The sequence below is a fragment of the Balaenoptera musculus genome, chromosome 15 (assembly GCF_009873245.2).
Source record: "Balaenoptera musculus isolate JJ_BM4_2016_0621 chromosome 15, mBalMus1.pri.v3, whole genome shotgun sequence".
Lineage (NCBI taxonomy): Eukaryota > Metazoa > Chordata > Mammalia > Artiodactyla > Balaenopteridae > Balaenoptera > Balaenoptera musculus.
The window spans coordinates 16,136,575-16,423,231 of NC_045799.1; the positions used below are offsets into that span (position 1 = coordinate 16,136,575).

The window sequence follows — 286,657 nt, forward strand, 5'->3', positions numbered from 1 at the left end:
AAACAAATTCTCGTATGTATTTCCAGAAATTATACACCTATACACTGCTATGGACTGAACTGTGTCCTCCCAAAATTCATATTTTGAAGATCTAACTCCCAATGTGATTGTATTTGAAGACAGGGCCTTTATGGAACTAAATAAGATTAAATTAGGTCATAAGGGTGGCGTCCTGATCCAATAGGATTAGTGCCCTTATAAGAAGAGACATGAGAGCGCCCTCTCTCTCTCTCTCCTGCCCCCACCATAAGCAGACATAGTGAGAAGTAGTTGTCTGCAAGCCAGGAAGGGAGATTGCACCAGAACCCAACTATACTGGTACCTTGAGCTCAGACTTTCAGCCTGCAGGATGGGAAAAAATTTTCTCTTGGTTAAGCCACCCATCTATGGTATTTTGTTGTGGCAGCCCAAGCTGACTCAGACATACACACATGTAAATGCATATAAATACACGGGAACATATTAAACACACTCTTGTGTCACTTACTTTTCCCTCCTTAGTGTCTAAGGGCTATCTCCATGCCAACATACCTGCCTCATTCTTTGAGTGGCTACGTATTGTGTGAATGTCCTATAGGTGATTTTTCTAGTCTCCTATTGCTGGACACTAAGGTTGTCTCCAGGCTTTTGCCACTACATAAAGTGAATGTCTTCATAAACTTCAAAAATGTCCTGACCCAGATGTAGGGAGTATATCTGTAGGACAAATTTCTAGAGACAGAATCCTATCAATATTTAAATATGCTACAATATCTCTTTTATTAAAAAAGCAACTTCTGGGACTTTCTTCGCAGTCCAGTGGTTAAGACTCCATGCTTCCACTGCAGGGGACACGGGTTCGATCCCTGGTGGGCGAAATAAGATCCTGCATGCTGCGCGGCCAAAAAAAAGCAACTTCCCTCCACAGCTTCCTCTTCCATTTCAGTGACTCCGTCACCTCTCTCCTCCCTCTTGATGTTGAACTTTTATTTTTTATTTTTTGGCTGTGTTGGATCTTTGTTGCTGCGTGCGGGCTTTCTCCAGTTGTGGCGAGTGGGGGCTACTCTTCGTTGTGATGTACGGGCTTCTCATTGCGGTGGCCTCTCTTGTTGTGGAGCACGGGCTCTAGGTGCACGGGCTTCAGTAGTTGTGGCACACAGTCTCAGTAGTTGTGGCTCATGGGCTTAGTTGCTCCGCAGCATGTGGGATCTTCTTGGACCAGGGATCAAACCCGTGTCCCCTGCATTGGCAGGTGGATTCTTAACCACTATGCCACCAGGGAATCCTGATGTTGAACTTTTAAAATAGCCATCTACGCTAGCGCCAGGTACTGTTCCAAGTGCTTTCCATGTATTCATTCATTTAATGTTTTGAAGGACCTAATGAGGCAGATATGATTAGTGTCCCTATTTATAGGTGAGACTGAGGCACTAAGATCTCGACTTACGCAAGCACACTTGGCCACTGAGTTAAATTTGTGCCGAGGCAGTCTGGCTCCAGAGTCCATGCTCTTAACCCTCTTGGTTGGTGAATGTATGAGCAAATGAGAAATCAGATGGGATTGGGAGATGAAGATCTTCAAAAAACATAAAATATTACAGAGGTTTGAAAGCTGTTTCAGATTTCTTGCAGCAAAAGTTCCCTGGTGGACTTCCCTGGACTTGGCCTCAGTTTTTATGTCTGTAAAATGGGGATGGGATCAGTACGTATCACCTAAGATAGCAGTGATAATTCAATGAGATTAAGAGTGTACTCAGCAGCTCATAAATGCCAATGGTCATTATTCTCGTTATCCTGATAGGACACAGGAAGGTAACGTGGGACCCTCAAAACAGCACAGGCATTGAGGTTGGATGGAGCTGAAATCAGATCCCATGTCTGTTCCTTACTAGCTATGTGACCCTATACATGCCATTGAATCCAGAGGGTCACATGCCACTTAAATTTCCAGAACATTTTGGGAATTTTACATAGGGTTGGCAAGCCGTTTCCCCCCCACCCAATAAAAGTACATTAATAATTTTTTAGGAAATCTAACATTTATTATCACCATTGTGTAATAAATGAAAGGACATTTTAATACCCCCCCCCCCAAAAAAAGCAGGCGGGATATAATCTAAGAATAATGAACTCAGAACAGCGTCCTTGTTTTTATTTCACTACTGGGCACTTCTGCTAAGCCTCATTTTTCTTAGTTGTAAAATGGAGTGATAATACAGACACATGCACGTGTGATCTAGCTGATGTACCTGGTGCAAAGGAAGGGCTGAGGGGCTGTAAGCCCCTCCCCTGGCCTTCCTCTTGAGCTGGTTTCCCCTCGCTCCATCTCCCCTACTCCATTTCCCTCTCTCCTCTTTTGACCCTCCTGAGAGCTGAGACAGGGACCAGAAAGAGCCATTGCACGGGATCTCAAAGGACTTTATTGAGGGCGGAGGGAGGTGGTGTTGATACGCAAAAGACATAGCCCAGGTGGGAATGACCAAGAGGGAAGAAAACTCACTCCGTTGACAATGTAGGGACTCTGGGGAAAGGGGGCCTGTTTTCCATCCAGGTCTTTGAAAGGAGCTCTCTCCAGCCAGGCAGGGAGTGGGCCCCAGCTGGAGGGCAAGGTCTGAGAGAGATTTTACTATCTCTAAAGACAAAAGGACTTTTGTGTGTTATGATAACTGGGTGGGGTGGGGTGGGGAGAGGGGAAATGGTTTCTGGGAATGAGAATGAGATTCCAAGGGAGAAATAAGGAGGGTGAGAGAAAGAGAGACCAGTAGGTGAAAGAGAGACACCAAGGCAGAGAGAGTGGCAGGAAGAAAAAAAACGCTGAAAGAGGGAGTTCCCCCAGGCCAGCTTTGGCTTTAACCTCTCAGTTCTGACATTCAGAGAGGTGTCTGGAACAGCCTGAAGGGATTGTCAGAGCCTGAGCTTAAACCTGGGTGCTTTAGTGGACAGGGACAAGCCGTGCGGCTCTCAGTAAGTCACACCCCTTCACTAAGCCTCAGTATGCCCATCTGTAAAAGGGGTGCCTGGACCCTGCGGTGGCTCCAGTAACAAACACTGTGGGTGGGGTGTCCATATGCTAATCTCAGTTTTTTTTTGTTTTTTTTTTTCTTAGTTATTTTTTGAAAGCTTGGAGCTGAAATGGTCCCATCTTAGAGAGGGAGACCACAGGTCCTCAAAGGCTGCCCAGAAGCTGGTTGGCTATTATTGGATGAATGAAGGTAGGTCTCAGGATAAAGATTATTTAATAAATACCTTTTATTGGATGGACAAAGACTTGTGGGGTTGAGGCCTGAGAGTCACAAAACTGCTGCCACTTCTCCTTCCAGCCCTGGCTCTGGGAGAACTGAGTCAATTAAAGATGCAGGCCTCTTTCCCAGAGGCCGGAGGAAAAAAAGATGTAACAGGTAAGAAGGAAGGCAAGGAGGTTGTTTTCTTCTGGCACATGCTGGACATTTAGGAAATGGAATCAGGAGGGAAAATTCAGACTGGTGAAGTAAGCCAAACTCATGTCCTTAAAAAAAAATCGCTTGACCCGGTCTTTGGGAAGAGACTCTTGGAGGGTCAGGCCCAGCTGGAGCCCTGCCGGAGCCCAGGGAAGATTCAGAACCACAGGAGCCTGTTGGATTTGAGCCCCTAGAAGCACATGTTGCTGTTGCAGCTGCCTTGGTAGCTGGGAGGGCAGGCTGAACACGGCCTCCCCATCTTGTATGGCGCCTCGCCGATCCAGTTGCCCCTGGAAGAGAAAAGGTCCCAGGGAGGCGGGGTCGGGGGACAGTTACATGGAGCCACCTTCACAGAGGTTTCCAAATCTCAGCAGTGCCACTGTCTGGCCCTGTGACCAAGTCACACCTGCAAGCCTCAGTCTCTTCATCTGTAAAACCAATAGAAGACTTCCCTCCCACACAGGGATGCAGCAGCAGATCAAATAATGGAGCAATGTACGCATGCCTCTAGCACCTCACCTGGCAGACAAGTGGCTCCCCAGGACATGCTGATTTTCTTATGCCTTCCACCCCACTCTCACCTCCCAGCACAAACACCCCCCTCCCCTGCCCAGCGGGCGGGTCTGAGTTTTGGTCCTGGATTCTGCCACCTGCCAGTTGGTGACAGAATAAACCACCTCATTTCTTGAGCCTTGATTTTATCCTCTGAATAAAATAAATAAGTGAAATGGTGTCCATAAAAATTATGTGAAAACACTTTGTAACTTACAAGGTGGTATGCAAATGAGAACTAGAATAATTAGATACTGAGTGTAATTCACTCATGGGGGACATGCCCATGAAGGCTCTTTGTGGCCCCTGCTGTACGTTTATTTCTTCAACGGCCTTATCCCAAATCCATCCTACCTGCTCCGGAGTGAACCCTCTCAATGAACCACAGCCTTTAGGGAGGAGGAGGGTAGGGGGCCATTGCTTTAAGGTTACAGATTTTCTCTTTGGGGTGATGAAAACATTTTGGAAATAGTGATTAATGCCCCTGAGTTGTATACTTAAAAATGGCAAATTTTATGTTACATATATTTTACCACGATTGAAAAAATGAATAACGTAATATACCCAAAACCCATTGAGTTGTACACTGCAAATGGGTAAGTTATATGGTATGTAAATTATATCTCAATAAAGCTGTTTAAAACAAAAGAACAAACCTTCATCATATCATTCTCCTGCTCAAGAACTTTTAGTGGCTCCCCATTGCCTGTGCAGGGGTTGGCAATGTAAAGGGCCAGATAGTAAATATTTTAGGCTTTGGAGACCAAATGTCTTTATTGCATGAAAGCAGCCCTAGGCGATATGTAAACAAATATCGTAGCTGTGTTTCAATAAAACTTTATTTATGAAAATAGGCAGGAGGCCAGATTTTGGCTGTGGGCTGTAGTTTGCTGGCCCCTAGCTTATGAATCACGTCTACAGCTTTCAGTCAGGCCTTCCAGACTGCTCTAGCAGCAAGTGGATCCAGCTTACACACCTCATCTTTCCACAACTCGCTTCTCCATCCCAGCCCACAGATTTCTCTTTTCCCCCCTCTTTGTCTTCTCAAAGCCTAAAATCACTTCCCCAGTTCTTGCTAAGAGCTACCTAATAATCTCACCACTGGCCTGTAGTGTTAGTTACCTTTCAAGTCCCAGTGCCTTATTTTCTCGCACATTAAACAAACACTCTTTGTGGACGGAAATGGAATCTTTTTCCTCCAAAAGTGATTGTTGAATGACTGTAAGTAAAGTCAGCCAAAGTGCTTAGAAAAGTATGCATTTCTGGTTTCATATGGGTTCATTCATTCATTCATTCATTCAACAAACACTTCCAGAGCATCTAGTGGGCATCAGGCCTTGTGCCAGATGCTGTGAGTCCTCCGTTTTCAAAAGGTGCTCCCGGAGTGAAAACATATGCATGCTTGTAAGTACATAAAAGATCTCCAGAAGATTATGCAAGAAACTTACAGAGGGGAAGTGTGGGCAGGGGAGGGAGACAACATTCTGTGTTTACCTTTTTTCATACCCACTGAATTTTATAGCATGTACATCAGTATAAAATGTAATAAAATTTTAAACCATAATAAATAAATATATCAAACGCTACCAGTTTATCCAGCAGGAAAAAAAAAAAAGGTGTTCCTGGAAGTTTGGGGGCAGGGAATGTGGGTGGTGGAGACACCAGGGGTGATGGAATAAAAGTCATTCTTTTTTTGTTTAATTTAACCACTTAGAAAAGAGTTCTGCTTGAAAGAACAAAGGTTTGAAATCACTGTAGTAAAAGGATACCAAAATGAATCAGGTCTATTTCCTGCCCTCAAAGAGTTTATAACCTAGTTATAATCCTGGCCACTATTTATTTAACATGTACTATGGGCAACTATGTACCAAGAGCCTCTGTGAGCCAGGTAGCATTAGCCCTATTTTAAAAGAGGAGACTGGGACCCAAGGAGATGAAATGACTTATCCAAAGTCCTCAGTGTGTACATGGTAGAGCTGAGAACCAAACCCAGGTCTAGTAATAAGAATAAGAACCAACATGTATTCCAAAATTATTATGAGCCTGGGGACATTACCTGGGTCAGCTCACTTAATTCTCTCAACAATTCTATAAGTAGATACCATTTTACTCCCATTTTGTAGATGAAAAACAGGCATGGAGAAGTTGAATCACAAATTTGAACTCTGACAGTCTTGACTCCAGAGCCTAAAAATCTTAACAACTATACGGTTAATAGTCAATGCTTCAAAAATTCAATGTCAGCAAACAAATTGGAACAGTTCCTTAAGCTGTGTGTGACGGAATTTGCTTTGTTGCATTTTTCCATATCTGATAAAGCTGGGCTGCATTATGACACTTTGTCAATAGATGTCTCCATCTAACAAATATCTTGACTTGAGAATCTGAGTTCAGGCTACCAATGACTTCCAGAACATCAGGATAGTACAGTAGATAGAACATGAAATCAAAAGACTTGTGTTTCAAACAGCTCTGCTACTTATTGGCTTTGTGGCTTTTGGTAAATTACTTAACCTCTCTGATCCTCAATGTCTTCATCTGTAAAAAGAGTAAATATTTTCCCAGTGTCCTTCCCTTTTTCCTTCTTTCTCTCCTTCATCTCTTCAATGAGATAATAAGGGGAAAGTGTTTTGTAAATGATCAAGAGCTACGTGAGAGTAAAAGGCAGTTATGACTATGTAATCTTGAAACTCTGAATATCATGTTTACTTAGAATTTGTTCCCGTTTGTGTATGAGTCTGTAATCTGTTTTGTATGAGAATCTGTTGCAAGTTTGTATACTGTACGTTGGATGGGAACTCCCATCCCCCTTTCTCTGTGTTTCCAGGAGACTAGCATATGAAGACCACTCTTGACTTCTCTCCCACCAAGCTGACTGGAGAGTCTGGGAGAAGCAGCTGAGCATGCTCATTGCATCCTTCCTTTCTTTCCTATGGGACCTGCCTGCCTGTAGGGAGCATGTATTCTTGGTCGCTCTATTTCTTGTGGGAAGCTTAGAGGGGCTGGCACTGCACTTAGAAGAGGCATATGGTTGGCCAATGTTGCCTGTCAGTGGATATGAAGGTCTAATTCAAGAGTGAGATATTTGCAAGCCCACTTGGCTGGCAGACCTAAGCCACATTCTCCACTGTTGGCTTCATCAGGGACACTGCCTATCCACCTGCCTTGGTCCTCTGTCTATCTCCCAATCGATTCTGAAACTTGGGTAAAGAAAAAGGATTCTTGATTGACTCTCAAAGTACTGAATTGTATGATGTTCAGGTTATTTAGAACGGAGGAAGGCAGGGTGTCCTGTATGTCTTCCTTTTCTGAGAATCCTGCCCATCCACCTCAGGGTCCACCCTCCTGCCCTAGAGCCCCCTCTGCCTCAGAGCTGCACTCACTTAATGGCGTAGTTGCAGACCAGGTACACAGCCTGGCGCCAGGTGCTGCCCAAGACACGGATGCTGCCACAGGTGTGGATGGCACAGCCCAGCCGATTGGAAGATGCCCACACCATCTGAGGAGGGACAAAGACAAAGGAGGCTGTGAGAAGGACTTGGGGCTGAAAGGTTCTTGGGCTTGCTCTGTCAGGGTGGATGCATTAGATGAGGTTTTCCTGGGGGAGGCACCTGTCTCAGGGTGAGGGGACTAGAGACATATTGTACTATAATGTTTCTCAAAATTTTTTCCACTATAACCAACAGTAAGGAATACATTTTATATTGTTACCCAGTGTACCAACATACACACACACATACACACACACACACACCCTTACCCCTCCTCAAACAATTTGAACAAAAGTTTTATGAACCAATATTTAATCTTATCATATAGAATGATATATGCTAATATGTTCTATACCATTCAATTAGATTTCCTTCTTTCTTTTTTTTCCCCCTAGTGACCAATGTTTGAAAATCATTGTCATGTTGGAAGTTAAAACACAAACTTTGGAGTTAAACAGCCTTGGATCAGAATCTCAATATCACTAGCTGTGTGACTTTGACCAAGTCACTTAACCCCTCTGTGCCTGGTTTCTCCTTTGGTAAAATGGAGGTAATAATATTTCATGGATGTCAGGAAGGACATTTGGTTTAGGCCTCACATTTCCTAGGGGGTCTCAAATTTCAGTTTTTAACATTTACTGCAAATGAGTCACAGAGAGATTGGCAGACCTGAAAGTAGACATTTTTCCTACCATTGAAAACTTCTGGTCCTATTTCTTGCAACATTATACTGCATTGTATTTTTATGTATAATAAGTGGTAACAACTTCAATATTAGCACTCAAAATATACTACAATCTTTTGTAATCTTATCTGGCGTTTCTTTTTTTAAGACAGCAGGAGCCTTAGAAAATAAAAAATACTAGAAAATGTTTGGACCTATTGAAATCAAAGGCAGTCTTGAACTTGTCAGACCACACATCTCCATTTTGGGGTCAAACAATATGGTCCGCCGACCTAAGACCCTCAAAACAAGATCCAGTTCAGCTCAATTCAATGTACACACAACTTTCCAGGAACAGGCTCGTTATGTAAAAGGAAGTCTGTTAAGGGCCTCTGTTTTATTTCTAATTGCTGTCCCACCACATTGTTTTTCTTCTAAGGTAGAGGATTTATTTTCTCATCAGCCCTACATCCCAACAAAGGTGTACCTGGGTATAGTGAGAGCACACAGGGCCACTGCAGCGCAAGGGGCAGCGCGGGGTGCAGTCCTTCGGGACCGGGAACAAGTAATGACGCTTCTCCTCAGACCAAGACTTCACGAGATCCACCACCGAGCGGTACCTGCAGAGGCGGAGAAGATAGAAGAAAAGTCACTCTGCCATCAGCGTGCTCAGTGACCTTGTTGAGTGATGGAGTGAAGGAAGGGCAGAGGTTCACTCACCGGCCAGAATGGATGGAGAGGTTCTGGCCCACGTATCTCATCAGCTGTGAGGGCCCGTGGGCCCAAATGCACTGCGTGGCCCAGGCCTCAGCAGACCTGGCCAGCCGCTTGTCCCAGACCTGGGAAAAAGAAAGGTCATGAAATTCCCCGGGGGAACAAACACCATCATTTCAACAGTGTCTAGAGATGCACGTATACATGGTAAGTTGACTCCCCATCTCCTTTGGAACCCTGCAACCAATCCACTTGATAAATTAGAACACTGAGGCTCAGAGAAGGCCTACGACTTCAAGGTCAAAGGCAAGTCCACACCAGAGCCGAGATCCACACCTAGGTCTCTGACTCCTAGTCTAATGCCCTTTTTCCTTCACTGGACTTCAAGCTTGGGGCTCTCTGCTCCGAGCGGGGTCCCAGGGTATGGGCCTAGGAGTTCCCAGCAGTCCCTAGAAGTGACTCAGCCCAGAGTGATGGGAAGAGAATGGGGTTTTTTTTTCATTTATTGTATTTTTTTCATTGTGTTTATTTATTTATTTTTTTAAAGATTTAATTTTATTTATTTTTGGCTGCGTTGGGTCTTTGTTGCTGCGCGTGAGCTTTCTATAGTTGCATCGAGCGGGGGCTACTCTTCCTTGCGGTGCGCGGGCTTCTCACTGTGGTGGCTTCTCTTGTTGCGGAGCACAAGCCCGGGCTCTAGGCATGTGGGCTTCAGTAGTTGTGGCTCGCGGGCTCTAGAGCACAGGCTCAGTAGTTGTGGCCCATGGTCTTAGTTGCTCCGCGGCATGTGGGATCTTAGTTCCCAGACCAGGGATCGAACCCGTGTCCCCTGCATTGGCAGGCGGATTCTTATCCACTGCGCCACCAGGGAAGTCCCCAATGTGTTTATTTAAACATTAAAATTTTTTAATTCAAAAGGTTCTTTTTTTAACAGTGAAAACATGAACAAATTTAATATGTAAGATGTTTGAAGGAGGAAAAGTGGAGAGTCTTTCATCCCCATCCTACACTCGTCCCTCCAGCCACCCTGACCCTGGAGGCAACTGTCACTGTGAGTTTCTTGTGTCCTGTTCCAGAAATATTCTACACCTGTAAGTATATTATATATGCACATATATATTTATATATGTAATTATATATCTTATATGGTATATACATAAAATAATTATATATTACATACATACAATAGTTATATATATATATGAATTTTTTTGACAAATGGCAGGACTCCAGACATTCTATTTGGCCCCTAGCTCTTTTCCCTTAACCAGATGGGTTACCTTAATGATGACTCCACATCAGTACATAGAGAATACCTTCCTCATCCTTCATAACAGCTTCTTAATTTTCCAATCTCTGAATGCTCCAACTTTTATAACTTGAAAAAGCATCACTTAAAAAAAAAAATACTAGTTCCCTTCCACTCTGACTTCCTGGGATTCTGAGATATTATTCTTTTATTTGTTTCATCTGTTCATTCAGCAAATATTGAACAAGGACTCACAGTCTAACAAGGAAATGAGATGTTAAACAGTCATTACAATTGGCGGGTGTGAGAATGTGAAAGGGGACCCGGTCTTTCTTGGAGCCAGAGGAGGGAAAGGGCTCCTTAAGCAAGGGATGTTTAGCCAGATACCGGTCCTGTGGGCTGAAGCTAGCTAGTGAAGCAATGGGGATCCCCAAAGAGGGGTCCAGACATCTCCCCAGAGATGTTGGACTCATCCATTTTTAGGGAAAGCAGAGGAATGTTTCCTTCGTGCCACAAAGGGGTGAACCGAGGTAGGGGCATGCAAACATCAAACCCACACTCACTGACACTCCTCGGGCCCCTGTTGAGCTGTCTAGCTCTCTCTGTCCTACAAAGCATGCAATAATTAAACACCTGCTGTGGGGAGGGCCTCGCACACAGGCTGGTGCTCAATAAATGTGTCATTGTTTGAAAACTAGAAGGCCTTCTACATGCCAGTCACTGTGTTAATCAATGGATGAGTCAGTTAATGAACAAATAAATGGCTCCGCTGCCTCCAGCTGCCTGCCATTTGGGCTCCTATCCCCACCCCTCCCAACACCTTATTGCGACCTGATGTCGTGTTACATGTAACTTTTGTGGTTGATCTTTGTTTTCTATCATCCCCACTAAAATGGAAGCTCTGTGAGGGACGAGACCTTGTCCATCCTGTTCTCGGCAGCGTCCACGAGGCTTAGCGTGGTGCCTGGCTCCAAGCAGGAGCTGGTACGTAAGTGAACGGACACGCTGTAGAAATATAAGCCTTTGCAGGCTGTTGAGGGAGCAGGTGTTTATCTTCGAGGGGGCAGGTCAGCAATCCCTTTGCCTAAAGAAATCTGTAGGTGGAATGGAAGCCTATCTCTCCAGGCTGCTTTGGGACAATGGTCCTGGGGGAGGGGCTGCGATAAAGAGAAAGGTTCCCTCCTCCCCTCCGGAGTCTGGCTTGTGGGGGGACGGGGGTGAGAGCCCCCCAGCCTGCCTCTTTGAAGGAAGACATCCCAGCTGCCTCTGCTGGTCAGCTGCTGTTTCTCCTCAGCCTGAGACCCCCGCACTCCCACCCCAGGTACCAGACCCCATCTCTCCAAATTCTACCTCCACAGGCTTGCTGAGGACAGTTTGGGTGTGTCCATCAAACCCCTGGGGCAAAGAGACAATGGCAGGGAAAGCTCCAGCCACCCGCCGCCCCCTGCGGCTCCCTGGCTGGAAGCCAGAATTCTTGGAAAAGGTATTGTGTTAGTTAAGACAGCTTTAGCAGCCGGTAGACCTGGGATGCAATCCCAACTGGGTGACCTTCAGCAAATTAATTCTCCGCATCTTGATTTCTTTATTTGGAAAATGGAGATAATTCCCACCTTGAAGGAAGAGGGTTACACGTAAGTGCCTGGCGCACAGGAGATGCTCCATAAGTCACAGTCCTCTGCTCCTGCCTGCAGAAAGGACCTATACAACCGCCTTAGTTTTCTCATCTGTAAAATGGGCAGACGAATTCCTGACCATTCCACAGGACCCAGATGCCCAGATACTGGCTAGTGAAGCCAGGCTGGTGAATGGTCCAGTCTTTCCAGGACACACTGAGTGGACTGGCGTTTGCTGGAGGAGGCACTGGGAGGGCATGGGGACTCACCATATACTCCATGTTGGCGGCAGGTGGGTGCACGCTGGCCCGGATGTGGTTGTGATAATCCAATAAGGCACTCATGTCCCGGGCAGAGATGTGGCGCTTCCGCCGGTACCGGGGCACCCCCAGGCCAGTCAGGGGTCGCACAGCTGTGCCCTCGGTCTGGGCCAGTGCCAGGGTGGCATTGGGCATCAAGGTGTTCATTGTCTGGCCTGCCCAGAAGAGCAGGCCTGCCAGGCCCACGGTGCCGGGCAGCAGGGGCATGGCTGGCTGGAAGGGTCACACGTCTGGCCTTGTGCAGTCAGAGCCGGCTGCCTGGAGGGGGCGGTCATGAGGGCACCAAACCCTGAGTGCTCTCCAGCATTACCACCCCAGAGGCTGCTATCTACTGGGAACTTGGCAAAGACCTCCTGACTCGGCTCTCGTCCAGGGGCACAACACCCCATTCTTCCCACCCCAGTGGACTAAGTGGATGGGGCAATGGGAAGAAATGCCCAGACAGTGGTTAAATCTGGACCAGGCGCTGGGGTGAGATGACACTGCCACTTCAAAGCCAGGGTTTCATCCCACCAGCCCAGGAGGCAGACCCCCGTCCTCCCCAGCCTGGACACCCTCTTCACCAATCTTGCTGGAAGTGGGCTCCGTCGGTGCCCTCAGAGGGGCAGCGCCCACCTTCCCCAAGGTATAGTGCAGGACACTCTTGTCCCTGGGTTGCTGCAATTTCGGGATTGAGAGCAAGACAGAAAGAAGCAGAAAGAAAGTAAAATGAGAAACAGAAAAAAAAATGAGGGAGAAGAAAAGGTGATTGACAAAAAGAGTTACAGAGAAAAGGCATGAAAGAAAGAAAAAGGTAGATACAAGAGAGAATGAGAGACAATGACGGGGGCAAAAAGAGAAAAAACATGGGAGAGACAGAAAGAGAGGTAGAACGAGAGAAAGGGGAAAAAGAGAACAGAAAAAATGGAGAGAAAAGAGAAGAGAGCCAGAGAGAGGCATCCGGAGACGAGGCACCAGGCTCTCCAGGGGCGCGTACCCAGGATGGGCAGCCCAGGTGGGTGGCAGGAGGCGGCTGAGGAGGCAGAGGACCGCTGCAGACACCCTGGCCCGCCTGGCAGCACAGCGACTTTAAAGGTCCCCCAGGAGGTGATGGCATCTGACGTCCCAGCTCCACAGCCCCCTCCCCTTCCCGCCGGGCCAGACTTGGCCAGGAGGCTCCGCCTGCCGGTCTGTGGGCTTTTCTCTCCCGCCCTCTCACGCCTCTGCTGTTCCACCTGGAATGCGCAGGGCTGGGGCTGAGCTGCTGGTCAGGATCGGGGTGCAGTCATGGCAGGGGTTCCAGGACAAAATACCACCTCCCCTCCGGAGACCCCAGATCCGGAGGCTACTCTCTGCCTTCCAGACCCCAACATATTATGGCCATCTAGCACCCAGAGAGTATTTTCTGACTGTTTTCCCCACAAAGCCCTCCAGCCCCAGAGTTGGCAGTTTTCGTATAGCCTCATCTAATGAGCCTGGCTGAGCTTGACACACACGCTCAGCCAACCCTCAGAAGCAGATACGATCGCTCTCCATTTTACAGATGAAAAACCGATCCCCAAAGAGGTGAAAGAACAGCCCAAAGTCAAGCCAGCCTGTCTGCAGTGGAGCCAGGATTCAAATCCAGGTCTGACCCCAGGGTCCTGCTAGTATGTAAAAAGGACGTCATTTCTGTAACCAAACCACATATAGATGCATAGGGAAAAAAACTCTACAGGAATATTCCCTGCGATGCCACTCAAACATAGCACCATGCAGCCTAATTAATCAAACCCATGGATCTGGGTTCAAATCCCCATTATTTTGTTTTTGGGTTTTTTTTTGCTGTCCTTTTTTTTTTTTTTTTTTTAATAAATTTATTTATTTATTTATTTATTTATTTATTTATTTATTTATTTTTGGCTGTGTTGGGTCTTCGTTTCTGTGCGAGGGCTTTCTCTAGTTGCGGCAAGTGGGGGCCACTCTTCATCGCGGTGCGCGGGCCTCTCACTGTCGCGGCCTCTCTTGTTGCGGAGCACAGGCTCCAGACGCGCAGGCTCAGTAGTTGTGGCGCACGGGCTTAGTCGCTCCGCGGCATGTGGGATCTTCCCAGACCAGGGCTCGAACCCGTGTCCCCTGCACTGGCAGGCGGATTCCTAACCACTGCGCCACCAGGGAAGCCCTGCTGTCCTTTTTTAAAAAATGCTTTTTAAAAATTTCTTTTTATGCTCACTAACTGGGTGTCCTTGGGCAGATTACTTAACCATTTGTGCCCTATCTGTAAAATGGGAGAAATAATGGTGCCTACCTTATAGCACTGATGCCGGGATTAGATGAACTCACATTGGTGGAGCACTGCGTGTTGCTCTTTAAGTGTGTGTGCACGCGCATGTGCTTGTGTGTACATGTGTACTTATGAGAGTGTGTGTTTGTTACAGGTGTGCAAGCACACGTGGACATACACATGAACATGAGGGCTCGTGTGTCACATGTAGGTGTACAGATACATACATGACCATGCAGATGCCTGTACCTGTGTGTGTACTCACATGAGTATGCATGTGCTTGTATGTTATAAGTGTGCAAGCACACACGTGCAAGGGCATGCTTATGATGGTTTCTATGTCACATGCATGTGTGCATAGATACATGCATGAACATGCAGGTAGGGGTGTGTGTGTGTGTGTGTGTGTGTTGACAGAGCCCCTTTGGTCTCCGAATTGCTGTACTTCGGTGTTGAGAAAGAGTTTCATTTTCTCTTCTCTGATTACTTGTATTCTCCACAAATAAGAAGCGACGCTTTTGCGATGGGAATGGACAGATTTACAAGAAAGATGCTACATAAAAAAAACCCAAAGTTGAAGCGCTTGTAATCCTTCAGCCTCCTCTTCCAGAGACCTTGGAGAATTCCCAGGCAGAACCCAGTCTCCGGGTGCCAAGCAGAGCCCTTGCCCAGGTGGCGATGCAGGGCTGGGGGCTGGGACTGGGCTACTGGAGTGGGGTCCTCCCCAGACACATGGAATTCCTGCCCCAGGCAGCCGCCCGGCCTCACCCTTGGCGGCCCAGACAGTGCCTGCTGCCAAAGCACACACCTTCACGCTGGAGCAGCTTCCCCCGGCCCAGGCTGACTGCTGGATGCTGGGAAAGTGGGGCAGACAGAGGCAGTGGGGGTTGGGGAGTGCTGACCCTGACCTCTACACGGCTTTCTCATCACGCCAGAAGGACAAAGAGGGACCGGCTCCAATCTAGCCCTTCTCTGCCTCCAGTATGCTGGGTGTCCTGGGGCAAGTCCCTATCCTTCTCTGGGCCATTGGAGCAACTGGACTGAGGGCTTTTCTGCCTGTGGTGGGCTGGGATCCACAACCTACCAGGGGGAGCTCTGCAGCCCAGAGGAGGCAGAAACAAACGGCTTTGGCACTAACGACCCAGGAGCGTCCCGATGATGCCCCGCTTTCTCAGAACACTTCGTACGGACCTCTCCCATGTCCCCGGCACTTGCAATGGTCCAGAGCGTTACATCCATGACTCACTTGGTCCTCACAGCTGCCTTTGAGGCAGCAACCCCGCCCATGGACAGATGGGGACACAGAGCCTCAGTGACTTGTCCTAGGGCCTGGAGTTTGTCTGGTAACTAGGGTTCTGGCAGTGAACATTCTCGCCCATTTACAGCATGCACACGCATCCACTGTGCACACACCACACACACATGCACACACTCACACACATACCCTCCTCCCACAAGTCACAGAGACAGCTGGCTCCCCTAGCCCCTCAGATCCTTTCTGCTAGATGCCCTCAGGTGCCCTTGCACAAATATACAGAAACCCACCCTTTACACATTTAATCATACTAACACATATAAGCTGTATTTGTTCTTATCTCAGTGCTCTGAACCGTTTCAGGCACTTTACCTGGAATGAGGCCATTCAACCTTCAGAACAACCCTATCAGGTGGGTACTATCATTGTCAGCATAACCATTTTTCTATACGTGAGGAAACAGGCACACAGAGGTGAGTTGTTGGCCTGGGGTCTCACAGCCAGTGGGTGGCAGAAGTGGGATGGGCCAAGCTGGTCCCGCTGCCTCTCCACAGAGACAGACAGACAGACAGACAGACATCTGAGGAAGGCACAGCCTCACAGTCCAACCACATATACAAAATCACCATCTCCTACCCAACACGTTCACACATCCAAGGAAACCCAGAAAATCGCACTGGTGGCAAACACACAGCGACACCCCCGGCTGCTCCACAAGGTAGGACCTTCCCTGCTGTCCTTGTTGACTAAGCCTGTTCCCAGGTTCACTTCGGCAGGTTGCCTGTGTATAAAAATGCTAGGGATGGAGGCGGGAAATAATCTGGGATGGCCCAGATTAATGCCCTGGGCTGGGATCTCACTTCGGGGTAAGAACTTTTCCCACCCCTGGATTTTATCACACTGGATTCAGCTATTGCTTCATCCTTACCCCTACTGGAATTCTCTCTGGTCTTGGGCAAGCGAAGGGGAAATTCTTCTAGATGGCAGTAGTATTTGAGGCAGTATATCTCAGTGACTAACACTGCTGGCTTTGGATCCAGACAGCCTAGGTTCATGGCTTACTAGCTGTGTGACCGTGAGCAAATTACTTAACCTTTCTGTGCCTTGGTTTCTCATCTATAAAATAGGGCTGCCTCGTGGCATTGTTTTGAGGATTCAGTGAATTAATAGACTTGACACAAAGCCTGAGTAAGCAGTCAATAAATGTTAGTTATAATAATAGCTAACAATAACAACAACAACAATAGCAGTTAACATTTATTTAGCACATACTAGGTGCCAGGCACTAAATATTGTAGGGGTATGATCTTATATAAGTTTTGCTCCAGTTTTATGGATTAGGTATCAGGATCTCCATTCAACAGACGAGGAAGTGGAAACTCAGAGAGGTTAAGTACCTCACCCAAGTTCACACAGCTAGTTCCAGTGGAAATTGGATTCCAATGCCAGGTCTCTGTTTCTTACCCCCGTATTCTTTTCACCCAGTAAAGTTGCTTTTAAGAACAACCTGTGTTGTACAACACAGGGAATATAGCCAATATTTTATAATAACTATAAATGGAGTATAACCTTTATAAATTGTGAATCACTATATTGTACACCTGTAACTTATATAATATTGTACATCAACTATAATTTAAAAAGAGAGAGATTAAAAAAAAAGAAGAAACTGTGGGACAGGAGCCTGGTGCTTGAGCGAGGAGGCTGAGAAAGTTGGAAGGCCCTTAGAGATCTTCAGGGTCACCCCTTCATTTGCCAGTTGAGGAAAGAGGTTCAGAGTGGGTGAGTGACTTGTCCAAGGTCACACAGCAACTGGCAGACTCAGAACTGCAACCCAGATCTATGTCACTCCAAATCCAAACAAAGGAGTGAGGGAGCTGGAGGGAGGGGTACACATGTGAAAAATAATAGTGGTGATCCAGACTCTTCAAAACTCTTCAGGACTTCCCTGGTGGTGCAGTGGTTAAGAATACACCTGCCAATGCAGGGGACACGGGTTCGAGCCCTGGTCCGGGAAGATCCCACATGCCGCGGAGCAACTAAGCCCGTGCGCCACAACTACTGAGCTGCGCTCTAGAGCCCGCGAGCCACAACTACTGAAACTCACTGCCTAGAGCCCGTGCTCCACAACAAGAGAAGCTACTGCAATGAGAAGCCCGCGCACCGCAACAAAGAGTAGCCCCCGCTCGCCGCAACTAGAGAAGGCCCGCGAGCAGCAATGAAGACCCAATGCAGCCCAAAATAAATAAATGTACTTTAAGAAAACCAAAAACAAAAAAACAAAAAAAACTCTTCAGTCAAATGCTCCAGACCCTTCCAAAATATAAACTGTAAGACAATGAAAGAGATGGAGGGGGAAATCAGTAGAGACTCAAAAGATATACATTTTTTATATATGGGCAAATTTTTTTATGGACTCGACTGTTTAGAGATGCGCACTTGGGTGATAAAACTAAAAAGAGACACAAAGAACTACTATAAAAGTCAAGCTGTGATTGGGGTGGAACATTTAAGGGGCTTCTATTTCTTGATCTAACTGGTGGTTACAAGTGGTTTGCCTTAAGGGGTCCCACGTTTGTTTTATGTGACTTTATTTATGTTTTATTTTTCAATAAGAAGGCTTTTACAAAAATAACAGCTGTGGTAATTTATACAGTGACACCTTCCATCTGTTACCACCATAACCCTGCATGAGGATTTTAACCTTCTTTCAACAGTTAAGGATGTGAGGTTCAAAAAAGGAGGCAACTTCCTCACAGTCACCCAGCAAATAACTCTCGGAGCCAGCCCTGTGGTCGGTGTGTCTCTGCAGCACTGCAGTGGCTGAGCTGCGGGTGGTGAGTGGTTCCTGATCCAGCAATGGGGAGTTGGAGAGATCTCACAACAGATTCAGAGACACCGACTCCTCAGAAGATAAATAAAGCACACCCAGAAGCACCTTTGGGCTCCCAGGTCTGACTCCTGCTCTCTCTGCATCCAATAAGCCATGTCACCTCTTTGGCAGGTTACCCAGAGGGAGGCAGGATGGTCTAGTAGCGGGTAAGGACCAGAGCCGTGGCATTGGACTGGTGACCATGCTCTGGGTGACCCAAGGCAAGTCTTGAGCCCTCCCTGAGCCTCAGTTTCCTCATCTGTATAATGGGAACAATAAACAGGCACTACATTATGTGGCTATTATGATAAATTCAGTGAGATATGGGAAGTGTCAGCACACAAAGCAAGTTTGTTTAGTGTTAGTTATTAACCTCCCCAAGCAAACACTGTGTGACTCCATTGACAAGATACTCAGGAACAGGCAAGACTAATTTACAGTGGTGAAAGTCAGAGCAGTGGCTACTTTGAGGGGTGCTGACTGAGGGAGGGGCATGAGGAAGTTCTAACTGAGGGTGCTGTATCTTTTATATTTTGATCCAAGTGGTGATTACATGGGTGCATGTATATAAAAATTCATCTAGCTGTACACTTAAGATTTGGGCACTTCAAGTTATACCTTACTAAAAATTTAGAGTTATAGATGGTTTTAAAAGTCTTGGTTTAATTTAAAAGAGCTCTTTCAACAAGTATCAAATTAAAGTCTTATATAAGAAAAAACACACACACCAACAGAAATATCCCATTTTTTGTCTCCCTGACACACACTTTCTACCCAATACACATAAATATTCTCCCCAATACACCCACTAAAACCCCCAACACTGTACACACACAGCCAAAGACCCCAACGTCAACACAAACAGAAGTCACAGCCCAATAGAGCAGACATGCCTGCACTCCCACTCAACCCACAGCACCTCCATCTGTAAATATAGATGCTCTTCCACTCTGCCTGCGTGGAAACACACCTTACATGCAAACACACAGAGGCACACACAAACCAAACCCATAAACCGAATTGACTTGGGCAGATTCGTGAGTCTTGGCCCACCACTTCCTCACCATAGGACCTAGGGCACGTCATGTAATTTCTCTGAGCCTCAGTTTTCTGATCTGTGAAATGAGCCCAATAAGATCTTCTCAAACGAAATGAAATAAAATAAAAAAGAAGACCATGAGCAAAAAAGCTTATTGAGGGAAGGAGCTGTGTGACTGGTCTCTGTATCCTCGATGACTCACATCATGTCATTATTAGTAAACTTGCATGTGTTGTCAATTCTCACCAGATTAATCTTAGATTTGATACAATCCCAAAGAAAATTCCAGCCAAGTTTTTAGAGGAAATTGGCAAGCTGATTCTAACCTTCATGTGGGAGAGCCATGGCCCAAGAATTTTCAAGATACTCCGTTAGTCATAGTATTAGTAATACGTGATGATTAAGCAGAAAACAGAACAATGGGGGGAGGGTGAAGCCGGGACATAGGGGAGAGCCAAGAGGGACAGCAGTATAAGGAGAGGGGACAGCATGGGCAAAGGCTCTGAGGCTGGAGGGCATTTGGTTCATTTGCAGAACTGAGAAAAGACAGGTTAGGGAAGGCTAGAAGGGACAGAAGTGTAACAAGTGGTCCAGAGATGGGAGCAGAGGTGAGCAGAGACCATTTTTGCAGCCTGGAGGCCTTGAACACCACACCAGCTGCAGAGCTGGTGAGGACCTCAGATTCTCCTTTGCTTGGCCCTGTGCCCAGTCCTGTTGCCCTACTGGGGGTAGGGGATGGCAGATGGGAGGGAGCAGGGAAAGTAGACCACGGCTTAGCCCTTCAGGGAGATGAAAGCGCCTCACCCCAGGGTGACCTCCTAGGAGCTGATTTCCCATGGACCCCCAGAACCCTTAAACCAGAGGGATGTTCCTGAGGGGTCCCTCTCTGTCCTCTGCCCCCCCAGTAAGCATTCTGAGCAGGGTATTCTCAGGGGCTGACCCAGGGAGCCCCTCATCCTCTTGGGTGTCAGAGAGGACTAGCCGCCTTCCAAAGAGGCCAGGTGAAGGGGAGCACCTGGAGGGTGGGGCTGATCCGGCGCGCTTAACCCCGAGAGGGCGCCCGGTGCTCCTGTGCCCTGGTCCAGCCATCCCGGCCCAAGGCCGCCAGGGGTCAAGGCCGTGCCCTCCGGGGCTGGCGGCCGGAGGACTGGGGAATCCACCTCTCGGTCCAGCCCGGACAGCTGCAAGGCCAGGTGTGGCCACGGAATTTGCTGTGTCGCCGGTCCGCGCAGCTGGAGCGGAAAAGCCTCAGCGTCAGCGCCCCATCTTCGCCACCGTTCAGGCCCCACATTCCTGCGCCGGGCACCAAGTGAGGGCCGGGGGCCACATCCAGAAGCTCGACCCGAGGAATTCGACGGGGCGGGGGCGGCTAGGGACCCGTGGACCCTCTGGGACTCCTCACTGCTCGGAGGCATGAGAACTGAGCCAGACGTCCCATCTGTTCAATGGGGATGGTGACACTAGGCCTTGTCTATTTCATAAGCTATGAGCCGCCCAAGATGAGCATCTTTATTTTAGAGGTGATCATCTATTGTGTGCCTACTGTGTGCCTGATACCCGGCAAATAAGGTTTCCCTTACTTGTCTGGGCAACAAAGCTGGCCGAGTACCATTCTCATTTTTCAGGGGAGAGAGAAATGACTAGTTATACAGGTAATAAACTCTGAGTTTAGATTTGAACCCATATCTGTCTGACCGTATTCTTAACCAACATACTACACGACCTCTAAACCCTATCAACTGTTTGTAAACTTTGCAGAGTGTTGTGACTAGGTGGCCTTTATTTCAGCAGGCAGGTGAGGTCAGACCTGGGAGGCAGTATGGGCCAGTGGTTAAGGTTTTAGCCCCTGGGGCACACTGACCCTAGTTTGAATCCCAGCTCTGCTGGATTGCTAGCTGTGTGACCTTGGCTGAGTTTCTTAGCCTCTCTGCGCCTCAGCGTTTCCATCTGTAGACTGGAGTGATCACAGTACCTACCTGTGTGGTTGTTGTGAGAAGCAAGAGAGTCAAGTACAGTAAAGCACTTAGCACAGTGCCTGGCACCTGTTTTAAGGCTCAATATGTTATAAATCAATGCTACTTCCATAAAAAAACAAAAACAAACAAAACAACTAGCTAAATGTTTAAACTAGAAAGATAGAAAATTCATGTTTAACTCGTTTAAGAATAGGGGCATTAAATTATTATGTAGGTACATCTGGATTCTGTGCTGTGCTTTGGTGAGAAAGACTGCAAAAACAAAAAAAAACTTGTTCTTCTCAGAACCTAGGCATTTTATTCACAGTTTGGTGTTCCTTTTTTTAAAAAAATACCATTTCTTAAATTGTGAAATATAACAAATGTACAAGATTTATAAAATACAAATTATAGTTTAATGAATATTTTTAAAGCAAACATCTCTGTGACTATCCCCAGGTAAAGAACACTGCCTACACCTGCAAAACTCTCTGATCCCATGCCCTCTAAACCCTATCAACTGTTAGGGTTAGAGTTACCCTCTGTCCTACAGGTAACTGCTGTACTGACACTGGGATATTCATTTCCTTGCTTTTTTTTTTTTTCTTCTAACTTTACCAATGCTCGTTCAGGCAAAAAAAAAAAAAAAAAAGCCAGCCCCCTCCTTCCAAGCCTCAGCCCTGTGACTGCTTCAGAGAGGAGGGTCTGGGGTTTGTAGGACTCAGTGGCCAGAGGAGAAAGCAGGAAGGTACTCAGGGTCCCTGGCCCCTCCTGCCACTCTCCTTGTGGCCTGAAGATGAGCGAAGCCAAATCCCTGTCGTGCTGCGCTAGCCCTTCTGACCCTGTACCCAAATGGGCCCAGAGGACGGGCAGCCTGGGCTTGTGTGTGTTGGGGGCACAGCCAGTGGATATAACCCCCTCCCAGTTTGGCAGTCAGGCAGCCTGGCCTCTGGCAGCTGCTGGCTTTGCTCAGCTGCCTCACCCTAGGGAGTGGCTAGCCATCCCCTCCGGCCAGAAAGAGAGGTGGCCAGAGGTCCAGAATGGGGGAGGCATTGCAGAGGGGAGCTCAGAAAGAAGGAATTTGTGCTGGGGATGAATATTTCTGCTCTCTGGCTAGGAAATGTGGACAAAGAGGGCTGCCTGCTGGGAGAATTATTGGGCTGCCTACGGCCCTTCCCGCCAAAGCGGGAATGAATTATTTCATGCACACCAGCCAACAAAAAAGCACCTGCTGGTTGCTCTTCCTGGAATGACTGCTTCCCACTGTTCCTCTGGCCACCCTCTAGCCAGTCCTTCCAAACTCAGCTTAGACAAAATCATCTCTTCCAAGAACTCTTCTCTGACCCTTCCCTGATCCTACAGGGTCCTCTCCTCATGGCCCCATACATCCTCTCCTTAACCCGTTATCATTCTACCGCGGCATCTTTCAAGGCTTTATGGACCAGAAACCCCTTTCACAGTGATTTGTAATCTTGGGAACCCCTTACTAGTAAAAAAAAAATTTTTTTTAATTTCTGCTGTTTCTCTTCTGTTTATAAGGAAGCAATTTAAATTTTAAAATCATTTTCTTTCATCAGCATATTAATAATTATTCTTTAATTTATTTAACAAAATAAATATTTTTTGAGTGCCTAGTAGGCACCAGATATGGTTCTAACGCTTGGGATGCCTTAGCGAACAAAACAGGCAATGTTCCCTACCCTCTAGAGCTGATATTCAAGTAAGGGAGACAGAAAATAAACAAATAAGTAAATTATGTTTTTAAAAGAATCTTTGATGATATTCCTAATCCATAAAGACCTTCTGCTTTTTGCATTTAATCAAGTGATACAGGCCAATTGACCCTTAAAGCAGACCAAGATCACTGTCAAAATAAAGATCTCTTTTCCAGTGGAAACACTCACATTTTTTTTGGTATTCTACCCTAGCAGAATTTTTTTTTTTTTAACATCTTTATTGGAGTATAATTGCTTTACAATGGTGTGTTAAGTTCTGCTGTATAACAAAGTGAATTAGCTATACATATACATACCTCCCCATATCTCCTCCCTCTTGCGTCTCCCTCCCACCCTCCCTATCCCACCCCTCTAGGTGGACACAAAGCACCGAGCTGATCTCCCTGTGCCATGCGGCTGCTTCCCACTAGCTATCTATTTACATTTGGTAGTGTATATATGTCCATGCCACTCTCTCACTTCGTCCCAGCTTACCCTTCCCCCTCCCCATGTCCTCAAGTCCATTCTCTATGTCTGCGTCTTTATTCCTGTCCTGCCCCTAGGTTCTTCAGAACCATTTTTGTCTTTTTTTTAAGATTCCATATATATGTGTTAGCATATGGTATTTGTTTTTCTCTTTCAGACTTCACTCTGTATGACAGTCTCTATGTTCATCCACCTCACTACAAACAACTCAATTTCGTTTCTTTTTACGGCTGAGTAATTTTCCATTGTATATATGTGGCACATGTTCTTTATCCATTCATCTGTCGATGGACACTTAGGTTGCTTCCATGTCCTGACTATTGTAAATAGAGCTGCAATGAACATTGTGGTACATGACTCTTTTTGAATTATGGTTTTCTCAGGGTATATGCCCAGTAATGGGATTGTACCCCAACAGAAGTTAATCTTATGGATCAGTGGTATTATAATGTAATATGGTTATAAAGAAGAAAAATTCTTTACAAGAAGGCAGTCAAAGCTTACATTTCCTTTTATTTAATCTTTAGTTTACATATATTCATGTTCAACCTGGCCAAAGCCCAACTGTAGCCTCAGATGATTTCCAGGCAACCATTCACAAATTTAGTGATTTTACATTTTTCAAAGAACTGAAACCGCCATCAAAATAAAAAGACAAGTGATTTTCAGAAAATTCAAAAAACAGAGTGTCTATTTGTCCAAGAGAGACTCAGACTTCAAGATAAATTCTATAATCTCCAAACTCTTGCAACAAAAGTAACATACGTGTGGAATTTCCTTATGAAATTACATTTAGCGTTCAATAAGAAAATGCTACTTTTTTGTAGCAGACATATTTTTGCTTCTAGTTCTCCATTTCTGTAATAAACATGAAGCCATGTGCTTATAAAATCTGACCCTAAGAAACCTAAAATATAAAATTCTGAGCAAAGGTCACAATTATGATAATCTGATTTAAAAATTTTAAACCTTATGAGATGGATCTGTAGAGATTTAGTTGATAGTGCTTCTCAGTATTAAACTTTTCTTTTTATGAATAGCTGCAAACTGACTCTTCTTTTGGATGAATCTGACTCACCCATATTTCAAACTAACATTTTAAACTTCCATGTCTAATTCTGTTGTTCCCTCTTCATTTACTCCTTGAGATATTTTCTTTAACAAGAACTTCATCTGCTCCTTGGTTATTCAGTGGTTCAGTCCCCATAGGAGTGGCAGGAAAAATGCTTGATTCTTTCCCTTTATTTACTAGTTGTCAAAATGATGAGTTGATTTCTCCAAAGGTAACCATTAGTTTAAGTACATTATGAACCTCTGGATTTAAACATATGTGTGTATTTCCATCCATTGCAGTTAATACTCTTATTTAGGCTCAAACTGTCCCATCTTTGGCCTGTGAGTCTTTCTGATTGGCTTCTGTGTCCTCCTGAAATGACCTTAGCAGTGTTTGATAGCTTATGGTTTCCTTGCTTTCTGGTTTGATGAGATGGCCCGGACTTATCTTGCCTCAAGCCTGAAAAATGGTGTGTGTGTGTGTGTTTTTTTTTTTCTTTTCTTTTTGGCCGCAGGGCTTGTGGGATGTCAGTTCCCCAATCAGGGGCTGAAGCCAGGCCATGGGAGTGAAACTGCAAGTGGTTAGGAATCCTAACCATTATGCCACCAGGGAAATCCCCAAAATGGTGTTTTTAAACAGCAATAAATCTATGGTTATTAAGGAAACTCATCTATCCAAAACACTGGAGGTCTTAACATCTAGCCCAATGCTTGGCGCATAGCAAATTGTTAGTAAGTGTTGGTTGGCTGAATAAATTAATGATGATCACCTTCACTAGATTTTAAGTTGCTGGAAGTGAGAGGCCATATAATTCGAACAAGTATTTGTTGAATAAATAAATGAAGGAATGAAACCCAACAAATTAGGTGATACCACTGAAGTCTCAGGCAGGGCAGAGCCCTGATATTTGTAGTCTTCTATCACCCCCTGGTGGGGAAGGGCAGGTCATGGTTCTCCAATGCTTTCAAATCTAGTGAAGTGTTTTTCAGACTACAGATCCCCACCCATTAGTGAGTTGTAAAATCAATTCAATGGGTCATGACCAGCATGTTTAAAAAATTGAATTTATAATTGAATAGAAAATATTAGAGTGCCTCATGCATAGTAGAGGCAAACTCTGTCATGAACTGTCATAAAGCTATATTTATAGCTATACCTATATATTTATTAGCATATATATTCACTTATGAATGAATATATATATATTTATATATATATACAATATATATATATGTATATATTTATATACATATATATATATTTATATGTGTACTGGATCACAACCAGTGATTTGTTGATAAATGTTTAACAACTATCTCTCTAGGGGAAAATGTGTAAGTATGTATGTACATAAGTGTATTATAAATTTCTCTTTTTTTTTCTTTTCTTTCCTTTTTTTTTTTTGGCTGCGTCGTGCGGCATGCAGGATCCTAGTTCCCCCACCAGGGATCGAACCCATGCCCCCTGCACTGGGAGCGTGGAGTCTTAACCACTGGACTGCCAGAGAAGTCCCCAAATTTTATTTATTTAATACTTATTTGGCCACACCGCAGATCTTATTTCCTCGACCAGGGATCGAACCTGTGCCCCCTGCAGTGGAAGCATGGAGTCCTAACCACTGGACCATCAGGGATTCCCCAACTTTCTCTTAATATAAAGAATGTGTAGCCATAATTTTAAAATAATAAAATATACAAATTCTCTTTACTGTAAATTCCATATAGCGAATTGATTCTCCCAGAACGCTTTCACTGATGTTTGCTGGACTCTTGTATCCATAGCCAACCTATAGTTTCAGTTCAACCATGTTTGACAAATGGAGTTGCATCCCAGTCTAGACAGTCGACAAACCAAATAAAGCCCTGATTTATAGTACCTGCCATTTCCCTTAGTGTAAATACTCCTACCAGGGCTGGTTTCAAGCTACAAATATGACACCAATGAACACACAGTTGGGAAAAGTTGCACAGTAACATACTATACAATAGATGTAACCAACCTCAGGGGCATAGGTAACAGTGAAACAGAGTAAAATAATTTGGAAATGATGGGTTTTGAATATTTATTGTGCATTTAATTGTTCATTTATATAATGTGATTTTTAATACTGGCTTTAACAATCAGCAGGCAGAAGTCCGGAAAATTTAACAATCTGTTCTTGCCATCCGTATGAGTTCGCTCCAGCACACAGCTGGACCCACAACATGAATATGTATTTCTTCACATGGGTTGAAGTTTTAAAAAAAGAAAAGAAAACTTTAGAGACCTACAAATTTTCAGGTCTGGGTGTAGCTCAGTCTTCAAAAATCTCCAGGGATTAATCTGTAGTGTTTCAAATAGAACAAACCCGTTTCCTTTCTAGAGAAATACAAATCCTGAAACATACAGGAGGTATCTTTTGCTGGTTCCTCTGGGTGATGTCTAGAGTTTCTGTCACCTAGCGCCCTTTCCCCTTTTCTTGGGGGTGGGGGATTAGCATCTGGATTTTTGTCAAGGGGAACCACTTAGCTAATAATGTCCAGTGTACCTCCCTGTTCTTTTTTATTTTATTTATTTATTTATAAATTTATTTGTTTATAAACTTATAAATTTTTTTATTTATTTATTTAGGCTGCATTGTGTCTTTGTTGCTGTGTGCGGGCTTTCTCCAGTTGCGGTGAGCGGGGGCTACTCTTCATTGAGGTGTGCAGGCTTCTCATCGCGGTGGCTTCTCTTGTTGCAGAGCACGGGCTCTAGGCGCCTGGGCTTCAGTAGTTGTGGCATGCGGACTCAGTAGTTGTGGCTCACGGGCTCTAGAGTGCAGGCTCAGTAGTTGTGGTGCATGGACTTAGTTGCTCCGCAGCATGTGGCATCTTCCCGGAGCAGGGCTCGAACCCATGTCCCCTGCATTGACAGGCGGATTCTTAACCACTGTGCCACCTGGGAAGCCCTACCTCCCTGTTCTTAACCATTATGCAGCTTGCTATGGAAAGTAACAATAATTCAGCCTGTTGTCACCTGACAATCTTCAGGAGATAGAGATGGTTTCAGATACTATTTACAAGCTGCCTTCACAATTAACATCTTGCCAGCTGTGTGGTTTTTATCTCCAATCATGAAAAGGCAAATTAGTATAATCACCAGTACACTTGCTTTTTTCGACCTAGCTTTTTGAAGACCCAGAGACGTCTTGCTACGTAAAAACTATGATCAGATAAATGCAATTTACGGATTTTCTCATGTCCGTATGTCTGGACCACCATAATGAACCTCGAGTTCATAAACTAACTTGAGAAAGGTTGATCTCCTCTTGGCTCCCCATGTAACAGATGAGAAAACTAAGGCTCAGATGGAGGAAGCATCTGCAAGAGAGACTAAATGATGCTGGGACCACTGCTCCAATTCCTACAGCGCTACGTTTATTCTTCCCTACCTCCAGCAAATATTTCCACAAGCGCTTTTTCCTCCGACCAGAGCAAGGCACAGAGGATGAGATTCGAGCCCGCCTTACCCTGAGCATGTTACCCTGGCGGCGGGATTTCGAGAAGGCAGGGAGGCAAGCGAGGATTTTGGAAACAGGAGCGCTGCAGAGGCCGCCGGTGGCCAGGAGGGGGAGCGCGCGGGCTCCGGAGCGCTCACGCTCCTCGGGGGCGGGGCCTGTGAGCGGCGCGCGTGCGCTCAAAGGGAGGCGGTGGCGCCGGCCAAGACGAAAGGCAAGACGGTGGCCGAGAGGGCACGGGGAGGCTGACGGTGGCCGACAGGTCGGGCATGGAGCATCTGGAGCGCTGCGCGTGGGTCCTCAGGGGGACGCTGGTGCGGGCGGCCGTACGGCGCTACCTGCCCTGGGCCCTGGTGGCCTCCATGCTGGCGGGCTCCCTCCTCAAGGAGCTTTCCCCGCTGCCCGAGAGCTATCTCAGCAACAAGCGCAACGTCCTCAACGTGTGAGTGCGCCCCGGGTCCTCGCCTGTCCCCGCCGTAGCTGTCGCCTTGCCCAGAGAGCCGGGGGTTAGCTGCCCTGATGGACGAGTCATTGGAAGGGGAGATCCTTCTCCCCTTCGTGACAGCAGCGTCTGCACTCGTGTCGCGATGGAGGGACCCCGGAATAGCTAGTGTCACTAGCAAGTCGCGTTTGCACACCCAAACCAGACATTCTGAGCTTGACTGGGCAGGGGTGACGGGCAGGGTGGTGGGTGTGTCTGTGTGTGTGGAGGGGTGGAGGGTGGGAAGGGGGGGTGAACCGGCCTGTGTCGCTGCTCCGTCTGCCTCCCTTTGGGGTTAGGAGTTGGCCCCTGCCCTGGGCGAGATGCCACCTCCCTCCTGCCTGCCAGTCTCAGACCCTGCGCCTCCGCCCTAAATCTGATACCCCCCAGCTGGTGACAGAATCCCATCACACCTGGGTGGGGCAAGCAGACTTGCCTTCTTTCGCCAACACCCCACCTTTGAGAGCCTGTCCTAGCCCATGCCAACGCCCATTCCAAGATAGTCGCCCCGGAGTGGAACCCTCCAGTCCGTGACCTTTCCCCTAGATCTGCTTGGATTTTCTCAGCCCCTCAAAGTTCATGGCAGTGGCCTAGGAACGCCATCCCAGCCGGGCTCTTTGAGACTTCTCCTTAAGTCCACCCACCCCCTCCTTTTTTTTTTTTTTTTTTTAAACCTCTTGGATTTTAAGTTTATCGACACAAACACCGTTGCAATAGTAAAGGGAAACTCTGAAAGATAAAACTCCTCCCCTGACGTGAGCTTCGATTCTCCTTGGGAGGTACAAGTGTCTGCAGCATCTCCCAAAAGTCAGTCCAACTTTGGTTATCTACTTAAAACCCTGGTTTCTCTCTCCAGCAGTTTCATCAAATACCTGACAGGTCTTGGCTGTGGCCAGATCTTTGCATATCAGTCCCAGGGAAGATTTTAGCGACAGGCCCTGAAGAACCTTTGGAACCCAGGAAGAGTCCTTCTGTCCTTTGCGCACCTTCCTGCCTCACCCGCCCGTGGAGGCTGGGCTGAGAATAGATTATGAGAGTGGTCATGGCCCCAAGTCTCTTGCATATGTGTTTACCGCACCTGGTCCCCAGGTCAGCCACCTTTGATGAGGGCAGGGGAGGCAGACAAGACAGCTGCTGCTTGATCTAGCCTGGGTGAGCTGGGAGCCGAAGAGCCTGGCAGACAAGTCCCTGTCTTTCGCGAGTTGCCATGGATTCTGGTGTTTTGCTCCACACCTCTATGCTAGTTAATTATTGAAAGGAAACTAGTGAATCATTGGCTCTGGATTTAAAAATCGTTGGGTCCCCTCAGTTCTATTTAACAGTTGAGGAAACGGAGGCCTGGAGGTGTGGTAATAAGTCGGAGTCAGGATTTGAACCTGGGTCTTCTAGCGTGAAGTCAAGCTCTGTCTGATCATTTCTACCACGTAGGAAAAAGCCTTGGTGTAGAAAAAGCATGGGCTTTGGGGCTGGCCAAACCTTGGTTTAACCTGGGCTTGCTGGTCATGTGAGTGTGATCCTGGCAAGTTACTGAACTATTCTTTATCTATAATATGGGGCTAATGACACCTTCCCCCCGAGGTAACTGTGAGTATTCTGTGGGAAAGTGGATGTATGTGAAAGCTCTGTAATTACTTTCCCCAGCAAATAACATAGTGCTTAAGATCACAGAACCTGGGTTTAAATCCCGGCTCCACCACTGATGACCTCTACTTTGGGCATGATGCTTCTCTGTGCCTCTGTTTTCTTCTCTGTAAAATAGGGATGATAGCAGTACCTACCTCATAGAGTTGTGTTAGGATTCAGTAGTTAATACACTTAAAGTACTTAGTGAGTGAAGTTGTTGTCTGTAGCTTTTATCACCTATTTCTCCTTTTTCCCTCCCTCGAGAGTCCAGAGTCCTGAGTCATGACATTGTTCCCTCTCCACCATGTCCCCGCTCTTCACTTCCACTTTCTTCCTCTGCCAGGTATTTTGTCAAAGTGGCCTGGGCCTGGACCTTCTGTCTCCTCCTGCCTTTCATCACCCTCACCAACTACCACCTGACGGGCAAGGCCGGCCTGGTCCTGCGGCGGCTGACCACACTGCTTGTGGGCACGGCCATCTGGTACGTGGGCACAGCCGTCTTCGCCAACATCGAGCACTACACAGGCAGCTGCTACCAGTCGCCAGCCCTGGAGGGGGTGAGAAAGGAGCACCAGAGTAAGCGGCAGTGCCACGGGGAAGGAGGCTTCTGGCATGGCTTTGACATCTCAGGCCACTCCTTCCTGCTGACCTTCTGTGCCCTCATGATTGTGGAGGAGATGGCTGTGCTGCACGAGGTGAGGATGGACCGAAGCCACTGGCTTCACGCGGCCATCACCACCCTGGGGGTCACCCTGGGCTTCCTGACCTTCATCTGGGTGTGGATGTTTCTGTGCACGGCCGTTTACTTTCACAACTTGTCCCAGAAAATGTTTGGCACCCTGTTCGGTCTGCTGGGCTGGTATGGGACGTACGGGTGTTGGTATCTGAAATCCTTCTCTCCAGGACTTCCTCCCCAGAGCTCTAGTTTGAATCTGAAGCAAGACAGTTACAAGAAATAAAAGAGAAGCAAAAGGGATGGCAGCAGGACAGTGGCTAATAGATTTTCCACTTATTTTTCTTAATTATCGACCAAATTATTGATCCCGCTTCCGGGAGGAAGCTTACCGGGCAGTGTGTGGGGTGGGGGTGGGGTGGAGTCTGGGGGGCGAGCGAGGTCAGGCCCCAGACTGTCCCTGGTGGCATCGCCCTGTGTCACAAGCACCGCCACTCCCAGTCAGGCACTTTGCTGGCAAGACTTGACCTTAATCTGGAACATCCCTTTTGGCCCTAGAGGGCCAAGCTCAGGCTCAGTGAGAGGGCGGGATCGGGAAAGCCTCTGTTGTGTGGCTGAAGCGGGGCTGGGGCCTCAGGACTCTCCTCTGCTGCCCTCAGATGCTCCCTGATTCTTCCTTGTCTTCTGTGTTAATGGCTGTTAATGCTGTTATTTAACAGTAATTCCCTCTGGTCAGTTTTGCAGAAGCATTTATTTCCAGCAGGGTTCTTTATAAAACAACCAACTGCCTGAAGGACAGATTCTGGTTGTAGTATTTATTTCGTCCGCGGAACGTCAAATATTGCAAGTGGCTTATGATTAGCTACCAAAACAGTTAAACTGGAGTGCCTCTGCAACAGAGTATTGGATGATTTTTAGGTAACGAACATTGATAATTTTCTGTCCATGTTGTCTATTATATATCGGTTTTTGGAGCAGTAAGGTTACTTCCCCCCTCCCCCTTCTATTGTGAGTGAATGCTTTATAGTTTTTGATAACAATCATGGCATTTGTTCTTTGTTGACAGAACTCCCGAAAATAACTCACGACTCTGCACTTTGGCACATGTGTAGATTGCTTTGAGGGCTTTTTAGAACACTCTTGGCTTACGGTATTAAATTCAAGCTCACGGGACTCTTTTCTCTGTTAAGAATAAAACCGGAAAGCAGACGTTTTAATAACCTGTTGAATTTTAAGCTGAGTCAGGGTAATTTTGCAAAATGCATATTTGCACTGAACCTCCCCTGACCATACGTCAGTGGTGTAGACTGAATGGTGCTTCAGATTTGTGTGATAATAAGCCTTCGGCTCGTTGCTGTGGCCCAAGGCACTTTTACCCTTTTGGACAAGGTTATATGAAGTCAGAAGTGGACGAAAATATCTTCCCTTGCTTCTGATGGCAAGAAGCCAACCTGTTTGCAAAAATGTCCCTGGTAAATGGTGGCTTGACTTTGGCCCACCCTCCTCTTACTTGGACCACCACCAAAACCAGACCAAACGGGCCTGTTCATCTGCCCTTGAACTCAACCTTTTATTTCCCCTTGGCAGCACTTCTCAATTTCCAGCCTTGTCCTTGTGTGGCCCTCACCTTGGGAGTGCTGGGAATGGTGAGATGCCCTGTCCCCTCTGCCCCACAAAGGCACAGTTACCGCTCTGTGATAAGATACCCCTTCCCTCTCTCAGGGTGTCTCCTTAAGCCTTTCAAACCAAGGCCCTTGCATTTTGGATAATCATCCCGGAAGCTTCTTTGACGTCCCTCCCCCACCCAGTCAAGCCTGGTAATAGCATTAACTGATAAGCACTGCACTTGCCTGACTTAACGCAAGCTTAGGTTGGTAGGGGTTTGAGGTCTGGAAAATCTTCAGTGTAAAATGTATTGCGTATAAATATGTACTTAAAATATGTAGTTCGTATCTCATCTGGCCACAGGTTAACCTATATCGATCAAAATGTGGGGTGTGATACATTGTACCCAAAGGTGGCAGAAACACCTGACAGTGAGATTTCAAAGGTGTCACCATGGTGCTTTGGGAGCATTGGCAAGCTATGATGGGCCCCGGGAGAATTGTTTTGCCCTCTGGAGCTTACATCTGAAAATGGGGGTGGTGGAAGTGGGGCTGGGGTAGGTGGCAGGGGCTTGCTGAAGGGATTGACATCTCTCCTACGTTTCATGTTCAGCACCAAAAGGCAACAGGCACAAGGTGACGCCAGAAGTTCACTTGTCCCACTTAAATGTCCAGACATTTCTCTCCTGCAGGCCTGATTCAGGCTCAGCCTTACATTGACTCCGTGGAAAGCGTCCATTACCGAATCTTGTATATTGATGAGTCTTCTGCCACTTCCTGTTCAGTCTTAGCACCTTTGCCTGTCTCTAGGGAACGTGCTCTCAATCCCTGTGTGAGACAGCGTGGCAAGGCTGAAAGTTTAGGCAAACGTGAGATTTGGGTCCAAATCGTGTCTGACCCTGGTCAAGCCTCAATTTCCCCATCTGTAAAATGGAGGTGGTACTGTCAGGATGAAGGGAATATGTAGGTAAAATGCCCAGCACATGTGCATAACAGGTGATAATCCTCCTGCCTCCTTTTTCTTGATTAAGCCTTTAGAACTTTATGGCTCCTCTGGAGAAGGCAGGGAAACTAATATGTTCTTTGGAGTGCCATCTGGGGTCTGGGTGTCCTGTTGAAGTAGCCTTGTATTGTCTTTCGAAAAGTGTCTATTCCCCAGGTGCTGAACAAGAGGCTTTTGAGGGCATCTGTGATCACGGAATACCACCGTGCTTGGTTTGTCTCTCCGTGTTGAGGTTCATTCACTGGCGCCTCATTTTCCACATGCATCTGTCATAGTCTGAGTACCAGATTGTATTTAGAGAATGGCTGTTACCACTGTTATGTACACACACAGATCGTGTGTGTAAACAGGCAAATTAAAGTAGAGATAATGAAATCCCACATTCCTGTGTTTCGTGTGTTCTTTTCCAAAACCCTCAATTCCAGAACCAGGAGAGCTCGGCCCATTTTATGAAAGGAGGGTAATTCTTACTGGAGCTACTCGTTGTGTATAGGGGAATTTCAAGGCTGTAGTCACTCTTATTTTTTTTCTTCTCAATGCTGTAACCTAAGGATATGTTGTCATGTATTTCTCAGCTTGATTTACTCCTTCCCCCTGTGCCACATCTGTGTCTCAGAGTCCTGAGGTCTGTATCAGCCAGATTTGGGGGCAGTTTTCTCGGCAGTAGGAGGAAGGTTACACAAGAGCAGTTACAAAGTTCACTCAAATGAGGTCATCTGTGAAAATGCCCTGGAGGCCTATACGCGTGTGAGGACTTTTTGTACCTTTTAGCGCCCACTCCTCCGTCAGCCTGACCTGCTTGGCCCCTCCAGGTAGTATCTGTCAAAAGCCCAATGGCTCCAGGATTTGCAGCTCCTCGTTCGGCAGAACTTCCCTGTTCACATTCCGTCGGCGGCACCAAACCCTTCTTGAGTTTATCCTGTGAACCAGGAGCTGGGACAGGATAATGAACTCCCTCCCTCCTGGAGCTTGTGGTCCAAAATCCATCCCTTCAGAGCTTAAGGTGTGCGTGGGGTTGCAAAGTTTGATTTTGCTACCTCTGTGCGTTTGAGGAATTTTCACTCCTGGAGAAGATGCATAAGGAGTCAACAACCACCATAGAATGTTCCGAGTGCTGGCCAAGGTCAGGGCCTGGGAACACAGAGCAGGGGACAACCAGATGCCCTGGGGAATCACGGGATATTTTCACAGAACATAGTTCTCTTGGGTCTTGAAGGATGAGGAGGAGTTCAAGCAGTTAGGCAGAGACGGACTCCAAGGACGTGAGAACAGCACGCACAAAGGCACGGAGATGAGCTGCCATGATTTTCATCCAGAGATCCCTTCTCAAGAAACCTAACTTTCCCCTCATGTTCAAGAGCAACAGAGACTGAAGAAAGGCAGACTGAAAGGACTGTCAGAGGAGGTCCTGGAGGCGCCCTGCTGTATTATAAAGAGCACTCAGCTAGAAGTGCGAATGCCCGGCTTTGAGCTGGCTTCCACCACTGCTTTTTTCTGCTCTTCTGTGTGACCTTGACCGAGTCACTCAACATCTCTGGGTCTCAACTTCCTTATCTGATAAATGATGGGCACAGACTGGTTAACCTCAGCTCTTCTGCTCTATTCTATTTCTTTGCTCCGCTTGATGAAAAGTTCTTCCCAAGCTGGTTATGACTTTTATTTAAGGAAACAACGTGAAAAGAAACTCCCACTCAGCTGAGGTGGCAGCTGGCTTCCCGGTGAGTGATCGAGGAGCTGATCTCTGGGTGCAGTTTATCACACCCCTGCTTTTCTCTGCGTCAACAGCCTAATGCAGTTTAGACCTGATTGCTTGGCTTCATAGGGACTTCCTGGACATGGGGAGCTGGACCTAGCTCCCAGAGGGATGAACCGCAGAAGGCCTTTTAAAAAGGTCTCCAAAGTCAAACCAATTTCGATATCAAGGAGAAGGTAGATTCTGTTAAGGGAAACTCCGTGCATACAGTCACCTTCAGAAATTGTCCCAGAAACCCCTAATACAGTCTCTGGGGAGTTTTAAAGTTGAACACACATAGCGTAGAAAACAGCTCCTCCCATACCTTAGGGAGAGGGGAGATGGTAAATTGGGCCCACATGATTAGATGGTAACCTTGTCGTAACCAAACTTAAAATGTGCAGACCCGGGAGTTCCCTGGTGGCCTGTGGTTAGGATTACAGGCTTTCACTGCCGTGGCCCGGGTTCAATCCCTGGTCAGGGAACTGAGATCCCACAAGCCGTGTGGCACAGCCAAAAACAAAAACAAACCAAAAAAATGTGCAGACCTAACAATCTCAGTCTAGGGACTTAAGCTATGGGAATGCTCATAGAGGTGGGCAAAGATAAACACAAAGATTTTATTGCAGCTATTTGTGATAGTGCAAAGTTGTCAAGATTTAACTAACTGTTGCCAATTGGTTAAATAAATTATGGTAACCATATCAGGAATATAATGCAGTCACTACAAAGAATAAATGATGTTATATTTAGCACGGAATCTGGTGGCAGAAAGACTCTGCGTTCGTGCTGACTAGAACTTACAGCTGTGTGCCCTCGGTCAGGTCAGAATCTCTGAGCCTCTTTGTGAAGGGTAAGGTGGGGATAATGCCTCACCTCATTCAACATCCATTGCCCCGCTAGGTGAGGGGAACTAAGCTGGACACGGTGTTAATTCAGACACACGGTTCTGCCCTCAGTCTGGCCAGGCACAGGCAATGAAATGAGCACATCCAAACAGGGTGCTAAGCGTCAAAAGCAGAGTGTTCCCCTACCCTACCCCAACATTGTCCCAGCTCAGGCAGAGATGATTTACATAACACACTCAGAAAAGCAAAGGATGGAGGAGATTATTCTGCCTCTGCCATACACACTGGCTGTGTGACCGTGAACAAGTTCCTTAGTTTCCTCATCTGTAAAATGGGGTTAATAGAAGTACCTACCTTGTAGAGTTGTTGTGAGGATTAAATGAATTGATACTTGTGAAGGGCTTACTTAGGACAGGACCTAGTCTACGGGAGGCACTGTATAAAAGTCTGTCAAGTGCACAGTAAGTCCCTAATGTGCCATCAATACTATAACTACTTTAAAATCAGGAAAAAGAGGGACTTCCCTGGCGGTCCAGTGGTTAAGACTCTGCGCTTCCACTGCAGGGGGCACGGGTTCAATCCCTGGTTGGGGAACTAAGATCCTGCATGCCGCGTGGTGCGGCCAAAAAAAAAAAAAAATCAGGAAAAAGATACCTGTCAGTGTTTTAATTTTGACTGACTCAGAGATAGTTAAAACATACAGTCGAATGTGGAAGGCCATGTCCCAGGACCTCTAGAATGAATGGAGTCTCCGAGACTATAGTCCGGTTTCAGGGTTAACTAGGAGGTGGGGGAGAGTGAGAGAAGCGTTTTCCAGGAGAGCTGAGGGGAAGGGACATCCGTGTACCTGTGGGGTCCTTTGGGCCAAGGTAAAGTAGGTGTTTGAGGTGCTGTCCACTTACAGGTAAGCTAAGGGCTGCCTGACCCTGGTTTCCAGGCTGCGTATTTGAGGATCTGGGTTGGGAGACTTATCACTTCTCCTGTCTTCTCTGCCAGGACATGGCTCCCCGAAGTGTGTCTGAGTGCCTAGGAGGTGAGTAGGTGGGGGAGCCTGGGAGCCACCCCCGATTGACATCTCTTTTTTTAAATTTTATTTATTTATTTATTTATGGCTGTGTTGGGTCTTCGTTTCTGTGCGAGGGCTTTCTCTAGTTGTGGCAAGCGGGGGCCACTCTTCACACGGTGCGCGGGCCTCTCACTATCGCGGCCTCTCTTGTTGCGGGGCACAGGCTCCAGACGCGCAGGCTCTGGAGGCTCAGTTGCTGTGGCTCACGGGCTCAGTTGCTCCGCGGCATGTGGGATCTTCCCAGACCAGAGCTCAAACCCATGTCCCTTGCATTGGCAGACAGATTCTCAACCACTGCGCCACCAGGGAAGCCCCCCAATTGACATCTTAATTTCTGGAGCAAAGGTATTCAGGTCCTGCCTGAGCAAGCTGCTGTCACCCTTTCCCAGCTCCACTCCTTTCATGCCTTCTTGCCTTCCATTTGCATTTCCTGAGCATGTTTCATCTGCCATGGGCCCCCATGCTGCTGGGAAGTGATGCAGGGCTGAACAGGTGGGGGCGGAAGCTGACTTATCTGGAGTTATTAGAAGCCTCGGACTGGAGCAAGCAGACTGTATTCAAATCCTGCCTATCATTCCCTCAGCTGTGTGATCTTAGGCAAGTCACTTAACCTCTCTGGGCTTGTTACTCATCTGTGAAACGGGGATGATTCTTTCTATGTCATTGATCTTTGACTGGTTTAATGAAATGATGGGTAGGAAAATATGTTCTAAGCTTTAAAATGTTGGGTGCATATGAGGGCTGCTTTTTACTGAAGAGATTTACTTTGCCTCGTGAATGTCTCCCTCAGAAGCCTGGGCACTGTAACTTCTACATGTCCCCAATAACCCGAAATGGCTTGGTGTCTTTAATATAATTCTTTAAATGTAGCATTGACTAAAATCAATATCAACTAGCAGCATTTGTTCTGAATTTCTAAATCTGCTGCCTGACATTTTTACTGAATTATCTTAGCTGTAGTTCCCAACAGCCTAGGCCATAGAGAAAACACGAAGGGCTTTGGCTTCATCCCAGCTCTGCTACTGTATTAGTCAGCTATTGCAGTAATAACCCCCAAACCTGATGGTTTAGGACAGCAAATGCTCACAGGTAGCTGCAGCTCTGCAGATATGGGCTGGCCTCAGCTGGTGAGCTCTGCTCCAGGCAGTGGGCCAGCTGTCCTTGGTTCGAGGCCACAAGCTGGGCTCAAGTCTGTCCTGCTTTCATTCTAAGGTCCAGATGAAAAGGGCAGCAACTACCTGGGGCCTGCTTTTCTCGTGATGAACGCTGCGGCACCCACGTGGCACGTTTAAAGCCTCTACTCCCATCACATCCTTCCACTTAACAGTCCACTGGCCCAAGCTGGTCACATGGACAGTACCCTGATGGGGCAGGGAATAAACTCCACCCACAGTGGGAGGTGCTGCAAAGTCACATGGCAAGTGTTGTGGATGTATAACCCTATTAGGGAATCCAAAAATCCAATCTACCACTTGTACCTTGGGTGCTAACTCTCTGAGCCTCTGTTTCCTCATCAGTGAGACATAAAAAGCTATGCTTTGCAGACTTAGAAATAATTTATGTGAATTTCCTAGTACCTGGTTAGTACTCAAAGGATGGCAGCTATGATTACTATCAGCTCCATTTAGAGATGAGAAAACTAAGGGTTTTAGGCAATGTGGGCCCAGGTTGCTAGGGAAGGACCAAACAGGTCTTTGGAGATGACGTTGGAATGGCCCGGGCAGATGATTCTGTGACTTTGGCAGTGAGCAGCCAATGAGCTGAAGGAGATATGACCTTCTGCAGCCCTTACCGTCCTCCCCGACAGGCATCCTTCTGTGAATGTTGGAGAGACCTTCTTAGCAGTGTAAACATTGCGGGCGCCCATTACCGCAGTCCTGGCGGTGGTGGTGTCCGTCTTCCCAACTAGACTGAACTCAGCCCCACACCCTGTCCACCTCTGCAACCCTCCACGGCACCTGGTAGAAGGCTCAGCAGCTGACGGATTCTGAGTAAACGTACGCACGTTGACTCTTTTCCACACCCGAGCTGCTCTCCGTGACATTCCGAGACAGAAAGGGACCAGGGAAAGGACACTTAACTCTAGCTCACTTGTTGTGGGATCCTGACCAAACCAGACACATGCCCATCCCAGGCCTCAGTTTCTGCACATGTGGAACGGGCAGGTGGGGCCTGTGGAGTCTTTGAGTCTATGGTTCTCTCCAGCAGTCGGCCTGGGCCTCTTCCCATTCAGTGCTTCCTTATGTCAGAGGCTGCTGGCTGTCCACCAGGATCTGTTCTCTCCTTCCTTAGCAATAGGCTGCCCAATCACAGACTACATTTCCCAGCCTCCTTTGCAGCTGGGTGAAGCCTGGTAATTCTCACCCATGGACCAAGCGTGGAAGTCACATGACCCTCTTCAACAGCTGGGCCTTAAAGTACTGGACATGTGCTCTAACATCCTGTCTGTCCTTTCCTATCAGATAAAACCTGGCCGTGGGAATTCCCTGGCAGTCCAGTGGTTAGGACTCGGAGCTTCACTGCCCCGGGCCCGGGTTTGATCCCTGGTTGGGGAACTAAGATTCCTCAAGCCATGCGGTGCAGCCAAAAAACAAACAAAACACCTGGCCTCCCCAGATCCAGCCTTGGGCCCCCCAAGCAGCCATCAGTCATCTCTTGCTTCTCACCAGAAGTGAAATGGTCAAAACATTGGTGCGAGTCAGACTCACTGAGTCTCAACGTCGTACCTCCACCCCTCTGGCCCCAAACTCTGGAAACGAGAACTAGATGGACAACACAGGTTTAGAAATGAAAAGCAGCTGCTCCTCCTCGATGCTTTTTATTGGGGGCTTTCAGTGGTTTCTAAGCATGGGCGGCAGTGACACCCAGACCCTCTCCCAACATGCAAAAGGCACAGGGAAGTGAGACGCCACAAGGACCGGCAGCGTGGATGCAGAAACCCCCCTGCATGGCATGGTAGGGCGTGGGGGGAGCCCCGAGAGTGAAGGGGAAGGCAGACGTTAACAGAGATGGCTTTGGCAGAGGCTGGAGGAGGGACCTGAAGGCCATCCACCTCAAGACCCACCCCTGCACTCCGGCCAGGGCTGAACTTCCGAGAGAAGATCAATGTGGCTTTTACTGAAAGTCCACCTCACGTGGTGGGAAAACTCAACTCCTGGTGGGAAGAGGAGGATGGACACTGCCTTCAGGGACTTCCGGTAAAGCGCCAGACCAAGCACGCTGGCCAGATCAAGAGGGGAATGGGAGGGTGTGCTCATGGCCTGTGGCTGGAAGTCACTGCCTTGGCTCAGCCAGTGCTGTCTCAGTTCACTTCCAGGAGAAGAATGAAGCCCCTTCCAGTCTTCAGGGGCCTCCCGTGGGGTCTCCAGGTCTCCAGCCCCACCCGGAGGTAGCGCTTAGAAGAGTCAAGTCTTGATATTGGCTTTGTCCTGTGGAAGAGTTCCCTGGGCAAGAGGGAAGGGGAGGCGAGGGGTCAGGCCCTCCGAGCCCCCAGCACCTCCCAGGATCTGGGCCCTGGTGAATGAAATGGCCTGGGACTCACCTCAGATCCTAACCAGTCCCCACAGTTCCATCTTGAGACCTTGAATCAAAAAAAAAAGGTATTCGTGTTTTTGTTTCTCTCTCTCTCTCTCTCCCACTCACTCTTTCTCTCCTTTGGTAGAACCGTGGCCTCAACTCACGGCATTGGCAACATCTACTCCTAAACTATGGAATGTTTTCACACTGATGATAGAATTACTCCGAACAAGGGGTGGGAGGGGCTGTCCAAGTGTTCATGAGACGGTGCGTTACTGAGAGCTCATTGGGAATCACACAGGACAGAGACACCAACAGTCAGACACAAAGCCCGGGGCCTGGCTTTAGATGTATTTTTTCTTGAGGTACCAGTAGGCAAAGTAGCCCATCCCACCCAGGGAGCCCATGAGGAAGGACGCCCCAAAGAAAGATGGGGGTTTCCGCTTGACCAGCCGGAACGCGTTGGGGATGACTGCTGACAGCAGAGTGGTGTGGATGTCGCCCAGAACTTTCCGGAAGGCAAAGCGTTTCTGGACCCTCTCAAAGAAGGACTGCAGGTTGGGCCGGCTGCCATCTTCCCAGTATTTCTTGGACAGTCCCAGGAATTTGAGGCGGTGCAGGGTGGCTCCCAGGAGGACATCAGCAAGGGTGAAGGCACAGCCGCAGAGCCACAGCTCACATTTCTGCCCTAGAATGGAAGTGACAGGAGATGGGGGAGGGGAGGGGTCAGCTCTTCTTCCCCCACACACTCCCTCCTCTCTCAGTGACGCCTCTGGCTTCTGTCTGCCTGCCATAGTGTTTCCCCAAGGTCACCCACTCCTGTACTTCTTTCATGATTTTTGCCAGATGCATATACTAGCTCTATTATTTGTTTTCTTTAAATCAACTGACTTATTAAATGCAAATATATGTATTTAAACTCTGGATTCATATATCCCACTGCCCATTTTCCAGCTCTACTTGCATGTCCACTGTGCATTTTAAATGTGACATGTCCAAAACTGAATTCCTGATCATCACTTCCAAACCCACCACATTCATCCCCATGTCAGTAACAGCACCTCCATCCTTCCAGCCACTCAGGCCAAAAGCCTCAGGCCATGTTGAATTCTTCTCTTTCTTTCACACCCCACATACACTTTGTTAGCAGTTCCCATCAACTTTATTTTCAAAATACATCCAAAGTTTGATGTTACCTCCCATGTTACCATCCTGGTCCTAACGACCATTATCGTTTGCCTTTGACTCCCTAGAATCTATTCTCAGCACAGCAGAGAGAGGAATCCTGTTAAATCTTAAGTCAGATCATGTCCTTCTCTCTGATCAAAGCCCTCTAATGACCCCCTGTCGTAGTCAGAGTAAAAGCTGAAGCCCTTCTAATGGTCTAAAGGTCCTACGTGATCTGGCCCCCAGGTACCTTTCAGACCTAGGAGTCTACATTTTCCCCCTTGACTAACTCTTTTTTTTTTTTTTGGCTGTGCTTCATGTCTTGCGGGATCTTAGTTCCCAAACCAGGGATTGAACCCAGGGCCACAGCAGTGAAAGTGCCGAGTCCTAACCACTGGACCGCCAGGGAAGTCCCCTCCCTTGACTCACCCTTCTTCAACGACACTGGCCTCCTTGCAGTTCCTCATTCCAGGCACGTTCCCACCCCAGGGCCTTTGCACTTGCTGTTCCCTCTGCCTGGAACACTCTTCCCCCACAGAGCTACAGGGCTTACTCCTCCACCGCTTTCAGGTCTTGGCTCAGTGCCGTCTTCTGACCACTGACCACCCAGTTAAAATTGAAACGCTAATCCCAGCAGTCACCGTCCTCCTCCCCTGCTCTGTTTTCTTCCATAAAACTCTTCCCCAGTGTTCCACCATATACTGTACGTGCTCATTTTGTTTATTGCCTGTCAACCTCTACCAGAATGGAAGCTCCATGAGGGCAGGAATTTGGGTCTGTCTTGTTCACAGCTGTATCCCCTGCACCTAGAACAGTGCCTGGCTCGCTAAATCTTTACTTAATGAGTGATGAATGAGAAAAGAAACTGTATCACTAAGAGTATCATTTGCCGTAACCTATGTGCAATGCTAAAAGTACATTTAACAAAAAACAAAACAAACACTATTAAATTCCAGCTGGATACTACTGCCCGCCCAAAATCCCTGAGCCCAAGACTTGTTTTGTTTATTTGTTTGAAGAAAAGGGCAGGTATTAATACATAACCCCTTTATAGGAATTAAATACTAGCATCATACTAACACTCTTTAATACAATCAAAAGAATTAAAAAGAATAATTCTCATTATGTGGTTTTATATATCGCCATGGTCATGTGACATCTAAAATTAGCCTGTGTACTTAGGAAACACTAGACTTGAAATTCTGGAGCCCCTTTGGTCTCCTTCATCACTGCTTTGCTCAAAAACCTGAAATTCTCCCCACTGACTACACATTCATGTCCAGATTCCTCTGCGTGGCTTTTAAGCCCTTTCAGTAGTTGGACGAGCTCCAATGTATTGGGTTGGCCAAAAAGTTTGTTTGCTTTTTTCTAGAACATCTTACGAAAAACCCAAATGAACTTTTTGGCCAACCCAATACTTCTCTGATCTTCACTTCTCACAAATTGCCCACTTGCCCTCTGTTCCCCGCAAGCAAGCCATGCCCATTTCGGCCTCTGGGCCATTGCCCCTGCTGCACCCCATGCCTGGAATGCTCTCCCCTTCCTCTCCACTTCCGGTGAGATCTGCTTTCTTGGGAAGCTTGCTTCTGCCCTTTTGTAGAGGTGTTCCTTTCAGCTCAGAAATTCCATGAATCTAATACCCTTCACCCTCACAGCCTGAGCCTCCCCCTTTCACTCTGTGTCCTCATGTTCATTCATTCATCCAACAAATGTTTATCTGGTAGTATGTGCTGGGCATGAAGACATGACAAAACACAAATGTCTTCCCTCCAGAGGCTCACGGTCTCACGGGAGGAGGAGCTAAAGTGTAATGAAGGCTCTGATCAGAAGTTTGTTCTTGAATATGGAAGCTTCCAGATGCCTGTTAGACTTCTGGGGGAGACGATGTGTCTGCAGTTAGAGGCACAGGTGCACAGCATCATCAAGGGCGTGAGTGGAGACAGAGCTGAGAACAGAACCAAGGACTGAGCTTCGGGGCCTCAAGATTTAGATATTGGGCAACAAGAAGCAACCAGCGAAGGAGCGTGAGAAGGAGTAGCCGGTGAGGTGGGAGACGACCCAGGAGAGTGTGGTGTCCCAGAAGCCAAGATAAGAAGGTGTTCCAAGGACAGAGTGCTCAGCTGGCTTCAGGTGCTGCCGGGAAGTCACAGAAAAGGAGGCTGAGAATTGGCGATTGCATTTGGCGACTGGTGACCTTGACAAGAACAGTGGGAGTAGATGCTGACGATGAAAGCCTGGTTGGGAGGGAGTCCAAGAAAGAAAGGGAGGAGAGGAATCAGAGACGGTGAGCAAAGGTCACCCTTTCAAGGAGTTTTGCTGTCGTGGGAAGGATATGCCGATAATGTGAGACGGGTCAAGAGTGTTTTGGGGGACTTCCCTGGTGGTGCAGTGGTTAAGAATACACCTGCCAATGCAGGGGACACGCATTCAAGCCCTGGTCCGGGGAGATCCCACATGCTGCGGAGCAGCTAAGCCAGTGTGCCACAACTACTGAGCCTGCACTCTAGAGCCCAGGAGCCACAACTACTGAGGCTCACGCGCCTAGAGCCCGTGCTCCACAACAAGAGAAGCCACTGCAATGAGAAGCCCGCGCACCGCAACGAAGAGTAGCCCCCAATTGCTGCAACTAGAGAAAGCCTGCGTGCAGCAACGAAGACACAATGGAGCCAAAAATTAAAAGATAAATAAATTAATTAATTATTTTTTTTAAAAAAAGAGTGTCTTTGTAAGTTGGGAAGAAAAAAACAGCACGTTGATGGGAATGATCGAGCCGAGAGGAGGTGATGCTACAGGAGAGAGTGGAGAGAATTACTGATGTGGTGTCCTTGAAGGGATAAGCGTGGGTGGCATCAAGTACACAAGGGAAGGGACTAGGCTTAGCTAGTTCAAGAACAGTTCATCCTTGGTAACAAGAGGGAGTACAGGGCACCGTCTTTCAACAAATCTAAGTTGCTGTCAAATGTAAGACATCTACCTGAGAGAGTACTTCATCATACATATGTATGTATCTCCACTGACACGTAGGTCCCTTTCAATGGGCACATTTTTATTTGGGTCTGTGTGTGGACCTATGTGTCTGCATCCTGCATAGTGTGTATGTTTACCCACGTGAATGCCTGCTCAAATCCATGAAGCTGGTTGTGTATTAGCATGCAGACAGCTGCATACGTGGGCATCTGTGTCCATGCAGTGGGGGGATTACCACATGCATAAGTGAAGTGTATGCCCACGTGCACTTGGTGTTTGCCTGCAGACAGATGTTCATGAGTGTGTAAGTGTGCATCACTATTTAAGTATGTCCATTCCTGTGTTTCTGTTTGTAGGCAACTACTGCTAGCCATGACTACATAATGTCCGTGGGCACGGGTAGCTAGCTATCTGGCATGTCACCAGAAGGTCTTCGGTTTCCCCCGCTCCTGCAGCTGTGGGTTCCCTTTGCCAAGTCGCAGCCCTGGATGAACCCTGTCTTGTGCCTTCTCCAAGTCTGCCAGCTGAGTGTGCTGGAGACAGTTACCCTTACCAGTTACACTTTAAATCCTGACCACAAAGCCCGGGAGGGCCGGCAGCCCTGCCCGGGTCCTGTAGCAGTCCTGTAGCAGTTCTGGGGGATGCTCGCTTCACCGCCCCCTGCAGAGACGACACATATCTTTCATCTTCTCTCCTCACACCCGGTGGTTTTCTCCGCTGATGACGTCACCTCATGCTTCATTCAGAAAACAGGAACCTTCAGACATGAAAGCCCTTACCCCCCACCATGAAACCCACAACGCCAGGCCCCTGCATTTACCACCTGCTGACACAAGGGAGGGTGTGAGCCACCTACGCTCAAGGTCAGGCCCTCCGTGGTCCTCTGCACCCACCCAACGCTGCATATCCTCCCTTTCCCTTTCTAGAGCCACTCTCCTCCCCTCTCCACGCTGCTCTGCGCCCCACAGGAGGCCAACTTGACGGATACACTGATGGGACTCCGTGCCCTCTGGCTCCAGGGGTGTTTGGCCAATGGGGAGCAGAGGTGGGAGATAGGATGGTGGGCGAGGGTGAGGTCAGAGTCTTACTTCCCTCAGTTTTTTCTCTGCAGGTTGCCACGGGCTGGCCGTGTTGGTTTGTTTATTTGTTTGTTTTTGGCCACACCAGGCAGCAGGCGGGATCTTAGTTCCCCGACCAGGGATCGAACCCAGAAAGTCACAGCTCCTGTCAGGTGGCCCTCTTTGTCCTGGTTCCTGAAACTGCTCCCATCGCTCACAACCCCAGGTCCAGGTACTGCACTTTTCCTTGTGGTTTCCCTGTGTCCCGCCCACACATTTGTAAACAGTCCCTTTACGAAGGCCTCTTTGATTTATCCAATTTGAGGGTGCCCTGTGTGTCCCCTGGGGACCCTGCCTGAAGCACACCCTCTCCATCCTCATTGGTCCTGCATCACTGATTTCTCCTTTCCACTGAGGCATTTCCACCAGCCTGAAAACACACTCTCGTATCTCCTATCTTGAAAACATCCCTCCCTTCGCGGCACAGCCTTCTTCAGGCACCACCCCATTTCTCTATTCCCTCTGCAGCTAAACTTCTCAAAAGGGTTGTCTGCACTAGCCATCTTCACGCCTCACCTCCCATTCACTCTTCAGCCATTGCCATTGTCACATTCCAGTGAAACTGCTCTTGGCAAGGTCACCACCAACAGCCATGGGACAAAACCCAAGGGACGCTTTCCTATCCTTGGTTTATTCAGCCTCTCAGCTGCATTTGACACTGTTCTCCCTCCTTAAAACACAATCCTTTCTGGGTTCTATGACACAAGAGTCCTCACACCTCACTGGCCACTGTGTCTCATCAGCTTTGCCAGCTCCTCTGCCTTTACCCTTCTCTCAATGAGGGGGACCCTCAGGGCAGATGTGGTAGTTTTAAAATACGAAACAGTGCTTGTCTTTCTCTGTGGAATCTAAAAAATAATATAAACACATGTATATGCAAAACAGAAACAGAGTCACAGATATAGAAAATAAACTAGTGAATATTACTCAGCCACTAAAAAGAATGAAATAATGCTATTTGCAGCAACATGGATGGACCTGGAGATTATCATACTAAGTGAAGTAAGTCAGAGAGAGAAAGACAAATATCATATGATATCACTTATATTCGGAATCTAAAAAAAAAATGATACAAATGAACTTATTTACAAAACAGAAACAGACTCACCCACTCAGAGACAGGGGAAGGGTTGGGGGGAGGGATAGATTGGGTGTTTGGGATTGACATGTATACACTGCTATATTTAAAATAAAATGCCTTTCCATAAAAAAAAAAAAAAAAGAGAGAGAGAGGGAGAGAAAATAAACTAGTGGTTACCAAAGGAGAGAAGGAAGAGGGAGGGGCAAATTAGGGGTATGGGATTAAGAGATACAAACTACTATGTGTAACATAGATAAGCAACAATGATATACTGTATAGCACAGGGAATTATGGCCATTATCTTGTAATGACTTTTGATGGAGTACAATCTGTAAAAGTACTGAATTACTATGCTGTACATTTGAAACTAATATAACGTTGTAGGGAATTCCCTGGCAGTCCAGTGGTTAGGACTCCACACTTTCACTGCCCAGGGCCCGGTTCAACCTCTGGTCAGGGAAATAAGATCCCGCAAGCTGTGCAGCACAGCCATAAATAAATAAATTAATTAATTAATAAAATAATATAAAGTTGTAAATCAACTATACTTCAATTTTAAAAAAAGGAAAAAATACGCTCACAGATTACTTGATACTTATCTCTTTGGTGGAGCCCAATTTTTCTCCCCTTGAATATGGGCTGTATTTAATGCCTTGCTTCAAATGAATAGAATGTGGCAGAAGTGACAGAATGACTTCCAAGGGTAGGTCATAAAAATGTGGCTTCCGCTGCTTCTGCCTCTCTGGGATCACTTGCTCAGGGGAAAGCCGGCTGCCGTGTTGTGAAGAAACTCAAGCAGCCCTAATAAGATGCCCATGTAGTGAAGAGCCGAGGTCTCCGGCCAACAGCAGTGGGGAACTGAGACCTCTAGTGAAGACCCACGTGAATGAGCCATCGTGGACCCTTCAGCTCAGAGTGTTGCAGCCCCAGCCAACGGCTTGACTCAGAGACGGGGGAAGGGTTGGGGGGAGGGATAGATGCATCATGCATCTATCCCTACATCATGCAACCCTGAATTAGAAACACTCAGCCAAGCTGCTCCGGAATTTCTGATTCACAGAAAATGCGTGATATGAAAAATGCTTTTTTTTTTTTTCTTTTTTTTTAAACTATGGCCCTCAGCTCAAATCTAGCCTGCTGCCTGTTTTTATTTATTTATTATTTATTTATTTTTGGCTGCGTTGGGTCTTTGTTGCTGCACGTGGGCTTTCTCTAGTTGCGGCAAGCCGGGGCTACTCTTCATTGCGGTGCGCGGGCTTTTCATTGCGGTGGCTTCTCTTGTGTGGAGCACGGGCTCTAGCCACGCGGGCTTCAGTAGTTGTGGCACGTCGGCTCAGTAGTTGTGGCTCGCGGGCTCTAGAGTGCAGGCTCAGTAGTCGTGGCGCACAGGCTTAGTTGCTCCGCGGCATGTGGGATCTTCCTGGAGCAGGGCTCGAACCCATGTCCCCTGCATTGGCAGGTGGATTCTTAACCACTGCGCCACCAGGGAAGCCTGACAAATGCTTTTTTTTTGTTTAAGCCACTGAGTTTGGGAGCAGTTTGTTATAAGCAATAAATAACTAATAAGCAGGTCTTGATTCCTCTTTTCTGTCTCTCTCCACTGCCCTCTAGGTGACATCATCCAATTCTACGGCTTTAATCACCGTGTATATGCTGAAGACTTGCAAATCTCCATCTCCAAATTCTGACCTCTCCTTTGAAAGTCAGACTAGAATACCTAATGGCTTCTGTGACATCCCCTCTTGGGTCTTGTGAAAGCATCTCAAACTCACTGTGTCCCAAACTGAACTCTTGGGTCCCCCTTGCCCATATCAGGAAATGGTACCACTCAGTAGCTCAGACCAAAACCTCATGAGTCATCTTTGATTCCTTTATCCCCTCTTACTCCACTCCCTCCAATACCCTCAACCTTTCAGCAAGTTCCTGCCCATTTTATCTCCAAAATATCTCTCAAGCCTTTCATGCCTCCCCATCTCTACTGCCACCACCTCAGTCCAAGCCACCACCATCTCATCTGGGCTTCTGTCTCCCTTGAAATCCATTTTCACAGCAACCAGAGTACTTTTAAAAGTAAAATCAGAATACCTCACCCCTGAGTAGATTGCAAAAATGGCCACAAATTCCTCCCATTCCTGCACGCTTGCCCCTTTGCAAAGGCTTTACTGCTTCTGCCATCAAGAGGCAGAGTCCAACCCTCTACCCTTTTAATCCTGGCTCTGCCATGTCACTTGCTTCAGCCAATGGGGCTTTCGTAAATGTGACTCAAGTAGAGGCTTAAAACATATTTGCACCTTGGGGCTTTGCTCTCTTGCTGCTCTCAGTATCCCTGTGACCACCATCATATGAAGAGCCTGGCTTAGCCTGCTGGATGATGGGCAACATGTGGTCCAGCTACTTCCATTGGCTCCTGAACACTCTTCTGTAACGGCCCCTCTCCAGCACGTTCTCTGATAGAAACGAGAAAGTTCCTTCTTGAGGTATGTATTGTTTTTACTCATTTAGCCATACTCTGCTTTTTTCTAGAAAGGATTTATGGCAGCTGGCTTCAGCGTGCATGACAGTGTTCCTGTTTACGACCTTAGGTATCTGTGTGTGCCATTTGCCTGAGGCCTCAGCTGTGAAATGCTGGAAGAACATTGGACGCGTTGAGAGGGAACCTGTTCTTTCTTACCCTAGCTATGCCATTTAAGAGCTGTGTGACCTTGAGCGAGTCACTTTATCTCTCTGAGCCTTAGTTTTCTCACCTGGAGAATGCACATGCCTTTAGCTGTCATATGTAATTAACTAGTATGTTCCAGGCACTGTGCTGAGTGCTTTTCATTTTTTTAAAGAGTTCAACAAGATGGAGTTTAGGTTTTAAATTCTACTATTACCATCCTGTTTCACAGATGTTGAAACTGAGGCTCCAATAAGGAAAGGAACTTGCCCGAGTCACACAGTATAGGCAGCAAAGCTAGGCCCCTAACTCATATCTGTCTCGCTCTAAACCCATCTTTTAGAAAACTGTGCTCCACAACCTTCCCACATACAGACATCTCTGTGCGTGTGTGAAGCTATGAGTGTAGCAGTGCATGTTGAATGGGTTCCACAAATTTGCATTGTTGAGGAGACCAGACTAACAGGCCACCTAAAATAGAGCAAAATGGGAAGGTCCAGAATGAAATTTGAAGAAGGGTGGTGGCAAGGATGGTGTATAGATGAAAAAAGGAGCAGAGTGGTAAGGAGAGGGTACTCCAGGCTGCAAGAGCTGCAGGAGCTAAGGTGTGGAGGTGGAAATGTAGCTGGCATGCTCAGGGCCCAGAGAAGAGAGGCACTTGAGAACAGAAAGAGTCAAGGTCAGAGAGTCTGGGTGAGCCTAGATGTCTGGCTCCTACAGCATGAAGGAGCCATAATACATCCTTCAGTCGGGGAAAGGGGAGGTGGTGTAGTGGAGAGTGACCACCACCACCACTACCATCATCATCTTCAATAACCTTTATTAAATACCGTGTGCTAAGCGCTGACCTAAGCATTCTACATGTATTATTTCATGCAGTGTCTCAACATCTCTCTGAGGTCGGTCTTATTATTATCCCCACTTTATGGATGGGGAACTGAGGTCTAGGGAGGTGAAGCACCTGGCCCAGGGTCATTCAACTAGCAAGTGGCCAAGCTCGGACTTAAACCTAGGTCTTTCTGACGCCATGGCCCATGATCCTAACCACCTGGATGGTCCTCTAAGATCTTTGGGGGCAAAGATGCTGGGACTGTCATGGACAGGGTAGGCTGGATGGGCTCCAGCACTCACCTACCCCAGGACTGGCACCCACCCTCGTTCTCAAGCTTCCTCTTCTCCAGCTCAGCCTCGATCTGGTCCAGCACCATGGCCAGCTCCCCCAGGATCTTCTTCAGGTAGCTCACGTCATCGTGCTCCAGGATCTTGGCCTGGGGGCAGGACAGGCAGGAGCTAGAGGAGCTGAGTTGGCCTCAATAGAGCAAGGATGACCAGGGATGGAAGACTCTTGGCCCAAATCCCCTTCTGCAAACCCAGTCTCCTTATATCCCCTTAAGTGTATAGGATACCCCCACCGTTACAAAGCATCCTCATCTGGTGTTCACAATAGTCCTGTGAGCTTGACTGTCCTGGCCAGATCCCTTTCATGGGGCTGGTACTCTCATACACCAGCTGCTATGAGAGTTGGTTGACAGTGGCTCACAGCTGCCCCTTCTTCAGAGAATTGTTCTCAGCCAATGAGGAGTTTCCTGGAAATACTTGGGAAATAATTGGGTCAATGATTGGCTGATAAAAGTCCGTCCCTTTGTCTCAAGGTGGATCGACTTTGTGGCACCATTTATCCTCCAGAGCTCCCTGTGGGATCAGGTGAACTTAGCCCCTTCTTCATTCCTATCTCATCCTTACTGGATTCTCCTTAGAGCACTCCCTCAATACCTCGCTTACCCCAGAACCTCTGTCCAATGCTCTGCTCTTAGGGACACAACCTAAGACATTAGGAAAGTGAGGCTCCAGGGCGACAGTGACTTGCTCAAGGTCAAAGAGCCAGTAAGTGATAGAGGAGACAGGATTGGGAAAGCAAGCCAGTGGTTTTCCCATTTCATGTCATTAGCTGATTCTCTACTTAGAACCAGCTTCTCCCAGTTCTTCTTTTCCATGGAAAAGATGGTGGGAAAGGGGAATGAGCAGGCCTGGGGTCACTCACCATGAGCTTCTTCTGTTTAGAAAGGTAGGGATCAGAGAGCTGGGGCTCCTCTTCATGGTCCAATTTCATGAGGTCCATGGTGGCATTGGCTAAATGTCCTGGGGAGAGAATAGGAAAGGTCCCGTTCTTCTGATACCTGGTGCTCTTCCTTTCCCTTCCCCCCAACAACTTGGAATAGGTCCCATTCAAACACTAGTCCAGGAAGTAACAATATCAACAGGCATAACTAGGAGACACTATGTCATTACAGGCTGGGACATAGGGATGGATGAGATGCCATCCTGCCCTAGACCATAAAAGAGATACCTACGACATAGCATGATCAATCTCTAACGAAGAGTGAACAGAATGCTGTGGGACCCAGAGGGCCACCTGCCGGGGTCACAAGGTGTCAAGAAACCTCACTGAGGAGGAGACTCTAGGGGATGAGTAGGAGTTTGCCGGAAATGAATATCACCCTAAATGTGGACAAGCTCATGCTTCAGTGAACGTCTCCCTCACCCCTTTCTGTAGTGAAGAAACGGATTCAGAGAGGCTAGTAAATTCCACACCAGTAAACGACAAGCAGATTTTGAATCCGGATCTGTCCGATTCTCAGTCTAGTGCTCACTCACTGTAATCCACAGGGAAAAACTTGTTTTAAAAAAACTATAAGAGAGCTTGGTGTCTTGAAACTTCCACTTCTGGTGAGGCAACTTCCCTGAAGATTCAGGGACATATTGACCGCCTTTCCTGGGAAATTGGCCTTTTAAAGATGCTGAAAAGGCCTGGGTGATGGAATGTGGGTCAATGATGGAACTCAAGGCAGCACCTTGAGAATTATACTTAATGGGAGAGACAAAGTGGCCTATAATCTGACATTAAAAGTCTAGCTGTAAGCTGTGGGTTTTACAAGAGGAGGTGGAAGTATTAAGTGGGAAAAGATCCTGAGGTCTGTTCCATGATTGGGGCAGGATTTCTCTGGAACTCTTAGCCAGTAAGTCTGGGACATGGTGGTCCAGGTGTGTGGTGGTGCCCAAACCTGGCCTGCCCTCTCCCCTGGATCCCAGCTCCACTTGGACATCTCTTGGGCTCCTCAAACTCATCCTGGACCAACCAGCCTCATCATCTTCTCTGTTCCACCTACTCCCTGTCTGCATTCTCCCCAAACTGCAGCACCCTTGCCCCATACTAAGCTAAGCCAGATGCCTGGGGGTTGTCCTCAACTCTGCCTTCTCCCTCCTCCCCAAACCAAATCTGTCCCAGGTCCTGTTGATTTTCCTATTTAATCTTTCTCATGTTTAACTTCTCCCTTTCATTCTTCTGACTCTCCTTTAGTTCAGACCCCCCAGTGATCTCTTGCCTGGATGATGTGACCCACCCCCTGTCACCTGCACTCTCTCTCCTCCAAGCCCTTCTCCCAACTTCTGCCAGAAAGATCTTCCTCAAACACACACTTGACCATGCCACTCCCAGCTGAAAACCCACCTCTTGCTCCTCGCTGCCCTCAGATAATGTTCAAGCTCTTCAACTTGCCTTAAAAGACCCAGCAGGATCACCTCCTCTCCCCTTACCAACTCCATCTTCCATTAAGTTTCCCCACTGTCCCTGTCCCCAGATGGTAACATTTCAGCCACTCACTCCAGATGCTTAACACTCCCTGAATGTGCCAGATCATTCCAAACTCCTAGGCTGTTGCTCACACTGCTTCTTCCTGGAATAGCCTTCTCCAATATTCCTGAAAATCCCCTTCCAGGTCCAGCTTAAGATGACCTCTTCTATGAAGCCCTTCCTGATGCTCTAGGATGTCTGACCACTCAATGCCTTTGTCCTCCAGAGTACGCTGTAAAGATTTCCACCAGAGAATACACATACACACACACTAATCAGAGCTGCCATTGCACGAATCCATTCACATTGTAGTCTATATGAAAAGTACCCCCTGGACTTGTGCAGTGCACAACCTGTGTTACTGTACATGGAGATTTTGATGCTAATTTACTTATCTCTGGATGTATATGTCTCCCACTAGAACCTGAGTTTCTGGAGAGCAGTGGCTGTATCAGATTCATCTCTGTTCCCTTAAAATCCAATACAAGCCTGGCACAGAAGAGGAGCTTAGTGAGTGTTGAATGAATGAATGAATGGAAAGAGTGAATAAACGAGTGACTGCAATTGTTCAGCTTCTGCCCTCTGAGGTTTCACTATCCACCACCCCATCTCCTGGCCTGATACCAGTAAGCATATTCCCAGATCTTTCAGCTTTGGGGCTATATTAAGTCTCATTGATATTTTATGAGTTTGAAGGTCAAGTACAGCATCTTCTCTCTTGCCAGTCACCCAGGGCTGCCCATGTGGCTCTCTTTAGACCCCAGGAGGGCAGACTAGGCCAAGGAAAGACCTTGGACTAATTGGGTTGGGGGGGTCACTGCAAGATGACTTCTGCATCCTGTGAGGTCCCCCCCCACCAGCTGGGCTGGAGCCTTGAGATCCTCTCTGCCCCCCAACTGCCTTCTAGGCACCTTCAAATGGCTCAGGACAGGATGGGGGAGCACCTCCAGCTTCCGAAGCACTTAGGGACTCCCTCCACTTAATCCAGGCCACCATCATTGCTCACCTAGATGACAGCCAGGGCCCCCTAACAGCTCTACCCAGTCTTCTCTCGGTTGAACAATCTTTGTAAAATGCAGATCTGATCATGCCACTTTCCATCACTGTTTCTCCACTGCCCTTCGGATAAAATTCCAATTCTGCCAGCCCTACTCCCCAGACTTGTACCACGACTACACATGCCTACATTGGGCTACACTTCAACCACATTAAAGTCCTTCAGTTTCTGAAACACACCACGCCCCCCCCTCCCCCCAAACCCAAAAGGATTCTCCCTCTCCTTCCCTTTCCAACTCCTGGTCATCCTTGGATGTTGCTGCACTCCAGAAGCCTTTCACAACCCCGGAGGCTGGGATGGGCATCTTCTCTGGCCCCACTGCCTCTATGTTTCCCTTATCATAACACTGATTGGTACTAGGTTAGAAAAATTTTAATCAATGTGGGTTTTTTTTTTTTTTTTGCTACACTGCGTGGCACGCGGAATCTAAGTTCTCTGACCAGGGATCAAACCCATGCCCCCTGCAGTGGAAGCACGGTGTCTTAACCACTGGACCGCCAGGGAAGTCCCAAAATCAGTTAATTTTGAATAGATTATACATGCATGCTTGTTTAAAAATTCAAACAATATTAAGGAAGGTACAGGGAAAAGTAAATCTCTCTCCTCTCAATCTGCAGTCCCTTAGTTCTGCTCTCCCAATCTTCTCATGTGTCCTTCCAGAAATACTCCTTGTGTTTGCAAGCACTTGTGTATCCATTTGACCCCCTTTTACATATATTAATGATAGCACACTAGATGCATTTTTTTGCCCTTCACTTTCTCCCTACTTACTAATATATCTTAGAGAGCATTCCACATGCCTGTTATTTTTTTTAGCAGCTGCACAGTATTTCATTGTTTGTATGTACTAGAATTTATGTACCCAGTCCCCAAATCATGGTCAACTGGGTTATTTCCAGCCTCTTGCTATTACCCCTTATGCTGCAATGCATATCCTTGTACATACTTCTTTGGCGCACCCATCCAAGTGTCATTGCAGGACAGTCTCCAAAGTGTGGGCCTTTTAATATTCGATTTAGAGGGCCAGACTGCCCTCCTGAGAGGTTGTTCAAATTTACTTAGTCCTGCATTGTAATTATCTGGTCATTTGTCTTTCTGCTTCTATGAAACTGTGACCCTGGGAGGGTAGAAGCTGTGACAGTCCCCTTCTGTCCCCAGCCCCCTGCCCAGGGCCTGGGTCATAGGAGACTTCATAAATGTTGTTAAATGTTGTTGACTCAATGGGGACAGGACAATATAAATATGTCCTGAATCTTGTTCAAGGGCACTCTAAAGAGACAAAATCGAGTGCCACAACTTGCCCCACCTTTGGACATGAGCCTCATTCCTTTGAGAGAGATGAAGTGACCATTTACTGAGCACCTATTATCTACTTGGAATCATCATGCTTCATCTGTGCACTGGACCCCATGGTGTCTGCATAGAGCCTGGACCAAAGTCTGTAAACAGTTGTTGATGGATGATCTGATTTAATCCAACACTTATTTACTGAGTACTGAAAAAATGAAAGGATAAAGTAGGCTGTGGGCACAATCAGGTTGGCAGTTAGGACAGTATATGGGGATGCTTGAATCGGAAATCAGAGACCCGGGGCCTTGCAATATCTGGGCAGTCTTCCTTGGTGATGCCAGCCCTGATGTCACTCGGTGCCCTGGGCTGCCAACCCCAGGTGTCTGGGGCTGAGATGCCTGTGGGGAGGTGTCCCAGCTCCCATGGACAGGCAAGCCTCTAGGGGGACAGATAGCCCTATGGCCTCTGTATGGGATGGCAGGACAAGAGGAGGGGGCAGGAGAAGGGAATGAGACAGAGAGACTGCCAGAGAGGGAGAGAGACATATTCAGCTCGAAACAGGGTGAGTGAGATGGAGAGCCAGAGAGACAGAGAGCGAGACAGAGTGAGGGACAGAGAGCTGAACACAGACAGAGACAGACAGAGGGATGGAGAGAGAGGCAGAGGCAGAGGGCTATCCATGGGGAAGAGGAGAGAAGGAGGAAGAGGAGAGATAAAGGGAAGAACGTGAGTAAGAGATACAGGAATGGGAGGAAGAGGGAGGAGGTGGGTGAAGACCGGGTTACCCTGAGGGTTCTGCGCCCCGACCCCGACCGCGTGACTCACTGCGGATCTCGGCCGTGGCGTACTTGGGGATCATGGAGTCGGTGGTGAGTTCGGGGTGCAGGATGCAGCCGTGCGTGTAGGCGTCCATGGGCAGCGCGTCCAGCAGCTCGCGGTACTGCAGCACCCGCGCGTGCTGGGGGCTGCCCGCCTCGGGCATCAGCGCCACCACGTGCTCTGCGGGGCACGGCCGGGGGCTGGGCGGCGGCACGAAGGGCCCTGTGTCGGGCCTCCCGCCCCCCTGATTCAGAGAGGCCAGCCTCTGACACCCCATTCCCCGACCTCAGTATCCCGGAACCGCAACATGTCCACAAGTTTGGGGCCCATCCCCTTTCCTTGACTCTTGAGAGAAAGTCCCCACCAGGCTGACAGGGGACCCTAGTGATCCTGCCCGCCTACCTCTCCTCACTGGAGCCCTGCCGAGCTGTCCCCTGAGGGGCAACTCCTCACCTGCCTGGGCTTGTTGCCAGGTGGGTCTCTAGGCCTAGTGTTGCCAGACTTGGAGAGAAGCTGGAAACCGGGATGTTTGAAATTGAATTCTCCTTGGTTTTTAAATGTTGGCAACTAATTCATATTCTTTTAAAACAGTGCATGTCCGGGCCCTGATCTCTCATCTGCATTTGCAGCCTCTGCCATGGGCACTGAGCTTCTGGACTTGAGCGAGGCCAGAGGGACGGAAGTAGGGACGGAGAACATAGGGTTCTGTGGGGTTCTGGGGTGCCGGGCCCTGCTCATGTCTGCAAAGCTCTCGGGTATCCGGGCCCATGTGTGTGGGGTTCCGGAAGAGCCTGTGGCCCTGACTATGCTTACAGGGCTTCAGGGGGCTGGGTCCTGGCCGAGCCCTGGCATCCCTGGGAGATCTGGATCCTGTCTGTGGGGGCTTAGAAGGGGGTCTGGGTCCCGTTCATGCCTGATGGGCTCCGGAGTGTCTGTGGCCGAGCCTGTGACTCCAGAGTTCCCGGGCAAGGAGGCTATAGCCCTAGCCGCTCCAAGGGGGGTGTCCGGGCCATGCCCTTTCCCTCAGTACCGGGGAGGGGGGTCAGATCTGTGGGGTCCCCGGGGATCTGTGGCCATGCTCTGCGGTTCCTGGGGGGCATCTGAGCCCTGCCTGTAGCCCGTGGTTCCTTGTCGGGGAGACCGGGCCCGGGGGTGTTCCCCAGGCTTCCCAAGGTTCTGGGGCGCTGTCTGGGCCTGCGCGGCCGCCGTACCTCCCGTGAACGTGCGCTCCACGTAGTCGATGATCTGGTCGTAGTCGCTGATGATGTTCTCGCGATGGATGATGACAGGCACCTCCTCGCCCAGGTTGAGCCGCATGAACCAGGGCTCCTTGTGCTCGCTCTGCGGCAGGCTCACGTCCCGCTCCTCACATGCCAGGCCCTTCTCGGCGATCACCAGCCGCACCTGCAGGCGCCAGGGTCAGAGCGGGGAAGGCGGGCGGACACACGGGGACACTCTGCCCGGGGGGGCGGGGCGTGCGGGGAGGGAGGTCAGAGGTCACACACTGGAGGGGACAGTGTTGCTTCCAGCCCACTCCTGGGCCCCTGGGGTACGGGATGGGGGATACATCCCCGGGGCCTGGTGGTGGGAGGAACACAGCTCTGCCCTGGGGACAAGTGGCAGAGCTGCCTGGTGGTCACCGGGCTGGGTGTCACTGCTGGACGTACCTGGGATAGGATATCTGGCTCTTCTGTGTGCGTTTGGGCGAATTCGTTACACTTTCTGGGCTTCATGGTTTTTTTATTTGCAGAATTGAAGTATTAATAGTAGTACCAACACAGTGTCTGGTATATAGAAGATGGTGCTTAATTCATAATTCTCATTATCAGGATTGGACTATCAGCCTGGCCTCCAAACGTGAATCTGGCCAGGAAATTTGCAGAAATTCTTATCATCACCATGATCAGTAGCAAAATTTCTCAAATTATTTGAGAAACAAAGTGAAGTGAAAAATAATTTGCCAACATCAGCCTAGCTCTTTATTGTCCCCAGACACTTTCCCATCTGGCTGTTGGATGCTCACAATAGCCTTCCAGAGGAGGGCAGAGCAGAGACTATCTCCCGTTTGTGCTGATGAGAAAACGAAAGTCCAGAAAGGGCAACTAACTGACCCAAAGCCACACAGCCAATTTAGCAGTAGATCTAAAACTAGAAGCAATGATTCCTGACTCTCAGACCAGCATTCTCTGCCCTGGGGGCTCCTTCCAGGGAGTCCTGGGCCTGGCCCCTCCTGAGTCTTTCCCTAATCTCCAGGGGGTCCCAGACAAACATATGACCTGGTAGATGCTAACGGAAAGCCTCCTGACCCAGCCCAACAGTTCTGAGCTGGCAGATGGTTAATGCTCACCTAGCCCAACTATCCCCTGCCTGTGGACTGAGACTCAGAAGGTAGGCTAGGCTTGTCTAAGGTCCCCCAGCAAAAGGATGGCAAGCTCCACTCTTACATGCTCCTCCCTACTTCTAGCTCCAGCCCAGGAGAAAGAGAGGGCACCCCTGAGAGAGGCAAAGGCCTATTCCTGTTAAGCATCGATGACCCCTGTACATACCTAGGTGGTAGTTCCCATTCCCTTCCTGCCTGCCCTGGCATCCTCCTGGCAGGTTCCGCCCAGCCACCCAGCGTCTGGGTCAAGCTGGGATCTCTGAACGGATGGAAACAGAAACTAAATCAGGCCGTTGCCCTTGGCGGGTCCAGACGTTTGGCTTTCCATCCTGGCAGGGTATCTGCTCCCAGGGACCACTCCCTGGGCACTGCCCTTGAACTCCAGTGAGGGTGCCTGGTGGGGCTCCTGCCTGGGGAGGGGACTGTCTTTAGAGGAACAACAGTCCTGCTTGGAGCTGCCTCAGGGTCACACCAGCAAGCAGCCAAGGAGACTTTCTCCTTTAGCTGAGCTGCAGGCCAGAGCCATGTGCCATCCTGCAGGGGATGGTGACGGGGGGTGGGGGGGGGGAGGAAGCCAGGCCCAGGGGGAGGGCATGCAGCCACCAAGGCCATCTGCCTTCTTTGCCTCCTGGAACTGCGCCAGACTTAGGTGGTCACCACTCAGTGTGACCAGACATCGGCTAACTCTGGGCAAACCATCCCCCCTGTGGGTGCCTGAAAGTCACCCACTGGTGCTTCATTGTCATGGCTAGGTACTGTCCCCCCTCACCCGGGCCCTTGTTTATGAGAAAACTGTGATGGGCTGGGTTGGCGTCTCTGTCCAGCCACTTAGTTGCGGTGTGACTTTGTAAAAGACACTTAGAGTCTCTGAGTCTTAGTTTATTTATCTCAAATACTTTAAAAAAATTAATAAGCTTTATTTCTTACACCAGTTTTAAGCCTACAGAATCAAATGTCTTTTTTATGTAACATCTTATGGCTTACAAATGCGCCACTTTTCAACACTTATTTATTGAGCGCCTACTCTGTGCCAGGTCTTGTTCTAAGTGCTCAAGACTCAGCAGTGAACAAAATAAAGATCCCTGCCCTCAAGGAGCTGACATTCTGGTGGAGGCAGACAGATGAGAAGCAGTTAAAATGAGATGGTGTGTCAAAAGATAGTGAGTTCATCGGAAAAAAGAAAAAATAGAGCAAGGTAAGGGAAATTGGGAGTGCCAGGGCATCAGGGAGGCAAGTGGCAATTTTAAATAGGGTGACCCATCAGGGCAGGCCTCTCTGAGAAGGTGATATTTGAGCAAAGAACAAAGAGAGAGTAGTCCACACAGGGATCCAGGCAGAGGGACAGCCAGTGCAAAGGCCCTGAGGTGGGAGCATGTCTGACATGTTTGAAAAATGATGAGGTGGCCATCCTGCTGGAGCAGGATGGATGGAAGTGACAAAAGGAGAGGAGGTCAGAAAGGGTCATGCACAGGGACATTTAATTGAGACTCCTAGACCCAGGGGTCTATGAGTACATTCAGGGAGTCCTCAAACTAGGATGGGAAAATTACAGGTTTATTTTCAGTCATGTCAAGCTGACACTTAGCATCCTCTTCAATTATGAGTGTAGGCAACAAAGCATGGTGGTGTTAGCAGTGCCTGTAATATTGTCACCACTAGGAATCAGATATTTTCATCACTTCACAGTTGCTGCAATTACATCCGTCACGACTTCAGCATTACAGTAGTTATTAGTCCTGCCACTAGATCATGTGATACTATGGGTTAATACAGAAACACATATTATTATGTAACAAATTTGTTTTGAAAATATGTCAATAGCTTTACTTCAGTATGATTGGTTTTCCTTCTAATCTAATACTCCTATGTATTTGATGTTATTCAATTAAAAGTACTATCCTGAGAAAAGTCAATAGGCTTCCCCCGATTGATGAGTGGGTCCATGACCCAGGCAAGGTTAGATCCTGCAGTAGGGCCTGAGGCCATTATGAGGACTCCGGCTTTTTCCTGGAAGGACTTGTGAGCCACTGTAGGCTTCTGAGCAGAGGAGTAGTGAGATGTGCAGTTTTCGCCTGTGGACCTCCTGGGAGTGGGAGAGGGGGTGGTAAATGGTCAAGGGCAGCATGGACAGGGCTGGGGCACCAGTGCCCAAGAGCTTGAAAAGTAAGGCCAGGGTGGCAGGTAGAGGTCATTTACTTCCCTTCTGCCATGTCTGGGAGAGCCCTCTGCATGCAGACAAGGCCCTTTAGGACTGATGCGAAAGAAGGAAACGCACCTGCTAAGCCCATACTGTGTGCCAGACACTTAACACATGTCCCTGTCCTTTCAGTCCCCCAGGAATCCTACAGGGTCGGATGTAAATGTCCCCTTTTCCAGATGAGGATGTTGAGGCACAGAGGAGGTGAAGTGACTTGTCCAAGGTCACACAGCCAGTAAGCACTCAAGATGAGACTGGAACCAGGACCATCTGACTGCAGAGCCCATGTGTTTTCCATCAGGCTACACTGCCTCTAGAACCCACCACAGGCCCCTGGGCAAGGGGAAGGCCCTGGCAGGAGAGGCAGGAGAATGCTAGGCTGCCTTGGTCAGAGGCTTGGTCACAAATGGGATTGCAGTGGGTGGTCCCATCCCTGACTAAGGGGCCACCTTAGCCCTGAGCTCATGCTGAATAAGGAATATTCAGGAGGCTCCCTCAGGAAATGGTGATGGGAGGGGCCACCCTCCTACCTCCTGGTCACTGGGGCCTGGCTCCTGAGGTTCTGGGGAGGAGGAGATCCTGGCATCTGGAGGTCAGTCTGACTCATTCCCAAACCCCCCAGCAACTTGTATAGAGCCTGGCATGCAGTAGGTGTTCAGTATGCATGTACAGAAGAGTCCCAGCATGACCTTGGTTAACTCCAACCCCTACTTAACCTAGCACTTTAGTGATATCATAACACCCGTTATTAACAGAGTCTTGACACCATGCCAGGCATTGCGGTCAGCACTTTTTGTGCATCATCTCATTTCACCATCACAATAGCCTTCTGAAGAAGGTACTGCCATTAGCTCCATTTTACAGATTATAAAACTGAGACTTTAGGGAAGCAAAGTGACCGGCCAAAAACTCCATGGTGAATTATTGGAGAAGATGGCTCTCCTGCTGGGGACTTTCTGGCCTCATAGTCTGTACTTTAAACCAGAAACTACTCAGAGGGGGATCAGTGGACCAGCTTCATCAGCATCACTTGGTAGCCTGTTAGAATGCAGCATCTTTGGCCCTACTCCAGATCTGCTGAATCAAAATCTCTGGGGTGGGACCCAGCATTCTGTGCTTGAACCAGTAATGTATGCTCAAGTTTGACTAGTGCCAGTGTAGAACACTAAGCTATACCGCCTGTTCAACAACCCTCAGCAATCCTGAGAGGGGGTTACAATTAGAAGAAGTAGCTATTATTGTTATTATTATCCCATTTTCCAGATGATGGAACTGAGCCTAGACCAAGAATCAAACCAAAGAGCCTGGTTCCAAGGCCATTTCTCTTTAAGGAATCTGTTCCTCCATCTGGAAAATGAGTGAATGGAACAAAAGGATCTTCCAGGGAGAAGAGAAGTCGAAGGGTCAGGCAATGGGTGACCCTTAGGCTCCAGCAGGACCGGCTGCTGGGACCTGGCCATGGTGCTGAATCCGTACCCCACAGAGAGGACAGCCCAGGGTGAGAGACTGCGCTCCTAGAGGCCCCTGGTCTTATAGGCTCAGTGCTCGGACCTCACCCCCAGGAAGCGGGAACCCCGATAACTCAACACCAGGCTGCATTCCCAACCGCCTTCTAGCTCCCCTGAGTCTGAGATGGGACCGTGTGGCCGTCTGTGCCTTTAAGAGCAAAAAGCACAGACCTTATGGGCCAGCTGAGCTGGTTTGAGGAGATGGGTTAACTCCTTCCTTCTCAGCTCAAGATTGGGGGTGGGGGTGGGGGGAGGGCTAGGGTCAGACCCTTCAAGCCCCAATCAGAAGACCCCCAGCCGGGCAGAAGGGCAGAGGAGCTTTGACCCGCAGGCCTGTGGCATGGGGACAGCAGCGCGGGGGTGGGGGGGAGGGGGGGAGGGCCTGCGATGGGACTACTGGGGCCGGAGGCTGGGCCCCAGGAAGCGCCCCTCCCCCCTCCCCGCAGCAGCAGCCCCCTCCAACAGGCCGCCTTCCCAGCAGTGCCCATTCCCTTCCCCTTGCCTTTGTTTCTCTTCTCAGCTCTTCAACAGACCGGGTCTTTCTGGGAGGGAAAGAGGCAGAATGGATGTTCCTAGAATTAGGGACAGTGCTCCTGGGGCCCAAGACAGGGCCAGTCACCTCCCGGGAGGGCAGCCCAGCTTCCCCCGTCCTCCGGGCCCCGAAGCCCCCGATTCTACCCTACAGTCTCTCACCAGGTCTTCAGACCCCTTAAGCCCTCCCGGATCCCCTCCCCCAAGCCTCCTGGTGCATCGGTCGGGTTCCCCTTCTCCCTCGGGCTCTACCTTCTGCGAGCTGAACGACTGGGTCCAGTGGTACAGAACCAGGCTGTCCTTGGGCCAATGGGCGTGGCTGGCCGCTTCGGGTGCTTCGGGGGCCTCCACCGGCTTGGCCGCATCGCTCTCCAGCGCCGAGATGGGCCACCAGCTGCAGTTGGTGGGGGTCAGGTTATTGGGGGTCGCCATGACAGCCCGAAATCAGAGGGAAGAAAGAAGGAGGCTCCGGTGGTGGCGGCTCTCTCTCGCCCAGCATCACATGGCCTCGCCGAGCCTGCCCCTCTCCTTCGCTCCCTCCCTCCCTTCCCCGTGAATGTCATTACTCACTGGGCGAGTGGGGGAGGGGCGAGGGGGATCCCAGGAGCTCCTTTCCTCCTCCTCCCCTTGGCCCACCCCCGGCCCGTGCCAGAAAAGCCACCAGTCCAAGGTCAGGCTCGGTGGAAGGGCACCAGGAGCCATAGGGAAGTGGGCCATGCCCCCAGATAGCTCGAATCTGGCCAGCCACCTGCCGAAGATTCCACCATTATAAACGCATTCTGCCTCTCAAATCTTCTAAAAGGCAAATAGGACAACGGGTGTTATAGAAATACATTCCTTTTATAAATCAGTGTCTGGAAATAGCTCGTCTCTCTTTGAAGCTGTTATTTTCTAACTTTTCTCCAGAAGGACCTCTAAGGGCAGAAGGGAACACATTATGATTTATTGAACAAACACTTACATAGCACTCCTGTGTGTCCAGGCACCATCAATTCATTTAACCCTCACAATAATCCTGTTAGCCTCACTTTACAGAGGAGGAAACTGAGGCGCGGAGAGGCTAAGTGACCTTGCCCAAGGTCATCTAGCTAGTAAGTGGTGGAGCTGAGATTTGAACCCAGGCTGACCAGCTCCAGAGTCTCTGTTTTTAGCCATAAGGTCATAACATGACATTAATGTAAACGACAGCACAGCAAGCATTTATCAACCCAAGCACTCTACATGCATCACCTCATTTCATCTGCACAGTAATTTTTTCCATATGAGGGAGGTGAGGCTCAGCGATGTCAAGTCATTCATTGGTCCAAGGTCACATTTTCACCCCAGGAGACAGGCATGACTAGAGGAGCCCCGTAATGCCTTTGCTGTCACATAGTTTATCCTAAACATTCATGGGAACTTTACATAAAATTCCTTAATATATACTTGCTTACCTTGCTATAATGTTTTATTTATCATTGAGCAAATAGATGCACCAGGAAAATAAGCTTCTCAGTTTGCCCTCCCTTGGCAACTTTGATCTTGGGCTTTCAGCTTCCAGAACTGTGAGAAAATACATTTCTGTTGTTTAAGCCACCCAATTTGCGGTATTTTATTATGGCAGCCAGAGCAGATTAATATACCTACAATAGAAGCGCATTATTTGTATCTTTTCAAAAGAATTCAAATTGGGGCTTCCCTAGTGGCGCAGTGGTTAAGAATCCGCCTGCCAATGCAGGGGACACGGGTTCAAGCCCTGGTCTGGGAAGATCCCACATGCTGCGGAGCAACTAAGATCGTGCACCATGACTACTGAGCCTGCACTCTAGAGCCCACGAGCCACAACTACTGAGCCCGCGTGCCACAACTACTGAAGACCGCGTGCTACAACTACTGAAGCCCACGGGCCTAGAGCCCATGGTCCGCGACAAGAGAAGCCACTGCAATGAGAAGCCCATGCACTGCAACAGAGCAGCCCCCGCTCGCCGCAACTAGAGAAAGCCCGCGTGCAGCAACAAAGACTGAACGCAGCCAAAAATAAATTTAAAAAAAAACAAAAAAAGAATTCAAAGTCGATAAAAAAAAGAGATACTACTGGATTTCCCCTTGCTACTGGGGGCAAAGCCAGTCTTGGTCCCCACCACTACAGGAAAAGAGGGAGGCATTAACCTCCTGTGTGGATTCCAGAGAGTGGTCATCTCAGTGTCCTTTAGCCAGGTCCTTTACAGAAATCCCACAAGAAGAGTATTAATGTCCACACTTGACAGATGGGAAAACAGGCTCGGCAAACAGAAAAGGTCTCACCTCGTATCACCACCTAGGAACCAGCAGAGCTGGAGCTGGGATCTGCGTCTACCTGATCCCCAGATACACCTGAGGTTTTGTTGCTGTTTTTTTTTAAAGATTTTTTTTTTTTTGATTTGGACCACTTTTAAAGACTTTATTGAATTTGTGACCATATTGCTTCTGTTTTATGTTTTGGTTTTTTGGCCACGAGGCATGTGGGATCCTACCTCCCCGACCAGGGATCGAACCTGCACCCCCTGCATTGGAAGGTGAAGTCCTAACCGCTGGACAGCCAGGGAAGTCCCAACACCTGACTTCTTTTCTCCTCCTCCTCCTACCTCCATAGAACAGATGCTGAAATGGTCACAGGGTGGGGTGGGGCTGGACGACATCCTTCAGCCAGTAATGATCACTCAGGAGATTTTGCTTCCAAGTTCTGTGCAGGATGAATGGTTCTCCTGGGAATTAAAAGTCACCTGAAGGAATTCACTGTGAAAAATCCTAACAGCGAATGTATCTAACTTCTACATCTATTACATCAGGGCCCTCTGACTCAGGAAGCCACAGAGATCAGAGAAATGCCGCAAATGCTGTAAATGCCGTAAATATGAGGCCGGCCAGGTATGATCCCACAGGGTGTGGTGGGGATTGTGGCGACTCATAGACCCCAAGTTGGTCTTGTAACAAACGTACTTGTGAGCCAGAGCGAAGCCCTCGTGTAGTTTGTTTGCAGCCTCTGCTTTTGATAACTTAATTTTTGCCACAGTCCTGGAGGCAGTGTGTTAGTTAATATAGCACTAGCTACTGTAACAGCTAAACTGCCAAATCCCAGTGACTTTCTTTACCCAGTTGAAGTTTAGTTTTTCACTCACGTTAAGTCCAATTAGCAGCCGGCGGGGGGAGGGGCAGGGGGTTCTGTCGACCTGCCTCTGTGGCTCCCGAGATCACCCAGGCATTGATATCCAGTGGGCAGTGATCTTTATGGGCAGATCGTAAAGAGAGAGCAGAACACCAGGTGAGCACGCCTCACTCTGCTCACATCCCATTGGACAGAACCCTGTGGCCGCCCCACTTAAAGGCAAAGCAGAGCTGGGTATGTGAGTCCCTGGCCTGTGGCAGCCACTTTCCAACAACTATCCTACAGACGGTAAACAGATCTTATCCATCCCTGCCTCAGGCAGTTATTATCATATCTGGTTTATCAATGGAGATACAAATCTCAGAGAGGCTAAGTGACCTGTGAGAAGTCACACAGCCAGGAGCACTGTCTTTCTGACGCCAACCCAAGGATCTTTTTTCTATCTTAACGTTTCCCAAACTTGCCATCTCACGAGCATCTCTTGTTAAACATACAGGTTCCTGGCCCTCACCCCAGACCTTGAACTGAATGTTCGGGAGAGAGTGTGGTAACTTGTACTTCCACTGAGACTCCCAAGATGATTTTTTTTTTAATTTATTTTTATTTATTTATTTATTTATTTATGGCTGTGTTGGGTCTTCGTTTCTGTGCGAGGGCTTTCTCTAGTTGTGGCAAGCGGGGGCCACTCTTCATCGCGGTGCGTGGGCCTCTCATTATCGTGGCCTCTCTTGTTGTGGAGCACAGGCTCCAGACGCGCAGGCTCAGTAATTGTGGCTCACGGGCCCAATTGCTCCGCGGCATGTGGGATCTTCCCAGACCAGGGCTCGAACCCGTGTCCCCTGCATTGGCAGGCAGATTCTCAACCACTGCGCCACCAGGGAAGCCCCCAAGATGATTTTTATATCAGTCTCTACACTAAGGGCTGCACCCTGGGGAACTTTGTGAAACACTAATCACTTGGCTTCAGCCCCTAGAAATTCTCAATCAATTGGTCTGCGGGGAGGGGCCCTGATATCGACATGTTGTAAAGCTCTCGGGTGACTCTGATGTGCAGCCAGGACTCAGAAACACTGCCTCTGGTCCCCAAGCAAACTGGGCTGGTCCTCAGAGTCACCTGCGGGAGACTTTCAAACTAAAGCAGCAATAGTGAGAGGGAGGGAGGGAGGGAAGGAGGAAGGGAGGCTATCACGTGATTCTTGACCCTGGGAATCGGCTTTTTAAAACACCGTTCAAATGATTCTAACATGCAGTCCAGGTTGAGACCTATTGAATAAATGGACCAGAAGATTCTGAATCAGTAGGTTTGGGGGAAGCCAAACTTTCCATATTTTTCAAGTTCTTCCAGGAGACTGTGATTCCACTGCCCTAGGGCTTTGCTACACAAAGTCTGGTCTGAAGTATCAGCACATCACTGGGAACATGTAAGACATGCAGAATCTCAGGCCCAACCCTAGACTTGCTAAATCAAAATCCACAATTAACAAGACCCCCAGGAGATCAACACACACGAGTGGGAAAGGCACTGCTCTCAGGCACACGGGCTTTTTGCAGGGAGGACAGCAGTTTATATCCTCCAGTCAGGGCTGACTCAGCTTCTCTCCATGCCCACTCACCCCCTCTTGAGGCTGCAGAACCTTTTCTAGTGTCACCAGCATAGTCTGTCCTCAAAGATCTGGGCCTTGCTGCCCCCATGCCGTGGCCATCTGTTCACGGATACTTTGTTGGAAGGTCTGGGCATGCTCACAGGTCAATGACTCAACAGGGAGCTGGCAGGCCCTTCCTGCCAGGGCAGGACATCACAGATGCTGGGCATTGACTTGAGGACCAGACCGTGGGATCGGATGCTTCATCTGAAGATCTCTTGTTCAGGTGGGAAGCACCTGGCACAGGGTCTGGCATGTAACAGCATCTGCCTGGTAAATATTTGTTGACCTAAATGTAAATGAGCACCAATCCTTTGTCCATGAATGGTAATTTTTGGGCACTCCTTTTGTGCCCTTTAAAGCATTTTTGTCAGGTGTTCAGATTGTGTTTTTCTTCTTGTTTTCTCATTAAGTTCTAACGCTTTTTCATCTAGCTTCTCTCTGCACGGCATTCTTTGTAATGGTAAAATAACAGAAATGGCTCATGAGAGGGGGTTTGTTAAATCATTCAGAGGCTCTCTTCCTCCAAAGCCCATCCACCAATACACGTTAAGAACCTCTTTTCTGGAAGGATCCCAACAAGACACCAACAAGCATGGTCTCTGGATCAGTGGAATTCTGGGTGTTCTCTATGAATTCTCTATGAACTACCTTTCACTTGGCTGTATCTTCTATTTTTTTTTTTTTTTCCTGTTCTGAGCACCTATTACTTTTGAATAAGAAAAACTAACCAACAGGAACTGGATTGGTCCCAAACTTCATTTAAAATCTCTCATTTATTTTAGCCAGCGTTATCTAATTGACAATGTTTTTATTTACGAAAATTGCAAATTGGAAAAGAGTTAGTGCTATCAATAACCAGTTAGCCAGAAAGCTGAGGCCCAAAGAAGTAAACTGGTTTATGTGTCCCAGAGAAACAGGCAGGCAGGAGCAGAACTCAGGCCCTGACTTGCGGATGGGTGTTCTTTCCCTCACACCACCCCCTTCCCTTCCCTCTGGGAGCCTCTTACAGCGCTCTCTCTCTCTCTCTCTCTCTCTCTCTCTCTCTCTCTTTCTCTCTCTCTCTAAGTCAACAATGCAGGGGCGCCTCAGGCATCCATGGCCTCACAGGCTGGACATTCCATCCCACTGTGTGAGTGGATCTGTGTGGATTCCAGAGAGTGGACAGAGCCATTAGACCAGGCAGCCTCACATCTGCCCTTACTTCCTGTAAAACCACAGTGAGCTGCACATCAAATGCACAGAACCACTGGCAGAAGTCCTGCCTGCCTGGCCACTTTGAAAGTCTGCTACTGGGCCATCTGCAAAGGCTGCAGGCAAGCCTACGCCATTTCTGCATGTGGGACATTTTCTCAGGAGGATCCAGGTAATACCAACAAGTCCTCCATGGACACTTCCTTCAGGCTGGCTATGGCTTGCTCTGGGCCAAGTAAAAGGAGTGGGACCCTTCTCTAGGGGTCCTTGCCATGCTGGGCTGGGCTGGGCTTGGGGCAGGGCTCTAGCCCTTTTCCATTTGGACAGGACCCAGGGGAGGGAAATGTGAGCACGTCCTTGACGCACCAGAGCTGATACCAGCAGCCCCAGGCTCTGCAGAAGCCCCATGGCCCTGGCTGGCTGTAATGCCTGGGAGATGCACAGGGTGAATGGATCTCAGGTTTCACAGCTAAGAAAGGAGCCTGAGGATTTTTTTTTTTCCTGGCGTCTGGGCAGCTGAGTCCATGGCAGGTGTTTGGGTGCCCTAAGGTCAGCCTGGGATACCTTTTGTCTTGGAGCCCTGGTCTGTGGTGAGGAGTGTCTCTGGGCTAAAATGCTTCTCTGCTGGGTGTCTCCCAGCAGACACCACCCAGGAGGTGGCCCACCTGGGCCTGGGTGTCTGCTGGGAGAAGGTACTTTGGAAGACAAATGGAGAAATTCTGAAGCCAGAGGATGGGGGACTTGAACCTGAAATACTGATAGCTTCTCAAGGCCCACATTGAGGATTTCTTGCTACATCTTATCAGGGAAAAACAAGCAGGCACTTACACGATCAAATCTTAAGAACAGACTGCATACAAACCATCAAAGAGGTATAGATCTTTAAAAAACCTTTAATGGCTTTTCAAAAAAATACAAAAATATTACATGTTCATTATAACAAATTCAAGGGAATTCCCTGGCAGTCCAGTGGTTAGGACTCGGCACTTTCACTGCTGGGGCCTGGGTTCAATCCCTGGTTGGGGAACTAAAATCCTGCAAGCCGTGTGCCTCAGCCAAAAAACAAACAAATCAAATAATATATTAAGGAAGAAGTAAAAATAACTCCATTCTCCTGAAGAGGAACAAAGTAAAATAAGGTATCATTTTTAGAACTACCAGATTGGCAAGATTAAAAAGAATGGCAATATCCAGCACTGGCAAAGGTGTAGGTCAGGGTTTTTCAAGCTCAGCACAATTGACACTGCTTAAGGGATTCCTTGTGTCCTACACTTTAAAATTCCCAAGGCAGCAGGACTTCCCTGGTGGCGCAGTGGTTAAGAATCTGCCTGCCAATGCAGGGGACACGGGCTGGAGCCCTGGTCCGGGAAGATCCCACATGCCGCGGAGCAGCTAAGCCCGTGAGCCACAACTACTGAGCCCGTGAGCCACAACTACTGAAGCCCACGCACCTAGAGCCCATGCTCCGCAACAAGAGAAGCTACCACAGTGAGAAGCCCGCGCACCGCAACGAAGAGTAGCCCCCGCTCGCCGCAACCAGAGAAAGCCCACGTGCAGCAACGAAGACCCAATGCAGCCAAAAACAAACAAACAAACAAATAAATAAATTTAAAGAAAAAAAAAGACTCCGGGGCTTCCCTGGTGGCGCAGTGGTTGAGAATCTGCCTGCTAATGCAGGGGACACGGGTTCGAGCCCTGGTCTGGGAAGATCCCACATGCCACGGAGCAGCTGGGCCCGTGAGCCACAACTACTGAGCCTGCGCGTCTGGAGCCTGTGCTCCGCAACAAGAGAGGCCGCGATAGTGAAAGGCCCGCGCACTGCGATGAAGAGCGGTCCCCGCACCGCGATGAAGAGTGGCCCCCACTTGCCGTAACTGGAGAAAGCCCTCGCACGAACCGAAGACCCAACACAGCCAAAAATAAATAAATAAATAAATAAAGTAGCTATTAAAAAAAAAAAAAAAAAAAAAAAAAAAAAGACTCCGTACTTCCACTACAGGGGGCACGGGTTTGATCCCTAGTTGGGGAACTAAGATCCCGCATGGCGCACAGCATGGCCAAAAAAAAAAAAAAAAAAATGTTTTTGAGGAATATTTTGTGCCATGGAAGATGCTTACAATAGTTAATGAAAACAGAAGCAGAATATAAAACTGTATACGTAGTTTATCAGCAATAAAAATACATACATTTAGGGAATTCCCTGGCAGTCCAGTGGTTAAGACTTCACACTTCCACTGCAGGGGGTACGGGTTCGATCCCTGGTCGGGGAACTAAGATCCCACATGCTGTGCTATGCAGCCAAAAAAAATAAAATTAAATTAAAAAAAATAGATACATTTAAAATAATAATAATAATAATAATAGCAGCTAACATTTGTTGGACACTCACCAGGAACCTGGTAGCGTCCTATCAAATCACTCACTCGATCCTCTCCAAGCCCTCTGAAGTGGGTCCTATCATTAGCCCCATTTTTCAGAGCAGTAAATGGAGGCACAGGGGCTTGGGCAGCATGTCCAAGGCCACACAGAGGGGTGGGTGTGGTGAAGCCGGACTTCTAACAGAGCCAGCCTGGCTCCTACGCACATCACAGCACTACGACAAAATGCTGACACTGGTCACCCCGGGTACCGGTAGTGGGGGAGGAAGGCTGATGGCTGCTACAGGGCCACCCAGGGCTTCTCCCCTCAGAACCTGAATCCTGTGCAGAGGGGCGTGGAGGGATCACAAACGCGCGGCATCTGATGGCGGCGCCCCAGAGAGGCCGCCTGCGAATTCCTGGCACCTGGGAAAGGCTCTGTCCGCCGTCTGATGAGGCCTGGCTGTTCAGCATTCCCTTTTGCTGAGTGAGCTTTCTGATATCCTTCCAGTAAATTCCTTTTCCACGCAAGCAAGTCAGAGTGGATTTCTCTCTTCTCTGACACAGGCTCATCCAGGGAGTGAATGAGGTGAGAAGCGTGGTGCGGCGAGGACTGAGGACCGCAGACGAGCAGAAGAGCAGCCTGGGGAGGAGACGGAGCAGGACAGGCGGCGAGGATGGCCCTGGGCGCAGGGACCACAGAAGCTGGAAGGGGAGTGAGTTAAGGAGGAGGCCACGACCAGCATCAGACAGTGCTCAGAGCTCGAGCAACATAAGGGCTGAGAAAGGGGCCGTTGGATTCAGCAGCAAGGAAGTCACTCCTGCCCTTGGCCAGAAGCGTTTCAGTGAGGATGGAAGTCTGGTTGCAGCAGATTGAACAATGAGAATCAAAGGAGAGACACTGACTATGGTCTAATGGGGAGAAAAAGGACGGGAACTCAGGGGGAATCCAGGTAGAAAGGGGCTTTGTAGGTTTGGGTTTTGTGGGGTTTTTTGGTTTGTTTTGTTTTTGTTTTTTTAAATACAGGAGAAGACATAATGTATGTGCTCATGTACAGAAAAAATGGTGTGAGTTTCCAGAGAAGGTGCAAGAGACAGGAACCAAAGTGACGTTACAGTGGGGGCTGGTCTTGGAGGGAAGACACTTTAAGGAGGTGGGAAGGGAAAAGAATGGCGGTAGAGACAGGCAAAGGCGAGAGGACGAAGACCAAGATCTCAGATGGCATCTGAGGGCACAGGAGCACTCTTTTGGTGAAAGCTTTTCCTTTTCCCTCAGGCAGAATAAGATGCTCACGAATTATAGGTAGAGGTCAACACTTGAGTGGGCGGCAGACTGGCTTGGAGCACAGGCAGGGCAAGGAAAGAATTCCTGGGAGTTGAGGCTGAGCCAGGAAACCGTGACACAGCAGCTCAAATGGAGAATAAGTTGAAGACTCTCATCAAGACACAGCTTCATTCAAATTTAAAAAACCAAACCCAGCCATTGTGCTGTTGGCAGATATAATAAGTATGAGAGCCTAGAAGCTTAGCTCAACAGCTTCAGAACAGGGCTCTTTTTTTTTTTTTTTTAAATTTAATTTTATTTATTTATTTATGGCTGTGTTGGGTCTTCGTTTCTGTGCGAGGGCTTTCTCTAGTTGTGGCAAGTGGGGGCCACTCTTCATCGCGGTGCGCGGGCCTCTCACTGTCGCAGCCTCTCTTGTTGCGGAGCACAGGCTCCAGACGCGCAGGCTCAGTAATTGTGGCTCACGGGCCCAGCTGCTCCGCGGCATGTGGGATCTTCCCAGACCAGGGCTCGAACCCGTGTCCCCTGCATTGGCAGGCAGATTCTTAACCACTGCGCCACCAGGGAAGCCCAGAACAGGGCTCTTTAAATCTGCCGCGGCTGTTGTCTGGCGAAGGTAAGATACTTCAGGATTCAAAAATCAGAACCCAAGGTCCACGGTACAAAGTCTGGCTCCCCCCCCGCCCCCATTCTCTGACCTGCTTCTCTTGCTGTCCTGTATACCTTTTCAGTGTTTCTTTATTCAGACACAAGTAATACAAATATATATTCTTAGCTCACATCTTGGTTTTTTGTTTGTTGTTTACTTACTGTATCTTGGAGAGCTTTCCTCAGTCCACAAAGAGCTTCCTCTGTTTCCAGCTACCTAGTACTTCTGCATGGGGCCGCACCATGGTTTCTGTGCCCGATCCTGTACAGATGGACACCTGGGTTGTTTCCAATCTTTTTGCTCTTACAACCAATGCTGCAATGGCTAACCTTTTACATAAGTCATTGCATAGATGTACAAATGTCATCTACAGGGTGGATTCCTAGACTTGTCATTTCACAATCCCTCCAGTAATATCTGAGAGAGCCTGTTGCCTGCTGCCCACCCCCTACTTCCAACCCCACCGAATGTGCCGTCAGACTTTGGAATTGTTGCCAGCCAGATAGGTTACAATTGGTATCTCTGTGCACTTTTAACAAGCATTCATTTTTTGAAGACTGAAAGTAAGCATCTTTTCATATGTTTGAGAGTCAGTTGTATTTCTTTTTTTGGTGAACTATCTGTTCATGTGCTTAGCTCCTTTTCTCTATTTTGCTGCTGCAAAAGTTCTTAACCTTGGGTCTTTTTCAGAGGGTCTTGTGACTCCAATAAGGTTAAGATTTATGGGGTAAAAAGAACAGTCACCCTAATCCAATACATATCTTGTGTTATACATAGAGGTTTTTTTTTAGTTTTTAAAATATTTTATTGAAATTTAACACATATACAGAAAAATGTACCTATGTGTTATAGCTTGATGAATTTTCACAAACTGAACACATTCCTATAACCAACATCAGATCAAGAAACAGTATTACCAGCACCCCAGTAGCTCTTCTCAATAATCCCTTCCTGTCCTCACCATTTACAGATTCTTTTCTTCTGTAGCTTTACTGGTTGGTTCTCTTTCTTGGCCTTAATACCTTCCTGATGTCATCATACAGTTTAAATTGCAAAGTTGAATGAAAATCTGAGCTAGAAGGCAAGTGATTCATAACTCTCAGTCTTCAACAGTTTTGAAAACCCACTCTACTCTGTAAAGGGTTTTATCACACTTAAGGAAGAGAATCTGCGATCCTAGCGCTTCCCCTGCTGGTGATCAATAGTTACCAGGAAAAGCCTCCCATCCCCTCTCCAGGCCCTGAGGATTGAGTCCTGGGACTCAAGCTGCTGCAGATTTAACCAGAACCAGTGCCTAGAGGGACAGAGTGAGGTCACTTATCAAGGCATCCCGAAGTTCCCATTCCCTCCCCTTTCTGTGAGCCAATATTTGAGGAAGGCAACTATCAACTATCAGCATTCCCTTTTGTTAAGTGAGCTTTGGGGGCTATCATAATAGCTTCGGGGGCTATGAATAGAATGACAGGAAAACACAGTTAATCTCCACTTCCCCACCTCTCGCTTATTCCTCCCCAAACAAGAAACTGTTGTGACGGGTGCTGCTAAAATCAGCTGTCAAAGGAGCCAACAGCCCCCAGTTAGAGGTCTCAAAAGCCAGTGAGCAACTCTAATTATTTATTGAGCAAGATGATTGATTGACTGACGGATTCTCTCATTCAGTAGATTCTGTGGCAGACCCTGTGCCGGGTACCAGGGACACAAGATGCAGCCCTGCCTATGATGGAGGAAGTGTGAGGTGCTATGGGAGCACACAGCGTAGGGACATTTAACCTACATACCCAGGGTGAATGGGGCTCAGGGGGAGAATAGGGGAAAGTTGGGGGGGAAATGTGCTTCTTGCCCTCTAGAAGCTTAGAATCAAGCTGGAGACACAAGAAATGTATGGGTAAAAGGCTAAAAATAACTTGAGGAGGTACCTGGAGTCCCAAATGACATTATTTCTGGATTCCTGGAGATGGGGAGGGCCCCTGGGCTGACAACGCTGACAGGTGGTAGACGGAGGAGCTAGAGGCCCTTCAGTTGTGGTGAAGGGCGAAAAAAAGACCTACCACCGTCCAGGGTAGGTCCTTAGGGTTACAGGTCCAAGAACTCTGCTGTGCCAGGGTACCCAAAGCTGAACGAACTCAATAAATTTTGGCTGGTGACCTGTAAACCTGATGCCAATTTATTCATGTGCAGAAGGGAAGATACCTTCCCCACAACTGGAACGCTTACTGCTCGCTTCCCAGGGTTCCCCTTGTTTCCTTCCTCGTGGTACTTCTCACCTCTCTGTGGGGGCCCGTGCCCTCCCCTGTGGCTTCATCGGCCACCTGTGTGCTGACTCCACAATCTCTTTCCAGTCCGAATCTCTCACTTCGGACCCATATCTCTTCCCGTTCCTTGGATACCTCCTCGTGGCTGCCCTGCAGATCTCTCAAGGTCAAAGTGTCTAAACTGAGCTCATCATTTAGAGGTACTACGTCACAGGAAGGCACAGCCCGTGTGAGAGCAGACTCCAGACTGAGTGCCTTGGTTCAAATTCCAGATCCATCGCTAACCAGCTGAGTGACCTCACGCAAGTTAACTTAACTTCTCTTGGCTTCAGTCTCCTCATCTGGAAACCGAAGATGATAAGGATAATCTTATAGGACCCTTGTGAGAATTAGAATGAGTTTTCTGACACAGAGGAAAAGCTATAAAAGTATTAGCTTTTATTATGATCCTCCATTTAAATGTGGTTCTTCATCTCTTCCCTGTCAACTGGATTCAATGTTACATTAGAAATAGGCAACAATACCCATTCGGTTGCTAAACTAGAAAGCGAATTGTCCTCATCGACTTTCTCTCCCTGCCCCTTCTGTTCACATCCAACCTCTTATCAAAGCCTGTCTATACAACTTTCAACACTGTTTAACTGCTTTCCATTCCTATGGCCACGTGCTTTCAGACCACTGTGCCATCCATGCTGAAACCAGAGTTATCTTTCTAGAATAAATGCAGTCATTTCTCTTCTCTTCCATAGCTCCCACGATTCTTAAGATAAATCCTGTGACGTGATTCCCACTTTCATCTGCATTTCAAACTCCTTATGTCTAAAATAAACTCTCTACCAGTGCCCAAATTTGTATTCTCCTGGATTTCCCTCCTCAGTAAATAGTGCCACCTATTGGCCACTCATTCACTCAGGCCTGGACAGCTCTCGGACCCGCAGGCCCTGGCAAGTCCCGCTAATCTCTTTAGACTCTGTGGCCTCCTATTGCCCTCCAGCCATTGTTTCAGTTCTGGTCTTCACTCAGATCATTTCGAGTGTCTTCTAGCTGGCCTCCCTCCCCATCTACTAAGAGGCTTCCAGCGTGAAATAAACTGCCCACGGGCACATCACCATTTTGCTTAAGGACACAATCCCAGCTCCTTAACACGATTCTCTCCTTGAGTGGGCTTGGACTCTCTCTGCGGTCTCATCACATCCCTTCCCACTTCCCGGGTCAATACCTGACATTCCAAACCCAGTTACAGCACCTCCTCCAGGAAGCCTTCTCGGAGACACCCGCTGCACCTCCAGGCCAGCTAGGCAACCCTTCTGGGTGCCCACATTGGCGTCCTGTGCCTCTGTTTCCGCTGGGGGTCCCAACTAGCCCATGAGCTTCTCAAGGGCTTCTGAGCAGCACTGGGTAAGCTGCAGGTACTCAGCAAGGTTGTGCAAAGAACAAGAGGGAACTGAGGACACGAAAGGCACCGTGGTCCCACAGCAGAGCAGAGCCGACTAGGACACAGCTCTCTTTACTTGCCATCTTCCAACATGATCAACACACATGGAATTCCCACTACCACACTGCTTTGGCAGCAGGAAGTGTTTCGTAACAGGATAATTGTGGGGATCAAAAATATTTAAATAGTTTCTCACACATAGTGAACACTCAATGCTTTTATTCAACACGTAATTACCAAGTGCCAGCTTGGTGCCAGACTTTTGGCCCTGGGGATAGACTGTATTGCCAACCACTCTAAGACATTACCATTTTAAAGACTCACCATTTACTATAGGTATAATAAATGCTACCAATTAAATTAGGACAGCCGATCAGAAGATGCATCCAGATTTTCGGAGTCCTGAATTGTGGGAAAATGTGCACCTTAGATTCAATGAAAAAAGTAGTGATAAACAAAAGAGACGAGGTCTCTGTTCTCAGGTAGCTTCTATTCTAGTGAGGGAAGTGATAATAAATATACATTGTCAAATAGTGGTAAGTGCTATAATGAAAAATAAAGCCAAGTAAAGGGATGCAGCATGAAGGGGGCTACTAGGGTGGCCCGGGAAGGCCCCTCTGGGGAATTGAAATGAGCGGGCAAGGCACATCTAGCTGGATCACAGTTCCAAACCCTGGACAGCCAATTTCCTCAAGCCCAACAGTATATCCCAGGTAGAAGCGGGTATCCCTGATCTAGTCAGGGTGTGAAAGCGGTAGCGGGGTTGAGGATAAGAAAAGTGGTGTAACTCAGTGATCAGGAAGGTGGGTGTAGAGTCAAGACGTCTAGATTTGAATCCCAGTTCTGCCATTTACAAGCTGTGTAACCTTGGGCAAGTTACCTAACTGTTCTGAGCTTAGTTTCCTCAGTTGTAAAATGGACATAATAAAAGCACCTGTTTTACGAGTTGGTTCTGAAAATTCCACGAGACAAACCTTCTAAATCGACACAAAGGATCATCATCATCACCATCTTCCACTCCAAAGTCATTTTAAAAATATCAAGGTAAGCAATAAATTAATTTATTTGAGCCTTAAAACATAAGAAAAGGCTATCTTCCAGATTACCAACTTGTAGGATGGCAGCCATATCATTGGGGGGAAAAAATTTTTTTTTAAGGCTTTGAACTTACCTTCCCCAAAGTTATTTTTTAAAATCGAAAGTTACCTTCCTATATAAATTGATTGCTTTTGCAGTATACTTTGATGGAACTAGGTTTCCTCTGTTCAATCACTTATAAGCTTCATGTAACAAGAAGGAAGTATACTGTTAAAGGAATTTTACAGCTACCATAGCTTTCTGGTTAGATGGCATTACCATGTGCATTAAGTTAATACCAAGACAGTTTCCTGAATATAGTCTCCACATAAGTTCAGGGCTTTTTCTTTGGCTGGAAAGATCCTGTGTCGCTGATGTAGGAGCGCAGATCGGGTTTTTTGTTCCCTCAGGTCACGTTTTGTGGCTTCTCTCTCTCATTGTCAAGAGGTACCACACAGTGATCAGGCCTATATCTAATGACTTGAAATTTCCGGCCACATCAGGTAGCGTGAGTTAACAGACTTTATTCCCAAGAGGTTCTCGCCTTCCAAATACTCCCAGATCAATGAGCCACATCCTCAGAAAGCACCCAACTTTATGATGGAGACATACTTACCTAAAACAAAGCATTTTAAGACATTTTAGTTTTCAGGATTTTAACGCCGTATGGGTGGAAATAAGGTAAAATGAAGAATTCACCAAAACCGTAAGTAGCTAGGAACTAACTAACCAGGAACTGTGTTAGGCTTTGGGAATTCAACTGATCTAGATACAGTCCTTGCCCTCAAGGATGTGTGGTTTTACCCGAAGGAATATTTTCAAATGACAGCTTAAAAACATGTATTTGGTCTTGATGAAATTCCCTTGGCATCTTCTGATGGAAAAAATGCACCATATTTTCCTTTTTTTGGCACACCACACAGCTTGTGGGATCTCAGTTCCCTGACCTAGGATTGAACCCCGGCCACGGCACTGAAGGTACCAAATCCTAACCACTAGACCACCAGGGAAATCCCAATACTTTTCCTGTTGCTTATTCTTTTATAAGAGATGTTGAGAGATGGGCAGCAGTGGGTGACCAGGCTTTTGAGACTGTTTAAATCCTGACTCAGTCACTTCGTAGTGCTGTGTGACATAGAACGGGAACTAGAACAAGATATCTGAGTCCCAGTCATCTTCATCTGTAAAATGTGTAAAATCACAGGAATATTAAATGTGCGAACATGTGCGTGGCTGCTGCATAGTACAGGGTAGTCGTTATTAGCATCATCAGGTTTGATGTCGGAACTTCACAATTAACAGGACGTTTTCTTTTTTTTTTAATAAATTTATTTATTTTATTTACTTTTGGCTGTGTTCAGTCTTCATTGCTGCACGCAGGCTTTCTCTATCAGCAAGCAGGGGCTACTCTACGTTGCAGTGGCTCCTCTTGCTGCGGAGCACCGGCTCTAGGCACCGCGGGCTTCAGCGGTTGTGGCTCGCGGGCTCTAGAGTGCAGGCTCAGTAGTTGTGGCCCATGGGCTTAGCTGCTCCGCGGCATGTGGGATCTTCCCGGACCAGGGCTCGAACCCGTGTCCCCTGCATTAGCAGGCGAATTCTTAACCACTGTGCCACCAGGGAAGTCCCAATAGGTTTTTTTCATTCCTTGTCAGTTACTGAGCCTCTCCTATGAACAAGAAGGATTTAAAATGTTTTACCCAGGGACCACGACATGCTTTAACAACCTTATCCAATGACCTGTAGATTCCATTCCCAGGCATTCCAAGATCTGGCTGTAGTTAAGTTGAATATACTAAGCTATTTTCAGCAGCCTATCTAGTTAGGTGATTACAGCTAAGGTATTGGGGAGTGGGAGGGTCAAGTTTTGGTTCAGGTGACAACCTCACACAAAGGTTGGGCCGTAACCAACTCTAGCCCATTCTACTGAGGAAAGCCATCTTTTCCTATAAAGCTCGGAGAAATGCAGACGTGGAGCTGGGGCGTGCTGAGTGAGGAGGGGCACAGCTAGCGCAGCAGAACCAGTCTTGGTGTTGGAGGGAGTGGCAGCTTGTTGCTCAGCCCACCCCTTCTCTGCCCGCCATCTGAGCAACCGTCAGAGTCATACAAATGGAAAAGATCCCTAAAAATAACCTACTTAGGTGAACTGTCCAAAACTTTTTGCAAAATTTAGTACGCATGTGCGTTTCTCTGTCGAGGTGTTCTACAGTTCTCACCGGATTCTCAAAGGAGTCCACGCCTGAAAAAAACGAGATTCGCTGAAACAGTCCAAGGTCCTCACTTAACGGAATGGAGAAACTGAGGCCCAGAGGGGGAAACGCAGTTGCCTCAAGTCAAACAACAGGCGTATTAAAGCGAAGGCATTTCAGTTCCAATTCCGGCGTCACGTTCACGGTCCTGACCGTGTCCGATACTTCCTTGCGTCTCTGCAGCCCTGGAAGATCCCCGGGAGTCCTGGGTTGGTGTCGGAGCCCTGGAGATGTCGCAGGCCGTCCAGATTCGAGCATCGAGGAGGCTTGGGCCAAGCGCTCAGACGGGCTCCGTCGCTGTGAAAATCCCCCACCCTGGCCTCACCCCGCGGAATTCCGCAGCCTCGCTGACTCCAGGTGGAGCACCAAGCACAGGGAGACCCGGGGAAGTGGAGGCAGCTCGGCAGCGAAGGACAACGCCCACCCACTCACCTGACCGAGAGGAGGAAGGAGGCACACCCCAAAACCCGTTCCATAGCGAACCCTTTGCGGAGGGAGGGGCGAGTTAAGAGAATAACAGGAAATAACGTCAGGCGCACGTGCTTCGCGAGGGGCGGGCGTCAGGCGTTTGAGAGGCGCGGCCACCGCCCCGCGCCTGCGCAACCACGGCCTGCCGCGTTGCCTAGTCACTGGGGTGGGAGGAGCACGAACAGGGGGCGGGGCTCGTGTCTGAGTGACGCAGGCGCAGTGCGACTCCGGAGGCGCGGGTCGCCCCCTCCGCGGATTTAGATCCGGGTCAGTCAGGCGCCGCGATCGGGGAGAGACGATCTGAAGTGACCGGACTGGCTCACCGGAGCGCCCCTGCTGCGAGGAGGTGCGTGCCAGACGTGACTGGGAGGCGCCGCGGCCCCGCGTCTCGGCCTCCAGGCCCGGTCTGGCCGCCTCTGGGCGCTCCTGCCTCGCGTCGCGTCGTTCCCTCAGCGCTGGCTGCCTGGGCTGGGCAGGGCCTGCGCTTCTCCGCGCCCCCTCCGCTGCTGCGGCCTGGCCCTGCCCGAGCTCCGCTCTCTCACCCCTTCCCGCCTCTGCTGCCCCCGCCCCGTCCCTCGCCTCCGCCCTCTCCCGCTCGTCCGTAGCTTCCCCTTTTCGCCTTTCTCGGCCGCCCTTTGCCCCTTCCCGCTCTTTCCCGCTCGTTCCTGAGCCCCAGTCTCGTTGTGTGTGCCTCTTCGGCTCTGCCCCCGCCTCCTCCTGCATCCCTTGCCTATTGGCCTGACCCAAGTCTCTCATTCTGGCCCGGGGAGTATCCTCAAGGGGCAGCTTTCCAGCGGGAGACCCCGGGCGGACACAGCTAGGGCCCTGGACAGCTCCCCTTTCTCCGAACCCCCCAGGTCCCGACCTTTCCCCCCATGTTTAACCACGACCGATCCAGTTTCTGGGTAAAAAGAGTTAACATCGTGCTCTTGCACCGAGAGTGTGGGGGTTGAGTCAGTAGAGAGAAGCGTGAACGTGTTTTGTCTCGGGGGCCGATTGTTGCAACTTAGTCTTGTTTGTATCTTCCAGAGTTGATGGACGCGATTTTCTTTCCCGGATTCCACGCTTCTTGGTGGGCAGGGAAATTTTCTAAATCTTTAACATTGTGATGACAGGCTTACGCGCAGATCCTTTATTGATCGTTCTCAGGTCTTTTCAGGGTCCTGGCAATTTGGACCTAGGCTTGAGGTTCAAAGAGGTTTTGGTTAAAACTGCAAGATGTAAATAAGATTGTGAGACATACTCTTCGCTGAAAGTCAGAGAAAATCAGGAATTTGCCCTTTTGATGGAGGAACTTAAAAGAATTTTGTGTTTTTTGAAAGGTTAGGGAAAATCCGAGGCCCCTTGTGATTTGACTTAAAACAAAGTAGAAGTTTGATCTTTGGGGGGATTGTTCAATTTCAAGAAGTTAGAGCAGTAAAAACTGCAAGAACGCCTCCCACAAATTTAATATTAATGAAGAAGGGCAAATCAGGTACATATTTCCCGGAGTTAGTTGTACAGCTCTTGATTTGAGTGAATGGGAAGCTGGGAAGAGGGAGGAGCGTAATAAGCTTTTTTGTAATTACAAACATGCTCTGATTTAGCTCTTACGGTCATGCCTAAGAGTCACCTTTGCCCTGGGTTAATATAACTGAGGGAAAAGGTGAGTAATCAAAATGCTGGAAGTCTGAGAATAGTTTAGTTGGAACTTCATTCCTAAAGTTTTAGTCTGTAGCCAGTTTTATTTTGGTCTGTTTTGGTTTTTAACTGATGGATCTTTTAGTGTGTCAACAAGAATGTTAGCTAAGTTTGTATTAAGATCTAGAGGTCACCTGCAGTAATGTTAAGTTAACACTGTATAATTAAAAGTTCCGTGTTTGGGTGCAGAGCATCTTAGCACAGTGTTAGGGCAGGAATGAGATTCCAGTCCTTACAGGAATAGGGTTCACAGTCCTGGTGTCAGGTTCTCCCTTGTATCTCCCTTGTATCCCCGTATTCTTCAGCAGGAAGAATTTGTTTATAGACTACAGAAGCACCCTTTTAGATGCTGTGGAGCTTCAAAAATAATAGAATATGTGATCTTTGCTCACCCCTCTCCCCAAGTATATAGAACATTATTGTGTATCTGGGAGAGGATCCTCCTCTGAATCGCGAAGAGTTAGGAACCAGTGAAATGTGGAACTGATAATGTTTCCTCAAATTGATGTACTGGTTAAGTAAACCAGCAAAATACATATGGGGAGTGTATTTAAACTTTTTGTCTTAAGAAGTTGAGGTGAAAGCTAGCTGAATTCTTTTGAGACTGTTTTCAGTGCTCCCCAGAGAGATCTGCCTAAAATACCTTCTACACATTAATAAATGAAACAAATAGTCTTGATCACTTCTTAATTTTGCCACTGGTACTACATGGTTACATTATATCAAACATGTTGTGACACCGTGACCTGTAGAATATTAGAGGTCTCACAATAACATCAAACCCACCCCTGAGAAATGAGCAGATGTAGAATCAGAGAGGATCCAAGGATCCACAGAGAGGCACTGCTCCCTCTGAGAGTGTCTAAGGGCACTCTAGAAATAGAGACGGTACGGTGAATTCTTTGCTTCAAAATTCCCCATCTTATATTTTTTGTTTTACTTTTTTCTTTCTGATTCCCTGTGATATGTTTGTAGAGACTGATTTATGCTTTGTTCAGGATGTGGTATTAAGAAGTTTTTTACCCTGAGTAAAAAAAAAATGGGAGACTAGAGTCAAAGAATTTATTAACTTCTCTATTGTATCTCTTGTTGCTTTCGTTGGTCTCTCTCCCCTGCCTCCCCCCCATCTTTTTTTTTTTTTTTTTTGGTTTAAATATAAAAATCAGGGTAGAAGAAATGGAGAACTTTGGTTAATCAAGCTAGTTAAGTGGAGATCATTTAAAGGCACATCTGTAGAATAATAATTTCAGTTTTTTTCCTTTACTTTCTACCTCTTTTAGCTAATTTTGTTTTAAGTTTGTTTTTGAGTTGCAAGTATAGTTCATCTATTCTTGTAAGAAAGTATTTGAAGCTAAAGAAAACAAAGGTTGAGTGTGGAGTAAGCAGTATCATTGAAACGTGCTTGCAATCCTGCCTTAGTAATGGTAACATCTTGATACATGGGTATGAATATTAATATGAGTATAAATATTGATATCTGGGTCAGGATTGCTTTAGAGAAATGCTATCATGTGTCACAAAGTTATTCTTACCTGAAATATTTAGAGCTGGATGAGACAAACACTCAGTAGTGTCTTTTTTTAAAAAAATAAATTTATTTATTTATTTTTGGCTGCGTTGGGTCTTCGTTGCTGCGCGCAGGCTTTCTCTAGTTGCGGTGAGCCGGGGCTACTCTTCGTTGCGGTGCGTGGGCTTCTCATTGCAGTGGCTTCTCTTGTTGTGGAGCACAAGCTCTAGGCGTGTGGGCTTCAGTAGTTGTGTCGTGCAGGCTCAGTAGTTGTGGCACATGGGCTTAGTTGCTCCGCGGCATATGGGATCTTCCCGGACCAGGGCTCGAACCCATGTCCCCTGCATCAGCAGGCGGATTCTTAACCACTGCGCCACCAGGGAAGTCCCCTCAGTAGTGTTTTAAAGCTCAGAGTCCTATAAGTTGAGCTTTTCCCTTATATTTCTGGTGCAGAGGTCATTTTGTCTGTAGGTTTCTAGACTTCTACAACTGGAGAGATTTCCCCTCCTGTTAAAAAGTATACTTAAACACAGGTTTTAGGTGACGTAGTTTCCAAAACTGTAGGATATTGGCATCAAGTATTTGGACAGTTTAAATTCCATCATAATAAATATACTTTTTCTGTATTATTTCATGTGTCTTCTCTTAAGAAATAAAACCTACAGTTTCCTAGTCATTGAAACTTCCTTTTTTTGTTTTTTTTTAGTTTTATTTATTTATTTATTTATTTATTTATTTATTTATTTTTGGCTGTGTTGGGTCTTTGTTTCTGTGCGAGGGCTTTCTCTAGTTGCGGCAAGCGGGGGCCACTCTTCATCGCGGTGCGCGGGCCTCTCACTATCGCGGCCTCTCTTGTTGCGGAGCACAGGCTCCAGACGCGCAGGCTCAGTAGTCGTGGCTCACGGGCCTAGTTGCTCCGCGGCATGTGGGATCTTCCCAGACCAGGGCTCGAACCCGTGTCCCCTGCATTGGCAGGCAGATTCTCAACCACTGTGCCACCAGGGAAGCCCAAAACTTCTTTTTAGAAGTAGAAATTTGCTTTTTCTCCCCCTAACAAGCAATGGTAGTATCAGGAATATAGATTTTAACAAAAGTATATGTTTGAACTCACTTATTTTCACTTTGTTCATTTTATTTTTATTTTCTTTTTAGTATTAACGGGAACATTCATAGTAGTGTAAAAACTTTCACAATGAAATCTGAAGCCAAGGATGGAGAGGAGGAGAGTCTACAAACTGCTTTCAAGAAATTAAGAGTGGATGCATCAGGGTAATTAAATATGGAATATATTATTGGGGAATTGTTTACTAGATTTAAATAGACATTTCCTCAGGGGAGCTCTTTCTCTTCTAAAATTTCTTTTTATTTGTAGAAGGTGTCAATATTAATAGTGTGACATTTTACCAAATTCTGTACAGCATTGTTTTACTTATAAAAGAAACTCTTCTGTTAAATTTTGAAAAGTAGGTGCTCATTTGTACTCCAAGGCTGGGGGTTCTTCTTAACTTTGAGGAGGGTTCCCCTTCCCCCTCCCCCCTCCCCCCACATCTTTTTAATCAAACATCAGGCTGTGTCCCATCAGAGAGTTCCTCATAGATCTCTAGGGAATCACAGTATTTTTCACTAAAAGTGAATTGGCTCAACAGGAATCTCTGCAGGCATTGTCGATTTCATGGGCTCTGATTGCTGACCCTATCACTATGGAAACCTCTGTTCATTAGGGTTCTGTCACTGAGATCAATAATCTTGGACCCTTTGGCCAAACTAATTAGAGCACCTGCAGACCAGCTGCTGTCTGAATGTTAATATTTCACCCTTTGCAAAGTGTTCTATGCAGGACTCTTTTCATCCCCCATCTTTGCCCCAGGCCAGAAGAAATCTCAAAGTTTTAATGGATATAAGAATATTTCATTTCATGAATGGAAACTGAACACTCCACAGCAAGGAGTAAATAATGATTGCTAAAATTTATTACTCATTTACTATGCCTTAGACACTGGCTTAAGTACTCTGTACATATCATCTAATCCTTACTGCCAACTTAGAAGATAGATACTACAGAGTATACTATATAGTTTACAGAGGAGCTACAGATGAATTAAGTCACTTGCAAAAGGTCACATTGGTAAGAAGTGGTAGAGCCAGGATTTGAACCCAGACAGTTTATCTCCGGAACCTCTGCTCTTAACCATTCTTTTATATGGTACCTTGAAGACAACATGAAGAAATGCATTCGGTACCTGGTGCATGTAAAATTAAATAGTTGTTAGTTGTTGTTATAGCTGTCTGCTTATTGCTAGTACTATTTTTGGCCTACCAAAGGAGAGAATTTATGCTAATAGATTTGCACAGTAGCTGTTACAGGTGCTTACATTTGCTTCCATGATACTTCAAATAAGTACCTTCTCCTAGTGATTTTCCAATATGGTCATCTTGCCATTAGAATTGATCAGTACTTTATAAGCTGTTTTGGGAAACAGAAACAAAGCAGAAAAACAAATAGTTCCAGATTGCAGTCTCATAGTGTATTCCTTTGGGATTTCTGGTATAGAAATATATATTTTTTAATCAGGAAAATGCTAGGAATGTATAAATGCACACGTACATGTATCCCTTAGTGTATAAGTTTATATAACTTTTGATATACAGACTTCTTTCCTGGTGTTTTAAGAAGTTGGAACATAAGCTAGTTCCATGCCCCTAAAAATTACTTGGAACATAAAAAAACTTTTCAAAATGCCTGTACAATATATGGTCAAATATTATATATTTGTAGCATGCGCTGTACTTTGAGTAAAATTATAGAAAGAGAAGGAGCAGTGGAGAACATTTGAGAAAACCAAATAAGAATACAAGGGGTGAGTCATTACTGTGACTAAGCAGAATAAGACTTGTATAGTGTATCTAGTATGTATTCTAGTTGTTTTGTATTGTTGCTGATTTACTAATGGAACATGTGAGGTACTGACTCATAAAGTAACCAAGCCTTGCCAGGAATTTAGCATGATCCTGTTCAACAGGTTTTGGTTTCTAATGGTATTTGTCTTATCAGGACAAATCTTTATATATTTATTATAAAACAACATAGTCTTTTTCATCAGACTATAACATAATACATGCTTATTATGGGTAAATCACAAAAACAAAAAAAGGGATAAAAAAGGAAGTAAAAAATCACAATTTACCAATACCGCAGTTAATATCTAGAGCATCTGTAATACCAGCGTTCACTTTTTTTACACAGTTGAGATCGTAATATATGTACAGGTGTTTATCCATGCTGTTTTCTCTTATGTTACAAGCATAACATAATATTATGTTATAAACATTCTCCCATGTCATTAAAAGTTCTTAGCACACTTAATTTTTAATAAATTCCTAATATTCCATTGTACAGATTGGCCATAATTTATATAGTACAGTATTTTCTATTATTAGACATTTAAGGTTATTTTAAATTCTATTTTAGTGAACATCTTTTTACTTAGTAGATTGTCTCTTTCTAAAGGATATTTATCAACACTACAGCATGTATAGTAGGAGCCCTGTATATGTGTTTATGTATGTGTGTATTGAAAAGGTCCAAAAGAATTTGATGTTAAATGTTAATGTTGGTGACCTCTGGGTTGTGAGATTATAGATGATTCTTTTCTCTCTTTTAAATTTTTTCATCTTCTTTACTGGGAACCCATGTTACTTGTGTAATTTTAAACTGCAGAGATTTAACTCTGAGTAATATTTCAAGTCTATTGGTTGTAAAAATTAGAATATTTTTGTATAAGTTGTATACTGTTTGAAAAAGTATTCATTTAGATTGAGTCTCCTAAAGTCAGATTGAGTCTCCTAAAGTTTTTGCTCCTGAAGTTAGTTTCCATGGCTCTGGTTTGCCCATATAAAGTAAGTGGTCATGTCGTTAGCATTCTCCCTGGATGTAAGGCCTGATCTGCCCCAGATAAACAACCTAAAAGTCTATTTATATCCCACTGCTGGTTATACTTAAGAATCATTCTTTGGCTTATGATTTTGCAACTGCGAGCTCTTAGGGATCCTCCAAATTTGGTTTTGGAGGAAAATTTACACTACAAGCTGGGCAATTTTTGAGAAACCCAAACTAGAAGGATAATAAAGGTATTCATACGAGTTGCATTTGGGTTGGTGAGAGCAATACGTTCTCCTCCTTTCATGGTTTTCTAAGCAGTAAACTTTGTTCTTGTCTTCAGGTCCATAGCTTCTCTGTCTGTTGGAGAAGGCACAAGTGTCAGAGCGTCAGGCAGAACAGCAGTGGATGATACCAAACCTAAAACCACATGTGCATCTAAAGACAGTTGGCATGGGTAAGAGCTTCTCATTGCAGATGATTTTTATCCCAACACCTTAGCATACTATTGGATTTGCTTTCCTAAGTATCCAGAAAAGAGTGTTATGATATAGAACCCAAGATGCACTGGGTAAAGAAGACCCTTTCTTCTCATTGTGAATTTGCTGAGACTTGCTGTATAGCCTGGATTGTAGTCAATTTTTATAAATGTTCTATGTGTGTTTGAGAAGAATGGCTCTCCTTTAATCATTCTTAGGTTTTATATATGTCCATTAAATTTAAAAATGTGTTACTTATAGGATCTTTATTCAAATAATTTTTTTTTTTTGGAAATAATCTGCCTAGTTCTTTAGCTGCTGTTAAGGTATTCCTATTGTTTTTGGTATTCTCCAGTTAGTTGTCCTCCTTTAGTGTGTGCTGCTTTTATCTGTAGATTCTCTTTTTGCATCAATTCAGAAAATTTGTCAGCCATTATCTCTTAAAAAATTACCTGTGTTCCCATTCACTGTATTCTTTCTTTCAGAGACTCCAGACTTTTTATTCTGTCTTACATACCTCTTAACTTTTACATATTTCCAAATCTCTAAGTTTCTGTGCTGCCTTATAGGTCAAGAGTTGGCAAACTTTTTTGGTAAAGGGTCAGAAAATAAATATTTTAGGCTTTGGAGGCCAAGAGGTGAGATCCAGGGATATTTTGTAGGTACTTAAAAAGGAAGAAAACTCCTGCCCCGCCCTGTTTGCTTGATGTTCACCATCCTGGCTGGTGGACACACTTTGTGTTCAGTCGCTGAGACAGTCTCAGGCTGAAATGATGAGCCTGGTGGGATGGGTGGGGAGGGAGCGTTGTCAGGGTCAGTTTTACTCTCTGCCTCAGTGGCACCCAGATTCCAGCACGCCCTCTCTCCTCCAGAGAGCCTGGCACAAACTGAGATTCTACCTCTCAGTACCTAGCAGTTGTTGACAGCAGAGCCCCAACATGAAGATGGTAGCCAGTGAGGGCCCCAGGCCGTGGTGTAACGCACATGTCTGCTGGCCAGGAAGACAGGCACAGGGAGCGGAGGGAAGAACAGGGGCGAAGCGGGGGACACCTCAGGCGTGTCTGCATGGCTCACAGTTCTAGCCTGTGGGAGCAGTGTCCACGGGCTGTACAGAAACAGGTAGGGGCCGGATCTGATTCACAGACTGCAGTTTGCTGACCCCTGTAGTAAATAATTCAGATTTATCCTCCAGTATTTTCTTTTCTTAGCTGTATGTATTCTGCTGTTTAGCCCATCTATTTAGTTTAATTTCAGTTGCAAAGTTTTTAAAGTTCTACTTGGTTCTGTTTTCAAATTTGCTTGGCAATTTTGATTCTTTTTTTCTCTTTGCTCAATTTTTTTTTTTTTAATTTATTTACTATTTATTTATTTATTTATTTTTGGCTGCCTTGGGTCTTTGTTGCTGCGCACAGGCTTTCTCTAGTTGCGGCCAGCAGGGCCTACTCTTCATTGTGGTGCGTGGGCTTCTCATTGTGGCGGCTTCTCTTGTTGTGGAGCACGGGCTCTAGACGCGCAGGCTTCAGTAGTTGTGGCGCACGGGCTTAGCTGCTCCGTGGCATGTGGGATCTTCCCGGACCAGGGCTCGAACCTGTGTCCCCTGCATTGGTAGGCAGATTCTTAACCACTGCCGCACCAGGGAACTCCCTCAATTCTTATCTATTTAAAATTTTATAAAACGTTATAGTATGTCTGATAATTCCCAATATCTGAAAACTTCAGAGAGCCTAAATCTGTTTTTCAGCTGTTCCCAGTGATAGAAATGAATTCTAAATCTGCTCTTCTGTTGAGTAATCACGGCAGAGTGGCTATTTGTAGCATTAGCCCCACAGTGGTACTGAAGCTGCTGTGCTGCATTCAGGGCATGGAGCACAGCATTGAGGTTTTACAGCATCAGTCTAAGTTGTCTGTGCAGGGTGCTTCTCCAGACCCACTGGTCAAAGGTTCCCAAGCCGAGGCTTGGGCAGGGCAGACAGGTATTCTGTGCCAAATGTTTCGTCCAAGAAATGCGATTTAACACTTACCCTTTACCTCTCCTGTTTCTATACCTTGGTAATAAGGAGATGTTGACATTTTTGAGACACAGAGACTTAGGCAGCTTGAAAATAGAGGTAGGCACATCTCTTTGGGGGAAACTTATTTAGACTCATAAACCAGAGAGGTGGCAAATTTCCAACTGTCTTAAAGAATCTCTTTAGGAGACCTCTGTATTCCAACATCTTCCTGTGCATTTTTTTCCTCTTAGGTCTACAAGGAAGTCTTCACGAGGAGCAGTGAGGACCCAGCGTCGTCGGCGTTCTAAGTCTCCTGTCCTTCATCCTCCAAAGTTTATACATTGCAGTACAATAGCTGCTTCTTCCAGCGGCCAGCTCAAGCACAAAAGCCAGGCGGACTCCCCTGATGGCAGCAGTGGGCTGGGAATTTCAACCCCTAAAGAGTTCAATGCAGGAGATTGCTCAACTTCTCTCGATACTCATCACACAGGGGCAGTTATTGAGCCTTTGAGAACTTCGGTTCCAAGGCTCCCATCAGAGAGTAAGGAGGAAGACTCCTCTGATGCTCCCCAGATCTCCCAAGCAAGTCTCAAGGCCAATGATCTCTCTGACTTTGAATCCGTTTCCAGGCTAAACCAGGGCAAGCCATGTGCATGCATAGGCAAGGAGTGCCAGTGTAAGAGGTGGCATGATATGGAGGTATATTCCTTTTCAGGCCTGCAGAACATCCCTCCCTTAGCCCCAGAGCGACGGTCCACGCTTGAAGACTACTCTCAGTCGCTTCACACAAGAACTCTGTCTGGCTCCCCCCGCTCCTGTTCTGAGCAAGCTCGAGTCTTCGTGGATGACGTGACCATTGAGGACCTGTCAGGCTACATGGAGTATTACTTGTATATTCCCAAGAAAATGTCCCACATGGCAGAAATGATGTACACCTGAGAGCAAGAAGCTCATTACTGTGCTTTAACCAGTGAAGGGTTGTCAGAGAGATTTAGTTAACGACAGACCTTGCGGCCGCTTTGGGTGAGAAGACATCTCCTGCTCACTGTGCTTGCAATAAAAACTTTTCTTGGCATCTCAGTTAATCTTCATTCTTTAAATTTAACTCTCTGAGTTCTTACATACCCACCAAGGCAAGCCGATCAAAAGAACAATCCCTCTCATTTAGAACTGTTCCTGGGGGATGAAGAAACAATTGCTTGACTGGTAGCAGTGGGTCTATGGTGAAAGCCTTTGAAAAACAACTTTTCAGCATTTTTCAGATCTGTTTAAGATTTGGGTGCCAAGGAGGATGAAATGTGGTTTTGTACCTGGACTGAACATTTGTCATTGCTGTAGTTGCCAGCCCAGAGTATTAGAAGTTTTATGACTGGTTTAAACCAGCTCTGATTTAACGCAAGATTTATTGTGTCTTTAAAGGTTTCCTATGTTATTGTTAAGCCAGAGATCTAAGGTTTAGATTCAATATGAATAAACTAGCTGGCCTGCCCTATATTGTTTGAGAGAATCATTAACCATCACTAAATAAACCCCTGCTGGTGCTCTTCACCCTGAGACATGTCACATGAAGTTTCTTATGTGAGAAGCAACTTCGAGTGGGGCTGCTTCAGTTGGGGGACGGGGTGTGGTATTTGAAACTGCTGTGCGTCTTCTCCATCTCTGGCATTTTAGTACACATGGCACGTTTCAGTCACTTGCAGTGTAGATCTCATACTTCGGTTTCAAATGTTCTGGATGGATATTATCTCTTTGTACTGCCCTCCTACCCCAGCAACCCCCAAAGAGAATTTTATACATGCCATATCCAGTATTTAATGGCCAACCAGCCCACAGTTCCCTCCAAAGTTTGGTAAGAAAATCTGTCCTCAGTGTCAGCTGGAGGATGAACCCTTTTCTTTTCCAGGTGGCTCCAAAGTGAATTTTATGTATGCCATGTAACTTAATTCAGACCACCCTAAGCATACCTATCAAATGTAGTGAAAATTTGTCCAGCCATTTTAACGTGTTAACAGAAAGTTTGTTGCACTTTTATTTCAATTACAAAATAGGTTTTACTCTTTACTAAAGCATCCCACTAAACTGTGGAGTTGATTCATGACAGTGGGGTTTGGGCTTCGTAAATAGGTGATTTGTACTTGGGAGAGGTGGGAAGGGTATGTACTGGAAAAGCCCTGAACTTAAGTAGTGAGAGACCCCAGCTAGTTACTAGTTTAGTATGAATTTGGTAATATCTGGAAGCTCTGGTTGGAGCAAGAGAGCCTTGTCATCACAGTGCTAGAAACTGTTAACAGTTTTCTTAATGCTAACAGAAGGAGCACTATTTCAAATAACTGAGGCAGAAGTTCTGAAACTGTTGGGTCTCAGGACTCTTTTACACTTACAAATTTGAGGATCTCAAAGAGCTCTTGTTTATGTGGGTTATATTTATTAGTGTTTACCATATTAGAAATTAAAACAAATTTTAAGACTATTACTTCATTCAAAAATAATGAAGAATCCACAAATCCATTTAAGTTAATATAAGTAATATTTTTAATCGGAAAACAACTTTTCCAAAACAAATATTTAGTACGAAGAGTGGCACTGTTTTACATTTTTGCAAATCTCTTTAATGTTGGGCTTAATGGAAAACAGCTATATTCTTATATTTGCTTCTGCAATCTCTTGTGACATCCCATGTTGTATGACCTCTGGAAAACTCTACACTTGTGAGTGAATGAGCATGAAAAAGACAAATGCTGTGTTAATATTATGAAAATAGTTTTGACCACACAGATCCCCTGATGGAGTGGATTCCCGGACCACACTTTGAGAACCACTAATCCTAGGCTATTAGAGCTTCTGGTTGTAAAACTACCTACCTCCCCAACCCTGACCTCCACAACTAGTGTTTTGCTTCACCTTTTTTACTAGAGAGAAGTGGAGCAAATTGGGCTGAACATGTTACTTGAATTAAAATTGTTCCTAAGTCTCTTAAGTCCTTTTTAGTTTACTTATCAAACCAGTGATCTGGTTATTTACTTAATTCTGTATATTAACAGAACAGTCACCGGAGAATGATGAATCATGCACATTCCTTTTATACAAGGTTGTTAGGAGGGGTGTCGGGATTGAAAAGGACCAAGTTCCAGTGGCCAAGTAACCTGTTGAAATCCAAACTTCGATGAAAGCTTAGGCATTCCAGATGTGCAGGAAGGAGTTGTAAGCATTTACATCTCAGTCAAAATCTTCCTCAAAACATGAATCTTGAAGCCCTCAATTACTCTGCTCACACCCAGTTGGGCCAGCTTTAATATGTGTCCCTGATTAGAACATTTGACCTTTTGTGAGTGCGACTTATGGGACCAGTGTTTATCAAATGCATCCTGGAAAATGGATTCAGATTGTGGCTTGAGGAATTTTTACTCTGATGTTTTGGAAGGTGGCATCCTGACATGTCCCTTTACTTAATAACTCTTCATTGAACATTCATTCAACAAATATTTATCGAGTGCTGACAACACACCAGGCACACTATGCTAGGTGCTGGGACTAGAACAACATCATGTCCTAGTGCAGAAAATGCTACGGAGAGAGAAGGATTAGGAGATAGTAAGGGCTAGGGCGGGGGGAGGGGGGCCTGCCATTTTAATTGGGGTGATCGGAGAAGCTTCTGTGAGGAGGTGACATTTGATCAGAGACCTGAAGAAAGTGAGGGAGTGAGCCCTGTGGATGTTTGGGGGAAGAGCATTCCCGGCAGAAGGACAGCAAGGATATCTGTGGCTTGAAGCAGGCGAGGTCCAGAAGTGTGAGTTAGGGGCAGATCGTGGAGGCCCTCGGAGGCCGTTTTAAAGGCTTTGACTCCTGAAGAGATAGGGAGATTTTGAGGGGGTTTGGAGGAGAGGAGAGACATATCAGACTTGTCTTTTAGAAAGAGCACTGGCTGCTCTGTAGACTAAGAGGGGAACCAGGAGAAGGAAGAGAAGGAGGCCGTCAGGAAGCTCCTGCAGTAGGCAGTGGTTTCTAGTGGCTCGGACGCTTGGCAGTGCGGGAGAGAAGACGTATCCCGGGATTATTTTGAAGGTAGAGCTGATGGATATAGAGTGTGAGAGAAGGGTTGGTATTAAGGATGGCTCCAAAGGTTTTAATACACTGGGAGTTGGCTGGAGGGGCAGATCTAGGAGGAGACCTTGGGAGTTTGGTTTCGATCTTCGCAAGTCTGAGATGCTCATGAGATATCGTGTAGAGATGCTGAGTTGGAGGTTGGTTATGTGACTGAAGATGGAGAGAGGTACAGGGTGGCGATACAAAGTTAGGAGCCATCAGGATGTGGGTGTTAATGAAAGCTCTGCAACTGAAGGAGATCACCTAGGAAGTAAATTTAGATAGAGGACCAAACTCTGGGCCATTTCCAAGGTATAGAGATCAGGGGAATGAGGAAGAACCAGCAGAAGACTTGAGTGGGAGCAGCCAGTGAGGCAGGAGCAGAACCAAGAGACGAGCCCTAGAAGGCGAATAAAAAAGCATCTCGAGAAGAGAGTGGTCAGTTGCCAAATAATGCGCAGAAGGGACGATGAGGACACCCAGTATGTGCAGGTGCTGGGCACGCAAAGAGGAGCCAGAGTGCCAGGCAGGCACTTAGGAGGTGTTCATGCCCTTTTTTTTTTTTTTGGAATCAAGGTAATCTTTGCTTCAAACAGCTCATAGTTTGGGGGAGGAGCCAGTATGTGGGAAGGCATATAACCCATCCAGGTAACTTGTCTGGGAGATGAGGCTTCTTCAGCTAAGTCTTTGATGGCTGAGAAGAAACTCAAGTGTATTTCTGTGTGCATTTCTTCTCTCTGTTCTGGATTTTCAGTTCCCTCCTCTCCACCTTCCCTAGGAAGCAGCCGTGCTTGAGAAGTTGAGAAAGAAATAGAGGAAGCAAGTGACTGCCCCCTCCGACCAAAGAACAGAACCATGGAGTGAGAAAAACCCTGTGAAAAAGAGAGAATGGGATAGCTACCTATAAAAACAGTTTAAAATTCATCCCAAGGCCATTCTCTTTGGTTTGAAGAACTTGGTTTTCCTAAGAAAAATCTGTTGTAATGCACATGTGGCCACAAGGGGTCTCCCTTTCCTTGAAACTCACTGGTTTAAAAGGAGATGCAAAAAAAGGGATGGCTGGTCACATAAGGCCAGTACCAAATTTGGCAAAGAATTTACTTAAACTTTTAAGAAATCAAAGTGTCTCTTTACCAATAACACAGTTTATCAGTTTAAAAAAGGAAAAACCACAGGGTAACGTTGAGTAAACATGTACTGGGAAGAGTAAGGAGGGCTTCAGTGTCAATGTACTTAATATTTAGGGGGTGATTCTTCCCTCTTTGTTGACTATTTTATTAATCATGATGGTTTGAAAAGCAACTTGTCATGTGAGGATAATATTGATATTAGCTAACATTTATTAGGTGTTTAGTCTGTTCTAAGCCTTTTTACAGCGTTAACTCACATAATACTCACCCAGCCATATAAGGTAGATACTATTATCCTTAATACTAAAATCCTTTGAGATAGGTACTTTTACAGATGAAGAATTTGTGGCTTAGAGAAATTAACAACTTGTCCAAGGTCACACAGCTTGTGAGGGGCAGAACTGGGATCTGAACACAAATCTAACTCCACAGCTATCTACCTGACACAGCCGATGGTAAGTAAGTGGATGCATGAATTTGTACATCATTAAGAAACTGTTTCTTAATTTGAAAACATACAGTGGTTCTTTTTTTATTTTAATGTGTGTCTGTCCAGTTTTCCCAGCACTACCTGTTGAAGAGACTGTCTTTTCTCCATTGTGTATTCTTGCCTCTTTTGTCATAGATTAATCGATCATAGGTACGTAGGTGTATTTCTGGGCTCTCTATTCTGTTGCATGGATCTATGTGTCTGTTTTTGTGCCAGTACCACACTGTTTTGATCACTGTAGCTTTGTAGTATAGTCTGAAGTCTGGGAGGGTTATACCTCCAGCTTTGTTCTTTTTCCTCAGGATTGCTTTGGCAATTCAGGCTCTTTTGCAGTTCCACATAAATTTTAGGATTATTTGTTCTAGTTCTGTGAAAAGTCTCCTGGATATATTGATAGGGATTGGACAAGATGACTTTTAAACCCCTCCCCATTTGTGTGTGTGGGTTTTTTTTTAGTTTTATTTATTTATTTATTTTTATACAGCAGGTTCTTATTATCTATTTTATACATATTAGTGTATATATGTCAATCCCAATCTCCCAATTCATCCCACCACCCCCCACTCCCCCCAACAGTGGTTCTTAACCAGGGATGAGAGTCAGATTCGTCTGAGGAGCTTTTAAAAAGAATGCAAGTGCCCAAGCCTTCTCCCAGGATAATCTAATTCAGTAGGTTGGAGATGGGGTGGGACTCCAGAATCTGTTCATGTTTTTAAGTTCTGCAGGTGATTCTTACGTGTACCCACCCTTGGTAGAGAACCACCGTAGGGAGCTGTACGGATGAACAGTGGCTACACTTATGCAGGCGGAACAGCTCGCTAGAACACGGTAGCCACTAGCCTTAGAACAGGATTATGGTGATTTGTCTGGCATTTAACTACAAAGGGTATTGAACTCCCTCTGGCTTCCAGTTTGAGATGCTCTTTCCTCTCCCCTGGAGAGCAGAGCTGGAAAGAAACGTGTGATTTTCCAAAGACCCATCAGAAGTGGCAACAGCAGAACTCTCTGGAGGCAGCATTGAGGTGCTCTCAGCTGTGAATTGTGCAAGCAGGCTGTCGGTCAACCTGCAGGAGGAGTGAGTCAAAAACCAGATGATACAGTCTTTACTGCTTTTTGCTGCATGTCAGCTTGGCAAAGAACCAGCAGTACAGAGCTCTGAGGCTGGGTGTTTCTACCTGGGGGTGAAATGTGGGCAGAGAAGGGCTCTTTTAGACAGAGGGTTGTGAACAAGGAAGGAACCAAGTGGTAAGAACCAGGATCAGCTGGGGTGAAGGGAGAGAGGCTTTTCTATCCATTCCTTAAACAAGAACACATCTTCTGCAGCGACTTTTAAGTGGCCTAAGTCATCATGGGATTTGGAGTATGACAGATTAGTCTGAAGTCAGATAATAATAGTTGAATGTTCTCAAGTCACTTCTGTGCTTGCTTTTTTGGTGATTTCTATCCTCCTCCTCCCCCGTCTCACACACACACACACACACACACACACACACACACAACTTCCTGTGCTTGGTGGCTCCTACCTTTCCCAGAATTACTCGTGTTCCTGGTAACCCGGGGCTCAGTTGGAATTTCCAGTCTTTAGCCTTGGCCACCGCCTCTCATCGTGGAGATTTATTTGTCCCTTTCACTGGATTTTGGTGGGAACCTGAGCGCTGGTCAGTCCCTTTGCTCTTGACCCTGCCCCAAGAGCTTTCTGAAGTCTGGCCTCCCAGGCTCTTAGGACAACACAGCAGAAGAGAGCTTGGAAAGGGAATTAAAAAAAAAAAAAAATCACAATCATTGAGTATTTCTGAGACGACCTCATTCCAATACAACCAGCAACACTGTGTCTCAGAACTAGAGAGAGGAGGGCAGTCTCCCTGCCTGTCAGGAGAGAGAAAGGGAGTGATCCGTGACCCGTGCTTCTTGCACTGTGTTCTTTCCGGGGTTTTCCCAGGGTTGCGGGGAGGGGAGGGAATTTGGGGTTGTGCTAGACTCAGATTCGCTTTATCTTTCCCAACTCTGTCTCCAGAACCTCACCTCTCTTCCTGAGTTCCCTCCTCCACTCTCAAAAGCATATGTGAACCCATGCCCCGTTCCTTTCTCTTTAGGTCACCAGATTCCTTTATGGGGTTGGCAGTGGTGCTATAATAAATAGCCCCAGGTCCTGCGGGGGCATGTGAGTGGTGCTGGGGCTGAGATTTGCTAACTTCTACGCTCTGGGGGATTCTAAGTGCTCCAGGACCGGTGTTCTGCTGGTCTTCCTCTCCTCTCCCTGCCTGCAGACTCAGGGGACCAGGAAGGTGGAAGGGAGCTCTTACCCAAGAGAAGAAAAGCCACCAAATCTCCCCAGCTGCCCACGCTTAGTTCTCAGCTTCCCTTCTTCATCCCTCCAACCACTCCCTGAGTTTGAAGCTCTAGCCCAGTTTGAAATACCCCTCCCGCTTTGAAGGAGGCTGGGCCGGCCAGGGGGTTATTTTGGGAGCAGCTTCTAAGATCCAATGGCCTTGTTAGGGCAACACTGACCTTTCCATCCCAGGAGGAGGGCAGGATTGGAGAGGGGCGGGGCAAGGGTGGGGGAATCACAGCCCTGCACACCCACCGGGGGTGGAGGAGAAGGGGGCCAGCGGGCTGCAGGAATTCAGCCTCGGGCTGGGGGTTGTCACCGAGGGGGAATTTCTCCTCTTTGAAAACGGACTGGGGACCCCTCCACCCCACCCCTTTCACTGCATTTCTTAAAGGGATCACACCGTTTTTCCTTTGACTCCATGGAAGCCAGGTTTGGGACACTCCGTGGACACTTTGAACCTCTCCTTCCCACTTCCTTCCCAGCTGGCAGCCTTCCTCTGGCTGAGTGAGTGGGGGCCTCCCAGGCATGGCACTGACCAGCCGACCCAGTGCTGACTTGGCTCCTGGGTTCCTTCAGCCTCGGGTGGCATCTTGCTTACCCCCTCCAGGGGCGCAGTGAGTCCGGGGGTGGGGGGGGCAGCCCTGAGCTGCTTGGAGAGAGTCGCTGGCACCACCACCCCCATTGCCCTCTCCCCCGAAGCTGGAGGACGGTGAGGTGGTCAGGGGCTACGATGAGATGAGCGGGGGCCGCTTTGACTTTGATGATGGCGGGGCGTACTGCGGGGGCTGGGAGGGGGGAAAGGCCCACGGGCACGGACTGTGCACGGGCCCCAAGGGCCAGGGCGAATACTCGGGCTCCTGGAACTTTGGCTTTGAAGTGGCGGGTGTCTATACCTGGCCCAGCGGAAACACCTTCGAGGGATACTGGAGCCAGGGCAAGCGGCATGGGCTGGGCATAGAGACCAAGGGACGCTGGCTGTACAAGGGCGAGTGGACGCACGGCTTCAAGGGACGCTACGGAACCCGGCAGAGCAGCAGCAGCGGTGCCAAGTATGAGGGCACTTGGAACAATGGCCTGCAGGACGGCTATGGCACGGAGACCTATGCGGATGGAGGTGAGCCCAGCCTGGGGCCTGCGGACCAGGGGGAGGGGCCCGGCAGGGTGAGGAAGATGGGTGGAGGGTGGGAAGATCCAGGGGCAGGACAGCACCAGATCAGAGGTGCCAGGATGTTATCTGCTGTGTGGCTTTGGGCAAGCGGCTCCGCCTCTGTCTGCATCCATTTCCTTGTTAGTAAAGTGGGGTCAATAACGGAGCTATTGAGAGGATTGGCAGAAGTGCTTCTAATACAAGGCCTGCCGTAGAAATACACATTCAGTAAGACACTACTGCTACTGTTGCATGCTAGGTGTACCGTCAGATGTGGAATATGCTCCAGAAGAATTGGTGTCTAATGTCAACTTTGCCATGAAAATTATTTTCAATCTAAAGATCATGAAGTGTTCATTCGTTCATTCATCCATCCATCCCCCCACCCACTCACCCATCCACCCATCCATCCATCCACATATCCATTCATCCATCTATCCACCCACTCATCCATTCATCCATCCATCCACCCATTTATCTGTTCTTCCAACCATTCATCTATCTATCCATCCATCCATCCACCCATTCATCCATCCACATATCCATTCATCCATCCATCCACCCAGTCATCCATCCATCCATCCATCCATTTATCTGTTCTTCCAATCATTCATCCATCCACCCATTTGTCCATCCATCCATCCATCCATCCATCCATCCATCCACGTGTCCATCCAAGCATCCTTTCGTTCAGTGCATATTCTTGTAGTACCACCTATTCACCAGGCACGGTAAAAAGGGTTCGATATAAAGAGGAACAAGATACATCCCATGGGTTCAAAGATAGGCTTGTGGACAAACAATTATACACAAGTATTCACAGAGTGCTGTGGCAGAAAAGAGAAGTTAGATTTGAGGAGGTCAGGGGATGCTTTCGAGGAGGTGACATCTGAATTGAACCTTGATGGGAAAATTATGTTTGAAAGGCAGATAGAGAATGGCCTCAGGTGCAGGATGCGCTCCTGACTGGGCTACCGACTGGTGAATGTCTGGCGAGGGCCCGCCCTCGAATGCATCTGGATGTTAACAGGTTGTGTCCCTGGAGTTTCTATGGCACCATGGCGGCCACGCAGCCCTGGCTGGAATTGAACAAAATCTGGCTCCACGTTTCCTAATTTGGTGACCTTGAGCAGTTTGCGGAACCTCTGCAATTCAGTGCAATTAAGTTCACCATATGTTTATGCCGGACACTACACTACACACTGGGGACAAGCAGAGAGCAAGCTTCAGATTATCCAATTACCAAATGGAGATAATCCTTGCATGCTCGCTGGGCATCAGTTACCCATGCAAAGTGGTGCAAGTACACATGTGCTGAAAGTTCCTTCCTTCTTCCCCCTCCCCAAACCACGGTGTGTGTGTGTGTGTTGGGGGCCTGGATGTGAGTCGCAGGGACACACATTTCTGGGAAACTAGAGGCCGATGTCCCAATATGTCTAAAATGGGGGAAACCCATTCATTCATTCATGGATCACCAACTATGTTTCAGGCATCCTCCCACAGCGACTCCTAGGGGCCAGGGCAGTGAGCAATCAAAGTCCTCAGGGACTTCCCTCTCTAGTGAAGAAGACAGAAATAAACCGGAAAACAAACATATATGCAATTTCCAGAAGTTACTAGTGTTATGAAAAAAGATAGCAGAGAAGGAAGAGGGTGATATTTTTGGATGGGGGGTTCCTGAGAAGTAGGGTGGAGAGGACTAGCGAGGGAGGGGAGACCCCAGGCAGAGGGCATGGCGGCTGCAAAGGCTCTGAGGCAGAACTGGGCTTGGCATGCGTGAGGAGCAGCAAGAACACCGGAGCGGCGCGATCCGCATGAATGAGGGGAACAGGCCGGGCTGCTGGGGCTGCCGCTGGGGTTGCAGGCATGGACCAGGTCACACAGACTTGCAGGGCCTTGGGTTTTAGCCTACGTGTGTCCAGGAGCCTAGGAAGGTGTGTCATCGGAAGGCCTGCCTCCCTGGTTTGTCAGAAGCCCAGACTCTCCTCCCGAATGAGACAGCCCCACATCCAGGGGGCCTGGAAACCTCACAGATCCTCTCCCACGAGTGCAGCCCTCCAAAATTAGATGTGGCCACTGCTTCGGAAAATCTCTTTAATCAACCTGTCATCAGTTCTCCCAGGGGTTGTTAAGGACCTGCCCTTTGCCCCATCGTGGACATCCTGGACAGAGGGGAATGTGGACAAATAAGCTCCTGTGATTAGGTACCATTGGGAGTCAGGCAACCCTGGATTATTACCCTCCCCCTATCATATTATTTCATCTCTTGGAGCTTTAGTTTCCTCATCCCTAAAGTGGATTTATACTAATCTCTCCTAAGATTTCTCATGCGATAAATGTGTAGTTGCCATTATTACTATTATCTATCATCAATTCATTCAATAAATATCTACTGAGTGATTATTAGGAAGCCAGTGCTACACTACACTGGGTGGGTGGTGGGCGGGCGGTGAGGAGAGTGTAGAAATGAACAGGATGAGAAAGGTCCCTGCCTTCCAGAGAATCTAAGAAGAAATTGTGTTGGGTGCCAAGCAGGGATGTGCCAGGCACTAAGGGAGCAAGAAGCAGGCAGCTAACCGGACTGAGGCAATCAGGGAGGCTTCCTGGAATAAGTGGCAAGTGGAGCTCTGAAGTACCAGAGTGAACCAGGTGACAAGGGTGGAGGACGCGTGCTCCAGGTGGAGAGAACAGTGTACAAAGACTCTGAGGTCCAAAGCTTGCCATCCAGCGGATATCCAACTGAAACTTTCATCTTATCCCCAGTTGTGAGAAGTACTGAGCTAAGCGATAACACGTCCCCTTTCCTCCACTCCCTACCTTACCTTGCAGTCCAATGTTACAGGTGTCTGCCTGCTCCAAACCAGAGAAAAGAGTAGATTTCCAAACTGGAGGTGTTGACTCATTGGCAAAATCAATTTATTGGGTCATGACCTGCATTTTAAAAAATGAAAGAATGGAATAGAACAGAATAGAGTAGAAAATATCAAAGTGTTTCACAGAGAATGAGATAAAGTATTGTTTCCTGAAATGTTTGTTCAGTTGGAGATATATGGATATATATACACATATGGATATATGTATATATATTGTGTGTGTATTAAAACGTCTGCGTTTCTACATTGATGACTACTGTCTACTAATATCTCCGCACAAAGTACTTAATCAAGAATAAAAGATGGCCCTTTAAATTAAATTCAACAATATAGAAAATTCGCACATTATTATGTTTATGATTTCATGGTAGATTAATAAATTATTCATCATGGGCAAAAAAAAAATGTGTTTATGTGTGTGTCATGATTCAAACATATATATTTTTTACTGCAGGTCACGGTCAAAAAAGTATGAATATCACTGTTCTAAAGTGACTTGACCTGGCATCTTCATGGAAGCCCCTGCCACTCCTAAATCCACAGACCTTCTCTCTTCCCCATGCTTTGGCTGGAAGTTAAGCTCCAGTTCTTTGGTGGGAAGGGTAAGGTGGTCAAGGCAAAGGAGCTCCAGCCTCCCAAACTCTGCCCTAAGCCTCCTGACACCCCTCTCCCGCCTATAGCCCCACAATCCTCCCCTGGCCATATATAGCAAAGCTAAAAATAGCTGCTGACTTAAAAGCCCAAAGCCAGCAGACACCCGGTCCTTAAGTAGTAACGTGCTGCCTGGCGGTTTCCACCCCAGAGACCCACAGACTCCAGGACTAGAAGGGCCACGAGTGATCTTTGCTTTCCTCGGTTCTTGACCTGGGCCTGAGCCTTGGCCTCAGAGGCCCATAAATGGCCTGAAACTACAGGCAAGATGTGTGCATATGTGCGTGAACTATCTGTGTTTTTCTGGGAGGTATTTCCTCAAAGAGCCATCAGATTCTCCAAGTAATCTGGTGCTCAGATAAATTCCAGAACCATGGGTCTAGTTCAATAATCCCCTCCCCAAAATGTGCAATAGGAAAAACCAAGCCCAAGGTTGCCTTTTTTTCATAAAGTTAATAATAGTAATAGTTAAGATTTTTGGAGTAGGAACGATGTGCCAGGTGCTGATCTTGGTACGTGGCATGTGTTGTGTTATTTAAACTCTCACAATAACCTTACGGAGAAGTACTATTATTACCCCTCTTTTATAGAAGAGGAAACTGAGACAGATAATAAGTATTCTCTCATGGTCCTCTAGCTGATAAGGGGCAGAGATGGAATTTGATCGTTGTAAGTGATAATTAAATATTTTATACATATTATGAATCAGTATTTTAATAAATGACAGACAACTATACAAAATAATCAGACTGGCTACATAATTTGGGGGACACAGTGCAAAATGAAAATGTGGGTCCCTTCTTCAAAATCAGTAAGAATTTCAAGATGGTGACAAGAGAGCATTAAGCCAAGTTCAGGACCCTTCTGAGCAGAGTCCTGTGTGACTACACCGGTTAAATGCCCATGAAGCTGGCCGTGACAGTAGTAACAATGGTCTTGACCATTTGTTGAGTCTTTACTAGTTTTTATCAGGCTCTGTGACAATAGTAATAACTGTCTCTACCATTTACGGAGTCTTTACTAGTCTTTCTCTCTCAGGCTCTGTGCTAAGAATCGTACATTCATTATATTAGTGAGGTTTATTTTTTATTTTTCCTTAACATAATTTTTTATATATTTTTTTTATTAGTTGTCTATTTTATACATATTAGTGTATACATGTCAATCCCAATCTCCCCATTCATCCCACCACCACCTCACCCTCCCAACCCTGCTTTCCCCCCCTTGGTGTCCATAGGTTTGTTCTCTACATCTGTGTCTCTATTTCTGCCCTGCAAACCGGTTCATCTGTACCATTTTTCTAGGTTCCACATATATGCATTAATATATGATATTTGGTTTTCTCTTTCTGACTTACTTCACTCTGTATGACAGTCTCTAGGTCCATCCACGTCTCTACAAATGACCCAATTTCGTTCCTTTTTATGGCTGAGTAATATTCCATTGTATATATGTACCACATCTTCTTTATCCATTTGTCTGTCGATGGACATTTAGGTTGCTTCCATGACCTGGCTATTGTAAACAGTGCTGCAATGAACATTGGGGTGCATGTGTCTTTTTGAATTATGGTTTTCTCTGGGTATATGCCCAGTAGTGAGTCTTTATAAAAAATATTTATTGGGGTATAGTTGATTTATACTGTTGTGTTAGTTTTAGGTGTACAGCAAAGTGAATCAGTTGTACATATACATATATCCACCCTTTTTTTAAAGATTCCTTTCCCATATAGTCCATTACAGACTATACATAATCTGTAATACAGAGTATTGAGTAGAGTTCCCTGTGCTTTACAGCAGGTTCTTATTAGTTATCTATTTTATATACAGTAGTGTGTATATGTCAATCCCAGTATCCCAATTTATTATCGAGGCTTCTTAACAACTCTCTCATCTACTACACTAGCGGCTTTCAAATTTTTATGACTACAACCCACTTTAAGATATGTATTTCCCATTGTAATTCTATGCACACACACACACAAACATAAAACTGAAGCAAGTCATCATGAAACAATATTTCTCTTCCTATATGCTGTACTTGCTATTTTCTCTTTTATGAGATATTATTGATAGAATTATTGTTCTCTCTTGTTGAGAGAATTAAATGATGCACTGATGTACATAAAATACTTAGAACAGTGTTAGGCATGTGGTTAGTGCTCTTATTATTATTATTACATACTGAAAAAATGATATTTTTATGTTTAAGTGTGAGACCTGGGTCAAAAACGCAACCTTCTATGCTCTGGATACAGATTTCTTTGTCCTTCCCAAAGCTGATGACTTAAGCTCATTTTAGCCCAGTTGACTCTGAACATGGGAGCTAAATGAATTTGCCAGGCTAGAGGCCTGAGTAATACCTGATGTCACATTATCTGGGCCTGTGATATGTGTTCCTTGAAGCAACTTAACCTCCATATTTCTTTACATATTTGCTCCACAAAGGAATATCGTTTCTATCGATCTATGTGTCTATCTTTGTGCCAATATCACACTGCCTTGGTTAGTGGAGCTTTAAAACAAGTTTTTAAATCAGAGTAAATCTTCCAACTTTGCTCTCCTTGTTCAAGACCGTTTGGGTTATTCTAGATAATTTCCATTTCTATATATATGATAAAATCAGGTTGTCAATTTCTACTAAAAAAGCCTGATGGAAATTTGATTAAAAATGCATTTGATGGATTATGCTGAAGTATATTCAGCACAACTTCACAATTAAGATAAGCATAAGAACCAAAGGCAATTTGTAAAGAAGTGACTGTATTATCTCTTCACTAGAGAATTTAAGAGACCCATCCATATAGGTCTATGGAAACTGTCTTGTTGCTTTTTAAATTCTATTTTTCCATTTTCTTGGATCCTAGTTAGTTTTCTAACAACTTGCTGCATTGTTCATACTGATGCATTCATTACATTAATTTATTGTGTGATTATGAGTAAAATAATTACAGAAAAAATGCATTTGATCTACACATCAATTTGGAGAGAATGGACATCTGAACAGCAGTGAGCCTTCCAATCATGGACATGGTATATATATCCCTATTTATTTAGGTCTTCTTTAATTATGTTCGGCAAAGTTTTAGAGTTTTCAATGTCTTGCACTTTTTTTGGGGGGGGTAAAATTAACAAGTATTTTACTTTTTTATGATATTATAAATGGCATTTTAAATTTCATTGTTCCAATTGTTCACTGCTTTTCAATCCTTTCACCTTGCTAAATTAATTTCTTAGTTTTGGTGGGATTTTTTTGGGGGGGGGGGTTTGTTTTTCAGATTTAAAAAGAATGACTTTTAATTTAGAATTTCTTGATTGCTATTAAAACTCAAGTGTAGGGCTTCCCTGGTGGCGCAGTGGTTGAGAATCTGCCTGCCAATGCAGGGGACACGGGTTCGAGCCCTGGTCTGGGAAGATCCCACATGCCGCGGAGCAACTGGGCCCGTGAGCCATAATTACTGAGCCTGCGCGTCTGGAGCCTGTGCTCTGCAACAAGAGAGGCCACTATAGTGAGAGGCCCGCGCACCGCGATGAAGAGTGGCCCCCACTTGCCACAACTAGAGAAAGCCCTCGCACAGAAACGAGGACCCAACACAGCCATAAGTAAATAAATAAATTAATTTAAAAAAAAAATTTAACTTTAAAAAAAAAAAAAAAAAAAACTCAAGTGTAGAAGTCCTAAGAGAATCTGATGGAACTAAAGGAAGCACGTGTTACTTAAACACTTGGGGCTTAGAGTAGCCAGATCTGGGTCCAAATCCCAGTGGGGCCACTTCTTAATTCTACAAACATAAGCATATCATGTGAGCTCTTTCACCTTCCATTTCCTTTTTTCCATTAGGGATGTCAAAATCTCCCTCAAAATGTGATTGAAACAATGAAATGAGATAATACATAAAAAGGGCTTCGCAGGATGCCTGGCACAGAGGAAATGCTGAAACGTATATTCTCTTTTCTGTGTTTCTTTCACAGTCCAAAGGGCGAACTAATTCAGGATGGCCTGAACCACAGCTGCCTCCATTTGGGGAAGAATATTTCAATACAAAACCTAGCTTTTGATTTTGGAGCACTTAATAAGCCAAGACGTTGCATAATTCTGCCTTGGGTCCTGCCAGTGTAGATGGAACCCAAGTCAGGCATGATTCCATTTCGAATGTAGAATCAGCATAATTCAACCTCATCTTGAAAATCTCATGTCCCAGTTCACAGCCAGGGGTCAGCATGACAGTTGTCTGGGCTGCTGTCACAGCAGCTTCTTGGCACTTATCCGGGACTCCAGGGGAGCAGAATGGACCCTCAGTAAGACAGGGAAGTGGATGTCACTAGTTCTCCTCTCTGCAGCCTTGTTTTCTGGGATGCATGTGTCCAGTTGGCCAAATCTCCCCAGACGTACCCCTGTCCAAGGCCAGGCCCTTGGCATTCATCGAGCTGGCTTGCTTCCAGGGCCTGCTAATTTCATGTCCCCAGCAGCTGTTGCCTGGACCAGCCCTGGCTGCCACACCTTTGTGAGGAATGTCCAGTCTCATTTTCTAAGGGCCCTGGTTGAGGGCGGGATGTGGGGTGAGGGAGACAGGCTTGCTTCCTGCCATAGACCAGAGGGCCGCCCCTGTTCTCTCCTTTCCTTTCCCAAGCCAGAGCCACAGAGTAGGTGGGCTTTGGGTCTGGTCAAGACCAAGGCCTCTACTTACTCCTGCATAACTGGGAGTCGACTGACCCGGACCCACCTGCCAAAATCCATAGGGCGATCCAGGGGCAGTGGGAACTCCAGAAGCCTCTCCCCCTAGGCGAGTAGCGAGTACCTTGTGCCTGGAGGTATTCAAGCATGTGCTGCTGATCATTGTTTGAACCCTGTAGAATGGGGGCCACACCCTGAGGCCTGAGGGTGGGCCGCAACCTGCAGGAAATGCTCTGTGTGGCACACACAATGTTTTTCTTACTTTTATTTTTAATTAAATTTGAATCCTTTGTGAATACCATCTTCACAAAGTGATCCAATTTCACATCATTGATGACAGGACAACCAGACAGTAGGGGCCTTTGTTGGGATGTACAGAGAAGGACACAACATCCCCTACATAATATTCCTGCCGGGAAGTTGTGGATACAGGGTAGTTCACGCAGGGCCTGGTAGGCCATTGTAAGAATCTGGCTTTTACCCTGAGAAAAATGCGGGCTGTAAAAGTGACATGCTCTGACTTTGTTTAAAGGGCTTCCTTTGGCTACTGTGTTCAGAGACGGTTTGGGGGCAAGGATGTGGTGCGGAAAGGATAGATAGAAGCAGGGAGATCAATTAGTGTGTCTATTGCAATGACACAGCTGAGACGTGACGATGGTTTGGACCTCCAACCTGGATCAGCAGAGGTGGGGAGAAGTGGTTGAACTCTGGGTCTATTTAGAACCTGGAGCCGAAAGATTGGGCTGATAGATTGCATAGGGGGAGTGAGAGAAAGAGGAATCAAGGAAGGTTCCAAGGCTTTGGCCTGAGCCACAAAGGATGGCGTTGCCCTAAGATGGGATGAGGGTTTGAAGAGGGAAGGTCAGGAGCTCGGTGCTGTATACTGAGAGTCAGCAAAGCCTGTTAAACATGGCACGTGGGTGTGAGGGTTGTGGGCGGACGTGCACACAGACAGGGAGCCCTGAGCAACCAGTGGGGGGGTCTGAGCCCAGGCCGTCTCCCCTTGATCCCTTTCCTCCCCCACACTCAACTATTTCTGGCTTCCAAGGCCCTCAGCGTTGCTGAGCTGACCCAGGGCCTGGCAAAGATGCTTTCCCCCAGGCCCCAGGATTGTCAGCATCCGGTCAGTGTCACCTGATTAATCCCCCGTTGGTGATCCTGGGAAACCAGAGACAGTGGAGCTTTGATGGGAGGTAGCATTTCGGGGCCACGGGAAGGGACTTCGGGACCACCTCGCAGGCAAGCCAGAGAGCAAGGCCTTGGGATTGTTACAGGAAAAACGGAATACCGTCTATATGCTCACCCAAAGGGACTGTTCAATTAATTCATAAGACCATGCCAGGAAGTACGAAAACCACTCAAAAGACAGAGGCAGAACTATGCCTCAATCAAAAAAAAAAAAAAGTTTAAAAAGAGAGAGAGAGAAAAAAAAGACAGAGACAGGGACTTCCCTGGGGGTCCAGTGGTTAAGACTCTGAGCTTCCACTGCAGGGGGCGTGGGTTCAAGACCTGGTCGGGGAACTAAGATTCCCGTATGCTGCACGGCGCATCTGGGGGAGGGGGGGAAGGACAGAGACAGACCCACCTATACTCGTATGGAAAGGAATCTAAGGCATTTTAAGCAAACAAGAGCCGCTGGACAAATATTTATTGAGGGGGAGAGTGTTAGGGTGGGGAGCAGCTAATCTTTTTGTTCACTTGTGGTATATATAGGCTTGTAAATAAGTAGAAAAAGTCCTGGAAGGACTGAAATTGTTAACAGTGATTACCTCTGGGGAGACAATACAAGAGTTTTTTATTTTAAATACTCCTCTGTTGTTTGAATTTTATGCAATGGGGATGTGCAATTTTGTAAGTTTTTCAGAAGTGCTCTCCCCCCAACACATAAACCTTTATATGCTGACATGCTAAGAAGCCTTCAGGGTACAAAGAGAGTTTGGGGGCTCTAAGCAGAGTCCCCCAGAATCTAGGCTCAGATCCCAAATGAGTTCCCTTCATTCTGCCCCACTCTGGGGTATTCAGCTCTTCAAGGCAAAGCAGGATTGAAAGGGCAAGCAAGGCAGGTGATCTGTTCTTTAGTCCCAGCTGAGCTACTGCCTGGCTGTGTGGCTTTGGGTAGGTCCCTGTACCACTCTGTGCCTAAGCTTCCTACCCTGTATAATGAGGGGCTGAACCACACTCACTCCTGGAGGTAAGTCGATTTCCCTCACACGCAGCATCAGCTACTTGACTGTGGCTGCCCGGAGAGGTGGTGAGGGGAGACTGCTCCGCCTTATTAGGATTCAGCATCATGATCGGTTAACAATGTCTCTTGTGGACACAGGATAAGGAAGAGGTAGCCCACGTGACAGATGACTTGTTGCCTTGGACTAGATGGTCTTCAAGGTCCATTCCAGCTGTGCCTTTCTTGGGATTGAAATATTCTCACTTACCCCCGAGTTGAGGTTGTCTGTGACCCTGTTGTGCATGTGTGGATATCAGGAACGCGACAGTCTGTATTAGCTACCGGGCGCTGGCATCAGCTCCTACTGGTGCATGACAGCCCATTGTTAAGTTTTCAGGAATTTTGCAAGCTGGCTGTTCGACCGCTGGTAGCTTGACTGGCCAGGGTGGGAATATTTAGATGATGGAAATTGGCCGACGCGATGAATCAGGGTTGTTTGTTTTTCCAAAGAGCTGTCTTACCAGCATACCAGGAACGACGTGCTAATATGAAATGCCCTTCTCTCCTTCCCACCCAAATTTAAGGCAACCAACCCTCCCGGTTTGCCTGGGAACTGTCCTGGTTTTAGTACTGAAAGTATTAAAGTTTCTCGGGAAACCCCTCGATCTCAGGCAAACGGGGATGACTGGTCACCCTGCAATCCTTTCCCAAGAAGTGAAGGGAGCCAACACTTATTGAGAGTCTGAGGTCTCTGCTAGATAACTCACATGACACTCACAGCAACCCTGCAAGGAACATTGCTTTGCTTCTTTTGCTGAGCAGAGATAGACTCAAAAAGAACTTGTCCAAGGCCATGTACTCATGTACTCATTTGACAGTATCTGCTGGATGCCTTCTCTGGGCCAGTCATCACATTGAGGGCTGGAGATGCTGTGGTGAGCAAGGCAGTCTTGGTCCCTGCCCTCAGGAGCGTGCATTCTAACAGCAGAGACCAGCATTGGACAGTTATTTAATTACAACCTGGGATAAATAATTTGAAGGGCAAGTAGAAGGGTTTATGAGCTGATAATGGGTGAACCTAGTCTGGTCAGGTAATCAGAGAAGGCTTCCTTGAGGAAGTGATCTTAGCCTTGAGGCTGAGATCTAAAGGATGGGTGATGGGAGGACCACACGGTGCCAGACAAAAGGAATATTGAGTGCAAAGGCTTGGAGGTGGGAACGGAGCATGCTGTGTTCAAGAAAAGGTGGGAGCACAGAGACTGAGAGAGAGAGTGGGATACATGAGGCTGGAGGGTTGGCAGGGCCCAAGCCAAGAGGGCTTCGTGGGTCACAACGAGGAGTTTGAATTTCATCCTTACAGCAGATGCTGTGGGACACCCTCAGACACCCCGCAGGAGCCGGGTCCTCTTTTCCCCAGCTGCCGGGAGTCTGGGCTGCTGACGGCTCATAGCTGGCCATTGCCCTCTGTCAAGAGGAGGTGCCTCCCTCTGGGGGTAACCCATAGTTAAGGACTAGTTGATACAGGCGTACAAAGACCCAGCCTCCTTGCTTCGATTTTGGACGACTCTGAAGGGCCATACCAGCTCCAGAGATCCCCATGGGATCCAGTGAGGCTTTAGCTGCAACTGTTCAACTTCTTCCACTTATTGAAGCCTGCTTCCTTCCTTACGGCTGTTTGTCCCGAGAGCCCTCCCCCCAAAATCACCCACATGCAATCTCAGTCTCAGAATATGTTTCCTAGGGAACAATCCTCCCTCAAGGTACTGGGAAGCTGTCACAAAGTTTTAAGTGGGGGTAACCTGATCACATCTGCATCTTACAAAGGAGATGACTCCGGCGACAGCAAAGGGTGGATTGAAGTGGGTATCTGGGGAGGCAAAGACCAGGGCAGATGCTACTGTAGTCAACCAGGGAACATTGGCACAGCCCTGCACTAGATGTACAGGGTGGAGATAAAGGGAAGTGGGGAGAGATTAAAGAGATATTCAGAGTCAGGTCTGTTTCCAAAGCCCAAGCAATTTCCATTATTCTTTGTTGCTCCCAAAGATGCCTCAGGTTTGACTTGCTCTCTCTGGGACACAAGATCCATTGTCTTCATCAAGGTGGGATGGGTCCCCTATAGTCAAGAGCATCTGTGTGGCTGTCCATGGCATGGGCATGTGTGTTCACCACGATGTGCATTCCTGGTTTACCTCATCTGATTTAGGGTGCCCGGACAAGAGCCATGACCCTTGGACTCTTCTGGTGCTCACTCCCCTACCTGCCATGCTCTCTCTTAAACCCTGTCTGAAATCTGTTGATAACGCTTCCATGGTCCTGCCCAAAGATCTTGAACTAACTTCTAAGACTACATGAGAGGACCTGGAGAAGGATCAGAGATGGCTATTGGACAAAATAGACAATATATAGACAAGATAGCGGCCATAGGTGGTAAGAAGTGATGAGAGTTTGGAGGAAGGAAGGTGGCCTGGGTAGGTTTCTGAAGGAGGTGGCTTTGAAAGTAGGCTTTGGAGGATTTGGGGAGGAAAACTGAGAAGGTGAGCTGGGACCAGGTCATGAAGACCCTGAACTGTCAAGTAAGGACTTCCATGGGCAGTGGGGACCCCCGGAGAGAAGCTACTCCTGATTCCTTTCTCTCCATCTCTGTTCAGTCCCCTAGGGACACTGACAGTTGGACCTCAAACAGTTTCCTAGAAATAGGCAGGTGTCATCGGCCAGAGGGGATGGTGTTCTCAGTATTCATTCTGTATTTGGAGGCAGAATCCATGGTCTGACCCACAGGTCTCTTCTCTGTCTCCCCTTGGGTTTCTGAAACGGTCATGCTTTCTTCCGAGCTGAGGTTTGGGTGAGGGTTTCTGAACCTTTCACTTGTAAGGGGTATTCTGAGGTTCTTAGAGGTACAGAGGAGAAAGCACTGGTCAGGATGCTTGGCTGTGATCACCAACAACTGCTACACTGGTGTGATCATGAGCAAGTTATTTACATTTTTAGTTTCAGTTTTTCCCACTGTAAAATCAGAATGCTAATACTTGCATCTGTTTGGATATTTTTTTCTGTCTGCAAGTAACAGAAAACCCTAACACCAGATGACCTAAACTAGCCCTTTCCAACAAAAATATAACATGGGCTCCAAACGTAATTTAAAATTTTCCAGTAGCCACATTTAGAAAGGTGAAATGAATTTTAATCACGTCTTTTATTTAACCCATTACCCAAAATATTATAATTTCCACATGTAATCAATATGTAATTATTAGTGAGATATTTTACATTCCTTTTTGTACTAAATCTTTTTTTTTTCTAATTTTTATTTATTTATTTATTGGCTGCACTGGGTCTTCGTTGCTGTGCACTGGCTTTCCTAGTTGCGGCGAGCAGGGGCTGCTCTTCATTGAGGTGTGCGGACTTCTCATTGCAGTAGCTTCTCTTGTTGCGGAGCACGGGCTCTAGAGTGCAGGCTCAGTAGTTGTGGCACATGGGCTTAGTTGCTCTGCGGCTTGTGGGATCTTCCCAGACCAGGGCTCAAACCTGTGTTGCCTGCATTGGGAGGCGGATTCTTAACCACTGCGCCACCAGGGAAGCCCCTGTACTAAAACTTTTAAATTCAGTGCTCAATAACCACATGCATCTAATAGCTACCATATTGGACAGCACAGACCTTGTTTAATAAGGATATTTCTAATCACACATAAACAAGAATCCAGAGGTAGGGAAGTCTCAGGACTGGTTAATTTGGAGGCACAACAGCATCAGCAAGAACCCAGGTTCCTGCTGCCTTTTTGCTCTGCCATCCACAGAGTGTCAATTTTGTTCTCAGCTAGTTCCCCTCATGGTCCCAATATGGCTGCCACAGCTCCAGGAGTCATGTCCACATGCAACAACATACAGCAGAAAAAGAGGGTATGTTTCTCCACAAGTATCTCTTGAGAAGAACTAAGAACTCTTTCTTGTCTCCCTTGCCCCACACCTTTTGCTGACTTACCTCAGGTCTCAATGCCAGAGTTCCTCACATGTTCATATGCTCATGTCTAATCCAATCACTGGCAAGGTGGATAGACTTGAATGCCTGGCTTTTTTTTTTTTTTTTTTTTTTTGGCTGTGCCTTGCAGCTTGCAGGATCTTAGTTCCCCAACCAGGGACTGAACCCGGGCCCTGGCAGTGAAAGCGCCAAGTCTTAACCACTGGACCGCCAGGGAATTCCCGAATGCCTGGCTTAGAGCAATCAGGATTTGCCCCTGGATTGCAGACCTTTCTCTGAGTCACATGGCAGGAATACTGGACCCTGGGACAAAAATCAAGGCTCTATTAGCAAAGAGGACAATTGTTGTTGGGTAAGCAACAACCAACAGTAGCTGTACAATAATACCTGCTCCCCATTCCCCAGGATAGATTGCATGCTAGGCCATGAAACACTTGGTGGTGGGTATGTAAATTGGTGCAGCCAATGTGGAAAACAGTATGGAGGTTTCTCAAAAAGCTAAAAATAAACTACCATATGACCCAGCAATCCCACTCCTAGGTATGTATCTGAAAAAAATGGAAACCTTAATTCAAAAGGTACATGCGCCACAATATTCATAGCAGCATTATTTATAATAGTGAAGATATGGAAGCAACCTAAGCATCAGCAGATGAATGAATAAAGAAGTTGTGATATATAGATATATATATATATATATAAAGAAGTTGTGATATATATAAAGAAGTTGTGATGTATATATATATAATGGAATATTACTCGGCCATAAAAAAAGAATAAAATTTTGCCATTTATAACAAACAAACAAACAAAAATACCTGCTCCCCTGACCCCACCAGGTTAAACTGATGTGAGCCTTATGGTCATTTCCCAAACTGGGTTCCATGGGATACTAACCCTGACAGGTGTTCTGCAAGAAGGGTCTTCTGATTAACTAGCGCCACCTCACGGAGACTCACAGTCCCCAGGAGCACTTTAGGGGTCCTGACAAACGCCCACAGGCAGGAAAACTCTCATTTCATTTACCCTCTTCAAACTGTCTTGACTTCAGCATTGTTTTTCTTTTTTTCCGTGATAAAATATATTAACACCAGTTTTGCAGAACACATTTTTGGAGGTCCTGCCTTAATGGATTATTAAGTTATACAGCCAGGAAAAATTTCCACAGGCTATACACCTCCAGTCCGGCCTCTTATGATCAGAACTGGATGAGCAGTACCTACCACGCTGGGAAAATTCCTACAGACCAGGTAGTGGATAGAGGCCCCAGTGACTCAGGCCACAGGCATCCTTTTCCTGAGAAGGAATGAAAAGTGCAGTTTTGCCCTAACTAAACTCATCCAAAACTTGGATTCACACACCCTATGGGAAAGTCGCACATCAGGGTGCTGGCGTACGGTTACTTGCTTATTTTCCTTGACTTAGTTTTGATTACCCTTTTGGTGTCTTCCTTCCTTTGCTTTCTCTTTGTCAAAGCAAATGTATTCACACTGACGTTTAAAACCGAAGTAGAAGCCCTCTTATCTGATGTCATCAATACCAAATGCAAGCTGGTTAATTGAATGTTAGTGAGATCAGAGAAAGATTTTTAAAATGATTTATATATCTTATGACATTTATTTTAATTTATATCACATTTACGTATAGTGTATAGATATTCAGTTTTGTTCATTCACTAATCTTTTGATGGCAAAGCTTTTTTGGGGCGGGGGAGAGAGACTGTGCTTCGCGGCTTGTGGGATCTTAGTTCCCCAACCAGGGATCGAACCCGGGCCCTAGGCAGCGAAAGCACAGAGTCCTGACCACTGGACCGCCAGGGAATTCCCGGCAAAGACTTTTTTTTTTTTTTTTTAAGGGTATTGCTAGGTCAGAAAGGACATGCATTTGAAATTTTGTTTTTTTTAATTAATTAATTTATTTATTTATTTTTGGCTGTGTTGGGTCCTCGTTTCTGTGCGAGGGCTTTCTCCAGCTGCGGCAAGCGGGGGCCACTCTTCATCACGGTGCGCGGGCCTCTCACTGTCGTGGCCTCTCTTGTTGCGGAGCACAGGCTCCAGACGCGGAAGCTCAGCAATTGTGGCTCACGGGCCTAGTTGCTCCGCGGCATGTGGGATCGTCCCAGACCAGGGCTCGAACCCATGTCCCCTGCACTGGCAGGCAGATTCTCAACCACTGCGCCACCAGGGAAGCCCCAAGACTTTTTTTTGATGGCAGTGGAGTTTCTCATTGTCTGTCTTCCATTCCTGTAACGTATCATCTATAATTTCCAGTTTCTGTTGGTTTCTTTAAAATGAAGCAAGAAATTAAGGACACTGCAAAGTAGTCCGAGTGTAGAAAACGTCTAGATTTTTATAATTTTGTTCCAACCTTTTATAGTTATCCCATTCATACCAAATTTGAGAGGGATTTTTAAGGAACTGTCTCCCTGTGAACATCCAAAAACATTCAGCTTGTTTTTGGAGAAGTAAGACTCTTTTTCTGTACACTCATAGTCCATTGGTTTAGAGAACAAATATTAATAAATAACAAAATTTCAATAACGAGTACAATGGAGGTAAACAGGTTTAGGAACAGTCTTAAATAAACACACAGTTCCGCATGTGGGAACGAGGCGTGGATTTGCTAGAGCATAGACTGCTGGCCAGGCACATCAGGGTGCTAAGGGCATCAGTTAGCAGGTTTTACAACAGAGGAACAGAGCATGTTGGCTAACTGGAGGTCAGTGGAAAACTTTTACAGGATGCATATTAGAATCATCTGAGATGATTTCCAGTATCCACATCAACTAAGTCATAATCTCTGGCCCTGGGGAGTGGATCTTAAACTATAGATGTGGCTTCCAGAAACTCCTCCATCCTGTGTGTTTAGAGGGTGTAGAGGCAGGTCTCACTGATGAGCAGACCCCCAAATGTTCTTCTTCTCAAGGACAGAAGTTCTGCGGCCTGACTCAGGGGTGTCCCCAAACCAGCGAAAGCTGGGCATTCCAGGCCACAAGCCCGCTTTCTTACCAGCACACACACCTAGGCAGAAAACCAGAGCTGGTCTCATTTTCTCCCTCTGAGTTCTCTCTGTCCTCCCTGGCTCCTCTTCATCTTCCCAGTTAATCTCAGTTAATCCTTTGCCAGCTTTTCTGAGCAAAGACCCTGACCTGCCAAAAAACTAGCCTTTATTGAGCACTTGCTGTGTGCTAGCTGCCTCACATAGAGTTCACTTAATCTTTGGTCAACCAACCCTCCCCACTCCACTGCCAACCAAGACCTGGATCGTCATCTCTCTGGACCACACTGCTGGGGCTGCTTAACGTTTATTTCTGATGATTGATTAAATCCAGTCTATTGCTGGCACTAGACTCCAAGCCCCTTGAGGGCAGGGACCACGTCTATTTATTTGCACTGCATCCCCAGCACCTAGCCCAGTGAATGCAGTGTGCACTGCAAATACTTGCTGATTCAAAGGAATGAATGAAAAACCATATAAAATAGGTATCATTACCTCCATGTTATAGGACAACTGAGGCTTACAGGGTTTCAATAACTTATGCATGTTTTAGAACTATCCAGTGTCAGAGTTAAGGTTAAAACCCAGGTTATTCTATACTAAACCTGAAGGGGAATTGCAGGGAGAGCACGAGTGTGACTGGAGAGCCGTTCGAAAAGAGTCAGGAAAGGTGGGCAGGGGCAGCCCACTTCGGGCCTTGTAGGCTGCTGAGAATCTTGGTCCTTACCCTGCGGGCAGTGGGAAGCCCTGCAATGTCTGCAAGTCCCAGTGAGGGGATCATCCCCAAGGGTATTAGGAAGCACTTCCTTACATAGAGGCTCCTCTCAGCCAGACGGCTGTGGGTGGGTCCTCCTCTCCCTCTTTGGATGCGTTCTTCCTGTCCCCAGAGAGAACTGTCCTGCCTTAGAGAGTCAGGCAGGGGATGGGTCCAGCACTTGGCTCTTCCCCCTTCCCAGGGCCCCATCACTCCCAGCCTCCCCTGGGTGTTTGTGCCTCTTGCCACTTGCTTGTAAGTTTCCTAATATAGCCTGGCCATTTCCTCCCCAGCTGGAGGCCAAGAGCCCTTCTCCTGTTGCAATCTCAGTTTTTCCTGGGCTTAAAGTGGCCACGTCAGCCCATCTCACACCGAATTTAAGCCAAAGGTAGAATGGTTGATTTAATTTCACAAACTTGTCCAATCTAGAGATTAGATGTCTTCTTTCTTTCCTCTGGTTTACCATCTTCTCTGCTCTGTTCTTGCTCACTTCCCCCTTTGATATATATATATTTTCTTCTTTCTTCTGAGACTCCTGGCAGGAGCACAGCCAGACATGGGTATGAGTTTTGACTCTGTGCATTTATTAGCTGTGTCATCTTCGGTGAGTCTTATAGGAACTATTAAATATCTCTCTGGTCATTTTCGCAGATCTGTTTTCAGATGGATAGAGCAGAAAGAAGAGAAAATAGTTGGAAAGTGCATGCTATTCACTCACTCACTCATTCAACAAATATTTATTGAGTACCTATTTGATACTGTTCTAGGTACTAAGGATACAACAGTGAGCAAAAAAGAATGGAATCCCTGCCTTTATGGAACTTACATTCCAGTAGGGGAGATGGTTAATAAACAAAAGAAAAAGCAAAATATATGTAATATTAGATATGCTATGAAGGGAAAAAAAAGCAAAGAAGGGAGATAAAAAAAAAAAACCTTGGGTGGGGGTTATAATTTTAAATAGGGTGGTGAGGGAGTCTTCAGTGAGATGACATTTGAGTAAAGGCTTGAAGATGGTGAGGGAGTGAGCCATGCAGATATCTGGAGGAAGAACATTCTAGGCAGAGCAGACAGTAAATGCAAAGGCCCTGAGGCAGGACCATGGCTAGTGTGCGGGAAGAACAGCAAGGAGGCCTCTGTGGCTAGAGTGAAGTGAGGGAAAGGGGAGAATGGGAGGAGGTGAGGATGGAGGAGTGATGGGGATGAGATCAGGTAGGGCTTTGTGGGTCACTAAGGACTTCAGCTTTTTCTCTGAGTAAGAAGGAGCAGAGCAGCGTCGTGATCTGGCTTATTATATTTGAACAGAATCCCCTCTGATAGGTGTGTTAGGGAGATAATGGTGGCTCGGGCTACCATCTAGCAGCAATGGGGGTGGTGAGACGTGGCGAGATTCTAGATTCACTTGGAAAGTAGAGTGGACAGGATTTCCTGATGGATACTTGCAGGACACTGTACTGGGTAGGGGTTTTTTTTTTTTCCTTAAAAATTTATTTATAAATTATTCATTTATCAAATCAACTTTATTGAAGGATAATTTCCATGCAATAAAACACATTTTAAGTGCAGTCTTTTTTTTTTGAATTTTTGAATTTTATTTATTTTTTTATACAGCAGGTTCTTATTAGTCATCAATTTTATACACATCAGTGTATACATGTCAATCCCAATTGCCCAATTCATCACACCACCACCACCACCCCCCCGAGGTGCACAGTCTTGACAAACATCTACATCTGTGTAACCACCAGCATAGTCAAGATACAGAACATTTCCATCAACTCAGAAAGTTCCCTTGTGCCCCTGCACAGTGGATCCCCCTTACCCCTCTGGTAACCACAGATCTGCTTTCTATCACCATAGTTTAGTTTTTTCCAGGCTTTCATGTCATTGGAATCATATGATTTGTCTCCGGCTTCATTCCCTTGGCATGTTTTTGAGATCCATCCATGTTGGTGTGTGTTTCAGTAACATGCTACTTTTTATTGCGGACTAGTATTCCATTGTGCGGTTGAGTGCAGTTTGTTTATCCATTTTCCAGTTAATGGACATTTGGGTTGCTTCCATCTTTTGTTGTCTCCCAAAGAAGCCGGAAAACAGGTATTATTTTTCTACTTTCCAGGTAAGGAAATTGAGAATCAGAAGAAGTAGCTTGGTCAAGGTTCCCCAGCTTAGATGGTGCTTGAAACCAGTTTGTCTCTCTCTCTGTGTTTCTTTCTGTCCTCCTGCTTCCCACACAATGTGGCCCCATGTGGATGAGCTTGGAAAATGGAGCATAATAGTTTTCTATCTGTCTCCTCACATTTTCATCCTTTGTACCACACTCTCATTTCTTTATTCTCTACACTTGCCACATAATCCCACTTCCCCAGCTTGAGTCAGACCTCAGTTCAAATCCCAGTTCTGCTTCTTCCTCACTGTGTGACTTTGGGCAAGTCACATAACCTCTCTGAACATCAATCCACCTAAGAAATGGAGAGCATATTTGCATCTTCCTTTGCGAGGTCATGCCCAACGCTCTCATCTCTCTCTGTCTCTCTCCGTTTCTCTTTGGCCCTTTTATAGTTGATATTCTCTGATCATTGGTTTTTCGTGGCTGGTCATTGAAGGTAGGTGAGCCCTGCTGTCCTCTCACCCCTGGCTGTTCCTGCCTGCCGTACTGAGGGGCCAGAAGCACCAGACACCCTCCCCAACAAATTAAAGCAGAATTTCAGGTGGCAAGGCCCGGGGATCTGTATTTTATATTTAGCTTCTCACATGCAGCCAGGATTGAGAACTGTGGGCTCAGAGCATGAGCTTTGGGCATCAGATAGACTTGGGTTTTGATCCTGCTTCCTTGGTCAAGTCTAGTAACTTCTCAGATCACCAACTTCCTCTCCTGTAAATGAGCATCTGCATGAGACCCACCTCACAGGATTGCTGAGAGATGTAAGTGAACCCCCGCCCCCCGCACTGTACGTGATCCTTGATGGGGTCTCTTCACACACAAAGGGCTGGGGCGGGGTAGGCGTGGGACCCTGAGCTGGAGCAGTCTGTGCTGGGAGGGGCCGGGCCGCGTGGAGTCATGGGGACTCACTATCCTTAGCCTCCAGAGTCGCGGTGCCCCGATTCCTAGAAGCCCAGCATCTCAAAGTGAGGCCAAACCTTAGAGTCTCATCACCAACATGTCATTGACTGATGGGGCAATCGAGCCTGTAAGAAAGGAAGAGAGTCACCCAAGGTCACACAGTGAGATGGCGTTTCTGGACAGGTTCAAGCCAATCAATCAGCAAATATTTCTGGAGCACCTCTATGTGCCAGGCACTGTCCCAGGTGCTGGGGATACATCAGAACAGAAAACAGGAAAGATCCCTGCACCCACAAGGCTTCCATTCTAGCAGGGGAGGAAAAGCAATAAAGCAATAAATATAAATAAATAAGTCATATGGTATGTCAGAAGGTGATAAATGCTATAGAAAAAAAAAATAAAAGTAGATCACGGATATCTTGGTGCTTGTGGGGACACAGGCAGATTGTAGTTTTAAATAGGGTGGTCAGGTAGTCCTCAGTGAGCAAAGACTTGAAGGATATAGGGAGGAAAAGAGTTCCTGGCAGAGGGAACAGCCAATGCAAACGTCCGAATGGGAACATGCCTGTTGGGTTGACCTTAAGAGTCCCTTGCCAGCCATCCTGGGTATCTGTTGGCAAGCCATTTGGTTTTTTTGGTTAACCAGGGCAGCACATCAGCTTGTATTTAAAACAACGGCTCTGAATTTCCCCCCCACTTCAGTGAACATGTGTCACGCACTGTTCTACATACAAAAGGCACAAAGATGAAGGCAGAGAGATAGCTTTCAGTGGTGCTGCTGCAGAGAGAAAGACCAAGAAGGTAGAACAGCTGTGTGTGTGGGTGAGGGGAGGTGTTGAGTTGGAGATGCTGTGTAACATCTGGGGGAATCCATCTCCAAGGCAACATGTGGAGCTGCAGAGGGGAAGAAGTTGGGGATATATTCGGGAGAATCTGCAGGACACAGATGGCAGTTATAAAAACACCAGATGATGCAATCACCCAGGGAGGATGGGGAGGAGGTTTTGGACGGAGCCCCGGGGAGCACAGCCTGTTAGGATGGGGGTGGAATACGAAGATATTTTGTCACCTTTTTATCAGCTTGTTCATACAACTCAGGTGACCTCACACACTAGCATAACTTTGTAAAATCACAACATCACACATATCTTTTCTTTCTTAGTTTTTCAGCAATATTAACTCATTTAAACCTCCAACAACCCTATGAGGTAAGAGGCAATTGTTACCTGTTTGACGGGTGAGAAAGCTGAGCCTCAGAGAGGTTAAGTCACTTGCCCAAGGTCACACAGCTAGCAAGGGCAGAGGCAGGGTTCGGACCCAGCAGCCTGGCTCCGCAGTCTGTGCTCCTAACCATTACTCTGTGCTGCCTCTCTATTCACATCGTGGCCACATGCACAGATTCTATTTCCCAGGAGATGAGGTATTCACACTCACAGACACGCAAGGCCTTCTTGTTACCAGCTCCCTGTACACGCCATCTTGCGTACACGTCGTCTTACACGGTCTCAGTTTCATTAATGCGCACAACTTCACACACTCACTCAGCCTCGAGTGTCTCAGATTACTTTGGGCTTTAACACTCAGATGGCCTTGTGTACTCAGACCTCACACATACCAATAATGTCACCTCCACTGGGCACTCACTCCAGTGTGTACACACTGCATCATACACTCATGAGCTCACAGAGTCAAAGGACACCGATAGGCACACTCCTAACAGTCTTCTCTACCCATGGCCTTGCACAAATACACACTCGCCTGTGCCCTCCAACATTCACACCGCTATGCAAACTCACCGTCTTATCCATTCATGACCTTGGACTTTAACGTCACCTTGCACACTAGGATAACGATGCACACGCATTTAACCTCACATACCGACAGAGCCTTGCCTGCTCACAAGTTTGCACTCTTTGATACTCTAGCAGTCTTGCACCCTCACTCAACTTTGCCTTTCCTGCATACTTAAGACCTCAAATGCTCTCATAACCTTATATATGTCCCATGCTCACGTGATCTCGGTGCACCTCTGTGCACACACTGCCTTGCACACTCAAGCTTCTACACGCACACTCACAAATGCAATATTCACGCTACCGCACAAACTCTCTGTCATACCACTCGCGCTCTGGCACATTCATTTGCTCTGTGTGATTCCAAATCTGTGCACACTCACACAGCCTCATCTGTGCCCACAACCTCACACTTAAGACGGCCTCACTCAACCTCACCCGATTTCGCACAGTAAAGATCCTGGCGCATTCCCACCAACAGAAATATTCACACCGGTCATGCAAACTCCTTCCGGCCTGTCCGCTCGTGTCCTGGCACGCACTCCCGGGGCCCCGCCTTCCCGCACAACTTCACACACTGACACTCGGCGTCACACCACCTCACTCCATCTTGCACGCTCGTGGCCTTGCCACGTTCCCACCGACGGAAATATTCACACCGCCACGCAGACTTCTGGCTTGCACACCTTTGTTCTCCCACACTCACTCACGCAACCTCACACACTCAGAGCCTCACCGGCTTTGGTCACTCCGCCCTCCCTGCCTCGCAACGGCCTGGCCTGCGCCCGCCTCGGCGCCCCCGGGGGCCCCGTCGGGCCGCCCCACTGACCGCCCTCTCCTCGCCCGCAGGGACGTACCAAGGCCAGTTCACCAACGGCATGCGCCACGGCTACGGCGTGCGCCAGAGCGTGCCCTACGGGATGGCCGTGGTGGTGCGCTCGCCGCTGCGCACGTCGCTCTCGTCCCTGCGCAGCGAGCACAGCAACGGCACGGTGGCCCCGGACTCGCCCGCCTCGCCGGCCGCCGACGGCCCCGCGCTGCCCGCGCCCGCCATCCCGCGCGGTGGCTTCGCGCTCAGCCTCCTGGCCAACGCCGAGGCGGCGGCGGCGCGGGCGGCCAAGGGCGGCGGCCTGTTCCAGCGGGGCGCGCTGCTGGGGAAGCTGCGCCGCGCCGAGTCGCGCGCGTCCCTGGGCAGCCAGCGCAGCCGCGTCAGTTTCCTCAAGAGCGACCTCAGCTCGGGCGCCAGCGACGCCGCGTCCACCGCCAGCCTGGGCGAGGGCGCCGAGGGCGCCGACGAGGCCGCGCCCTTCGAGGCGGACATCGACGCCACCACCACAGAGACCTACATGGGCGAGTGGAAGAACGACAAGCGCTCGGGCTTCGGCGTGAGCGAGCGCTCCAGCGGCCTCCGCTACGAGGGCGAGTGGCTGGACAACCTGCGCCACGGCTACGGCTGCACCACGCTGCCCGACGGCCACCGCGAGGAGGGCAAGTACCGCCACAACGTGCTGGTCAAGGGCACCAAGCGCCGCGTGCTGCCGCTCAAGAGCAGCAAGGTCCGCCAGAAGGTGGAGCACAGCGTGGAGGGCGCCCAGCGCGCCGCCGCCATCGCGCGCCAGAAGGCCGAGATCGCCGCCTCCAGGTAGGACCCCGGGGGTGGGCGCAGATGGGCTGTGCCCCACTCGGGGAAGAAATCCTGGGCCAGGGCAACCTAGGAGGCCCTGTTTCGGCTTCTTTCTCCATCAGGGGCTCCTCCATGACTCTATATAGAGGAGTCTATATAGAGGGTTCATTGGAAGTGCTTCGGGATCTCATGTCACCTGTTCACCCATCCATCCATTGTCCAGACATCCATCCATCATCCATCCATCCATCCATACACTCAGTGACTCCCATCCACCCATTCACCCAACCCCTCCCTTCACTTAAACCTTACATTCATCCAACCTTTATAATATCAACGTGAACAACCATCTCTCTACCCACCTATCCACCCCACCCACCCAGCCCCTTAACTTCCTGCTTACTCATTCAACCACCCAGTCACACCCATCCATCCACCCAACCACCCATTCAACCACCCAGTCACCCATCCAACCAACCAGCCATTCATCCACTCACCCAACCCCTCCGTTCACCCAACTCTATCCATCCTGCCACCTCCAGCCGCTCAACCTCTCTAATATCCACCCAGACCACCACCCATCCACCCAATCATCCACCCATTCAACTTTCCATCTTTACACCCACCCCACCATGCAGTCATCCACCCATCCATCCACCAGCCATTCATCCAACCACCCAGGCACCCATTCAACCACCCATCCATCCCCTCATCCCCAGCACCCACTTCCACTCAACTTCTCACATCCACTGAATCACCAGCCATCCTATTCAACCATGCATCCATTCACCCAGACACCTTCGTTCACCCAGTTACCTCCATTTATCCAGTCACCCCATTACCCAGTCATGTTTCCATTCACTGAAACAACATCCACTCCCACCACCTACCCAGTCATCCAACTGTCCATCCATTATGCATCCATCCAACCGCCTTCATCACCCAACCATACTTAGATTCAACAATCCATCCACCCTTCCATTCACTAAACCACCTCCACCCACCCATCCGCCAGCCCTGCATCCATCCCCCCTCCATCCATTCAGTACCTACCCTTTCATCCATATTCAAGCCCCTCTATGTCTTTTTATTGTACTTCAGAAAAAGTTCCAGTGTTGCCTTCAAAGATTTATAACACCTACTGTGTGCATGGCACTATTTTAAGTGGTTTACAAGTATTGACTCATTCAATCTCCTTAAAGGCTTTATAATATTGGTACTATTTTATTTCCATTCTACAGATGAGCTAAATGAGGCACTGAGAGATAAGGTGACTTGTCCCAACTCACCCAGGTAGCTAGTGGCCAGGTAGTAGGTGGTTCCTCCCCTCCTATCCAGCCTCATTTTCTACCACCCTTTCCTTGGACCGGGATTTTTTTCTCTGTACCTGTCACACTGGCCTTTTATTATCCTTCTCTGGTTCTTCCTGTCAGAAGGCTTTTGTTCCTCCTGGTTCCTTTGCCTGGACTGCTCTTCCTTTCTCTTGCTGCCCCCTTAAGTTTCTATTCCTCCTTCAGAGCTCAGGTCAAGCCTGACCCCCACAGAGAGCTGATGAGGCCCAACCCCCCATCACAGGCCACCTCTCACTCAGCTGCATGGATGTCTTCTTAGAACATCTCGCAGTTGCAACTTTATGCAGCTTATGTGATTTTCTTTTAACCTAATACTTATAAAGAGCTTCCTGTGAGCCAGTCACCATTCTGAGGTCTTTACATACATTAACTCATTTAATCTTTACAAGATCGTGCGGAGGTAGGTACTATTATTATCCCCATTTTGCAAACGTGGCTGAGCTGCGGGGACAGCAGAGCGTGCGGCAGGACAGTGGTGAGAGGTACTAGCCCGTCCCAGTGCCTATAGCAGTCCTGCTGGTGGCAGAACGAACTGGGCTGGAGGCTTTCGCCCTGTGGTCTTCAGGATTAAGCAGACCGAGGGCCAAATCTTGGCCCTACCATCTTTTAGCTCAGACCTGGGCACATCAGTTTGCCCGTCTGAACTTCCGTTTCCCCAGCTGTGGTGCCACCATTGCCTAGTTGTATGTGCTTGGCTAAATCAACCTCAGTTGTCTCATTTATAAACATGGGGTTGGTCTGAGAGTTAAGAAACATAGTGCAAGTCCAGTGGTTCACAGCCCTGTCATGGCATGAGTTCCCTTGGAAGCCAACTTTGAGATGGAGATGAGTGTGCAGGAAGTTTACAGGAACCCTCTCAGGATCAACACCCGTGCCGAAGGGAAGGCAGCAGGATTGGGCAGAGGGAGATGCTGGGCTGCAGTACAGTCTCCACAATGCATCCCCCGACCACAAGGCGCAGCCTGCAGTGGAGATGACCTTCAAAGTTATCCCAAGTGGAGGTGGGGGAGCTGGATCTTTACACCCTCTGCACTGGCTGCAGGCTGACCTCCAGAAAGGGGCATGACCTGGGGCTGGATGGCCCTCCTCAGCCAAGGGCAATCCCTGGACAGGATTGACAGCAGGCAGCATTCTGAGCAGTTGGGTTGGGGGCAGGGGGAGGGGAGGAATAAATCCTTGGCCCTGAAGGGGAAACTGGGTAGCAGATCACAGTATCTACTACAGTGCTGGACAGCTAGCAAGGACTTCATAAATATTACTAGTCATTGTCGTCCTTCGATGAATTCATTTTACAGATGTGGAAACTGAGGCCCAGAGAAGGAAGACAGTATGTTTTAGCCCACCTGACAAGCAAGTGAGAGAACCAGGGCTTCAGCCCCTGGCTTTCTGATTCCAAAGCTTTAACCAGCACATTTTCCCACTCTAAACTTTGTAAACTTTAAATTGTCACGAACGTATGAGTAGTTAGTAGCATTAAGGCAGAAAGGAGGTATGGGTAATTTTCTTAAGACTTCTTGGTTAGGGGCAGAGCCAGGCTTGTGACCAGGCGATCATATAATTTATTGTCCAAACTTGGACACTTTTATGAGTAAAAGGGGGCACTTTTTAAAAATAACACTTTTATGTTGTACTGATTTTAGATTTACAGAAAAGTTGCAAAGATAGTACAGAGAGTTCCCATATACTCTCCGCCCAGATTCCTCTCATGTTAACTTCTTTCATTACAATAATACATTCATCAAAGCCAACATGCATACCTCACTGTTACCTAAACTCCAGACTTTAAGGTGGTGTCTGCCAGCTTTCTCTGCTGTAAAGTTACCATTTTCCCCTTTCCCTAATTTAATCTTTGGAACACAGACATCAAGTTCAGCCCACACTCAGGACGGAGAAGGGTCTGGAATTAAGCTCTACCTTTTGGAGGGGGAAGTATCCACATGCATTATTTGGAATCCTTCTGTACGGAAGATTTGTCTCTTCTTCCAAATGGAACATTTAAAATTATTATGCCAAGTGTATATAGTTACAACAGGTATAAGCCAGGACCGTCCGGGGCCACCCTGGGACACGGCAGAGCTTAGATGAGGTAAGAGCTGAAGCTCTTGATTTGGAAGACCATGAGTTAGAATTCTGGCTCTTCTACTGAATTGCTATGTGACCTTGCCCAAGTTGCCTCACCACTCTGAACCCTGGATCTTGTTTCTTCCTAGGGTTTTTTGGGGGAGTAGATGAGCTAATGCCTGTAAAATGCCTGGCACAGAGCAGCCAGCAGTAAAAGCAGTCATTGCCATCATTTAACATGTTCGCTTTTAAAAGTGAGGAAATGGAAGCTTGGAGAGAAGGAGGGATTTCCCCAAGCTCTCCCCTGCTGGGGGCAAACTCTTGCCCCTCTCTGCCCCTTTGCTTTCCCTGTCCTTCCTGCCAAGGCTGTGCCCTTGAACATGAAGGTGTTGAGCTGCCTCCAAGAAGGCTGCCAGGCCCACAGCCGGGCACTGAGTCTCTGGAGTGAGAAGGTGGTGCCAGCTTCCTCCACGCAGTGCTACTGGGAGGGGAGTGTAGGGGAGATTTGGATTCCTCATCCTGGATGCCCACGGGGCTGGTGGCATGTGGGGGGCAGCTGCCTGACTCGGTTTTAAACTCAGATTGAATTTCCAATTAAGGTAATCTTTGGGTTAGGAGGAAAAGCAGGGTTGTCTCTCTCCCAGGGGCTTTGGTGAGTAATCGGGCTGCAGAGAACAGAAAGCCTTCCCACCAGCCTTAAGGCCCAGGCGGACCTAGGGTTTCTGTCTATTGTGGCCTCAGACTCCCTGCCCTGGGCTTACATGGAAGCTATCAGCTCGAAGTCTAGGATCAGGACAGCTTTCCCAGGGAGAAGGGGAAAGCTGAGAAGTCTCATCCCCTAAAATGGGCTATGGATTGAAAATGATTCTAGATCTGTGCTGTCCAATATGGTAGCCACCAGCTGAATGTGTGTGTCGAGCTCTTGAAATGTGGCTGATGTGAATTGAAATGTGCTACAAATGTGAAACACACACTGGCTTTCAAAGACTTAGTAAGAGGGGCTTCCCTGGTGGTGCAGTGGTTAAGAATCTGCCTGCCAATGCAGGGGACAAGGGTTCGAGCCCTGGCCCAGGAAGATCCCACATGCCGCGGAGCAACTAAGCCCGTATGCCACAACTACTGAAGCCTGCGTGCCTAGAGCCCGTGCTCCGCAACAAGAGAAGCCTGCACACCAGAATGAAGAGCAGTCCCCGTGTGCCGCAACTAGAGAAAGCCCGTGCGCAGCAACAAAGACCCAACACAGACAAAAAAAAAAAGACTTAGTAAGAAAAGAATGTAAAGTAACCTAGTAATAATTTTTTATATTGATTACAGGTTGAAATGATTATATTTTAGATATAGTGGGTTAGAGAAAGTGTATTATTGTAATTAATTTCACTTGTTTCTTTTAAATTTTTTGAATGTGGCTACTAGAAAAGTAAAAAAAAATTATATATGTGTCTCACGTTATATTTTTCTTGGACAGTGTTGCTCTACACCCATTCAGGGCCCTAAGGAAATAGTCCAACTCCTTCACTGACCAGGTGGGGAAACTGAGGTACAGAAAAGGACAAAGAGATACCCATAGTCACTGAGTGATCAAGGGGGAGCTAGCTTCATGGTTCCTGATTTTGTGACTACGAACGCTTTTTGTGATGCCTTTTAAGGTCATGGATACTGGGCTGTGGAGGGAAGCTGGGATATTTGGGGAGGTGGCTAAACTTTTCTGGTTGTCATGACAACACCCTGATAAATGGCTCCCTTCTGGAAGGAGCACAGGGTGTGGTTCAGAGTGGGGCTTTGGCTCTGCCTCTTGCTGGCTAAATTTCATCTTCTCTCCAGACTTTAATTCTTTCTTGTCTAAAAGGAGAATAATGGTATCTACCTCAAAACGTTTTCACAAGGGTTAAATCAGAGACTGTATGTGCAGCACTCAGCACAGGGCTGGAAGCAGGACTCAATGAACGTTAGCTTCTGTTGTCATTGTCTAGGATTCTTGTTGTTATTGTTGTCATGTGCCCCTGCAGCAGAGGCAGGGGCTGGCCTGCAGGAGATCTCAGCTGCCCCAGGGTGTGAGGTTTGGAACATCTCAGGTTTTTGACCAAGGTGGCATCAGTGTGGCCCTGAAAACAGGGCCCCCTGAATTGATCTGTCCTCTGCTCCAACACCTCCCCACCCCCATTTCAAACTACCCCCCCCCACCCGCCACACACAGACACACACCCAGATTGACCCTGGAAATTCCCAAGTTGAATGCAGGGTTAGAGTTGGCTTTGTGAGTTGCTGGGAGGTGAATTTCTTGGGTAAGTAGCTAAGAGCTTGGGTTATGGCATTGAACTGACCCAGGTTTGAATCTGGGTTCAGCTACTTAACAAGCTGTGTGACCTTAAGCAAGTTACCTCACCTTCCTGTGTCTCACTTTCCCTTTCAGTCAAATGGGAATTATGTTAATTCTCTTTCAAAGTACTGTTGCAGAGAGTAAAAGAGATAGCCCATGTAAATGGATTTTGCTTTGAAGGCATGCAAGGAGATACACGCTGTTACAATGAATCCCGTTATGATGAATCATTTTGTACTGATCTGAGTCTCCCTGAGAATGATATCACCCCAAGGGAAGCCTCTGTCTTCTCTCACAGTCCCTACAAATGTTTCCCAAACTTGCATCTTCTGCATGCCAGAGTCCCAATTTTTGCTATATCCATGTATCACCTCTGCTTTCCAATTTAATCTCTATCTTTAAATCAGCTTACTACAAAATACGTACAATTATTGAAAAGGAAGACTTTCGACTCCCTGTTGAAAGTGAGAGACCCATAGCATGGGAAGTTCTGAAAGCAGAATGATGTTATTTAAGTCTGAGGTCAAACTATTAATGCCAAAGATCCTAATCCTGAAGACTGCTTTCTTTTTGCTAAAAAGAGACATTGACAAGAGATTGACAGGTCTGAGAGACCTGTAGGCACCTGACTGAGGTTTGTCCTTGACCAACAAGAAGAATGGTCTGATGCTATTTCAAGCTGTGACTTCACATCTGCCAATGCCCATTTCCAGCACCTACAGGGTGTGCAGACCATCCTGGGGAAGAGGGTCTGGCCCTAGGCTAGGTCCAGGTAGGTCTAGGTAATTACCCATGTTCGAGTCTGTTTAATTTTTATTTAACAACAATCCATGTAGTCCTTATTTCTAGGAGCCAGAAAGATTCTAAGTACCTTACATATATTAACTCACTTAATCCTCGAAACAACTCTATGAGGAAGGTACTATTATTCCCATTTTACAGATGAGGAAACTGAGGCACAGACAGGTTAAGTATCTCAAACAAGGTCATTCCTCTGAGTAATGGCAGAACTGGGAGTTGAGACCCCAGAGTCAGGAGATCTGGTTCTAGAATGGTCTTAACTGTGACCTGACCTTTGGCTGGATTTCTTTCACAAACATTGATTAGCACTTGCCCTGGGCCAGGCTTGTGCTGGGGCATTGGTCACCCAGTGGATCAGCATGGCCAGCATCCTCTGGGGACTCACAGCCTAGTGGCCAAGACAGAATGGGATTTGACACAGTCAGTGGTGGGTTAGAGGGACAAGTGAGCAAAGAGTTACTAACTGCCCCAGAGGTGGTCTGGGAGATTCCCTGCAGGTGATGGGTGACTCTGCTTAGGAGTTTGCAGATGGAGACGAGGGAGAGAAAGGTCATTCCAGGTAAAGCCACAGAGGTAGGAATGTGTGTGGTTTGTTTTGGGAGCCATGAGTCATTGGCAGGGCTGGTGTGGGTGGGGAAAGAGATTAGAGATGAGCCTGGAAGGCAGCCTAGCGCCAGGTGAGGACGGCTTTGAATGCCAGGTTAAGGAGTTTCGAACTTACTATGCAGCAGGCACTGTTCTAAATGCTTAGCTAAATTCACTCACCTAACTCTAACTGTGGCACATAGAGATTGTTAAAACATGCTCCAAGTCACATAGCTAGTAAGTGATAGAACTATAATTCTGGCCCGAGTCTGATCTTACCCAGGACAGTTTCTGCCACTTGAGATACAGTGAACTTCTCTCTTTCCTCTTTTTTTTCTTTTTCTTTTTTTACATTGTTCAGAAAAACATACTTGCTAAAATTTAAGGAAATTCAGAATAATAGAAGATAAAAAGTAATAAAACCCCTTTTCTACTTCCACCTCTGTTGCACCTCTGAAGTAACCATTGTTAACAGTTCACTTATAGCATCCTTCCGTTTACCTATTCTGGTTTGTGTTTTTTGTTTTTGTTTTCTACAACTGGGACTACCTACATAATGTTCTTCAGCTTGCTTTTAAACTTAATATGTTTTGAGATCTTTTCATCTTATGCACATACTGCCTTAATCTTTTTAACAACTGCATTATGTTCCACAGTTTGGATGTACCATGATTTATTTAGCCAGATCTCTCTTGATGGAGATTGAAACCATCTCATGTTTTTACAATTACAAACGAGGCTGCAGTGAACATCCTTGGACCATATTCTTGCTCATGGAGCTGGTTAAAGGGATGGCTCAGCCAGGTGCCTTATCCTATCAGGGATATTTGAGCATCACCGGAATGCATTGGAAATATAATGCCATTAGCCCAGGTCTTTGCAAGGGACTGACTCTTGACATTCATGGTCAAAATGTAAATTCTGTGGTCTCCCCTGACAAGGTCTATGGTACTCTTGAGTGGATTAACACAAACAAGCAAAAATCCAAATCACCCCTGTCAAAGGTCCCACTGCCCCTCCATATTTGTTTAATAGATATTTAAGAATAATTGTTGCAAGGCATGTCAAGTCATTAGCCTGATGGGGTGCCCCCATGTCTCTGCCTGTCCTTGCTTGCACAGATGTACTTTTATGGATTAAATTCCTAGAAGCGGAATTGCTGAGTCAAAAAGAATGTGCGTTTTAATTATTAGCAGAACCCCAGTTAATCTCCAAAAGGGCTGCACCAAATTTATAACCCCCTTCAACAATGTACAGTTGTGTGAGGGCAGTTTTCCCCACACCATCACCAACACCATGATCATCATTCTTTTGCATCTTTGCCAAATTGTTTGAGGACAGTCAGGTGTTCCATGAACCCAGGGATCACCATCAACTGCCCAGGCCCACAGAGGCAAAAGTTTTCCCTTGTTCTGTTTCTGGCTCACCTCCAGAGATTCTTGAATATGCGGTTCCATCAGGGGGGATTAAACTCCCAGGGGGTGGCCTCAAAATGTTGGGAAGGCCCCCAGCCCTGGATTCCTGCCCCCCATCACATCCCTCGTTCAAGAATTGCCAGATGGACAAAATCCCTTTGCTCCCAGAGACCAAAGACTGGGATGAATGGAATTTCCTGAGTTGTCAGAGCTGGATTCTCATGATATACATGAGGCAGCTGTGACTCTAAGGCTGGCCTCTGAGCTGAGTGGTCTATGGAGAGAGAAGATCTTGCCTGGGTCCCTGGAGGCAGGGAGATATTCAAACTGTGAGGCAGTGTTTTTGGGGGAGCCAACCCTTCTGAGCTTGGAGAGGGGAGAAGCAGAGAAAAGACAGCATCACTCCCATCAGTCCTCAGAAAAAGCTGGTCAAAGGACATGGCCCAATGTGCTCATTTTACAGATGGAGAAACTGAGGCCTAGAAAGGGACAGCGACCCAGAGAGAGGAGCGTGGCCCGGGGGCAGTATGTGGGAGGCTCTTCTGAAAGCTCAGTTGGTGTCGGGGTCACATTTAATAGGTCATCCCGGAAGAGGACAGGTCTCTGGGAGGTAGAAAGGAGCATTTTGTCTCCCCCACCCCTGTAAACTGTGCTTTCAGTCTGAATCCCGAACCTTTCCAGCTTGATATTTCAGCCTAAACAGCAGTCAGAGAACAGACAGGCCAACAGCCTGCACCTTTGCGAGAAAAATTCCCCTTTCCTCCAATGCCAGGGTTTCCCCATGTCCCAGTGGAAGGTCTGACCATGTGAAGCCAGTGCTTTGCCCTGACCGTGGCACCTGAGCTGAGCCCCAGCAGTGCCAGGGATTCAGGGGTCATCACCAGAAGGGCCTGGACACAGGGTGTTGGGATAACAGTAACAGTGAGAATAATAGTGGGGACCATAGGGTAAGCGCTTGAGGGCTCAGACTCAGGGTCAGGCTGCCTGCGTTCTGGTCCTGGACACTTGCTAGCCTTGTGGGCAAGTGACTTCCCCATAAACTTTCTGTTCCTCCATTTCTTCATCTCTAAAATGGGGATCATGAGAGGTCCAGTCTTGGGCATATGAGAGGATCAAGCACTTAGGGGGCTGGGCACAGGTCAGGGCCCTGTTCTCACTACTGGGTACCGGGCTCTGTGCTGATTCCCTTTATATGCATCATCTCATTTAATCCTCATGAGGGAGGTGCTATCTATTATATTAACCCATTTCACAGATGAGGAAACTAGCCCAAAGTCCCCAAATAACTGACATAACAGGGCTTCAAATTCTCTGATCTGGACTCTACCCCCTTAACCACTGTTGGAAGAGAAAGTCTTTGAGCTCTAACATTTCAGGTTACTATCCTGCCAGTCTGATATTCCGTGCCTTGACCTTGGTGCCTGGCCATCCTTTTGTATGGCAGAGTGGTTGAAAGCATGGGGAGATGGAGAAATTGAAGTTCAAATCCCGCTGTTTCTTGCCAGCCTCGTGTCCTTTGCCCTTCCTGAGCCTCACTTTCCTCGTCTGTAGAATGGGGACAGTAACAGCCTTTCTCACTGTTGTGATGAGGACTAAATGAGATGATGTGTGTAGAGGATTTTACGTGGTCTCGGTGCTAGGTAAGGAGAGGCCAGTTTTTTCATCATTCCTCTTACCCGGACAGTCAGGCGGGTGGAACTCAGAGAGGCCAGCAGGCATTTCCTCCAAGCTTCGTCCTTCCCCAAGTGCAGGCTGTTTCACTCCCCTGGGTTTCCACAGCCCAGTCCAACTTCCACTTGGCTTCCTAAGTCCACACCAGTGAGTCCCTGCCATTGGGAGAGGAGTTAAAAATAAAGCCCAGTCTTTAAATCCTTCAAGTAAACACCCAGCTCTCTAAAAATAGCGCCTTTGTAATGGGTCTCTGGAACCAGGTGGGGATTGCGGGATGGAAATTGGCGAGGCTGGTTCTTGCTGACAGGCTGGCGGGGGCCAAGCCTCTACATCACCCCGCTTTGCTGCCGAGCCTCTGGCCTTGAGGGGCAACCAAGGATCCCTTAGAATCTCCAGCCTCTTCTCTCCAGCCCAGAGCTGGCCACCAGCCCCTCTCACCTCCCCACTGTAAGGACCCCTTATCAGCTCTTTCTGCCCTAAACTCTCCACGCAACAGCTGGAGTGAGATTTTAAAATGCTAAGCCTGACCACGCCACTCTAGTAAGCAAAACCTTCATGGTGTCTTCAGTTTGGTTTCCCCTGAAAGCAGAGCCTGAGATAAGGATTTGGGTGCAGGAAGTTGATTTGGGAAGTGACGCCAGGAAGGAGGAGGTGAGAGGAAGTGGATGGGTAGAGTGAGACAGGGAAGAAGGAAAAGCCAATATAAATGTGTGTTATCGAGGCATTGTGGCAGGCACAGGGACTGGGCTGGGCTGGGACCTCGGTACAGAACACCCCTGAGATAGTGCACCTGGAGGATGGGGCAGGGGCAGGGGTGGTAGGTGGGCAAAGCATTATCCACTGGCTCCAGTCCCCTATTCATTGAAGATTTCCCCCAGGGGCATAAATCCACTGCACTTCCGGGTGTGCTTGCGCTTGGGGTCGGGGTGAAGGGGCGTCCTGCAGCACTGAGAGCAGGCTCCAGGTAGAACTCGGGAAGCTTGGGTGGGACACTGGCAGTACCGGGGCATCTTCCCGTACGTGGAACTGTCCTGCAAAGTAATGGGTGAAAGTGGGGGTAGACTGAGGGGCTGTGATGTGGGCATCAGGGGTGTCTGCCCTTAGGAGAAATTTCAGATTCCCCTGCTTTGGCCCCCAAGACCCTTCCTGTCTGGCTCAAGCTTACCACAACAGCTCCATCTCACACCAGTCTCCCCATCACTCACCTCCAGCCTCAGTTCCTCCAAAGGGCCATTCTCTTTCCTGCCCATCGTCCTTTGCACGTGCTATTCCATGTGCCTAAAATGCTTTTCCCTTACTCTTGATCTTGCTAGCACCTCGTTTATCAGGCCTCACCCGGCTCAAATGTTTCTTCCTCAGGGAAGCTCTGAGCTCTTTCCTAGTCTGGGTTCCCGGTTACGTGTTTCCTGTGTGCCCCGGGCTCACCTGCCACCCCGACAATTGTCCCTACTCATTCTGTCTTCCCGACTACTTTGTATACTCCCAGAGGACGGCGACCCTGTTGGCTGCGTTCACTGCCAGGTGGCAGCACCCAGCACGGCACCCAGCACGTATGTGGGGCTCAGGAAGCATTGCTGAATGACTGATGTTAGGTTTCCAACGTCTCGTAAGGGAAGGCACCCTCCATCTGACTCAGTTAAGCGTTCAATCACATTCAACAAATATGTATTGAGCACTTACTATGTGCCAGGGAGTGTTCTAGGTACTTAGGGAGGAAAACTTCAAGATCCTGGCCTTCATGGAGTTTACATTCTAGCTGGGGAGACAGCACAGCAGACATAATAAATAAATTTTAGAGCACATGGGAGGGGGCAAGTTGCCTTTCTAAATATGTGACATGAAGGATTTGAACCAGTTAGCCAACCGGGTACCTGGGGGAAGAGCAGCCCAGTAGAGGGCAGAGTCAGGAAAAACCTCCAAGGTTGGCATGTGCCTGGAATGTTCTAGAAGCAGCAAGGAGACCAGCGTGGCTGACGTGGACTGAGAGAAGACAATAGTATAAGAGTCTGGAGAGAGTGCAGGGGTGGGAAGGGGACAGGTCACTGCCAATGTGGGAGCCACTAGCTACATGTGGCAATTTATTTTTTTATTTTTTTATTATTTTTTAAAAAATATTTAATTATTTATTTGGTCGTGCGGGGTCTTAGTTGTGGCAGGCGGGTAACTTAGTTGCGGCTCACCAGCTCCTTAGTTGCGGCACGTGGGCTCCTTAGTTGCGGCATGTGAACTCTTAGTTGCAACATGCGTGTGGGATCTAGTTCCCTGACCATGGATCGAACCCGGGCCCCCTGCATTGGGAGCGCAGAGTCTTATCCACTGCGCCACCAGGGAAGTCCCAACACATGTGGCAATTTAAATGGAAATGAAGTGAAATTAAATAAATTAAAAGTGCTCTTCTTCAGTCACAGTAGCCACATGACAAGGGCCTCGTGGCTACCGTGTCGGACGGCACAGAGGTAGACCGTTTCCCTCCTTGTTGAAAGTGTTGTAGACCCTGCCTTGGTGGGGCCTTGCAGGTCACTGTAGGGCATCAACCTTGCCCGTACATAACTGGGCACACATCCTGGGGCCCTTTCCTCACCTCTCAAAGTGGGTATGATAAAAGTATGCAAGGCCATTTGGTTCAGCGCCGGCCAAGGTCAGAACGCCTTTCCCATCGTCCTTGCCGAACGGCCCTTCGGTCACTGCTTCTGTGTCTCCAGGTGTAAGAAACTCACCACCTCTTGAGCCAGTCCAGGCCAGCTTTGGACAGCTTTGGCTTTCAGATTTGCTCAAACGAGGAGAATGCTCTGCTTCTCTGTCGCTTGATTCGTTGGTCCCAGTTCTGCCCTCGGGCACTGTGTGGGTTAGAAACGTGTTCAGCTGCAGGTCACAGAACCTGTCTTAAGCACTGGGCTTATATCTTCTCACAGAAGAAGATCAGAGGTGAAACTTATATTTGACCTACAAAACAGCAATTTCACATGGTTCCACCTAATATAAGCAAATGCAGAGATTCCTGTTTTCCTCTTTCTGCCACAAAAGGCAGCGTATTATACATATTCACCTGAACCTTGCTTTTTTCTCTTTGCTGTGTGTATATATCAGAGAGCTTTCCAGATCTTTCCAAATAAAGAACTTTATCCGTTTTAACTCCCACATAGTATTCCATTATATAGCTGAATCATCATTCATTTAATCAGGCCCCTGTTGTTGCACATGATTGTTTAGGTAGTTTCCAGAATTTTGCCATGTGAGATAAAGCTGTATGTTCATTATTTCACCCATGGATCAGTAGATCTCTAGAATAAATTCCCCCAAGTGCAATTAGTGGTCAAAGTTTCTCTGTAGTGGTTGTCCCTTCTTATCTTCCCATCCACATGGTAGGAGGGTGAGAAGGCCCCTGCCCCGACGTGCTGAACGATCCTGGGCAAGTCCCTGCCCTCTGTTGGTCTCCGTGTCCTGGGACACTGAACCGTCCTTGCCTTGTTTTGGGGAAGAACAGCGACCCAGAATTGGCTTTTTGCTTGGCCTTTCCCACACCCCAGCCACGTGCACATTGTTACCACGGCTTCTTTGGGAGATGACTTCAGCCCGGACCAAGGCCACGGCAGCCTAGTGCGGTCAGCACGGAAGAGCAGGCAGAGGGACCAGCATGGGCAAAGGCACAGATGCGTGACCACGTGGGGTAAGGCAGCGTTTCCCAAATGCCAGTCACTGATGTACCTTCCCGAGCTGTGCCATAGCCATGTACCCTCTGGATTATTATTTCCTTACTATTTAAAAAAACCTTAACTTTCTTAAGCCTAAATTTATTTATTTATTGATTGATTGATTGATTGATTTATTGGCTGCACCTTGCGGCTTGCAGGATCTTAGTTCCCTGACCAGGGATTGAACCTGGGCCCACAGCAGTGAAAGTGCCGAGTCTTAACCACTGGACCACCAGGGAATTCCCTAAATTTATTTATTTATTTTTATTTATTATTATTTTTTTAAACTTATTTATTTATTTATTTATTTATGGCTGTGTTGGGTCTTCGTTTCTGTGTGAGGGTTTTCTCTAGTTGCGGCAAGTGGGGGCCACTCTTCATCACGGTGCGCGGGCCTCTCATTATTGCGGCCTCTCTTGTTGCGGAACACAGGCTCCAGACGCGCAGGCTCAGTAATTGTGGCTCACGGGCCTCGTTGCTCCGTGGCATGTGGGATCTTCCCAGACCAGGGCTCGAACCCATGTCCCCTGCATTGGCAGGCAGATTCTCAACCACTGCGCCACCAGGGAAGCCCCTAAATTTATTTTTATAACGCGTCTTTAGGTCATTACCATAGATAGAAATGCAGTGTTACATAAAGAGAGGTTAGTGGAAAAAACAAAAACACAACCAGACAATACCAAAAGAAAACCAGAACAACATACGCACAAGAAAAAGAGAAAAATACAGTGAAGCAAAACATCATTAAACCATCCCCAGTGCGGTTGCCTACTAAAAGCTCAGCTCAAGGCTACTTGCTGCTCTGCTCTCTCTCTGTTAAAAAAATGGAATATAAGACTCATTAAAGGTATATAAACATTAAATGAGACTTTCTCATTGAAGAAATCAGGATGGTTGACTTTGAATCTTAAACGAACAATGTTATCTGATGAATGTCCTGGTACCACCTATCATTTTTGGTCCTGTCAGTAGTAAGCTTTTGAGTCATTGGCCTGAAGGACAGATTTCTCCTCTCCCTCTTTTCAGAGCCTGAAAGGGAGGGAAAGCCAGTCTTTAGAAGGGCAACTAGACTCTCGAGTTCTGGATGGGAGGAGCCCAAGCTTAGACCTTATACACAGTAGGCACTCACTAAATGCTCGGCAGTGACTGATTCATTAATGGGCCTGAGGGGCTCTTATGAAAGAGGGATGGACATTCAGACTAACAGTGCCTTCCTCAGTCTTGTCCAAGGAAAGCAGATGTCCTGCTCTCACTCTCGCCTCCTGTGGCAGACGGTTTACCTCAGGGCTGAAGCTTGCTGGTGGAACACTGGAACAGGAGTCCCCCAGACTGGAGAGGAGGAGCACAGGAGTACCCTCGCTACTCTCCTCTTCCTCTTCCATCCCTTCATTTAAACACACAGACACAGAACAGATCAGGCACAAGTTTATTTCTCACGCATGTAAAATCCAAAATGGGTACCCTTCTCAGTGGGCAGCTCTCCTCCAAGCAATGATTCAGAGACCCAGGCTCCTTCCATCCTGTGGCTCTGCCATCTTCAACATATGGCTTCCAAGATCATAGTGCTCTCTGCATCAAGCCAATGAAAAGGAAAAACACCTGCAAAGAGGCAGTGGAAGGTTCTTAGTGGAAGGTTCTTATTGGCCAGGAAGTAGGGCGCATCATGTCTTCCTACATTCCATTGGCCAGGAAGTAGGGCGCATCATGTCTTCTTACATTCCATTGGCCAGAATCTAGTCACATGGCCATACCTTCCTGCAAAGGAGACTGGGAAACTGTCCAGGTGTGTGCCCAGGAAGCAGAGGAAAGGGGTTTGGTGAACTGCTATCTAGTCTCAGCAATGTTTAGTGAATGTGGCATTCGAGGCTCTTTATCATTTGCCTCCATCCTAATTCTTCATTCACTCATGACATTGTCAGGCTAAACTTTTCTCAGCTTCTTAAACACTTGGTGTGTGTCTGTCTGTGTGTCTGTGTGTTTTAACACCTTTTTGTGCCTTGGCTCCTGCAGTTCCCTCTGTTCAGACCACCCTTTCCTCACTTCTTTCTTCTCTTCTCCATCTGACTAGCTCACACAGACATGGAAATAAGCCCACAGCCTCAAAATTTAAAATAAGACTTTGTCATTTTCCCAGGACTACATGCAGGAAGAAGAGAGGATGCCTGTACACAGCGTGGAGGGGTCCCCTTCAGCTCCCCTAACTCCTTCACAGAGCAAAGCGCAGATTTCCACAGACGCCGCCTGAGACCCACTCCGAGAATTGTCCTGTGATAAATAGGGAGGGGAGATCCTGAGGTCGGAGATGGCAAACTTCAAGTGCTTTTTGTCAAAAAAGCTAGTAACCTGTTTTTCAAAGGGGGAGGGGACAGAAATTGCCCAGGTAGGAGGTAAAACATAAGGATCTGAATCTGCTGAGACAGTTAGCTTTTTTTCTAGCTCATGTCTATTCTGTGAAGTAATGTGCTGATTAAACAGCTCTTGGAGGGTCTGGTGGGTGGCGGGTGGAGATGGAGACCCCTGCTTCCTTGAGTTTGCCAATTTCCATGGTGTAGATGCTGCCACAGTGGCTGATCTCAAGCTACCAGTGTCCTGTCAAGAGCTTGCCTGGGCCATCTCCAGTACATGTTTAGTGTCAGGTTTGATTTCTCCATCCCTACTTTGCTTCAGGCTGTAACTCAGAGATCTTCTCTGCAGGCAAGTTTACCATGTCTGTTCTTCTTCTGGGTTTCCCATTTTAAAAAGCCTGAACTTTCCCAACTAGATTATTTTCCTATAGGTTTTCTCTACTGGTCTATAAGCGCCTTATGGCCAGAACTCTGATTTTAAGTTTCTTTATATCCCTGTTATGTTGTCAGATGCCTGCACTTAGTAGGCACCCAGGGAATGCTTATAGAAGGCAGGCAGGCAGGGAGGATGGGAGGAGGTGGAGTTGAAGAGCCCGGCCACGGAGGCAGATCCCACTCTGTGACTTGTTGGCAGTGTGACCTCAGGCAAATCCCTTCACCTGTCTCGGCCTGCTTCCACATCTGTAAAAAGCTCCTTTATTTTCCTCTGCTCCAGCTCAGCCAGGCCTATCACTGAATAATAATTATGATAATAATACTCATAATGGCTGCCATTTATTCATTCAACAAATTTTTATTAAGCACTTGCTGTGGGCCAGGCCCTGTTCTTGGTGCTGGGGATTCATCAATGAACAAAACAAACAAAAATCTGTTCCTTGTGGAGCGTACTACATTTGTAGTACGTTCTACATTTAGCGTTCTAAATGTAGCGTTCTACATCTGCAACGTGCCATGAACTGAACAGAATTTCACAGGCATCTCATTTGGTCTCCGGGCAGCCCTGAAGAGCGAAGGTATCCTTTGCTCTATTTTATTGCTGCAGAAAGTGAGGCGAAGTAGATAGTGTGAGTTGCCACGGGTAAGCCAGTGCATAAGGGGTGGAGATGGGACTTGGACCCTTGATTCCGGTCCAAGACCTGGTTCTTAGCCATCAGGACATGCCCTTCCCAAGCCCCAGGCCCCCTTCCTGCCCACCTCTCTGCCTTTGCTCTACATTTGATCAGTTCCCTTTGTCACATCCCTCAGGCCCACCCAAGACCTGACCCCTCCCTGATGGTGTCTGTTCTATCTTGAATCCTGTCTCCAAATGCTTCCTTGTTACCCGACCAACCATGGTTGGTCACCAGGCATGGAATCCTTTACTTCTTTATTTTGCTTCCTTATGACACCTCTTTCCCCTCCCCCTTCACCCCACCACCCCGGGGCCTAGGCATGGACCCACATAAAGAGCTCAATAAATATCTCTTAACTAATGCATAGAAATCCTTAATATTTTCCTTGGACTCTAGCTCAAGTCTCGTTTTTACGTGTCTTCATCGTAAGGGTTATTTTTTCTTCCTGGGAAATCTGAAAGTCAGATCTGTTGGAAACAAAACCTCAGCAGCTCTTGTGTGCACCTGCTGTGTGCCGAGTATGGTGTTCATCTCTTGCAGGGCTGGCTTACAAAGATGACAGACAGTCGCTGTCGGTGACAGTTGGCACCTTAGTTGTGGTCGAGGCTGGGATGACCACGCTGCCTCGTGTGCCTGAGATCGCCCTGGATCATGCTGGGTATAATTATAAACAGACCCCCTTTCACCCTCAGGTGCCCTGGTTTGAATGATAAGCTCTCCGGTCACCCTAAACAAATCCTGAGGACATGACCCCCCCCTTCCCCCACCGCCCTTACTGCTCTAAGCACTTTGCAAATACCCATGCATTTAGTTCTCCCAACTCTGTGAGGTTGGTGCTGTTATTCTCCCATTTCACAGATGGGGAAACGGAGGCACAGAACTGTAAAGTAACTTGCTCAAGGTCACAGAACTAGGAAGAAGCAGGGCTAGGATGGGAACCCCAGTCATCTGGTGCCAGAGCTCCCCCGTTCAGCCACTGCCTCAGGAAGAACTTCTCTAAGAGGTCTCCCCTGAGCCTGTGCTCTGGGCTAGATGTGTCTCCCCCTTCCCACCCCACCAGGAGCCATGGACTTGTCTCAGTCGTGACCTGTGACATGGTTTGGGGATAGAGGAAGACAGCAACGTGGTCGGAATCTCCTCTGGGGCCCTCACACCTGACACAGCGCCTGAGGCCAAATAAAATCTCTGGAAATGCTTTTCGAGGCAAGGGATGTGATTTTCCAGGGCTGGGGCTGGGGTTGGCCCCTCCCCGTGGTTTCTTCCTCCCCGTGTGGCAGCAGGGATGCAAGCCCCCAGGAACAGATGGAGCTGCTTGGAATTCCTTCCTAAGGCTCCTTATCAGCTTTCAGAGCAGCCTGGGGGGGTGAGGGGGGGTGTCAGGGACCTTGGGGGCTGCTCTGGGAAAAACTGGAATGCCACAGCGGAGTCCCACCTGGGGAGGGGCCGGAGGCCGGGGAGGGTGCTGGGCCGGGAGGGCTCAGCTGTCAGCATTCCTCCAGCTCACAGAAAGCTCTCCTGTGCGCCTTGTCCTTATTTAGACAGGAGATGTCTGCTGACTTGGGCCTTGTGGGATGGCTGGCTCACCGGGTGGGCGGGGTGGGCTGAGGCGGGGAGCAGAGCACACCCAGAGCCAGGTCAGCGGGCTCTCTGCGGGCGATCCCAGTAGACCCAGGTGGGAAGTCCAACCCTTGGGGCGAAGAATCACTCTTTAAGTAATAGTAACAAAAATAGCAGCTACCATTGATGGGGTACCCACTATGCACAGGGAGGCATGCTAGGCTAGTCTGTAAGTTTTAGGAGGTGAGTTTCTTCTGTTCACTGCTGTACCCCTAGATCTAGCCCAGGACCCAGCACACAGTAGGTGCTTAGTAAATACTTGTCACGATCAAATGAGTATACCCTTCACATGCCACAGTTCACTTGATCCTCACAATAATTCTAGGGGCAGCTAAGTGCTATTATTAACCCGAGTTACAGATGGTGAAACAGACTTGGAGAGGTTCCGTGACTTGGCAAAGGTCACACAACTTGGACGTGGAGGAGCTGGGGTTTGAAACCATGTCGTCTGACACCAATATTAACAAAAACTCCAACATTAATATTAAAAATTATTTAATATTAATCTTATTTTGGTGTTCACCACACTGGAATTCCTGGCTTTCCCCGTTTATTGACTGTGTGAGCTGGATGGCTTATCTAACCTTCTCATCCTTAGTTTTCTCACCTGTAAAATGGGAATTGATGTCTACCTTAGAGGATCCTGTGAGGACTAAATGGAATAATACATGCCAGTATCTGAGCGTAGTGCTGGCACATAGTAGGCACTCAACAAGAATTGTTCTTCAAATGACTATACCATAATTTAATCAACTACTTCCCCACTTCTTGCTTTGGCTTCATTTCCAATCTTTTGCTATTACAAACAGGATTGCAGTAAATACCCTTGTACGTGTGTCATTTTGCACAATTTGAGTATGTCAGTTGGCCAGATTCCCAGAAGGGGAAGCACTAGCTCAAAAATATGTAGATGTTAAATTTCTAAAGAAAAAAAGGTTGAGCAGTCTGAAATGATAAACATGAATATATGCAAACATGAAAAATTATGTGAGTGAAAAATGTATAATAGTGAAAGCTAAACTTCTCTAGTGCACACTCAGGGCAAAAGGCACTGTTCTAAGCCCTTTCTGTATATTAATTCCTTTAATTTTCATAACAGCCCTATGAGGTAGGCATTATTATTATCCAAATTTGTAATAGTTGTCTATCACTGCCTAAAAAATTATCCCAAAACATAGCAGCACGAAACAACACATTTTTCTTATCTCGCGGTTTCTGTGGGTCAGGTATCAGGACGTGGCTGAGCTGTGTCCTCTGGCTCAGGGTCTCCCATGAGGCTGCAGTCAAGGTGTTGGCCGGGGCTTTGGTCCCATCTGAAGGCTCCCCTGGGGAAGGATCTACTCCACACCCACGCACATGGTTGCTGGCAGGATCCAGTTTCTCGTGGGCCGTTGGACTGAGGCCCCGAGCTCCTTGCTGATGTTGGCGGGAAGCTGCCTTCAGTGCCTTGCCATGTGAGCCTCCCCAGCATGGGAACTTGCTTCGTCAAAGCCAGCAAGAGTCTGCTAGCGAGAGCAAAGTCACCATCTTTTGTAAACTAGTCATGGAAGTGCTATCCTGTCACCGCTGCCATAGTCTTTTTGTTAGAAGTCTGTCACTGAGTTCAGCCCATACTCAAGGGGAGGGGATCCCATAAGGGTATGAATACCAGGAGGCATCTGAAAAATCTTCCTGCCACACTCACTTTTCAGAAGAAGAAATGGATGCACAGAGAGGTTAAGTGATTTGCCCAGGTCACACGGCTAATGTCTGAGTCAGGGTTTTCAGACCTGGGTAGCATGACTTCAGATTCCATGCTCTTAAAAACTGGCCCTCAAAATTGAATCTTTATTGTGTTCACAGCTCTGTTAAAAAATAGATGTACACGTGGAAAGGCTAGAAAAGAAGGCTCAAAAGCTTACCTAGCTATTGTTTTAGCACAGTGGGTTCCCAGTGCTGTTGCTTTACTGTTACTCTTTTCATAATTCATAAAGTGTGATTTTAAAATCTGACATAGACTTTTAAATATTTATTTATTTATTTGGCTGCGTCGGGTCTTAGTTGTGGCACATGGGATCTTCGTTGCTGCATGCAGGGTCTTTTGTTGCAGCGCGCGGGCTTCTCTCTAGTTGTGGCGCACGGGCTTCTCTCTAGTGCGCACAGGCTCAGTAGTTGCGTTGCATGGGCTTAGTTGTCCCGCAGCATGTGGGATCTTAGTTCCCCGACCAGGGATCGAACTGCGTCCCCTGCATTGGAAGGCGGATTTTTAACCACTGGCCCACCAGGGAAGTCCCTGGTGTAGACTTTTTAAAAAGGAAGTTTCCCTGTGCAGCCAGCTCATCCAGAAAAGGCCTCACTGCTGAGACCTGGGTTCCAGATTGGACTGCAGGGCCCAGTCCTATGTGGGGAGGGGGAGCAAGGCCTGAGGTCCCCTCCCTGTCACTTCATTGGCTGCCGCAGTACAGCCAGACTTTAGTCACATGTAGTCAGCCAGGCAATTCCCAGGTTTGGATGGACTAACCTTTCTTTGGGGGAAGTTGAGGGTATCACTGCTGGTAACCACTAGCCCTTGGCTCTATGATAGGCACGATGAACGCTAGGGATGCCCACGCCCCTGGGGGAAGAGGCATGGTTGTGGCCAGTCCCAGCTGCTGGGGTCTTCTGGCTTAACTGAAGTGTGTAGCAGATGCGTGGGTCAGCAAAGGCTCTGATGCCAGACAGATCTGCAATCATGTTCCAGCCGGCTCTGGATCTCACTAGCTATGAGCCGTGGGCAAATAATTTCCTGAGCCTTCCTTTCTTCTCCTGTACAGTTGGTCGTCGTGAGGATGACATGAGATCACAGAGGTTGTTGTAGTTTCCTGTTGCTGCTGTAACAAATTACCACAAACTTGGGGGCTGACAACACAGATTTATTCTCTTACAGTTCTGGAGGTCAGAAGTCTGAAATCAGTCTCAGTGGGCTAAAGTCAGGGTGTTGACAGGGCTGGTTCCTTCTGGAGGCTGACAGGAGAATCCAATTCCTTGACTTTTCAATTTCTTGGTGTTTGCCCCCATTCCTCGGTTTGGGGCCCTATCCTGCATCTTCAAAGTGCATCACTCGAGTCTCTGTTCCATCATCACCTCATCTTCTCCTCTCCTGTGGTCCCATCTGCCCCTGCCTCCCTCTTATAAGGACACTTGTGGTTACATTTAGAACCTGCTTGTATAATCCAGGATAATTCCTGCATCTCAAGATCCTCAATTTAATCACATCTGCAAAGCCCCTTTTGCCGTATAAGGTAACATTCATTGGTTCCAGGGATTAGGACCTGGATATCTCTGGGGTCATTATTCAGCCGACCACAAAGATCAAGTGTCTGGCACATAGTTAGCACTTAGTAAACAGCAACTCATTACTTTGCCTCCCCCTTAGAGGCTGGGTCGGGGGGAAGGGGTGTCACTTACCCACCCACACATGGTGAGTGTGAGCCCCCTTCCCAGCTGGGCTGGCGGCTCTTTTTCAAGAAGGGGAGAAAGGTTTCTGTAAAACATGATCTGGAACAGGTCACCTCCATGGCCTGGGGATTTCAGGCTGGGCTTCCAAGGTCGGGAGGTCCTACCTAGGGCCTGAAGTGGGGCACAGCCCCCTAGACTCAAAACCTATGCCCCTCCACTTCAGCTAAAACAAATTCACTTTCTAAAATTTTCAAACACTTGCATAGAGCTTTCTATGCGTCACGTCCTGTTCTAAATGCTTTAGGTACAGTCATTCTCTCTATAATCCCAACAACTCTGTGAGGCAGGGGCTATTCATATCCCCATTTTACAGATGGAAAAAAATCAAAGTACAGAGAATTATGTAAGCCACCCACAGTCAAAAAACAGTGTTCTTAACCACCTCAAAATACCAAAATATTAACAGCAATTTTTCTTTTTTCAAACAAATCTGCTTATTTTCCAATTTTTTTGATGATGAAACCATATTATTTTTACTACATATTTTATACATTTATAATATAAAAATAACAAAATAGAAATTATGAACATGTAACCCAGCACATGGGCTTTCTCCTGCCCTGTAGCCTTCTGTTTGTTCTCAAAACTTTTCACCTTGTCTTATCTCTGACCAGACTCTACATCCTTCCAGAGCAGGGGCCATGTCTGGCTTAATGTTCATTATAATAATAATGGGCAAGTGACTTAACCTCTCTGTGCCTCAGTTTCTTCATCTGTAAAATGGTTGTGGTGCCTATCTCCTAGGGCGGTACGAACCCTTAGTTTATTTCCCATTTTTTCTTATTAGAAGTAATGTTTCTAGATCTAAATATAAGAAGTAAACTATAAAACCCTGGGGATAAAATATAGTAGTAAATCTTCGGACATTGAGCTAGGCAAAGCTTTCTTAGATGTGACACCAAAAGCACAGTCAACAAAAGAAAAATAGATAAATTGGACATCATTAAACTTAAACACTTCTGTGCTTCAAAGGACACCATCAAGAAAGTGAAAAGACAACAGAATGGGAAAAATATTTTCAAATCATATATTTGATAAGGGACTTGTATCTAGAATATATAAAGAACTTTTACAACTCAATAATAAGACAAAAAATTTGAAAACAGGCAAAGAATCTAAATAAACATTTCTCCTAAGAAGATTCATAAATGGTCATTAAGCACATAAAAACACACTCAACATCATTAGCCATCAGGGAAATGCAAATCAAAACCACGATGAAATGCACCTCACAAACCACTAGTGTGACTAAAATTTAAAAATGGATAATAGTAAGTGTTGACAAGGAGGTGGAAAAATTGGAACCCTCATATGTTATTGGAAGAAGGTAAAATGTTACACTCAATTCAGAACCAGTCTGGCAGTTCCTCAAAAGGTTAAAAAGAGTTATCACATGACCCAGCAATTCCACTCCTAGGTGTATACCCAAGAGAAATGCAAACATACATCCACCCAAAAACTTCTACAAATATCCATAGCAGCATTATTCATAGTAACCAAAAGGTGGAAACAACCCAAATGTCCATCAACTGATGAACAGATAAACTAAATATGGTTTATCCACACAGTGGACCATTATTTGGCAATAGAAAGGAATGAAGTACTATTTATGCTGCAACATGGGTGAACCTTGAGACAATGTTTACATGACATATCCTTCTACAAATGCATATTTAAATCCCAATTTTTTGGCAGTCTTTAGCATTTTGGAAGGGAATTGCTGGTAAACATCATTATAATAATAACAAAAACTGTAACAATAATGATAGCTAATATTTGTTAAGTGCTCAGTTTATGCTAAGCACTTTTGTGCAATCTTATTTCAGGCTCCCAGTAATTTTGTGAGTTAAATATTATTAACCCATTTCACAGTTGAGGAAACTGAGGCCAGAGAGCAAAGGTCAGGTACCCAGAATATGATGGATGTGAACTTGTACCCTTAATCCCTCCGGTGAAGAGTTTCCCAGCAGGGCTTAGCACACGTTTGCCAAATGAATGCAGTCCAGGCAAGACTGGACCCTTGTCTACATCCTTGTTGGAGGGTAGGGGAACTTTCTCCCAGGGAGCTGTCTGGGCAGGTGGCTGGACACTCCAGCTGTGGTTCCTCCTCGAGTTTACTCTGACCATGATTGTTCTGGGGGGAAACGGCCACTGCCAGCCAGAGCTAGGGGCGAGGGGCTATTTTGGGAGAAGACAGGGCGGTGGCATCTGAAGCATCCCCTCAGGAAGACTTGGCTGCACTGCCCTTATCAACCACCTCTGCAGCTTCAGAGAGGCTGGCAGAGGCCTGAGTTGGGGGCTCTGATTATCTGCCTCTGTCCTCCAAACCTACCATGGGCTCCTTGTTCTGATGGATTTCTGAAAACTTTATAAGTGAACAAATCAGTGACATTAAGTACATTCAGGTTTTTTGTTGCAGTCGTCTAAAAACAACTGTGCTTCTTACATATTTTATTAACAAGCACCTAGATAGCACTTCCTGTGTCCTGGCTACTGTTCTAAGGGCCATATGACTGTTTATTCATTTACTCCTTATACTGTTTCTCTGAGGCAGGTGCTGTTATTATCCCCATTTTACAGGTGAGGAGACTGGGGCTCAGGGGGCTCAGACTTGCCCGAGGGTATAAGGAGCAGAGCCAAGACCTGACCCCAGACAACCTAGCCAGAGCTGCCCCCTCTTAGCCACACCCCCATGTAGTTTAAGGCTTTGCTCTGTGCCTCTGTCCATCCACTGATTTTCAGAGATGTTGCATAGTTGACCTGGCAGGGCTGCATTAGGTTGTGAGCTCCTCAGGCGGCTGCTGGGTCTGATTTTTCCCCATCCCTGGTCCCAGCACGTGGAAGACCTGGCCCAGTTAGTTAGTGCCAGGAAGGCCGCGGCTCAGTGTACTGGGGAAGAGCTTGGGCAGATGCACTTTCTAGCTGTGTGACCTTGAGAAAGTGACTTCACCTCACTGAAGTCATATGTGTAATTGTGGCCATAGCACAGAGCTGGGCACAAAGTGCTCAACCAATAACAGATCAATGTTATTAATAAGAGTAGTAGAAGAGACCGTTGTTGAGTGGATGCATTAGAACAGAGGTGGGCAAACTTTTCCTGTAAAGCACCAGACGGTAAATATTTTTGGCCTTGCAGGACATGGACTTCGGTGGCAACTAGTTAACCCTAGGTAATAGTAAACGAATGGGTGTGGCTCTGTTCCAATAAAACTTTATATGGACACAGATCTAAATTCCATATAATTTTCACATCATAAAATTACTCTTTTGGGTTTTTTTCCACACCTTTAAAAATATAAAAAGCATTATTAGCTCACAGGTGGTAGGGAAACAAGCAGCGGGCTAACTTTGGCCTGTTGCCCTAATTTGCTGCCCCTGCAATAGAATGTGAGCTCTAGAAGGGATTTTTGGATACTTGGTTTGCTTTTTCAGTCACAGTGCCCAGAATAGTGCCTAGCACATAGTAGGCACTCCATAAAGTTGTATTAAGTGAATGAATCTGGATGTTGAAGTGGGTCTTGAGCTGGCCCTTTAAGGCTGGGAGGTAGAAGGATTGAGAAAACATTCCAGAGGGGAGAACAGCCAGAGCAAAGGAGTCAGGGGTACATCCTGTGGGTGTCTCCCTTTGGCCCAATGAAGCCATCGGTGGCCTGGTGGGAGCCTGGGCAACAAGGCCAGATCTAATGGGGCGGTTAGGGGTCTGGGGTGGGCAAAGGAGTCAGGGGTGGGGCTGGATACTCTCAGAAGTGCTTCCCCTGGGTTATTGCCCTGCCCCAGCCCTGAACCACCACCAGCCCTATTTTTAACCCTGCTGACGAAAGAAAATCTGTTGAAATCAAGAAGGGTGACTGATCCCTGCCCCACCCCCTGCCCCAGTTACTGCTCCCTCCCTTTTCCCCATTAGGGGCAGAGCCATCCTAGGAGACCCTCCCCAAGAAACATCAAAGTGGTCATAGGAAAAGAAATGGTTCCTGCGCTTCCCTAGCAGGACCTGGACTCAGGGAGGGATCCTGGTGCTTGAAGAGAGCCACTCAAGGCTCCTGGGGGGTTGAGCAGGCTGGGAACTGCCCAAGAGAAAGCTGGATTTTCTCTCTGTCTGACTAGTGCATGCTTCTCAAACTTTAATGAGCAGTGGAAGCAGCTGGAGGTTTATAAAATACAGATTCCTGGGCTCCTCCTAAGAAATTCTGATTGAACAGATCTGGGGTGGAGCCCCCAAATCTGCATTTTCAACAAGTGCCTGGATGATGAGGGGCTGGGGGGTGGTGCATGGACCACACTGTGAGTGCCACTGGACCAGAAGATAGCCTTTGGACCACAGCAGTTCAGCCTGCCCTGGTGAGCTGCCAGATACACCCCATCAAGGCTGCCTCGGGCCGAGAATCTGGAGAGCCTTGAAGGCCACGCTAAGTAGTTTGGACTTTATTTTCAGCGCAATAGGAAGCCTTGCAAAGATTTTCAGCAAGAGGTGAGGCCACGGGATGTATGGGTTAAGCAAGCTGCATGTAATTGGTTGTAGGAAGCGAGCCTGGAGGCAGGGAGGCTACAGATGGGGGCGGGGGACCTTGCAGGAGGAGTGATGGAAGGAAGGAGAATGGGCAGATTCAAGAGCTATAGGGGGAGCAGGAGAGACAGGAGTTGGTGGTTGTTGTCTGTGAATATTGAAAGGTGAGGAAGGAGGGTGTGGGAGACGCTGGGATTCCTGGCTTGAAGGCTGGGGAGCTAGGGAGCTATTCCTGAAATCAGAGGCATTTGGGGGGGGGGCGCTGATAAGGTATTCAGTCGGTCAGATTGATGGATGTGGGCAGAGGAGCGTGCTTCCTTTAAACCCAGCAGCCCTTATTGCCTTGGGCTCTGTGGCCACTGCCCTCTGACCCCTGTTCTGGCTGCCCTGGAGGGTCCACCGTTGATCCCCCAGAATCTTCCAGGGCTCAGTGTGAAGGCTGCCATTCTGGCCTGAGGAGTCCTGCAACACAGCTTCCCAGGGCACCGGGAAACAAGCCTCATCCAGCTTACATTACCAAAAAAGGACATTTTCTCAGTTGGAGGGTTTGCCCAGCCCTTTCCCTCCTCCCCCAACCTGGGGTTTCAGGTTTCCAGGGAAGTGTCTCTGAAACTTTAGATCTTTGAATCACACATACCCATGTACAGGCAAATATGAGTCTGGGGATATGCATGTACCACATTCGGTTTTTATTTTTTAATTTTTTAATTAAAGTATAGTTGATTTACAATATCATGTAAGTTTCAGGTGTACAGCACAGCGATTCAGTTATACGTATATATATATATATGTATGTGTATATATATTCGTATATCTAGGTATGTATATATATATTATATGTATATATTCTTTCTCAGATTCTTTTCCCTTATAGGTTATTACAAAATACTGAGTATAGTTCCCTGTGCTATACAGTAGGTTCCTTGTTGGTTCCACACTTGATTTTGATGTCACAAATGTCATCTTCCTCCTTCTCCTTCTTTTTCTCCTCCTCCTCCTTCTCCACCACCACCATCACCACCACCATCACCATCATCATCATCACTCAGCCCCATCCCGGGCTAAACACTTTCATGTGTTGCCTCTCAGTAGTTTTCACAGCACCTCCAAAAGGGCAGAATTATTATCCTACAGATGTAGAAACTGAGGCATAGAGAGGCAAAGCCACTCACCCAAGGTCCTAGAGTCCCAGTGGGGTCGGGACTAGGGGGAGGCGAGTGAGGAGAGTCATACAAATGCAGGGTCTGATTTGGCCTTTATTTAAATTTTGTTCATAGCTTGCTCATCAAGGATTATTTTTGCATTAGTTTGGACTTTTAAAAATATGGCGTTCGAGTATTATTTATCTGGATTACTGAGTTTTTTGGCATCCCTAAATTTTGAGCCTGAGGTGAATGCCTCATTTGCACCCTAGCCCCAGCCTTGGCAGAGCCAAAATTGGAATCCAGGACTGCTGATTCCAAAACCATGCTCTTAACTATTTCCTATGCTGCCCGCTTACGCATACATACGTGTACGTGTGCATGCATGAATTCATTTATGTATCCTTTCATTCAGTAAAATATTCTTTTCTTCAGTAAACATTATTGGGGCAGTGGAGAGGGCAAGGGTTTAGAAATCAGACAATTCTGGGTTTGAACTCCACTACTCATTATGGAGTGGAGATACAGCCGGTGGTTAAGGGCACAGACTCTAGATCCCAGAAAGCCTTGGTTTGAAAACTTGCTGTCACTTGCTGGCTGGGTAAGTTTGGTGGGATCCTTGAAGCCTTCTTATGTCCCGGATTTCTCCTCTGTAAAGAGGGATGATGGTGATAACACCTACCACATAGTGATTGGGGAAATTAAATGGGTTAATTTCTATAAAGCCCTTGATATGTAGTAAATGCTTTGTAAGTGTCAACTGTTACTTTGCATCCTTGAGCAAGGTACATGTCTGAGACTCAGTTTCCCCACCTGTGAAATAGAGACAGTAAAAACTACCTCCCAGGCAGTTTTGAGGATTGAAAGGGATAATGTAGGCAAAGGGCTTGGCGTTTGGAGGGAGCTTAGTAAAATTTATCTCCCTTATCCTGGGCCCAATTCCATGCTAAAGACACACGCAAATCAGCTCCCCGAGGAACTGACTCATCTGCCCATGGGGACACCGATTTGACCTTTCAGTTCCCCAAAGGCACGAAGCTCTTACTCCCTCTCAGGGCCTTTGCACGTGCTCTTCCCTCTACCTGGCTCACTGTCCCCACCTCACGTCTCATGGGCTAACTGGTGTGTCAGTTTCAGCTCTCAACTTAAATGTCACATCCTCCAGGAAACCTTGCCTAATCCCCCACCTCCACTGCCGATCTATATCAAGTCTTCCTGTTGTACATTTTCATTGCATTCTGTACTCTTCCTATATGGCACTTCTCACAATTGCACTTTTTATTTAATTACATTGTATTAAATAATTTTGGTTGTTTGCTTCCAGCCCATCTCCCTCACTTGAGAGGGGCTTGTCTTGTCCACAGGAATCCCAGCTCCCAGCCAAGTATGGCACATGCTTCAGAGCAGCACAGGCTCTGGAATCATCTTGCCTGGGTTCAAAATCTCAGTTCCTGCACTTAAAGACTTTGTGACCTTGGGCAAGTTACCTACCTTGCCTGTGCCTCAGTTTCCTTTTCCGTAAAGCAGGGAAAATAATAACAGCACCAGCTTCCTAAGGCATCATGATGATTACATGAGATAATCTTCATAATTCCTTTAAAACAATGCCCACTGGTAAGTTGGGCTGTTAATATTTTAGCAGGTACTTCTCCTAGTTAGGCTAGATTAAATAAACTGAAATAAACATTCCCCAAATTTCAGGTGCTTAACGTAGTAGACATTTAAGCCTTGCTGAATTTAATGTTTAAATTTAATGCTTAAATGTTCCACATTTAATATGGGACTTTGCGGGGCTGGGGGGGACTTTGCTCTATGCAATAATCATTTGTGGACCCAAATTCCTTCCACTGTGTTTCTGAACCTGGAGTCCACAGGCGGTACTGTGGAGAGAAATCAGGGAGTCCGTGAACCTGGATGCTGCCTTAGGTTAGATTCCCTAGAAGCTGAGTCTGAGATGAGGATCCTTGTGCAGACGATTTATGGAGCAAGTGCTCTCAGGAGAGAGGGGGAGTGAGAGACACAGAATCAGACAGGGAAGTAGCCAAGCAGAGATGTGGTCTTAACCTGGAGTCCAGCTTCAGCCTGATCCCATGGGGGCTCTGGAGCCTGACTTGTACCTCAGAGTTGGTTCCTCTTGGGACAAGAAGGGGCTGGCTGGTGTCATTAGTCATTGGTTATGGGCTCCCTGGGTTGGGGAGGGGTTGTTGACCTTGGGAACAAGGTGGCTTCTACTGGTTGCAATTCTCTGGGAGAGCAGTGAGCCATTAGCGGTCAATTCAGAAGTTAGGGCTGGGTGCATTTGCCCAGCGAGGGGATCTGGGCAGGGAAAACCACATCTTTATTTTTACTAACCTCTAACTGAACTTTAGTATTTTCTTCAATTATGGAAGTTGGCAATAAATCAACAGTAGTATTAGCAGTATCTCTGACTTTGTCACTAATAGAAATCACATATATTTTCATGTCACATTACTGTTGTTGCACGTATCCTTGAAATATCCTTTATGTTAATCTATACTTTTAAATTATGGTAGTTAATAGACCCGCTAGATATTTTGTTTAAAGTGTTAATAAAGAAGAATATACATTATTATATTACAAATTTGTCCCTTTAAATATTTTGGTAACAGTGTGTCAATATAATTGTATCCCTTTGTAATCCTGTGTAATTTGTGCATTTTAAAACATTCCAAGAAGGGTTCCAGCGGTGTCACCAGATGCCAGGAAGATCTGTGACACAAATGAGGTTAAGTTCCCTGTTCTGGGCCTTGGCCTCTGCATTTTACCAGCAACAGGGGGAAAAGAGAGGACAAAGAGGATTATAGGGGAGGTTTCTGTGGGCCAGGTCTGGAAATGGCATAATCCTGTCTTCCCACAATGCTTTGGACGGTCACCTGACCACACCTAACTGCAGGGGAGGCTGGGAAATGTAGTCCATCTGTGTGCCCAGAATGAAGAGGAAATGGTCTGGGGAATGCACAGCAGTCTGGACCACAGGGCTCAATAAATATTCATTGACAGCTGGAGTGAATGAAAATTCTGTCCAGGGTGTCTCTTTGTGGGTTGGGGAGGAAGGGCAGAGGGCTATTTCTCTGGAGAGATCCTGAGTCTCCACCATGTTGTCTCCTTAGGACAAGTCACGCCAAGGCCAAAGCTGAGGCAGCAGAACAGGCTGCCCTGGCTGCCAACCAAGAGTCCAACATTGCCCGCACTTTGGCCAGGGAACTGGCTCCAGACTTCTACCAGCCAGGTAGGGCCAACCAGGGAGGGGAGGGGCAGGACGGGGTAGGGGTAGGTCCTGGGGGGGGTGGACACTTTTTCTTTGCTTGCTGGAAAGCTGAGATGCTCAAGTGGGTCCACACATGCCTTTGAGTTCCAGAATCTGTGGAGCGTGGTGCAAGCATGGGATGGGTGCAAGCATGACACAAGGGGACTCATGCTGAGATTGTGGCGGGGTATCAGAGGCTGCCCCCACTCCAGCCCGTCTCTTCTCTCTGGGAAATGGGGCTGCAGAGTAAGGAGGACCCCCTGGCTCTGATACAGACTTTGCATTTGGATAGAGCGGTGGGAGCCCATCAGGGTGGGGGATCGGTGCTGCCTGCACTGAGGGTTTTAAGGTGAGTGGCACGATCAGATTTGTATTTTCTAAACATTCTGGCTGCGTCCGGAAGACCAAAGGGAGACTAGATGGAAGACCGCGGAGCGCAGATCTGTGCCTGGGAGGTTAAGTCGCTTCCCATCACAGTGCGCCCCCTGCTGGTCCAAGGAAGAGCGACCCTGGCTGGCTGCCTCCGCCTTGGATGGTCATAGCAACAGCTGTCACCACGTGCCAGGCACTGAGCTCAGCGTATTACAGGCATTTTTTTTTTCACCCGATTAATCCTTCCGTTAGTATTTATGAAATAGGTATGATTGGGCCCTTTTTTCAGGTAAGAGAATGGAGAGACCAGTGTGACCATAAAGAGTATAAACTCTGGAGCCAGACTAGCCTGAGTGCCAGTCCTGGCTCTGCCCTTGGTCAGCTGGGTGACTCTGGGCAAGTGATTTTTACCTCTCCTGAGCCTCCTTTTCTTCATCTGTACAATGGAGGCTAAATAATAGCATCCACCTCATAGGGTTATTAAAATGATTAAATGAGTTAGTATTGGGGAATTGCTTAAAACAGTGCTTGGCACTTGGTGGCTGTAAGTTAGGGCTGGCTGAGTACATAAATGAGACTCAGAGCGGCTTGCCCTGGGTCATCCAGTGCTGGGACCGGGGTTCGAATGCAGCCTCCCCGTGTGGTCCCTGGCAGGTCCGGAGTATCAGAAGCGCCGGCTGCTCCAGGAGATCCTGGAGAACTCGGAGAGCCTGCTGGATTCCCCCCACCGGGGCCCTGGCGCCGCAGGCCTCTCGGAGCGGCCCCGCGAGAGCCCGGAGCTGCACGAGCGCGAGACCCCTGCGCCCGAGGGTGGCCCCCCGTCGCCGGCCGGGACGCCGCCTCAGCCCAAGCGGCCCCGGCCGGCAGCGGCGTCCAAGGACGGCCTGCTGAGCTCGGGCGCCTGGAACGGCGAGCCCGGCGGCGAGGGCAGCCGGCCGGTCACGCCGTCCGAGGCCGCTGGCCGCCGCAGCCCCGCGCGTCCCGCCAGCGAGCGCATGGCCATCGAGGCGCTGCAGGCGCCGCCCGCGCTGTCGCAGGAGCCCGAGGTGGCGCTCTACCAGGGCTACCACAGCTACGCCGTGCGCACCGCGCCGCCCGCGCCGCCGCCCTTCGAGGACGAGCCCGAGCCCGAGGTCCCCGCGGCCGACTCGGCGCCCGCGTCCCCGGCCGCCCCCGGGGCGGCGGCCCCGCCACGAGGCTCCGCGCCCGAGAGCCCCGCCAAGCTGGAACCCAAGCCCATCCTCCCCAAGGCCGAGCCCAAGGCCAAGGCCCGCAAGACGGAGGCCCGGCTGACCAAGGCCGGGGCCAAGAAGAAGGCTCGGAAGGAGGCGGCGACGGCGGCGGAGGTGGAGGTGGAGGTGGAGGAGGTGAGGCTGTCGGTGGGAAGTCGGGTTCCCCAGGGGTGGGGGAGCTGGGGGTGGGATTCGGGGGCAGATGGCGGGGTGGGGGGTGAGGGTGATGGTGCAGGACAGGGCAGGCGGGATGTGGCCTTAGTTAAGTGCAGCCTGATTCACGGTTACACGACACAGTTCCCCCCACCTTGGGGCAGGGGGCTGGCCTTTGTGCCCGCTGTCTGGGCAGTTCTTTGGAGAAGGAGGTGGCTGGGAGTCCTAAGCGGCTGGGGTGGGGTGCACCTGTCCATCAGGCTCGCAGCCTCAGCTGCAAGGTGTAGCAGGGAGGGGCCCAGTGGGGGGCTTGGGTCCTGGACCCCTGGGCTTGTTAGAGGAGGTTGGGAGCTAGGAACTGCAGCGCCAAAGACTGAAGCTGGGCTCTGAGGGACTGACAGATGTGGCCCCAGAGGAATTAGCAGCGGGGAAGGCCGTGTTCTTGGGTTCCAGGCCCAGCCCTGCCCACTGTGTGCTCTGGGATACGTTCTTGCCCCTCTCAGGACCCTGAGCAGTTTGGTTAATTATTTCCAAGAATCTTTCCAGCGCTGATGGTCTGTCCCGGTGCTGGGCACAGCAGTGAGCCAAGAGCATGGGGCGGTGCTCTCCCGGGGACTCAGGCAGCCTCTCTCCACTGTTCCCAGGTCCCCAACACCGTCCTCATCTGCATGGTGATCCTGCTTAACATCGGCCTGGCCATCCTCTTCGTTCACCTCCTGACCTGACCTCATCCACCAGGTGCGGCTGGGAGGAGGGGATGGGAGCCCCTGGGGAAGGAGAGCGAGGGCCAGCTGCCTACCGAGCGACCTTCCTGTGGTTAATTGAGGCCCATCCCCCAGCAGAGGCAGGGACCTAGAGTGTGGATTTGAGAGATCATCTCTCCCCAGTACACAATACACACACACACACACACACTCACACAGACACACACACACGTACACCCCCTCATTAGCTCAACATTCGCAGAGCACCGGATCTCTGTCAGGTGAGCACTGGGGGCTTCATTCATTCATTCATTCATTCACTAACTCATCATTCATTTAACCACAGTTTACTGAGCACATGCTCTGCTGGAATCTAAGGATTCAGCAGGGACTCACTCCTGCCCTAAGAAAGGGGGTGAACATGAGAGTAAACCTTTAACTTACCGCTCATTATGTAAAAGTCTTGCAGTTCAAACGTCAAGCAAAACCGTTCTTGACTCCATCCCCCCAGACCCCCGCAGGTCTAGACTGAGGCCACCTGGGATGGCCGGGTCCTCTTCTCTCTGTCCTCCAATTCTCTCTTGCTCCCACCCTCTACTCGCCCACCCCCCGCCCCCGCCCTCAGTCCTCTCTTCCTGAGACCCTGCTGTCAGTCAGTTGGTTCCACCAGTTGGTTTTCTCCCTGTGATGGAGCTCAGGGGCTGGGTAAGGTCCGGGGAAAAGGAAGTGGGCTGGGCTGGGGTGAAGGAAAAAGGCCCTCGTTGGTCTCAGGGTGAAATATCTACAAGGCAAATAAAATCTTTCTCCTGCCGGGACCAGCTTTTACACTGTACATCCTGCGCTTGGTGATGCCAACAGAGTTTCTGCCTCTTGCCCTCCCCCGCTCCACCAGAGGCCCCCTCCCTTGATCCTAGCTTAGTGTGGGCTGGAGGTTCCTACTCAGTCCCAGAGGAGAAGGAGAAGGAATTCTTGTCCTGTCACCGGGTAAATAGCCAATGACAATATTAGCCTGGTAGGTGCTGCCGTGCGGGTGGATGCTGAGCTAGGCAGGGTCCATGTTTCGTAGGGAATCTGGGAATGATTGCGGCGGGGACTGCCAGCTTCCTGACCTGAAGGATGGAGCGGGGTGAGCCAGATGGCAGTGGGGGAGGAGGAGGAAAGGGAAGAGTGTACCAGGCAAAGGGAACAGGCAGAGGCAGCAAATAGGCAGAGGCGGCATCCAGCGGGGGCCTTGCAAGGGCCAGGGGAGGCCTCCGGGACTTGTATGTGGTCCCACTGAGTCAGAGCCAAGGGGCAAGGCTGCCCTGGGGGCTTGGGGAGGCGGGGCTGGTGGTGGTGATGGAGATCTTGCCCCAGAGAGCATCAGGCCTGAGGCTTGAACCCTGCCTGGAGCCTGGCTCAGCCTCAGCCCTCCCTGCCTTTCTCCCTGCTCCCTCCTTCCCTCGCCTGACCCTCTTGCTCTCTCTTTGCAGAGCCAGGAGTTCCTGCTGAGGACGCGTGGACCCATCTTTTTGCAGTGCCAGGCAGGGCAGCCGAGGAGGACTGGACTCTGGACCTGGATGCCGGGGGTCCAGCTCGCATCCACACCACAAACATTTAAGGAGGTTTCCCGTGGCGCCCATGCCCGACGCAGGTGGTGCCCAGAGGAAGAGAAAGGGCTGGGCACCCTCCGGGAGCTCTCTGTCCAGCGGCAGGGAAAGCCCTGAAGGCAGAGCCCTGGTCTTGAACACCCTGATCTGCTCCGTCCCCCATCCTCATCCACTCCCTCGCCTTGCCCCTAGGTCACCCCCTCCCTGGGCTTCTCTGTGTTTTGGGAGAAGTCACCAAACCAGGATGTTATATCCCAGTCCCCTTCTTTCTACCCTCCCTTGCTTTCTTTTATCCTCTGGCTGCTGGGCTGAAGCCTCCTGGGCAAGTGGAGAGAGTGACGAGGTCCTTGCGGTGGGCCAGTGAGGGAGACGCTCTGACAGCCCAGCGGCCCTTCCCTTCGCAGTCCGGACCCCGCCCACACTCTGTCCCTTGCTTACAGATGTTCTGGATGACAGTAGAGGAAATGGACATGTTCCATTTGAATATCCCAGGATACAGTGCTTCTGTCTCCTCCCACTGGTCCAGTTAGCTTCCCTCTGGACCAGTAGAAGAGGGAGAGACGTGAGCAATTGGGGCCTTTGGCTGGGAAGCCACTGACCAGGTGGCCAGGGGGTGGGGGTGGGGAGAAGGGCTAAGGGGTGGTGGGGATGGCCCTGTCTCTGAGTGCACCTGAGCCTGGGGCTGGCATTGCATGTGGGGCTTCCAGGATGCTGAGGGGGAGAAGGGGTCGCCCTGCAGGAGCCGTGGGGCTGGTGCAAAGCTCCGGGGATGCCCCGTGAATTGATTTGTCCGCTTCCGCTCCCAGGGGCCACCGCAGGCTCGGGGGAGCGTGAGCATGGAAGCCCAGGCAGATTTCACTGGGGCTGACTCTCAGGCAGGTGTGAAGACGGGCTGCTTGTCAGCCAGCGTTTCCCAGGGAGAGGGGAGCAAGTCTGGGGCTCCCACTGGGCACAATCTGTGATGATAAGCCCCTCGGCTTGCTTGGCAGAAGATGGTATTTGCATGTAGCCCGTTAACAGATGTTTTGTACCACGCTGGTCTTTCTGGGCCTTGGTGTTTGCTGCAGGTGGGTGGAGGCTGAGGGCTGTGGCCTTTGCCCCGGGGAGGATGGAGGGCAAGTCGTCCAGGCCCCTGCAAGCTGAGCTGGGGGAAAGGGTGTGGCCGTGGCATCTAAGCAGAGCTGGAAGCAGCAGCTGCTCTTCTTTGTTTCTCTGCTCCCGGGGGGCTGGGGCGTTGTGGTCTGGCCTCTCCAGGGCAGCTCTTTGACCTGAAGTTTGCTTCTGATGGAGTCGGCTTTCCCTCCCTCCCTCAATACTTGGGAACCTTCCCTCCAGCTTCACACTTGCTGTTTCAAGCACCGATGGGGTCTTGAGGCGCGGTTGGAACCTTGGACTGCATTTCCGCGGAGAGGAGCCCGTGGGTTCTCCCATCCTCCAAGGGCTCTGCCTCTGTGTGTGGGCTTCTCTGGACAACTGGGGAATGAGGGGGGCGGCTGGGGGCACTGCTCAGGGCTGACAGCCTCCAGGCCTCGGCTCTGAGGTCACTGTCGAGGGTTTTTGGTCTGACTCGGGGCCAGGGATAAGCCTTTGGCTGCCAGAGCTCCCTCCTGGGGCCTTGTTTGGGGGCTGGTGTTTGGGGTGAGGGTTCAGGAAGCTGCCGTCTGTGCCATAATAAACTTGCATCTGCTCACAGGCTCTGGCTGGGCTGCAGTGTCTGCTTGTGGGCTCAGGACGAGGGACTGGCTGAAGGAGAAGAGAGGCCGGGGACCCTGGGTCATGCTGGTCCAGGCCCTGTCTCTCTCTCATAGTTCCCATAATTCCTCCTGAGGGGCGGCTGAAGGGCTTCAGTTCTGGAGGGGTGCCCCAAAGGCCACAGACCTTCTAGGGCAGGCCCTGGCTCTCTAAAGCAGACTTCCAGAAGATACCCTAAGCAGCATATAGTAGAAGAAAGAGCCTGCCTTTTTTTTTTTTTTTTTTTTTTTTTTTAATCTTTGGCCACACTGTGTGGCATGAGGGATCTTTGTTCCCAAACCAGGGATCGAACCCATGCCCCCTGCATTGGGAACGTGGAGTCTTAACCACTGGACCACCAGGGAAGTCCCCAAAGAGCCTGCCTTTTGAGATTGGCCTCTCCGGGCTCTAGTCCTGCTCAGCATACTTATTTCGCTTCTCTGAGCCTCAGTTTCCTCATCTATAACATGGGGGAAATAATAATACTACCTCCTGGGGTTGTAGTGAGGATAACATTAAATGTTGAAGCTTATGTAAAGCCCAGCTGTTGAGAGCAGTGAGAAGTGCAGACTCTCCATTTCGGGATCCTTACTGCTTTTGCACTAAAGTGCTGTCATCAGTCCTCTCACAAGCCTTTTGCATTTTGATCGAGATCCCAGAAGCCCCAAAGGGGTGGAGATGATTCAGGCCCCCGTCAGAGAGCCACAGAATGTCTCGGTCAGAGGTGGGACCCAGAGACCATCTTCATACTCTACAGAGGCTCAGAGAGGAGAAGAGACTTGCCCAAGGTCACACAGCAAGTCAGGGGCAGGAAAGCAGTTATCTTGTTTGTGGATAAGTATTAAGGTTCTCTCAAAGCCAGGAGCCCCCATGAGATGGTTGGAGGGGAGGGTCCCTCGCCCATCAACTGGCTTGAGTGCAGGCAGGTCCCGGGGTGCTTTGGTGATCAGGAGTCCTGGCTGTCTGCCCAGTGTCACCACTGACTTGCTGCATGCCAGTCATCCCCTCTTTCTGGGTGTCAGTTTCCTCTTTTACCAAGGAGACCATCGTGCCTGCCCCATTGCCTTCTTCACAGGCAGTGCAGTTTTAAGAATCAAATGAGGTAGATTATGGGTGGTAAAGTGGTTGTCAAAACCCTGGAATAATCCAGGGATCCCCAGGAAGAAGGATGGGCTCGGAGGGACTACGGGAGGGATGGAGGGAGTGGGAGTGAGTGTTAATCTGCAGAGGTTTGGGTAAAATCCACCAAGAGAAGGATTGTGGGGTAGGGTGGCAGGGCAAGTGGGCAGCCGGCCCAGTTGACTAGTCTGTAGACTGAATGTGTGTGTGTGTAAAGTGGGAGTGTGGGGTGGAGGGCAGGAGGACGGCTGCATTAGAATCACCTGGAATGGTTTGGAAAGAAAGCTCATTCCCGAGGCCCCCTTTGGAACTTCCGAGTTAGGTAAGGTTGGTCGGAGTCGGGCGCCCCCTGGTGGCGAAGCACAGCTCACAGCCTGGCTGGTCCCTTTTTCAGCCTTGGCCACTGGCAGCTCTAGAAGTTTGTCCTGTCCTCTGCCAGGTCCAGGATCCTGTTAAGGTGTCTTGTGCCACAGGGGAACTTAAAACCACCTTGTGGGCATTGCCAGGGTCTATGATCACTGACCACTGCCTTGGGGTCTTGGCAGGTCTCTTCCAGGGCAGAAAAAGGGAGGGGGCCTGGGAGCTGTGGGATTCAGATTGGGGATTTGTGGCAAGATGGGAATTTTCTTTTTTTTTAAGATGGGAATTTTCATAATTTCTGATGAACCCACAAAGGATCCGGCTGCGCTGGGAGAGATGCAGGCCCAGATGACAACCAATGGAGGCCTCAGGCCCGAAAAAGTTATATGGCGCCCCCTCAAATAAGTAGCTCAAAATAAAAGCAACACCAAAACTGTAAAACACAAAACTTGCATGTATGCTGAAATTAAAATAGCTCTTCATTTTTTTCTTTGTCCAAAATTCTGTGTTTCTGGAGGCTGAATTTCTCCCTCCCTCCCCCTCTCCAGTCCACCCAGGGAGGGAAACCCCACATTCAACGGAGTCAGGCAGCTGTGGGTCAGGCCCTGTGCTATGCCCTTCACTTACTCTATCCAGTGACAGAACAGCTGTGTGATTTGGTGCAATAACTCTAAAGTTAGGCTGCTGGTTTGAATCCTGGCCCCATCCCTTGACGTCTCAAATCTTCTTGACTTCCTTTTCCAAGATGATGGTTATGCTACCACCTGCCTCTTAAGATTAAAACTATGAATGAAGCCCTGAGAACGGTGCCCAGCATGGGCTGAGCACATGATAAATGTACCCTTATTCAATTTTCACAACGACTCCACGATGTAGATATGTCTCTCCATTTTACAGATGAGGAAATTGAGGCTTGGAGAGATGGAGTTACTGGTTCAGGGTATCACAGGGAGGGAAGGGCAGAGGCTGTGCTCTTTCCACAGAGCTGCACTGCTTCTCACAGCAAAGGAGTGAGCTTCCCGTCACTGGAGATGAGCCAGCTAACAGCAGATGGCTACAGCACAGGGATATGGCCGAGGGGACTCATATATTGGAAATGGGTGGGTGAGATAATCCACAGTTTCTTGAAAGAGCTCGGGGACAGAAGGAAAGGTGCCCTTAAGAAGCTCGAGGAAACGACTTCCAAGGTGGCAGAGGTGGAAGGTCTAAGCGATCAGCTAACCTGGCCCCCTCACTTGTCACAGGGGAAAACAGGCTGGAGAGAGGCCGGTGACTTGCCAGGGCCATACAGCAGGTCAGTGACAGACCAGGACTGAGGGGACAGTGACCCCTTGCTCACAGGCTGACTGTAGGTGGGACCCTCCTGCCAGGAGAGCACATGCCAGGCTCCTCCATGTGTCAGGTCATTTACCCGCCCACTTTTTAGCGATCTTTTAGAGAGATTCATGCCCTAGGGCCGTGGGGTCAGCAAAGGGTACCATCCTGAGCTTTGTTTCCCACTTTCTCCATGAACCCAGCATTGCCATAGTAACCACTCCCTGGGGATGAGTTTGTTGATCATGTGAGGGAAGCCATGGTATTCATTATTTTCATTTTACAGGTGAGCAAATGGTGGCTCAGAGAGGTGAAGCGACTTGCCCCTGGACACACAGGGCCAGAGGTGGGACTGGACCCCGAGTAGGCTGACTCTAAACCTGGGCCCTTCACCACCTTACACTTAACTGCCTTTCCATGATCGTGAGTGTGTAACGAGGCTGGGAGACAGAACAACGGGGGCTGGACAAGGGGGGGTAGGAGGAGGGGTGACTTGGAAGCAGGGCATGTGAACTGAGAGGAAGTGGTCCTGGAAAAGGGCTGGGGGGTCTAGGAACTAGAGCTGAAAGTGGCAACTCGAGAGGATGTGGGACTTCTATGAGGCAATTAAAACCGTTGGAGACCTAGCCTTGACTGGGAGAGAGAGGAGCTTACAGGGGATGGCACATGGGGACCAAACAGATGGGCCAGTCAACCTGGCCCTTGGGGAAAGCAGAGGTCCACTCTGGCAGTAATGGAGGCCTTTGCCTATGGGCCTCTTGGAGCTTCTGGAGCCCCTTTGCAGAGGAGTTTAATTGGAATTAATTACTAAAATAATCCAAACCAAGTTATTTAGCAACTGGCATTGATTTCTTGATTCATAAAGGCTTTATGGTGCCTCACTTTTTAAAATAAGGGTTTCATGATCAGATGTAATGATATTGAAAAGTCCATGTCAAATAGAGATGCAATAGGGAGCTTCTAGCAAATCCAACAGGAGAATCATAGCACAGACCCTTGAGTTTTGGAGCAAAGTCATGCCTTCTTCCTCAGAGAAAAAGATCAGGATTTGCTGTCGGGTCCTGTTAGAGCCGAAATGCCTGGCTCTCAGGCCACCAAGCCAGACATTTGGGCATGTACCATTGCAATCCATCATCAGGGGGAGCTGGCACGTACAAGGTCAGGCTCAAGTTGGTCCTCAAGGTGTAAGTAAGTTACATGAGCAGAAGTGCAGACTCCTGCGGCTCTTGCTTCTGTGGCTTTGCTGCCTGTCCGTCACTGCACAGGACGGTCTCAAGAAGAGTTCCAGCTGATTGAAGAAGAAAAACTTGAGCCCGTTTGCCGAGAGGGATAATTCCAGGAGGCCTGGAATTAGCCTGTTGTTTTGCTGAAGCAAGAGCTGTACCTGCACAAGGCTGACCCCTGCTCGAGGCATGAAATGGACTGATTAACTGTGATGCTTTATAACCATGGGTTCAAGGTGAGCTTGGGGGCAGTTTATAACAGCTTGTCAGCATTGTTTATTGATAACAGTGAGACTGATGATTTGCACCTGGTCTCCGTGAGGCCCCTAGAAGGCTCTGCTATGGGGGCTGGTTACATAGCAAGAATGTGCCCGTGTGACCAGCAGGGTACAAGACTCTATCTTAGGCTCCCTGGTTGGGAGGTAATCTGTGTCCTCTGCTGGTTTCTGATCCAAGAGAGAAAGCACATCTAGTAGGACCCTGCAGAGGGGAGGATGGTTGGAGCTCACAAACAGCCTTCGGGACCTGGTTACGAGGCAGTCTTTGTCTGTGATGACTCTCTCTACTGTAGGGCAGATGCTATATTGAATTCTTTTCTTGCAATAAACCTTAGATTATAGGTATTGTCATCTGGGGTCCTGTGAGTTTTCTTTAGCAATCAAACCCTAACTGCCACCATTAGTGCAACCTGGTTTGCAGATTGTATTCATTTTCTATTGCTGTGTAACAAATTACCCCAGACACGGGGGCTGAAAACAACCACCTGTTTCTCATCTCACAGTTTCTGTGGCTCAGGGGTCTGGCCCATTTTAACTGGGTCCTCTGCTCAAGGGCTCACGTGGCTGAAATCATGGTGCTGGCTAGCTGCATCCCCATCTGGAGGCTCAGCTAGAGAAAGATCTGCTTCCAAGCTCCGTTGGGTTGTTGGCAGAATTCATTTTTGTGGGTGTAGGACTGAGGTCCCCGTTTCTGACTACCTCTTAGCCAGGGACCCCTCTTAGCAACGAGACCTCATTAGTGCTTCTTGGCCATGCGGCACGTCCTCTGAGAGCAGAACAGATGACTTCCTTCAAGGTCAGCTTCGTCAGTGTGAGCTGTTACCCTTTTCTTATTTCTCCACCTAGCAGCGGGGCAGGGTGCACAGGGAGCAGGTGGGGGCCCCTCTTCCCAGGTTTCCAGCAAGAAGGGGCTTCCGTTTGCTGGAAAAAGAGCCCAGGACCTTGTAAGGAGGTGTGAGCAGGATATGGGAAGATGGGCAAGGCTGACGTGTGGGGAGCTGGGGGGAGGGAGACCCTGTAGTCTATGCCCAGGCATGGCCTCGGGTCCTCCATCGTGGGGCAGGGGAGCGGGGAGCCAGAGGGCAGTTCTCTCAGCCTAGGCTTCTCCTTCCCTCCTGGCCTCCGAGAAGGAAGGAAGTCCCCTCTCTAGGCAGAACAGCAAGTGGGGCAGAGGGTGTGTGTGGAGTGAGGGGTCTGGCTGGAGATAACAACCACGCAATGTGTCTCCCAGGCCCCTCCAGCCTGGGAGGAAAGCAGCTGATACACTCATCCTCACCTGGGCATTTGACACGAATAGTCATCCTTCCAGGGGAGTTTTCACTTGAAAAGAGAAGGCTGGATAGAGCAATGCATGATCCAAAGGAATATTTTACTCTAGAAAAATTTCAGTTATCCACAGGGGAGCTATTTTTTGGTCAGGTGCTCCAAGCCAAAGTAACCCCTCCTCACCCCCACCCAAAAGAAGAAAAAGTAAATAATCATACATCTGTTTCCCTGCTCACACGAGGAAGGATGTTAGCAATGTGGGGCGCTAGGATCATAGCCATCACTTATTAAGAGCTATTAAGATCACTTGTATGCCAATGATATTATATTGTCTCATTAAATTGTCAGAGCCACTCCATGGGATCGTAATTGTTGGGAGCAGGAGATGCAGGGTAAGGGTGGAGGTGAATGACCCATGTTACCTACTTGTATCTGGCAGAACTGGATTCAAACTCACTTGTCTATTTGACACTGAAGGCCACCTTGGCTCCTACCCATGCTGTTAGGCCTGCTACACTGCCCTGCAGTTCTTAAAAATGACCACCAGGAGGCGCCACCACTCCACACGTGAATGTTCTCATGACTGTGCTCAAGAGAAGGCTGCTTTTATTTTAAAAATTCATCATCCCTGGCCTTTCCTGGTGGCGCAGTGGTTAAGAATCCACCTGCCAATGCAGGGGACACGGGTTCGAGCCCTGGTCCGGGAAGATCCCACATGCCGTGGAGCAACTAAGCCTGTGTGCTGCAACTACTGAGCCCGTGTGCTGCAACTACTGAAGCCTGCACACCTAGAGCCTGTGCTCTGCAACAAAAGAAGCCACCACAATGAGAAGCCCGTGCACTACAATGAAGAGTAGCCCCCGCTCGCCTCAACTAGAGAAAGCCCATGTGCAGCAATGAAGACCCAACACAGCCAAAAATAAAAAAACTTTAAAAACAATTAGTCACCATTGCTATTCTCTGATTCACCATAATAATAATATCTACTATAAATTAAGCACTTACTGTATGCCAGGCCCTGCACAAGTACTTTACATGCATTATTTCATATATTCCTCACAACAGCTCTGTGTTTTCAAAGGCCATTGTGTTTTGCAGATTAGAAGCTAAGATTTAAACCTAGGTCTGTCTGTCTGTCTTCAAAACCCATACTCTTAACCATACCCTCAATGGAAGGCACAAACTAGATGCTTGGAGGGTGCATTTGGCTGGCAAACTCGTTTTGTTTGGGCCAGCTTGGTGTTTTAAAACACATTGAATTTAAATGCTTTTTGGCAGGGCATCAGTCTCCACTTAGCCACAGTCCTCATCATGCCCTGTCAACCTGTCGTCTCTTTCCTTTTTCTGTCTTCTCTGCCCAACTCTGACGTCATTTGAATTTGCAACTTCATTTATGCCAATGACAGTGTGTTGACTCCCTTTATTCTAATAACATTTTGTGGACTGAAAAAAAAAAAGCTACTGGGGGAGCTTGGAGGTTTAGGAAGGCAGTCAGGAGAGATGACAAATGGTTGTGGTCCAATGTCATTCCAGAGACATGGGAGGCTGCCCTGTCTCTCAGTGCTGTCCCCTGACATGTCAGGAAGTGTTCTTTGAGTAATTGCAGTGTGCATGGCCCCACGTCAGATGTGTGGGTTTCCTGCGACAGACGATGGTGAGCTGGAGGTGGATGTGACACGTCTGGACTTCCCAGCATCCTCCTAAGTGGGGAGAGCAGAGTGACCAGCTACTTTATGGACCCACGCAGAACCTTTCCCGATTTGTGTGTCTTTTCTGATTTCCTTTGGCTTGGCCCATGGACTGGTAGTTGGACTTAACCAGCACTGTGGGGTTACTAATTAACATAACCACCTCGTCTGTTAAGGAGTGAATTGTGTCTCCTCTAAAATTTATGTGTTGAAGTCCTACCCTCCAGTACCTAAGAATGTGACTGGATTTAGAGACAGGGCCTTTAAAGAGGCGATTAAGTTAAAATGAGGCCATTAGGGTGGCCCTCAGCCAATTTGACTGGTGTCCTTATAAGAAGAGGAGATCTGGACATACAGGAGGGGGGACACGAGGAACTCTGATGCACAGAGGAAAGACCATGTTAGGACACAGAGAGAAGGTGGCCATCTGCAAGCCAAGGAGAGAAGACTCAGAAGAAACCAATCCTGCCGACACTTTGACCTTGGACATCCAGCCTCCAGAACTGTGAGAAAATGAATGTCTGTTGTTTAAGCCACTCAGCCTGCGGCATTTTGTTATGGCAGTCCAAGCTGACTAATACACTGTCTTCATCAAAGGTGGTCTGGGTGGGGGCTTAGCAGGGCTGGCTGAGCTCAGGATGTAAGTCTGCGGCCTAGAGCCAGGCTGGGAGAGAAGATGAAGGAGCTCCAACACTCCCGGCCACGCCCCTCACCCCCGGCATGAGACACCATGTGGAAGAATTAATTGGTGTGCTTTGTTCTTCACGTTCTTCTCCTATTAGTGATTATAAGAGCCCATCTTATCCTCATGGGTAAGAGCACAGAGAAGCCAATCTCTTGCCTTCTAAGTTCAAAAATATGGTCTAGGGGTAGGACAGAAGTAGTCGGTAGGGAGATGCCATCTAGCACTCTTCAGATTGGAAGGGTCTACCGAGCTCCGGACAATGAAAAAAGACCCACCTCAATGTACAGCACGGTGCCATCCCAAGACATACCAGACAAAGAGAAAACCAAAAGCTACCAGAGAAGGGAGAAAATGCAAGCAACACATGAAGAAACAGGAAGCAGAATAACGTTAGATTCTTCAACGGCAAACTGGTAGCTAGAAGGCAATGAAGCCACACCTTCAGAATTCACAGAGAAAGTTACTTTCAACCTAGACATCTTTACCCAGTTCAACTATCAATCAAGTGTGAGGGGAGAATAAAAACACTTGCAGAGCCCCAAATATATTTCCGATCTACCTTTTCTTAGAAAGCTACTGGCAGATGTGCTCCATCACAACGAAGACGCAAAACAAGAAAGAGGAATGAACAGAATCCAGAAGAACGAGGACCTTCAGTGGAGAAAAGCAAAGGGATTTGCTTCAGATGACAGCTGTGAGTCTGCCCGGAGAAGGAGAGAACACATTGGAACAGCCAGTATTGGACCATATGCCGAACAAGTTCACATTCTGTGAGATTGGGGGGAAATGAGGGACAGAGGAAAATTAAGTACCCAAAGAACAAAAACCAAAATCAACAAAAGTATTCGAGGAGAAGGTATAATTAAAGTACACACCTTGGCCCATCCGTAAACATTTGTTCACATGATAGGATGAATGTAAACGTGAAATGTTGATTTAACCACAATGATTATGGAGCTTCTCGGGGAGGACAGAGGAGGGGAGAGCAAAGATGGAGACATATGAGCACTAAATCCTTTTTTTTTTTTTCCCCACAGAAAGAGGTGAATAAATTCTTCAAACTGATGTGTTAAAAACGTATGGCCTATGACCACATTCCCACCAGCTACACGCGGCCAGGGTCTGGAGCAGGCCAGCCCTGAGATTTGCAGGTTAAGACAAGATACAAATGGAGGCCCCACCCATAGCCCACCAGCCTTGTCTTCCCACCTCTGACAAGCAGCCTGCAGCGGAGGGGCCTGGCATTTGTGTCCAGACCACCTGGTTCAAACGTCTGGCTCTGTCCACCTGCCCCCGACTCGATGACACACTGGGCCACCTCTCAGGGGTAGAAGCGCACAATCTAACAGCCAGGAGAACTGGCCACAAGCCCACTCAGGCCCTGGAAGACGGAACGTTGTTCCGAAAGGCGGAGGCTCTAGGTAGGCGTGTCTCCTTGGCTCCACGAACCTCTCACCGCATAGTGGGGGCAGTGGGCAGAGCAGGACCCTCAAAAGGCCAAGCCGCCTAAGGCAGCACCGCTCCGCAGCAACCAGAAGTCCAGCCCAAGTTTCCGGTACATTGGTGGTTCTCAGCTGGGGGTGGTTTGGCCTCCCAGGGGTCACGGGCAGTGTCTGGGGTATTTTGGGTATTAAGGCAGAGGGGTGCTACTGGCATCTAGTGGGTACAGGTCGGTGACTCTGTCAAACATCCTGTGATGCACAGAAAAGCGCTCCTGCCCTGCTCCCCACTCCGGTCCAACAAAGACTTATCAGGCCCCAAATGTCCACAGTGACACGGTGGAGAAACACTATGACACACGTGTGAGTATTCTGGAGGCCACAGACTTGGGGTCCAAACCCTGACTCTGCCACTGACTTGTTCTGGATTCAATTATTTTTTTCATCTCTCTATGCCTCTGTTTTCTCAATTGTAAAATGGGGTTAATGGCAACTGTTTTACAGGGATGCGTGAGAAATAAAACGGACTTTATGTGTAAAATGCCTGGCACAGAGTAGGTCCTCAAAAAGTGTTGTAGGTGTTCCTTAGATGGGGGAAAGAAGTGAATAAATAATATTAAAAATGGGTAAATCACGAAATAGCAGTGTATCTATCCATATTTATTTGTTGAGTCACAGAGGAAATACTAAAAGCGTTGAGGGTATGGAGGGAGGCGGTGGGAGGTGGCGCTGGAAGCCGTGGAGAGCAGCGCTGTTAGAAGCTGCTAGTACAGTTTGACTGTTAAGCTCCATACGTGTATTACTGGTTTAAAAGTCGAAGTTGAGGACCTTGAATATTAACATCCTTCCTTCCGTGTCCCTGCTAATTGCTATTATAAGGTAGCATGAAATTACTGTGGGTGTTTCCCACAGGCATGATTTCATGCCGCCGAGCCCGGCTTGGTCCTGCACGCTCCAAGTGCCGCGGGGTCCTGCCCCTGTTTTCTTGCCCCTCCACAGTCCTTACTGATTCTCAGGGCATAGCGGTCAGCTTGGGCTGCCACGACAAGTATCACAGACTGGGGGGGCTTCAACCACAGAAATTGATTTTTCTCACAGTTCTGGAGGCTGGATGTCCAAGATCAAGGTGCCACCAGTGTCTGATGAGAGCTCTTTCTTCGGGGTGCAGATGGCTGCCTTCTCACTGTGATCTCACATGGCAGAGAGAGAGGGGGAGGGGAGGAGAGAGAGAGAGGGATGGGGGGAGACAGAGAGAGAGAGAAATTACTCCTCTCTGGGGTCTCTTCTTGTAAAAGCACTAATCCCATCACGGGGACCCCACCCACATGACCTCATATAAACCCAGTCACCTCCAAACACCATCACATTGGGGGTTAGGCTTCAACATATGAATTTTGAGGGGACACAATTAAGTCCATACCCAAGAGCGACAACCAAATGACAGCTGGCCTCCATGTCCCCTTCTCCCTCGGCTGGAATGTCTTCATAGTGGTTTCTTTAACTGCTTCACGGCTGCAGTTTAGAAAGCCCTTTCCTGCCCAGTACTCTGTCTGATTCCCTTCCCACCCCTCAAAGGCAGTAAGAGTCCCACGTTACATGGTGGAACTGGCGAGTATACGGCAGGACAGAGACTGGGGCTGAGGTCCCTGCAGCCAGGGCTATGGACTCCTTTCCCTGTGCTGCTTCTCTCGGCCAGCAGCTGTCCTTGTGCCACTGCACCTTGAGTGCCCGTCACTTCCAGTGACACAGTGCATCCGAGCCATCCGCATCCCTCTCCTCCACTGTCACCACCCTGTCTGGTGCCACCATCTTCTCTCCCCTGGATGACAGCACAGCCCCCTGCCTCCTACTCCCCTCCCGACAGCCAGAGGTATCTTGTGAAAATGCGATTTGGATTGCGTCCCTCCTTCACTTGAATGACTTCCTACTGCCCTGACAGCAAAGGCCAGACTCCCTATTGTGGCCTAGGAGTCCTCATCAGGCCGCTGGCAGCATCCTCAAACCCATCTCGTGCCACGCTCCCCTTTGATCACCCCCCCAGCCACACTGCTCTCCTTGCTATTCTAAAACAAACCAGCTTCTTCCTGCCCCGGGGCCTCTCCATGAGCCTTTTCTTCTCTCAGGAACTCTGTCCTCTCAGCTGTGGTCACTGCTGCTTCCTTTACCTCCTCAGGTCTCTGCTTAGCCACTTCCATCCCCTTTCTGAAGTGGCCCCAGGCTCCCTCCACCCATCCCTCTCACGTCATCCTATTACATTGCCTTCTGAGCATTTGTCACCATCTCAAACTGTCCTTCTCATTCATTAGTTACTTGTGTAAAAATGTGTTGGCTGGAAGGAACGGTTCCAGTGGCCCAGTGCAGGTGACCAGGGCTGCCTCTGAGGTGCACGTGTTAGAGAAATTGATTCGCAGTTGGGGCCAAATATCACCACCCCCAACACACTCATACCCAGAGCTCCCGAAGAGATGCGTGAACCTGCGCCTCTTCGCCGAGCCAGCGTCCTGCTGCCACCCACACCCGCGTCGCGTGGGAGGGGATGGTTGGAGCAGGGAGATCCACCAGGATCCCTTCCTCAAAAGCCCTGCCTTCACCGCCTTCTCCCAATCTAACACAGGACCACCCGTTACTCTTGCTTGGAGCAACTATTTTGGGGCCCTTCTAAGCATCCTTATCATTTGATGTCTTGTATGTATTGGTGGGTATCCTTGTTTTATGCTTTATTTCTCCAAGAGGGTGGGGACCTGGCCTATCTTATTCATCCCTGTGTTGCAACACCACACACAGTGCCTGGCACTTAACAGGAGTTCGTTAAATATTTGTTGAACGAGTGCCAGTTAACCCGCTTTGTATTTAACAGGAAACCTCTGGAGGGCAGCCTACCTCCACTGCAAAGCCTAGCTCTGGTGGCAGAAGATCAAGCACGGTCAAGGTCAGATGGGCAGAGATGGGCAGGTGGGGGGTGGGTAGGGGTGCCTTCTGGCAGCAGGAGCATCTTCCCTCTGGAGAGGAGGGAGGATGGAGGCCCAAGTAGCCCCTGCATGTGGCGCGAAACTGAGGCCAGAGAGATGAAGGGCTACGGTATTGTGATGAGCGACAGCCTGCCTGGGAGAATCTTGGCTCTGCTTCCTACGGGTCACCTGACCTTGGGCAAGTTCCTTCCCCATTTCCTCATATGTGACTAGGGGTGAGGAATAGTCTCCTCTTCCAAGAGTTGCTGTGAGTAATAAGGAGTTAATAAATACATGTAAAGTTCTTCGAAATTATTATTATTGTTGTTATTTAATCTCTACACCGGAAGGTACAGTTTCTTGTATTATGTACTAGCCAGGATATAGTGGGGTGTGTGCATGGGCATTGTGGGTGTGTGGTACGTGACGTGTATGGCGTGTGTGCCCATGTGCTATGCATGTGTATATGTCTATATTCTTTTCCATTATAGGTTATTACAAGATATTGAATATAGTTCCCTGTGCTCTGCAGTAAATCCTTGCTGTTTATCTGTTTTATATACATAGTGTGTATCTGTTAATCCCATACTCTGAATGTATCCCTCCCCGCGCAGCTTTCCCTTTGGAGAATCACAACCACAGAGCCAGCCTCGGGTGTCTGGGGTCAGGGAAGCACGGCACTCTCCAACCACGGGCCAGTCCTCCAGCTCAGTCCTGGTCACTGGGCAGGGCACAGCCCAGATGTCACCTACCCAGGAAGCTTTGGCAGACACCAGCCGGACTGGGGACCCCTCTTCTGCATTCTCCTGGCTCCCTCTTTTTGCACTGGCCACAGAGTAGTTTTAATTTTATATTTTTATGATTTATGAGATGAAATTATAACTTTACGATTAATTAAATATTACTGTTTTCATCCTCTGCCTCCCCAGCTTGCCTTAGGCTCCTAGACTGGCTGAGTCTGTGTCCGATTCCACTTGGCCTCCCTGGTGCTCAGCGAAGGGCCTGGCAGAGAGCAACTCCTCGGTTATTTGCATTCCTGCTGAATGAATACATTGAATTTTCGCATCCTGGACTCCGAAAGTTAATTGGAAGGCCCATCCGTGCCATGTTGCCCACATTCGGTCTAATGTGGAAATCTGTACGTAGCCCTGGAGGGAGGGGTTACCACTGGGCAATCTTAGGGCCAGCCATGCCTTCCTTCCGGGGTGGGAGGCTCGGCCTTTGCCCCCGCTGTGAGCCCTGCTAGAATTCCAACGTGTTTAGGGGGGCTGGGAGATGGATGCCGCGGAAGCAGGCACTTGGCACCAGGAAGGGCGAACGGTTTTGGTTCTGGGGCCAGCTTCACGGGCAGGGGGCGGGCTGGGCGTGGAGGGTAGCTGCAGGCAGGAGCTGAGGGTCCTCACGATGTCAGGGCCACCGCACTAGGGTCCAGGCAATAGCACGTGACCTCGAGGTATGGCGGGCCCAGGCCACAGACCGGCCTTGGCATATCGGGGGCGCAGTGGCTGCAGGGGTACCTGGTCTATTCTGAGGCTGTGGAGCCCGGGGTGCAGGTCTGGGAGCACAGGGGCAGGGCGAGGGCATCTGCGGCAGAGGCCTCAGTGCTTTTACAGCAGGTGTGGCACCGGGCTCCCGGGGACTCCGTGGGCTGTACCAACATCATCTCAGGGCAGAGTAGGAAGAAGGCGGCAGACACTGCTTCCTGGGGAGAGGACTTCTTAGGGGAGAGGATTTCTTTGTGAACATGTGGGAACCTAGATCCCCCTTGCGCGAAGCTTGAGTTGGTTTCAGGGGCTGAAAGTCTTGCATTTGAAGGTAGGGCCAGAGCCAGTGAAAGAATACGGAACTTTACTGGTGTGGCCTCACTGTGCTCAGCTAGGATGGGTAGGTCCATGGCCCGAGGAATAGAGCCCGAGATGGGGTCTCTGGGTCAAGAAGCTTACCAGGTGGGTGCTCTCAGAAGGGGGTGAGGTAAGCAGGGCAGGGTAGAGAAGCAGCTAAGCAAGGATGGAGACCTGCTGCATCGTGATCCCCCGGGAGCTCTGGAGCATGCGTGGTACCAAGCAGTTGGCTGCTCCAGTATTCGGTCATTAGCTGAGGGTAGCTCTGGGGAATGGGGCATCCCCTCCTGGCCCAGGGCGACGACTGGGACAAAGGGGGCCCCTGAGAACTGTGAGCGGCCACCACTCAGGAGCTGGGAGATGGGTGCTGGCCCATAAAGCCATCTGGGGGAGGCTCCAACAGCATCCACTGTAGTTAGCGTCGTGGACTCCACAGCCCTGAAATCAGCCTTCTTGTACCTTCCACTGACCACTGGCTCTGTTTCCACTCTCTGGGGCCACAGGACGCACCCGCTTGGCCACCTCCTGATATATGTAGGCAGAGTATTCAGACTCTGCTTGGGTGCCTCTGTCCCTTGCAGCTGAGAGAGAGGCCAGCCTCGGCATGTGGATGTGTCCAAAGGCATCCTGAGCTCCTGGTGCAGCGATGGGCGGCGGGGCAGGTACGAGTGTCCACCTCGAGAGCAAGAACCCGATAGCCTTGCAGTCTTGTTATCTGGGGCTGTCTGCATGGATCCCAATGATGCTGTTTTCTCCAATGTAGAAGCAAGAGTCGACTATTAAACTAAGTCATCAGTGTGTTACTGACAAGCTCCACATAGGAAAGGAAATTGTGACCACATGAAATATTTATGCTTCACATCGCAATCATGCTACTGACATGACAGCGTGTTGTTTTTGTTTGGTTTTCCTTTTACCAAAGTGGATTAGAAAATGCCCTCCAGTGAGGAAACTGCCCACAGAGAAATTGCGCCTCATCTCGGGAGCTGTTATCTGGGCGAAACGGGGATACATGATTGGAGAACGAGGGGCCAGGCCCGTGGAGCCTCCTCTGTCCGGGTCACGGGCCTGGTTTGGGGTGCCAGCACCTGTCCCCCTCCTCAAAATAGCTGTGTCACGGGGCGCAAAAGCTGCAGTCTCCCCGAAGCTCCACTACACCAGCGATTGTGATTTTTCCAGATACAGTTAAAGTAGTCACGTAATTATTACTTTTTTTGGAAGTATCACCCCCTAAAATCTGTCAGGAGACCTGGCTGAGTCCCTCCTTGTCTGGGATGCTGGCTATGCTCGGGCTTGGAGGGGTCCCTCTGCCCGCCCTGGGCTCCTGCTGCCCTGAACCCACCTCTCACCTACACCAGACTGGAAGCTTCCAGAGGTCAGAGGCCCCATCGGTGGCGAGGGAGTGGGTCAGTAGGGACTCGCTGCGGTCACCTGCCCGTGAGGGCCCTTGCGTGGCCAGCACTCTATGCCAGAGCGCCTGGAATCATCATGAGAACCCTACGTGTTCACACCATCATTATCCCACTTCTACAGATGGGAAGACTGAGGCCAGCAGGGCTCTGTCACCCAGAGAGACCCTCGGGGGTGGGGAAAGGGCAGGTGGGACTTTGCCCTCAATCTGACTGACACCAGGGGCTCTCTCCTGGTGAAGCCACCACCAAAGTCCACTCCAGAAGGCCTGGCCCTGGCTCACCAAGTGTAGGGAGAGACAGGCTTGTGGCCAACTTTTCAGAAGTTTTATTATCAAGAAATTCGAGAGACGCACGGGGCACCGAGGCAGACATTCGCAGGGTCAGAAAACGGCTGCAAACATTAAGAACCCAAATCCAAACCAAGCCCCCAAAGCACGCACACTTTATGATAAGCTGCGTTTTTGTTCTCAGTTGTTCCTTATAAATAGACAGAAGTTGTTGTTGGCCATTTTAAATAAACGTATGATTGAAAAAAAAAAAAAAAAAAGCGCAATGTCTCTGAGTGTGGCTATAAATCGTCCGGTTCCTGCTGTACAGACGAGGAAACGGTTTGGCCGCTTCTTTCGTGCACATCTCCCTTAAGATAACACTTAAAAAAATGTGCTAAGGGTCATAGAAAATGCTTACCTTAAAGGAATCTACTTTCCCCCCACCCCGTCCCACCCCGCAACAAAATAATCTTACAGGTGTCTTCAGCACGGTTTCTAAAACACTTAGTCAACTAGTACTTACACGGAGCCAAGTTTATGAGTTTCATAATGTCTTGTTCGCACTGTAAAACCGTATTTGCACATCTGGGGCTGAGCTGGCCCCTGCCCTGTGCATCTGGGGGCGGGTTTCTGCTGCAGAGCGATCCGTCCAGGGGCGGCTCACGCGACTTTGGGCTGGGGCCAGACGTCCAGACGTAGGGTACGGTGGCAGGGCGAGCAGCAGGGTCCACAGTAACCCTGGAGCAAGCAGGTCAGGGGGCGGAAGGTTCCTGCAGGGTCTTTGGGCTGGCGGCGGGCGGTGCGCTGCCTCTGCAGAGTCTGGTGGGAGGTTGAGGAAGAGACTCAGCCCGGGGCCGTGGTCGTGTCACTGCTCTCTCTTCTCCGGCACCCTGCTTCCTGCCAAGGCCTCTTTTCTGCTGTCAGCCCTTCAGGCTCTGAGCAGTGCCCTTCCAGCAAGCCTCAGGGAGGAGAGGGAGGCGGGCTTAGGTGAGGTAGAGCGATTTATCCCTGGGGAGGAGGCTGGGGGAGAAAGGAGAGGCTGTCAGAGTGGATGTGACGCCTCCACCCCGCCCCAGGCGCCCCCCTGGCCCTCAAGGGCCTGGACACAAGGCCCGGGGCACATCAGGACACCTGCTCCCTGGCCCTTCACGCCCTCCCTGGATTCGGCTGCCCCTCTGAGGATGAATGAGGGTCTGTGCTGGTCCCTCCCTGACTATCCACTGGGCAGAACCAAACACCCCTCCTGGAATCCTGGCAGGGGACCACCTGGTCCTCAGCGGATACAAAAAGCTCAAACCTCAAAATGAGACCAAGTCTGTGCTGTGATTGGTGCCCAGAGCTCCCATGGGATCAGGCTGAAGCCAGTCTCCAGCTGAGGCCATGCCCTCTCTAAGCTCCCTCCCTGCCCTGGCCTGCTTCCCTCCCCCACCCCTTCTCCTGCAGGTTCTCCCTGAACATGTATACATCATCGAGGTCACTCAAATCCCTGCCTCAAGCTCTGCTTCTGAGGAAGCTGACTGAAGACAGATGGCTTAGCTATGAATGCCATGTCAAGCACTTGTGAAAAAAAACAGGATGGAAGGAAAAACAGCAAGAGTGAAGGCCTTAGTTTCCCCTGTGGGCCTGGCACCAGACCAGCTGAGCCCCTCTGGGGCCTTGCTTTGGTCCTCTCCTGAAGACGACGGGCACCCGGTGCCCAAGAGGCCCTCCTGCAGGGCTGACAGTGACCTGCAGTGTCCCCCTTGTCCTTTCCCACCCTGTCATCCCATCCTCACTCTCCACGTGTAGGCAGGACAAGGGCAGCACCAAGGGTGGGCGAGTGGGGTGAGGGCCGACCTGCAGGTGCTGATGCCACACTCCCCGCTGGGGTAACTGCTGTCCCAGTCTCCGCTGCTCGTGGGGTTGGACGGGCCAGGGGAGCGGGATCCGGAACCACTGGGGAACTCAGAGATGTGAGGGAAGTCCTGCCGAGGTGGGGAGGAGGAGGCGGTGAGCAAAGGAGAGCGAATGGGGTGCATCTCAGGCAGCAAGGGGGTACGGGGGCGTGTTCGCAGAGACACTTTCCCGGCTTATAAGAAATCTCCGCTCTGCCTCTCCGCCTGGAGTGCTCCTTTCTTTTCCCTAGTAGAGCATGTTCTGGAAAATTCAACCCTTGTCTTAGCTACATGGGGGGGAGGGGGTGACGGACTTTCTTTTCCTGGACCTCAGTTTCCCACTCTGTAAAATGGATTTATTGGGCTGAGTGACCTCCCAGGGCCAAGCAAGCCTTGCAATTACCAGTGTCTGTGGAGCAATTAGGGGGATCTGGCTTCAAAGGCTTTGGGGAGAGCCAGGAGCTAGGGTTGATCTGGCAGAAGCCACAGTGGCCTCAACCCCTCCGGCCAGAGAGCAGAAATGGACAGAGGCTGAGGGAGGAGGGCCTGAGATACCCTAAGAATCTGAAGAATCTGTCTGGCTACGTGCCAACTGTTCTCTGCAGCCAGTGCATCTCAGGCAAGGTGTACCCGCCCCATTTCACAGTTGCAGTAACTGAGGCTCAGAGAGGTAAGGTGCTAAGGGCTGAGGTCACACAGCCGGTGAGTGGCAGGGCCAGTATTTGGAATCCCAAGCTGCCTCCCCTTTCTGCAAGGGGTCCCCGAGGGGCACGTTCTCACTGGACCCTGCTTACCTGTGGCCCTGGAGGTGAGGGGCTCACGGCCAACTGCACCTGGAGTGCCATGGGAGCGGGCAGGATGGGAGGCTGGGGGGCTGGGGACATGCTGACAGGTGGGCTGAGGAGGGTGCCCTGGGTGTGGGGCGGCAGTGGCAGCTGCTGGTGCAGGGGGGTGCTGAGAGGGAAGGAAGGGGGTGGTGGCGGGGATGCGCTGAGGCCCGGCAGCAGCGACTTGGAGCCCAGCGTCCGGGCAAGGCTGGCGGGGGAGGCCCCGCCGCGGAAGGCCTGCAGGTCGGACGGCGTCAGGAAGGAGGCCAGGCCTGGCATGGCGTACACGGGCTGCTTGGGTGGGAGCATTTTGGCCGGTGGGTTCGCCTGAGTGCTCTTGGTCTCACCCTGGTCGGGGGAGCTCTGGAAGGAGACAGACACCAATCACTCTGGAGAAGGTGGATAAGCCAGAACTTGAGCCACGAGATCGTGTGGTTTTGTCCCCCACTGGCGTGGCTCCTGGCTGGCTCTCAGGCCCCTGGGGAAAGAGCTGGGGACTCACCAGAGATAATTCAGGGTCCAGCACACTTGGCTCTGACCATCCAACCACCCCTGCTTTAATCCCTGGGGGCTCCCCTGCCCACGGGAGAACCCACGCTTCTCAGCCTGGCCTGAGGGGCCAGCATCGTCCAGCTGGGCTATCCTCTACTTAGGCTTCTCCCCAGCCTCTGCGCCTTAGTGTGGGCTGTTCCCTTGATTTGGGACACCCTCTTTGCTTGGCCCTTTATGGCCTAACCCAGAAGCCACGTCCTCTGTAGCAGCTTCCAGACCACTCTCTGCCCCCCCCCGTGGACCACACAACCACTGCCACGCTGAGCCTCCTGCAGTGCTGGTGCTGAGGAATGAGGCAGAGAGTGCAGGACAGGAGGAAAGGCCACATCTGAAGACTGGCAAAACTGGGTCTCAATCCTGGTACAGCCATCTAACAAGCTGGCTACTCACAGGCAGGTCACTTAACTCCTCTGTGTATCAGGTTCTTCTTGGAAGAATTAAATGAGATACATGTACAGTATGCATGTAAAGCATGAGCTTGGCACAGAGGCGGTGCACTGGAGAAGGGACCACATTGGTCTTATCCATCCCTTCCAAGATCTATGCTGTTGACCGTTCCCGCCGTGGTTCTTGCTCTATCCCTCAAGTGGCCCCATTCTCATCAGGGCTGAGCCTAGGGATTCCAGGTGTTACCTTGGAGACAAGGCTGGCCCTGTAGGCTGCCAGAGCCTTCAGATACTCCTTCTTCGCTGCTTCGGTCTTCCTCTTGTAGGCCTGAAAGATCCAAGGTGTGGGCAATATCGAGGAGAGGTCAGGTGGTCAGCCTGAGCTCACAGGGCTCGTAACTGGCATTTACCTCGGAGCTATTTCTGCTCCTATTCTCCCTGCAGGCCCCTGAGAGGAGGCCATAGGCCTCTGGTCAGCGGATAAGAAAGCTCTGGCTTGGACCCCAGACTTTCAGAGTTGGAGGCCAAGATGGATGAAGATGCCTGTTCTCATTTAACAGATGAGGAAGCAGAGGTCCAGTTTTTTTCTCCACTTAACCAAGTCGCTAGTGAATGCAGCTGCAAAACAGCCAAATCAGAAGGGTCCTACCTCCCCAGCTTACAGATGGGCAAACTGAGCCTAGCAAAGACCTCTGCAAGAGTCTCTAGTTCCAGAGGCTGGGCCTGGTTCCAGACCTTCCAAGTCTGACCTCAAAGGCTTGAGGGATGGCCCAGAAAGGGATGGAGGCTCACCTGCTTCTGTTCCTCTCCCAAGCTGTCCCACATGGAAGCCACGATTTTGGACACATCCCCGAAGGTTGCACTGGGGTTCTGTCCCTTGATGGCGGCCTGAGTGTCTCTGAAGAAAAGCGCGTAGGCTGACACAGGTTTCTGTGGCTCATTGGGGTCCTTCTTCTTCTTCTTCTTTGGGTTCTTGGCCTTTCTGCCAGGGTCGGCAGAGGGTCTCTTTTCTCCCGACATCTGCCCAGGTGAGAGGAGTCAGAAAATCAGAGAAGCCCGGGACCTCCTGCCAAAGGGGACCCGACCCAGCCTCAGGCAGAGCTGGACTTTTCCTCAGCTTTTCCCTGCTTGCCCAGCCCTGCTTATACACAGGCAACACCTGGGGGCTGGCCACGCCCCACCCCGGGCTTGAACACACACACACACACACACACACACACACACACACACACATGCATGTACACATGTCCTGGGTATGAGCCCTGGGTTTTTCTGTTTTCTTTCTTTCTTTCTTTTTTTTTTTAAATTTAATACTGCATTTTTCATTTAACTCATCAGTGAGAATCAGCATGATGGTAAAGTTGATTCAAAGAAATACAAGAGAAAGAAACTGGTTAATGCCCTGGAGAGCAATAAAACTATCACCTCTGGGGCTTCTAGTCTTTTGTACTGGACAGAAGTCATTTGCGTCTCTACAGGGAAAAGTTCATTTGCCTTGTAATCAGACAAAAATCGTTTACATCTTCATTGCTTTTCCCCCAAGTTAACATCTTCCTTTACAGAGTGTAAAATCCCCTAATCAATAATGAAGGAGGAAAAAAAAAAAAAAAATGAAGGAGGAATCAAAACAAAGGCACAATCTCCCAGAGAATCAGATAATTTTTGAGAGTCTGTTAGACGATGCTGTAATATGCCATTGAAAGAATGTGCAGTTATCCGTTTTTGGACTATTTCCTAGTTTTGGATAGATATATTTTTCTTAACAGCTCTCCCCTCCTGTGATCACAAATAATCCCCAAAGATTATCCTTGATTACATAAGATCAGTCTCTTCCACCACATTTCAGCTGTGTGACTTGGGGCCAGTGGCTTCGTGCCCCTGACCCCCTTTGAAGCTGTTGGATGGAGTGAGGTTAATGTAACTGTCACCAGGTGTGGCCTCACCCTGGACACCCGGCCTCTGATGCAGTCAGATGCCAGGACCACCATACTGTGAGCACCTCACTTAGGGCTTCCAGGATGCGGAGCGGGTGGGAATACCCCCCCCACCAACAGACTAGGACTCCCAGGCCAACCAGGGACCAGGGATTTTGGTCAAAGGCCCTGGATCCTGCCGTGAAGACCATGGCTCTATGCACCAAGGAAATGAAGGTGACACCATGAACTGATAAGGAAACTGTGGGCCAGTGGATAAGACTCAGGCCTGCACATCTGAGGGACGGTGAGGGGCGGTCTGTAGCCACATTGGTTCTGTTCCTGAGTGTTTCTCTGCAGCCACTCACCTCCCCAAGCCTCAGTTCTGTCAGCACCGTGGCGAGGCTCTAACAGGATAGGAGATGCGGACGGATGCACCTTGTAATTGACGGAGAGCAGATGGGGCACAGCAGGTGGTTAAAAGCACATATGCTGGGGCCAGACTACAACCACCTTGGTTTAAATCCTGGTTCTATGACATTTGATAAGTTACTTAACCTCTCTGTGCCTCAGTTTCCCCATCTGCCAATCGAAGATAATAAAGGCACCTACCACATAGGGTTGCGATGAAGATTACGTGGATTAATTCCTGTCGTGTCCTTAGAATAGTGTCTGGCCCGTGAAAGTGTTTTAGAAGGGTTTGGTAAATAAAAAGAAAATAAAATTAAAACCGCCCCCCGCCTGGACTACAATAGAGACCAAGTTATCCTGAGGATGTAGCTGGACCAGGATCCAGAGGTGCCCACCCCAGCCCGGAGGTCAGGGTGCCTGCAGGATGGCATGGGTGCCATGGTTACTGCCCCAGGCCTCTGCAGGGCCACCACATGGAAAGGGGTGAGAGGCCCTTATGAAGAAAAAAGGGAGGGAGGCGTTGTGGAATCAGCCTTGATTCTGCCGGCGGCTCATTGGGAGATTCCGGGCAAGCACATCCACCTCTGGCTTTTCGGGGCCTCTGTTTTCATAAAACAAGATGCTCTTCGACAGGGAGGGAGATCTAGAGTCAGTGCAAAGAAAGGATGGGAGCCTGGACACATGGTGAGTTCTCGTCCCTGACGTGTTCTTGAAGAGGCAGGACCACCCCTGGTTCCAGGGATACAGGGTGGGCCATGCCCCCAAAGGGGGGGAGTCATCTTTAGTGCGCAATCCTGCAGCGCTGCCCAGAGCACTGCTGGACCGCCCATCTTTGTGGTCCTCCTAAAAGGCCAAAGTGGTCACAAGACATGGCCCTGAGGATCTTGCCAATGCCATCAATGCCACTGAAATGACCCATTGGCTATTCAGGAATAGGACGACATCACGTTTATCCAGAATTTTCCTCCTTTTTCTTCCAGCAAAGGGTATAGTTATACTCTTCTGGTCTTTTCTAGAAGTAGGTGATGACCATTTCCATGCAGGGCCTGTCCCCTTGCTGATAGGAGGGCATCTTAAGCCTTTGCATCTCCATCCCTACGTACCTTGAAATGCGCTTCCGACTCCTCCTCCTGAGTTGAACTGGAGGGAGAGGGGGTCGCCGACTTGCTCCCTGGGGGTGACGGGGAGCTGTGGGCGATGCCACTCCGGACGCCCATCTGAGAAATGAGCTGGGACTGGCTGAGGGCACTCATGTGGCTGGCCAGCATCGCCGGGCGGCCCAGCAGGGGCCCTGGTCGGCCCGAGTCATAGGCAGCAACCTCTGAGTGGACCATCTCCTGGATCTGAGAGAAGAGGAGATTGCATGTTGAGTTAGAAAGGACCAGCACATCTGCATGTGTAGGTACCAGACTCAGAGGAGGGGGTCCACTCTGAGCTGTGGCTTCCCCATGGATCGCCCACAGGTGAGTGTCCATTCTATTCTGACCCCTGCACAATTAGATGCACCTCTGGAGGGTGCCATTCTGTTGATATTCACCCTGGACAGAGAGTCAGCACCTCAGCCCTTGCTAGAGAGCTCAGTCCAGCTGTGAAGAGATCATTTTATGATACTGGGTTTTCCTTCCTGGAACACAGTGTATCTTTGCATTTATTCACTATGCAGCGTGATAGCAAAGTGCATAGACGTTGGAAGCCGAGTGCATTTTGAATCCTGGTTCTGCTGCTTAAATACTGGGTGACTTTGGCCAAGTTACTTAACCTCTCTGTGCCTCAGTTTCTTCATCTGAAAAATTTGGATAATGATTAAACTTACCTTCTAGGGTTGTTAAGGATTAAATCTGCCTGGCACATAGTAAGCCCTATCTTGTATGAGGGTTTGTTAAATACACAGAATAAATAAATCCCTTAATAAAGTTTGCACATTTTCCCCCCACAGGTCAGTCATTTTCTTATTATCTATTCCCCGTGATATTTTCTAACTGGTTATTTTTAGAATATAAAGAAAGCTACTAATTTTTAAATACAGGCATTTCTCATACTAAACACATTTAGAATAGTGTACTCTTTTTACCTAAAAATTACATACACACACACACTCACACACACACACTGTTCAGTGAGGCATGCCAATTTGCATACTCTTATTTTTATTTCCTCTGAATTTGTGGTTAAATTCTAATTTCTAATATCCAGTATCTGTGTTTTTCTTTTACTTGTTCTTCGTTAGGGAGCCTCATCGGTTTTCTATTTTATTTTGTGGGATTTTTTTTTTTTCCTCCTCAAAAGAATCAAATTTCAACTTTATCAGGTCTACTCCTTCTCCATTTTCTAATTCTTTAATATCTAATTTTATCTTTATTAATCTCTTCCTCTGATTTTTACATATTTATTAGTGTTGCTTCCCCCTCAATTTTGGGTCGCATTTTCAATTCAGTATTTTCATTCTCAATGTTTAGAAATAGGTTTCATGCTAAGAATTTTCCTCTGAACATGACCTTAACATTTCTCAGACTTCATCACGTGAGATTTTCATTATTGTTCTTTTTGATGTATTTATTTTTAAATTTCAGTTTTAATTTCCTCTCTCATCCAATCGATGTTTAAGAAGAGTTCTGAAATTTCTTTTTTTTTTTAATTTAATTTTTAAAAATTTTTGGCTGCATTGTTTCTTCGTTGCTGCGTGCGGGCTTTCTCTAGTTGCCGTGAGCGGGGGGCTACTCTTCGTTGCCGTGCGTGGGCTTCTCATTGCGGTGGCTTCTCTTGTTGCAGAGCACGGGCTCTAGGGGCGCGGGCTTCAGCAGTTGCAGCACCCGGGCTCAGTAACTGTGGCTCATGGGCTCAGCTGCTCTGCGGCATGTAGGATCCTCCCAGACCAGGGCTCGAACCTATGTCCCCCTGCATTGGCAGGCGGATTCTTAACCACTGTGCCACCAGGGAAGTCCGAGTTCTGAAATTTCTAAGAGGTAAAAATTTTTGTTGTTTCTTTTCCTTTTGCTCCTAATTTCTAGTAACATACGTGATCTAAGAATATGATCTGTACTATTTGCACTTTTGAAAATTTATTCAGGTTTCCTTTAAGACCCAAATATGTTTAAATTTTGTATATATTTCCCAGTATTTAAGGGCAAAGGGGAGCTGTGTTTGCAGAGTAATATAATAGTGTGACATTTCTCTGTCCTATCAGTGGTGATTATATTATTTAGATTCCTTTGGTTTGTCAAAGTTGCCTACAACTTTCTGCTTCCATCAAAATCTCCCTTTAATGCTCAAAGTTTTTGTTTTGGGAATTTGATGTTGGTTTTTATTGCAAAAAGAAAACTGGCAATTATATCTTCGTAACTGATTAAACGTTAGTATTATTATAAAGTGTCTAATTTTTGCCTTGAATTCAGTGGAGTCTGATACGAACATTGCTATCCTTGCCTGTATATATATTTGTTTGAATTTGTTTGGCATTTCTTCATTTCTGAGGAACTTTCTTTTTTACGTGTCAGTTTCCATTTTTTTGGGTTATCTTTGTCAAATGTTGGTTTTTTGTGTGATGGTCAGCTTTAGAAAAAGAACTGAGTTGTTTCTCTTTTTCTTTATGTCCTGGAAGAGTATAAATAACAAAGAAATGATTATTTTCCTTAGAGAACTGAAAGAGTTTAGACATAAAAACATCTGAGGCCCAGGGCTTTTTGAAAGATTGATTTTCACAATATTTTCCATGGCTAATAGGTCTATTTTAGTTTCCACATTCTCTTGAGTTAGTTTGGTTTTATAGATATATATATACACACACACATATATTTAGAAAATTGTATACTTCATCCAGATTTTAATACCAATAGCATAAAATTGGGATAACATTGCCATATTTTTAACCTACTCTATGGTTTTAAATCCCCATTCTCAATTGTAATACTGTGAATGCATGTTGCTTTTTAAAATTTTCCTTCTCAAAAGCTTATATATTTTTAACCGTCCAAACAACCAGTTCTTATATTTAAACAAATCAATTTGACAACTTTTCTGATCATTATTAAATTTTGCTTTTCTATTAATATTAACTTCGGGTATCATGTTGCTTTTTATCTAGCTTTTCAAATTAAATAATTTTCTTATTTTCACATTTTCTTTTTTAATAATAGAAGTAGCTAGGGCAGGGGTTCAAACCAGGACACTTTTGCCATGTAGGAGATGTTTTTGGTTTTTAATGGGGTGAGGGGGGTGCTGCTACTGGTGTCTAGTGGGTCGAGGGGCCAGGGATGCGGCTGAACACCCTATAAAGCACAGGATGCTCCCCAACAAGAGTTATGTACCCAAAATGTCAACAGTGCTGAGGGCGAGAAGTCCAGCTCTGTAACCATGATTTTTTCCCCCTGCGGAGGACTGTAGCTGTATCATAGAAATACTTTAAAAATATTCTACAACTGAAGATTTGATTTTCCTTTTTACCCTAAAATTATTTGGAAAAGGGTCTTTATTAATGTAGCCTTTTGTGACTGTGGCCAGGAAACATAACACCTAGGATTTTATCTTTGTGGTACTGAAGTTTTCATTATGGCTTAAGATATGATCAATTTTTGTAAAACTTTCATGTGCCTCTGAGATAATGTTTACTCGGTAACATACACATTTCTCTATGTGTCTATTCAATAAACTGTTTTGACTACTTTAGCTGTGAAATCTCGAGAAAAATGAGTTTAAGCCTCCTACTACTATTGTGTTCCTATCAGCTTCACTATAGAATTTAAACCGGTTTTCTTTATATTGATGTGAAGTTATTCATTCCCATATATGTCCCAGAATGCTATATTTTCATTATGGCTTCTCCTTGTTAATTTTTTTAAAAGTATGTTTGCCTCAATTAATGTTTCTATCTTAAATACTACTTTATCTGTGGCAATTATCACTTTCTTGATTTTTCCACTGTTTTATTTACTATATTTCAATAAAATTTTTTTTAAAACCACAATGAGGTATCACCTCACATCTGTTAGAATGGATATTATCAAAAACACAAGAGATTACAAATGTTAGCAAGGGTGTGAGAAAAGGGAACCTTTGTATACTGTTAGTGGGAATATAAATTGGTGTAGCCACTATGGAAAACAGTATGGAGGTTCCTCAAAAACTTAAAACTAGACTACCATATGATCCAGCAATCTCATCCCTGGGTATATATCCAGAAGAAATGAAATCACTACTGCGAAGAGATATCTGCACCCCATGTTTACTGTAGCAACATTCATAACAGCCAAGACATGGAAACAACGTAAATGTCCGTGAACAAATGAAGGGATAAAGAAAATATGGTACATTTTACAATGTTATTCAGCCATAGAAAAGAAGGAAACCCTGCCTTTTGTGGCAGTGTGGACGGACCTTGAGAGCATTATGCTAAGTGAGATGAGTGAGACAGAGAAAGACAAATACTTTATGTTCTCACTCATATGTGGGTTCTAAAAAAGTTGAACTCAAATAGAGAGTACAGTGGTGGTCACCAGGGCCAGGGGGCTGGGGGAAATGGGTGAAGGTGGTCAAAGGGTACAAACTTCCAGCTGTATGATGAATAAATTCTAGGGATCTAATATACAGCATGGTGACTATAATTACCAATACTATATTATATAATTAAAAGTTGTTAAAAGAGTAGATCTTAAAAGTTATCACCACACACACTTATTATGGTAATTATTTCACAGTATATACATGCATCAAATCATCACATTGTATACTTTAAACTTAAATATGTTAAATCTCAATAATATCTCAAAAAAGCTGGAAAAATTTTTGAACACTTTGAACAAAAGGTAGGTTTTAAAATCTATTCTCTAAACATCCTTTTCTATTCCAACATGTACACACTCCTTTTTCCATGAATCTTAAAGAAGGATCTGACATTATTTCTTCAAGGGCAAATTGGCCTTGGGGCTCTGTGTTTAGGGCTTGTTTTTGGTTTCTTTTTTTTCCTTCCCAGCTGCCTGTTTTAGAATTCTTCAATCAGGTATACCTGACTCAGTAATTTAATATATGGCCAACACTTGATAATGGCAGATTTTGAATTTTTGCAAATCTGCTAAGTCTGAAATGCTCCCAAAGTTGTTCTAATTTGCACTGCCCTGTTTACTAGAGAAGTCAAACCCTTTTTCATTCGTTTCCTGGCCATTTGGGTTTCTGTTTATACTGCTGGTGGTAGTGTAAACTAGTAAGGTACACATTTTAGGAAGAAATCTGATAATCCGTATCCTATAACCTAGCAATTCTATACCAAGATATTTACTATAAAGAACTTTCCCACATGCACAAGAAGACATACATACTGCAGGAAATTTTAAAGACTCTGAAATGGGCAAATGAATGTCCTTTCAATGGCATCCTGGGTGTTGGCTAGTCGACCTCAGGGTTATCTGTTTCTATAGAAATGTGTGCTTTTGTCTTTGACTAGGCTATTTTTTACAACTTTGTAAGCTGTACAAAAATGATATTAGTGCAACTTATTTTTTTATCATTACATTTTTTTAAATTGTGGTAAAATACACATAAGATAGGATTTACCATCTTATCCATTTTAAAGTATATAGTTCAGTGGCATTAAGTACATTCACACTGTTGTGCTACCATCACTACCATCCAGCTCCAGAGCTCTTTTCATCTTGTAGAACTGAGACTCTGTATCTATTAAACCATAACTTCCTGTTGCTTCCTCCCTGCAGCCCCTGGCAACCACCATTTTACTACTATGAAATTTGACTATTCTATGAATCTGACTACTTTAGGTACCTCCCGAAGTGGAATCATACGGTATTTTTTCTTTTGTGTCTGGCTTATTTCACTTAGCATAATGTCCTTAATGTCCATCCATGTTGTAGCATATGTCAGAATTTCCTTCCTTTTAAAGGCTGAATAAAATTTCATTGTATGCATATAATGCATTTTGTTTATCCATTCATCTATTGATGGACACTTGGGTTGCTTCCACATTTTGGCTATTGTGAATAATGCTGCTATGAACACAGATGTACAAATATCTCTTCAAGACCCTGCTATCAACTCTTTTGGATATATACCCAGAAATAGAATTGCTGGATCATATAGTAATTCTATTTTTAATTTTTTGAGGAGCTGCCGTATTGTTATCCATAGGGTCTACACTATTTTACATTCACACCAACAGTGCACAATTTCTCCACATCCTTGCCAACTCTTGTTTTCTCTCTCTCTCTCTTTTTTTTTTTTGGATAGTAACCAACCTAATGGTTGTGAGGTGGAATGCAAATGATTCTTATCCATAAAAATGCAAAAAATGTTGTCTGGTAGAGGTACCAGTTGATCGCATCCTGTAGAAAAGAAGAACTCTAACATTATATTCTTGCTCTATAGATATCAACCAGTTTTGCATTTATAAGAACATTTATTTCAGCATTCTTGATTGCCTATATACGTACCTATTCATCAGATTGTCCTTTGAGCTGATTATAATATCTTACTGGCTTCCTCATTAGTGAATGAATTAAATAAATTGACATGTTTTCATTTTATATTTATATGAAAGTCATATTACCTTTCAAAAATTATACACTACAACAATGGTCATTTCAGCACTTTTTTTTAACTCCAGAAAAACTGGGAATAATCTAAATGTTTGCCAGTTGGGAAACGGTGGTAATCTGTGATCTATTCACAGAATGGAATTCTGTACAGAGTTGAAGTGAATGGCCTGGAGCCACACCTACCAATGAGGATGAATTCAAAACAATAATGAGTAAAGAGTTTCAGAAGGATACATACAGTAGAATACCTTTATGTACATGTTCAAAACATAAAACATTACTATAAAGTGTTTAAGGACATATAAAAATGTAGTAAAATCATAAAAACACCTATTACAGCCCCTTCCTCTGTCGTGCAGGCGTGCCCTGGGGCTCCCCAAGTCTCTGGCTGAGGTCACATCCTTGCTCAACTCCTTCCTCTGTGGACTCTGATTCCTCCTCCTTCAATAAACAGCGTTCACAAGAATCCTCGTCTCAGGCTCTGCTTCCAGGAGCCTCACCTAAGTCTCTCTCCACCAGGTCAACTGGTCTCCCCTCTCCGTGGGCTGCATCCCATAAGCATCAAATCATGCTCACTTCTCTCCCGTTTTTACATGAAAAGCTCCCTTAGTTCCAAGTCTTCTAAAAACCGCTGTCCCAACTTTCTCCCCTGCACAGCCAATCTTCTGCAGAGAACTATCTATTCTCACTGTCACTAGGACCTCCCCTCCCATCGGCAACTCATTTGGCGTGTACCCTCCTTACTACGTATACCACTTAATCATCTCACCACCATCTTCATCAGTAGGAAGAGGAGGGGAAACTTTTTTTTTTTTTTTTTAAACTCACTGGTTTGTTTTTTTTTTTAATTTTGTTTTTTTGTTTTTGTTTTTATTACTAGGGGCATAGAAGCCTCTAGCGTATTCTTTTTTTTTTAAACGTGGTGATACATTTATTTATTTATTTATTTATTTATTTATGGCTGTGTTGGGTCTTCGTTTCTGTGCGAGGGCTTTCTCCAGTTGCAGCAAGCGGGGGCCACTCTTCATCGCGGTGCGCGGGCCTCTCACCATCGCGGCCTCTCTTGTTGCGGAGCACAGGCTCCAGACGCGCAGGCTCAGCAACTGCGGCCCACGGGCCTAGTTGCTCCATGGCATGTGGGATCTTCCCAGACCAGGGCTCGAACCCGTGTCCCCTGCATTGGCAGGCAGATTCTCAACCACTGTGCCACCAGGGAAGCCCGAGGAGGGGAAACTTTTATTAAGCATTTAATATGTCCCAGAAGCACTGCTGAGCTTTTCCATATATGGCCCATTTAATCACCACAGCTACCATACCAGGTGGGTAATATAGTCATCCTCAGCTGAGGAAGTCAAAGCTCAGAGAGGTTCAGAGACTTGTCCATGATCACACAGCTACTGCAGGTGGAGCTGGGTTTCTCCAGACCGTCATACTTTCTCACTAAGCTATGATGCCTTCCCCAAGACACCCCTTAGTCCTTGACTCCAAGAATTGCTGCCTTGCCCGACAGCCCTCTTCCCTCCAGGGCCTGACTCCTGGCCGTCCAGCTACCTCACTAGTCACTCCTTCTTGGTCTTCTCCAGCCCACTCCTTCAACACTGGCATTCCTCCAGCTCTGTCCGACTTTCCCTCCTTTCTTCCATGCCCACTGGGTGAGTCGTGGCTTCTGCATGGATGCTTATAAATAGGGGGCATCCCCCAGAGATGATTCCGAACCCCCATACCCCACCTAAGGAAGTGTTTTGTTTAAAGCCAATTTCAGGCTTTGAAAGAAAAAAGGTGAGCTCACAGGGGCAGTACACAGAAGTGGTCAGACAACGTCAATCCCTCCACACATTCTAGAATTCCCTACCAGTTCACAGGGCCCCTTGCCCAATCAAAATCCACCCTGCTCTGCCCAACACATTTGGCAACTATTGCCTTTTCTCCTAATCAGCTATAGCAGGTGCTGGGAGGGGCCTGCCCGTTTGCCCTTGGCCTACTTTGGAGGTCCCCCTGACACCACCAGCCCAAGTGTTATTGCCCCTGTTGCTGGTTTCCTGCGTCTCCCTGCCTGACAGCGTTGTCTGTCCAAGGAGGCTGGAAGTGCTGAGCCCTAGAAGTGACCCTCGATCTCTGAGGGGCTGCAGTTTGTGGATAAAACCTCGGCTTCCCCTCCCCTCAAGAGGACAATTCTGAGTCTCATTCCATACGCCTCTTGGAGGGTCTACTACAGGATTCCAGTTGGTCCAGGTGGTCACAGCTCACCACCCTGCCCTTTACTGGCTTTCTTCCCTTCCTGTTGCTCTTCCCTTCTTCCTTCCCAGAACATCCTGGGATCACCCCTAAACAAACTACTTGCACCGAAACCTTTGTGTCAGAGTCTGCTTTAAGGGGGATCCCAAATTAAGACACCAGCCCTCCTCTCGGCCCCCAGCATGGCTTCCTCAAGCCCAGGTGCTCTGCTGGCCACCAGAGTGACCCTTCAGGAGCATAATATGTCTCCTCCCTCCTCAGAAGCTTTTAATAGCTCCCCCATGACCCGCTAGCCCAGTCCTGGCCTTGTAGGAGCCCACAAAGATCTGCACCATCTCTTTCCTCCCGACCTCTCCAGATCCTTCCCAGAGCTTCCCAGGACATGTGGGCTTCGCGCTGGAATGGATACTGTTTCCCCTGTGGCTCACTGGTCCTTTGATCATCTTCAAGCTTACCTGAAATGCCACCTCCTCAAAGAAGCCTTCCCTGACCTCTCCTCCCTCTTTTGGCCACGCCCTTTGCCTGCGCCTTCCCCTGGGCTCAGCCTGGTGGGTATGGAGCATCTGCTTATGTGCAGAGATATATATAACGTGCTTCCCCAGCCCCAGGCAGGCGGCCCAGCCCGCAGCTGGCACTTATGAGATGTCTGGTAACCAAATGAACCAAGCCTCCTACTTCTCTCATGGAAACATATGGTCACCTCCAGGAGCCACATCTGCAGCCTCTCCAGGAAGGATGAAACAGAGGAAATAGTAAGGGTGTCGCTGTGAACATAATTAGGTTCGCCTGGCTTAATGGATTCTCAGGGCTGCACACAAAGGTGTTTTTCTGCAAAGCTTCATTTGCATTCTCTATGGAGAGTAAACCAGGTGCCGAGAGCAGCCCCACGCTGCAGGGAGAGAATAAGAAATCACACCCGTCTCCTTCCCACTTTCTGCTGATTCACAGAACGCACACCCACTCTGCTTCCTCTGAGGCAGGGACAAGGTGTCATTCAACACAGCCTCACGCTCTGCCCAGGGAATTGGAACTTTTTTTTCTGGAGGCAACAGCGGCTCCGCTCAATTCTCTCATTGAAGCCTCTGCCTCAGTTCCAGAGGGTCCAGAAACTTCTCCTTAATTTCCAAGCACAATCAAACCACAAAGGAAAATTAACAAGCCACTGACCAGCATTTTACAATCCCTTCCATAGTCTCAGAGCAGCTCTTTCTAACAGATACTAATATTCCTATTTTATAGAGGAATGGTAACCATAGTCATAGTGATACCATATACTTACTATCATGTTTAGTGAGTACGCACTATGTCCCAGGAGCTTCATGAACAAACCTTTGACATAAACACTCTTATCATCCCCATTTTATAATGAAGACACTGAAACTCAGAGAGGATAAGTGACTTCCCCAAGGTCACACAGCTAGGTAGTGGGAAAGTCAGAATTCTGGCTGTCTTCCAAGACTGAGATCTTTTTACTGTACCCACGGACCTTAACGGCTCTAATATAGGTGGACGGTAATGAACCTGCTCTCACAGGACAGCTGTAAGGATCAAATGAAAAAATGTTGTAGAGAACCTGGCACACAGTAGGTGTTCAACAGGAGAGGTTTCCTTTCCTTCATGCCCTCATGGACTTGCTCAGGGTATAAACTTGAACTGGGTCTCAATTGGGCTAAGAGGTCAGAAACAATGGAAGTTTCTGGATTATGAAAGAAATATGAGAGAAGCCAAGAGGGAGGCTCTGATGACAATAAAAATAATAGCACAAGGCCTGGCACAGGGGTGGTGCTTCAAAGATATTTGTTATATTTGTTAGATCAGGAGTTGGGAAACTTCTTCTGTAAGAGGCCAGATATTAAATATTTTAGGCTTTGCAGACCAGATGGTCTCTGTTGCAAGTACTCAATTCTGCCATTATAGCACAAAAAGCAGCAGTAGACGATACGTAAATGAATGGGGGTGGCCATGTTCCAATAAAACTTTATTTATAAAAACAAGCAGAGGGCCAGGTTTGGCCAATCGATAGCCATGGATTGCCAACTCCTTGAATGTTGGTAAGTAAATAGAAATGGTGCTAGAAAAACTACCCTGTACTTGTCAGTTAACATCTGCCAGGCACTGACCTTCTGACTACATTTAATTCTCACCCAGTTGTGCATGGGAGGAAGGTGTGTTTATCAGTAGCATGTTACTGATGAGGAAGCTGAAGCTCAGAAAAGTGCCCAAGGTCAGAAGTCGTAAGTGGTGGAGCTGGGATTCAAACGAAGGGCTGACTGGTTCCCAGGCCCGGGTCCTCAGGCACTACCCCACCTTCCTGCCCAGCCCTGCCCTAGGAAGCAGCTGCTCGGTGTGCTGTCCTTGGGCACAACCCTGCCCTGGCCACCAGCTGGCCTCTTGCTCTGTCTGAGTCACATCACAGCCTCTCTTTCAAATCAGAAAGACCTGGACTGGCGACAGAGGCCTGGTAGTTGGCCATTGTCCTCTGACTCTGAGCTTCCATGGCTTGTCTTGAGCCTCTTTCTCATGTCCTCGACTGGGCCTCTGCCTTCAGCTGCCCTCATGAGAACAACCTCTGTGGTCCTTTTACTTCTCAAGTCCTCCTCCTGTTATTCATTCAACAAACATTCCCTGAGGGCTTCTATGTCTGAGATCCTGGGAAGAAGCAGGACGAAAGAGCAGACTAAAAACACCCCATCTGGGGTACACCGTCTGATGGCGGAGGCAGAGATGCGGCCACCCAGTTTTTTGTTTTTATAAATTTATTTATTTATTTTCGGCTGCATTGGGTCTTCGTTGCTGCACGCAGGCTTTCTCTAGTTGCGGCGAGCGGGAGCTACTCTTCGTTGCAGTGTGCGGGCTTCTCATTGCGGTGGCTTCTCTTGTTGCAGAGCACGGGCTCTAGGTGCGCGGGCTTCAGTAGTTGCGGCACGCAGGCTCAGTAGTTGTGGTGCACGGGCTTAGTTGCTCCACGGCTTGTGAGATCTTCCCGGACCAGGGCTCGAACCCGTGTTCCCTGCATTGGCAGGCGGATTCTTAACCACTGCGCCACCAGGGAAGTCCCACCCAGTTTTAACCAGTGCAACAGCACAGGCGTGCAGTGGGATCTGGGGAGGGGGCTAGAGAAGGGCCCCTCCAATGGCTAGAGAGCTAGAAAGCCTTTCCACAGAAAAGACTCTGAGCTGGCTCTTGGAGGGGAAGTCTGCAGAAGACAAGGAGGGGGTGGTGGGCATTCCCAGAAGCAGGAACAGCATGTGCGAGGGCACAGAGGCATGGAGTAGTGTGATGATTCATTTCATGTGTCCACTTGACTGGGCTACAGGGTGCCCAGACATTTGGCCAAACATTATCCTGGATGTGTTTGTCAGGGTGTTCCTGGATGAGGTTAATATATGAACTGGTAGACTGAGTAAAGCAGCTTGCCTTCCCCAATGTGGATGGGTATCATCTAATCAACTGAAGACCCGAATAGAACAAAAAGGCTGAGTAAGAGAGAACCTCGCCTCCTGACTGCTAGGACGTCGGTCTCCTCCTGCTCTGGAGCTACACCACCAGCTCTCCTGGGTCTCCAGTTTGCTGACTACAGATCTCGGGAAGAGCAGGAGATGGGGATAAAGGGGTAGCAGAGGCTAGGATGTGGAGGGCCGGGGTGGAGGACCATGTCTGCAGGTGCTAAGGCTTGAGGCAGAGGCGCGTCAGAAGCCAGGTCTGTGCGCCAACAGCCGCCAGGGAGTCCTGTGATTTGCAGCAGAACTGCCTTCCTGGGGGAAAGTTGTCCCAGGACTCAGAAGCAGCAGACACCCTGCATAGCAGTTTCCCATTGCTGCTGTAACAAATTACCACAGACCTGATGGCTTAAAAGAACATGAACTCATTACCTTACCGTTCTGGAGGCCAGAATTCGTCTCACTGTGCTAATGTCGAAGTGTGGGCAGGGCTGGTTCCCTCTGGAGGCTCCAGGGGAGAATCTGTCTCCCCGCTTTTTTTTAGGATGGATGTGGTCCTTACTCCTTGGCTAGTGGTCCCGCATCACACGGCCTTTTCTCTCTCTACTTCCATTTTTCCAACACTCCAGGTGTTGGACCCTCCTGCCCGGTTCTTATAAGGACTCATGCTTACATCATGGGGTCCATCCAAATAATCCAGAATAATCTCCCCATTTCAAGATTTTAACTGAATCACATCTGCAAAATCCCTTTTGCTGTGTAAGGTAACATACTCAAAGGCTCCGAAGATTACGACATGGCCATCTTGAGGGGCATTCTTTAGTCTACCGCATCCCGGAATCAATGATGTGGGTGAGGCAGGAGATAGATGGGCCCAGGCTGAACAGCTGAAGTTCGTCCCCTGTGGACAGATACTCCAAAATAGCAGGAGGGAGGATAGGCTGGGCCCTTTTTTCTTTGATAGAAGATAAAAGACCACATATTTCTCATTCTTGAAGTCAAGGAGACCTTCCCGACTATAAAGCTCCTTGGAGGTCAGAAGGGGAGTGATGTCAAGCTACCCATAGGCCCCTTCGTTGGAATCCATCTTGGCTAAGAGATGCACAAGCACACATGGGAGGTTCCTGAGATATACCAAATACGGACTCAGAACCAGGCAAAGCAACATGACTGGCCAAAGGACTCCTGGAAGAAATGCCCCACAGAAGTGATTCAAACTACCACAAGGGCACGACTCTCTCTCTGAGCCCGCCCATAAGTCTATCCACACGTACTATTTTTCCTCCTAATAAACACTTTACTTGTTTCACTACTTTCCATGTCTTTGTGGGAATTCATTCCTGCAAAGCCAGAAGGCCAGGGCCTTTCCACTAGCCACTGGTGTAGTGGCTAGGATTCAGTGCTCTCACTGCCACAGCCTGACTTCAGTCTCTGGCCGGCAACCAAAACCCTGCTTCAAAAGCCACTGCAGGCTTAGGCCACCCTCGAGATCAAGGGGGAGTCACAACCAAAGCTCCCCCATGCCAACCCTCCCAGGGATACACCACTCTCTGAAGTTTCCTCAGGCTTTAAGAGTCAAATATCGGAAAACGATTTTCTCTTAGGAAAAAAACTCCAGCACAAAAGAGATAGAAAGCCATTAGGAAGCCTTCCCCAGTGCCTGCCTCTCGCCCCGAAGCCTCATCAGTAAGTATTTCTAATAAACTTTCATGCTTGGCGGGAGATCCCTTGCACACTGACAAATTTCTCCTGAAATCTGAGATGTCTTGTTCAGAGTAATAGCTATAGTGCCCAGGTGCCCAGCTGCTATTGTAAAATCAGTAAGCATTTAATTGAAACAAATGACTATAATAATAGTACATTATCCCTGCAGGCTGAGCACCATCGCAGTTTTAATTATTGAGTTAAGCGTCAGACTACTTTATCCTTGAAAGCAACAGCCCCATTTCAGGTTACACTGATCATCCTCTTATGAATATGAAGACACCAGCAGGGAAGGATGTAAATGGAAAGCAATTTGTCCTCTTTGGGGCTGGTTTTGTCTTTGAAGAAAGGTTTGCAAACACAGGTTGCTGAGACACTGGGTCTGGGGTTGCCCTGCTGGGGTTGTGAAATTTCTGCTGGGTTGGGATGAGGGCGGGGCGGTCCTTAGGTTTCCCATCCCTGGGATGCAAGCTCTCGCTTCTCTGCTTGGAGCCTGCACTAGACCCCGACTTCACTCTAAGTAAAGGCCTGAGTCTTTACCAAATCATACGCCCCTAGAACATCCCACTGCCACCGCCACTACCACCCAGACCTCTCTGGTCTTCTCCCAATTTTGCTTTCTCCCCATTCACTCCACTCCAGCACCCACACCTCCGGCCATCCCTTGCACACCCAAGCTCATGGCCCTCCTCTAGCTCGGTGTGATGCCCCCTAGTGGACAACTGGCAATATTTGGAGACATTTTCAGTTACAACTGGGAGATGCCACCGGCCTCTAGTGGGCAGTAGGCCAGCGATGCCGCTAAACATCCTACTAGGCGCGGGACAGACCCCCACCATGGTGAATTACCCAGCCCCAAATGTCAACAGTGCCAAGGGCGGGACGCCCTGCAAGTTAGCTGTTGCCTTTGAACGGGATGTTCCTCCCCACCCGCGGGGATACCTACCCGACTTATTCCCTCATCTCCAGCCAGTCTTTTTTCAAACCTCCCCTTACCTATGAGGCCTTCCCTGACCCTCCCACCTAATACTGCAACCTGCCCATGCCCCCCACCGCTCCTGCCTTCCCAAGTCCCTTCAGGCCATTGTTCTTTTTCTTCCAAAGCACTGATCACCTGTAAACACACTGTGTGACTTCTTTATTGCCTTTCTCATCTTGCTCCCCCTGCCAGGATGTAATTTCCACACGGGCAAACATCTGTGTTTTGTTCACCATCGTATTGCACCTGGAACAACGCGTGACACATAGAAGAATGCCTGTTGAATGAATTATCTGCCCAGACCCCTTCTTCCTTCTCCTCCCACACCTATTCTGCCTCCAGATCAGGCAAGGCCACCTCCTCGTGATCTCCCAAATCCACCCCTCTTGCCCAGGTTCAGAGCCTGCAATGATTAATTTCATGTGTCAGCTTGGCTGGGCTAAGGGATGTCCAGATAGCTGGTAAAATGTTATTTCTGGGCATGTCTGTGAGGGTGTTTCCGGAAGTGATTAGCATTTGAAATCTGTCCACTGAGTAAAGAAGATGGCCCTCCCCAATGCAAGTGGGCATCAGCCAATCCACTGAGGACCCGAATAGAACAAAAAGGCAGAGAAAGGGCGAATTCTCTCTCTTCTTAAGCCGGGACATCCATCTTCTCTTGCCCTCAGTCATCGGAGCTCCTGGTTCTCAGGCCTTTGGACTTGGACCGAATTCTATCACCAGCTTCCCTGGTTCTTCAGCCAGTAGATGGCCGACTGTGGGACTTCTATGTATCTATCGATATGCTATTGGTTGTGTTTCCCTAGAGAACACTGACTGACACACAGCCCATTTCTTTTTCCTGGACAGTGAAACGTCTCTTACTGGGCTGCTCAGAAGTCTCTCCAGCACACGTTTTTGGGTTACTCCCATGTGCTACATGGCACGTTCTCGGTTCCCTGAGGGCAGAAACTGAGGCCTGGGATCTGTCACAGTCCCAGGGCCCACACGGGACTGCCGATGAGCCACAGGCCCTGGGAGACAAAGAAGGCAGGCACAGGCCCTGTCGTTCAGGAAGGGCCACCAAATCCAGCAGGATGGACAAGTGAGCCAGCCATGTGAATTCACATTGTGAATACAGCGTGATGTGCTATTAATGCACTCACCCACTCAACAAATGCAATGTGTCCCCTGAGACCTGAGCTCCTGGGACACAAACTATCCCATCCCTATGAACGGGCGAATGATGCACCACATGGACGTTCCGTTCAGGCACAGGTGATTCTTCCAGTGCATTAATATTTTGTGCCACCAAGGAACAGTGTGTGAATGCAGAGGACGCAAATCCAGATGAACTCAGCGAGCAGTGGAGGAATCAGCACTATTCCCCTTGCGCATTCACCCCACCTTCTTACTCTCATCCTGTCTGGCCACATGTCTTGGCATGAAAGCGCTTTCCGCATGCTTCTCCCCAGTCTCCGTGCATTTTGCTGTTGTCTCTGTAACCCAGCGGTGTTACACCCGCTTCCATCAAGCTACCTTCCCAGTTCTTACTGAGAGGTTTTTCATTGTGCAGGAATATGCATTAGGATAGTTACAGGTCTCTGGCTACAAAGTTGCAGAGGTCTTGAGAGGTTTGCCCTAGCCCTATTTTTCCTATAAGCTCTGCTATTTTTAGGATTTTGCAGCCTTTTCAGGACTGTATCTCTCGTATCACAGCAGAAACGTCCGTATTGATTAAGCATCTGCTACGTGCTCGGCCCTGTACTGGACACTGGAGATTCACAGTGACTAATATAGGTGGGGTCCCTGCCCCACGGAGCTGACAGTCTCATGGGGTAGACAGACATTGATCAATTCCACAGCTAAATCAGTATGTAGTCACAACGGTGACGAGCGCTGAAAGGAAAGCCACAGGCCACGGGGAGGTTGTCAGAGGCAGACCGGGGATCCAGAGAAGCCTCTCTCTGGCTGGGGTGAAGGAGACTGGGGAGGGGCGAGGAGGGCAGGGAAGGATGTGCCTGAGATGCAGGCAGGGGCCAGGCTGGGGTAGGACTTGAATGCCAGGTGAAGACATTCGGATTTCATCCTGAGGGTCGCTGGGAACCCAGAAAGGCAGATCAGAGACTTGAATTTTAGAAAGGCCAGCCCGGCAGGTATGTGGCAGGTGGCAGCTTCCAGGTAAAAAGTGACACCACCACCATCCCAGATTTGGGTGGATGGAAAGTAAGAGATGGCTGAGAGAGTTGCCGAGGGAGAGAGGCAGGATTTGGGACTGGTCATGGCATGGGGTCAAGGGTGGCACCGGATGGCCAGTGGGGTTCACGGGCTGGTCACGTGGGAGAAGAGGTAGGTCCAGCCAGGTGGCGAGGACAGGTCAGCTGTGAACAGGCTGAGCTTGGGCCCAGCATCCTAGTGGGGTCTTCACATGGGGATGGTCGATTACATGGTCTGGTACTTGGAGAAGGGGACCGAGCAGTGGAATGTGGCCTTGGGTCCTAGAGGTATCCAGCCACAATGGAGAACCAGGTAGAGAGACAGAGAGAGAAAGAGAGAGAGAGAGAGAGAGGTAGGGCCTGCAAAGGAGGCCGGGCGGGGGGGGCTCTGAGCAGTGAAGGACCCCAGGAGCATCACCGTCACACCGAGGAAGCAGAGGAGGGGGAGAGTTTCAGGACAAAGTGGTGGCCAGCTGACCTAACAGAGCTAAATGTCAAGTATGACAGAGGCAGAACACGCCCGATGGCTTTGGCAATGTGGAGGCCCCCCCGGCCCCCCACGTGGACTCGTTTCGTAGTCAGGGGGGTTGGCAGAGGCCAGAGTAAATGCGAGGGGAGGGAATACAGACAACCAGGGCCGATGACTCCTTCTAGAAGCTCCGCTGGGACCACGAGGGGAGAGATGGGACAGCAGGCAGGTGTCGAAGGACGACTTTCTTTTAGATGCTGAAGTACAATTGTGGAGGATGGGCGCTCCTGTCACAGTAATGCCCCCATGGGGACCTTTACTGCAGAACTGATGGGCGACAACATGGCCCTGCCACTCACGGGCCACGTTCTCACCCTCCGTCTCAAGTGATCCTTTTAACAGCCCTGCGAGGCAGGTGCTGCTGCCCCCACTTTACAGAGGAGCAAATGGGGTCTCAGAGGTGAATCAACCGCTCCGCGTGCGCAGCTCAGATGGAGCAGGGTCGGGACCCCAGCCCAGGTCTGCCTGACCCCAAAGTCTGAGCTCCTCTGAGCACTGAGGGCGGAGGGGTGCAGCATGGGCCCGGCGGGCCCGTGGTTAGAGTGCCCCGAGGGAACGGTTCTGTTATCGCTGCACAGCGGCGTCAGCACAGCATATCTGCCTTGTTTTGACTACTCCTGGATCCTTCTGTGTCTCTGTGAAGGATTGGGAGGGGATGACAAGCCGCCAGGAAACTGCTGCGATTAAAACAAGACTGGAGATGAAGCTTGGGGTCCAGAGCCAGCACGATGGTCACCCCTGGGCGCCAGGGGCCTGCTAGGACTCGGGGTGCACCGGGGTCAAGGCAGGGATAGAGCTGGGGGGCCCCCAGAGGACAGATCACAGGCGATGAGGGCTTGGTCCTGCAGGCAGTGGGAGCCTGGGTGGCTGTGAACAGCAGACGGCCCGACAGATTTCCTGCGCTCAGGTTAAGAGGCCAGAGGCAGGATCACAAGGTACATGGGGCAGACGTCACGGACACGAGAGAGCTGAGGAAGGAACCACCACCCTGGGTCACAGGAGGCCGATAACCTGTCGAGGCTGTGAAGCCTCCATCTTCCTGAATTTGATCTTCAGCTCCTCTTGGAAGGGGGCCTGGTGCTCCAGCCCGCAGCACTGGGGCTGAGCCACATCCTGGGAAGGTGCATCTGCTTAGCTGGCAGCCAGCCTCCGCTTCCCCATCTGAGTGGCAGGAAGGGTGTATTTTACTTCCTTATCTCCTTGTCTGTCTGTCTGCCCTACTGGAATGTAAGCTCCATGAATCAGGGATTGTCATCTGCTCAGGGCTTGGGAAGAGTGCCTGGTACACAGTAGGGGCTCAATAAAAGTTTACAGAATGAATGAGAAAGTACAGGAATGAATCCTGGTGAAGTGAAGCTGAGCAATTGCCTAGGTCTTGTTTGAAGTCTTGCAGCTTTAAGCACCAGAGTCAAATTTAGGACAGGCAAAGGGGGTTCTTTCTTTCCAGCAATGAGTTCCCTTTCTCATTCCCAGTCCAGCCTTCAGCACTATTACCAGCCCAGTCCCACCCCCAGCCCAGACCACCACCAGGGACTCCGCCAGACCGCTGTCCTCAGCACCTCCCTCGGGGGATGGGGCAGCTCTGACGCCCTGCAGGCCCAGCCCCCTCCGCCTGCAACCCAATTTGCCTCCCTTCTCAGGACTCCGCTCAAATGTCAGCACCTCCAGGGAGACCTTCTCGGGCTCTCCCACCTCAACCAGGGTCCCCAGGTGATCGTCTCTCATGCACCTTGTTATTTTTTCCATTTGCCGTGCCATGCTTGTAATCATACATTCACCAGCGTGCGGACGCTCTTCTGGTAGTGTGCTCCGTCCGTGAAGGGGGGGGACCGTGGCTGCTTTGCTCGGAGCCGCTTCCCCAGTGCCCAGCCCCAGGCCTGGCACACCGCAGGCACCCGGTAAATGTTGAAGGAGGGAGCCAGGTAGCCCTGGAAGCTCTGGGCTCCAGGGCGGCAGCCTCCCGAAGCTCCAGGCCAGCCCCATGGAGACTGAACCCTCAGGGGCACCCGCCTCGCGTGTCTTCCCTCTCCAAAGCATCGAGGCACGTCACAGCTAGGTCCCCGCTTCCCTCAAGCCTCTCCCCGCCCTGCTCCCCACTGGCAGTCCCCACACCACAGGTTCCTGCCTCTTTGCCTTTGTTTATGTTCTTCCTTCTGCCACTGATGCCTCTCCCAGCCCCACACGTCTAGAGACTGGCTGAAGTCAGCTGGTCCTGGGGTGCCCCTTGGGACCCGAGTGACCTTGATCACCCATTCCCTCTCTCTCTCTGGGCTTCCTCAGTTGAGGGGCTCTAGGGACTCCCCTGGCACTCCAGTGGTTAAGACTTCCACTTGCACTACAGGGGGCACGGGTTTGATCCCTGGTCAGGGAACTAAGATCCCACATGCCGCGCAGCACCGCCAAAAAAACAAAAACAGAAAACAAAAACCACCCAAAGGAAAAAAAAAAAACAAAACCCAAAAGCAAACAAAAATAAAAACAAGGGGCTCTAAAGGTGGCCGAAGTGGAATCAGATTTGCATTTCAGAAAGCTACACTAGCTGACCCAGTGGGGACGAACCAGCTCATGAGTGAACTGTGGGGGGAAAGGCAGAGGCAGGGGGACAAGTTCAGAGGCTTCTGCACCAGCGCAGGCCATGACAGGGGATGCTGAGCTGGGGTGTGGCAGTGGGCCTGAAGCCGGGGGCAGCGGAAGTACGAGGGCTTCGGGAGGTGGGCTCAGTACGGCTCAGAGATTTCTGGCAGGTGGCTGGACCCCACAGAAGAGGGAAACACAAGGAAACAGAAGGGTTACTCACCTCCCTCCTCCTTAATGCTTAACAGTCTACATTCAGAATTAGCACATGTGCTAATTAAAACCATTTTTCTGAAGAATTTATTATAGGATATTCCAAGCTAATTATAAATTCCTCTGTAGCTGATCCTGAGTGGTGTGCTAATGTGGTGTTGAAATCTCTTTGGCCATGCTCGTTTAAATTATTCATCAGGCCCTGCAACAGTTGTGAACTGTAATTTAAACAGTCAGCTCATGAATATTCAATTAACACAACAAACACTGGCATGTTTTACTGCCTTGCCGCTCAATATTTTGTATCCTCACCCGTGTTTACATGTTTTTATGAACTCTCGAGAAAAGTGCTGCCTGTTGAAGTCCCTGGTTAAGTGGAGATTGAAATGCTGGGGAGGGGGCAGGAGGCAGCAGGCATTGTTTCTGACAACCTTTCTCAAAAGAGTTGTGGGTGATCAGGCTAGAAGGGGCCAGGGATGGGAGGCCCAGAGAGGGCAAGGACTGGCCCTGAGGTCACACAGTAGATCCAAGGCACAGACAGGACTTGGGAGTTCAGGGGTGGTTCCCACTGCCTAATCCAACACAAATTAATTGGCAAAGCGGGTCTGAGGACGTCTGGCTCTGAGTCAATGCTGGGAACGTAGAGGAGGCCAGGTCTTCCCAGCTCCCCGGCCTTCTGAGGGCCATGGGCAGATGTTGCCAAATCAGGTACAGCCGTTCAGGGTAACAGGCTTTTTTAGAATCCAGGCTGGCTCCACCCTTGAAAATCAGGCTTCCCAGCCCCCTCCATGGCCAGGTCAGAGGACTATGTGCCTCCTCTCTCCGCCGTGAGCTTTAGGGCCCCTGCAACCTGTAAATAGTTTTGAAGCTTCCACGAATGGCTTCCTCCTTTATCCTCACATCCTCCCATGAGGCAGGCACTATGGTGATTCCCATTTTTACAGATGAGAAGACTGAGACTTAGAGGGCTTGCCCAGGGTAGAGCTCTCCTCTCCTCCCTCTCCCGAGACCGCACCCTCAAAAAATCATTTTCACAACTCCTAAGGAACCCATCCCAAGAGAGTTTTATAATAGAGAAAAGTCAGAAATAGCCTAAATGTCTATCAGTAGAATACTGTTTACGTTCACAATGAGACATCCATAAAATCAAATGTTATGCAGCCACTAAAAAGAAGGGCACGACCTATCATTATGCTCATGGAAATACATCCATTACCTCCTGTTGCAGAAAATCAGCAGGTCACAGAACAGCTCCAATAGAAGAGACTGGAAAGTACAGGAAAAGGCACCGTGTTATGGTCCCTTTTATGTAAATTATGTGTATAAATCACAAAGATATGACTGAAAAGATACTTAGCAAATGGTTAGGCTAATAATGGTTATTTGTGGATGGTGCAGTTTTAATGGTCTTTTATTTCTTCTTTGTATTTGCTTCTGTTTAATATTTTTACTATGAACATGTGCCATTTTTAGAAAAATCAATAAAGCTATGTTTTTGAAAGAAAGAAGTAAAAGATCTAAGAACACTTCATTTCAAAATTTATAGGGTACAGCCAAAGCCACACTCAGGAAAAAGGTACAGCCATAAACCTTTTATTATTAAACAGTAAACAATAAAAGCAAATGAACTAAAGAATCTAAAATGAAAAATCTAAACATCCACAGGAAAAAAGGAAGAGATTAATAAACATAAAAGGGGAAATGAATAAATTAAGAAAAAAGAAAATAAAATTGAAACATAACTCTGATGGTTGGTTTTCTGAATAAAATGAATAAAATAAAGTTGAGAAACCAATAACATGGATAAAGATGAGCATAAAAAAAAAGAGAAACTACAACACACAACTTTAGGAATATGATTGCGGTACAATCACAGGTACAAAGCCTATAAAAATTACAACATTATACTAAATACAATTCAGTGGTAATAACTGTATAGATCTCAGTGTGATAAACTATTCATTTTCTGAAGATGGTATAACCTGTATAGTGAATATATAGATTATAGTATAGTCTGTATTTCAATACAGAAAAATGACGAAGCTATCTCATAAAAAGAAAACTACAGAACCATTTCACCATAAAAAAAATGTAGAAGAAACATCTTAAGTAAAATAATAGGTACATTAAATCCAGCCTCATGTTAAAAAATATATATGTGTGTATGTACATATGTTTAAATATGTATGTATACACACATACCATACCCAATTAGAATATATTAATATGTACTGGGAACCCATTAATAAAATTTATTATCTCAATATACTAGGAAAGAAAAACGTATATGATCATCTCAATACGTATCTTGGAGCCATTTGATAAAACTCAACAAAAATTATGAGTAAGCTGAAAGATTAGAAATGTCTTTTAAAATATGCTAAAAAACTGACTTTATGCCAAGGGTGAATTTAATCCCCATTAAACTGGGGGAGAAAGCAAAGATCACTGGTCACTGATATCATCCCTATTAAGTGAAAGTTTGACCCAATGCAATGAAACAAAAAGAAATGAGTTACAACCACTGGAAAGGATCTTCTCTGTAGATGTGATAGCATTTCTAGAAACCCCCAAAACCTCCAATTCTAAAGTTAGAATTTGAGACAGCCAGATAAAAGTAAATATAAGAAATACACTGCTTTCTTATTTACCCACAAAAAAACAGAAAACGTAATTGAAAAGTTCTAGCCATAATAGCAAAAATATAAAATTTTAAAGAATGAAATTTATAAGAAATATGTTGGATCCATACATATGGATGTATATGCATATGGATATATACATATATAAAACTATAAAGAGAGCAAAAATTATTGAAATAAATGGAGATTCACATTGTTTCTGAATGGGACAACTCAAGAGTATAATGATATAAAATCTCTCCATTTTAATTTGTGGATGTAATGAAATTCCAATGTAAAAACGTATATCCAGGATTAAACCCAAGCAAGACCAGGGGGCGTGAGTAAGTTGAATGGGAAACAGCAGACCACACATCATGTCACAAAACACAGTTGCACCAACGCCTCAATTCACACCCGCGGCTGTGCTGGGGAGGGGGAGTCCTGTACAACCCGCCGAAACAAGAAGGAAAGGACCAAGTACGACTTACAGATGGGCCAGTTCCCTATGTGGGTACACACCAAAAGCGGGTGATGACTCTATTTTAGCAACGTTCGCGGCAGGTCTTGAAAGAGAAGAGAGCGGTAAAATCTTCCCAGGGGATGGAGTGTAAGCAACTGCGCCCCACCATCCACTTTGTGTGGCAGGAGAGGAGGCTGAGGTGAGACTATACAGTCCATTCTCATAATTCTTGGCGGTTCTGTTCTATAAAGCCACCTCCAACACTGAATCAGTGAATACTGAACCACCACTCCTAGGAGAAATAAGTGATTAGGTTCCTGCGAGCCTCTGGTCACAGGAAATGATGATATTCTCATCAACCGATCAATACACAACCTTGTTTTATGTGTGTTTCTGTTTAAAAACACCTCATTTGGTATGTATTGTTGACTCATTAATATTGAATTCCAGGCACTGTCACTCGTGTCTGAACACACCCATTTTCTCTGTAAATAAATCACAGCCTTCCTGAGCTTAGAGGCACTAGGCAGCACTTCGGCACTACAATTGGGGGCCACTTTAAACAGTGAAATCAGCCACAAAAGGCAAGAAAATGTGAAAAATGTGGCACTAAATAGACCTTGAAAAGGAGATTTGTTTACAGCATGAAAGCTGAAACAAGAAGGCAGAACATCACCCCCTGTGACCTCAGCAGGGAATGTGAGATTTGGATTACAAATGACTGTGAAAGCACCATGAGCACTGATTTTAGGGTTCTAAATAAATTTTGGCAAGTAGATGAGTTGGCAAACACAGAAATCTGCCAATAATGAGAATCAACTGTATACAGAGTCAGAGCAGGAGCCAATGGCCTGGCTGGCTGGTCAGAGGCCTGGATGGCAAAGAGCTGTGAGCTTGGGGGCCAGTTGTCTGGGGTAGAGGCATATGGATGGAGTTATGGGAGTGGGCACAAAGTGTGACTTCTGAATCACATTTTTGCCAACCAGAAGGCATTCACCACGGGAGAGGCACTGAATGATCACGCAGACAAGATGGCTCACCCCGCTGCATTAACCAGCCTTCATCACCAGCCACCGCAGAACCGGCACTGAGCACGTGGATGGAGTAGCCCAGGTGCAGAGATGAGGTTATATATGGACCCGATGACAGGAACTCCCGTGGACCAAGGCCAGTTCAGCTGCAGCTGCCTCTGACTGCCCACCCTGTCAGCCACAGAGACCAGTGCTGAGCCCCCAGAGTGGCACTAGTCCTTGAAGAGGTCAAGCAGTCCTGGATGGTAAGTTGATTACATTGGGCCTCTTCCATCTTGGAAGAGCCAGTTCACCCTCTCAGGGACAGATATTTTGGGCACAGTCTGCCTCTCCTGTCTGCAGTGCCTCAGCCAGCCCTCTGGGGGCTGACAGAAAGCCTGGTCCACAGGCTTGGAATCACACATGGCATAGCATCCCACCAGGGGGCCCACTTCACAAAGACAGAGGCATGGGGATGGGCCTGTCACCATGGGATCTATGGGTCACATCACATATCTCCCCAGGATCTGGCCTCTAGAATGCAGGAATGGCCTTCTACAGGAGCAGATGAAGCGCTAGCTGGGAGATAACACTCTGAAAGGATGGGGTGCTGACCTTCAGGACGTGGTACTCGCATTAAATTGGAGACCTCCACGTGGTTCTGTGCAGAATACGTGGGTCCAGGAACCAAGGGGTGGAAGCAGGAGTGGTCCTACTCTTCATCACTCCCAATGACCCACTAGGGGATCTTATGCTTCCTGGTCCGGCAATTCTGGGCTCTGCCCAGTTGGAGAACCTGGTCCCCAGAGGGGGTGTGTTCTTGCCAGAGGACACAACAGATCCGGCTGCTGCCGGGGCCCTTTGGACTTCTTACGTCTAGGGACGAGGAGGAGAGAGGAGAACTCACCATCGTGGCAGGAGGAACTGGCCCTGACTGGCGGGAGAAGGGAGGTCTGCCCTGTGGGTGCAGGGAGGAATACACGTGTATCCCAGGTGACCCACTCGGTGCCTCCCACCCCTACCTTCCCCACTGTGACTGTACAAGGACAGATGCAGCAACCCGGACCTGAGGAGTGTTATGTGTGAGGAAACAGACCTCTCGGGAGCAGGTAAGACATGTAAGCCACCAGATCAGCGGGGGTGATAGCTGGGGGAGAGGGGAATTTAACCAAGGATGGCACTGATCACATTTCCAAGAGCAGAGGCAGCAAGGAAGGCTGTCACTAGTTCCACTACATTTCCTTCAGGAACAGGGGTCCAGGGAACCGTGGAGATACTGCTGCCTCGCCTGCATGGAGAAGCAGATCTGTGTGCCACGGAAAGGCACCACTCAGCTCTCCTGCTTTGAGAACCCAGCTGCTGCTCTTCTGGCTCCATGAATGTGCTCTCGCCAAGGCCACGCTTTCCACGGGCCACCCCAAGCCAGTGACTGAGCACATGGGGGTACTGAGGCAGGGCCATCCGGTGAGACATGCAGCTCCTCCAATGGGGATTTTGGTTCAAGGATCCCCCCTTGGCCTGGCCAAACCTTTCTTGAAACTATGCTGCCACCCAAGACTCTTCCTGCCCAATCCCTCTTCCTCCCTCCCTCCCTTCCTTCCTTCCATAGATATAAGACCTGCATCACAGTCTGGAATTCCCCCCACCTCCCGCCTTCTCTCTCTCCCTCTTCAACAAACCTCTTCCATGTCTAATCCCGTCTAGCGCTGCTTCTTGGTGGAGTCGAACTAATGCAACCAGAATCCCTGTTTGGGAGAAAACTGTACTTCTTTTGACTTGTATTGAGAAATATACCGATATCTTGCTCAGGGTGGAGGGGGGACCCAAGGATGCTCAGTTTAAACCAAAGGGGCCCTAAACTAACCTCTAAGGAAGGCAGGTCCTATTCACGGAGGAGCCTTCATTCAGCTAAGCTCAGAGGTACGTCTAGATCTGTAGGTCTGCGGACAGATGCTGAACTTGAGGGGATTATGGTGTGAGACCGAACCAAGAGGATCCTGACGCCGAACACGCCATGGGGGCAGGGATGAGACAGAGAGGTCATCACAGTGTCAGTGTGGCCAAGAGGGGACTCGGGAGCACAGACATGTGTCAACATGATGGGTACCCCCAGAAGACCCCCAGGGAAGCAACTCTGTCTACCAATATTTGGGCAGGTAGATTTCTTGGGGGAAACTAGAAAGGATACAGAGTGGGTTGGCAGGGAAGAAAAACAGCTCATACACGAAGTGCTTAGAGACAAATAATAGCATTGTTATGGCTACCATGCTGAGCATTTTATAAGCATTATAGCATTTAATTTTCAAAACAACCCCATAAGGTAAGGGTTATTAACATATCCATTTTATGCATAAGAAAGCTAACGATCAGAGGGGGTGGGTAACTTGCTCAACACGGCAAGCAGCTGGAGGGACTCAGATTTAAATCCAGGTCTCCGGAAGTCCAAAGCCAGTGATATTAATTTTTGCAAAGTACTAACCCCTTTTCAGCAGGGCAGTGGGCAGGAGGCACAGAGACACGGTGTGAGTGCCCAGGGTAAGGGGCCGTAGCAGAGGCTAAGCTCCTATTCCCAGAGGACAGTTTTGTTTCTAGTGTCATTGGCTGGCCTTTGGTCACTTGCGCTGTGGACACCTGCGTGGGTGGCAGGCTTCCGCTATGTGCTGGGGCACAGAACCTGGTCCCTACCACACTGGGGGTTATGAGAAGATACAGTTCCAGTTTACTTTGACCAAGGTCACAATGGTGGGGACTTGCAGAGAAGGGCACAGCCGATTTGCTGGCTGGAGTTAACCCGCTTCTAGCAGGGGCACAGCAAGTAAGAACACATCACGTACACAAGGCAGGTGAAAGCAGGCAGGGAGGAGGAATCTTATGTGCAAAGGCACAGGGGTCTGAGGTCTGGGGTTCCCAAGCGAGAAAAGGAGTCCTGTGGGATGGGGGAGTGACCGTCTCAGGCTGACCCTTTGGGCCCAGGATCTCGGGCAGGGGACCCATGCTTTGCTGTCGCCCTGTGCCTTTAGCCGAAGCCTAATTCATCAGGTCCAGCTGCTGCCAGGGCTGCAGACGTCTGCTTAAGTCTTTTGGTCCGACTCCCCATACTCCGTCCGCTCAGGATTTCCGAGAACAGGCTGCTCCGATTGCCCTTAGCTGGCACACCGCACAGTCCCCCAGACACAGCTAGCAGAACCCTGCCTCCCGGTCATACAGAGGTCCTGGTGATCCCCCCTGCCCGGGTTCCCTTTCTTTTCCCCTAGTACATGCTGCTTCTAATTCTGCATAGGCCCTTGGTGCACAATTAAAGCCTCACAATCTAAGGAGATGTGGCCTGAAGTCCTTCTGATCCCAGGCTGCGGACGGTCCTCACGCCAGGGTTTCTGCTTTAAGGCCTAGCCAAAAGGAGGCATGGGGGGCTGGGACGAGTCAGGAGCCATAGGCAGAGGTGTGGATCCTCTGCGTTCTCTGGGGAAGAAGGTTTGCAACTGTCACAGGTGTGATGACATTCTCAAGGCAGACAGAAACGCAAGTGACAGTTCCGTGTGTCCTAAAACAACGGCGAACTCAGGACTCAGCTGAGGATGATGGCGATCCAGTGGTTCTGAGCAGGATCAGAATACCCTGGCGGGCTGGTTAAACACAGGTTGAGGGGCCAGGCGGGGGCCTGAGAATCTGCATCTCTTAACAACTTCCTGGGTGATGCTGACCTTGCTGGCCCTAGGATCCCGTTTTAGGTGTAGATACTGCTGGAGCCCCAACGAGAACTATTCCTGGGAGTGTTGACTGTGAAAGGTTCATGGCTGCCTCCTTCTCTAAGAATTGCCCTTGGCCAATGGGAGCCTTCCTGCCTAGGAACTTACGCACATGCCCCGCCCATCCTGGCCTGTGACCAACGACTGACACCTCACACAGGAGTCTAATTCATGCTGAAGAGCTCCCTGTGGAACCAGGCAGACCTGCCTCTGGCACGGATCTGGACACCATCTGGAATATCTCATTTACTCCTTGCAAATATCCCATGAGGAAACTGCAGCACAGAGAGGGTGAGTAGGTGGCTGAGGTCACACAGCTGATCACACATCTGACCTTGGAGCTCCCACCCGACTCTCCCCCAACCACTAGGCTCTGAGCTGCAATGTTGAGGGCACAAGACACTTGGGTTCACGGGAACGAGGTTCCCGTCCTGCCTCCACCACTTCCTGGCTGTCTCTGGACAAGCCACTTGCCCTCTGAGTCTCAGGTACGCATCTGTTAAATGAGGATAATTCCATCTCCTTCCAAAGTCGACGGGAGGGTTAGATAAGGTGGGCCGTAAGATGGAATAGACTATAGGGTCCCCATCTGGCTTACTTACCAACAATGATGTAGGCAGCACTCTACAGTTTGTGAAGTGTTTACACAGGCAGCATTTATTTTTCATTCATTTCTTCACTCACTCAGTCATTCAACAAACCCGTATCGGACACCTGCTACATCGCACACACGAAGCTAAGCACCAGGACTATCCATCCACGCATCTGGTTCTCACAGCCACCCTGTGGGGTAAATAGCATCAGCTCCATCTCACCTGAGGCTCAGAGAGAGGGAGTTAACGCCCAAGGTCACCCACCAGGGCAGAAGAGGAACCTCAAGACTCCACGCTCCCGGTTAAGTGCTACCACTTGGACCCCGGGCTGCCACCATCACAGCTGGGGCCACAGCCCAAGCCAGCCGGTGTGCTGAAACCTCTCCCAGGATGCCCTTCCTCTCGAAATGCTCTTGGTGTCTCGACTTCAGGAGTACATCGATGCTCTCTTCTGAAGCCTTAACATTTTGATGAGTTTTATTTGTGTTGCTGCCTTTTATAAAGACCCCGAGTTCTAAATGGACAAAGCCACAAGATGAGAGAAAGAGGGCATGGGAGTGACTTTTTCTTATCCAGCAGAGCCAGGGGAAAATGACTCCAATAGATCTCAAGTTTTATGTGTGCCAGACATTCTACGGAGCCAGAGATGGTTTCTCAGCAATGCCGATGGTACATTAAAAGCTCATTTTCCCAGACGTGGTACTGAATATGCACTCGGAGGAATGAGCCATTATATACTGGGTAATATCGAAGCTGCAGCTGACGAACGTTGCTGAGATATTCCGTGAATTCTCCCTCGTGACTCGGGAGCAGGTCTCAGAGGGAGAGGTACTCTGCTGAGCTGGGCACCTGGCCCAGAATGGAAGTTAAATGTCTGGCCCTTGCACCCTTCGCGGCCAGAGGGTCACGGCTCCGATTAGGAGCCTGGCAGGGGGTGGGGAAGATGGATACCAGAGGGCACCTAAGTGATCGTAAAACATCACAACTGTTTGGTGAATCCCAGCAGAAGAGGTGGCAATTGGGTCTGAATAAGGACATCCAGGCAGGTGTGAAGTTTCCTCCCCTCAGGCTTCTGCTGCTGTTCTCTGGCCCCTAAGGCCCAGCCCCAAGGCCACCACCTCCAGGAGGTCCTCCCTGCTACTACTCTCCTCTGAGCTAGTCAGCACTCCTCTGCTCCTCACTCCAAGCTAGCACCTCACACTTCATGCTGCGGTTACTTATGAACGTGAATGGCTTGACTCAGAGTCGGTTAAAGGGGTTCTCTATCTTGGCTCATTCACCCCCTTGCTCATTCAATAATTCACATGAAGGCTGTACAGGTTGGCTAATGAGTGCACAGGCTGGGGAGTCAGCCCATCTGGGTTCAAATCTGGGTGCCACCACTTAGTGGTGGTGTAGCCAAGTGATTTATCTCTCTGTGCCTCTGTTTTCTCATCTGCAAAATGGCAACAATAATATCCTTCATCAGGATGAAGGATTAAATGAGATAACAAATATAAAGGGCTTAAGTGGGTGTCAAGCACATGATAAATGCTACGTAAATGTTAGCAGATTACAGATAATTCATCCATTCATTTAGAAAAAGTTCACCGAGAGGATATAGGGGTCAAACAAGGAGTGGTCCTTGCCTTCCAAAGGCCAAGATAAGGCATCCGTGACCACAGGGAGCGTGAGTGGTGCTCCAGGGGGCTAGCCATCATGGTTCTGTTCTTGGAGATGCTCCGCATCAGTGAGCTGCCGGCTCTTGTCTGGCACAGGGGTTGTGGGTGAATAAGACAGCCGCAGGGAGAGACAAGCGGACATCAAGCTGAAATCATGGCTGCTATTACCCTTCCCCCTCCCCCAGGCTGGGAGCACCCCAGGGCATCTTTGAATCCCCTGTGACTTAGATACCACCCTGCAGGCAACCTCGATTCACCCCATATACGGCCTGAAGGGTGCAGAGAGCACTGGGCTTGGAGCCAGAGACCTGGGTTCAAGTTCCATATCTACCCTTTTTCTCACTGTGTGACCCTGGACGATAATCTCCCTTCTCCCATTCATTCCGTCGATAAACAGAGATTGAGGGTTATCTGCAAGCCAGGCCCTTTGTTAGATGCTGGTGCCAGAGAAAAGAATAAAGTACAGACCCAGCCTTCAGGCTGTGCCGGGCTGGTGGTACAGACGGGCATCTAAATGGCCAACCACATATTTCCATGAATTCAGACTGATCTCACCTTTATTTAAATTTTTGATACACAGTTCATCATATTTTTTGGTGGTAATTTTGGTTTTTAAAAATACTGCATGAAACCTACACCCGGCCCAGAGGATCCAGAGAGCCTCCAAGAGAAGATGACTTCTGAATTGGGTCCTAACGCAGGAGCAGAAGTCCGCCAGGTTGACAAGGGGGAAGGGGCTTCCAAGCAGAGGGAACAGCATGCGGTGGTTCTCCAACAGGGTGATTTTGACTGGTGGGTGCTCCTAGAGGCCAGGAATGATGGGTAGAGGCCAGGGATGCTGTTAGACATCCTCCAACCCACAGAACTGCCCCCACAACAGAAAATGATCCTGCCCCCAATGCTGGTAGGTCCAAGAATTGTGAAACGCCACGCTAAAGCACCAAGGGGTGAAACATCATGGCGTCAAGCTACCTTGGGCTGATTCCTTGGCTTCTCTAAGCCTTAGTTTCTGCATCTGAAAAATGGGGATAAAAATGGTACCTACTTTAGAGGGTTATTGGGAAGAGGCAATGGCACCACATCTGTACACAGCAGGTGCTCAATAAATAGCCCTATCTTTTCCTGCTTTGAACACCCCTCAAACTTTATAGCAAACCCTTCTCAAAAGAGACAGCTTCCCTGGGTTCCAAAGAAAACTGGGACGTGGAAAAGAATACGTTTTGTTCTTTACCGAACTTCCTCTTAGAGAAAACCATGAGTCTTATCTCTCAACGAACGTGAGCCTGTTCGTAGAGAACTAGCCCATGTGTTCGCTTATCACTGGCCTGAGTTTTAACAGGGACTGAATTTTTATGGCTGCGTTATAAACCTTTGCAAAAGCCATTTTTAAACTAAAATACGCTGACAGGTTCTTAACTACTATAGCTACTAAATTAAGCATGAGGGATGGGGGTGGTGGTGGGGTGCAAAAGGAAACAAAAGTGCCCTGAAAGAGTCAGTGGAGGTAAAATAATGTTCATTAAAAATAGAAAAACAAACACACAAAAACATCTTTTGTGTTCAACTTCATACTCGTACATCATAATGGTTCCAGTAAAAGGCCATTTCCCCCTGAGATAATAAAAGAATTGAATTTTTCCTTATCGGTCATCTATTTTTCTAGCTGAAGCTATTACTCCCGCTCTGGGGTTGCTAGGCAACAAGAAATATTAATAGCAGCTTTTATTAGCTTAGCTTTTGCAGCCGAGTACCAGAATGAGAAAATGGGAAACATAAATGTGTTACATAAATCTTTCAACCTTTCAGAGCCGGTGTTAGTCTCTGTTTTCATAATGATTTATTGAAGTGATGGTTCATTTATGAGAAAAAGGAGTACAGGATAAGAAAACGGAGCAGTCCCCTGCAGGAGTGTTTGAAAATAAATAATTATAGCAGGGGAGCAAAAGCTGTTTAAAGCCATTTTTCCGAGTTTTATGAAATGTAAAAAGACATTTCTTTCGCTTATTGCCCCTAAAAAACAGGGGGAAGGAGTTTCTTATGGACTCTGCGGAATATAAAGAAACCTCTGGACACCGGGTCCCCCCGCCCCCGTGTAGGATCCTCAGAGGCCCATTTGGGAGATAAGTACCCCACTCCCACCCCCAGAGGGAAATTAGCCAAAAACATGGCAACCAGGAAAAGCTCAGGCTGTAGGAGCCCTTGCAGACACCCTACTTTTACTAAGATGGATCCTTCCCCTGGTCACGCAGCCAAGAGGAGCTGGGTTCGGGGCCCTCACTTTCTTGGCAAGTAGTGGAACTGTCACTTTGCTGTTGCTCTCAAGCGCTGAGCCTTGACCGAGGCCCTAGTTGAATGAATATGCCCGTCCCCTGTCCACCCCCAGCCTCTGACCTGCCCTCCCCGACACCCACCTCTTGGACCAGCCCCACGTTGGCGACTCAGCCCGACAACAGCTCCAGCAAAGCCGACCCCAGGCAGGTCAGGCTGGACAAACACAGAAACCCAAACCTCATCAGTAAAATGAATAAATTAATAAATAGAGTAGCTTACGTTTACTGAATGCCCACTGTGTGCCAGGCAACTGGGTACTTGCCTACATCTGATCATTGAATCCCCATAAGCTCCAATAAGGCAAGTAACACTACCTCCATTTTACATATGAAAAAACCTGAGGCGCCGTGGCGATTAACCCCTTGCTCTGGGTCACAGGGTGGAAGGTAACAAATGGTGCAACTGCGTTTTGAACTTAGGTTGGCCTAACCCCAGAGCCCACGCTCCTAAATACTGGGTAATACTATACATCAAGAAAACAAAACACACACACACACACACACACACACACACACAATATGATCACAAATTCCTGCCCTCTGCTGCATTCATGCCCTTCTGCAATGTGACTCTGCCATTTCTCCCTTCAAGAGGTGGGGTCTATTTCTGGACATTAGCAAATATGATGCAAGCTGAGGTTTGAAGTGGTTGCACATCGGAGCCTCTTTCTTGATGTTCTTGGGAGCCCTGTGGCCATCACCATGTGAACAAGCCCAGGCCACCATGTGAGGAGAGACCTGTGACCACGTCATCCCCATTGACACCAGCCAACTGCTGAGATGTTACCAGGGCCATCCTGGGCCATGCAGCTCCAGCCAAGCTGCAAGCTGACCGCAGAAGTCAGCCAAGCCAGTCCAGATCAAAAGAACTACCTTGCTGACCCACAGAAGCACCAGAAATAGTAAAAGTTCATTGTTTGCTTTAAGCCACTAAATGTTGGGGTAGTTTGTTACACAGCAAAAACTGATACAATTGTAAAACAACGACAACAACAACGAAAAACAAATCATGCATTAAGGGCAATAAAATGAATGAATAGGTTGGACTAGGTGGGGGGGGGGGCGGGGAGGCAGGGGGAGGTATCTCTCCTGGTCCTGTGGCTCAGAAGTCCAGACGACCAAAGGTTGGGGGTCTTTGGTCCCTTTTTCTCGGACTCCAGAGGGGATCCCCTGCATCTCAATTTGTGAGAATCAAATAGAGGGAGATCAAGTCTCCTGGGTGGAGAAGGAATAAGTCAGGGAAGGGAGGAGGAGAGAGAGAGGAGATTGGAGGGGAAGAGTGAGAACAGGAAGAGAAGGGGGAAGGAGGTGGAGGGAGATGAATATTAAGGACCTTCCCCAGTCAATACACAGGCCCTGCCTGTAAGCTCTGAGCCCTGCCCCCAGGCTCCAGACCCTAAGCCAGGGCTGCAGGCTCTCTCATGGGAACCACCTCCAAGGCAAGGGGGTGAAGTGCAACTAAGAAACTGCCCAGCCCTCTCCCCAAAAGCCCATCCTAGGATCCTAGCCAGGAAAGACCCTTCACTTGGTCTGGCCCCAAGCCCTCTCTGTGCAGGGAGAAGGTCCAGCCTTGGCGAGACACTTTGGGACAGGGACCTAGAACACAAAGGGTCTAAAACTACCAGTCTAGCACTCAGGATTTTAATCCAAGTTGATAAGTTTTGAGCCCCCCAGGCCAGTGGCATGTGTTGCGGAGGTAGCAGGGTCTCTCCAACCCCAAACCCATATGCTTATCCAGAGTGTCATAGCTGGCAAAGCAATTATCCCCATTTTCCTATTTGTGAGTTCACCAGAGATGGAATCCCAATCCCCATTCTATAGATGGGAAAACTGAAGCTGGGAGAGAAGTGACTTATCCAAATTCCCAGAGAAAGCAGTAAACAAGAGTCGCTGCTGGAGGAGAATGTTTGAATGACGGCTGTGTGCCACCCCTGTGCTAACTGAAGCCCAAGACTGGACCACAGAATTTTAGTGACCCACAGGGCTCATCTTAGGGAGACTCCACATTTCCCAAATCACCGGAACCCATGGCTGATTCTGCCAGAACTCGCTTCCCATCGAGCCCCGTCTCCACCTGCCCAAGGCTCTCCCAGGAGTTTCTCTAGTCTCGAAAAAGGTGCAGGTTCCCCAGGAACTTATCTGGGGGCATCAAGCTTTGTCCCCTCCCAGGATAATTCCTATTCTGGGTAAGCCAGGACCGTAAGTTCGAGCATTTCCCAAGGACGACTCCAAAGTAAATTATTTCAGACTTAACAGAGGCTGCGCAATAAATTCCACTCTTCTAGTTTCTTTGGGTATTTTAGAAACTGATTTATACATACAATATCTCTCTCAAAATGAGACAATCAACACAGGATAAAATTATTGAGTTATGAAAATAGGGGTCAGATGGAGGTGCGGTGCTTTAAATTAAACTGGCAAAATATATCTTTCATACTAAATTGACTCTTTTTGTCTTGGAAATGAATGTTTAATCAGTTAAGATGCTGAAGTCGAGGGAGAAGCCTTAAGCATATTTAATTTTGTAAAAGGAGCCCGCTGCCAATACTGTATAGGACTCCCGCCGGCAGCCATACCTTTAAAGCAGAAGAGCCGACTCCCATGCATGCTGGGAGACCACGCGGGCCGGGCAGGGGACCAAAAGGAATTGGTGGCCTCTGGCATCAGAGCCAAGAGGGCTTGGCGTTGATGAGATGGCTGTCAAACACCTTGGCCTCATCCACTGCTCCAGGGACCACATCCTTGACATCTCAGCCTGTGCAGAGAGCACCTGAGGCATCCTGGTCATTGGGGCATCCTCTGTGCCACCGGTGACCCTGCAGCCAAGCTGCTCCATCCCTTGGGCACCTGCTAAAACTGAGAGGTGCATGGTAGACAGCTGCGGGTAAATTCTGGTTTTGCGACTTCATAACTATGTTATACTCATTCATTCATAAAATACATAAACTACTAGTGTCAGGTCATCACTTCCTTTAGGAAGCAAGAACCCCACATCTGAGCCAGCCGCCTCTTCTAGGTGGACAGAGCAACATGCACTGATTCTATCAGAGCTTTTACTGCATTTTCGAAAATGAGCTCTTCACCTGTCTCTCCACCTGCACCAGGAGTTCCTCAAGGGCATTTTGTAGATCCAGAGTTCAGAACAATGCCTGGTACCTAGCTGGCTCTCAGTCAAGGCTGATCACTGCGGTTAAGTCCAAAAATGGCCTCTTCAAGACATCAGATTCGAATCCCTGGAACCTGTAAATGGTACTGTATTTGGAAAAAAGAGTCTTTGCAGATGTGATTAAGTTAAGGCTCTTGGGGTGGGGAGATGACCCTAGATTATTCCTAAATGCCCTAGGTACTTAACCATCCTTATAAGAAAGGCAGAGGGAGATTTCACTGACAGAAGAGAAGGCGATGTGATGACAGGCAGAGATTGGAGTAATGCAGCCACAAGCCAAGGACAGCTGGCTATCACAAGAGGCTAGGAGAAGTATGGGATGGATTCTTTCCCAGAGTCCCTGGAGGAAGGTCACTCCTCCTGACACCTTGATCTTGGTCCAATGATACAGATTTGGGACCTCCTTCTTCCAGAGCTGTGAGAGAATAAATTTCTGTTGTTTTTAAGCCACCGAGTTTGTGACGATTGTTAGAGCAGCCACAGGAAACTAATACAATCACCTACCTGCTCTGAGCCTCCATTTCCTCACTGCAGTCGTTCCTGCCTCACTCGGAACTTGGGAGCATTATGCGGGAAAATGTTTGTAAAGCCTCCTGCGCAATGCTTAACATCTAGAGGGTGCTGACACAAATTCCAGCATCACCCACATAGCATGCACATCCATACACACAGACACACACCTTCAAGCTTCAGCTCAGACTAATTTAAAACAATTGTCTTCAAGGGTGCTTTGTCCCTCTTTGCCATATAGTCCCAATGGATGGACACGTTCTTATTTGGTTTCCTACTTGGTCCGGCAGCCTTCCCCTGGGTAAAATAGTTCGGCTTATCTTTCATTTCATAACGAGGGAATATAAAACCCAGTGAACCCTTGAAAACTCTCACTAATGGAAGAATTAAAGCTATATGAATTTGTGAAGCATCTTAAACATGCATTACTTTTTAAAGAAATCTGGAAAATGGCTACAAAGTATCTATTTGGACTGAGCCCAACAAAAGCATTTTCTAGGAGGAAGGATCAGGGGGTCATCTCTGATAAACAGATAATATCCTTTGTAATTATCAGAGCTATTATAACCAGGTGGCCCTACCAAGGTACCTGAGAGTATCTGCAGTCTGTTCTTTTAGGTAAATGTGACTTAGGGGAAAACACTGCCATTTGGTTACAGTGGGAATTCATTTTTATGACTAATAATAACAATAGCAAATATTCCCTGATTGTTTACTCTCTGCCAGACATTTGTTAAGACTTTACATACATTATCTCAGATACACATCACTGCAAGAAAAGGGGACTGAAGCTCAGGATGTGGGACCAGGATTAACACGGGTCCATGGGATGCCGGAGCCCACGCACTTACCACTAGCCCGCACTGTCTCCACTGACCACCAGCATCCCAGACCAGTGACACTGTGGCCCAGAACCGCAGCCAGACGCACCCCTCATCCACGGCCCTCCCCAGGGTACACACCAGAGACGTCTGCAGGGCCCCGCCCTTGCTTCTGTTACCATAAATCCCGAACCGGGACGGTCTGGAATTGTGAGGTTTTTGTTAGGAAATCAGCTGGGCAAGCAGCTAAGGTGAAAGCGTTGTAACGAAGTGGAATTAAAACCGCATGGCTGTGGAATCTGCAGGTCTCAGAGAGAGAAGGGGAAGCGGAGAAGCTGCATTATTGATGGGCTCGTTCCTCAACAAATGGAACATCAATTTCCACTGAGCACTTTAGTCAGACCCTGAACAGTATAAAATGTGGGGCTTCAGTTGGCTTCCTCCCTCCCTCTCTCCTTCTCTCCTTTTACATCTCACTAGCTTCGAAAACACAAAAGTGACGCGGCTCTCAAAAGTATACATAGAGTATACCAGGTTTTTTTTAAGCAAGGAGATTTGGTGGTAATAAGAGTAAACAATAAATAAATAAAATACAGTTAAGATTGTTAGACGATAAACTGTATACCTGAAGGTCCCAGGCATCTGCTAGAATTGGGCCACAAATTTGGCCATGACCTCTGAGCAGCCTCTGCAGAGATAAACATGATCCATCCAACATCATGTGATTCTGATAGGAAATCAATTTAGTGGCCCCTCCTCCCTTCCATAGGTGTGTTTGTGACAAAATCAAGGACTGCTTCCTCCTGGACACAGTGGTGGGTCCAGCCATGCTGTCATGGTCCTCCCTAGAAGACCCAAACTGCCACCTGCCAGAGACATCAGGGAAGATGTTGGCTGCCGGAAGCCTTCATGCCTGCTGTGCAGATGACACTAATGATACTGCTGGAGTTCCTGGATCCAGCTATGCCTGAAACCCTTTGTCCACCCCTGGATATTTCAGTCTTTTTTTTGCATCAGCTTATTTGAGTTTGATTACTGTCACTTAGGAGTGAACTTAAGGGTTGTGACTAGCTGTGAAGGAAAAAGCAAAAATAAACACACATCACAGTCATTCAGGAGAAGTACTAGAATTCCCCTAAGGAGATTTTCCCATTGTACAAAAAATTCTCTACTGATTTTCTATAGGTCTTGATTGTTCAAAGCAACCATCCAGGGCTTCCCTGGTGGCGCAGTGGTTGAGAATCTGCCTGCCAATGCAGGGGACACGGGTTCGAGCCCTGGTCTGGGAAGATCCCACATGCCGCGGAGCAACTGGGCCCGTGAGCCACAATTACTTAGCCTGCGCGTCTGGAGCCTGTGCTCCGCAACAAGAGAGGCCACGATAGTGAGAGGCCCGTGCACCGCGATGAAGAGTGGCCCCCGCTTGCCGCAGCTAGAGAAAGCCCTCGCACAGAAACGAAGACCCAACACAGCCATAAATAAAATAAAAAAAAAAAAAAAAAAAAAGCAACCATCCATGCTGAAAAATCATACATTTCCTCAGCATGGGATTCAGGATCTTTATGATCCAGGCCCTGCTAGTTTTCACTCCTCTCTCCCTATATAGCTCCATGTCCTTTCTCTCCAGTCAAATAAAAAGAATAACCTACATGCCACTCCTAAGCACAACATGAGCCTCCTGCCTCTTGCTTTTGTACATACTGTTCCCTCAGCCTGGAAGGTCCTTTCCTTCCCTGGTCTGCCTGCCAAATTTCCACACATCCTCAAAACTCTAAGTCAGTAATCACCCTCTTCCCTGCTAGCTTAAGCAATACAATATTTTAAAAACAATATGATTCTATTTATATGAAATGTGCATAATAGGCAACTATATAGTAGGTCAGTGGTTGCCTAGGGCTAGATGATGGGGGCATTTGGGAATGATGGTTAAAGGGTATAAGGTTTCTTTTGGGGGTGATGAAAAGGTACTAAAATAGATTGTGTTGATGGTCACACAACTCTGTGAATATTCTAAAAGCTACCGAACCATATACTTCAAATAGGTGAACTGTATAGTAGGTGAATTATATTTCAATAATAAAGACTTTTTTTTTTTTTGGCCACACCAAGCGGCTTGTGGGATTCTTAGTTCCCTGACCAGGAATCAAACCCAGGGCCCCTGCAGCAGAAGCACAGAGTCCTAACAATTGGACCGACAGGGAGGTCCCCTTCAATAAAGTCTTTAAAAAATAAAAATAAAGATGAGACTATACTATTAAAAATAATAATGAAACAAATAATACCGAGATATTATAAACTCAGCTTCAGAAATAAGTAGTGTGAGGACATAAATTTCCCTCCATGCCCACCCCGAATATTCTGCAGACCCCCATGCAAGTAACCAACTGAGCCCAGACCCTGCCCATGAGCAGAGGGTCCTCATCAAGGCACTGGCATTCTGCTCCCCCTCAACTCCCTTTCCTGCTGTAACCAGCAGGAACCATGGCGGGTAAAAGGGACTCACCGTGGGCAGCTGGCCCGATAGCAGGTGGCTGTCCTGGGCCAGCATGTTGGACACCATGATGGCTGGGAGGTCCATGGCCTGGTAGGAGTAAGCAGGGAGCAGCCCGTTGGGCGTGAGGCCGTGGCACAGTGAGTGGTAGCCGGCTTCGTGGTCCCCCAGGTGCAGGAGGGATGGCTCGGGGAGGTTGGGAGGTGTTATTGGGGGGATCTCATAGTCTTCGTTGCTCTCGTTCTGGCTGTTGTAGGTCTAAAACATCAAAAGGGCATGTTGTTGAGGGTCAATGTCTTACAGCTGCAGAACAGGCTTGAAAGCACCAAAAATAGCAACAATGATAACCCCTTGGCAAAGGAGAGAGGGGATGATCCCTCTGCAAGGCACACAGTCAAGATGGCCCAGTCCGACTCCTGACCCACCCCCAAATGGGTGCTTCCTCCTCCTATACAGTCTGTATACAGACAGAAACCTGCCCTCCTGGAGAACGGGGCCAGCTCCTGTTCACCTGTTCTTCTCTGTTTTCCCACCAGCTCTGGCCCCTGCAGCCCACCATGAATCCATCTGTCCACACCCGCCCATTTTACAGATGGAAGAACTCAGGTCCAAGAGGAAAGCGGCCCATGCAGGGCTAGTAGAAGAGCTGGGAGTGGAGCTGAAGTATCCTAACTCCCTGCCCCATGGTCTTCCAGGGCAGCTGGACGATCTACTCTTATATGTTTCCAACTGGGTCTTCTCTTGGGCTTTCTCATCTTGGTAAGCGGTAAAAACATTCCCCCAGGAGCACAAGCTACGAGCCACACTGGACACCTTCTTTTCCAAACATTATTTGTTCATTTTTCCCACCTCACTGCACTGACCAGGAAGCTCCATTACAATGCTGAATAGAAATGGTAAGAGTGGACACCCTTGCTTTTTTCCTTATCTTAAGTAGCTCAATATTTTTACCACTAAGCATGATTTGCCATAGGTTCTTACAGGTATTTTATAACAGGTTAAGGGCATTCCTTTTTCTTTCAATTATGCATCAAATTTTAATTTTATTGAATTCCTTTTCCCTGCATCTACTGAAAGTCTCAAGTGACTTTTTCCTTTAATTCAGTTAATACGGTAAATTGCTACACTTGGTTTTTCTAATGTGAAAACAACCTTGCATTTCTGGAATAGACCCTACTTGGTCATTTTATGCATTATTAGATTTTGATTGCTGATATTTTGTTTAGGATTTTTGCATCTAGTTCACGAGTAAGATGGGCCTATGATTGTCCTTTTTCATACTGCCTTTGTTGGGTTTTAGTACCAAGGTTACGTTAGCCTGGGGAATCATTCCTCCTTTTCTATGCTCTGAGAGAGATTAGACCTAGGAGAAGAGTTACGTGTGAACAGCAAGATAGATCCAAGAAAACATGGAAGAGAAGTTTCAAGATATAGAGGACAAAGTGAGGGTGTCTAATGGACATCTGTTCAATCAACCTTCTGGAGGGAGAACAGTGAGAATGGGGCAGAGGAATAATTGAAGAGATAATGGTTGGGAACATTCCAGAACTGATGAAGGACACCAAAGGTACTGGTGAATATGATGGTACATCTTACAACAGTCATAATATATAATGTGTAGAGAAGGAAAAAACATGAAACCACAACAGCATACAAGAAATAAATCTTCTAACATCCTTATATTCTTTGGTAAATTAAGTATGTGTATTAAAATAGGTAGGGCAGTTGAAGCCCATTACAATATCTGGTTCTTGGTGGGTAGGCTCTCAGTAAGTATTTGTTGGATGAGGTCATTGAGGGGGTGGGGATGGGTAGGATTCGAGTGGAGTTATGGTGGGAGTAAGGCCCACCATGGTCTCTAAAACACCTGCTTGTTGTTAACGCCTTTCTCCTCGGGCACCTGTGAACCTCACCACGATTCCTGGCGAAGAGCCCTAGGCTGCCCTTTATATCCACAGAAACACGCTCCGAGAGGGCAGTGCCCAGCCACACTCATGCCCACGCCTTGGACCCAGAGCCCAAGCCACCTCTTGCTTACTGGCTCCCTCTGCAGGGATCTTGTGAGATTATTTCACGGATAGGCAAACAGCAGTCCAGGAAGCAGTGACCCTGTTGGTGGCAAAGGGCATCCGGAGCCATCAGGAATAAGATCCAGTCTTCTGACCCCAAGATCTGGCTCCTTCCTACCACATGAAGTTGCTTCCGACAGCTGGACCAAGCTCACAGGTTTGGGGACCGACCCCTGCCTAGTTGCTCTATATGCATACAACCAAAGTTCTATATCTCATACTGCACGGTCTTAGCCTGTCATTGCTCTCTCTCAGCTCAGTTTCCACACTCGCACAAAGGGGGACAGGGGATGGGCTCATCCACCTTTCAAGCTCCATGGCTAAGTATACACATTAGCTATTCTATCAATATCCATGGAATTTCAATCCAATTTGATGGGAGTCCCCCAGCTCGTGCCTGGGAGTAACAGAAGAACCGGGAGAGGGCCCAAGGAAGATCCAGTTTCTCCTGATCAAGCTTGACACATAGGTGGAAACCATCTCCTGGTAGGTCTCAGCTCTACCGAAAACAATTTCCTTGAGCATTTTTTTCAATCAGGGAATATAAATATCTAACATTTATTGAGCATATAGTATGTGCCAGGTGTGAGCACTTTACAAAAGTTTAATGTATTTAATTCTTACAACATCGTTGTGAAGGAGGTTCTGTTATTATACAGCCATTTTATGGATACAGAAACTAAGGCACAGAGAGGGGAATTTACCTGCCCAAGGTCACACAGTTAGAAAAAGGTCTCACTCCCTCCTCCCCTAATTTACACTGTCTGCAAAGGAAGGCAACGTTTTCTAGTCTGTGATGTGGATCCTGAGACTCTGGGTCCTAACAATCCTGAGAGGCGGTGCCAATCAAGGCCAAACTGAGGGCTTGGGCACCAAGAAACAGGCTTTGGTCCAGCCTTGTTATTGATGAGCTTGGGAAAGTAACTCCTCCCACTAAAAGGTGAAGATCAAAAGCACGTTTTCTTACACAGGACCCCAATCCAATGCTCTCCCTTACTGTCTCTTACCCAGAATATAGCCCCCATTGCTAGTTACTGATCACCCAATATATGGTGGGTGTTTTATGTGCACATCATCTCTAATTATTTTTTCTCCATAATTTCCTAGGTGTGTAACAAATGGTATGTGTCTCTAATATCCCAGCTGTGTCTACAGTGACCTCCTATGTCTCCTTAATTACAAGTGTGTGTCACCTATGATCTCCCTAATTCCCCAAGTGTGTCTAAACTGACCTGGGACATCCCTCAAATTCCCCAGGGAGGTCTACCTTGATGTGGGTTGTCAACTCTATTCCCCAGGTCTGTCTACCTTGATATGGATGTCTCCCTAATTCCCCAGGTAGGCCTGCCCTGAACTATTTCTTTTCCAGCTTTATTAAGATATAATTGACATATAAATCTCTAATTGTTAAACGCATCCTGTATTTATCCCCATTTACAGATCAAAAAATCAAGATCTAGAGGCTTCACCCAGGTTACAACTAGGAGGTAACCGGGTCTGATCCGTATCTTCTCGTGTTGCTGTGACAGTAGCAACCTCTTTAAGGACCCTCCAAGCAACAGCCTCCCCCTCTGAGTCTATGTCCACTCTGCTCCCAGTGCCCATTCCTCAAATAAAGACATTCTGAACACTCGCTGCCTAAAAACTAGTATGTCTCTACTGAAAAAGAAACAGAAAGAGAGAGGTCCCTCCAAACATCTTAACATGGCACCCAAGGGTGATGAAAATGCTTCAGATTGTATTCTGATGCATTTTGGTGCATATATGCGGGTGTTAATGTAACTTCACCTTTACGTGCATCTCTTCCAAGACAAGATACCCAAAGGTCAAATGGTATAATTTTGTGGTTAAGGATATGAATGGTACATAATTTGGTGAAGGGAGATTGATTGCTCTAGGGAGCAGAGAGGGGAAAGGGGAGAAATACCCCCAAGAAATCAGAAATGGCTGGAGAGAAAGCACAGCCATTTAGCACAGCCATTAGCCATCTGTACCCTTCTATGCCTGGCACCTGGCTAGTAAACGCCCCACCCCTGATGTGAATGCAACCATCCACCCCGTCTGCACCCTCACCAAGACAGCTGAGCAAGGCCTGGCCAAATTTCACCAGAAATCACGCTCACCAGCTCTGCATGGGATCTTCGTGCTGCTGGGAACCGCTCCCTTCCACCTTGTTAATCTCCACGATGATTCTCCCCTGAGTAGTCCTCTAACTCCCTTTCTGCCCCTTTGCCCTTTGCAGATGACCAGTCACCTTCTACTTCATTCACAGGGAAAACAGAAAATAGCTTCCAAAATGTCCTGACACCAGAACCACAAACCTGCCCATTTGGCACCAACTTGCCTCCTGTTTTGATGCCAGAAGAGCCATCCCTACTTCTTCCTAAGGCCAATCTCCTTACCTGTGTATGAATGGTCCTACCCCCTCCTTTCTCCCTCTGTCCCAGGGACCTTGGTCATTCCATTAACCATTCTTGTTTCTGGCTCTTCGGCCTCCCCTCCCTGCTGGGCTGAGACATGCTCAACTCTCTGGTCTTACACACTCGCCCATCCCTCTGCAGCTGCCACCATCTCTCCTCCGGTTCACACCCATCTTCCGGAAAGGGCTGTCCTCACCCATCGGCTCCCCTCCCTTGTCTCCCATTCACTCCACAGTCCACTGCAACCTGCATTCTCTTCCCTCCATGCCCTCAGCAACCAGTGAGCTCCACGGCACCAGATCCAACTGGCTTTTTTTCCCAGCCACGTCTCATCTGTCCCCTCAACAGTGACAGTCCAACTGATGCCTTTCCTTCATCTTGCGGACCTCCCTCCTTTAGCCTCCGGGACCTCGTGCTGTCAGTTACCTGCCCACCTTCTTGCTTCTCTGTCTCCAATGTCAACTCCTTCTCTGCCAGCCACGGTGGAGTTTCTTGGGTTCAGTCCTGAGCATTCGGCTCTTCCTTCCTGCCCTACACCTTCTCCCCAGGTGGAACTCACCCAGTCTCAGTTTCAACTTCCATCTTGATGCCGCATTTCCACCTCCAATTGTGGTCACTCATCTGAGCTCCAGATCTGAGCATCTAAATGCCTACTCAATGCTCCCACCTGATGTCTCACAAGCATCTCAAAGCGAACATGTGCAAAGCTGCAATCACGATGCCCCTTCCCCCATCCTGCACCTGTGTCTCCCTCATCCTCCACCCAGTCAATAAAGCCACGAACTTGGGGCTTACCTTCAGTCACCCCTCAAGTCCAATGAAACTCCTCTGAAATATCTTTTAAACCTATCCATTTCTCTCCATTCACACTGTCTTGGTCCAGGCCACCAGCATCTCTTACCTGGGGAACTGCAACAGCTTCCTTACTGGTCTCCCATAGCCCACTCTTGTCCCCACCAATCCATTCCCTTCATGCAGCCAAACGGGTCTCTAGAAAGATGATCATCTCACCACATAACTCCCATGCTTACAATGCTTTGATGGCTCCCCTCTGTCCTAGGATAAAGTCCATAGTCCCAAACATGGCTTGTAAGTCTTCACCTGGCCTGGCTCCCATCACCCTTCTAACCACAGGGACCTTTCCTGCCTCCAGGCCCTCACACAGTCTGTTCCTTCTGCTAGAATGCTTTGCCCGTCACTCGCTCTTCCTTCATCTGGCCCATTCCTACTCATCCCTCAGCCATAGGTTTGGTTTAAATGTCTTCCCTGACACTCTCTAGAGTAGGTTACCCTGCATTTCTTCTTGGAAGTACTCATCAGATTTGTATCTAACTTCTTGTATAATTATTTGTTTGTTTAATGTTTAATGTGAGTTCTGCCAGGACAGCCCTTGTATGTCCTGTTTTCCAGAATCTGGCACAAAGTCAGAGCTAAATAATTAGTTGGATGGGTGAATGAGCCAGGTCCTATGGCAGACGCCATAAGCATGCATCTCACCCAACCTTCGTGACTGCCCTGGAGGTGGCCATTACTGCTGCTATTGTACAGGAGGCAGTACGGTGTACGTGGTTCAGAGCCTTGAATTCTGGCTCTGCCACATACCAGCTGTGTGGTTTTGGGCAGGTTACGTAACCTCCCTGTGCCCCAGTTTCCTCGTACGTGAAAAGAAGGTAATAACAGTATATACTATAGGGCTCCTGCAAAGAGTAAGTGAATCAACATGTGTAAACTGGTCAGGACACTGCCTGGCACAGAGCCAGCCTGCTCAGTGATGGTTGTTATTGCTGCTGTTATTGTCCTTGCCAGGAGTTGCAGAGACATTAAGGAACTTCCCCAAGGACATAGGACAAGTAAACAGCAGCTCACCCGCTCGGTATCCTCACTGTTTTGCCCACCGTGAATGTTCCTAACTCCTCACACCACAGGTCCATGCATCACAGGCTGATGTCTGGCTTCAGCCTGACCACCGAGATGGGCCAGGGGCTGACTGCCTTTAGATGGCACTCAGCCATAGGTATCACATCATCCCGGAAAGCAGAGTCCCAGGAAGCCTTCCCCAGACCCTCCCACAGCAAGACTCCCCTCCTCTCATTCTCCCTCCACAGCCTCATGTGTGTTCCCCAAAGCATCTTTATCACCTGCAATGATTTGTGACTCTTTCCTTCCCTTTAGCTTGTGCCCCCTCCTCCCCAGACTCCACGAGGGCAGGGGTTAAGGCTGTCTTGTCACCAATGCCTGGCACACAGTAGGTGCTCAATTAGAATGTGATGAATGAGCACATGAAATGGGAGGACACACCAGGCTTTGGGTTTAGACTTTACCTGGGGGTTTCCATATCTGTCCCTCCCAACAGGCTGGAAGTCCCTCAGTCACCCACTGTTCATGTCTGTGGACCGTCACCTTCCTCTCTACTCCCTGCACCCAGAACAGGTGCTGTCACACGGCATGTGACAGTAAATGCCAAATGACTGCACGAGTCCATACCTTTCATTTAAAAAACCAAAACCCTAACACACTGGAACCAGCCCAGATGACCAGAAGCCTTTTCCACAAATAAGCATATGTTGCATCAAAATATTGGAATCACACCATTATGACAATTCACTTAAAGAGGCAATTAGCACACTTAAAAATAACTAAACATGCAAACACGTACGTGCCTCCTCTGAATGCAATTAAATCCTAAATGCGTGACACCTGAATACCACCCCAGACTGCTATGGATTCATACTGTGTGCCAGACTCTGGACCCGGTATTTCCACACTCATTCTCCATTTAATCCGTATGAGTTCTGCAAGGAAGTGACTGTTCTCTCCATTCTGCAGATGAAGAACATGAAGCTCAGAGAATGAAGGTGTCCCAAGTTATTCTTGGTTGGGATTCAAGCCCAGGTCTTGTGACTCTGAATCCATCATTTTCCCACACTGGGTCAGAGACCTATTCAAGACTCATATTCCTCACTTCCTCTAAGTAAGAAATGGGCCACTCAGTGATGCCTAATTTGCTCTCCAGCACCAGTGTCCTCATGAGAATATAGAAAGAGATGCCAAGTTTTAAGAGCTCTAGAAGCTAAAAATATTAGCAAATCTTACAGGGAAACTTCTGTAAAGAGTTGTCTTTTCCTATCCACCCATCCTCTCTCAAACACACTCCAGGGACTTCCCTGGTGGTGCAGTGGTTAAGAATCCACCTGCCAATGCAGGGGACATGGGTCCGAGCCCTGGTCTGGGCGGATCCCACATGCCGTGGAGCAACTAAGCCCATGTGCCACAACTACTGAGCCTGCGCTCTAGAGCCCGCAAGCCACAACTACTGAGCCCACATGCCACAAATAATGAAGCCTGTCTGCCTAGAGCCTGTGCTCTGCAACAAGAGAAGCCACCGCAATGAGAAGCCCACGCACCACAACAAAGAGTAGCCCCTGCTTGCCGCAACTAGAGAAAGCCCGTGCGCAGCAACCAAGACCCAACACAGCCAAAAATAAATAAGTTAATTAATTAATTTAAAAAAAAAACGCACTCCAATCACATTTTCAACCCACCATCCACCAAAACTGTCTGGCAAGGTCGCCAGTGGCCTCCATGTTACTAAGTCCAATGGTCAGAGCTCAGTCCCAACTGTACACCTTGACCTTCTCACAAGCATTTGACATACTTGGCCACCCTCCTTCTCCTGGGAATAAATTTCTTCAAGTGCTTCTAGGACACCACACATGTTGATCTTCCTAAATCACAGGGCTTTTCTTCTCCATGTCCTTTGCTGGTTCCCATTCTTTCCCTCAACCTATTAATGATGTCGCAGAGCTCAGATCCCAGACCTCTTCACTAAATACACTCAGTTCTTGAGGATTTCATCTAAACTCCTGGCTTTAAATACCATCTATATGCTGCTGACACCTCGGCTCATATCTCCAGACCAGACCTCTCTCCTGAACTACAGATTCATAGAGTCCACTGTATTTGACGCCCTTGTTTGGATTTTAATAGACATCTCAAATTTAACACGTCCAAAAGAGAACCTGTCAATCCATGGTTTTCTCCTCCTCAGCTAATGGCAAGTCCATCCTTCCAACTGCTCAGGCCAAATGCCTTGGAGCTATCCTTTGACTCCTCTCTTTCTCTCACACCCTACACTAAATCTGTCAGGAAATCCTATTCGCCCCACCTTCAGAACAGATACAAGATGGAACCTCTACGGTCCAAGCCATCATCCTCTTTACCCTGGATGACTGCAGTAGTCTCCTACCTGGTTTCCCTGCCTCCGCCCTTGCTTTGGTCTATTCTCATTCAGAGACCAGAATTATCCTGTTAAAATGTAAGGTCATGTCATTCCTTTGCTCACCACCCTCCAGTGGCCCCCTTCTTACTCAATTAATAACAGGGTCCTCAGCAATTCCATTCCTGGGTATATACCCAAAAAAACTCATTTAAAAAGATACATGCACCCCAATGTTCATAGCAGCATTATTTACAATTGCCAAGGTATGGAAGCAATCTAAGTGTCCTTCAACAGATGAATGGATAAAGAAGACGTAGCACACACACACACTATGGAATACTACTCAGCCAATAAAAAGAATGAAATTTTGCCATTTGCAGCAACATGGATGGACTTGGAGGGCATTATGTTAAGTGAAATAAGTCAGACAGAAAACGACAGACTGTATGGTATCACTTATATGTGGAATCTAAAAAATACAACAAACTACTGTATATAACAAAAAAGACACAGATGCACAGATATAGAGAAGAAACTAGTGGTTACCAGCGGGGAGAGGGAAGTGGGGAGGAGGAGTATAGGTGTAGGAGTGGAAAAGGGTTATTATGGGATTATATGAAACCATGCGTGTGAAACTTTTGAAAATGGTAAAGCACTGTAGAATTTAAAGAATCTTTCATTCAATAAAAAAAGAAGAGGGTCCTTATAATGGCTACATGGTCTACTCCCCCACTCCCACGTACATCCCTTTTACCTTCCTGACATCACCTCTTAATATTCTCCTCGTTCATGCCAGTCTGGCCACACTAGGCATGATTCTGTCTCAGAGCCTTTGCACTGGCTGTTCCCTCTCTCCGGAACATTCTCCTCTTAAATATTCACAGAGCTCATTCCTTCACCCCTCAGGTCTTCACTCAAACCCCTGCTTCTCAATGAGGTTTAACCTCACTGCTCAATTTAAAGTCACAAACCAGCAGCCATACTCTACTGTTTGTTTGTTTTTATCACTTGTTACTTCCTAACATCCTATATATTGGATTGGCCAAACCCATCCTATATATTGGGTTGGCCAAAGTTCATTCAGGTTTTTAGTAAGATGGTAAGGAAAAACCCAAATGAACTTTTTGGCCAACTCAATATTTTTATCAGTTTATTATGTATTACCTGTCTCATCCCACTAGACTATCAGCTCCACGGAGGAGGAGATTTTCACCTGTCTTGTTCACTGCTGTATCCCCAGTTTCTTCAACAGTGCCTGGCATGTAATGAGTACTCAGAAAGTATTCGATGAATGAATGAATCAATCAATGAATGAATAAATAAACAAATGAACTACTCATCAAATGCCAGAAGAAAGAGTGGTAAGAAAATGAATGGACTGGCAAACCATGAAGATACCCTCTTCTAAGGAGAAGGCTTACTTTTGGCTCTGATCCAAGGGTAAGACACAGGTTGTTTGAATCAGTCCAGCATTTCCCCCTTCCTGGAAGTGGTGCATGAAAAACTGTAATCGACTGTCCTTTGTGGGGAGCGAGTGGGAGTGGGGAGGAAGAGGCACTGAGGCAAACAACAGGGCTAGGAGGTAGGGCTTCACCAACACGTGACATCTACCATACAGGTGTGTGTTAGGAGGCTGCTAGAATCACCTTATTTCTCAATTCATCCATTTGTGCTTTTCTTTCCAAATCAACTAAAGAATGAGAACTCAGAGCAAAGCAATATGGCTGGGGTAGAAGGGGCATCCAGGAGACTGGCAGGTTTCTCATGCACCAATTCTAGGAAGGGAATACTACTGGATTGATCCAAATGACCTTTGTGGCTTGCGCTTGGGTCAGAGAAGGGTAAGCCTTCTCTTGGAATTCCTAGGAGGAAAGGTCTTAATTGAACATCAAAGCCAATGACTCCTTGAGATAGGGGAATAAACAAGCAAGGGAGCGGCCTCTGGGCCTTGAGAAAGGGATGGAGAAGAAAGACTCTAAGAACATCCATTGGACCAGAAGCCTGTTGCAGTGATAAGCTTATGTTCCATGAAATTATCAGAATAAACTCATTCGCTTACCACAACAAAATAAGTGAATCAAAAATTCAACCATAGGAAGTAACAAATATATATAGATAGATAGATAGAGATAGATATATTCTTTTAAATAACCCTTTCCGAAACAAATACTTAAAGCTCAAACCTAGAGAATGAAAAGAAAATCAAGAAAGGGATTCTAGAAGGAGTGGTGAGCTGAAAAACTACTACAACTTATATTAATTCAAAATAGCTGTTGATACTACAATTTATATTAATTCAAAATAGCTGTTGATAAGGTGACTGCAGGATTTAATGTGACTATCTTATAAGGATTCCTAAAATAGAAGAGGTATAGGACAGAATTATAAAATTAAAAATGATTACAAACTAAAAATCGACAGGATTTTGCTAGAAGCTATGCCTTCCTTAAAGAAGACTACAAATACTGATTAGTTATTTATAGTGTAAGGGAAATTTAAGTTTAAATATTTTGTTCTAATTTTTTACATGTATTGAGTTGAAGTTCACATAACACAAAATTAACACTTGCGTGGCATTTAGTACATTCATGTTTTGTGAACACCACCTCTATCTAGTCCCAGAATATGTTTGTCATCCCCAAAAGGAAACCCCATACTTATTAAGCAGTTTCTCCCTACTCCCCTGGTCCCGACCTCTGGTAATCACCAATCTGTGTTCTGTCTCTGTGGATTCACCTATTCTGGATAGTTTCATATAAACAGAACCATACAATATGCGACCTTATGTGGCTTCTTTCACTTAGCATAATATTTTTGAGGTTCATCTATAATGTAGCACATATCAGTAGTTCACTCCTTTTTTATGGCTGAATAATATTCCACTATATGTATAAACCCAATTTGTTTATCCATTCATCCACTGATGGACATTTGGGCTGTTTCCATCTTTTGGCTACTGCGAATAGTGCTGCTATGAACAAGTTTGCACGTACATTTGTTGGAGTTCCTGTTTTCAATTTTGGGGGGTATATAGCTAGGAGTGGAGTTTCTGGGTCATGTGATAGTTTGATGTTTAATTTATTGAGGAACCGTCAAACTTTTTTCCTCAGTGGCTGCACATTTTACATTTCCACCAGCAACGTCTGAAGGTTTCAATTTCTCCACATCCCCACATCCTTGCCGCCAACATTTATGTTGCATTATTTTTATTATAGACATCCTAGTGAGTATGAAGTGGTATCTTATAGTAGTTTTGATTCGTATTTCCCTAATGACTAATGATGTTGAGTATCTTTTCATGTGTTTTTTTGCCATTTGAATATCTTCTTTGGAGAAATGTCTTGAAGTCTTTTGTCCATTTTTAAATTAGGTTGTCTTTCTGTTGCAGTATTGTAAGTGCTCTTTATATATCCCAGGTACTAGACCCTTATAAGATGTATGATCTACAAATGGTTTTATCCCATTCTCTTTCTTGATAATGCCCTTGATACACGGAAGTTTTTAATTTTCATGGAGTCCAATTCATCTATTTTTTCTTTTGTTGCTCATGCTTTTGATGTCCTATCTAAGAATCCATAGCCAAATCCAAGGTCATGAAGAGTTACTCCTATGTTTTCTTCTAAGAATTTTGTGGCTTTAGCCCTGAGACATAAGTCGTGGATCCATTTTGAAATAACTTTTGTATACGGCATGAGGTAGAGTCCTACCTCATTATTTTGCACATGGCTATCCAACTGTCCCAGCACTATTTGGTGAAGAGACTGTTCTTTCCCCATTGACTGGTCTTGGCACCCTGGTTGAAAATCAATTGACCACAGATGTAGGAGTTTATTTCTGGACTCTTATTTCTATTCCGTTGGTCTATATATCCATCCTTATACTGTTCTATTGTGAACCACGCTGTTCTGACTATTGTGCTTTTGTAGAGATTGGGAAGTGTTCTCCAACTTTGCTCTCCTTTTGCAAGATTGTTGTGGCTACTCAGGACCCACTGCAATTTCATATGAATTTGAGGATCAGCTATTCCATTTCTTCCTAAAAAGGCCGGTGGAAACTTGATAGAGATTGCACTGCATATGTAGATTGCTTGGGGAGTACTGCAATCTCACCAAAATTAAGACTTCCAATTCATGAGCACAGGATGTCTCCCCCATTTGCTAAAGTCTTCCTTAATTTCTTTCAGCAGTGTTTCATAGTTTTCACTGTTCAAGTCTTTCACCTCCTTGGTTAAATTTATTCCTAAATAGTTTATTCTTTTGCATGTTGTTATATATGAAATTGTTTTCTTACTTTTTTTTTTTTTTTGGATTGTTCATTGTTGGTACATGGAAACACAACTGATTTTTGAATATTGATCTTATACCCCGAAACTTTGCTGAATTCATTTATTATATATTTATTATAATTTTAAAGAAAAGCAGAAATTCCACACTGCTGGAGGAACAACAACAATAACAACAACAATAAATGGAAAAGAAAATAGAACCTGATCAAACCAACAAAAATCTGAAAAGAAAATAGAAATGAACTATGAAACATGATAAAGAACCTTCAAAAAATGACAGTATTAAGACTAAATACTAGTAATCACAATAACTACAAATGATTTCAATTCTTCTATTAAAAGATAAAAAATTAATATTTTGATTAAAATAAATGAATCCAGCATATGACATTTATAATAGGCATGCATGAAATAAAGTGACACAGAAGGTTAAAACAAAGCAGATATATCAGGCAAATAAAAAGCAGAAGTGGCAAAATTAATAACAAGTTAAGTACAATTTGGGGCAAAAGGCATAAAAGAGACTAAGAGTAATACTTAAGTTGATAAATGACACAATCCACTAAGAAGAAATGACAGACATAAACTTTTATGTAGACGGATAAAGCACAGGAATATAAAACGTTGAAAAACTGTTAGTAGTACAAAGCGGATTTAACCAAACCATAAACATGAAGAGACGCTAACACATCTCTTCAAAAACTGACAAATCAATCAGATAGAAATGAGTAAGGACAGAAGATTTGAATAACACAATTTCCTCTCTTGATCTGTCTCAAATTTAAAGAACACACATTCTTTTCAAATGTCCATGGAACACTTAAAAAACATGAGCATGTAATAACTACTCAGATAATCTCAAACTGTTCAAAAGGTAGCGATGATATAAGCCACATTCTAGGATCTAAATGCACTAACCTAGTTTTTAATTAAAAAGAAAAAAAGAAGGGAGAGAAGGAGGGAGCGAAAAAACATGGAGGGAGGCAGACCCTCCTAAATACTTGGGCATTTTAAAAGCAATCTTCTAAATAACTTTTGGGTTAAAGAGGAAATCACAACTGAAATTACAGACAATGAGAACACTATCTGACAAAACTTGTAAGAGGTGGACAATGGAAAATTTACAACTTTTTACCTAAATGAATTTATTGGAAGCTAAGGAAGACAAAATAGATGAATTCAGCACTCAAGAAGCTAGAAACAGAAACAAAAGAAACCAAAAGTCAGTAGAAGACTAATAAAATAGAAAACAAACTTTAGAGAAACACAGGAAAGAGATGGTTTCTTGAAAAGGCTAACAAAATAGTTAGGTTTACACTGACAAGAAAAAGAAAAAAGGACACCCAAAAAAGGAATGAAAAATACATTGATTCTTTGAAAGTTGCTGAGAATTCCTTTGTGACAGAGTATAAGGCTATCATAAATGTTTATTATTTTCAGCTTCATTCTGTTGTTTAAATCTTCTAAATAACTATTAGTTTTCTTTTTCTGTTTGATCTATTGGTTTCTGAGACAGGTAGGTCAAAAAATTTCCACCATGATTGTGATGTCATCAATTTCTTCCTGTATGTCTGTCTATTTTTGGCTTCATATATTTCAGGGCTATGTGGTTAAGTATTTACATATTAATGATTATTGTATCTTCTTGGGGAAGGGTACCTTTCATTATTCAATGGTTTATCCAATTAATGCTTACTAGAAAGTTCTCAGACTGACATTTGGATTACTCATTTCCATCACCCACCCCGATGCTGTATAGGCAGAAGATTCACTGAGGAGGGATCTATAGGAGTAGAGTGTGATTTGGCTTTCCTTCCATCCTGAAACCCCACTTTCGAGCCAAGTGAGAAAGACCCCAGTAGCACAGCTTGTTGGGACTCGGAGTGCAACGCGAAAGGGGAGGTGGCACCTCATTCCCTGGTGAATCCGGTGAGAAAGAAAGAGCTCTCAGGAGGACCCAACTTGTGTCCCCAGAGTTGAGAGGCTCTGTGACTGGAAGGTTTTGAAAGATGGGAGGAGAGCAGAAGCTGCCTGAAATGTCAGGGCCAGGAGAGATTGAGAGAATGAGAGCGAGTCAGAGAGCGATCTGCATGTCCCTGGTTTGGCAAGTTAAGGATATGTGAGTTGCTGGGGGCAGGTGAAAGCTAAGGACAGCGGTTGGCTGAAGGCATCTAAAGAGGTCCCACCCAAGATGGTAGCCTGACAGGGCAGGGGGATCTCAGCAGCAGGAGGTATGTCAACAGGTATACCACCCACAGAGCAGGTCACAAGAGGTGAGCTGCAGAGTGAATCCCCAGCTCAATGTGCCCCATGGAAAAGAGCCAGAGTGTGCGAGCCTGCTATAGCAGCAGGCACGGAGGGCAGGACTTCAACAGTACTAGTCAGCATGATGTTTTGACCCTAGCCCTTAATCCTGCCTTACCCTGTCCTGACCCTGGAGTCTCCAGCAGCATCACAGGAAATGGGAGTGGATGGAGAGGTAACAGACCACCCCCATGCCCACTGCAGGTTTCCAAGACAATGAGCCAGGAAGGAAAGAACATGGGATGGACCTCTGCTTTCTTGTATCCTGTGGAGTCCAGTCCGCTGAATAACCCAGAGTGACAGCAACAACACCTTATGTTGACACAGGACTTTGGGGTTCCAAATGCTTCCACATATTTCAAATATTTTTCCCATAAAAGCCTGAAGATTCTTGGAATACATAATCAGTGAGTACTTTTTCTTTTTTTTTTTAATCTACAGAAAGAACGCTGTCTTTGGACTTAGACTGACCTGGGGGAATTCCAATCCTGCCACTTACTTGCTGAGGGACCTTTGGCAATTTATCCCAACTACCTACTCCCGAGTGTCTTTATCTACAATACCCCACCTAACAGCTGAGAGAATTATATGAGGAAACAGATGTGAAAACACAGGAACAGAAGTCAACACAATCCCCTCCCCAACACCCAAGGAGGGGAAAAAAAAAAGACCTCAGGGTGTAAGCAGAACAAGTGTTAAATATCTTTTCCATTTTGGAAACTGAGGTTCGAAAAGGCAAAATGACTTATCCAAAGTCACACGGGTAGCATTTATGGTAACAAGGACAAGAAGCCCTGACTGTCTGGGGCCAACACATACTCTACCATTATTCATGCCCCTCCTAACACGGACATCAATCCTGATTAGCCCAGGACAGTCCTGCTTTATGCCTCTTGTCCTGGGGTAATTTTTAATAGTGCCTTCTTTCACTTTAAAATTGTCCTGGTTTGGACAATAAACTATATGGCCACCTACCATCCTAACAAATCAAACCTACACCCTATAAGAACATCTCAGCTAGAGGACTGTCATTCAATTCAGTGCTTCCTGACTCTGTTTTCAAAACAAGGAAAATGGCATCTTACCCAAACCTGAAACCCCATCAACTGGATCAGGGCACCCAGCGCCATAACTTCTTATTATGTGTACAGTAATTTTATGGAATTCAGTGGGGACTGAAATGCAATTTTGTCAGGCTTGTCTGTGTCCATAATGACCGAGTCAAATTAATCATCTTGGATAATACCCCTGTGTCACCCGTCCCAGAGATGTTTAATAGAATCTTTCTGATTCATGTCTCGCAGTCCATCAGATCTGGAGTATTGCCACCCTTCTGAAAATCGGTACAATTATGCCTTCTTGTTGGGCTATCATTTTCCAGGACTAAAAAATGCTTCTTAAAAATAAATAAATAAAATCCCATGCCATATATAAGCAAAGCGGGAGTGGAAAAGCCATATTGTTAAAATTAAATGTGGATTCTGGAGGTGGCGGCGGGGAGGAGGATGTAATAGCTTTTTAAGCCTTTATTTACAGGCAGAACCTCCAAGTCATGGCAACAGGGACAGAAGAGAGTGTAGAAAACTCTCCCACTGGTGGTCCTGATCCTGAAATGCTTGGATCGCAGCAGACAGAGGCATCATAATGTGACAATGACAACCAGTCACACTTGACATGAGCTTTGTTTACTAAAACTATATCGGGGAACAAACATGATAATCCCTGTGTGTTTTTTTGCTCAGAAAATTATCTGAGTCACTTTAAGGTTTCGGCAGCTTTCCAGACTGATACTTGTGGGGGATGTTTCTGGAAAAGTGAGCAATTAGCGGTGGGGTTTCCTTCTTCTTTAGGAGGAATCAATCCCAGCAGAACTGAAGTAGCAAAGCTGGGGATAACATGGGGCCACAGCTTTTGAGTAAGAGGGAGTGGCCTGAGCAGCAGGCATTACCCCATTTTACAGATAAGCAAGCTCACTTTTCCAGTAAGTGGCAGAGTTTTATTTTCATAACATATTTTTTTACAATCACATATCCAACTGCCTCTTTGACACTTTCCCTTGGATGTCCTAGAGGAGAGGTCTGCCCATTTTTTCTGCAAAGGTACGGATAATAAATCTTTTTGGCTTTGTGGGTCAGTCTCTGTTACAACTATTCAACTCTGCCACTGTAGCATGAAAACAGCCATAGACAATATTGAAACTAATGAACAGAGCTGTGTTCCAATAAAGCTTTATTTACAAATGACAAGTGGTGGGCCAGATTTGGCCCATGGGCCATGGTTTGCTGACCCTTGTCCTAGAGGTGGTTTTTCTTCTCCATAGAACTTTTAGCATCTAACACACAATATTCTTGACTTTTTAAAGGTACTTATTGCCTGTTTCCATCACTAGAATGTGAATTCTGCTGTTTGGTCACTGATTATCCCAAGGGCCAAGGACAGTGCGCCTTGCACATAGTAGGGCCTCAATAAACATTTGCTGGATGAAATAATACATGAATGAATGAGAATAGGAGTTTTGGACTATTGTGTTTGCTGCTGTATCTCCAGCACCTAGAACACTGCCTGGCACACAGTAGGTACTCAGTAAACTTTTTTTTTTAATGAATGAATGCATGAATGAATTTACTGATGGCCCACTGTGGTAGAGGGCTGGGCTCTGCACCATTTTCCCTGTAAGCTCTAAGAAGTCAGCAAAGGTCTAAGGTGGCCTTCTCCTTAAAGATGCTGCTTAGTACAAAGTAATTCTAACTTGACCCATGAGGGTCTCTTGGTTCCCTGTCCCCATCTTAGAAATCATCTTCCCATGAATGTGTCTGAATTCCAGCTCTGCCCTTGACAGTCTCTGTAACCTTGGGAAAGTCACTGCTCCTTTCTGGGCCTCAGTTATACCACCTGTGAAAAGAGGGAGTTGGACCAATGGATTTTTTAAACCCAAATTTAACCAGGTATGTGCCACTAATTCACAGGTACACAGGCAGACATGAGGCAGTGATGATTTTAAAAGCACTTTTAAATGATGAGTAGGCTCTGCAGTTGTTTCTGTGTTAAAATAGCTTCTGGGAAAAAATTATGTCTATTTGCAGCTTTTTTTTCTTTTCCATTTCTACCTTTTGAAAACTACAGAAGTAGCATCACCTAAAAATGTGTCCAGCCAGCTGCCTGGGGATGAATGCACTGAAGTTCTCAGTGACTGGCCTTTGTGAGTGCTCTGAGGTCCTGTGACACTGGGATAAGCAGGGAAGTCCCCCAGTTCATGCTGTTCCAGGCACAGTGCCCTGCTCAGACCCTTCCAAGGCTTACTGCCTTCACAGCAGGGTCCCAGTATCTGTCTGGCATCCAAGGATGCCTGCACCAGATCCTGCAGCATCACCTGACACTGGGCACAGTGAGTCATTGAAGACCGCAGGCACTGCATGCTCTGGTATCACCAGGCCCCTGGGTGTGCTGGACCCTCTGCTCAGGCCATTGTCCTCCCAGGTGACACTTGCTCATCCTCAGAGCTGCCACAATACTCTTCGGCCTTCCCAGGCACGGAGGACTGGGCACCGCACTCTAAGCCTGCTCTGTACAGAATGGAGCAAGGCCTCCTTCTATGGCCTGGACCCCATGCTCCTGTTAATATGCTCCAAAAGTTCCATCAGGAGACTGCAACCCAGAGCTCATCCACTCCCCTAAGGTTTATTGTGCCTCTTCTGTGAGCCAGCTTGTGCTGTCCTGCTTCTCTGCAGCTTTGTTCAAATAATAATAACAGCAAAAATCTACATAGTACTTACCATGTACTAAGTGCATCCCTGTCCTATGTGCTTTTCATACATGAATTTATTAGTCTTTACAACAACTCTAGGAGGCAGGTCCTATTATTATATCCATTTCACAGAGGAAGAAAGGGAGGCACTGAGGTGTGAAACTTGCTGAAAGTCACACAGCTGGGAAGGGTTAGAGCCAGGATGCCAACTCAAAAGGCTAGCTCAGGGGATCTGAATCCTTCCAACAACCACCGATGACCTTGGAAGCAAATCCGCCTTCAGCCGAGCCTTTGGATGAGACTGCAGCCCTGATCAACATATCAACTGCAGTCTCATGGCAGATCTTGAGCCAGAGGCACCCAGCTAAGCCACAACTGGATTTCTGACCCACAGGAACTACGAGACAATTAATACATGTTATATTTATATTTAAAAGTCTAGCTCACGAATTGGTACTCTTAATAACTGTGTGATTCTGCCTCTTTATAAATAGGAGGGGGAATTCCCTGGTGGTCCAGTGGCTAAGACTCCACACTCCCGATGCAGGGGGCCCAGGTTTGATCCCTGGTCAGGGAACTAGATCCCACATGCCGCAACTAAGAGTTCGCATGCCGCAACTAAGACCTGGCACAGCCAAATATAAATAAATAAATATTTAAAATAAATAAATAGGAGGGACGGGCTCCCTCAGGAGCGATGCTGAAGTTCTGTGTTGATTCTGTCTCTATGGGCAGCTCCCAGCTGCCTCCTCCCTCATTCTCTGATCTCTCCTCTTTAGCAGTCCTCAGGTGGGCATATGCCTGTGCCCTGCTTATGAGTCCCTTGAACGTGGACCCTCCCTCTTAATGCTTTAGGGAGACACTGTACCTCACGCCATGCCTCTCAATCTGTAATGTGCACACAAATCACCTGGGGGCCTTGTTAGAATGCAGGTTCTGATTTAGGAGGCTGGGGTGGGACCTGAGATGCTACATTTCCAACAAGCTCCAGGTGATGTTTCTGGTCCATGGGTCACACCGTGGATAGCAAGGCCTTAGGTATTCAAAGCATAGACTTTGACCCAGACAGACCACAGTCCAAATGCCAGTTCTGTCACATCCCGGCTAGAAGTCCTTAACCTCTGAGAGGTGAAAAGACTTACCCAAGGTCACATAATAAACCTGGAGCCACAAACAGAACGCTGTGTTCTGACTTCTAGTCTAGAGTCTCAAAACTACAGCTAAACCCACCCTCCTGAGTTCTGGGCCTGGACGTGGGTGTCTGGGTGTGTGCATGTATATGCCCTGTATTATGTGTCAACATATGTACATGAGTGTGTGTGCAGACACGTACATATGCTTCAAAAATGTGTATGTGAATGTGCCTAATGTCAGCACATGTGCCAGGGGATTTATGAGAGTTGTTCATTCATTCATTGACTCCCTCACCAGATACTCACTCAGCTCCTACTATGTGCCAGGTCCCCACTCCCATAAAGCCAACAGTCTAGGAGGGAGGCAACCATAACACAAATAAAAAACTCATTTGTGTGTGTCTGTATGTGTGCGTATTGCTCACAACAGCGCCAACAGCTAGGTGCCCTTATCCATTTCACTGAGGAAACCGAGGCACTGAGAGGTTAAGTAACTTGCCCAGGGTCACAGAGTGATGCTTAACGCATGCAAAGGTGTGTATCAGCAAGCATGCTGGGGTGAGTGTGATGTGCACATATGCTTGTACTTGTGCATGAATGTCTGCAAACAAGCGTGTGTGTGTATGTGTGTGTGTGTGGAGTGCGCACGTGCCAGGAAGCACTTTTCCACAGATATCTCCAAATACTCCATAAACAAGATTTTCTGGCACCACAACATAGCATCACAACAAAACACACATGCACGCACATTGCTTTTAGATGTTCATATTTTCAAAGTTTTCCTAAAATTCTGTCCACAGAGAGATGGGGGTGAAGGTGGGGGCCTGCAGAGCAGAGCAGATCCAGGGAAGCCCACACCACCTGTTTCCCTGGGGCAGCCATGGCTGGAGCACTTTCAGAGCTCATCATCCATTATGAGGCTAAAAGAATTTTTCCCCTCCCAAGAAGTTAAGTAAATTGCTCAGGCTGTAAAGGGCTAGTCCAGCCACACCCCCAGTGGGAATGCACTGCCCTGGTGAGCTGACTGACATGGATACAAATAACCAAATCTGGCTCGGTTCCCTTCCCCATCACACCACATCTCTAAAAACAGAGACATCTATACAAATGCCTTGATAATTCTTTTTCCTCTTTACGGAAGCATAGGATATCAACAGAAAGTGCTCAAGGCATAAGGGGACAGCTCAATGAGGAATCTTCATGAAGCAAACAGACTTGTGTAAACAGCACCCAAATGAGGGGAGAATACCTACCAACATTTCCAAAGCCCCTCAAGGCCCCTCAATACCACCCCCATCAGGATGACCACAACTCAGATCTCTATCATCATAAAATAGTTTTGCCTGTTCACGTGCTTTATGTAAATGGAATCATACAGATTCCATTTTGGGTGTTTGGCCTCTTCCACTCAACCTGGTATTTGAGATTTAAGCACGTGGTTATAAATCACTCCTCGTTGCTGCGTAGTATTCCACTGTGTAAGAATATTCTGCAATCATCTATCCAGTCTGCTGTTGATGGGCGTTTGGATTGTTTCCAGTTTCATGCTTTTATGAAAAGTGCTGCTATGAACATTCTTATACGTGTCTTTGGGTGATCCGATGAATGCATTTCTGTTGAGTGAACACCTAGTGGTTGAATTACTGGGTCACAGAGCTTTAGATACTGAGAACTGGTTTTCCAAAATGGTCGTACCAATTTTACACAGCAATGTATGAGGACACCAGTGCCTGCACATCCTTGCCCGACTGGGTATCTCTGTCTTTTCCATTTTCTACATTTTGAGGGGAGTATTTAATAATGTCAAAATGCTTCCTCACGCCTTTTCCTGTTCTTCTTCTCCCATTGCTATGTCCGGCAATGTTTATTAAGGCCAGCGGTAAGAATAAAACTACAACTGCTCCATGTTTATATATGACACAGATACAACCACCAGCCACAACACACCCACCCTTGAGGGCCATCCCAGCACATTAAATAACCCAAAGTAGCACAGAGTGACGCGAAAGGCCTTGAGCTGTTATAGAGAACTTTATTTAAGGTTTTCTCGAGGGGACTTTGAACAGGACATTCCACCTCACAATGCAAAGCAAGGCTTCCGCAGGGCTCTCCGGAAGCCATCTCTCTCCCCAAAGCCAACACTCATTCCTATGGCTTATCTCCCCAACCTTCCCCAGCCAGGCACACCCTCCCCTCCAGGCTGTGCACCCCAGCTCCCCCAGGCTCCTGAGAGCTGCCCTCTCGCTCGATGCCCTTGGGTAGTTGTTCAGACTCTGCCACCAGGCAAACAAGTGCCTCTCTGAGGCCCCAGTGCTGGCCTGGCTTGAGGGTATCTGGGCTGGATTTCTGTTTACCTGAAACACAAGCCTCGTCTAATTCATTCCACCCCAGTCCTATGAAAAAAAAAAAAAAAAACGTTCACCAAAAACTGGAGCCACCAAACATTTACCTAGCTCCTTCACTATTTTGCTTCTCTTCCCTACACTGCAAATTCTATCAACAAAAACAAAAACTTTATCTAGTTCCTATCATACCTAGCACTGGTTGAGCTGGTTACCTTAGACCCATTCACCTGGTCCTCTTAACTAACCTACACCCACTTAACCAGTCTAACTCAACTGAACTACTTAACTAAGCTACACCCACTTCTGGTTTCTTTTAACCTGCAAGGTAGGTAATAATACCCCCATTTTACAGAACTAGAAAGTGAGAACAAGAGAGGTTAAGTAATTTGGTCGAGGTCACACGGGAGAACAAGACAGAAGTAGGAGTCCCATGGAGCGCAGACCTGCCACTCACTCTCACCTGACTCACCTGAGCCCCCTGCACTCCACACTCTCCCAGGGGCTGGCAGGATGAGGGATGCCAGGCCTGGCAGGGGCAATCACATCACCCCCGCACCTTTGTTCCCCATCAGAGTCTCAGGCTTTGAGTATATGAGAGACAGAGAAACTGGCTGTCTAGACCACACGAAGGCCTTTTAATGTTAATGATATGTGAATCAAGGAGGCTTGGCAAGCCCAGCTGTTGCCTGGAGCACCGGCTTAGAGGGTGGTCAAAGGGAGGAGAGTGGGGAGGGGTCAGATATCTTCAATGGGCTGGCGATTATCAGGAGGAATCTTCTACTCTTTTTTGTGATTTTTTTTGGGGGGGGGCATTTATTGGCACATTTTAAAAGCAAGATAATTCCAATATCATCTTTTCAATTTCAACCCTTCACATAATTTGATTGGCATTAGATTAAATAGCTGACTTGTCTCCTCTTTGCTGATATTTCTGATGCTGTTTTTAATCTCCTGTGCCCAGCACGTCCTGGGTGGATGACTTTGGCAAGCTGTTTTACCTTCCTGAAAGTCAGTTTCTTCATCTGTAAAATGGGTACTTTAATAGCACCTCATGCTAACTACCATTTGCCATGCACCGAGCCCTATAATAAAAACTTTGGGTATAAATGTATCTTATTTACTTCCCCCCACATCATTTTGAGGAACTTCTAAAGACAAAATTGAGGCTCAGAAAAGTTGGTTGATTTGTCCAAGGTCGCCGCCCAGCCATGAAATGTCAAGACCAGAATTTGAGCCCAGGTCAGTTTGTCTTCCCCTGTCATTACCTTTATAACTCATCTGACCAACAACATCTCTTTATTGTTGCCCATGATGGGCTGAAACCTCACTTAGAGCCACTAGACTCCATCTCAGGGCCCCTTCAGCCTAGGGGCGACTCAGCCAGGTGGGGGAGGCCAGTCTCTGGCCACTTGAAAAGACACTAGGGACTTCCCTGGTGGTGCAGTGGTTAAGAATCCGCCTGCAAATGCAGGGGACATGGGTTCGAGCCCTGGTCTGGGAAGATCCCACATGCCACGGAGCAACTAAGCCCATGTGCCACAACTACTGAGCCCGCGTGCTACAACTACTGAAGCCCGCGTGCCTAGAGCCAGTGCTCCGCAACAAGAGAAGCCACCGCAACGAGAAGCCCACGCACTGCAACGAAGAGTAGCCCCCGCTCGCTGCAACTAGAGAAAGCCCGCACACAGCAATGAAAACCCAACACAGCCAAAAATAAATAAATAAATAAATAAATAAATAAATAAATAAATAAATTTAATAAAAGACACCAGTCCCTCCTAGGGTCTCAGGCAGGGGGTGGAAGAGGCTGACCCATCAAAAGACATAATCTAGAAGGTCCCTCAGAGGCACCCATTCAGCCCACATTCACAGATGCAAAAACCAGGGCTCAGAGAGGGCGCATGACCTACCCAAGGGCACACAGTGAGAGAGGCTGAAGAGGGCCAGAGCCAGGACTCAGCACCATTCTGGAAAGGTCCCCCATCTGGCCCATTTCGACTTCCTGATCACTGGGTGAGCTTGCATTGCAGCAATGAACAAGTGTGTTAAATCAGGGACTCTCCTACCCTCCCCAGCAAAGACTCAGGCCCTACAGAGGATGCTGAGTTCCAGGTGGCTGGGAGGGGCCATGGGGTGCTGTTTTAAAGAAAACCCTTGAAATTACGTTTCCAACCCAATGCTGTTCCCTCCCCCAGCCCATAAACTTCCTGCACCATCTTCATTGTTTCCATCCCATTTAGAGAGAGTGAACGTTTCCTGGGATTCAATTTCTCTCATAATAGTTGGAAGGAAACAAAACTACATGCTGTAAACATTCACTGCATTGTACGAGAAACCTCAGCATTACGGGGGAGGTGTAATAAGTGCAGACCCAGGTCTCCCACCCCCAAGCCCCCACCCCACAAATCCATCCCCTGATGTCTCCCATGCCTGTGCCCTCAAATATCTAAACATCTCACAGCCAGGAATCTAGAGCTTTAAAATAAATATATATACTTTAGCTATTGGAATACATAATTAAGATTGGTGAGGTGTAAGTACCGACTCCTTCTCAGCGGTTTTCTCTCAATGAAAACAAGAGAGGCTGGGCCATTTTTCTGAGCACGTGTGTAGGACAGATGAGGGAACATTCATTAGTTCAGCCTGACATATACTCAATTCTCTCCATATACATATCATGGGTTGTTTTTTTTTTTTCTTCCTTGCATTTTCTTCTCCAGCTGCGAAGTGATATGAAATTTCATCAGATTTGAACAAAATCTGTGGTCTTGAAACAGTTTCCCTTAAGGCCCCTCATATTTATTCAGAATTCATGAATCATGTTCCGATAACAGAACCGTAATTATTTTTAAAGTGTGATGTTTGTGGCTTTAATAGGAAATGCTTGCAAAAGGCCTTTTCTCTTTGCTTGTTTGTAATCTTAGCAGTAATCACTGCTGTTCCCTTCTCTGCACCACAGCAGGCAGAACACAATTTCATTTTCATATGAATCGGGAGCTCTTCACCCAGGTTTTAATTAAAGCAATAAAAGCCATGTCATCTTTGCCCTTTACGATGTACACAGATTCAAAGGCCAGAGTTACTAAGCCTAGAATCTTAGATTTCAACAGTGGCAGGAGGTCTCTGGGTCCCGGGACATTTGATGGAGGTATTTTTGTTTGTTTCAAAAAGCCTCAACCACCCCTCTCTCTGTGGCTGCAGTTTCCTTCTCTGTTAAACAGGAAAGCAACCATACCTACCTGAGATGAAATGAGACCAGCCATGGAAAACATTTAGCCCCAGTGCCTGAGCCCAAGGAAGTGCCCAGTAAATGTTCATTATCAGTAGCAGCAGCAGCATTATTTAGGGCTGGAAAAAGCCTACAGACCATCTGCCTTCATTATTCTCAGGAGGGAACTGAGGCTCAGAGAGATACCAACACCAGGTGAAGGGAACAGGGCAGAGCTGAACCTGGAACCCAGAGCTCCTGGCTCTTTCCCCGTTCTGGGCATCCTACACCGCCCCCTGCTGGAAGGAGGCTGCGCATCAACCCAGTCTAGGTTTATGCTTCACCCAAGCGGTAAGAAAAACAAACCAGGCACCCCTGGGGATGGGGCTGCCATCCTTCTCTTTCTCCAAGGTCCCATCCAGACCACTGTCTACCTTCCCTACAAATCCCACCCCACCCCACTCAGCTCCATCAGCATCCAGCGGCTCATGCATCTCCAGCTCGTCTCCTTTCCCCATCATGCTCCCAGCCTTCGGCTCTAGGCTCTGACTTCCCATCCATCGCATCCCAGCACCATCCCAAGTCCCTTCAGCTCAGCCGCCACGCTGATGCTGGGCTCTCGGCTCCTCACTCCCCAGGAACGTCTGCTCCACTCTGTCAACACCCCCTCCCCAGACGCACCCAAGACTCCATCAGTGCCCATGGCTGCTCACCTTCGAATCACCACCCGCTTCCCACTCCGTGACTAAGGTGTCCTCACTGTTCAGCTCCTCCCTCAGGGACTCTCTGAGCCTGGGGTTCCCTCTCTTCCGTCCTTACCCAGCTTGGATTCCCTGGTCCTTCACTTCAGTCTCTCTCTTAGGCAACGAAGCTTGAGTGTCCTTCTGGTACACCTGCCTGGCAAATCCTTGCCCTGGATTCACCCAACTGTCTGCCCTGACAGCACCTGCACCAAGAATTCAGTCTTCCACGATCCATGACAAATATCGCAGACCTCCCCCATCCCCTTAGACCTCCAGTGTCCTGACTGTCCGCAGGTGACCCACCCACCCACCAACCTGAGAAGACAGGTGCATACAGGGGCGGACGCCCTCTGCTCCGAGCCATCCCATCTACAAAGCCACACTCCTTTGCTCCTTGGTCCCCCCTTCTGGCCAAGGCCAGAGCTTCCACCTCTGGGCAGGACCCACCCCTCCCACCCTCTCCAAAAACTTAAGCCACCAATTAACTCTTCCCTGTCCTGAGCCCTGAGCATCACCCTCTCTTCTGGATGCCTTCCATCAAGATTAATTCTAAAGACTCTATCATCTTTAAAAAATCCTTCCAAGGAGTCCTCATCTCATTGAGCTATGGCCCTTGCTCTTGTCTTCCCCAGCTAGACTTCTCAGACATTGTCTAGACTTGCCATTTATGTCCTCACCTCACACTCCCTCCTCCATCCACCCTGGGACCTGCAGGACATCCCCTACACATCAGAACTGCTTTTTCTGAGGTCCAGGATGACTTTCTTTTTGCTAAAGCTATTGGACGTATCTCAGTTCCTATTCCAACCAACCCCTCAGAAGTATGGACTTTCTGCTTCTTCTTGTTTAAATTTTATTTAATTTTTTGAAGTGATACTAAATCCTCATGGTTGAAAACCCCTGAAAAGGTCAGTGAAAAGTCTTTTTGCTACCCTTGTCTGCCTCCCCAGTAACCATAACACACACACACACACACACACACACGATGTACAATGTCACTTTTACTAGTCTCCATATATCCTTCCAGAGTTACACACGCACACAGAAACATACATTCTTACTATCCTTTTGGCATAAATGGTAACGTACTGTACTTACTGTTAATCATCTTGCTTTTTTCAGGAAATAATGTATCGAAAGAACTCTATCACTTCCAGCCACACAGTATTCCATTTGATATATGTACATAATTTCTGTAACTAGTCCCATATTACTGCACATTTGGGTTTCTTTTTCCAATTTTTTGCCACCATAAACAGTAACAAAATGAATAATCTTGAATATGTCATTTCTCATGTATGCAGATATATCTGTAGGATATATTTCCAAAAAGGGAATTACTGGGTTAAAGGGTAATGCATTTGTAATTTTGATAGATGCTGCCAATTATCCTTTCATAAGGGTTATACCAATTTACTCTCCTTTCAGTGATGTATAAAAGTGTCTCTTTCCCCTCAGGGGCTCCAGCACAGTGCGTTATCAAACCTTTGGATTCTTGCCAATCTAATAGGTGAAAAATGGTAGTTTTGCCTCTCTTATGAACTATTTTTAGCATTTTGTCATATATTTAAGAACCATTTATATTTCTTTCTCAGTAAACTATTAGTTCATATCTCCTGCCCATTTTTCTACCAGGGTTTTGAATTGATTTCTAGGAACTCTTTATATATGAGGGAAATCAGTCCTTTCAGTATACCATAAGTTGAAAACATTCTTGCCCAATTTTTCATTTGTCTTTGACTTTACTTATGGTGTTTTGAACATACCAAAGTTGTTTTGTATTTTAATTTATGGTCAATTTTTATGACTTCTCTTTTAAGACTCTGAGTCGTGGAAATGCTTTTCCCACTCTGAAGCTGTAAAGCATACCTTAAAGATTTTTTTTTTTCTGGTGCCTTTATGGTTTCCTTGAGTACATTTAAATCTTTGATTTATTTAAAGTTTATCCTTTGATAGGGAAGTAGCTGGATCCAACATCATTTTCCCCCAGATCCCCTCCTTCCTTCTTGCAACACTGCCCTTGGCTTCTAAGACTCCATGTTCTCCTCCTACTTCTCCAGCCACTGCTTCTCAACCTGTCTCACAATTGTCTTCTCCTCTACTTTGCCTTCAAATGTTAGAGCTCAACATTTAAGAGTCATTGGTCCCCTACTCTTCTCACCCTCCTCTCTCTCCATAAATTTCATCCTCTCAAGGTTTTAATACCATAAGCTGAGGACTTCCAAGTTTGGTTCCCCAGTGAGCTCTAGACTTATACAACCATCTAGCTACTCAGACATCTTTACTTGGATGAACATCTCAAATGGAACATGTCCAAGTCTGGCCTCATCAAACCTGCACCTCCCCAGACCATCCCCAGCTTAGAAAGCTGTACCATCATGCTGGGAAACAGACGCATCATGGAAGCCTGGGAGTCATCCTTTACTCCCCTATTTCTCTCTCCCTCTGCATCCATCATCATCAAGATCTTCCAGCTTTATTTCCAAAACACATCTCAGATCCATCCACTTCTTCCCATCTCCTCTTTGCCTCTACACAATCTAGGACAATATATCATCCTTCACTTGGACTATTACCACACCCTCCCATTTGGTCTTCCTGTATCCACTCTTGCCACTGAGAGCTTTTAAAACTGCAAATCTGATCACATCATTCAATCTCAGTCTCTCTCTGTCTCTCACTAACAAAGCCCAGTAACTTGCTTTGACTAATAAAATATGCTGGAAGTAGTCATATGCCAGTTTTCTCTCTCTAACACACACACACACACACACACACACACACACACAAGCTCTTTCAATAATTCTTTTTTTTTTATTTTTAAAATTTATTTTATTTATTTATTTTTGGCTGCATTGGGTCTTCGTTGCTGTGCGTGGGCTTTCTCTAGTTGTGGAGAGCGGGGGCTACTCTTCGTTGCGGTGCACAGGCTTCTCACTGCGGTGGCTTTACTTGTTGCGGAGCATGGGCTCTAGAGCGCAGGCTCAGCAGTTGTGGCACATGGGCTCAGTAGTTGTGGCTCACAGGCTCTAGAGCGCAAGTTCAGTAGTTGTGGTGCACGGGCTTAGTTGCTCCGCAGCATGTGGGATCTTCCTGGAGCAGGGCTCAAACCCGTGTCCCCTGCATTGGCAGGCAGATTCTTAACCACTGCGCCACCAGGGAAGCCCCTCTTCCAATAATTCTTAAAACAAAGTGTGAAATATTTAGCAGAAGTGGTATTTATAGATGGCCAATAGGCACATGAAAAGATGCTAAATATCTCTAATTATTAGAGAAATGCAAATCAAAACCACAATGAGGTATCACCTCACACTGGTCAGAATGGCTATCATTAAAAAGCCTACAAACAATAAATGCTGAAGGGAGTATGGAGAAAAGGGGACCCTCTTACACTGTTGGTGGGAATATTAATTGGTGCAGCCACTATGGAAAACAGTATGGAGGTTCCTTAAAAAAACTAAAGACAGAGTTGCCATGTGATTCAGCAATCCCAGTCCTGGGCACATATCCAGAGAAAACTCTAATTCAAAAAGATACATGCACCCCAGTGTTCATAGCAGCACTATTTACAATAGCCAAGACATGGAAGCAACCTAAATGTCCATCGACAGATGAATGGATAAAGAAGATGTGGCATACATATATATATATATATATATATATTACTCAGCCATAAAAAAGAATGAAATAATGCCATTTGCACCAACATGGATGGACCTAGAGATTATCATACTAAGTAAGTCAGAAAGAGAAAGACAAATACCATATGATATCACTTATACATGGAATCTAAAATATGATACAAATGAACTTATTTACAAAACAGAAACAAACTCACAGACATGGTTACCAAAGGGGAACGGGGTGGGGGAGGGAAAAATTAGGAGTTTGGGATTAGCAGACACAAACTACTATATATAAAATAGATAAACAACAAAGACCTACTGTATAGCACAGGGAACTATATTCAATATCCTGTAATAAACCATAATGGAAAAGAATATGAAAAAATATATATGTGTGTGTATATATATGTGTGTGTGTGTCTATATATATATAGCTGACTCATTTTTCTGTACACCAGAAACTAACACAACACTGTAAATCAATTATACTTCAATTAAAAAAAAAAAGAAGTGGTATTTACAGCCATGAGAGTGGAAAACTCTACCCACAACTAGGAAGGCTGTAATGAGGAGGTGACATTTGCAGCGGCCATGAAAGAACAAATAGGCATTGTTGGGTAAAAATGGCCAGGGGATTCCCATCAGAGGAAACACCACACACAGAGGCGCAAAACTGTAAATGAGTACAAGAAGTGACCAGAGGTTCGTCTCGTGTGACCAAAGCATTATTTATGGTAATAAAAACAATAAAAGAAGACATAGGTAGTTTTTTTGAACACTGGTACTTTACACACTATCTTAGGTTAGATTCTCTTGAAGTAGAGCTGAGACGGGGATTCCCATGAGAGTAACTTATTGAGAAGTGACTTTAGCAAAGGGGAGGGAGGGAAGCAGGAGAGGGCATGTGATGGAGCTGAGTAAGGATGTGGTCTCAGCTAGAATTGGCTGGAACTCCATGGGGAGTGGCCCAGTTGGTCCGCCTTGAGACAAGGGGTGGGGCCTTCTAGACCATCTCCCATTCCTCTTCCTGGTTCATGGTTCCCATTTGGCAGAAAATTCTCTAAGGAAGGGTCAGCTGTGAATAGGTAACAGCCAATACTCACAACAGCTGGATAATGGCTGTCCTGAGCTGATGAAGGGAATCTGCAGGGGAGGTACCAACAGAATCCACATCGCACTCCTCGTTTACTTCTCAGAACACCTTAGGAGGCAATCATTACTCCTCCCATTTGACAGAAAGCTGACATAACTTACACAAGGGCATCTGGCTGGGATGTGGAAAAGCTGGAATTTGAATTCAGGACTGCTAAGACCCAAGCCTAGTTCCTTTCCTCTTCGCCCTCATCCCAGGAAGAGGGAGACTCTTTCTGGATCACTTAACCAGGAAATATCAATCTCTGTAACTCCTGAATGGGGAATCCTCTCAGGAGGGGAAAGAGCTGAGCTCTACCGGGCCCTCCACCCCTAGAAGTTGCTGATGGGCCAGAAACCATGCCTGACAACTGCATCTCGGGCTCAGACCACCCAGGAAAGTCTGGTACAAAAGAAACTCAAGGTCCAGGGAGGTAGGAAAAGTGATAATATATGAAAACTAAGGCAGCTATTCAGGAATTTTGGAGAGACTTGCAAAAAGCAAACAATGAAGCAAGCATTTGCAAAAGAAACTTCAAGTCCATGAGAACTAGTTTGAAAGTTTTTACAAGGGGACACAGTTGGCTAATACATATCCTGTAGGAACCTCTGTCTCAGCTGCAGAGATAAAGAAGATGGTGTTTCAGGAGAAGGTTAAAGAACAGGTTTTTAACATGACAAAATTGCACTTTCTGGAAGCAAACATCTTCCAGAAATGGCTTCCTGCTTACATATAGAGCTTGGCACATAGTAGGTGCCCAATAAACATGTGGTGAATAGATGAAGCTTGTATTTAACTGTATTTATAAAATGCATTTCCTGCCATTTAGAGTGTTTATCCTCTGAATCCTCTATCAGCTATGAGACCTTCATTTGCCCACATGTGTATGTCAATCCTTCAATAATTGGGACAATACAATTCCTACAGCTGATGAGGCCACACACCAGGACTGGGTATTCATGTACAAATGTGCATGTGTGGGTTCAAGCAAGCATTCCAGGGAAGAGACTGGAAGGAAAGATACAGAACTTTTGCCATTAAGAACTAGAGGCCTTGTCCATCTACGGGTGAATGGATAAAGAAGATGTGGTAAATATACACAATGGAATACTACTCAGCCATAAAAAACAAATGAAATATTGCCATTTGCAGCAACATGGATGGACCTAGAGAATATTATACTTAGTGAAGTAAGCCAGACAGAGAAAGACAAATATCATATGATATGACTTATATATGGAATCTAAAAAAAGGATACAAAGGAACTTATTCGCAAAACAGAAATAGGCTCACAGACATAGAAAACAAACTTATGGTTACCAAAGGGGAAAAGGGAAGGAGGGATAAATTAGGAGTTTGGGATTACACACTACTATATATAATATAGATAAACAACAAGGACCTACTGTATAGCACAAGGAACTATATTCAATAGCTAGTAATAACCTATAATGGGAAAGAATCTGAAAAAGAATATATATACATATATTTATATATATAAAATAACTGAATCACTTTGCTGTATACCTGAAACTAACACAACGTTGTAAATCAACTATACTTCAATAATTAAAAAAAAAAAGCTAGAGGCCAGTGGAGCCCCACCAAGCCACAGGAGCTGCAGGTCCCAGAGGAGTCTTACTCTTCAGCAAAATCAGCGTGAACTACGTGGCACATGCTTCCCATATGTGATAGTTTGTTAAAAGACCACACTGCTTTGCAGCGCCTCCCATCAACAGAGTCTACTTCCCCATACCCTGACTCTAGACTGGCCCTTTGACTTGTTTTGACCACATTCTAGAATATGTTAGAAGTAGTCATATGCCAGTTGGAAGCCTAGACCTCAAGAGGTCTTGCAGCTTTGGCTCTTGCTGCTCTGGGAGCCCTTTTCCCACCACGTGAACAAATTCAGGCTAGCCTGCTGGAGCACAAGAGACCATCTGGCATAGAACGGAATCCTCCATACCAATCAGCCCACAGCCTACCTGGCTGCTGACTGCTGCCACTTAAATGATCCTAGCCATGACCAGAAGAGCCACCCAGCTGAACTCAACCAAATTGCCAAGCCATGGAATCATGAACTAGATAAATATTTATGTTTTAAGCCACTAATTTTTGGGGGTGTATGTTATGCAGCAAAAGCTAACTGATACACTATAATAAGTCTAGATTGTAATTTCTAAGTCTGCTCACATCAAGGTTGGCTTGTGCCACCACGTGGACTCAGAGAATCCTGATATCTTCTCTATAAAGTTCTAAGTTAGGGAGACTCTCTGAGTGACAGCACAAGAGACTTGGAAGGACCCTTAGGGAGCCCAACCACCTCGTTACACTGTTAAGGAAATGCATTCATTACATAAGTATTTCCTGAGTGCCTCCTTTGTGCCAGGCATTATGGCCCAACAGGGGGGCACAACAGTGAATAAGAGAGACCAGATCCTGCTCTCAGGGAGGCCACAGTCTAGGGTAGAAACCAGATGTTATTCAAGTCATCCCACAGAAAAGCAGACAACCACAGTGACAAACGCTGTGAACTAAAAGGACATGGTACCATGAGACAGAATTACAGAGAAGGGACCTAATTTGGATTTGGGGGTCACCATGAGCTCTCTGAGGAAGTGACATTTAGGCTGAAGCAAGTTGGTGGCAGCCTTGAGGTGGGAACGGAGCTCTCCACAGACACAGCAAGGTGTGTGGAGCTTTGAGTCCCAGCCCTGCAGGTTCAAATTCCATCTGTACTGCTCCCTGGCTGAGTCAGTCAACATCCTTGAGCCTCAGTTGCCTCATCTATGAAATGGGGTTAACGATACTGTCTTACTTCTTCATGGTACGTCTCAAAGCGGTAGTGAAGGTCAGTTGAAATAACCACTGAGAAAAGGGCAAACTGTCGAGTGTTGGGTGAACAGTTGAAGCTACTGTTAGCAACTTGGCGGGGGGACATTTATTTGTTCTCCAGCTACCCTGCAAAGGACTGTGCCCCCCTCTGCCCAAGCCTAGAGCAGACGCGGAGCCCCACTGAGTCCCACTTGCCCTTCTTGGTGGAAGCACAGTACCAACCCTCTCCACTAGGGACTGAGCCAGTGCCGACTCCAGCATAGCACAGTTCTGAGAGCCAGGGCTCAGGATGTTAGCAAAATGCAGTTGAAACATTGTGAAAGGGCTCGGATAAGGTGTTCAGGAGTAAACTCTGGTCTTTTGAGACAATCACATTTCCAAGTGGATTATGGACAATTCAGTGACTTCTGCGATCTCTTCCAAAATGAGCATTTCCAGGACTGGAGTCTGGCTCACCAGTTCTTGCAGCTCGGCACAAGTCAGAGCAATATACAGGCAGCTTTTCAGCAGCCCCCCTGGTGCTCACACGGTCACAGGCCATAGAAGGGGTATGGCCTGGCGGGTCCACAGGCACACCCCTGCAGTGGCAGAGGAGGGGGCTGCAGCGCCCTGTAACAGAGGAGCTTCCACACCACGCTGGGATGACAACAGTATCTTCCCTCACCGGCAGTGTTCCCTAAGGGCCACAAGCCCATGTCTCTCTCATCTGTGTCCCCCACAGTACCTCTCACAGAGTAGGGCACATAAATGTTTGTGAATTAATAGGCTTCTGTTTCCCCAGCTGGAAAATGTGGTCCCAGCCACCCAACTGGGACTGCCATGACCTCCACGACTACGTAGCCAGGGGTGGGGACAGCAGCTCCAGGGACAGGCTTGTCCTCCAGCTCCCCAAGTTTCTCAGCAGCTATGAAACCCCTCTGCCCTCCATCCAGCACCCTGAGCTGCTGCCACCCAGCAGGCACCACTGCCTTAGGGAAGCATCTTCCAGGATGTTTGTGGGACCCTCCATGGGGTCCCAGGCTATAGTGAGGACCCTCTCTGGCATCTGAGTCTCTAGCAAGGATGCTCCCAAGCTGAGCGAAACCTTAATTTCCAGAGCCCAGGCTCTCAGTGGCAAATCTGTCCAACTGGCATCTGGGACTCCCAAGGGGCTGGGCTGGAGCTGGGGACAGTCTTGCCCGGGGATGACTCAGCCCCCTTCACCACCAACAAAAGCTGCACAGAAAGCCTCTGCTCTCCTCCCTTTTCACCATGTCCACAACCCTCCCCAGCGGCATTAGACAACTCCAGGTGGGCAGGAGAGCCCCGAATGCTGATACGTGGGTGTGAGCACCTCCACGCCAACATCTGCCCCCATGGGTGCTGTGCGGTGACGAGAGGCAGGCAGCACCAGAGAGCATGTGACATCTCTATTCGTTGCTGCTGAAAACGTCCCCTCTGTGCATGGAGAGTGCAGACAACACATTTCGAGTTTTATCAAGTTTTCAGTGATGCCCATTGTAAGCCAACAGGAGCCAGGTAGTTGATGTACAGAAAACACTACAGTCCCAGTTTGACTGTCCAGTTGAGGGAGACTCAGCTGATATTCTTGATCATTCTAAGAGAGGACAATCGTGGGCTGAGCTTCCTGCTCTGCACCCCTCCCATCCCACCCCGGGAGCAGCTTGGCTCCAGCCAGCCCAAGGCTAGACAGGGAGGACGGGGCACCCACCTGGCTGGTTGATAGGAGCTCTGGGTTTCCGTCACTCATCCCCACGTAGGCACTCTCACCATCAAACTGGAACAGAGAAAGAGAGGCAGCTCTGATGAAAATGGTCTCAAGAAGGGCCCAGGAGAAGCCAGAGGAGGTCAGGGGACTAAAAGCACTGAGGGGTAAAGACTCTGGAGCCTGGAGAAGCAAAGACTGAGCCCAAGATGCCCAGTCCCCATTTCAGTAGGACTCCCTCTAGGGTAGAAGGAGCAGTCCTTATTCTGTGACCTCTGATGGCTTGGGTTCATCACACTTAGGATGCAGAGAGGAAAACCTTTCTGCCCTTTATACCTTGTCCATAGATGTGTCAGGTTGCCTTGTCAGATACTGAGCTCCCCATCTCTGGAAGTATGCAAATATTTCTCCTGGCCAAAATGACATCAGGCTCTCAGCTAGAGCTGGAATTCCACAAGCTGGAGAGAGGCCAAGGTCTCCAGAGCCTTGGGATCAGGACAGCCTGCCCCCGACCCATCCTCCGGGTCTTACCATCCCAAGTGGCTCTGCCCCCTCACCTTTGACCCTTAGGCAGTGAGGACTGTGGTAAAAACCATGTACAGGAACTACACTCTGTGTTCTGAGCAGCTGCCAAGGCTGGAGTTGGGAAGATTTGTCTGCAAGAGGGAGCAGGTGTAGCGGGAGAAGCAGGGGCTCTGGGGCCACTGGCTCCCCTTTTCCCTGATGTGTGACCTTGAGCTGGTGTCTGAACTTCTGAGGTGCCACATCTGTCAAATGGGGATAACGACAGTAGTCCTCTCTCCAGGGGCTGCTGCACTGAAACGTGCAAAGCACTTGGCTCAATTCCAGTTCCCTTCGCTTGAGACAAGTGTCTTGGGTCGGGTTCTCTAGAAGCAGAGCCTGAGACAAGGGTTCAAATGCATGTGATCTTTGAGAAGTGCTCTTTAGAAATAACCTGTAAGGGAGGGAGGGATCAGGATAGGACAGGGGAAGGAGCTAAAAGGATGTGGTCCCAGCTGGAGAGTCGCTGTAGCCTGATCCCACCACAAGCTCTGGGGCATGGATGGTACCACAGAGTTAGTCCCAGCATGAAGCAAGAGGCTGCACTTTTGTAGCCCATGTACATCAGTCATTGGCTGTGGGCTGCCCTTAAGGGACAGAAGGAGTCATAACCTGAGAAGAGTGGCCCCCATTTGGCCAAGGACAGTTCTCCAGAGAATTGTGCCAGCTGTGAGCCATTTTTAGCCAGTGTTCACAGCAGATGGGAGTAGGCTGTGCTGGACAGTAAAGGGATCTGGGGGAGGGGGGGCACCAACAGCAGCTGGCCAGTTTACTGTAATTGAAAAAAACCTTTTATTAGGTTATATTCATATGGTTCAAAATTCCCCAAGTACAAAAAGTAAGAGTGAAAAGTCGCCTCCCCCCACCTCCCAGGCATTCACCGCCCCTCTCCAGAGACAACAGCTGCATCTACCAGCTTCCTATACATCCTTTCAGAGATAGTCCCTGTATATACATTAGAGTCATTGCTTTCACATAAATGACAGCATACTATACACACCATTTCGCACCTTATTTTTCTCCTAGCAACACATCCTGGAAAGTGTTTTATATCAGGACATAATTTTGTTTGCTGGTACCTAGTATGCCACAGTATGCCTGTAACATATATATTTAACTAGCTAAGCACGTGGGCAATTGAGTTGTTTCCAGGCTTTTGCTATTTCCGCATTGCTCCCGGGAATATTTTTGTACACCCATCATCTTGCATGGGTGTGAGTCTACCTGTAGGATTAGTCTGCATACTCACGGCATCCGACCGTGTGTGCGTCCGTAATGTGGATGGGCATCACCAAGCAGCCCTCGTGGAGGTTGGAAAAGTCCACAGTCCTGCAATCATCAGTTCATCCAGACCCTCTTCGCTCTGAGAGGTTTTCCTAACAACCGGCTCAGATGCCAGCCTCCTACCTCTGTGGGCTCTGAAGCCCACTACCCCCGACTCCCTTGCCCTGCTTGCCCTTGTTCATCGTTCCACAGCCTCTTGACCTTCTAGCTTTCTACATAATTTACTTATTTACCACGTTCATTGCTTACAGTTGGATTTCCCCTACGAAAACGGAGGGGACTTGAGGTCGGGGTCTTTGTCTGTACACTGATGCCTCCCAAATACCTAGAATACTGCTTGACACAGAGCAGATACTCAATAAATGCTTGTTGAATGAATGAATGAATGAATGAAACAGCCACTATATCACTCACGTTGTCTTTTACCAGGCCAATCTTTCCATCGGGGTAGTGGGATTAGGGTTTATACCCAAGTGCCTTCCCAACACAAGGATGGGCAGAGTCCTTTGGTGACTGCTGGATTTGCAAAAGAAAAGGCCATGCCATGCCTAGAGTCTGGGCATGACCCCAAATGCAAGGCTCCATCTACCACACTGTACCCCCGGAGCTCAGGCTTCAAGGCTCTGCTCAGAAACACCTCCTCCAAGAGGTCTGCCATGCTTTCACCTCCTTTGGCTGTCCCTCTAACAACATAGATTGTCTCCACATCTGTCTTCTGCCCCAGATTGGGAGCAGCATGGAGGCTGGAACTGTGTCCTGGTCATCTCCAAATCCCACAACACCTGACACAGACTGGCGTCAGGAACGGGACTACGACTTAGGCAGGGTAGAGTGCTCTCAACAAAAGCTCCTGGGTACTTATCAGACATGTCACCATGGCTACATATTCTTCGATAAAAGTAAGACCTTTTGAAAAATCACACGTAATTTATATGTATGTTCTAAAAGAAAGAATGATGGGAAGTGGAGGGGGATGAAACTTAACCAGGTATTTGGAACATTTTATAAAGCAATAGTCATCAAACAGTATGGTATAGATTAAAAGTACAGGGACGTGTATTAAAGGAGCAGAGGGAAAGATATCCCCCAAACTCTGTGCAATATCCCATTTATTAAATGCTGGCTAGAACGAAGCCACCCTGGTCCACTCTCTCCCCCGACATGCACAGCAGGCAATGAACAAATACTTGGTGAATGAATGAATATGCCTGGCACCGAGCAAAATGCTTTCCATAAAAGAGCTCATTTAACCCTCACAACAACCAGTGTTTCAAACCAAGGAAACAGGTCGAGAGGATAAACAGTTGCCCAAGATCACGCAGTTAGGGAGACACTGCACTGCAGAGTGGTCTGTTTGCTTCCTGGGCTTGGCCTCTCCCACGAGGCTGTAAGCTCCTTGGCGGCAGGGATCACGGACTGGCTGCACCCCCCCCCCCCCCCCACACACACACACATAGCCAATCATTTGCCGGGGCCTGGCACATACTAGGTGTTCCATGTGTACGTGGTCGTGCTTCGCAGAGTGAGGAACTCCCTGCAGTGAGCGGTGGGGAATGCCGCTGGAGAGGGACAGAGACCCTGGATTTTGAGGAGTGTGTGCCGGGGGTAGTGCAGAGGTTGAGCAGCGGGTCCCCATGAGGTCATCAGAGCCCCCTCAAGTGGGCTTCTGCATTCACTTGTTTATTCAAACAAGAAAGAGCAGCCACATGCCAGAGCGAAGCTTGCTTCCTGCTTCAAGGAAAATCTGAGAAGTTGGCAGAGGTTCCCAAGGCAGGGCCTGGGTCAGCCTCCGTCGGGTCGCCCCTGGGCGCTTCGCATGGTGTCCTGGAGCACAGGACTCGGCTGCTGAGCGGCTATGAACAGAGGCCCCGAGGTGGTGGTTGGGTGGGTGGTGTCTCTTCTCTGCCCACCTCTGTCCAGCGTTCCACCACCTCCGAGCCCTTGTAGGGGGAAGGAAGGAGGGAAGGCAACCTCCCAGGCTTCCCCTGGCTTGGCCCCCAGGGCCCTAAGGCCTGAGACTTACCCCCTCAGCCCTCCTCTTGGGGTGGGGGGCTTTCTGGAGGAAAGAACCTGCGTGCCAAGGGGAGAAGTCACAAAGCCTAGACACTGAAGAGTCACCTCCTCCTCCGCGTGCACCAAACAGACTGAAAACGCCCACATGGACACCCACTGCACAGCGGTGACGCTGAATGAGCAGCACACAAAGGTATACGACACACAGTGTGCCCAAGCATGGTGACAACATATGCATCACAGACTGGCGGGGGCCCACGGCACACACAACAGAGTGTTCAAGACAGCACTCAGTTACACACACACACCACACGCATGGGTAGCACCAACCATCGCAGACAAAGACGTCCAGAGCACAAGCATCAGTGTACATGGCACAGACTCTTGACGGGGCTGGTACGCAACCGCCAGAGCCTGCACACACGGAAGGGAGGGGATGCCCAGATGAGAGTAAGTACCCCACCCATCTGCAATTGAATACGTATATAACTCAGAGAAACGTGCACACAAGCACATATGACCCACGCACGCAGAGACACACAAAGACAACGAAGAACTTAAATTCTGTGCGTATTTCAGTTTCTTAGTCCCTCAGTCAAAAATCTTTTTTCACACCACACAACCTTCCACACACTTTAAAATGTGAAAAAAAAAAAAAGTGTGTGTGTGTGTTTCAGGAGGGTGGGGAACAACGGCCTCAGAATTTCCATGAAATGCCAGGAGAACATCTCTTACCACTGACTGGAATAGATTAATTTTCCCCATTTCATATTCTAATTATAATTCCTTTTCCCAGCGCCATCTTCAGTCGTCACTACAGCTGGAAGATTGTTCTGCGAAAGCCAGCCCTTCATCTTCTCTTCCCAAGAGTTTTGTCATGGAAATGAGTTTGGGAATCTGAAAGAATCCACATTTTTGCAAATAGCGAATGTGTGGGGATAACCCTTTCATGACGGCCACCAAGGAGAGGCTTCTGAAGGGTCTGTCTCTCCCCACAACGTGTGGTCCCCTTGGTGAGAGGGGCAGCTGGTCCTCTAGTCCAACAGCCACCGCCCCCCTACACACATACACACATGCACAAAGAAAAGGATACATCCCTTTTCTATCTTTAAGCAAACTTAGCAAATAGGCAGCCAAGGTGAAAGGTGAGATGCCCTGATTTTAGCGAGTCGGATGATGCTAGTTCCATCTGTGCCCCTTGGGCAAGCTCCGTAACTGCTCGAAGCCTCCGTTTCCTTATTCTGATGACCCACAGAGCCACAGATTCACAGGAGGTGGAAATTAAACATCTGTGGCATGGACAAATGTGGTAACTGGGTAGATGAATGGATGGAAGGAAGGGAGGGAATGAAGGATGGGATGGATGGATGGATGGATGATGGATGGTACAAATCAGCACAGTCCCACAGAAATATAAAGCAAGCCACATGTGTAATATAAAATTTTCTAGTAGCCACAGTTAAAAAAAAAAAAAAAAAAGGGACTTCCCTGGCCGTCCAGTGCTTAAGTCTCCACGCTTCCTGGAATATTACTCAGCCATAAAAAGGAATGAAATTGGGTCATTTGTAGAGATGTGGATGGACCTAGAGACTGTCATACAGAGTGAAGTAAGTCAGAAAGAGAAAAACATATATCGTATATTAACGCATATATGTGGAATCTAAACAAATGGTATAGATGATCTTATTTGCAAAGCAGAAATAGAGACACAGACGTAGAGAACAAACGTATGGATACCAAGGGGGGTGGGTGGGATGAACTGGGAGATGGGGATTGACATATATACACTACTGATACTATGTATAAAATAGATAACTAATGAGAACCTACTGTAAAGCACAGGGAACTCTACTCAGTTCTCTGCAGTGACCTAAATGGGAAGGAAATCCAAAAAAGAGGGGATATATGTATACATACAGCTGATTCATTTTTTCTGTACAGTAGAAACTAACACAACATTGTAAAGCAATTATACCCCAATAAAAACTAAAAAAAAAAAAAAAAGACTCCGCATTTCCAATGCAGGGGGCGCGGGTTTGATCCCTGGTCGGGGAACTAAGATCCCACATGCCGCACTGCGTGGTATGGCCAAAATTTTTTTAAAAATTAAAAATAAATTTAAAAATAAATAAAATATAAATAAAGTTTAAAAAGAAAGTATAAACTGGTGAAATTAATTTTAAAGACATATTTATTTAACCCAATATATTAACAATATTGGTTTCAACATGTGATCAATAGGAAAATTGTAAATGAGATGGTTTACAGTCTTTTTTTGATACTGTCTTTGAAATCCAGTATGTAGTTTACGTTACAGTACATCTCAGTTTAGACTTAGCCACATTTTGAGTGCTCAAAAGTCACAGGTGGCTGGTGGTGAATAGAGAAGTAAATAGTTGGGATGGATAAGACGAGTGGATGGATGGCGGGTAGGTGTATGGGTGCAATATGGACGGATGAGTGGACGGATGGATGGAGGATGGATGGAAGCGGGGGTGGGGAGATGAGTGGTTTAGGGAATGAGTGGGATAGATGGGTCAGTGGACAAAGAGATGACTCAGTGGTTGGACAGATGGAATTAGAAGGTGGGATGAATGGATGGAGGGGCAGGTGGGTGGCTGGGATGAGAGGGATAAGCAGATGGATGAATGAGAGGGGATGGCTGGGTGAGTATGAAGAGACGGGTGTGTCGGGAAGATGATTAGGATGGTGGATGAGATACACAGATGGCTGGAATGGGTGTGTGGGATGCCTGCGCTAATGGAATGGGCCGAATGGTGGGTGGATAGATAGGTCTGGTATTTCCTCCTCGATTCACACTTTCGTTGGATGATGCCACGGCTTCTTAGGGTTGCAACATGTCACTGACTTTCAAACACTCACCTTCAGCCAAGTTACCTCCAGATTGCAATGCACCATTTCCCCTGAACATTTCCCCCATTTGGTCCATGAGCACCTCAAGTTCAACACACCCAACACTGAACTCAGGACACTTGTAGAAGCCTGCTCTCTCTCTGGCGGTCAGCCATCGTGAGAGATGTCACCTCTACAGAGTACACTGTCAGTACCTCTGGGGTGACTCTGGACCCCTTCCATCCTATATCCTCCTGATCCAATCACCAGCAGAAGCTTTCTGCTCAGCTTCTTCCAACCCAACCCATCTTTCACCCTGGCTATCACTAGCAATCCTTCGGCAATCATTTCACTGCTCAGATCAAAACCCTGCAGTGACTCCACATCATTGACTCTGGCATCCAGGACCCTCCATGACAACCAGCCCTGAGATTCAGCTCCCACAGCATCCCTCAAGGCTGCAGGAACCTCCAGCACCCTTGCCTTTGCACACATTGCCCCATCATCAGCCTGGGGCACCCTCCTCCTCCCTTTCTCAATCCACTGAAATCCAACTCTTCCTAGGTCTTTTTTTTTTTTTTTTTTTTTCTGGCTATGCACTCCAACCTTAACAGTCCTGCTTGCTTCTATAAATCCGTATTCTTGGGCCCAATCTTAAAGCCCCCATCTCAAGCCAGCTTTTTTGGACTTAATTCAACTTCCATGTATAGTGTGATATACTGGGCAACAGCATTGATTCTTGAATAGGAGTATAAGTTCCACCACTTACTTAGCTGTGTGTGACCTTGGATTTAACTTCTCTTTGCCTTAGTTTCCTCACCTGTAAAATGGTAATGATGGCAGTTAATTATTACTGCCTCATAAGGTTTTTGATATCTGTTATCAGATATCAGATATGAGTTAAATATCTGTAACATAATACTTAATAATGGTAATGACTTTTGACAAGTGTTTAATAAACATTATCTTTTATTTATCAGCCCCAATGCCCCTCAGTCTTGCAGAGGACTGTATCTCCTATGTCTCTGAGACCATCAGATACTCCCTCAACTCTCTCCCCTCCTCCACATTATTAATATCACACCCATCCTGACCTCCTTTCCTTTAGTCTAAATAGGTGAGGTGTCTCCCTCCCATTCAAGGTGAGCCCTTTCACTTTGACCCCGTCCCTCTCATGTCTTTTCCTCATTCATTCCCACTCCTAGATCTAAGACCTAATTTAAATATGCTGAGGTTGGGCTTCCCTGGTGGCGCAGTGGTTGAGAATCTGCCTGCCAATGCAGGGGACACGGGTTCGAGCCCTGGCCTGGGAAGATCCCACATGCCGCGGAGCAACTGGGCCCATGAGCCACAACTACTGAGCTTGCGCGTCTGGAGCTTGTGCTCCGCAACAAGAGAGGCCGCGACAGTGAGAGGTCCATGCACCGCGATGAAGAGTGGCCCCCACTCGCCGCAACTAGAGAAAGCCCTCGCACAGAAATGAAGACCCAACACAGCCAAAATTAAATAAAAAAAGAAAGAAATAAAGAAGCTTTCATTTAAAAAAAAAAATATGCTGAGGTAAAATGAAATCAGTCAATGCCCTTATATCAGGCACCAAGCACCTACAACGCACTGAGTACCACACTCCCAGCATCGGCGGTTTACCGTAAATAAACCTTGTCACAAGGCACTGAAAAGAGGTAAAAGCGAAGGGATTCTGAGGTCACAGAAGGGGCAACTGTCATTGTTTGTTGACTGGTATCTAGCGATTGTTTACCATGTGCCTGACATTGTACAGACACCAGCCATGCTGTAATGATAATGACACAGCTCCTCAAGGAGCCCCCAGTCCTTTGGAGAAGCTTGGGCAAATAAAACGTTCCTATTCTCCAAATCTGAGAAAGGAAGACAGGCCGTTCTTTGGCCATAGTCCCACAACAGGAACAAGTAACCACAAACCTTGTCTGATGCTCATCTCAATTGGTCAGTGACAGTTTTGTACCCACCCAGACTCTGAAAGTCAAGCGATCAATAACAGCCTCGCTCCAATAGCTACATGTCCACAGCTGGGGGTCAGCCTTCCCCAGAACCTCCTGCTTCTGAAAGTACCCCCATCCCTGGACTCCATGCTTCCCCAAACCCTACAAAACTCAGCTCTTGCTTGATTTGGACAGACTAGCTTTGCAAGGTACAGCAATGAATTCAACATCTTGTTTCTGATATAAAATGATGGCCTCATCTTTGACAAATGTGACAATGGTAGGATCAAGTTATCACAGAGGAGTGAAAGAAGGGAGAAGGGCCTTTCAAGAGAAGTATCCTGAAAAGGATAACTTGGAAGCCCCATGATGGAGAACATATAGGAGTTGGCCAGGCAAAGAGCAGGGAACATGACATCTGAGGCTGCTGTGAGCACAGGCCAGTGGGCACCTACTCTATTCCAGACCTCATCCCAGAGCTGTGCCTGGTCATCTCACTGGAAAGCCCCAGAATTCCCAAGGCTTCATGACCAGCCCCATTGTAGACATGAGCAAGCAAGGCTAAGGGTGGTTGGGGAGCTTGCCCAAAGCTACCCAGTCAGTTCCAAATCTGCCCTTGATGTCAGGTACCAAAGCAACAGTTGTTCTGTAGAAGCTGCTGTCCCTCCCCTCTGCACAGAGACACAGATCAAAGACCAAAGATGCACAGTCCTCAGGCCGGCCAGTTGCAGGCACCAAGAGATACGCCTCATGGAGATCTAAAGAGGAAACAATCAAAGCAGCCTACACCGCTCCCGCCTGCCCCCACAGTGGGCCGTGAGAACACTCGTTCTGCACAGATAAAACAGTTCAAAAGTATAGAGGCAGCAAACGTGGCAGCTGCACCCTGGGCCCTGCCGAGAGTGCGGTTTTATGTGGAAGTCTCACAGAGAGATACACATCACACCAGGGAGATCGTGGGGGAGGGGCAGAGAGGTGCTGCACAGAGGGAGCAGGACAGGGACAGGGCCTCAGGCTCAAACTCTGACCAGACCCCGTATGCTTAACTCCAGGTCCACCATCACTCAAAGAAGGATGACAGCACAGTGGTTACAAACGTGGGCTCTGGTGCCAAGCTGCCTGGGTCTAAATCTTGTGCTTGCTTTTCAAGCTGTGCAACTTTTTAACTAAGTTACTATGTCTCAGTTTCCTCATCCGGAAAATGGGCATGACTATCACTTGGATTAAATAAATTAATTTATGTGCTTAGAACTTTGCCTGGTACAGAGAAAGTACTCAAAATTGTTAGCTATTACTTATATTACTATTTAAACCTTACAGCAACCCTAGAAGCTTGCTATAATTGCCTCCCTTCTGTAGATGAAGAAACTGAGTGGGGCTTCATGCAAACCTGTGAGGTCCTAAGTGTGGGAAAAACCCCTTATGCCTCCGCCCACCATATGTAATTTGAAATAAAATTTGTAAATTAAAATCTTTGTAAGACAGTCCAACTAGGGGCTAATTTTTTCTATGATGATGACATTCGCGCTTTGTTCCTAAATGTCAAATATCAATTTCTCTCCAAAAACAAGTTTTTCTCTTTATCAGTGCTTTGCCAGACGTGACACACATTCTTATTCTGCCCACCAAGAAATCCAGAACTCTGACTGAGGCCCAGAGAGGTTAGGGGATCTGCCCAAGGCCACACAGCCAAGACGTGCCCAAGCTGAGTCTGCAGTCCAGGCTGCTGGACCCCTAAAAGACCACACTGGCTTCCCACCTCCACTGTTTCCAAGCTGTGTGAACCAGAGCAGGTAACCTCGTGACTCTGCGCCAGGAGCCTTGTCTACCAGGAAGGAGAGATAATGCCTTGGGCACGGTCTGCCAGAGGGGCTGGGGGCCTCATGAGCAAGCCCAGTATTGTAGCCACTGCAGGACCTGCTTGCCCACCACTGACCAGAGCTGGCTTGGATGGCGCCACGTGTTTTATCAATTAAAAATATTGGAAGGTAATGTAAAAAGACAGTGATCAATACAACTTCAGTGGCAGAGTGCTACCAGGCACCTGGCTCCTCCAAGAGGTGGGAATCATTGCCCCCGTTTTATAGACAAGGAAGCAGGGCCTTCCCAGCTTGCTCTAACCATCCTCCTTCTAGACCTGGCCTGTCCAGCGTGGTGGCCACTGAGCACTTGGAATACGGCTGGTCCAAACTGAGAGGTGTTTACATGTTAAACACATACCAGGTCTCAAAGACTTAGAACAACAGCAACAAAAGAATACAAAATGCCTCATTGGTATATTTATATTGATTACATGCTGAAATGATAACATTTTGGATAGATGGAGTTAACTAAAATATATTATTAAAATTAACTTCACCTGTTTCTTTTTACTTTTTAAAATGCGACTACTAAAGTATTTGAAATTATGTTAAGTGGTTTGCATTATACTTCTATTGGACAGTGCTGGCAGAGATGCTGTCCCAGCCACTATCTGCTCCAGACCCAGAATCTTGGAGACAGCAATAGCTGAATCCAATTCTCCACGAGAGATATGGGGAAACTGAGGCCCATAGAGGGAGAGTGATGTTTCAGGCAAGCAGCTGGTACAGAGGCATTCATTCACTCAACAAATGTTAAGTTCTAAGTGCTGGGATACAGCAGAGGAAAAAGCGTGGAGCCACATCCCAGACCAGAGGTGACATGGTGATGATGCAGGTTTCCTTGCCCGGCCAATACACCTGGGGACCAGGGCAGCTGGACTTGCACCAATTCCTCAGTTCCCCATTGCCACCTCAGATCACAGAGCTCAGAGACAGGAAGACATGGTGAAACTCCAGCTCCAACCCAGAGCAGATCCACCTCAAAGACCAATACTGAGCCCCCCAGCAGCTGCCAAGACATGCTGACGGGCAGGGTCTCTCCGAGGGCACAGCATGGCCTGGCAGGCCTGGGATTCTACCACTGGCGGCAGCTTACACACCGTCCGCATTACTGCAGATTTATGGCAAAAATTATCCTCCCTCTCAGCTCCATTTAAAGCCATTTGGAGCTTGCTCCCATCCCCGATTATAAATCTAATTGCACATTCCAAACAGACAAGCACTCATTAAGCTTTAATTATGCACATGTTGTTTTCAACAAACATTTTCATTTGGCCGCTGTGAGGGGGAATGGTTCCAGGGGGGCGGCCGACGCTGCCTGTGGCTGCAAGGAGCTGGGGCCCGAGAAGTGGGTCAGGGTGCGGTCTGTCCAAGAGCAGGACCAGGACCCCATCAGATCAGACCGATCAAGACTTTGATGGCCGTCCACCAGGCTTCTGCTGCTGGAGATGCCAACGCGCATCTTCTCAGCTGGTCCCACCTGCACCCCCAGTACGTCAGAGTCTCGTCTAAGCTGGAGCCAGTGGGCCTCTCTAGGGTGGGGAAGGGTGACCCACACTCCCAGGTCTGAATGATAAACCCTCCCCCATCAGCAGCTGTCCCTGCTCCCACCCCCCTCCCCCTGAACTGCCGCCATCTTTCTCCAGCACCTTCCATTCCTTCATCTGTCCACTCATTTATTCCACAACGATGGCCCAAGCACAGACTTGATCAGGCAGTGAGGGGCCAGTGGGGATCGTGACAGATAAGCCCCCTGTCTGGTTCTGCCCAGGTCATTCTCCGTCAAGGTCCATCTCACCACTGGGGGAAAAGTCTCAATTCTTTACTGTAGCATTCAAAGCACTTAAGAACCTCCATCCTGCCAAACCTGACTGTCTAGGCTGGCCTCCCACTCCTCTCTCACAGTCCTCCCCTGTTCTGCCTTTTCGGGATGTCCTGAGATCCCGGCATGGACCACACGCTCCCACACACCTTGGCCTCTGCGGCTCTGTACTCTCCACCTGAATCTCCCTTCCTGTTCTGTTCCTTGCGGTTAACTCCCAGTCATTCCCGCGCTGTTCCCCTCCAGGAAGCCATCGCTGATACCCACTCCTGGATCCAGCTGACGGCCCTCTGCTTGGGAGAAGCTATGGAAGCATTTATTGGACCCTATAACGCTGTTACCAACTGCCACACGTCTGGCTCCTAAGACCACACTGCCCCGCTGTCTCCCCATAGCACCCTCTGCTCCAAGGGCGGGGAGGAGAGGTATCCACTCACTGTGTGGTCTCGAACAAGGCCTTCCTCTCTCTGGCCTCAATCTCCCCATTTGTACGTGGAACGGTTGAACGGGCGAGGCTCTCTGGGCCCTTTGTAGTTCAGTCAGGTTTAAGTTTTGTGGTTCGTTCAGCAGCTAGACCTTTCTCTTCCCACCTGAAGAGTGGCCCTGAAGCCACCGACGCACGTTCAAATGTTCAGCCGGGACCCTCGGAACAGGGGGAGCTCACCAAGCCACGTCTAGAGTGTACAAATGGCGCCCACCCAGAGGTGGGGATGAGGGATCGTGGAGAACTCTGAGGCCACGCCTCACAGAGCTTCTGGAAAAAGAAGCAAGGAAAATAAGTGTGTGTTTTAAGATGGTTATCAAGGTCCGCTCACATCTGATGGTTACCTGTTGTTTCCAGGGCAGGTGCCCTGGAAACAGACTCAGAGTGAAATCTGCCAGTTCGAAGTTTATTGGGGAGCGTGACAGCAGAGCGAGGGAAGCAGGTGGGCAGAGGGCAAGTTGAACCGTGATGCAGTCACAACAGAGGCCTCAGCCTGTCCCAAGGAGACTCTGGAGCTGGGACGGCTCTGTAGAGATGTCCTAAATTGAGGCAGGAGCCACTGCATTCCCAAGCAGGCCAGCCACTGGGTCCAGGCTGCCCTGGAAGAGGGTGACTGATAACCTTGGACAAGGTCCCTCCTTCCACCAAAGGCAATACCCAGAGACTCGGCTGCGAGTGGCAGCAGCCAACACTCTCCACAGCTGGAAGAATGAGCGTCTCAATCGGGGAGGGATCTGGGTGACTTACAACAGCATCCACTACAGCTATGATCATTTATTCATTTCAACTAATCCGTGCAACATTTACAGCCTGCTTACGATATGTCAGGCACTCGTTTAATCGATTTACGAGTGTTAACTCATATAATCCTTACAACCAACCTACAAGGTGAGTTACTGCTTCTAAGGCTCCCATTTTACAGATGAGGAAACTGAGGTCAAGTGAGGTTAAGCAGCTTGCCCAAGGCCACACAGCTAGTAAGTGGTGGAGTCAGGATTCGAACCCAGGATGTCCACCTCCAGAGCTGACGCTCTCACGATTGGGCTGTGCGACTTCCGTGGCCTTGCCCTGCTACTTACTCACGAAGGCACACGGCTATCCACCCGCAGCCTTCTGCCCAGAGGCTGGGCTGCGGTCAGCGGTCTAGAGCCTCAGGCTGCCCAGAGTGGCCAGTATTTGTACTTGACAATTATCTATCATCCGAGCGGTTGGGAACAAGTCCCAAAACTGATCCTTGCCAAAGACAATTAACTAAAAGCCACATGAGTGTACGTTGTGGGGACTGTGGCTTGGGGGAGTGAGTGTGACTGAGACAATGAGAAGCAGATGATTTGGAAGATATTTTCTCCCCAGTGCTACAAAACAAGCCCTCAATCATGCCACAAAGGGCTGGTATTGTTGGAAGGGAAATATGTCAACGACAGCGTTCAATCGTGGGGCGGTTAAAAAAAAAAAAAAAGAAAACAAAATCTTTTGAAATCGTAACTTGACCTAGAAAGGTTTTCTAGGTCACCTGAACTTGACACTTAATGCCTCTAACCCCAAAACCTAACATAGACAAAGTACCAAGTTCACTTCCTTCTGTCGGTACCAGATAACACAGGAAATATTTGTAAACACTGCTACTATATTTTTTAGCGCTGTATTGAAATCAGCCCTTGGACTTGGGAGCTGAGAGAACACTGGAGCAGACCGGTTTTGGAAGCCTAGGCTCTGCACTTAGCTGCTGTGTGGCTGTGTGGCCATGTGGCTGGGGCAGGAACCTCACCTCTCTGATTCTCAGATGCCTCTCCTGTAAAATGGGAATGGGACTAGCAGGGCTGTGCGTGCCTCCTGTCAGTGTGCGGGCACACCGAGGTGCCCTAGAGAGGCTGGATTCCCCTATCGCCCCTGCCATTTGCCTAGGCTGAGGTCCACTCCTCTGTTCTTCACTACGGAAGCCCTACGCCCTAGGTCTGGGCTCTCCCTGGGGACCCTGCAGCACAGAAGCCAGGAGGGCAGTTAGGACCTCTGGGTCCGGACCTTCTTCCCGGACACACACACACAGAGACAGAGAGAGAGAGAGAGAGAGAGCAAAGCCCACTCCAAGGCAGAGCACATGCCAATGAGTTCTTCAAATTCATCTTCACTGCCAAGCCACCCAGTTTAAGATAAATTATAGAACCTCAGGGCTGATAGGCTCTTAGACTCCTTCCCATTATCCCACTGGGGAAACGGAGGCCAGGGCTGGCAGACAGCCCCCAGTGACTGGCCACAGCATGCCAACGGTTAAAACCACCACAATACTGGGGTCCCCGAGCCTGTGCCTCCAGAAGATAACAAAGACCAGTTACCCTCAAAATCCAAGATGGTGGCAGCACCCCCGCCTTCCCCAATCCCTGATCTGAGAATCTATGATGTAACTGGCCATGTGCCAGGCTCTGAAGGTACCAGGGACACAGAAACGATCCCCAGGGAAGCTTGGGGCCCAGAGGCAGTACAGACACCAGCACTAATGACAGCTGGGGTGATGAGGCATTAGGTAGAGATAGGCCAGGTGAGACAGTTGATACACACCTGCCAGGTAGAGGGGCCAGAGTGATCAGAGAGCTGGGAGGCGATGCAGCTGGGAGGGTGAGAAAACTGGTGTGTGTGTGTGTAGGTGTGAGGTGCGCTATAGTGCAGAGTGCATGGGAAGACTCAATATTCACTGAAAAAAAACAGTGAGAGTTTGAAGCAATATTCCTAACAGATGAGTAATTGGGGAGGTGTCATCTAGTTTGGCCAGAGATAAAACATTCTGTGAAGCAACAGTTAAATAATTAAAGCAGTGGGGCAGGGGTGTCGAAGGAGAACTTTAAATCAATGAAACAGAAGAGAAGGTAGAGAATTAGACCCAACTCTGTACGGAAACACATTATGGTTAAGGAGGGCAATTACTCTATGCCAGGCATCACGTGACGTGATTTACTTAAGATATTTCACTCAATCTTTGCAACGAGCCTACAAGGGAGATGCCACGACCCCCTTTTACAGAGGAGAAAAGCTCGATGTAAGCAGCGTGCTCAAAGGTTACACGGCTAGAAAGTGGCAAAGCCAGAATCTTAACTCTGCGAGCTCCTGCCCATAACAACTACTCTATTTTGTCTCTCCTTTTGGAAACAAAGAGACAAAGACCAATTATTTCATAAACAGAATGGGGATAACAGGGTTATCCTGTTCCTACTTAGGAACACTGGACTAGATACCCGTTGCAAGCCACCTACCAAAACGTACTCTAAACAGATTCAAGAGTTAAGTCTAAAAAGTCATGTTAGGGCTTCCCTGGTGGCGCAGTGGTTGAGAATCTGCCTGCCAATGCAAGGGACACGGGTTCGAGCCCTGGTCTGGGAAGATCCCACATGCTGTGGAGCAACTAGGCCCGTGAGCCACAGCTACTGAGCCTGCGCGTCTGGAGCCTGTGCTCCGCAACAAGAGAGGCCGCGATAGTGAGAGGCCCGCGCACCGTGATGAAGAGTGGCCCCCACTTGCCACAACTGGAGAAAGCCCTCGCACAGAAATGAAGACCCAACACAGCTAAAATAAATAAATAAATAAATTTATTAAAAAAAAAAAAAAAAAAGTCATGTTATAGGGAAATATCAGAAAACAGAACAGAATGTTTATCAGATCTCTGGCGGCAGGATAACTTCCTCAGCCCTTGAAGCAATCACGGAGGAAGGGAGATTGACAGATTCAAACATATACGCATTGATGTCTTCTGTAGAAGGAAGCATGATAAAACCAAAATGAAAAGGACATCGGACTAAGAAAAGATCAGCACCAACTATGAGACAGTTAATAAATACGATGCAGAAATGGCTCAGTCAAATTAAAGAGAGCAAGATGCCGACAGACGAAGAAGACACAGGACACAAACAGGAAAGTCACACAGGAGGCAATCTACCAAGAGACAAATACATAGGAAAAAATGTACCCTTGATTCTATGGAAATGGGAGAAATGTACATGAAACACACGAACTATAATGAAACTGGGATACTTCCCCCCATTGCTGACATGGAAAACAGTTTCCAGCCTTCTGGAAAGGAATATGGCAGCCACCGCCAGGCAGATAGCCAGCCAGAAGCAGGGTAGATGAGTACCCAAGACCCCTGCCTGCTGCCTCAAGAGTCACCCCCTCACCACACTGCCCATCTGTCTCGAGTCCACCCAGTCTGGCTTGAAACAGCTTTCTGTTCCGAGTGCTGGGGATGGTACCAGTGATGGACAGGATACAGTCTTTGTCCTCCTGAGCATCTGGTGCAGTGAAGAGGACAGGACCAGGAACTATAAGTGGGTGATAAGTGCACTGGGAGCCAGAGTTCATGGGAGCCTAGAGACTTCTCAGAGGAGGTGGCTTCTAAGCCAATCTACCTACAGGCTGAGCAGAATTAGCCAGGTGAGGGAGAAGGCACCAGATGGACAGGACAGGCAGGCTGGTGGGAACAGCATTTGCCAAGGACAGAGGGCTGGAGAGGAGGACCCACTTACTTAGGGAAGGCAGTGAGAGCTGAGCTGCAAAGGCAAATAGGACCTTATCACGATGGGGCTTTTCAGGGCTACGCAAGGTGGGGGTGGACGGTTGAGACCAAAGCCCAGATTGTGGGTTGCATTTTAGAAACTGGCTTCTTAGCTTCAGGTAAAGAATGGATGGGGGAAAGTAAGACTGGAGCCTGTCTAGGAAGCCAGGCAGACGCTTCTGTGGTGATCCAGGGGTGGAGCCCAGAAGCAGGACTCTGAGCAGGGAAGAAACACTTGCTAAAGCAATAATAAGTAAAAGAGTGTGGCAGTGATTCAAACATAGAAATTTATATTGATGGTTAGAAAGGGAAGCAGGGTTGAAGTCAGAATAAAACCACGACAGTCTCCAGTATATTTTCCAAAATTCAGAACTAAGAGTCTCAGAGATGAATGAAAACTGCCAAGAGCAAGGGATCACCCAAGAGTCAGAAAGGGGGTGACTCACGCAGTTTGCAAACCCTAATTTCCTCTCCTTGGTCACACACTTCCTTCTGATTTCTTTTTCTGATGATTCATAAGAAAAAAAAATTTCCCCTTTTAAATTCAAACCGGAAATGCTTGAGCACCGGAGCTTACCCTGCCCAAGCCTTAACCTTGGCCCCTCAGCCAACAAAACCCAACTTAACCCCAGGTGACTAAAAAGACACTGGCTGCTAAGAAACCAAGAGGAAACGAGGTTTCTGGCTCTGCCATGTCTGTCAAAGGCCCCTGTGGACCCTCCCAGACCCCAGGAGGGTCTTCAGCAGCAACTCACACACCCAGGTCCACAGCCCCTTAGCCAGAACCCAGGGAGTTTCAGAATTCAGAATCTGTTTGGATTTCATAAAAGTGAGAAAGTGAAGATTCCACAAATTAGGTAGTGGCCTCTGTGGGGTCTGGGACAACACCTGCAGTTAAAACACATTCAGATTTCTGCAGTGAATCCTATGAATGTTCACACAAGAGGGCTAAGTGAACTTATATCTGTTAGTTTAGATCAGGCTTGGGGGCCTAATGAGTTTGCAGCATATTTACAAGATAACTGCTGGTTGCAGAGCCTTTTGGATTTCAGGTAAGGGAGTTCAGAACTGAATCAAGCACTGGGCACACATGCGCTAGGCCCTTGCTGGGACACTGTCCCTCCGTATGCCCATTTTACAGATGAGGAAACTGAGGCTCAGAAACATAAAGGAAACTGCCCAAGGTCTCACAGCTATTAGATGACTCAGCTGACATCTTTCCACAGGTACACATGGATCCACCAGGCTGCCGAAATGCCAGGCAGAGCATTTACCATTACAGGGAATGTGGGCAGCACTGGGAGCGGGTCAGGACCAGGTGCAACAGGAACTGGGTCCCTGCAAGGTGTCTGTCTCCTCAGGCAGGCCTGGGAGCATCAGCCGTCCCCACAGGCCCAGAGCTCCCTGAATCCACCACAGACATGGTCCTAGCCCCCGAAAGCCTCAGAGTCCCCTGGAGGAGGCAGGTGACAAACAAACACACAAAAGTGTCTACAACTGTGACAAATGCTGTGAAGCAAACAGAGTGCAGAGATAGAAGATGGAGAGAAACACAGAGTACTTGAAAAGGTCTCTCTCTCGAGGTGACAGTTTAACTGAGGGAGCCCTGAAGGAGGAGAAGGGCCCTGCCACGTAATAGGTCGGGGGGGTGGGCAGCAAGTACAAAGTCCCTGGGGTCAGCCAGCAGAAAGCTCTGGCATGAGGGGAGGCATAATGTGGCTGGAACACGGTAAGCAGAGGGGCAGGAGCAAGGATGAGATCAGAGCAGTCGGCAGGGGCCAAAGCATGTGGGGCCCTGGGGTCGTGGTGGGGACTTGGATTTTATCTCAAATGGGAAGCCACTGGAGAGTTTTTGCAGAGAAGCAACGTGCTCTGATTTCTATTTTAAAAGATGACTCAGGCTGCCACATGGAAGACGGATTCCATAAGACTCCATTCTCTGAGTCTCAGTTTGCTCATCTATACAATGGGTTCATGAGAAACCTTGTGAAAAGCATAACCAAGGGCTGTCTGGCAGACAGCTGACTCTTGGAAAGTAGAAGAGCAAAGCCTGGGTTTTCCCACCTAATCACAAACCAGAAGAACCCAGTCCTAAATCATCCATACACAAGTCACTCCTCTGCTCGAAATCCTTTAACGGCTCCCCACAGTCCTCAGGATAAAGACTCACCTCTTTCCCTTGGCCCTGAGGTCCTGCTTGGTCTGGCTCTTGATTTCTCCAGTGCCATCCCTCACCATCTCCCACTGGACCTCTACTCTCCTGCCAACTCAACAACTCGTAGAATATGCCAAGGTCTCCGTTCCACTGGCATTACTTAGTCTCCCCCTCCTTCCTACAACCGCTGATGAGCACTTACCCCGGGCCAGCCCTGTCCCGAACATTGAGAGGCTCAAAAAGTGGCTGAGGGCGTGTGTGCATATACATGGAAGAAGAATCCAAAATACCCATCCTGACCCTCTTCTCATTGCTGGGCTGGTTCTTATCCCCTCTCTCATGCATCCACTTCCTGAAGGAATATTTATTGAGTATGTGCTTGGTGCCAGACACTATTCCAGGCCCCTGAGATACAGGAGTGACCAAAGATCCTTGGAGCTTCCCTTTTGCATTGGAGACAGAAAATAAACGATAAACGTAGTAAGTCATTTACTTAGTATGTTGGACGGTTCTAAGTCTTATATGGAAAGAAGAAAAGGTTGGGCAGGTGAGATGAATCAGGAGTGGTGAGGTGGAGGGTACGCGAGTTTAAACAGGGTGGTCACGGTGGGCCTCACTGAGAAAGTGATAGTCGAGCAAAGACTGGAAGGAGGTGAGGGAGTGAGCCGGGCAGGTAGGTGGGGGAGAAACAGCCCGTGCAAAGGCCCTAAGGTGGGAGTGTGCTGGTGGAGACCACTAAGGTGGGCAGAGCAAGCGACGGGGGAGAGGAGGAGCAGCCCGAGAGGTAACAGGGGACAGAGTGTGCCCCACAGATGGCACTGAGATTACCCCTCCCCAGAGAGAGGAAGGCAGCACTTTTTCCGCCTGCTTTATCTGATGCTGTGGTTGGAGGAGCAGGCAAGGGCAGGCGTGGGGGCTGCATAGCTCGGCACATCCGAGGAACCACATGGGGCCCCAGAGCAGCTGACATCTGCTTGGCCTGTGGCTTCTTCCTGTGGCTTCTGCATCTCAGGTTGCCCCGATAGCTGCTCCTGTTTGCTCCTGTTTGGGGTTCGATGCCGGGCTCCTCTGTGTACGGGATTGGGGGTTGCTCTGGGCCTGGCCCCTCTTTAGGTTTACTCTGCTCGGAGAAATGGGGAGTGGCCACTGAAATGTTCCAAGTGCCTTTGGGGACATTTACTGTCCAGCAAGTGGGAAAGAAGAGGGAATCTGTTATAGGTGTCATCTTGTCAATCCTCTTGACTCTCAAAGCTCAGAGAGGTTGTGGCTTTCTGAGGTCACACAGCCAAATCAAACCACAGGCTGAGGATTCGGATCCAGTCTGTCTAGGTCTGAAGGCTGTTAATTTGCAAAGGATTCTTCGCATTTACTTTCTAAAGTAATGTTTCCCAAGCAGATAGTCTGTGCTATCCAGCCTTCCAGGAGGCATGAGGATAAAGGTGCATCATACATGGCTTCAGTCCCCTCCGTGCATCACAGCACCGACGGGAAGGGCACAGAGAAGGGGTCCCTGGCTCAGTCTGTTGGGGGTGGGATGAGGTGGCAATCAGAGAAGGCTTCTAGAAAGCAGTGATGCCACAGCTCTGTCTGCAAGAATAAGCAGCAGCTCGAGGGGTAGAGAAAACATATTCTGGACAAAAGGGTCTGGGTGTACAAAACCAAGAAGCATGATAGTTTGGTTAGCAGGGGAGGGGCTTTAGGCAGCAGCAGGGCAGTGATTCTGCCCAGGAGGGAGGAGACAGAGGCTAGCTCTGACTGCAAAACCTGAGATCCGACAGGTGCCCCCGCCCCCAAGCAGGCATATGATGGATTTTGAAACAGATCCAGTGGGTACAAGTGACCAAGGCTTCAAGCAGGGGATTGGTTCCCGGAGATCCCGCTGGGGGCTGTGAGCAGAGCAGACTCTAAGAGGGAAGGCGGAGGCAGGGAGGCCTGGGTAGAGGCTCCAGTGTCACGCAACCACAGGTAAGAGTGAAGCAGGCAGACGTGGTTGTACCCTGAAGACACAACCAGCAGGGAGTATGGCAGACAGAGGGGTCAGGGATGACTTAAGCCAAGTAGTGTACAGTCATGATGTTTACCAAGATGGGCGTGATGGGGGAGGGCAAGTCTGGGGTTGGGGGCACGTGAACCGAGATAAGGACCATTTCGAGCCACCATCTCCTTCAGGTGAACACTCTGGGGTGAGGACGTGCAAATCAAAGCTGCCTTTCTACACTATTCCCCCATCCTTAAGGGACATCCGTTCCCCTGGCCCCAACTGCTCTGCATAGCAAGTTAAGACCCGCAGAAGGTAAGAATGTTGCCGCAAGTCTCATGGCCAGAAATCACGAGAGCGAAGCCTGCCCACCCAGGCCCCCGATTCCCATCCCAATGCCCATCTCCACAGACACCCGACAGCGGGGGAGCCCTCACACCCTCCCTGGAAAATGTCACCGCAGGGTCTGGGAGAAGCTGGGGAATCCACTCCCCGTCTATGATAGCTCAGGACTTCGTTTGCTGTTGTTCACACATGTGAACATTTGCCAGGCCTCCTGGCTAGACAGAGATGGCGACTCCTGGGCAGCCCTCGGGCCCCTGAGGCAATCACAGTGGGTGCCACAGGGACGGCCCAGCTGTGCCCAAGCCGCCTCCTCGGGAAACCCTGCATCCCTGCTTCTGCTCCCAATTTCATTAATTACTGGTTTGTGGATGCACGAGGCAGCAGGGAAAGAGTCGTTACGGGCGCCGCTAATGATGGGAAGGAAATTAATTTCAAACATGCAGTTCATCCTCCTCTGGAGGGTCCCCACACAACCCTGATTTCCAACAAGGAGTAAAACAGTAGGGGCTGCTGGGACCAGCCTGAATTATTTCTCTGAAGGAATCAGAGACCAAAAAAGGTGAAGAACTTGCCCTAGATCACAAAGCAATTACAAGAGCAGGGTACATACTTGCAGCTGCGGTTTCCCACTCCCTGGGCACCTTCGTTCTTTCTGTAAATATTCAGTGGGTGCCTGCTGTGTGCCACACCCTGTCAAAGGTTCTGCAGGGTCCCTTCCTCAAGAGAGATGAGTATTTTTATTTACTGAGCACCAACAAAGTGCTTGATAGATCTTGTTTAATCCTCCTAACAATCCATCATTTTGTAGGAGAGGAAACTCTGGCTCAGAGAGGTAAGGTGACCTGCCGGAGATCACACAGCGAGCGAAGAGTAGAACCAGGACTCAAAGCCAAGTGTTAAACCTGGGTTCAGCTTCTGTTCTCCAGGTTTGGGAGATGTGCGGGGATGGGGGTGGGGGTGGTGATACTCCAGCCACACCCTCCCTTCCAAGACCACTCCCTCCTCTCTTCCAAGGCCTTTCTCCCTGACCCAGGGCTCTCAGCAAACACTGGTTTACTAGCTGGCTTTTGTCTTGAGATCCCAGTTGTATTATACAACGCTGGTGACTGGTATTCAGTAAGCTGTTCAGGAAGTGTTAAAAATTAGAGTCAGTTCTGTTTCAAGACAGCGAGTAAGCCCCTGTCATTTACTCCTCTCCCTGTCAAGAGCCCATGGATGTGACCAGAGATAGAGAAATTCATATCAGCCAGGGCTGCAAAGCAGACTGCGGCCGTGCATTCAAGCTCCCTAAGAAGAGAACCAGAACACAGAGCCTCTGGCTACAAGCACAAGGGGAGAGCTCCCCAGGTCATACACAGATATGCTCTCACACACACACACACAAAATCATCACAACACAGAAAAGCAAGTATCAGTGTCCCCATTTTATGGATGAGGAGACTGAGACTTGCCAGGCTCAAAAAGCTTGCCCAATGTCACAGATTGTATTTGAGGCAGAGCTCAGATTTGCAACCGGTACCTAACCCAGCCCCTGGTACACAGCGGGCACTCAATAGCTATCTCCTCAGTGGCTGGCTGGCTCCAAAGCCTTCCCAGCACACTGGGGGCCTGTGACTGCCTGCTTTTAGACCCAGTGTGCAGGAAGTGGAGCTCACACACGGGCCACAGAAGCTCCTGTTTCTTGGTCTCTCTCAGTTGACCTGGGATATTCCGAGCCAGGGAAAGCAGGCCTGAGAGAGTGGCGTGGCTTCCATTTCTGGGACACACGTGCACGCAGCCAGATTTGCAACAATGACTGTGATGAATCGGCGCCAGAAGAGGTCAGGCCTCCCACTCTCTCTTGGCTCAGCTGGGTGCAGCCCTGTCAACTGTAACAAGCCCCACCCCCAACTCAGCCAACTCCCATCACAAAGACTATCTCCCCAGGGACGGCGGGAAAATGCCATGAATGTTGTGTTTCTGCATTCAAAATCCCTGTCACCTATAATGCGTGTGTGTGTTTGCCCTTAAATCTGTGACGATGTCCTTTCTCATTTTTTGCTGTCCTTTCTTCTACAAAAGGAGGGCAACTGGAGATCCCAACTGGTTATCTTTTCAATATCATTAATGGAGAAAAGGAAAAGGTGGCACTCACCAAATCGGGAGGGGAATTTTTGATTCCACAAACTCCAAAATCCAATGCAAGAGGCAGCTCAAACTTTGTTCCCGGTGATGTCCCCAGCTACTTCTCACCCCTCCTGCCTTGAAAGGCCCTTCCCACCCCTCATCCCAGGTATCTTCTGGGCTCCTACCATGCCGTGGGCCAGCTCCATCCTTGTTTCAATCTGAGTTAGCCAGACCGCCCCCCCCCATCACACCTGGTCAGGCCCACTGCAGGGCATGTTAAATGGATGTATGAATGGGCGAACAAATGCTTTCTGAACATCTGGGCACCAAGACCTGCTCTTCGGGGGCTGGTACCAGCCACTTCCAGAATTTCTTTTCAAGAAGGAGCTGCCAACTGCAGGCCTCCTGGACCTTCCAAAGCATCTTCATTCTACAATGTGACAGACACCTGTCCAGGTCCCTGCCTGCCCCCACCCAGACATCATCTGTCCTCACCCCACAGCGCCAGCCTGACCACCTCCACCCCAGGGGGCAGCGGGCACCCGCTGCTTACCTTCTGCTGAAACACACCTGCAATGCACCAGTGTCTTGTAAGTAGAAGGAACCCGAGTCTCATTCCACAGAAGCCCCAGCAGCGAGAGAACGCGCCCGCGACAGCCTCTGTGCGATTCTGCTGCATAATCAGCAGAGAAAGAGAAAAAATGCCAGAAATAGCAAGCTTTATAAGCCCTCCTGACAACTCTTGGTCCTCTATTGGCTGGAGGCCCGGTACCCCAACCCCCCATCCCATTCCTATAAGGTGAAATGGAAAAAACTGTTATTTAACCTCTTTTATCAAAATCCATCTTCTATCCCAATTTGGGCCTGTGTGTTCAGAGCTCCTGGCGGCGGTCTCCACGCCAGGTCTCAGGGCGCAGAAGGGGAGGCAGCTCAGCTCTGCATTATTTGTGGCTTAAGGGCCTTCCCCACTGCCCTGGGAGCGGGTGTGGGACCGGAAGGGCTTTGGGAAGGCACTTTGGCAGCACCTGTGTGAAACCTGCATGTCATTTCATTTGGCAATTAGACTTCTGAGTATCCATCCTGCAGAAATATTGGTACCTGTGTGCACCATGCATGCTCACTGATGCTGCTCGTTACAGAGAAGAGTTAGAGGCAAGCTAAATGTCTAAAACGGGGTCAGGCTGAATCGACTGAAGTGTATCCGCTCTGTGGCATATGATAGAATGAGGGAGGTCTGTAGGTGCTGACTTAGAACCGGCTGGGAGCAAGTCAAGGACATGATCCCATATTTATAAAAACCATAATTATGTGTGTGTGTGGATATGCACTGTAAAAGATGCCAAACTGTTAATAGTGGTTACCCTTGGGAGTAGGAGAAGGAGGTATTTTCAGCTGCTGCTTTTTTCTTTCTTGTTTCTTTTTTCTTTTTTTTCTTTTCCACAAGCATGTAGTACATTTGTAGTTTAAAACAAAAACATAAGAGCCTCCCTGGTTCCTTTCCCACTCCTCTGAAGCCAGTAAGCCAAGGGCCAAGGTCACCCACCACAAGGCTGGATCAGGTCTGGGACAGTGCTTGCCCGAAGCACTATGGCTCCCCTGGCAGTCTCATTAGCTTTCACACAAATCCAGCTAAATTAGGGCTCCGTGAAGAAGGTGGACTTTGGAATAAGACAGAACTGGGTTTGAATTCTTGCTCTGCCTGCTGGAACAGTTAACTTCCCTGAGCCTCAGTTTCTTCATCTGTAAAATGGGGATGATAGTACCTGTTAAGTACCCTGTACTATGCTGGGTGCTATTAAGCCAGTTTTAATCTTTTGGACATTTCAGAAACATCAGAGGCTGCTGAGGAAGCATCAGAGAGCTGAGGGCATCCAGAACTAAGTGAGAGGAGTTCTGGGGGGTCGCCCCACTTATAACAATAATAAACTCAGTGACAGAGAGAAAGGCCTGGGGAACGGCAAATGCCACATGATAAAGGGGGTTGCTGCCCAGCATGTCAGTATGAGGAAGGATTGAGGGGATTAGAAAAGGCTCCAAAGGGAATTCCCTGACAGTCCAGTGGTTAGGACTTTGCGCTTCCACTGCTGGGAACATGGGTTCGATCCCTGATCAGGGAACTAAGATCCCGCATGCTGCGCAGCGCAGCAAAAAAAAAAAAAAAAATTAATTTAAAAAAAAGAAAGAAAGAAAAGGCTCCAGAGAGGAAGAAGTCTTGCTTGTGCCTCTGCACCTTTCTCATGCTGTTCCCTCTGCATAAAATGCCTTTGCCCAGATCTTCACAAAACCTTGCATCCTGCTCAAGCTCTCCTTCCTCCCCAGAGAGAGGGTCCACTGACTCACCCACACCTGAATTATTTTCTTTGTAGCACAGTCCTCCAGCCGATGGCTTCTGGTTGCTTGTTTTGATGGTTTTTATTTCTATGTTCATTGTTCATCTTCCTCCCTAGGCTGTGAGCTCCTTGAGGGCCGGGACCATCTGTCTTGTTCACCTCTGGGTCCCAGCTCCTAGCACAGGAACTGACTCACAGTAGGTGCTCAACAAATAGAAAGTACACACAATCTGTAGATACAAGGCCAAGATCCAAGCACATGAAGTTTGTCTGAAGGAAAGGGAGATGCAGGTTTTGCACTGTGATAGAAAGGGATGAAAATTTCAGACATACTGAAGATTTGGAAATGTACACACACAAAGCTGGAAGGGTGCAGGAAGAAACCATCCATGAATACTCATACAAGCTTAAGATGGGAAAGGATTTTCTAGGCCCAAATCTGTATGAACAAGGATGTTTATTTCTTCATTGCAACACTATTTATGAGAACATGGAAATGACAGCAAAATCCACTGAGAGGGGATTGGTTAAATAAATCACAGGTCTCTGTACAGTGGAATACTAGGCACCTATGAAATGATCAGCATTTACTGCTATGGAAAGAAGCTCATGTTGTTTGTTGAATGTTAAACTCGCTCACTGGAAACCAGAGATGCTGATAAAAGGTGTAACTGATTGGCACACGGACAGTGTGAAGGCAAAAATCCTTCAATTATCATCTATTTATTCATTCACTCACCAAGAATTT

At 47.7% G+C, this 286,657-nt stretch overlaps 6 protein-coding genes, 2 long non-coding RNA genes and 1 other non-coding gene across 21 annotated transcripts in view; 3 read left to right on the forward strand and 6 right to left on the reverse strand.

Moving 5' to 3' along the window:
- Positions 1-3,606: 3,606 nt before the first annotated feature.
- Positions 3,607-19,577, reverse strand: R3HDML (R3H domain containing like). Its single transcript, XM_036826154.1, has 6 exons — positions 19,453-19,577; positions 11,969-12,277; positions 8,844-8,962; positions 8,611-8,743; positions 7,352-7,467; positions 3,607-3,706 (listed from the first exon to the last, which is right to left on the reverse strand). The coding sequence occupies exons 2-6, from the start codon at positions 12,224-12,226 to the stop codon at positions 3,607-3,609; spliced, it is 726 nt and encodes a 241-aa protein (XP_036682049.1). The 5' UTR covers positions 12,227-12,277; positions 19,453-19,577.
- Positions 19,578-28,311: 8,734 nt separating this feature from the next.
- On the forward strand, positions 28,312-50,497 carry FITM2 (fat storage inducing transmembrane protein 2). 4 transcript variants are annotated; one of them, XM_036825457.1, is made up of 4 exons: positions 28,312-28,557; positions 30,563-30,914; positions 37,076-37,112; positions 48,606-48,761. In XM_036825457.1, the coding sequence occupies exons 1-4, from the start codon at positions 28,385-28,387 to the stop codon at positions 48,680-48,682; spliced, it is 639 nt and encodes a 212-aa protein (XP_036681352.1). In that variant the 5' UTR covers positions 28,312-28,384; the 3' UTR covers positions 48,683-48,761. The 4 variants fall into 4 exon arrangements, with proteins under 4 accessions (XP_036681352.1, XP_036681351.1, XP_036681350.1 ...); XM_036825456.1 differs by lacking the exon at positions 37,076-37,112 and having other exon boundaries at positions 48,606-50,497; XM_036825458.1 differs by lacking the exons at positions 37,076-37,112; positions 48,606-48,761 and adding an exon at positions 33,656-33,881 and having other exon boundaries at positions 28,314-28,557.
- GDAP1L1 (ganglioside induced differentiation associated protein 1 like 1) lies at positions 40,979-63,573 on the reverse strand. Of its 7 annotated transcripts, XM_036825450.1 has the most exons (7): positions 63,316-63,511; positions 63,035-63,074; positions 57,659-57,851; positions 56,454-56,627; positions 51,692-51,789; positions 50,786-50,918; positions 40,979-41,349 (listed from the first exon to the last, which is right to left on the reverse strand). In XM_036825450.1, the coding sequence occupies exons 1-7, from the start codon at positions 63,426-63,428 to the stop codon at positions 41,006-41,008; spliced, it is 1,095 nt and encodes a 364-aa protein (XP_036681345.1). In that variant the 5' UTR covers positions 63,429-63,511; the 3' UTR covers positions 40,979-41,005. The 7 variants fall into 7 exon arrangements, with proteins under 7 accessions (XP_036681345.1, XP_036681344.1, XP_036681342.1 ...); XM_036825449.1 differs by lacking the exon at positions 63,035-63,074 and having other exon boundaries at positions 50,804-50,918; positions 63,316-63,573; XM_036825447.1 differs by lacking the exon at positions 63,035-63,074 and having other exon boundaries at positions 63,316-63,573.
- Positions 63,574-79,595: 16,022 nt separating this feature from the next.
- LOC118881729 lies at positions 79,596-80,832 on the reverse strand. The gene is made up of 3 exons (XR_005016592.1): positions 80,758-80,832; positions 80,293-80,510; positions 79,596-79,745 (listed from the first exon to the last, which is right to left on the reverse strand). It is a non-coding gene; the product is annotated as an uncharacterized LOC118881729 (long non-coding RNA).
- Positions 80,833-81,010: 178 nt separating this feature from the next.
- OSER1 (oxidative stress responsive serine rich 1) lies at positions 81,011-91,881 on the forward strand. Its single transcript, XM_036826903.1, has 4 exons — positions 81,011-81,139; positions 85,133-85,249; positions 88,201-88,314; positions 90,579-91,881. The coding sequence occupies exons 2-4, from the start codon at positions 85,173-85,175 to the stop codon at positions 91,264-91,266; spliced, it is 879 nt and encodes a 292-aa protein (XP_036682798.1). The 5' UTR covers positions 81,011-81,139; positions 85,133-85,172; the 3' UTR covers positions 91,267-91,881.
- Positions 91,882-98,620: 6,739 nt separating this feature from the next.
- Positions 98,621-161,186, forward strand: JPH2 (junctophilin 2). Its single transcript, XM_036827382.1, has 6 exons — positions 98,621-99,476; positions 123,308-124,100; positions 155,305-155,423; positions 156,468-157,180; positions 157,843-157,936; positions 159,375-161,186. Exons 1-5 carry the CDS (start codon positions 99,098-99,100, stop codon positions 157,921-157,923), a joined length of 2,085 nt encoding a protein of 694 aa, XP_036683277.1. The 5' UTR covers positions 98,621-99,097; the 3' UTR covers positions 157,924-157,936; positions 159,375-161,186.
- On the reverse strand, positions 138,143-138,215 carry TRNAE-UUC. The gene has a single exon. It is a non-coding gene; the product is annotated as a tRNA-Glu (tRNA).
- Positions 161,187-177,103: 15,917 nt separating the features above from the next.
- The window catches only part of TOX2 (TOX high mobility group box family member 2), a 137,235-nt gene continuing 27,681 nt past the window's right edge, over positions 177,104-286,657 (reverse strand). Inside the window, exons 2-9 of one of the 4 annotated variants that reach the window (XM_036827291.1) lie at positions 259,622-259,687; positions 223,859-224,104; positions 184,131-184,370; positions 181,496-181,723; positions 180,951-181,031; positions 179,733-180,128; positions 178,901-179,028; positions 177,104-177,883 (exon numbers count right to left, since the gene is read on the reverse strand). In XM_036827291.1, coding sequence (XP_036683186.1) covers positions 177,817-177,883; positions 178,901-179,028; positions 179,733-180,128; positions 180,951-181,031; positions 181,496-181,723; positions 184,131-184,370; positions 223,859-224,104; positions 259,622-259,687 — 1,452 coding nt within the window. In that variant the 3' untranslated portion in view covers positions 177,104-177,816. Of the gene's footprint in view, positions 178,085-178,900; positions 179,029-179,732; positions 180,129-180,950; positions 181,032-181,495; positions 181,724-184,130; positions 184,371-223,858; positions 224,105-259,621; positions 259,688-286,657 lie in introns of all 4 variants that reach the window. The other 3 variants (XM_036827292.1, XM_036827294.1, XM_036827293.1) reach the window with 3 other exon arrangements.
- LOC118881924 lies at positions 187,430-194,711 on the reverse strand. The gene is made up of 3 exons (XR_005016627.1): positions 194,631-194,711; positions 193,802-193,804; positions 187,430-187,442 (listed from the first exon to the last, which is right to left on the reverse strand). It is a non-coding gene; the product is annotated as an uncharacterized LOC118881924 (long non-coding RNA).

Bases quoted from the DNA above. Each gene is read 5' to 3' on its own strand.
- OSER1 (XM_036826903.1), top strand. From the start codon at position 85,173: ATGAAATCTGAAGCCAAGGATGGAGAGGAGGAGAGTCTACAAACTGCT. The intron at 85,250-88,200 runs GTAATTAAATAT...TCTTGTCTTCAG, and splicing joins TTAAGAGTGGATGCATCAGG to GTCCATAGCTTCTCTGTCTG. The intron at 88,315-90,578 runs GTAAGAGCTTCT...TTTTCCTCTTAG, and splicing joins TCTAAAGACAGTTGGCATGG to GTCTACAAGGAAGTCTTCAC.
- FITM2 (XM_036825455.1), top strand. From the start codon at position 28,385: ATGGAGCATCTGGAGCGCTGCGCGTGGGTCCTCAGGGGGACGCTGGTG. The intron at 28,558-30,562 runs GTGAGTGCGCCC...TTCCTCTGCCAG, and splicing joins AAGCGCAACGTCCTCAACGT to GTATTTTGTCAAAGTGGCCT.
- R3HDML (XM_036826154.1), bottom strand. From the start codon at position 12,226: ATGCCCCTGCTGCCCGGCACCGTGGGCCTGGCAGGCCTGCTCTTCTGG. The intron at 8,963-11,968 runs GTGAGTCCCCAT...TCTTTTTCCCAG, and splicing joins CCGCCAACATGGAGTATATG to GTCTGGGACAAGCGGCTGGC. The intron at 8,744-8,843 runs GTGAGTGAACCT...CCGCCTCTGCAG, and splicing joins CTCTCCATCCATTCTGGCCG to GTACCGCTCGGTGGTGGATC.
- JPH2 (XM_036827382.1), top strand. From the start codon at position 99,098: ATGAGCGGGGGCCGCTTTGACTTTGATGATGGCGGGGCGTACTGCGGG. The intron at 124,101-155,304 runs GTAGGACCCCGG...TTGTCTCCTTAG, and splicing joins GCCGAGATCGCCGCCTCCAG to GACAAGTCACGCCAAGGCCA. The intron at 155,424-156,467 runs GTAGGGCCAACC...GGTCCCTGGCAG, and splicing joins TCCAGACTTCTACCAGCCAG to GTCCGGAGTATCAGAAGCGC.
- GDAP1L1 (XM_036825447.1), bottom strand. From the start codon at position 63,495: ATGGCGACCCCCAATAACCTGACCCCCACCAACTGCAGCTGGTGGCCC. The intron at 56,628-57,658 runs GTACGGCGGCCG...CGTGCCCCGCAG, and splicing joins GGAGCGCACGTTCACGGGAG to AGCACGTGGTGGCGCTGATG. The intron at 50,919-51,691 runs GTGAGTGACCCC...TCCTGCCCCCAG, and splicing joins CTAAACAGAAGAAGCTCATG to GCCAAGATCCTGGAGCACGA.